General features: G+C 38.7%; 13 protein-coding genes across 20 annotated transcripts in view; 5 read left to right on the top strand and 8 right to left on the bottom strand.

The window, feature by feature from the left end:
• The first annotated feature begins 1,336 nt into the window (after window positions 1-1,336).
• LOC146332712 (uncharacterized) lies at window positions 1,337-11,637 on the top strand. 2 transcript variants are annotated; one of them, XM_084714256.1, is made up of 10 exons: window positions 1,337-2,382; window positions 2,459-2,632; window positions 3,435-3,599; window positions 4,388-5,593; window positions 6,394-6,546; window positions 8,543-8,665; window positions 8,760-8,888; window positions 10,448-10,660; window positions 10,742-10,858; window positions 11,081-11,637. In XM_084714256.1, exons 1-10 carry the CDS (start codon window positions 2,322-2,324, stop codon window positions 11,233-11,235), a joined length of 2,496 nt encoding a protein of 831 aa, XP_084570382.1. In that variant the 5' UTR covers window positions 1,337-2,321; the 3' UTR covers window positions 11,236-11,637. The 2 variants fall into 2 exon arrangements, with proteins under 2 accessions (XP_084570382.1, XP_084570423.1); XM_084714297.1 differs by lacking the exon at window positions 8,543-8,665.
• Window positions 11,638-12,746: 1,109 nt separating this feature from the next.
• On the bottom strand, window positions 12,747-35,311 carry LOC146332711 (phosphorylase b kinase regulatory subunit alpha, liver isoform). Of its 4 annotated transcripts, XM_084714158.1 has the most exons (33): window positions 35,142-35,311; window positions 34,921-35,010; window positions 30,571-30,729; window positions 29,163-29,210; window positions 27,837-28,005; window positions 27,638-27,720; window positions 27,051-27,131; window positions 26,396-26,494; window positions 26,146-26,292; window positions 25,956-26,009; window positions 25,707-25,829; window positions 25,505-25,600; window positions 24,715-24,822; window positions 24,500-24,578; window positions 23,232-23,366; window positions 23,037-23,146; window positions 22,792-22,936; window positions 21,202-21,280; window positions 20,954-21,105; window positions 20,693-20,863; window positions 19,646-19,755; window positions 19,419-19,555; window positions 19,150-19,312; window positions 18,042-18,121; window positions 17,865-17,943; window positions 17,651-17,780; window positions 17,463-17,564; window positions 16,418-16,536; window positions 16,254-16,277; window positions 15,783-15,836; window positions 13,997-14,230; window positions 13,724-13,924; window positions 12,747-13,627 (listed from the first exon to the last, which is right to left on the bottom strand). In XM_084714158.1, the coding sequence occupies exons 2-33, from the start codon at window positions 34,996-34,998 to the stop codon at window positions 13,454-13,456; spliced, it is 3,723 nt and encodes a 1,240-aa protein (XP_084570284.1). In that variant the 5' UTR covers window positions 34,999-35,010; window positions 35,142-35,311; the 3' UTR covers window positions 12,747-13,453. The 4 variants fall into 4 exon arrangements, with proteins under 4 accessions (XP_084570284.1, XP_084570345.1, XP_084570306.1 ...); XM_084714219.1 differs by lacking the exon at window positions 15,783-15,836; XM_084714180.1 differs by lacking the exon at window positions 16,254-16,277.
• A 4,457-nt stretch (window positions 35,312-39,768) lies between these two features.
• LOC146332710 (AP-1 complex subunit sigma-2-like) lies at window positions 39,769-47,050 on the top strand. Its single transcript, XM_084714060.1, has 5 exons — window positions 39,769-39,948; window positions 40,433-40,611; window positions 42,795-42,903; window positions 43,027-43,164; window positions 44,757-47,050. Exons 2-5 carry the CDS (start codon window positions 40,433-40,435, stop codon window positions 44,802-44,804), a joined length of 474 nt encoding a protein of 157 aa, XP_084570186.1. The 5' UTR covers window positions 39,769-39,948; the 3' UTR covers window positions 44,805-47,050.
• zrsr2 (zinc finger (CCCH type), RNA-binding motif and serine/arginine rich 2) lies at window positions 46,572-52,919 on the bottom strand. Its single transcript, XM_084713938.1, has 11 exons — window positions 52,625-52,919; window positions 51,939-52,018; window positions 51,743-51,836; window positions 51,545-51,653; window positions 51,287-51,373; window positions 50,830-50,868; window positions 49,990-50,120; window positions 49,668-49,881; window positions 48,486-48,541; window positions 48,260-48,369; window positions 46,572-48,173 (listed from the first exon to the last, which is right to left on the bottom strand). The coding sequence occupies exons 1-11, from the start codon at window positions 52,666-52,668 to the stop codon at window positions 47,254-47,256; spliced, it is 1,884 nt and encodes a 627-aa protein (XP_084570064.1). The 5' UTR covers window positions 52,669-52,919; the 3' UTR covers window positions 46,572-47,253.
• Window positions 52,920-53,869: 950 nt separating this feature from the next.
• Window positions 53,870-61,312, bottom strand: LOC146332708 (transmembrane 6 superfamily member 1-like). The gene is made up of 10 exons (XM_084713824.1): window positions 60,989-61,312; window positions 60,773-60,876; window positions 59,739-59,836; window positions 59,545-59,648; window positions 59,338-59,420; window positions 59,040-59,158; window positions 57,504-57,608; window positions 57,323-57,415; window positions 57,113-57,232; window positions 53,870-54,554 (listed from the first exon to the last, which is right to left on the bottom strand). Exons 1-10 carry the CDS (start codon window positions 61,078-61,080, stop codon window positions 54,363-54,365), a joined length of 1,110 nt encoding a protein of 369 aa, XP_084569950.1. The 5' UTR covers window positions 61,081-61,312; the 3' UTR covers window positions 53,870-54,362.
• Window positions 61,313-62,411: 1,099 nt separating this feature from the next.
• Window positions 62,412-73,315, top strand: LOC146332707 (BTB/POZ domain-containing protein 1-like). Of its 2 annotated transcripts, none has more exons than XM_084713706.1 (8): window positions 62,412-63,039; window positions 66,906-67,062; window positions 69,748-69,853; window positions 69,946-70,143; window positions 70,363-70,492; window positions 70,585-70,672; window positions 72,766-72,912; window positions 73,038-73,315. In XM_084713706.1, exons 1-8 carry the CDS (start codon window positions 62,609-62,611, stop codon window positions 73,194-73,196), a joined length of 1,416 nt encoding a protein of 471 aa, XP_084569832.1. In that variant the 5' UTR covers window positions 62,412-62,608; the 3' UTR covers window positions 73,197-73,315. The 2 variants fall into 2 exon arrangements, with proteins under 2 accessions (XP_084569832.1, XP_084569757.1); XM_084713631.1 differs by having other exon boundaries at window positions 70,300-70,492.
• Window positions 73,316-88,143: 14,828 nt separating this feature from the next.
• Window positions 88,144-92,165, bottom strand: LOC146332706 (uncharacterized). The gene is made up of 3 exons (XM_084713517.1): window positions 92,018-92,165; window positions 90,577-90,747; window positions 88,144-89,201 (listed from the first exon to the last, which is right to left on the bottom strand). Exons 2-3 carry the CDS (start codon window positions 90,744-90,746, stop codon window positions 88,856-88,858), a joined length of 516 nt encoding a protein of 171 aa, XP_084569643.1. The 5' UTR covers window position 90,747; window positions 92,018-92,165; the 3' UTR covers window positions 88,144-88,855.
• Window positions 92,166-92,208: 43 nt separating this feature from the next.
• Window positions 92,209-141,698, top strand: homer2 (homer scaffold protein 2). Of its 2 annotated transcripts, none has more exons than XM_084713395.1 (9): window positions 92,209-92,350; window positions 109,628-109,784; window positions 123,205-123,336; window positions 124,391-124,483; window positions 125,307-125,446; window positions 129,411-129,567; window positions 131,436-131,546; window positions 137,206-137,286; window positions 139,784-141,698. In XM_084713395.1, coding segments are annotated over exons 1-9 (1,062 nt in total). In that variant the 5' UTR covers window positions 92,209-92,348; the 3' UTR covers window positions 139,973-141,698. The 2 variants fall into 2 exon arrangements, with proteins under 2 accessions (XP_084569521.1, XP_084569446.1); XM_084713320.1 differs by lacking the exon at window positions 92,209-92,350 and adding an exon at window positions 92,544-93,054.
• Window positions 141,699-147,040: 5,342 nt separating this feature from the next.
• whamm (WASP homolog associated with actin, golgi membranes and microtubules) lies at window positions 147,041-165,145 on the bottom strand. Its single transcript, XM_084713132.1, has 11 exons — window positions 164,463-165,145; window positions 162,487-162,660; window positions 162,166-162,316; window positions 160,576-160,745; window positions 158,540-158,747; window positions 155,192-155,379; window positions 154,560-154,646; window positions 154,351-154,446; window positions 151,217-151,622; window positions 150,563-150,705; window positions 147,041-148,190 (listed from the first exon to the last, which is right to left on the bottom strand). The coding sequence occupies exons 1-11, from the start codon at window positions 165,048-165,050 to the stop codon at window positions 148,032-148,034; spliced, it is 2,370 nt and encodes a 789-aa protein (XP_084569258.1). The 5' UTR covers window positions 165,051-165,145; the 3' UTR covers window positions 147,041-148,031.
• fsd2 (fibronectin type III and SPRY domain containing 2) lies at window positions 164,719-176,912 on the top strand. 2 transcript variants are annotated; one of them, XM_084713228.1, is made up of 13 exons: window positions 164,719-164,859; window positions 166,402-166,687; window positions 167,816-167,911; window positions 168,257-168,490; window positions 168,676-168,698; window positions 169,848-169,969; window positions 171,472-171,636; window positions 171,768-171,902; window positions 172,110-172,263; window positions 173,645-173,778; window positions 174,953-175,082; window positions 175,198-175,374; window positions 176,589-176,912. In XM_084713228.1, exons 2-13 carry the CDS (start codon window positions 166,415-166,417, stop codon window positions 176,836-176,838), a joined length of 1,893 nt encoding a protein of 630 aa, XP_084569354.1. In that variant the 5' UTR covers window positions 164,719-164,859; window positions 166,402-166,414; the 3' UTR covers window positions 176,839-176,912. The 2 variants fall into 2 exon arrangements, with proteins under 2 accessions (XP_084569354.1, XP_084569347.1); XM_084713221.1 differs by lacking the exon at window positions 164,719-164,859 and adding an exon at window positions 165,876-166,143.
• A 1,854-nt stretch (window positions 176,913-178,766) lies between these two features.
• LOC146332702 (KH homology domain-containing protein 4-like) lies at window positions 178,767-187,402 on the bottom strand. Its single transcript, XM_084713036.1, has 14 exons — window positions 187,359-187,402; window positions 185,424-185,697; window positions 185,212-185,331; window positions 184,983-185,056; window positions 184,595-184,647; window positions 184,250-184,455; window positions 183,124-183,332; window positions 182,136-182,196; window positions 181,785-181,842; window positions 181,334-181,569; window positions 180,817-180,921; window positions 179,737-179,822; window positions 179,538-179,656; window positions 178,767-179,111 (listed from the first exon to the last, which is right to left on the bottom strand). The coding sequence occupies exons 1-14, from the start codon at window positions 187,385-187,387 to the stop codon at window positions 178,981-178,983; spliced, it is 1,761 nt and encodes a 586-aa protein (XP_084569162.1). The 5' UTR covers window positions 187,388-187,402; the 3' UTR covers window positions 178,767-178,980.
• A 3,579-nt stretch (window positions 187,403-190,981) lies between these two features.
• On the bottom strand, window positions 190,982-267,687 carry pde8a (phosphodiesterase 8A). The gene is made up of 22 exons (XM_084712935.1): window positions 265,745-267,687; window positions 225,039-225,095; window positions 219,946-220,136; window positions 218,138-218,194; window positions 217,868-217,922; window positions 217,477-217,565; window positions 215,968-216,046; window positions 215,419-215,559; window positions 214,053-214,141; window positions 213,866-213,917; window positions 212,619-212,661; window positions 209,993-210,070; window positions 209,755-209,825; window positions 207,672-207,836; window positions 203,237-203,285; window positions 202,365-202,500; window positions 202,074-202,272; window positions 199,187-199,404; window positions 197,382-197,514; window positions 195,019-195,183; window positions 194,772-194,901; window positions 190,982-193,131 (listed from the first exon to the last, which is right to left on the bottom strand). Exons 1-22 carry the CDS (start codon window positions 265,895-265,897, stop codon window positions 193,025-193,027), a joined length of 2,457 nt encoding a protein of 818 aa, XP_084569061.1. The 5' UTR covers window positions 265,898-267,687; the 3' UTR covers window positions 190,982-193,024.
• A 12,812-nt stretch (window positions 267,688-280,499) lies between these two features.
• Window positions 280,500-281,043, bottom strand: part of gatm (glycine amidinotransferase (L-arginine:glycine amidinotransferase)) — a 6,925-nt gene continuing 6,381 nt past the window's right edge. Inside the window, exon 9 of the mRNA XM_084712811.1 lies at window positions 280,500-281,043. This exon is cut by the window's right edge and continues 612 nt beyond it. The gene's annotated coding sequence lies outside the window, so the exon portion shown is untranslated.

Here is a 281,043-nt window from a genome sequence, read left to right as displayed (position 1 = left end):
AGCAGTAAAATTTACCTGCTATTAAAGTGTATTTATTTTCAAGCTACAAGCAACCGGTGATTTGTTCAAGTCTAATGCCCGATTGGCAGCAAATGACTAATGATGCATCGCTATCATGTAATGAAGTAGAGAAACGGCGTTGCCAAAAGCAGCACAGAATGTTTGCCTAAACACAGAAAATTAATGCAGCTAAAATGACTGTGTTCTGTATGGGGGTAAATTTTACCCATTGGCTGTTATAAGTATAAAGGCCATTTTTTTTATCTGGCTTTATCTTGACAATTTCAAATAATAGGTGGTGCTACAGAAAGCACTTTTAGGAAAAGTCAGAGCCTAGGGGGCTAATTTTACATAAGATATACGTATGTCTGTTGGTGAATACGTAGTTGCTTTTATTTGGTGAAGGTTTCTGTAGGAAAGCAGCACTTCACATCTCCCAATCAAACATCTGCTTGAACTGGTCTTTCCTGGACACTGGACTGTTGGTTATACTCATCAGCAGTTCACAAGTAGTTTCATGCATTACTTGTGGTAATATGGGTCATAAAGAATCTTTCTACCCCACATCACATTTTTCTTCACATCTGCAGCAATTGCAAAGGCAGTCATCCAAGATCATTGTGTCCCCCACCTTCTACTCCAATAAATGTCAGTTCTTGCATCAGAACTGCGTTCTCATCCTGATACTGTACTTGTTGATCATTCCCAAATCATCATTCCATTGCAGTTGCTGTTACTTAAAACAGGAGCTTGATAAAGGGTATTTAATTGGCCCATACAACTCCTCCCCATTCCTCATGTCTTGTTCTAGTCCAAAGGGGGAAGCAACAAGAAAATACTCTAGAAACAAAAGACTTATTAATATGCTGCTCCTTGCTCTGGGCCAGTTCTAAGTGTTAAGAGTTGTATCCTCCCCAAGGCTTTTTTTCATTTCATTATTCCACTGTTGATAATGCTATCAAGCTCATTAAGCTAGCTGGTCAATATGATGCTTTTCATCATCATATTACATAACCTGTTCACTACTACTGAACTGTAGCTTTGCTTGGTTAACATGTAGCATACAGCTTTGTATGTGGTCCTCTTCTACCAAACCCCACTGTCTAGCCCAGAGGCAATACAAGTGTAGTTTCCAGGTAGGAACACAAGTCGTTTCTACCCTCTGGTGTTAGATAAAAATTTGACAATATGTGTGCATTAAGGAGGGAATTGAAGCAGATATTTAAAGGCAATGTAAAAGTTAATTTCGCAGGAAACTAATTATTTTTATATGGAGTTAATCTGCTGTCCTTAGGCTCATGACCAGCCCTTCCACAAAATCTTGTGCGAGTCTGTGAATCTATTTGGAACTCATTCACCTTTTTGTGACAGGCCCCTTTTAGGCAAGTGGCATGAGCAGAAAAGCACACCTTGACACACACACACACACACACACACACACACGCACACTTGCAGCTACCAAATTATGTTGACCGACCAACAGACAGAATGAGCTCTAGAACTGCTCGTTGCAAAAGTGATAGAAGAAGTCCGAAGGTGATTCTGGGGCTGCGTATTTTAGGTGCAGTTTGATTTAGTGCAGATGTCACCTCTGACAGCTGTTGCAGACATGTGAGAAACATAGTTTACAACACATACAGCAGGAGTACCAGTGTGATGTAGTACTGTCACGTATTGATGACTGATGGCAACAGAAAAATTGACACACTAGAGTTTGAGCTGGAGCGTGTTCAGCTGTTTACCAAAAAGGAATAAAATTGCTTTTTTGGACCTTAATTGTTGCATTTTGTATATATTCTTTACTGTGTTTCAGTGTTTGTGTGTGTTCGTATGCTACTTCACTCTGGCATCCTTGTCACTATAATTACCAAACGGTGAGAGCAGTTAAACAGGCCCAGGCGTCCTGTCAGCCCGAGTAAATGATGGGTTCAGATTTTTACTGAAGGTGTCTACACCCTGTAGTTCCAAGAGGCCACAGAAATGAGGGCTGAGATAAAAACTAGGAGTTATGGAGACTAATAATTTTTAAAGTGATTGTTTTAGTGCGAGGGATATTTGATGTTGCCCTCATTTTTGTCAAAAACTGCTTATTCTGAGTGCATGATATCATATAAAATTGCTATTTACTGTAAAGCAGGTAAAAGGAGCGTCTCCCCTGGTACCTCTCTATCCATCTGTCAGAGTGTTTTGCACTGTCTCACCCCTCCTTCCTCCCTTCCTTCCTCCCATCTGCTCATCCTGTAGTAATCCCATGCCACATCTCTCCTCCCCTCTATCTTCAACCTCTTAAACGTCCCACTTTCACTCTCCATATACTTCAAATGGGAGCTCAGATGGGGCTCCTGGCAGCACTGGTCGCTCTTCTCTGCATCCACGCTCCAGGTAGTTTCTTCAACTTCATTTTCATACTTGTGTGTTGTTGAGAAGAGCAGTGCTTTCATTGTGAAACTGTCTGCAGTGTGTGGAGCTGAGGGATGCGGCGGTTTTAGACACCTGGACAACGGGCAGACGTTTTTCCGTTATGGAGGACTGCTGGTGATCTTCCGCTGTCATCCTGGATACAAGCTCCATGGGTACAAAACCAACAGCTGCGTGGCTGGACACTGGTCCCGGGACCCCCCAGTCTGCGTTGGTGAGGAGCTTCATTCTTGAACCTTATTATTTTAAGATTTCAGTTTTGGTTTTTGTCAGTAGATGAATTTAGAGGATAATGTGATTACATTTGCCGCAAGTTTTGTTCAAGTATATTTTGACTTTACATCTAATACATTGCAGAATAGAGAGTTGATAGGAAACTAAAAAGAGGCAGCAACAAAAGCCATGTTTCCACCCAAAGTACCCAGAACTTTTAGTCCCAGGAACTACTTTTCAAGAAAACAAAAGGTTCCTTCAGCCTGTTGTCTGGGTTTCCACTGCAAACACTGGGCAGATTAGTTCTCTGATGAATTAAAAAGCGATTGCTGTTTTGCACTTAAAATTTTTGTGTTCACCTTATCATTGCATGTCACCGTTTCCAAGTTTTCGGCTAAATACTCAATTATGCCTGGACTTTGTCATTGTTCAGTGTTCAGTGTTCATCTGTAACACAATGAACAAAAAGCAAACTGGTTTGTGGCTGCAGAGTTTTTTTACAAAATTGGTAGCTGAAATAAAACAGTAAACAGAGTACTCGATAAATCAGAAATGTTCAGCATTGCAAACCCCACCCCCCAACTTCCTGTGCTTTTGGAAAGTACTGTACTCTGAGCAGGAATTTGTGCAGGGTAAAATAATTTCCCCTGGACTGAAATTAGACACTGGTTCATGTGGCAAAAATACACAGCGTTCCTCCCAAGGTTCCCAGTTCCTGGGGAAAATTCCTGGGGTGGAAACACGTTTAAAGGTCTCTTTTCAAATTCTGAATCACTTTGCATGATATTCTCCCCCCCTTTAAGGCTCTGGCTGCTCCAATCCAGGGCCACTTGCGCACGGGACGAGCAGCATGAATTTGGATGGCTCCTGGGCAGCGTTCAGGTGTAATAATGGCTTTCGGCTGCACGGGCCCTCAATGTTGTACTGTAAGGGCCGCACTTGGAATAGCACAATGCCCGTATGCAAAGGTGAGCATGAAAAACTATGAGCTACTAAGAAGAGGAAGAAGAATCATGTTTTTATTGTCACATAGACAGTTGTACACAGTACAGTATAGTGAAATTTGTTCTCTGCATTTAACCAGTTCTAAACACTAGGAGGAGTGTGCAGCTCACAGGGAAATTAAAGCAATTATTCAAAAATATTTATGCAATAGTTGACATTTTATAAAATACACCGGTTTGCAAGAGTTAGATGAGAAGGTTGATACCACTCATATTTGTTAAATAAACTTGTAGCTTGTAACTTCTCTGGATGAAAGTGAAATTTCTCAAAAAGTGTACTTCTCAAAGTAATTTTTTAATAGCAACTGTCACATTGTGTCAGTTCTCCCATATTCATTGATTCAAAACAGCAGCAGAACAAAGACAGTTCATTACTTCACTGCAACTGAAGTGAGTGTGTTCGTAACTATTTTTGAGTCATGTTTGAAATTGAAAGCTGCTACAGCGGCGTGTGGCCCCCAGTCAATACAATACACAGGTTTTGAATAATTTCACCAAGTTTTATATCAAAAATGTCTGAATGAATTGAAAGGACATCACGTCCTTTGCAATGTCAGTGTTTTAACTGATGCAAAACAAGCCCATGTTAATTGCTTTGGCTGTATTCACACAATTTCTGGCTTTGTGTGGCATTATGGGCATGTTTATTTGTATTTTGGAATGTAACCACTGTGAAACAATCAGAAACTAATGTTTTATCTCTCCTAATCTCTTATTACCATTAACTTTTTTTTCTCTTTTCTCTAAATTAGAGTCCGACATGATGAGCTCGATTTCAGGTGCCAGTGTGCAAAAGCCAAACATGCACCAGAACCTCCAGGCTGCCGTAGCTCTGAAGACCCAGCAACAATCTCACTACGACACCTCTGCTAGCGCTGCCTCCAAAGAAGCAAACCTCAAATTTAGCTTGTCGTCTCATACGCCATCCCAAACGTCCGGCAGTGACAGGAGGATTAAAGTGACTGACCCAAAAGTCCACCTGCAGCAGAATATTCAGTTTACCAATTTTAAAGGCAAAGATGTGGCCGAAACGACTCGTGATGAAGCTCAGGAGGCAAACGAAACTCAAGGAGCAGAAACGGGAACTAGGAGACACGGCTTAGATGTAAAAGCTTCACAAGAGGGAGGAGAAAAAGTGGGCAAAGTTACAAAGAAATTTGCTTCTAAATTACATCTATCTACTACCTTATCATTAGTGTCAGTAACAGAGCGATCAACATCCTCGCCACCATCATTTTCAACAGCCCATACACCAGCTATCACTGCTGTCACAAACACTCTCCCACATGTGTTGTTTGCACCAACTTCATCACTCCACCGCACCAAATCTGCTCTGCCTGTGTTCAGCAGTGAGACAGAACCTGTCTCACCCCAGGATGATGCGACTCCCTCGGAAATAGTAACAGACGAAGACCAAACGGCTGAAACTGGCCTTCAGTATCCTTCTTTGTCTCCGCCTGGGTCTAAAGATAAAGAGGAGCCTGCAGAGACTTCAACAAACACTTTGTCTCCTTCTGTTTCTCTCGTTTCCTCCACTTTATCATCCGCTTCCTCCTCACTCACCCTATCAAACCCCCTTCCCTCCTTTTCTCCCTCAACTTCTCCAAGTCCCGGCGCCAATCAGTCCAACATGAAAACACAGCTCACCTTTCCTCTAAACACCTCCATCACCGGTGAGCCGAGATCTGACTGGACCGGAAACCACAACCTGACGACAAACGCCACCTCCAACCCGCCTCTGCTGTCCGTGAGCCTCAGCAGACGACCCGTGTGCCCGTACCCTCCTGTGCCCACTCACGGGACCTTCTACTTCCGTAACGTAGAGAATCCAGGTCCCGGAGAGTACAGGCATTACATACAGTACGCCTGCTACCCTGGTTACACGCTGGCTCATGGAGACATACACAGCTACTGCCAGCAGGGGGGCACCTGGAGCGGAGTCACACCTGTTTGTCTGGGTAGGTGATGGTGTCACTGCTGCTATTATCAGTTTCACATCACGTTATATTTTCAAAGCTGTTTGGAGACTTTTTGGACAGTCGTGTTTTTGTAAAATCCAAGAAAAAACAAAGAAACTAAACTCGACAGTTTAAAATTGAAATTACCACAGAGGAGCTGGGACTGAGTAATATCTGGCATTAACACTTAAATAACATTCATTATTATTAATTAGAGTATAAATTAATTGATTATCCATTCATGTCACTTTTATTTGTACGGCACCAAGTCATAACAGAGGGACACTTTTCATAAAGAGCAAGTGTAGATCATACTCTTTATATTTACATTATTACAGAGAACCAGCGATCCCTGTCAAGAGCAAACACTTAAGTTACAGTGACAGGGAAAAACTTCATTTTAAATTGTAGCAACCTCGAGCAGAGCTAATTATCAAAATGGTTGCCGATTTATTAAAGGATTCATCGTTTCAGCTCTGAGTCACAGCCAGTTTCAGTCTGTTTCCATTAAGCAGCCTCATCTCGGTCATCTGTTTTAAAGATAATTACATCAGTTCGTCTGCTATATAGATCACCTCAGAGCCAAAGATGATTTTGAATGGTACGTGAGCTCACTTCCTCTGCTGTTACAGATTCAAACCAGGTCACATCCAGTCCTAAACTCATCTCTTATAATGATTTCCACCACATAAATAAAACGTCAGCTAATGTAAATGCTCAAATTTATTTCTCTCATTGTCACCATAACGGCCCTTGACCTTGTATTTATCCATCCTCCGTCCTTTATTGTTTGTCTCCAGAGTTGACACCATGTTCAGTTAACAACGGAGGCTGTTCCCAGCTGTGCTCTCACTCCCGCCACTACAACCAGAGCTCCAGCCAGAACCAGACCAGAACTCAGTGCCACTGCAGACCCGGATTCACTCTGCTGGATGACGGGCGAACGTGTCGTGGTGAGCATATTATATTCGTTTTTTTTTGTTTGTTTTTTTATTTCCCCAGAGCTTTCACCATGACTGTAACATTCTTCCTGAATCCTCTGTGGACGCCCCGGGCTCTTCCTAATAACAACACAGCGTGCAGCGAGGCATGCTACAGCACAACGGGGAATCTTCTTCACATGTTTTATGTGTTTGATGTTTCATGGCTCACAGGCAGGCGTAAGTGAGCTGTGAAATTTATGGCAGCACCATCACCTTGTAGCTGACATTCACTTTATATATTGACTCAAGTCACATGCGCCTGCTCACAGACAACCTGTCATTTGTGAGGGCCATCGGCGGATGGTGTTGATATTATTTTTTGAACAGTGTTATTATCAGCGTGCACTTTGACAGATCGTCCTGTCCAGACTGATTATAGTTTAGTTTTAGCCTGAAAAATTCCACTGCAATGAAATAAGGCATGTAAACACTGTTGTCTGACAGAAAAACGAGCATTTATTTTGGTCCTCATCTCAAAAGATGTCTTTTCTTTCTGGACCAGACTTTGTCCACATTGTCTTCTGTATGTAGAGATGTTTGAAACAGGTACTTATCTATAGTCAGTGTGTTAACTACAGTAGATGGCGGCTGACACGGCCCCAGTTAGGAGAAGCAGCAGGAATGTGTAGGAAGCTTCAGTCGGCTAAAGCCCACCTAAAAAGTTTAAGTTTAAATACTATATTCAGAATATTTTCACAACTTTACCTTGAAAACTGCAGTTATATAAAGCAAACTTAGCTCTCTCCAAAGCGACCAGACTCCTTTGGCGTTGGAGTTCTAGTCGTACTGCTGCTTCAGATTAACTGAAGTCACACTGTAACACAAACTAACCCTCTAAAACACAGAAGTCACACAGAAACTGTGATTTTGCATCGGAAAAGGGTGGTCTGATGGTGACATAAAATGGCAAGGCAAAGTGAAAATATTCTAAATATAAAGTACACTCAGAGAAGAGCAGTAATTCAGTTAAATACATATTTAATTACTTTTCTATATATTGTAATTTGCTGTGTATTTGAAAATTAATGTCATTTAATTCTCAAATAAGACCCTGTAGAAAACTGAAGAAAAAACTGTAGGGCTATAACCCAATCACCTGATCATGTTAATTTCATTCATGTGCCACGCTGTGTCCAGTTGTCCTTATATATCCATGATGTCGGGGGTTATGGTCAGACATATATTGAGGCTACTAGATGCCTTTAAGTGTGGTAAAATATAGAATGTATTCTCGAAGTTATTGTATCTTAATTTAATACATTTTCCACACCAGTATTGTATTTTATTTTGATATATTTGTCGAGAAAAATACTTTTTGATGTATTTGTGCTTGCCACTGTGGACACTTAAACTGATATAGATTTGTATTGTGACTAAAATTCTGTACGTTTTGCTGTTGGCTCTGTTGCTTAGCTTCCTACAACAGTATTACTGCTGCTTCTCCAAACTGGGGGCCTGCTGCCATCTACTGTAGGTAATACACTGACTACGAACAAGTACCTCATACCAACCCACTTCAAATAATCCGCACTGTCCCTTTAACACATAAAAGGCAGGGTATATCAAGAGACATCATGTTGGGCAAATCGTGATTTCCTACATGGCAGGAAAACGAGGGCAGTGCTGATACACAAACTCACTGCATCCTTATTGCACAACCTTGTTTCCTGTTTCTGAAGAACAGGAAGTCAGAAAACATCTGCATTATGGTTTCCTCATTACAAGCTAAAACAGCATGAAGACACATCAATGAGGTCTCAGATTCCAGCTTGATTCAGAGCAGCAGGGGAGACGACCACCTTTCATCTGCTGCTCTCTGTCTTTCATCTCAGTGCAGCCTGGACCGTGTGTTTATACCCGAGTGACTATAAACAAGAGTGTGTGTTTTATTAAATCTGCGTCCATTCAGTATGTGTTTGTGTCATGTTATCGCTCTGTGTAATAATTATTGTTTGCATGTTTGTAGATTTGGATGAGTGTGTGGAGGGGCAGCATCAGTGTCAGCAGAGATGCATCAACACATTTGGTTCCTTTAAGTGCAGCTGTGATGACGGTTATCAACCAGCTCATGACCAGACCTCCTGCACAGGTGTGTGTGTGTGTTGCTGTGTTTGTGTCTGTTTATGTCATTTATGTCTTTGAACAAATGGAGTGTTTTCCTACATCACTCTCCATCTTTCCAGATGTGGATGAGTGCCTGCTGCCTGCAGCTGTAACAGGCTGTGTGTTCGGTTGTGTGAACACTCCTGGGAGCTTCTACTGTCAGTGTCCTGCCGGCTACAGCCTTCAGTCTGCGGACAGTGACTGTCAAGGTGAGGGGACACTCAGTAAATATTCCTGTCAACCACGCCTTGCTCTTTTTTAGCCGTGTTAGCAGTATATCCAGCATTTCAGCAGCAGCATGGCTTGAGGGATGGTAAGACAGGTCAGTCGGTCACCACTTTGATCCAGACTGAACTATCTAAGCATCTGCCAGGTGGATTGGCACCAAATTTGGTTTTCATATTCATGGTTCCCAGATGATGAATCCAAATGAAATTGGTGATGGCGAGACTTGTCTTCTAGTGTCTGAAGATTTGCATGAAAAGGTACACACATTCATGCATCTACTCCCATAGTCAGGTTGGTTTATCACCACATACCTCAAAGTTAGTGCCATTACTCCTATCGCTCGATTCCACTGGGCATGGCTGGGCCACATTATGGGAGCACATCATGGCCACTCTACACAATGCTTGTAATTCTACCAGAAGCGCTACAGCACATCCCAGAGGCGTCTCCCTGCTCTGCTCTACAGAGAATACAAGCAGCATCTGTTTTTGACGGAAACCGCCTCGAGCAGTGCAGAGCAGATCAAGCAGCAAGAAGTCAGACACAAGAACAGCATGCAGACCCTGTGTGGACTTGCAATCGTGTAATCAGACAAAAAAAAAAAGACATTAACTACTTAGCCTACTTAGCTAAGGTACTAGCATAAAATTGGGGGAAAAAAGGAAAAATTGCCAAACCAACAAACTAAGAGCAAGTCAACATAATCAAGTGGGTAAAACACTACTGCTGAAACATTGCTGGTGGGGTATGAAGCTACGTGGAGGACGGATCAAAACCATGTTGTAGTCGCGACACACCCACTCAACTCAAGGAGTTCATAATTGGTGTCCTATGCTATTGACTGCATAAAAATGGACAACACATCTCCACTTCCTCCCACTGTACAAAAATTAAACCAAAATATCTCCGAAAAGGGTGCTACCATCTTGCGCTAGTTATGATTTTTATAGTCACACAGAGGTGATCAGAGTTGGAGTTGCAGTATCAAATTCCTGCCCATACAGTCGGCTCAATCTTTTTATAGCATCAAGTAACTAAAGCCATACTTATCAGAAAAATGAACACTTCAACAAACATCAGTGTGACAAGACCTATTGAATTGAATAACATTTTTGGGGAAAAATTTAAATACAAGTTTATTCGACGTGCTTTATGTGCTTTGATGTTTTAGTGTTGCCGATGCCCCCTGTTTAAATGGAGAGGGTTGAGTTTATGTTCTATACTGCAGCCAGCCACCAGGGGGCGATCGGGATGTTTTGACTTAACTTTGGGGAGCTCATATGTAGTCCATCTTATCTCAATGTCAAGTAGAAAATGTTATACTAACTAAGATGGTGCTAATCTGCATATAGCATTTGCTTATAATGTTTCTGTGTTTGTGGTCAGCTCTTAGTTTGTAGGCTACAGCACTAAATCTAATTAAATCTATTTCAAACAGATGTCAATATATATATAAAAGAATATATAAGAATATATAAATAAAAAGGAAAAGGTGTAGACTTGAGTTTGGTTGCCTCTTAAACTTCTGTTTCTTCTCCAGATATAGATGAGTGTGCTGTAAATCAGGGGCTCGGGCCGTGTATGGAGCAGTGCCACAACACACCGGGATCCTACCGATGCTCCTGCACCTATGGACACATCTTAGCCGGAGACGGACACAGCTGCATCGCCGAGTGTCCGCCTGGATACAGGAAGCAACAAACGACAACAACCGAGAATTCGACCGCACCAACTCTGAGGGAGGAGTGTGTAGGTAGGGGAAAAAAAATCTATAGATTTGTCTTCTAGCTACAAACCTATGTCAAAACCGCTTCCTGGTTGCGTCCACACACAGATATAAATGAGTGCGAAGAGGAAAGGTGTGAGTGGAAGTGTGTCAACCTGCCAGGCTCTCACCGCTGCATCTGCCCTCGAGGATACACACTCCAAAGAGACGGACGCCGCTGCAAGGGTGAGTTGAGTCTTGCACACACATCTGTAACAGTAAGGTATATTATGTTGTATATGTGGAACATTTTCACATTAGTGTGTCCGCTTGGAGACACATTGTGAAAATAATTAAAAATAACACATGAAACAGTTTTATCTAAAATTGGAGACAATTTTTTACTATAATTATGTAAACAGAGCGAGTTTCGGAAAAGTCCTCTTAATTTCCCTCCCTCTCCTCCAGACATTAATGAGTGCACTCGCAAGAACGGAGGCTGTTCCCACCTGTGTGTGAACCAAAGAGGGGGGCATAAATGTGCCTGCCCAGCCACCCATCGCCTCTCCCCCTACAGCTGGAAGAAGTGTGTGCCAAGGACAACAGCGAACACTGCTGGCTGAGCTGGAAATCACCTCGAGATAAAAATTCAATGAAGTCTAACCCACAGGGCAACAGCTGGAGCTCTGATTGGCTAACCGCTGCGAAAGGAGGAGTCAACCAGAGCTCCCCCTGCTTCTAACAGACAAAGGGACACGCGGCAAACAGTAAACAGATAAATGAAAGGTTACCATCGTTAGTCAAATTATTTTTTATTATATGAATATACTTTGAAAATGTCAAAATAAACATACTTTTATGATGTAAATGAGCTGCATTGTCAAAATAATTGAGCAGGTCTTTAAATGTTAAATAGTTGAACTGCATAATGTATTATATTAGTAAAATAAATTAAAAATTCTCTATATTGTTGATATATTAGATTTAAGTAAATGCGATGCAACATTTTACTGTGTTTCCTGCTCGTCTTCTGTTCACAAAACTTAATCAAGTAAAACACTCTTCTCCGACTTACAAAGACCCATTTCAACATACTCCACACCTCTCTGGTATCTTATCAACATCTGGCTGCCCTACATTTGGACCATGCATACACTGTATTCATACAAAACAGTACTATGTATTAAAGCAGAATTATCCCCCAACATATCATAAATAAACTTCACTGTTTCACCGTTACTGAACTGAACTAACCCTCAGTATGTTGAGGTTCATGCAAAACACTGAATCAACATATCAGTAGCAAAATCCCGGGGTGACATTCGTATGCAGTCAGAGGAATCAATTTTCATTCATACGAAACAACACGTACACAAAGACAAAAACATCAAGCAAACTGTGATTCTTGTTCCCGTACAGGTTCACGTTAATACACGACTACAACAAGTTTCACTAACACTGAATTATAAAGAGCCTGGAAGCTATCAGTGGTAACATACGACATCTATGTTTGATTACATGACATAACTGTTTATATATTATGCTCACACACAACACCAAGAGCACAGTGGACTGTAACTTCACATAAAATCCTGCAAACATACATTTCAGCATGTTTTAAGTAATAAATAAGTTCACAGTCCAGATGCATCAAGAAAAAATAAATTCTTCTACAGTGGTTTGCAATCAGCTGCCAGGGCTATGATGTTACATCAGTATATGAGAGCTACACAGTTTATTGAAGAGTAAATACTTACAAGCACCACGTGACCATGAGTCCTGCCATCTTTGGAACCTCGGGCAACTTTCTCCTTTCACGTCTCTAGTACTTACATGCTATGTGCTTGTCTATGTTGAAAAGAAAAGCACATTTTGAAGATGGTGGTAGTTGGGGGACCTGTCAACGTGACGCATGGTCACATCTTGAGTTAGCTAATTGTAGCAAAGCAGCTAATCTATATCAATTGTTAAGTAAGGTGATCACACTTCCTGAATGAAAACCGAGGACATTTCCAGTTTGGCGGTCAATATATCACTAATCATCAAAGTTATTGTCTGTGAAATACAAATGGGGACAATTCTAGCTTCATGTATTTTAACCTGTTTTTCCTTCTCAGTCTCTTCTCCTTATAAATAATAAATAGTACGCAAATAGATTTTTGTAAACATTGGAAAAATAAACTGGCAGGCTCCATAATCATATCTTTACCTTTCCTCCTCCATCTCCTTCAATCTTCTTATCCTGCCAGCCACATGTTCTGTGCTTCCTCCTCTGTCTGTCTCCTCTACTTGGCTTTCAAAGGCGTTTGTGATTTTGTTGTGGTTTCCGCTTGACACTTGCTAGCATCCAATCTCATTTTCCATAGCCAAAAAAAAGCACAACATGATTGAGACATCAACTGAGAGGCCCTCCCTTAAAAAGGAGGGCATTTCTGCAGACAGCTTCATCTGGGCAGGCCACCAAATAGAAGGACATCTGGTCATGCTGTTTTTAAGTGTTGTTGCTTTGCTCCGTAGCATAACACTAATCTTAACTAACTAGCTAGCTAATAGACAGATAGCTAGTATTTTTCTCACATTAGCTAGCTTAAGATGTAACACTTGACAAGTTCCCCAGCACCATCTTTTACCACCATTGTTTCAACATATCAGCGTATCTCAGTAGAGGAAACAGGAAAGGAAACCGAGGTTCTGCTAGGTGGCAGGCTTGCTCAACTGTTATTGGAGCGCAGAGCAAAAATGGTCAATTGTATGAGCTGATGAGCGGCTTTGCTGCCTTTGCCTTTTGTCATGAAACACATCTCTTCAGGTGTTTTGAGTCTGTCACACATGTCTGCTTCTTTACTGCATCAGGCAGCTGGTACTGGGCAGGAAGTCCTGGACATAAGTGATCACCGCCTTGGACAGATAGGTCATGGTGCCATAGCTGCCGCTGGGGGCGCTGTCGTAGAAAAAGTTGCAGATTCCGGTTGCTGGGTCCTTTTCAAGGAAATAATCACTGGCACTGTGGGATTGCTGGGGATGCAGAGTTAACAGATTAACTGGTGAAGATGCACAAATGCATGACATTACTGTTTCAAACAATAATGTATCTGTTGCTAGTAGCAGTACCTGGTCACTGAGGAAGAGATCATTGGCCAAATGCAGGATGCGGTCCACGTGGATGATGCCACCGATGCTGTCCACGTCGACGTCCGCTACCAGACTGAGAACCATCACAGTCTCCACCAGAAGCTGCCGGTACTCTGGTTGAGGGACGTGGTTCAGGACGGACTCCACCTGCACCGCAAACTTGATCTCCCTTGCTGTCATCTACACGGAGGACACAGTAAGGACACACATCCACAGACACACACAGAACATCCTGAATCCAGATTTAAATACCTCTCTTGTGGTAGAAGACGGCAGCACGTATCCATCGATGGACAGGCCGTGGCACTTCTGCAGGATCTTCCAGACCTTCTGGTAGAAACCCATGGGTACTCTGTTGATGGCTCCGTCCAGCCTGCGTCTCCTCAGCCACTGGCCCTGCCTCTCCTCCCAGTGCAGCTGTCCATCTACTGAACCAGGGCCCACTGGGGACAGGATCCCACTGGGGGTCGAGGGACTGCTGCAGCGCTGTGGTGAGACAACAGATAGATACTGTCAGAACATATTTAATGGACAATTTTATTAATTGTCAACCTTATCTCCATGCATTTTAAATGAGTGAGTGTGACTTTTCTTCAGATATAATCAATGTGACTATGATTACATTTTTTTTACAGGATCACAAAGTTCTTCATAGATCTAGACTCTCAATTTTATTCATAAAGAGAACCAGATTGATGCATTTAACTTTAAAATGTGCAGAACTTTCTTCTGGAGGAGCTTGTCTCCAGACCTCCCTAGAGGGTCTGTATCAAAGGGTCTGCTATTATTTAGTCCTTCATTTTATTGGGCTCTAGTGGAAGTAAATGCACTGCAGGTTGCTGTTTTTTGACATAAGATGTTAGGTGGCGTAGAAATGCTTCCCCATTTTAAAACATAACCAGATGCCCGTGGTTCCCTTTAAGAGAATAGTTAGTCTGAAGTTTCTTCCTTCTTTTTTTTTATGTGATACAGTTTACAGGCAAAAGTAACAGCATAAAAACACATGTAAATAAGGTTTAAATATTTACCATAGTAGTCCTCTCACACAGACAAACTGACAGTTTTTATTGTTATCTATAGTTACAGTCCATGCAGTCATTCATGCATAATGATATGATAGTTCTATCACACTTGGCAATACAAGACATTTCAGCAGACATGATAAAGGACAAAGCTGGTATTATTCTATGGTTTTATGTTATTAACAATTACTCTAAATAGAAAAAAAGAGTTTACTAACAAGGGTTTGTAGCCACAGCCTGATGTAGCTTATGCTTTCATGAAATTCTGTCTGAAACATTAAAAAGGGATATTTTACCCCAAAATTAAAATTCAGTCATTATCCACTCACCCTCGTGCTGACTGAAGCTTGGTTTTAGTTATTTAGTCAACAAAACACTGCTGAAGCTTCACAGGAAAACAGAAAATGAAAAGATTCTGCAAAGCTGTGTCCCCGTGAAACTCCAGCAGTTTGTGGAGTAAAAAACTAAACCTGACCTTCAACTAGCATGAGGGTGAGTAGATAATGATTGAATTATCATTTCTGGGTCAACTGTCCCTTTAAAGAGCTACACAATCATATCACTTCTATATCAATACATCATGGTAAACACTATCAGTGAGATCTATTTCTGTCAGATTGTTTTAACAGGAGAAAAATTAGAAACCTCAGGAAGAGCAACAAATCTGTCTGCAGATGCAGTTGGTGGGTGGACCTGTTTTTTTTTTTTTAAGTTTTTGCATTGTAATGGAGTTCTATGGACACAAGCTATATCAGGCTTTGACAACATTTATAATAATACTTGTTAATTACTAGTTTTGGTCTGGTCAGGACAATTGTTGACAATATAAAGAATGCCAGCCTCATCCTTAAATGCAGTAAGGCACATGCAATATTTTAGTGTCTACAGAAAATACGAAGTCTGAATGAAAAAGCTTCTATGGTGAGTTTGCTGTGTCTATCCATGCATTTTAACTACAGCAATCCTAGAGGGGACAAAACAAGTCGATCTGAAGCAGATGAGGTGAAATGGTTTACCGTGGAGCGAGGAGAAGTGACATTGCTATTCAAGGAATAACCGCCGCTGAAGATCTACACATGGATATATGGATGAAAGATGACAGAGAACAGTCAGGGTGATACTGCAGCCACACAGAGAACAACGTCACAGGAGATGTTTGATCCGTGAAAGTGGAATTCAACTCCGGCTGATCACAAGAAAGACAATCTGACAAATAAACGATAGTAAAATGCAGAACGATTTTTGTAGAAAGGTTATTTTAAATGTAATACTCTTCTACAATTACTGTGTGATACTTGGAAGAGCAGAAAATGATGTTCTCCTACTGATATGTGATGAAGTGAAGTGAGAGGCGAAACAGCCCTGCGGCTCATGAAATGTTAAGAGCCAGCGGGCGGTTTATGGACGCGAGTTAGTCGACGGCAGGTTGGTTGCTTAGACCGAGATTAGAAACAATCACATGCGAGGTATTATCAAACCCAACCCACACTGAGAGGCCGAGAGTCATCCAGCTGCAACCAAAAGCAACAACACTGTTATTCCGTTATTCCATTCATAGAAAGAAAGAAAGAAAGAAAGCACAAGCCACAGCATGTTTATAAAGATAAACCCTGATTATTATCCAGTTTTTGTTTTTATTTGTGCTTCCCACCTGTTTGATCTCACTCTTCAGCTTGTGTATTCCGGTGCGTTCGGTCTTGGTAGCTCCGGTGTGGCCCAGTTCATGGATGGAGATGGCAGGACTAGTGGCTGTTGACTGGATTGGGCGCACTAAAGAACAGACACGACAACAAACGAAGCCATATAACACTTATTCTTTTTCCAGACCTCTCACTTGTTGCAAACATCTCAGATTTTTTTTTTTTTTCGGTCTGGTGTACTGCTCAGAAACACCTTAAACTTGTTCATTTTTGGTTTTGCAGTTGTTACAGCGTGATCAGTAGTCATTTTTCCCTAAAAGCAAGCCTGAAGTTAATGCAACTTTATTAAAGTAACATTAACTTCATAATGAAATCAGTTTTTAAGGCCTGTCAAAATCCTATTAGACATTTTAAAAATTACATTATTCGATTTTACTTTTTGATTTGAAGATTTTTGTTTGCAGGAATCCTGCAGGAACCCTGCAGAGCCATAAAAGAGGTGGCAGAAAAATCACCATGAGGATGAGGATGCTGTAAGTCGACTTATGGAAATACGCTCTTAAAGGCGGAATAAGCGAGTCTGGAGAAAGATAGTTGATTGTTGAGTCTCATCCCCTGGTTGTCAAACAGTGACCCTGTGGGTTTGTGCCTCAGACCAAACTGGAAATGAAACAACAACAAACTAACTTTCTCAAGAATCAAATTAATATAAACATGAATATTTGTATACAATTTAGTGCAAATCTCTCAGGTAGATGTTGAGCTACTTCACCGAGAAAATTAAATCTTTGACCATCAATCCATCAAATAGTTATTTCAGTTACTGCAGCTACGGACAGAACTAAATATTAAAGTGAAATTTAATGGGGATTCAATCTGATTATTAGACAACTTATTCTCATCTGTTGTCATCTTGTTCATAAATGCACCTAACTGCCTTCTTCCTCTTACAGTTATTCTTCATTTTCTTCAAATTTCTCACTCAAAACAACTAAGGGTGCAACACACACCCATTAATGAATGCTCACACATGTATGAAAATGGGGAGGAACTCACTGCTCCTCTCCACTCCAAACTCTTTGCCGCTGAGGATGTGATGCAGCAGGTTCTTCATGCCATAAGGACTCAGGCTCATCAAACTCTCAGACGCCTCCTCTCCTACAGAAGTGTTACACGTTTTGTTCATTTTCACTGTGCAGAGCAGTTTGTTCACAGTTGTGTGTCAGCATGCTGTGTTGTCCTACCGGAGCAGTGCAGGCTGCGAGCCAGCTCAGTGGCCATCACCTGCATGATGAGTCCGATCCTGAGCCGCAGCATGTCCCCAAACAGAGCGGGCTGGGAGCGCACGTACATGGCCAGATACACCATGATTTCCTACATGACAAACGCACACAGTTCACAGCCATGAGGTTGGCGTGTGGAAAAGTTCTGTGACAGTCCTGAAAGTCAAACATTTACCTGCGTGAGTACAGCGATACTGATGTCCTGACCGCTGGCTTCATAGATGAGAGTGTTCAACTCCTCAGGAGGAAGAGGGCTGAGAGGAAACAGGGGGGAGGAAGAGTTGGTTTATTATGTGGTAATTAATTCAACAAAATCTAAATGTGAGCAGCAGATCTAAGTTTTGTGACTTACACTGTGATGACTCTTTCTCTGGGTTCAGGAGGTAAACCTACAGTCAGCTGTTTGTGATGAGAAATCAGATCTGTGCAGGCCTGAGAAAAGACGGATGCAGAATTTAGTTTAATCACCTCATAATTTATCGATTCTGTAGAGGAGACTTTTCTGCCTTCCCCCTGAGTCGACTACTTCAGCAGGTATTGAAAGTAATGTGAGGTAGATTTTCCTAATGGCCAACAGATGGTGTTGGAGCCTTTTCTTCATTTGTTAATTTTGACAGGTTTTTTTTTCCAGTGATCCACATAGAAGATGCAAAGAACACAACTGGATAATGATACAGGTTTTTAACCATGAGTTGCATGTGTTTGGTGATTCATGTTTGTTAAGGTGATGTTTAGATCAGGGTGGATTCCATAAGGGTGATGTAGACATGAATGTGTGCCAGTTTTGTTTTGTCTGAAATTGTTCTTGGTGTGATGGAAAATTAAAGGGAAGGGGAAACATTTTTTCTTTGTGGAATTGCTACTTACGTATCTAAAAAGACTTACCAGTGATTTGTTTTGCTACTTTTGTACACTGATTATTTAATCTTTTTTACTACCTTCATGATCGGCATCAAGAACCAGGCAACAGTGAATAACTCACCAAATCTAATGTGCTAAACATGCTTGGCGTCCATAATTAAAAGAATATGGAATTTAGTGATGTAGATGCACAAATAGCTTCTCTGTTAGGGTTTTTAAACTTTTTTTTTTCAAACCTGTATTGGTGACATCACAGACAAATATGTCACTTAAGGAGAAGATTTGACCCAGAATTAAATAATATTTAGTCGATTTTTTTTCTCACCAGGAAAATCTGTTGAGGTCCAACATATTTAAATCTTTCCAGTCAAAATGTCTGGTAAAATTATGCACAATACAAGTTGTTAGTATTTTGAGATGAGTGCTGTTCTCTTGTTTTTTTGCTAATATATTCATGCACATCCAGCTTTGACAGGTTTTCCACAGCTCAGTTTTTTGTTTGGGTTAAAGTTCTGAAGCTATCTAGAGCCAGCCGAGTGTTACTGACAAAATCGTCTTCAGTTTGAAAACGGTCTAAGCAGCTTTGGCTTCTCACTGACCTCAGCGAGGACCTCCACCCTCTTGCGTAGTATCCCAGAGATGTATCTGATGAGTCCCCACTCTTTGCAGGCTCCGGCCTGGACATACAGCTCCTCCAGCAGGGAACGCACGCTGACCCCGCCCTGCCCAGGACCAGACAACTCCACCGTCCAATCAGCTCCTCTGGTCATCAAAAGAAAACACAGGACAGTTATGAAAATCACAAAACAAGATTTTTACCTATTTACTTTTTAGCATATTAGCTGTGTAGTAGTGTCTTTGTCTGTACTTCATCACATAGAGGATGTAGAGTATGTCCGCCTGGTCCTGCAGAGTCGGACACTCCTTCAGCTGTCTCACCAGCGCTGCAAAGTCTGTGTTGCCTTGAGCGTCTCGAGGCAAGTGCAGATCAGCAGCACTGTGAGACTTCAGAGGGATGTCAGTGTGAGATAAACGCAGTTCAAAGCGATACTTAAGTCACAAGAGAAACAAGCTGGAAGGATCTGCTGAGGCTACCTTGTGTTGCTTCACATTAGGGGCATGCTGAGGATGAGGAACTTCAAGTAGGTTAAGAGATCTGCGGTGTTTGCTCTTCACAGGAGTCACAGGTAGATACATGGAAGACTCTGAAACACACAAAAATTACAAATTAAAACGACAACAACAAAGAACCTGGTCTCTACCTTCCCTTCCAAGTTTGTAGGAGAAACTACAGTGGCTATGAAACGTGCAAAACATGTGAAAGGCTGTGACTTGAACCGGAGTTTGGTTTGTCTGTTCTGGGCCATTTCTGAAATATTCTGTCAATAGATCCCTGTAAATCAGACCTTTAACCTTGTCACGACCCCATTTCAAGAGCCAGAGGGAAAATGGGCCCTTTAAACAACGTGTTCTGTGCCTTGTGGCTGTGCTGTTTTATGGGTTATTAAGCTATGGATGATCAATATCATTCAGTACATTTTTGCATGAATGTTGAACAACATGGTGAGCAATTTTAGCAAGGGTCTGGATCCCAAACTTTTTTTCTGGGGACCCACTTTTTAAAAATGAACCAGTTCAAAATAGGCCTGAGGAGGAGTTCATTTGTGGGTAAATGAACGTTCTTGACCATTTTTACTGAGAGTTATTGAAAACATATACACCTGTTAAATAGTTTATAAATGAGAAATAAATGCACTCAGGCTGATTTAACAGGACATCTCACTGTTTTTATTTCCTCTCATCAGGAAAACAATATTTTCCTGTCACCAAAACAATTAACACATTTAAATGCTTTATAAAAAAAAAAGTGTACTGCAGATATAAATCTTACATTCACAGAATTTCTTCCACAGTCTTGTATTTACTTTGGGACCCAACTAAAAACTAGTGTGACCCACCTAGAAAATATTAATATAAAATATAAATATTATGCATTTTACTTACTTATTGCTTGAGTATACTTCAGTATGAACAATGTGCCATATTTAATCATTAATTTAGTAGGTAGAGTGCAGGACATACTGAGTATATAATAAGCAGTATGTGATTTCAGATGCAGCCAGCTGATTCATAATTACTCACTGGGCATGTTCAGGCCCTGGACCTGGGCCATAAAGGACAGGATGTCTCTGGTGGTGTGTTCAGCACTGAAGACGTGGTGCTGCCCCCTCTGGATGGGAGGAAGATGGCACTTAGTGGTGGTGCTGTGGAGCAGCTGGGTGAGGTACTGGTCAAACATGTCTTTAGAGCCCTCTGGAATTAAATACACACACTAAATTACTGACAGTTCAACTTCATTATGACTGGAAGGAACACAAACACACTTTGTTCATCATGACCTACCTGAGGGCCCACAGGTATTATATTCCTCTCCATATTCATCATCATCCTCCTCCTCATCCTCGAGTAAGCTGTCATCGTTCTCTTCATCCAGGAAGCTGAGGCGAGTGCGGAACGAAGTGGTCTGAACACTGGAGAGGTCTGACATCTGCACCCTGTAGCGACAGTCACACAAAATACACACACATGCATGACAAGTAACAAACACTGTTACAGTAACAGGACAACATGTGTTACAGGTAGAAACAGACCTCGCTCCAGCAAAATAGCCATCCTGTAGTTTCCTCAGGGTTGCTAGGATACACGGATCAATCACATCTCCATCTTCACCTGGACACAAAAAGTATGCTAAGTGTACAGTATGCATATTTAAAATAACAGCTGCATGCATAGAAACTGCATATTAAATGCTACCTAGAGTGTATTGCAGCGCACGCAGTAATGTAACTCCTAATTCTCGAACACCTTTTTGGCTCAATCATACTGTGCTCCACGTTTATTGTGTCTAAGTGGTCAACCAATCAAGTTTTGGATGAGATCTCTGCAAGCTGCTGGAATGAAAATGCTAATTAAAATGAAATGCAAGCATGTCCCCCACATCAAAACTTCAATAAACACTGAAAAACTAAATGAGTGTTCCAAATCCATTCTATAGAGAATGTGCTATAGTGTGTCCAGAAAACCAATTAAAAAGACCTTTGATTTTTTCACCTTTGAGTGAGCTGTTGTTGGTCACTATTGTCCCACAATGCAATGCACAAAATAAATAGAGGAGCTACTCACAGCTGCAAAAAATGAGAACTAATTGTGGGCATGAATGTGTAGAATGAGCAGCACTGACAGTCAGCCTTGCTGCAAATGTGCCCCAGTGGTCACTCATGGTATTGCAACAAAGAACAGCATTTTCCCTAAAGACCACCGTTATAACTGACAGAACATCTCCAACTTAAACAGGCAAGCTGGAAAAATATGTAGAAGCAAACCTGGAAGCTTAAAAGAGTTTCTGGATAATGTGCAGGGTGACTTATATGAGTGTTTGCTAACTTTGAGTCTGGTATGTAATTCCTATAATACAACCCTGATTGTGGCTAGTAGTTAAAAAAAAAAACAATCACATTGTACAACATTTTGCTGTCACTTTGATAAGTTTCATTGGCAGTAGCATTATAAAGCTGCAGTTTGACTTATGTCAGCAACATTAAAGATGCATGTTTTTTCATTCTAACTGCTGTATACTACACTATAATATAAAGTATATAATATGGAACACTATATGGAACAAAGTCAAAGGTTATATACTGTGTATAAGATTCTGAATATAAATATAGCAGCAAACAACTATAGCTATGTGAAGACATAGTGGAGAAACGGCCTCCTGAGCAGAGAATGAAGTGACACTCTGGTAGCCAGTCTGACTTGCATGTTGGTGCATGTGGGTCCCTCCTGGTAAAACTGTTGGCTTTATAGACAGCGATGGCTCTGATCTGAGCCTATCAGTGTCAAAAACAAACACTTTTAGTGGACATACTCTGACAGGCACAGTTGAGCCATTAGAGGCGTAGAGTCAGAATATTTTCACTTCTAACTGGGTTAATTAAGAGTTTATTTTGACAAAATCTGAGTTGGTGATTGTTGGAACAGTGGGAAGACTAACCTAAATGGTTCTGGTGAGTTTTATTTTGTTTCTGCCGAGTTTGAATGAGGTGTGTTTGATCTACAGGGAAAAATTACAGTATTTTTCAATGGGTCATTTGGGCTGTGATGCTTGTGCTTTAGTGGCAGTGAATGTTAAATATAGAACCTTTCAAGGCTGATTGGCTTTGAGTTAAGAGGCTTTTTACCCAGCATGCTGCGGGTGATGGGGAAAGTGAGTGTGGGCCGTCCTGTCATCCTCCAGCAAGAGGAGAGATACGCCAGCTCTGTTCTCAGCATCTCTACAATCATCTGGTTGTCCAGCGCCAGGTAGAAATGGTGCTGATCCAGAAACTGGACAGAGAGCACAGAGAAGAAGACAAGAGAGAAGTATTAATCAGTAGTAGCCTTCAACAATGCTTGTGATTGTGAACATTACTGAGGCTAGTTTTACCTGTGGGGTGAAGATATAAGAGCGATTTCTGATCTCATAAAATTTTGACGTTCCCAGAACTCCAATGTGTCTGTAGGGCCTCCCGCTCAAATTCAGCTTCTTGCAGTTCCCTGTGGTAACGACACAAGACGTTTCTATTATTATTACAGTAACACCCGTACACTAAAAGGAAAACTGTGTTTGGTGCTTGTTTACCCAGTCTGACGTAAACGTGGCTCAGGATGCGAGCAGGCAGGACCCTGATGGGCGAAACCTCTGAGATCGTCTGGACCGTGATCCCGTGATCACTCAACAACTCCTGGATCTCTTCTGACTCCGCTAAAACACAAACTGACACACACAAAACAAAGACATCAGACCCTGCCTTCTATAAGAATCTGTACATAAACCAATGATATGAACATATGAACATGAGAAGTAAGTCTTGATATTGAAGTTGTGTATGATTGATTAAGTTCTCATTTGGTTCAATTTATTTATTTGATAGCACATATAAAAGAACACCTACAAAATAATATAAATAGCCTGAGAGGCTTATTTTGTTAATTTCACAGTTATAAACTGAAGCAAACAAAATAAAAACATAAAACTAATCATTAAAGTATAAAATAGAGGATACAGCAACATTAAACAAAACTGACATAAAACAAACAACAAAAAAAATCAAGTAAGAAAAAATATGAAACAAGACAAAACCTCAACTAATGCCAGTTCAAGAATTTCAAGTTCAATTGTTTTTCAGGGTTTTTTTTAACACTGACAGGGACTGACCATGAAGCTGATTAAAAGCATTCCACAATGAGTCCTATATACAGTATTTTACAGAAAATTGGCTGAGAAGGGTTTTACCACGAGAAATGTGGAGGTGACTTGACTGTCTGGTCTTAGATAAGAGTTACAATCTGAATTTAACAGAAAATATTTCTGGGAAAATGTAGGCAAGCTAGCTATCAAGCTTATGAAGGACTTTATACATAGATTATTAGGAAATTCACAAGCTTGCAACCAAGTGACATCAAAAATGGACTGTGAGGCAGGTATAGCCAATGTGTCCTCCAAATAATGTCAAATAAACAAAACTAAATGAAAAAAAGCAACAACTGATTAAAGTCGAGGTCAGGCTGAGGAGGATAAATTCTTAAACAGCTGCTTTACAGACGATAAAGCCTCTTTGTTTGGCTACAACAAGCTGAGCAAGGCCTTTAACGCAGCACAGATTTTACACTTTTGCCCCACAAGTGGTATAAATATATGAAATGTAAACTTCCCTCTCCACTTTTCCTCCATGCAAACTTGTTTCAACAACAGTGATTGTCTTCACAGCCTCACAGGGGCCTCGTTGACACAATTACTGTGATGTGTTGATTTTGACTTCTTCCTTGCTTGATGTACCAGATTTTTCCTCCATTCATTTTTTTAAATCCAGCTTCACATTTCCCTCAAACTTATAATCCTTCACCAACCTTGTACCACAACATCTGGCTTGAAGTTTGTAGAGAATCTCCTGTTGAGAGGGTCTATCTCTCCTGGTGCTAAAAAACCCTTTTAATAGAGACAAGGCAAATATTACAGAGGGAAACGGTGGCAGTGGTTTTACTGTGTGTTTACATTTACATTCAAAGTATAGAATCTGCATTGTTTCTGATTTGTGAGTTAAGTTCAAGGACCCTGTGATTACCTCGGCCAGCAGACAGCTCAGGATGTAGAGTGACTGTCCCCACATGTGCGGCAGCTGCCCAAGGGGCACTCTGTCCACCGAGTGAGGATTTCTGTACTCCTCCTCCACCTGGAAGAGGCAAAAATCTGTTTTATGCTCATTATCTCTGACGAGCTCTATTGCCATTCGTGAATATCATATATGATGGAAGTATTCAACAGGTAAACAGGACAGTAGAGAGCTGACAGGACTGCAGATTACCCAACCATTCCTATAGTGTTCCTACTGGTAATGTATGCATGTATTGTACACAGTAACCCTTGGACAGACTTAAAATAAACACATTAAGTAGACCAACAAATAGACAAAAAATAGACAGTAGAAATAGAGAGTAGATATTTGCACACAAGATTAAAAGTCGACAGCCATGCTAGCCGCTCTGAGCTGTTAGCATGGCTAAAAACTGAAATACTAACAATCAGGAATATATAAAAACACTAGATTCACAGCAGATCAGATCACCCATACAGATAATTTATATCACCATGAGAGAACAGACTTACTTTTATTTTTTTTAGCACACCAGAGTACAGATATAACCTGGTCTTATCATATAATACAATACAACATTATACAACTGAATATCTTCAAGCTACTCCATCAAAAACAAAGGAATGAGGAGTCTCAAAATTGGAACAAACAAGAATTTTCAAAGGTAAGGACCAGCCCTGTCATTTTCATGAAAAGTGCAACGTGAAGGTGAGCAGAATAAAGCTGCATCTGTTGTGTTTCTCTTGTGGAAGTGTGATACCTTGTCGTGTGGCACAGCGTAAAGTTCAGGCAACAGTTTGATGCCATTCTTCCCTCTGATCAAAATGCCCTCCAGAGCCTCACGGTACTCCTGCACCTGCACAGAGCACCACAGTCATTTATTCAATATTATATGAAGTAACTGCATGACAATGTGAATACGGTAAAAACAACTAACAGAGCAGCGCGTTTGGTTTAATTACCTGCACTTGATCTTCAGCAAAGATCCCGTCAAGGATGAGATAAGTCCAGAACACGGGCCACTCACATTCGATGTTCTCAAACAGCTTGAGCTCTGCAGGATCGTAGTGCAGCCGAGACGGATCCTAGTGACACCACAGCAAAAGTGAACCTTCCAGTTCAAACTGCACAAAAATTCTAACAATTACACCAATTAAATACATTATAAATCCCAGCATTAAATTAAATTTTCGATGTGCAGAATATCTTACCTCTTTAGGACAACGATATCCATCCCTGATGAAGCGGCAGCAGCCATAGCGACCCTGAAATTAAACCAGAGTGGACATTTTACCATCTGACCGATTTACGTGTATGTACAAGGAAGAACTATACTGTAAAATACAGAATATTGTAGTTTTTCATCATCTAGTGTAAATGACTTGTGTTTCTCCTGCTTACCTGCAGTTTGCTTATGATTTCCGACTTAGTTATGGCCACCAGGTCAGCATCCTCGACAGCAAAAGCAGGGAAAGAAATGACAGACAGCAGACCGGCGTCTATCTCCTTTGAAGTTGAAGCTCTTGGCAGCATGGAGCACAGGATGGACTGAGGGAAAACACACACACACACACACACACAGAGACACGCTGAGCAGAAGAAAGACGGGCAGAGACGATGCCGAGGTGAATGGGGGCAAACCGAGCGGTACCTGACAATGCTCCACTTCATCAGGCAGCACGTGGATGACTGACTTTGGCCCTCCATGAGCACCAAAGAGATCCAGCTCATCTATGGCCTCCAGAGCTGCCTGCAAAACGCACGAATCCATGCACTCAATACATGTTTTATCTCAGTCAAGATGAAAATTATTTATAAGGAATCCACAGAGCACTGAAGCAAATAACAAAAGGGTGGAAAAAAATACACCCCAGACTGAAAAAAACAGAAAAACACAATTCAAAAAGTAAAACTTATGAAGAAAACGACTCAGAAACTAAGGAGCATGGAAGATGTTTGAGAAAAGGTGGATTTCAGATGATGAGATCAAAATTACTGTAACTGACCACTTCTTATTTCTGTATGAATAAGCATATGCATGGCTAAACATACTGATATATAAATGTGAATGTATTTAAGGTACATAAATGTGCGCAGTATCCAACCCATCTGTTATATCTTGCACTTTTCTGGTCATTAAAATGGTTGTTTCTACTTTCTTACTCTGCGTACTTGAAATGACAGAAGCTAATTCATATTAGCTTCTGTCATTTCCATTTTTTAGCAATAAACAATTACCGTTCTCTGAAAATAAAGTAAATACAAAAAAATACATGTATAATGAATGGGATCTGTGGCTCCTGTACCTTAGCCATTCCTACCGAGCTGCCATTGAGCTCAGGGATGCCCTGGTTGGTCTTGTCACCTCGCTCCCACATCCCATAATCCTACAGGAGGAAAAAAGGTCATGATATAAATTCTTACCAAACTCTACAGCCTTTAAATCAGCCCAATTATTCCACTCTCTCTGAGCATCGCATTTAAAAAAGCTCTCCAGCAATCTAGCATTGCACTAAGGCTGTCAAAAGTATAAATGGCTCCATACTTTTTCAAGACCACGTTCTTAAAATGACACAATACTAACATTCAATAGTATCAAAAGTACCACAGCTATTAAAAAAATAATCTAAATGTCAAGACCTCAGTTCAGTTGAGTCTTAATTGTCCTGCCTGAAATTTGGCCTGCAGTAAAACCAGACTGTGTTCAGTGACTTTTACTAAACCAGCTCTGTGTGCATGTTGTTAATCCTTTTTTTAAATTAATAATTAGCCCATTTTATGTGCCTAGGACTTTTTTGCCAGATCGACAGAGGTGTTGAGTATCATTTTTTATACTACCAAATTGTGTCTATTTCTAGAAACCACCCTCTAAAAACCTCTGAACGTTACTCACCGCCACTTTGTATGCAGCTTCTATGTAGAAGACCAAGTTTTGAATAAAGGCAACCTCATCCAGGTTAGAGATGATACGAAGACCTGCGGGATAACATGACACACTCAGTGACCAACTCATGTTCAGTGCTGTTTGTGTTCGGTTCAACAGTTTGGTACTTTAATTGTCAGACAAAGCAACAAATATAAAATATGTGCACCTGACGCTGTCATCTGTGCCAGCATTAGCAGGTAAATGGAGGTGGCGTCCACCTGGAGATGTCCCCACTGGTCGTCCCCAACCACCGTGGCGCAGGTAGGAGTATCATACTTGGCGTGCAAGCAATCCTTCGTACTCTGGGTGTGTTTGAAATCCTCCACCTTGGACACCTGAAGACACATGAACATGAACATGTACAGACAACAAGTTTGGGTCAGAAGGGACCAAAACTAAAAATCCTGAATGTTTGAAGTCTTTCTTTTTTGTTAAAGCTGCAGTCGGCAATATTTTCTAGTTTTGTATTTCGTTTTTTCAAACACTGGACCAGGGCTGTGTTCATATCACGTCACTGCTGATTGGTTGACACCTGTGATACAGTCACTAAACCAGAGAAAACATACCTCACAGCCTGTCGCATGATATATTTTCAATCTCTTTTAGCTAGATGACTTATACTGCTTAAATGGAAGGAAATCTTAAACATACATGCATGCATGCATCATTTTGAGTAAACGTGTTGTTCAATCCAAAAACCGTAGCAAAACAGTGCACACTGTTTCAGATCGAACGTGTCGGGTCTGGATGAAATGACCAATCAGGGTTAGCTAGCTAGCTTGAATGTGTCACTTGCGATACATTCAATCTGAAAATGTTCGGCACTGTTTTGCTCTAGTTTCCAAATAGAATGAGATGTCTCCTCGAAACAGTGCGCAACGGGCTCTGAGAGATGTTTTCTCTTGTTTGGTGGATGTGCCACAGGTGTATATATACACACCAACATATTAAAAAGTTCAGCGCATCATAGTGAACACCACCGTTTCTGTTTAAATAAATTTTTTGCTGCGTTTTGTCAGGGCTGATGGCGGCCCAGTGCTCTGTTTACATAATTAGAACATTATAAAGGTTTCTGATCGCAGTCTGCAGAGGATAAAGCCTCTTTGCTTTGTGTCTCCCTGAGCAATGCATCATTTCAACACTCTGCTGTGAATTTGGCGTCTTCGACTTATTTCCAGTAATGGAAACTAAGAGCAACAAACACAATGTGACTGCAACCAGGCTTTTATTATCACTTCCACTTCAACATATAAATCAACAACGTGCTGTTAATCACGGGAAAGTTTGTTTTGCCTGTGCAGACAGTAGCAGACTGCAGTCAGAAGCTGTTTACATCAAACAGTCTGTTTAAATACTGCAGATAACACAATGTGGTTTCTCAGAACCAGAACACGGCCTTATCTGATTTTCTGCCACCAGGATATGACGTTTATATGAGCAAACACGAGGTAGCATGTCAACACTTCATATGAACTCCACAGGTGAGTCTTACCTGTCTCATCATGCACTGCAGAAGTCCCTGCATCAGTTTCACCACACTCTGCAAACAAACAAACAACAGCAGCTTCATCAGTAAACAACAAACATCAACAACAAAATGAAGGACAATTTCAGTTACTGGACAAAAAGATATGGCTATATATGGCTATATATATATATATATACATATATATATATATATTCCCATCACTGATGATGATTTTTTTTCCCTAAGTTAACTGTTCACATCACTGTTCTTACATTAAACACTAATGATGATTAAATGATTAAAATAAGAACTGAAATTAACCAGTTTTATATCTGAGTAATCATTTTTCAATCAACTTTTTTTTTAAAGTTAATTGTTGAATCAATGAGTCAAAGTTAGAGGAGCTAAAAATTATGTTTTTAATGTACTGACTTTGACCAACAGCGAATAATCTAAATTATATAATTTCTGGTAATATGACAAATAAATGAAAAAAAATGCACATTTCTTTACTTAGTGAAGTTAAAACCATAAAATATTTTTTGACTCATTTACTTTAATTTCCCTCACAACAGATTGGTTATCTATTAATCATTTCAATCAACCAGTTGATTAATGAACTTGTTTTAGTACTGAATTAATTTTTTTTTTTTACCAAATTAGATCTGTAATTGTTTAGTTTTGTCATACTCTCTCAGAGACGTGACAGAGAGGTTTATTTCACGTGTTTCTGACATAAATTCTTAATTATTTGAGTGGTAACATTGATTTAAAAAAAACAATCTAAAATGTACCTCTGCAAAATAATGTTTGCTCAAATGTAGTAATGCTTTTTAGTAAGGTTTTATTTTGATTTAGAGTGTAACAGGTTGCATGAGCAGAACCAACAGCTACAGCTCTAAAATACCATATTTTGCAAAGTTCAAGACACACATGCTGTATTTTGTTGTAATTTTGCACTTACATTTGTTTCATATTAGTGTATAATGTTTGCTGATATGCCTTAACGTGGAGACTGTGACATGTTTCCTGTTGTCATAAGATGTTTGAGCCTGTTTATCAATTAACACTTGCTTGAGAAACTTCACACTGACTGAGCAACGTATGTCTGAGGCTTATCTTTTTGTAGTTTTCACTGTCTGCTGACAAAAGAGAGACAGACAGAGAAATTAAATCTTCAAAGCACATCTATGTGATGTATTTCATCAGACCAAGTGTTGTCACACTTTATGCTCCCCTGCAGTTCTGTGTTTTAAATATTAGATACTGGAATGAGATATTTTGTTGTGGTTTAATGTGATATTTCAGTTAAACTGTAGCCTTCATTTGTAACACACCAAAAGCTCGCTGCTCTAAAATATTTAACCCAACAGAACGCATTGAACAAACAGTCGCTGGTGTAACATTAACCCTCTCTGTGTCACAAACACACCTGCTCCAGTTCGTAGGCTTTGGCCTTGTCTTCGTCGCGGTCTGCGTTCTTGCGGTAGGCCATGCCCAGCCCCCACACAGCCAGGACACTGTAAACATTATCCCTCACCCAGGCATCCTTCTTCTGGGCGCTGGCGGGCAGCAGTCCTGTCACTGGGTTCTGAAACAAACACACACCCACACGCAGGTTTGATTAACAGTAAGGACCGTAACACTTTAACAGTTTAAGTTTGATTTACTCATGAAAATCTCTGGAAACTGTCTCATTACTGACCAGCTGTCCGAAGGTTTGACAGTAAATAAAAGTGTAAAATGTTCATAACTTATCTAGGTTGCCTTCAGGTGTTACAGCAGGTCTATTCAATCACTTTTCTAAAAGGGCTAGATTAAAACAATCCGCCTTTGTAATTCTAGATTTAAAGAATCTTGCTCTTGTTTTAATAAACAAAATGTTGCATTTAACATATTTCTTCATTTAGGATGACTCTCATCTCTCATCTGCTTAAACAGCCTTAAAGAGTTAAAACTTTTTTAAGTGTCTCTGTGTCTCTCTCTGCTTAACAGTAAACATATCGAATGAATGGGCTAATTGGCCTACTAATAAACTGATCTAATAAACAATGTAAATACCCATAAAAGTAAAATGTTAGCAGGTTATTTAAATAAAATCACAATGATAAACATGTGTCATATTTATAAATGATCAAAAGGTTGGACAGAGGTCGTAAAAGAGACAGATTTGGCCCAACTGAATGCTCTCTTACATAAATTGGTATTCTATGCCCTGAGTTTTGCCTCTCAGGAGGGCGGTGCCTTACATTTCAATCATTCAAGAAAAAGAAATTATTCATAGCTGCAGAAGACCAACATTTTCATACTCACAAAGACTACAGTCCAAAAACCCAAAGAAATTCAGTTTACTATCATATGAGACAAAGAAAAGTGACAAATCCTCACATCTAAGAGGCTGAACCGGACATATGGTTTGGAAATTAATCAAATGTTTGATCGATTTTCAAAATAGTTGAAAAGTAATTTTCTGTTGATTGATTTTACATTTACTCCACAGGTAGTTTCAACTCTAAATAATTGAATCTAGTGTTCTAGTGCGTAATGTGTTATTATAATTATTGTATTCTTCTAGAAACACTAGAATTAAACATTAATAAAGCATAAGGCAGGAAATGATGTTTTCTTTTCACTTTAATTTAAATAAAACATTCTAGAAGTATCAGGCCCCTGTCAAGGAGACTGCATATGATTTTAAGTTGGCTGCATTAATTACACAGCAATCCACATAGTTTCCTCCAACCTTTGAAACCAAACCTACACCCTGACATATACATGCATTGGAAGGAACGCTGGCACTGTTTTCTGTCAGCAGTGAACCATCTGGGTCACGGTTTTAAACTTAGACAGCTGTTGACCGTGCCTCAGTGTGAACTCAAGTGCTGAGAGATAAAGGTGCATAGTTTCCCCGTCCTCAGCCTGTTCCAGGGTCTGAACTTTGCTCACGCCTTGTTTATTTCCATGCAGCTCGATCTGGTTGAACTTGAACCTCTGCACAATACAAAACATCTGCATGTCTAACATATTTCTGCGGGAGAACGAGGAGGATGTGTATACGAAATTCAAAAATCATGCAAAACTAGTCTCCATGCATGCAAATGCAGGGGAGCGAAGTGAGTTGAGCACTTGAGTATTTCTGTTTTATGCTCCTTTATACTTCTGCTCCACAACATTTTGGAGGCAAATTTTGAAAATCTATACATTTGTATGGCAGCTTTAGTTACTAGTTACTTTACAGGTCCCGACTACGCTTGTTAGAAATACATGTATAATTTCTAAATCATTCAAAAGCATGACTTTCCAAAAAAAGAAATCTGTATTAAGTCTCCATAAACAAGTAAAGTTCTTGTGTTTTCCTTTAACTATACAAACCAGCCTCTCCTTAAGCAGAACAGGCTGCAAGTTCCTTTGTCTGCATTCCTACAGAAGGTGTTTCCATATTTTTTCAGATGAGTGCATTAATCTTCCTGGCCTGCCAAAGTCCAGCGTCAGTAAGCAATGACTGCTGCACAGCAGCAACGTACCGTCGTCTTCTGGGTAACTTTGGTTTGAAGAGGAACTACTTTATCAGTACATCTTATACACTCACTGACCTTCTTCCAAAATCTTTTAAGCTTTGAATGTTAAAAAAACAATACATTAATGTATTTTTTTTCTTCTGTATTATATATTACTTATACAAAATATAGTCAAGAAATAAATTATGATGTGTTATTATAGATTTAGCTAAATTAACCTTAAGTTCACCAACTCATTAAAATGATACGGACATGGTGATGCATCAGCAACTATAATACAGTAATATAATATACACGTATGTTGTTTTGAAATTTGTAGGGTTGAAACTAATGATTATAATTTTATTATCAATTAATCTGCCTATTATTTTTACAATTAATTGATTAATCTTATCTATAATTTCCAAGCCCAAACAGCCTAAACAACAGTACAAAACGCAAAGACTCTTCATTTATGATCAGAAATGACAAAGAAAAGATAGAATCAGCAAATATTTTACATTTTTGCTTTAAAACTTACAGAAATCATTAATCACTTAAAATAGTTGGCCACTAAATCTGCTAATTCTTTCCCTCAGGTAATTGTTTTCATAGTCAATTAATCGGTCAGTTGTTTTTTCGATTAATCAATTAATAGTTGTTTGTTTTAAAATGTCAACAAATGTTGAAAAATGTCATTCAGTGTTTCTGAAAGCCCGAGGCGATGTCTTCAAATGTCTTATTTTACTTATTTTAACCAAAAAATATTCACATTTAAGAAGCTGAAATCAAAGAATACTGACTTTTCTCTTTAAAAAAAATCCTCAAACCAATTAATGATTATCAAAATAGCTGGCGATAAATTTAATTGATTAATCAGTTAATTGATTAATTGTTGCAGCTCTAGTTACAGCTCTAGAAATGAGCCATGCTGGATAATAAGTACTTTTACTTTTTGAGCTTTAAGTATATTTTAATGCAAATATATGTACATTGATGTAAGAAAGATTTCTGAACGCATCACTCTGAGGCTACTTGTAACTCGGGCTGGAGGTTATGGTGTATAAATAATGTCACAATATTTTAACACTATGCTGTGACATATGATAAATATCTCCATATGCACATTTTCAGTAACAGAACATAACTTAAATTCTAAAATAGTGTAAAGATATGATGATCTTATAGAATATGATGCAGGGCTGCAGATTAAACAGCCCGACAGGAGGGCAGGGTGATACGCACAAAAATCAAATATCACATTTAACTTTGATGTTACAACAATGTTGTAAGGATTATTAATAGTGCTTACACAAAATATTAACATGGTGAGAATTTTGATATGTAATAACTAAGTGGGTAAAGGCAAGAACACATCTTGAACAGTCTGGTAAATTCAGAAAATTATATTTTACAATACACTTTACTGTAACGCACCCTTTAAAACCAAAATCTAAGGTAATATCTGGTCTCATATCACAATATTGATATAATACTGATATATTATCTGGCCCTACTGGTAACAAAGTGTTTCTACAGTTTAGTACTGCTATTTTTCCCTAATCTAAAGATGTGAGTACTTCTTCCACCACTTCTCTTCAGAGTAGGGCTGAAACTAACAAAGACTGGGTCGGGACCCACAGGTGGGTCACAGGAGACTTGATTTGGGTCCCCAAATAAATACAAAACTATAGAAGAAATTTAAGATTTAAAATGTGTATGTTGTTACACTGATGAGAGGAACAAAATGACGCCCATTAATTCCACCAAAATACACTTATTTTGTGTCATTTATCAAATGTCCCATATTGCTTTCCCGATGACAGGAAATTAAAAACAATAAGATGGCCGTTTACTCAGCCGAAACGCATTTATTTCTCATTTTATAAAGTATTTAAAATGTGTAGGAATTCAATAACATGCAGCATGATAAAGCCAGGAGATGCAGGAATGGTAGTAAAAATGGTTCACTTACGCACAAATGAACTCTTCCCAAGATTTATTGATAAGGCCTGTTGAAAATTGGGTCATGATGGTCTGTGATTTTTATAAGGTGGGCCCTCAGAAAAAAAAAAAAAGTTTGTGAAGCACTGGACTAAAGAAACCAGCTAATGGACATCTAAGAAGCTGAAATCAAAGAACTTGGACTTTTTCTTATTTAAAAAAAATGACTCAAAATGATTAATCGCTTATCAAAATGGCCGGCGATTAATTCATTAGCCGATTAATAAGCGATTTATCCTTGCAGCTCTACTTCCCAGCCTGCTGTGTGTGTCTGGACTCACCTGGTGGCACAGGATGGTCTCCTGGACCAGCCTGGCATAACCATCCAGCCTCACTCCTGAGTTACTGCGGCTCCTCATCCTCACCGATCACTGCACACACACACACACACACACACACACGGAACACAACAAGTTATCTCGGAACGACTGCACGGCGCTTAAAGCTCGGATGTTGAATAAAAGCAGCGGCCGCATTCAGCTGAATCACCGTGTATCCTCACCATGCAGCGGACGTCCATCTCCCCGGTTCTGCAGAGCGGATCTGACCCGACAGCTTCTGCAGAGGCTGCCCTCTGCTTCTCGGCTACAGCCTGCTAACTAGCCGAGTAGCATCCAGCTGTTCATGACGACAAACACGTCTATAACGTTAAACTCGCCGCTGTATTCACACACACACACACACTCCTACACACACACACAGAGAGAGAGAGCCCGGTGGTCAGACAGCTGCAGATGTGGACTCAGGTCTTACGCGTTTCACAGTGACAGGTTCGGATGACGAGTGTAAGCAGCATTTTCCATTCTGAAAAAAAAAAAAAATACAGTATGTTCCCGTTTTTTCATTGTTGGACAGCAGGGGGCGACACGACACCTCCATTTCCTCTGTTTTTTTTTTTTTTTATATATAAGGTTTGAAGGCACAAAACAAAACAGAAATGATGTTCGCTGGTGAAATATAACTCAAGTACTGCACTTTAAGATTTTATTGCTAACATTTTTATATACTTTTTAATTCACCATTATTTTTATCACTGTTGTTGTTGTTGTATCCAGTAATATAATAAATATGACATGAACTGAAATGGTCGATTCTACATAATTAGCACTTATTTAGTTGTGTTTTTATTGTATTTTTATTCTGTTAATTGTATTTCTATACTTCATAGCTTATTTTGTACTTCCACACTTTATATTGCCTACTTTTGCACCTTCATATTTTCTGTTGCTTATTTTTCTACAGTCCCTTTACCTGCTACCAGGGGTGCCGCCAGAAATCTTGGGCCAACTGAAAGAATAGATAGATATTACTATTAAAATAATATTGATAGCCCTCAAAGGGCCCCCTGTCAGGCCCGGGCCCTTAGAATCGTCCTAACTTTCCCCCCCCGGCGGCGCCCCTGACTGCTACTGTTCTTTATTATATTCCCATCATTATCTGAATGTAAATTTGATTTTTTTTTATTTTTGTACTGTCTGCAAATTCTATCACTAAGATCTTTTATTTCTGTCTATTTATTCTTTGTAAATAGGTGTGACTCTTAATTTGTGGAAATGTGCGACTACAAGCACCATTTGTGGATGACGCAAATGCAGTTTAAAATAAAGTTCTTAAATCTTGAATCTTGTCCTTTACCTTTTTATGCTTATGTTAAGTAAGAATTTGAATTCAGGACTTATACTTGAAACTATTTTTAAGATAAGATAAACTTTATTTATCACACATGAGGGAAATTCAAGGCAGAACTAACTTCATCTAATTTATGTACTGTTACATAAATTATTACATATTATTATGACATATTATCCCTATAATTCAAGTCGCAGGCTGTATACTGTACATAGACATGCAAATACTATTGGATCTTTTGAAATGGGATGAATTTTAAACTGGTGAGGCAATTGAATGTTTTGCATTAATATTATAATACATTTTATTTAAATTTTAAACAATAACACTCTTTTTTTTCATTCCCTACCATTGTGGTAAAGTGTACTTCATGTGCACCCTGAAAATATCTCTTGAATTTTTAAAAAATGTTTTCTTGACAGCAAAAACATCTTCTTGTTTTTAACCAACTGGTATCATAATTTGCACCATGGAGGGTTACATAACGGATACACTAGCATTTAAAACAGGGTTCACTTCTATGTCTAATTAACTGTTGTACTTTTAAAAGTTTTTATTCCAGATCGCTGACAGATGAATCCTGTAACTCAAGTAACAAGGTCTTCCTCAAATCAAGAAGAATCTGCAGTGCAATTTGTCTTTATTGTAAAATGCTATTTGACCTTTCTTGTTTGCATTTGGGTGCTCACTGTGAACAGGAGGCTCTTTCAAGGACCTAATACAATACGAGCAACCATATAAATAAGCAAGTTATAGTTTCTTGTTCAGTTTTGCAGAAAGCCCAACTGGAATGAGGCCACACTTTGCAAGTTAATGTATGTAATATTAATTCCAGATACTCAAACTTAGCTAATAAATGTTGAATCACAGAAGAAAACATTATTATTTTTAATTATTAGTAGGCGTTATACCATTTTCAGCTTCAGTTGAAGAACCTGTTGAGCATTGATTGTTGTACTCAATTACTACCACTAGATGTCAGCACATCACCCCCGATCACTGCTGTAATCTTCTAATCTTTTCTCAGATTTCATATCTTACTGCAGCAAATTGTGATTTTGATCTGGAGGGTAGCAAACAGTAAGAACTTCTCAATAAGTACTATAATTAACAAAACCTGTTAAATAAAAATAATGTTCACAATCTCATTTTACATACCGAAATACAAACAGATTCTTACCAGGGTTGCAACTATTATTCTCATCACTTAATATGTGAATGATCTGTCTTTTAGTTTATGAAACAATCATTTAAAAAAGGACAGAATAATATCCTGAAAACTGCAAGTTGATGTCTACAAATTAACTGTTTTGTCTGACCAGCAGTAAAAAATCCAAATATATTTAGTTTATTATCTTAAAGAGACAAACCCACAAATTGAAATATCAAAATAAAAACTAGAACAACCACCTCACAGTTGTATGCTTCTGCCAAACAATCAAGTTGCAGTTTACGTCCATGTTTGTCCTGACTCATTATATACGCAGTGAGGATGGAATTTAATAAAAGGTAGCAAATATATATCAAAAGAACAGTTCACCACAGAATTAAAAATACATATTTTCCCTATTGCCTATAGGAACTACTTTCTGTCTATTAGAAAATAGTTCTGGTAGGTTCTACTGCAGATATAAAGTAGTTCCTACACGAAACTTCTCACAGAAAGTCTGTGAAGTTTTCAAATTAATCTATTCTTGGTGCTTTTTAGTCCCATTATATAGGAGAGCAGACAAACACCTGTATGGCTGATATCTCAGAAACTCTGCAACTCAAACCAAAAACATCTAGATGGATAAGCAGCACTACAGGCCAGGGAAAACACTATGTATTTTTATTGTAGGGTGAACTGTCCTTTTAACATACTTACTACCTTTTATTAAATTCCATCAAAGTCATCATTATATACGTTATATAAGTCTTGGACAAACACAGATGTAAGCTGCAACCTGATTGGCTGGTGGAGGCATACGAAAGGGGGCAGTCGCTCTAGTTTCTATCTTTATATTTCAATTTGAGGATTTTCCTCTTTAAAATAATTGACTGAACATATTTGGATTTTTGACTGTTGATCAGACAAAACAATTAACGTGTAGACATCAATTTGGGGACTGGGAAACATCTAAAGGAGACTAAGGGTAAATTTACTCAATATTAGTTAGTTATCTAGTATTATTTCTGTTAGGTTGCCTGCCTGCCCTTGGATATTTATCCTCGGATTACTTCCACCAACTTTAAGATTGTGCAGCAGATGTTGTTGTTAAGATGTCACGGGCCTATTTTTTTGCTCATAGCATTGCTGGGACACTGTGATGATCTGACTGTACCACAGTGGTTGCTGTGTCTGTCTTCACCGTGGGGATTTTGATATCTTACTGTCCATTTGTGCATATTCAAATAAATGAAAACTTTAATTACATAAAGTTATAATAATTGAGAAAACTTTGGCTCTGTTGTTTGGAGTTGACTTTTTGTCTACAATACTCCACTATATTTTATTCAAAGTAAGCTCTTGCACTGTGAGCATTTAATACTCGGCTGTGTTAAAAACTCAATTCTGATTGGTCAGTCACAACATTCTAAGGTCTGTTATTACAGTTTAAGGGACTGTTGCTATGAAGAACAGGTCATTGCTATGGACACAGTTTTGATTACGGACAAGAGCGATAAAATCATTTTTAAATCCATAAAATCTGTTTTAAATTCATATTTGGTGTCAAATTATTGTTTTGGTTTTTTTTGGTAAGTAACCACGAAATCCTTGGGATAACATACTTCGAGCAGGTCATTACTGAGAAATAAACAACAAAAAAGGTGATGTAGAAGCCTGACATGAAGGAAAGGAACCTGGAACCAATTTTGACTTCATGAACAGAAATTTCAGTTTGCTGACATATGCCTGACATTCATTTTGTTCCACAGTGGTACAATGCTCTCTGAAGGTATCATCCAAATAAACTCAACCACCTACTGTCTGTATGTGTCTTATCACAGCACATCAACATATTCATCACAGAATTTCACTGTTATTTAATTTAATTTATTATTTACTAATATTTAGTTTAGTTTACAGTATGTTTGACTTGTATATTGACACTCTCATGTTCCTTTTTTCACTTACTTGCCCAAATATAATACAGATAGATAGATAGATAGATAGATAGATAGATAGATAGATAGATAGATAGATACCATTAAAAAGTGCAAGCATGAATGATGATTACAAATTATTTAAAAACAAATAGAAGATAAATATATTTAGTTAGACCACTGGCTAACATATGTGTATGTATGCATATATAATACCTCATTTGGTAAGACAACCTGTGATTTTTTTTTTTTTTAGATTAATACCAAATAAAGAGAAGTGAAAACAAAACCGTGGCAAACTTTCAGCGACAGGAAGCCACAGCTGCATGCTAGGAACAACGTCACGAATAACGGATTCTTTAAGCCAATCAAATTTCACAGCTGTGGCTATTTCGGCCAATTGCAGCACCGCTGTCTTAATCGCTGTCTCATCAGCAACCAGCGTCCGCTAGGTAGTTTAGCATCAAGCTGGCTAAGAAGCTAACGTACGGAAACCCAGAAATATCTGTTCACTCTGCGTGGTTATGAATTTCGCTTGAATTTTCTGGAGTTACATATCGTCCAAGTGACTAGAACCGAAGGCTCGGTCGAAGGTAAAGAGTCGTGTTTACTTCTCGTATCTGCTGTAGCTAGCTAAGCGTCGCAGGAGGGGGCGCAAATGACACATAACGTGTTGTTGGTGTCAATATGTGGCGATTTAGCACGGTTAGCTAACAAAAGCTAATGAAACTTTGTGCAAAATGCTCATGTGCATAAAATTTACTAAAGTTTGGATATATTCGAGCAGATCGCTTGGTCGTATTATCCTCGAAAATACTGCACGTATTTCCTGCTCGGGCGTTTTCTTACTTATTATTCCATGCCATGCACTGAATTAACTTTCTTGGCATGGAAAAATAATATGCATAAAAAATGTCACATGGTTGCTGATTCCTTACCACCGACGCAGCCGTCTATCATTTTTGTTTTCATCTTGTGTATTCCTCTGCATGCATCCTCGCCCTGAAACATTGTAATTTAATGTGGACCCCCATCTGAACCTGTGGAGAACTTTAAACCGAACTTCCTCCTCCTCAGATGCAGTTCATGCTGTTGTTCAGCCGGCAGGGAAAGCTGCGCTTACAGAAATGGTATGTGCCTCTGTCCGACAAGGAGAGGAAGAAGATCTCCAGAGACCTGGTCCAGACTATACTGGCCAGGAAGCCCAAGATGTGCAGCTTCTTGGAGTGGAGGGACCTCAAGATTGTGTACAAGAGGTCAGTGAAAAAGAAGTTTAATTAGTGACTGTGATACTCTTACACTCTCTCACTTTGTCTTTCCCGGATGGCATTTACAATATGCTTTATTGTTTATGTACACACTTGGATGCATATAGTATGCACCTACATACAGTAAACATATGGATAAACATGAAGTGGAGATTGATTTCACTTTTTTATACCTTTTCAGGCCCTTTTCTTGTCTTCCTTAATTCTCTCTGGCTGTTTTCAGTGTTGTTACTCAACTCATCTGTGAAACTCACTTCTTAACAATGGCAAGGTCAATTGAGATAATTTAAACCAATAAATTGGGATGCAAAATATAGTAAAAAAAATCATGTTGCAATGATTTTGACAAATGCAATAGAGGAATAATGATAATAATAATTTTTGCATCACAATTAATTTTAACAGAATAAAAAGTCATGCTGTTGTGACATTTTTTGTGGTCTGCACCTAACATGTTTTCTTACATCTGGAGAAAAAGATTTGTAGGGCAGTGCATCCCTGCATCACTGTACTGCATTGTCATACTGTTTTGTCACACATTTTCATTTTCTTTATCAAAAAATGCAGCTCTAAGTTGTATATTGCACTCATTGCCATATTGAAATTTTGGTATTCTATTTATTAGTTGTGCAGCTCTAGTAATAACTCAATTCGGTCCAAGTTATCTTTGTAAAAGGTGCTGAGTAGTTTTTGCCATTTTCAATGGCATCTCATGATTTTCATCACCAGATGGAGTTTGCTCAGTTTGTTATGGAGATGGTTTAATTGTTAGAACGTGACCTAACTATGGAATTTCTGTCATATGGTAACAGGTGGTTGTATATGGGGGAGAGACTGCACTGATGGAGATTCTTTGTTGATGAAGACTGAGATTACTTTATTTGTTTATTTGATGGGGACAGCACACATGAATTAACAATATAAGACGATCAGTATCAAAACACAAGATATGAACTTGCTGGATTATAGGAAAAAATGGTCATTTTCATCCCTAGTCCCTAGTTAGGTAACAGAGACATTACAAATGATGATGCGCAAATAAAAATATACAAAACACAAGGACAAAAGACTAAAAACAATGCGGTTGAAATCCCTGGAAAAAGATAGAAAGTGGATCTTGATGTCCTTGAGTGGAACTTATGGAAGATTACTTAACTTACTTACTAAACTGTGATCTAAATAGGCTACACTCTGATTGTTAATAGGATGTGTTAATGTTTGGTTTGTTACATCACTGGTGTTTCTGTGGAAGCTTGCTGCCGTTGTTTATGAAGACCAGTGATTCAGTGATTATTTTGTCAAGCACAGAGATTTCTGGCATTTAGATCTCACCTTCTGGTGTGTTATAAAAGCCAGAAACACCCCCTCTCTGACAGCAGCTGCCAAACAATGGAGGACAATGATACAAATATATAAGAAGGGCCTGATTTTCACCCAGCTAATGAGTGCTGAGTCAAAAATACAAAACACACATTTACACGAGTTCAAGAAAACAAAAAAACTAATAAACAAAGACAAACAACAAAGCAGCCAGGAGGCAGTTACACAGTGGTAGAAGAGATGTTTTATTGCATCACTGAGTTACCTGCTTCTCTGGTACACCTGTAAAATTTAATTTAATCTCCCTGCAATAAATAGTGTCTGTGTTAAGAATATGATGCTCCACTTTTGGTCAGAGATGCTGATAAAACGGTTTTGCTATTTTATTTAATCCAGGGGTTTAAGTGGCAGGAATTGTTTTATTGGTTTGTATAATGTCAAGGTACACAATGATGTAGCTATAAAGCAGAGCCATAAAACATTAAGTATAATCTTGCTATTCAGGATAATATAATAGATTTTCATATTAAAGCTTTTTGCATTTGTTTTTGGCATTTATAAATATTCTACGTGGAAAATGAACAATATGGGAAACTAATTTTGTGTTTTAATGTGACTTAAAGTCATATAGAAGAGCACCAAATACTTGCACACACTCACATTTTTCTTTTTAAGATCAACTTGACCCACTTTCTCTCAGTGCACATATGCAGTGTGGAATGATCACAGCTGAGTTACCACTCATGTTAACTCTGATAGATTTCATATCTGCTGAGAGAGCAAAAGTGCTATGTTTTGTACGCATCACCAGCTTGTTAATCTGTGTGTTATTTACTTCCTTTATGTTGTAGATATGCGAGCCTGTATTTCTGCTGTGCAGTAGAGGATCAGGACAATGAGTTGATCACCCTGGAGATCATCCACAGATACGTGGAGCTGCTGGACAAATACTTTGGAAGTGTGAGTCTCATAAACATCACAAATGTAACATGCTGATTGATAGTGTGAGGAAGGGGGGGGCATTTAAAATTCAAGGTTTTCAGTCAGGATTTTGATATGCTGCTGCTGTTTGTGGCCTCACAGGTGTGCGAGTTGGATATTATCTTCAACTTTGAGAAGGCCTACTTTATCCTGGATGAGTTCCTGCTGGGCGGAGAGGCTCAGGAGACATCCAAGAAGAACGTGCTGAAGGCCATCGAGCAGGCTGACCTGCTGCAGGAGGTACACACAGTTCTTTATCAACAGATAACTGAAAATGTTAGACAGACTGACTATATCATATCTGGTCACAAATGGAAGAAAATCTGTTAATATAAAAATTATGCCAATTATGTTTTTATTTGTAGGTCTGTTTACATTCAGGGTGGAAAATTAGCACCAGCCACCAGCTAAATGTTGGTAAAATATAAAAGTGGCTGGTAGGTTTCAGACACAAAATTATGCTTTACTAGTCAGTGGCTGGTGAATTTGATTATTTATCTGTCAGTGGCTGGTAGATATCCACATTTTGAAAAGTTAATTTCCCACACTGCTCAAAATTTTTCCTTTTTTATGAACACCGTTTGGTTGTACTAATAATTGATCTGTTAAAGTACTGTATATTGAATTGAGTTTTGAAAAAGACGGACAGACATTAGTGTTAAGTCAACAGTACTTGGATTAGGGCGGCAACGGCTGTAATTACACTGAAATATTTTCACTGCTGTTGAACCTGCCGGTAATTGAAGTTTGGTCTGTGAAATGTCAGAGAACTCAAGGTTCAGTCTTGAATAAGAGAAATAACTTAAAATTGAAATACCTTGTTTTACTCTAACAGTCCAAAGCCCAAACATTTTTACTTTAGTGTCAATTAAATAAAAGAAAAACAAAAGCAAATTTATAGCACATTTGCTTGAAAAATTAATTGAAAAACAGCTCAGCAGTTATTAGTTTTGACAGATTCATTTTCTGTTTATCGTTGCAGCTCCAACTTGATCAAAATTTGAAATAAACATACAACAAGGAGTATGTTTGTGAAACAGCCCTGTTTTAATACTGATGCCTCTGTGTCTAAAAAAACGAGACTATCGACGAAAGAATTGGCTATTTTTATTATATAGTGTTGTTTTTTTTTTTCCCACCGGGCCAGATTTTTCTTGAAATCAGATGAAACATTTAACAGTGTGCATACTGGAAGAGCCTATGTTTACATTTTTCCAGTCAAAGTTACACTGAGTAGTACACTGGTCAGTTACATAAGCAGGAGGAAATTTTTGTTTAATTTTATTTTTGATGTTATTTTGTGGTTATGGCTATGGAAACACCAGAGGTTTCGTCCAGAATCAACACAGTATGAACGTTCCTTGTAGCTGCTTGAATTTCACTCAGCGTTGTTAATGCTGAACCAGACAGCAGGGTAGAGCAAAGATGTTGATGTATTGTTTTTTTCACCTTGCAGCCCTCTACACCTGCCATCACCTGTTTATTTTAAGCCTGCAGCTCTTGATTAATACCTCTCGCTCCCCGGAGCCAGTGCACTAAAGCAAATGCTGTCCAGCATGTCTGCATTGCTGTCTCGCTGTAGTCATTTGCAGTCAACAGATTCGGTGCTCAGTGATTTATTTATAGCAAAGCATGCAGCACTATTGTAACAACAGCACGTCTGACGGTGCAGGCCAAGGTTTAACTCGTTGGAAGGCCTCTTGTTCCCATCACACATTTTGTAACTTGTAATTATGGCTCATGTACTATTAATTATAATTTGGAGGGGTCCTTTGAACTACAAAATGTGTGACAGAGAAACGAACATTTTTCTTTCCTCTGTTTGTCTGCAGGAGGCCGAGGCACCACGGAGCGTTTTAGAAGAAATTGGGCTGACATAAATCATCATGCTGCTCCCGTTTCCCAGATGCAGATCTGACAACCTCCCTGTCTCTATCCTGTCTTCTCCCATTCACAGTGTCAGTGTTGTATGTATATACTGTAATCACCATCTCTGTACTGTATTATTCTGTACTGTACTATCTTGTAATGTCCTCTCAATGTGGTGCCAACTGTGGTTTTAATGTGTCTCCTATGTACAAGCTCCCTCACTGTATACTGCAGTACTATTAGCATTCTTCACTCCCCCGACTTCTTAAAACTCCACAGAGTACAATGTAGCGATGACATGAAAACTCCAGCATCATATTAAGATCATCCATCACCACTGAATGCAGAGCTGTATGTGCTGTTTTGGCTTAAAGGACTTTATGGTGCTGTTGTAGCTGCAGTTGGCGCCTCTCGTGAATTACCATCACATTCGAGTCACAGAGCTAAGCATACGATTTCATGAAATACTCTGCGATCTTTGAAAAGCCAAAGAACCAAGGCCGTTTAATAGAGATGAAACTATATGAAAATGTCATATCACGATTATATTTGCCAAAATTATTGCAGAAATAATTTCCCCAACCTCTGAACCATTTTAAATGGCATTGTGTCTGTTATGACGTCAGTCTTTCCACTGACGCAAAACAAACCCATGTTGCTGCTACGCCTGCATCTGGAAGACTGTTGCTAACTTTGGTTGATGCCATACAGTCTTAAAAATTTGAAACGGTAATATTAATTGTCAGGAATTGTATTGCAGATCATGAAACTGATTTTCATTCCCATTGTTTAACGAAATTTACAGCTGCTCTGAAGGTATTTCCAGACTCCGACTTGAATGAAAAAAAATATTCTTTTTGCAAAACAGAAAAATATTTAGACATTATATTGCTTGCATGCTAGCTTCTATCTTTTGGTATTTATTCTTCCAAATGTTCTGATTCTCAGCTCTGTGACTCAAATATAAATGGTAAAGCATGAGGCAACAACTGGGGCTGTGGGAATCACTGGCACTGTTACAATCACATATACACGGGTTAACTCAACCCAACAATTCAGTTAAATTAAACTGTTACCCATAATCAGTATCAGTGTTTATGTCCAGCTTTGTGTTTGGTGATTCTAATCCAAAAATTTGGCATTTCTTATTTCCTTTTCTAATTGTTTACATTTGACAATAGCTGTTTTTGTGTAATTAGTGTCTCGTTTGTTAAAATTGTCATTCTGTTGTCTTTATTTTTCTGATAATTTACTTATTTTCCTGACAAACATTTGTTAAACATTGAAGTTTAGGTCAGTCTCTCCCTTAGTCTTAGGTCAGGATAGGAATAGTGACCCAAATTAAAGAAACACTATTTTATGTATTATGATAGTTTGGCTTAAAGACTAACATACGACCAAAGAACACTGTGTTTTACCTTCTCTATGGTGTCTATAGAAGGCTAACATGGCAGAAAAGGGATTTAGAGCTGCAGGGTGTTTGATGAAAACATGTACGTGGGGATTATTTGGCCACAATATACCAGTATTATGTAATTATTCCAGTCCATTTAAAGTCAGGTCTATCCTGAGTTTCTTTGTGGAGTAGGAACAGAAGATGAACTGCACATATCAGGGTACATCATTAATATTCATCACTGTCAGCTTGTTCACTTGTCAGTAGGATGCAGGAAAACAAGCCAACGAGTAATGAATTAATTCTCATCCCAAACTCTACGGCAGTCAGATTTTTTAACTGCATTCTTTAAACCACAAAGTGTTTTTGTTGAACATTCATAAGTAACTATTAAACAGGTTCATCTTTTATTTGAGCAAAGAAAAAAACACTTTTTGTATTAAACACTGCCAACACATTTGCCAACATTTTTTTCTTATATTTGAAAGTTATTAACAATAAATGTATTAAAAAAAGAAAACCCCATTTGTTTGTCTTTTGTTTTATGTTTTTTTTACTCTGCAACAATAACCATGTAGTGCTACAGGTTCCAGTTGATTGAGTGTTCAATTATTAAAGCAACAAACTATTTTCCAAATGCTAAATGTCACATATGTACATACCAGTGCTAACCTGCTGTATCACTGCTCACAAAAATGTGATTTATTCCTCTTAATACAGTCACATGTTTGAGGAGAAAAGCCAGGCCACATTTACAGATTTTCAAATGTAGGTGCCACTAAAACCTTGTTCAGACCACCAGCCCAAATCCAGATTGTATCCAGAGTGATTTTATAAAGTCTGGACAGCAAAAAAAACAAACAGAAAAAAAAAAACAACGCGATTTTGGAAGGTTTGAAATGAGATTTCTGAAGACGCGTCTCAGTTGGGACACTAGCCACTCAAATCAGTTTTCAAAGCCTCTTTTGTGTCACTCAGACACTGAAGTCTGAACCTGCCCTTCAATATCAGATTTGAGAAACAAGTCTGATTTGCCTGGAGTCTGAACAAAGCCTAAGAGTTGCTCATGTCACCTCACTTTCTATTTCTGTGTTAATTTGTTCACTTTTCACCTCAGGACTAAACCTCTGCTCACTTTCAACACACTGACTCTCATCCAAGTCATTGTTTTTTGGAATTAGTTCAGTTTCATTCATGTCCTGACAGGAACTCGTTGCAGTGGGATTCTCCGTCGTCTCTTCCTTTGCCTCTTTCTCCTGATCTGATTCTCCAGATGACGATGTCCCTTTAGACGAACGGCTCTTCTTCTTGTGTTTCTTCTTGCTCTTTTTCTTACTCTTTTTTGACTGTTTGTGGCGGCGATGTGTGCTGGCATCATCATCAGGGGTTTTCTCTTTTTTATCCAGTTTCTTGGGGCTTCTTTCTCTCTTCCGCTTGTGTTTTTCCTGCTCTCTGCTTGAGCTTCTTGACCTTTCTCTTGCTTTTCCGTTGGTGTCTGTATCCTTGTCTTTACTGTCTCTGTTTTGACTTCTGTCCCTATAATTGTGCTCCCTGTCTTTATCTCTACTCACGTTTTTCCGCCTGTCTTGCTCTCTGTCTCTACTTCTGCTCCTTGACCTGTCCCTACTGCTGCTCAGATACCAGTCGTTCCTCCTGTCACTGTGTCTGGATCTGGATGACCATTTGTCCTCTCTGTACTGGTGGGACGCCCTCTTCTCTCTACTCCTGCTCCTCCGCCTGTCGCCCTCTCGTCTGCTGTGGGATCTCTCAGACCTCGGTGGGCTTCTGCTGCCATGGCGTTGCCGCCATGATCGGTCTCCGCATCTCTCTGAATGCCACCCGTCTCTGCGACTCCCCCTGACACTGCGGTCTGGTGACATGTGCAGGTCCCTGTCAGCCTCCCAGAATTCATTGCCAGGGTTTCGAAACACGTGCAGGAAGTTACAGTGCTTCCCTTTGGGGCACTTCTGTCTGTCAAATAATCCTGAAAAAAGAGAAGCAAGCACAAGTAAGATTGTAAATACAATGAAATGAATCTTGTGAAACTATCAGTACGAGTCAGTAACTCACCACATATGGCATTCTTCCACCGTGTAACAGGACATATCTCACAGTGAAGCTGCCGACCTGCGTACCACCTCCCGTTGAACTTGATAAAGGCCTCTTTACACTGCTCCTCTCTGGAGAGACAATCGAGAGACGAGAGGACAAAGAATGAAGAGTTTATCCAAAAATACAAACACTGTATGGTTTATTTCTCGGGGAAAAGTCAAGGAGCAGTTGTGTGACGGCTTACGTGTCAAACTGAATGTAAACATTTCCTCTCAGGTGTGGTTCGTAATTGCAGCTGACCTAAAAACGAAAGATAGCAATGAAATCAAACGTAGTTTTAGTGGTCACAAGCTGACAATCCAGCCAGCCAATGCTATTCTAAACTGTAACGTTTAAGGCTGGTTTTTAATTGGCAACTGTTTTGAAAACTCAGGATTTCATACTTAAACCAGATTCGCACAGCACAACTACTACCTAGGGACTGCTGGTAATGCAGAGATCATCTGTGATCTTGATCCTGTGCAAATCTGTCAGGTCCATAATTTGTAAAGTGAAAACTCCACCTCAAGTTATCTACCATATTTTACCAGAGGTCCTGTAACAGTGTGTTCTGCAGGTTTCAACAAGTTCAATTTATTACTTTTCAAGACATTTTAAGACCATTGTGAACAAACTTTAAGACTTATTTTACATCCATACTGGCAAAAAAATCCAACATGTTTATTGGTTGGTTTTGTTGTCTGTCAAAATCGTATTTAAGACATTTTAAGTTGTTTGGATTTTATACTTTTTAGCAAAATTAAGTAAAACTGAGACTTATTCCATGCAAGAAATACAATCTTACTGTATACTGACTTAAATGAAATGATAAACCATCTTAAATAAATTATGAAACATCATTAAGACATACACAGTGAGTTCTGGTGTCTTTGACTTTCTTTAAGACACAGCACATTTACACACATTCAATCAGACAACATGTTTACAGACACTGGTTACTGTAGACTAGTTTTACACTGAAAATTCATGCAATGAGTCAGTGATCAGATTTCTCTACTACACTGACCTTATTCTGAAATCATGTCTTACTTATTTTAAGTATATTTGTGATAAAAGACACAACAAGAGGCGCTCTAACAAACACGCTGCTTTCCTTTACAGTGCAAATTTGACAAATAATCAACATTTGAGTAAAACTGTTTGGAATACAAAGATGCATTAGTTCATGTAAGGATGTTTCTCTTCATCCCACCGTACTGCTGGTACAGAAACATTCCCTGTGTAAAGCTTTTACCAGATGTGTAATGCACACGTGGCTGAAAAATCTAACCATGGGAATCTAGTTTTCCAATCTCCCGTTTTCATTACATAAAACTGTGTTTCTCCTACACATGTTAACACAACAGTTGCCCTGATCTCATCTTACCTTGAACTGCACCACCTTGCCAACACTCTTCAACTCTGGCAGGACATCATGGTAGAACTCAAGGAAAGACTCTTGCAGCTCCTCCTCGCTGTGTTCCAACCACGCATCAGTGTCGTAATCATCGCGCCGTGACTCCTCCATGCCAAATGTTGTAAACATACCACGAATCATCAGAGTCGGGCTAGATGTGGGATAAACGTGCTTCCGAGAACACCTGGAGGTATACAGAAGATATTCTTTGATGCATCTGTACATCCATTCATCACTCAAATAGCACGTTTTCGAATTTAGCATGTCACATCAAAAGAAAAACAAATAGTACCTGTCACCAAACCGACATGCTCCAGTCTTGAGGAAGAAGGGACAGTTTGCTACGTCGCGCTCCGTCCCAAAATTCTCAGAGCTCTCCGTCACAGGAGCCTCAGGATTCATCCACGGTCCTCCATTCTCAAGCTGGAGGTGAGAACATGAACAAAAACGTATATATGCACTGTATAGTTCTGACTTTAAACTAGAATGAAGTGTTTACAATTATACAGTTCATATAGCTCTTAGGTTTTAGTCTTTTACAATGTCACAACACTTCATGAACATGTAGTCCTAAACTTCTGCAAACTTTTTCTGTACTTTTGGTGATCTTGGGTGGTTTAGTGATATTATAGTGCTGACTATTACAATGTAGCTCTTTGTAACAGCACAGCAACCCATAACTTAACATTTTTGCTGAAAATCTCAGTGCTCTCTAGTGGAAAAACTTTGCAATAGAGAAAGTATTTAAAAATTAGTGCAAACATACTGTATCTTTGGCATTCCTGGCAAGTAACATCAAACACATAATCAACACATATTCTTAGTGAGCTAATATTGTCAAATATATAAGTCTGGCCAATTTATCGGCCTAGAAAAATTATATCTACAGCCATAATGCCTTGAACACTTTTCACTGTAACTCTTTTATAGTGCAGTTCCATGCTACAGGAGTCAGATACACTAGTTAATATAACCAGCAACATGGGAAACTCACTTTGAACAAAATATATATTTTAGAATTACCAGTAATGCTTCTTGTCTGTTTTTACCCATGTATTAAATTGATTATGAAGAAGTAATAGTGATTAATACTGCTTTATCTGTGTGATGTGACATTTGTGTGTATTTTTACCTGGTTTTCCGCTTCATCCAACATTTTCTGAACAGCCTCCTACAAATGGTGTAAAGACACGGCTGGTGAAAATGTGCAGAGGTCAACATACTGCAGCATATCTGTTGATATCTGTTCCTGAGTGTTAAGATCACATTCACAAGGACTGGCATTTGAAAACTGCTGGACTTTTTGGAAAGCAATTTCACAGACTGTTTTCACACAAAGTAAAAGATACATCCTTGCTGTGAGAGCGGGAGGGATTTTCTCTTTGTTTGTATCCTTAGTTAAGGAGTTGGATGGTTGAATGTGCCACTCAGTCAAGGAAATTAAAAAAAAAAAATGTGCAAAGCAAAAACACATTTGACAATAGTAGATTATCTGAATCGTCCTGTTTGGATGGATAACATATATACTCATGATTAAGTAGAAGAGGATATATTTCTTTTTGTTTCTATCCTCCCAGGGCCCGTTTCACCTCTCTGCCTCGCTTCTCCTGCTGCTTCTGCTCTTTTTCTTCTTGTTCTTTCCTCTGTTGGGCCTCCCATTCCTCCTTTATCATCCGCTGTAAACACAAATAAACATGAAGTCAATGATATTAGGCATTTTTAAATTGTGAATTTGTCTTCACATTAACATCTGTAATGTCTATAAACTTGCTATGATTACAAAGTGTAATTACTCAAGTTCCTTGATTTGAATATGCTCCATATGATGAATACAAACTGTAGTTTACCTCCTCCTCCTCTCTTCTTTTCTGTGCAGCCTCTTCCCTCTCCAACCTCAGCCTGAATTCCTCCTGGGCAAGCCTTTCTCTTTCCAACCACTCTTCATGTAGCTTTAGTCTGAGAAAACAAAAAAATCAAGGTCTCTGTGCTTTTTATCACTGGATGTGCAGCTGCACAACAGGATAATGACGTTAGTATTGACCTACCTTTCCTCCTCAGCAATATCATAATTTTCATCATCTTCATCATTTATTTCTTCTTCTCCTTCTCCAAGTGTACAGTTTTCTCCATTTTTTAAATCTATAACAGAGTAAATGTTGTGGTTAGTCTGGCTAACAGTGAAGCAATAACTGCTGAAATGACAAGGTGTCAAATTTGACAACACCACTGCTATCTTCGTACCATATTCTCTGGCTTGTGCGAGAGCTTGGCGTTTCCGTTTTCTTCTCTCTTTCCTCAGAGCAGCCCTGCGCTGCTTTTGACTACAGTGAAAAAGAAGACATTGGAAACAACAATTAGATCAGTGAGGGTAAAAAGAAGCGCTCGTGGGGGATACACAGCCATTACAAGGGAAAAAAGACATGACCAAGGTTAAAAATGTGGCACTAAGGGTGCTCTGATCAATCAGCCATGGATCGTTATCAACCAATATAGATACCATAGAATAGAATACCATAGAATGTGTGACCAATGCTCCTACCAGTGAACAGTGATCAGCCCCAAAGATCCTGACTGACTGAAAACTGACCTTTTTTCACAATAGACATTTTGACCAGATTTAACTAATAACATTCCCGAGTACTGCATTACAATCATTGTTGCAATTTGGTCATCAGGATTGCAACGGGAATGATGCAATATATACAAAGACTGTAATATCGTCTCAAAATTGCAAGAAGATTAAAACATACTTCCATAATCTAAACATGAACCTTAATTAAAATAGCTAACCGATAGGACAGGACTGTTACATTCACATTGCAACACTGTAATGGCGTTAATGCTGTTTCTAAAGTTATTGTTTCCCACCACACAGGCATTAGCAAATGATCAAACTATCTCAACATTATATAAGGAGACGCGCAGACCTTAACACAGGAGCAGAAACCTGTGGAGGAGTTGGTGCTGCCATCACAGCTAACGACAGCTAGTAGGTTAGCATGCTCAGCTAACGTTAGCCCGCCAACATATATTAGCCCGTTTTATCGATTTTCACCCGTATTGCGTTTAAAAACGCTCGGCCAAATGTTTTCTGACAGTGTAAATTATTTCAGAGGTGGATTTGGTTTATCAGAGTATTAATATTCCTGAATAATTTTAGTTAGTTGTTCATGTTAGTGTTAGCTAGCAGCATGCAGAGATGTTTTGCTCGTGAATGGGAGAGGAAGTGAACACAAAGTACTTCCGGTTTAAAACCGAGGAAACGAAATGAAACAAACAAACAAGAACCAATGCTATAATTTTATTTTATTTTATTTTTTTGCGAGAAGTTATCTTCTTGTTTTGTGAATGAAACCAATTATTATTGCTTTAATGTATAACTTTGTCAAATACGTACACCTACACTTACAAACTAAATTTCTATTGATAAAATACAGTGTACATTGAAAGATTAGGCTAATTTAAAACAAAAGGTTCTTATTCTAAACTGCAAAAAATTGCAAGCATAGTTCAGTTTATACATCTCTTAATCCTTTTCAGTCTTAGTTTTATTGTATGAACTCAATGTAATAATTAGAACTTTACTACAAATATAGGACTTATACTAAATACAGCAAAACCTTTTTCCAGATTCCACTTTTTCCATGTTTTGCCACAGAAAATGTAAACTTCTGAATGTATTTATTCCTTACATTAACTTATCTGATATATTTACCTGTAGTGCTAACAACAGACCCTTTTTCGCAGCAGAGGTTTTTACATTACATAATCAGGTAAACACAGGTGTTACCAATGATACTAATTAAGGGTCTGTTTCATACAAGTTGAACAGAGCCAGTAAGTCCAGTCCAGCCTTTCCAGTTGACTCACTGGAAAGGCTGTTACACTAAATGAAGTTATAATTAGTATTATTGATAACACCTGCATTTACTGTACTATTTCAGATCAATATGGCTGTCATAAAAAGGTCTATAACTGTCTCAACTGAAATTCCTTTGGAAGTGAAAAAAAAAAAACTTACATATTCTTTCAACATGTGTATGTAACTATCAAATCATTCTGAGTTTAACAATAACACCATTTTTTTCTTTTACCAAATCCCCTTAAATGCTTAAATATCTATCTAAATATTTATTGTATAAATAATACTGTATGTCATGAGACACAGACAATTGTGAATGATTGCTTTATTTGCCAACCCATTGGCAAAAAGACACTGCACAGAAACCTCAGTGTCAACAAGAAAGCAGTTTTTGTAACCAAAAAAATACCAAAAATATAAGAACAAAAAGTATTGTCAAGTAGTTTGAATTTTATACACAAGTATTAAAGCACTAAAGCATCTTTACTGTGGCGCTGTGTGCGCTGTCTTGTGCTTGCTGTTGCTTTACAAAAATACACTTAATTTTTTTTTTTTAATTTATGTTCACATTTTCAAAATAAGCAGTAGAACATAAATGACACAAACTGTGTTTGACATTGGTGTATTTTGTCATGTTTGTCATGTCTAATACCTCCACTGCCCTCATGGCAGCTCCCTCTCCAAAAATAGCAACTGCTAATAATTGCAAACACAGAGCAGTACTTTGCAAGTACTTCAGCCTTTTAGTCAGGCATCCTTGACATCCCTGGTATTCCCTCTCTCTCTCTCTCCCTGACACTCTGTCAGTCAGTCTTCTTCTCAGGCGTTGGCCTCAGGAAGAAGGCCGGCCGTGTGCGGCAGCGGTAACACAGAGCCTGAGGCACCACAGCGTACAGGACATTGACCAATAAGAAGACAAGCTGGCCGTCAGCAGGTACTCTGTAGGAGAACGGCGTCCGTGTGTGGAGAGACGCACCGATATGAGAGAACTGGGCCTGTGAAATGAATCAGAGAAGGGAAAAATGGGAGAATGTCAGTGATGACTAACTACAGTTAGTACAGTCACACTAACGGGAACATTTTCTTTCATCACTTGCTCATAAAGATTTCACATATTTTTAACAATATCTTGTGCTCCTGATGTGACATCTCACTGAAAACAAACTCATCTTTTTATTACAAACAGGTTTTGGATTTTCCAACAATTATCATGGATTAATATTTAATTAATGTCTTTCTGGAATTTCCTGTGAGGATTCTTTTTGTTTTTTGTTTTTATAAAGGAAAAACATAATTTCTGTTAACCCATAAATTGTCATCATGATGTCATAATGTCATGATGTTTAATGCAAAGAGTATTGGTTCTGTTTGAGTCTACTTCAGTGAAAGATTTACTGGTTTCCCAGAATTATGTTTCCCTTATTTAAAATGGACTGAATCATGTAGCCGTATTGCATTCTGATCTAATGAAATTGTTTCACTGTAAAAATGAAAACACTGAGAAAACCGCTGTTTTGATCTTAACTCAAACTCTTAAGCTTTGAAAAAGTTCTGCCAACTTATAATGTTTTGTTAAGATAATTTACATTTCCTATTTAAAGAAACTTCAGTCTTTGAGTTCTAGAAACCCCCCAAAATTGTATTTTAAAAATTGTTGGGTAAACTCATTGGAGTCAAAGTGAACTGATTAATAATTTAACATTTTTAATTGCAGCCATTTAATTTTCAAGCACCCAAATAATGCCAAATCAACTATACAATTTTGGGGAGTTTCTAAAACTGAAAGATTCAATTTTATTGAATTTATTATTTATTGTGTCTGTAGAGGGAAATCCTCTGATATCAAATCCTGGATGCTATCACATTCATTTGTAGAAAGCATGTAATGCTTGAAATATCTTGACAAGACATCACCTACATTTTATAGTCCATACAGAGGAACAGAACAGAGAGTTTTCGAGTAGATTATTCCTTGAATGGACTGATAAAACCAGGACAAATTTGGGTATTGCCATTCACAAATATTTTTTCCGTTTAACAGGTACTCCTGCCGGGTGCCATTTCATAGAAAGTCACTGAAAAAAGACACATGACATGTCTCATAGCAACCACGGCTGTCAGAGCATCAGCTTTCCTATTTATAGCCCAGCTGAACAGCTGACATTTAAGCGAATACCGCCATTCCTCATTGTCTGAAGTCAGCTTCTGCCCTTATCCCACCGGTGAGTGATGCACCAGCCTGCAGCTCAACACACAATAGCTGCTTTGTATTGTTGAGATGTGATTGGTGCCCTAGCGGCCCCCACCACTTTTCAGAGTTTCCATCTTTAGATTTAAACAGATAGTGTGTAAGGCTCTGATTCACACTACAGGTGTTTAATGCAGAGCCACTGGTCTTTGATAACCTGAAGACAGACCAATGTGAAACCACTAAAGAGGAGAAAAATAAGAAACTTGGCCAGATGCCCACTCGTGGTTTCGCATTGCCTAATCCACCTGGAATGATGATGTCATGTAAAAGAAAAAAGAAAAGATTTTGCATAGAACTCCTTCATATGGAAGACTTGTGTGACTCTAAATGATGAAAACAACAACAAGGTCCAGATAACTGACCCCGGCAGCTGCCATTTTGACCTGAAATAGTATTGAAAACACAGGTGTTACTGATTATGACACTAATTAAGGTTCTGTTCCATTCAGGTCAAACAGAGTCAGCTATTGTACATGTCGGCTCACAGGAAAGGCTCTGCTGCACCACGGATCAGGACCTTAATTAGTATCACTGGTAACACCTGTGTCTACCCAGCTATTACATGTCAATATGGCTGCTGTGAAAAAAAAATCTATGAGCAGTGTTCTGAAGTCTGGGGGCTTTTAAGACCCTGCGCACCTGTGGTCCTGCCACACAGGTTTTTTTACACACCGTGCCTGGTTATACTGCATTCAAATCACATGAGATGGATGTTTGAGATTAGATAGCTGAGAGCTGTTGGAGTGAAAGTTAAAGGGCCTGTGTTTAGGATAGCCCTATATTGATTCACATTGGATTTGATTATATTGAATGACAGACTTTGGCTGATGAGAAACATACAAGCTTGCTTGATTTTTACACGCCTCTGTATTATAAAGTAAAAAGTCAAGCAGATCAGAGCTTTGAAAAAAAAAAAGTCAGTTCCATAATGACATGAACGCGGATTAATCTTCAACCTGAACAAAGGTCTAATCAGATGATTAAGTGACAACACTTTTGTGGTAGTGCAAGATCTTTAAAGTACTGGTGTGTAGGATTTAGAGGCATCTAGCGGTGAACTTGCAGATTGCATGCACCTTACACCACCCTTCCTTTCCAAGTGTGTAGAGAACCAATTGTGATGAAACTTGTGCAAAACCTTAAAGGCCCTGTCTACGTGTAACATGGCAGCCTCCATGGAAGAGGATCTGCCACATTCTGCCAATCAATTCCTGTAAATCTTACATACCAGACCATTTACTGCAATGATTTTTGTTATTCTTGGTCAGCAGCCAGGAACGAGGAATAAGCAGCAGGACGTACCTGTGCCAGTGCTCCTGAGTGTACAAGAGTCAGGTCTGGCATCCACTCACATCCTGGGACTATCAGGCCGTAGAGACTAATGATGAAGTACGGCCCAGAGTACAGCATGCTCACCAGCATCTGACAAACATGGACACAATTTACTGCTTCAGACATTTGTGTAACGACAATGACTAGTTTGGTGTTTACGACTTAGTTTCAGTGAGTTACCTGCACTTTAGAGTAGGCTGAAGGGTCTTTAAGGTAAGGCTCATATTGTTGTGTGTAGTCTTGACAATATTTGCTGGAACAGTCCAGAACAATCTAAAACACAAACAGTTTGAAATACAGATTCACTCTACATAAAGAAAATATTCTGCGCGTGAAACAGACAGTTCATTGTCTGTCTTACCAGACCTCTGAAGACGCAGAAAGCAAAAGCAGGGATGAGGTAGATGATGAACAGTAAGTCCAGAGGTCTGCGGAGTAAACTTTTTCTTTCAGCCTCCTGGATGGTCTGAGAAAAAGTAACAACATGATGTTCAAACTGTGCTCTTTGTCACATATTGTAGCTGGGTCACACCACTGACAGGGTGCTGGTCAGACATTTTTGGGTGGTACTTCAATACCCGTTTTCCACCAAATGTGCTCAGTTCTTGAACCGGTTCTGTTGAAGTTTCTTGGAACTTTGGCGCTATCTACTGAACCAGTCCACCTTTCAGTTTTGCAACTTGCAATTTCTGGCTGTTAAGAATCTGCAGCCATAAAACAATCTAAATTCCAGCAATGGGTCCGTAAGGGCTTAGCTTGAGAACTGGTGGGTTGCCGGTTGAAGTCCAGCACTGACCAGTCGGTATGGAGCATGGACTGGTAGCTGGAGAGGGGCCAGTTCACCTCCTGAGCACTGCCAAGGTGCCACTGAGCATGGCAGTGAACCCCTAACTGCCCAGGGCATCTGACTATACATGTGTACATATGTATGTGCACAGCCCCCTTGCTCTGACGTCTCTCCATAAATGCATATCTATAGGTTCTGTTTGTGCATGTGTGTGTGTTTTGGGCCCGTTTGTGTAAAATAAAAAGAAAGTGACATGTAACTTTCCCAAAAGATTTATAAAGCATCCCTTCTTCCATCTTCTTCTCTAATCACAGACACAGAAACTAAAATTTATGAGAACCAATTGCCTGAAAAAACTGGCAAGCACTTAGCGCCCACTCCTTACTTAACAAGGTTCTGTACATATAGTTTAGCACTTTCAGTTAGTGCTGAAAAGCCCTCAGATTAACAGACCCATTTCACTGCGGCTGGGGTAGAAGTTCCATTTAATGTGGCCAGCGTGCACAGGAGCAGCACCCTGACTCTGTTTGACCTGAATGGATCAGAACCTTAAATGGTATCATTGGTCAAACCTTTTCTCTTTCATTTCATGTCAAACTAGCCTGACATCAGACTGAACCGTCAACTCGTTACACTTGAGTGGGCGGACTCGAAGGTCTGGACCCTGGCTAAGTCAAACTGGCTGCTGTGAAAAAGGTCTGGTGGTATCAATTTGTTGGCGACTGGGAAGCTAGCCAGATGACTGAGAAAGGAGAGAAGAGTGGGGAAATGTGGTTGACAAAGACACTGTGATTAAAATAACAGCACTTCTGCTATTTGGAATTATTTTGAAGAGAAGATGTGGAAAAAACAGGTACTTCTTTCAGGGTTTACTTCCTTGGCAGTTACCCGTTTATGACACATACTCTGTTTAACTTTAATGTTTGATTGTTGAAAAGTTCTCAATTTAGGATACTGAAAAAAGACATTCAAACTGTGACATCTCATATTGGAAAAACTGCTCTGCACACTTTGCATTTCCTCACATGTAACAGTCCATTACGTAAAAGCAATGGTAATTTTCGATATTACTGTTTATTGTAACAACTGCCAGTTTTAATCCTGACTTACTGTCAACTGAGTGTCCCGTGTGACGGGCTGGCCAAAGATGCGGAAGCAGGCCCACACAGACACTGAGATATACAGCATGTGGAAGAGGAAGAGAGGACCAACATGGGTCCCATATTTCCCTGAGAAAAGACACAGCAAGCTCACATCTCACTGTGGGAAAGACACAAACCAACACACTAAAAGTAACAGTATTTACAGCAAAAGTTTGAACAGTTCCTGGGTTAAGTATGTACAGGGGGTTACACAGACTACACGACACTACCATCTAAAAGCATCCCATTATTTTTAGTGTACTTACCCACAGCATTCCCAAGAATGTAGACTATGGCACGCATGAGAAAAGATCCCACCCAGTAGAGTCCAATGGCACGGTAACTGTCCCTGTGCAAAGCATGTCACACTGCTATTGTCAAAGCCAGATGAACACATTACATTTACAAAGACATAGATAGATAGATAGATAGATAGATAGATAGATAGTGGTGCAGCTGTGTGCAGGTCTTACCCCCAAGTAATCGCAGCGATCATGAGCAGATACATGAGATAGTGCACACAGCCATCCCAGTAGGAGATCATGTGCCCATGTGCTGTATTGATGTGTGGATCTGCCTGAAACACAGGGTAGATTTATCAGTAGAAATGTGTGCAGCGGGCACATTTTAACACCTCACAAACAGAACTCGCAACAACAACACTTGCCACTTTGAGGTAAAACGTCACAAATCCATCAATGATGTTGTCCTGCTCCAGCCCGATGATGAGATTCACCACACTGAGGAATGCATACACTGCATACACTGCACAGACAGATGAATATACTTTTAATTTATTTCAACTGGGTGACAAACTACGGCAAACACTTGACTTTATACCGAACCTGGATGTACACTCTTAGAAATAAGGTCCTTCTTGAAGGGCTGAGGTTCTACCTTGAGCCATTTGCTTCTGAAGAACCCTTTTTGGAAGAAAAAATGTGTTTTTTGTAGGACTAAGGATTCTGTTAAGAACCGTTTTCACCCAAAGAATGCTTTCAAAGATTGTTGAAATCCTTGAGGATCTCTTTTGTCAAGGGTTCTTTGTACCATAAAGTAAAAGGGTTCTCAGTAGAACCCCCTTGGATAGTTCTAGATAAAATCCTTGTAATACAAAAGGGCTCGACTCTAGAAAAATCCCTTGGGATATAAAACGGCTCTCCATGGAACCCCGTGGGTGGGTTCTGGATGAAACATGGAATAAAGAAAGGTTCTCTGTAGAATTCCTTAGGTGGGTTCTTGTTTGCACCCCAAGAAAGGGGAAAGGTTCTGGATAAAGCTCACAGAGAGGGTTCAGTGTGGAACCATTACACCATAGTAGGGTTCTCTGTGCAACCTCTCAAGCAGTTATGTGGGAAACTTTTCACCGATGGTTCTAGGTATAACCCTCTGAAACGGTTCTTATTAAGGGGTTCTACCAGGAATGAAAAGGTGTTCTTCTACGCAGACAAGCAGAAGAAGCCTTTATGGTTCTTTATTTCTAGGAGTGTACATCATGCAAATTTAAATTGTGCAGTATATCGGTTTTTAATATTTAATAAAACAAGATTTTATCAATGAAACACCACACACACACACACTAACCCCTGATATCTCTATTTTAATTGAAAAGTTAGACAGAAACTTATGATTTTAGCTCATGACTTGGTATTAAATCAATATTTCTCTCACAACAATAAGCCTACGTTTGTGAAGTCGTACCATAGAAAAGAGGATCTACTGGAGCCTTCTTCTTCAGCATAAAACGGGCTGAAATGGCCAGGATGAGAACAGTTGTACCCGCAGCGAAGAAGAAAGCTTCAGAACTAAAGGCAATGAAAAAACAAAACGTGTGCAAATAATTTCCAAACTATTCTAATTAGTAATTAAAGGCATCATCCAAAAAAACTTTAATAGTGTGGACTTGTTTTCACTCACCTGTTGTTGTAAACGAGTGAATTAAACAAATAGCAGATGGGGATGGACATCAAGGAAAGCACAAACACTCCCGTGCCTGCAGACGCGCTCATTGTGGACCAGGGTTGAGCAGGTTTATCTTGTGCGAGAAGTGACCGATTTAAAATAAATTCAGCCGCAGAAAACCCGCATGTTTAGTCTGCGGGTCATACTAGAAGGAATGGAGAAAATGTCGCGGGGAATCCAACGATGTAAACAAGGTACAAAACTCGCAGCTCAGTTCCTCTCAACATGCTCTGTCTTGTTCTGCTGGTCTTTCTCGCTGTCAATCTCTCTCTCTCTCTCTCTCTCTCTCTCTCTCTCTCTCCACCCCCAGCTTCTCTGCCTCCTACCTAATGACACACACACACACACACCTGTTCAGACCAACTGTGAAGAGAGATCTTGTATCGCTGCTTATAAATGGGCAAGTTGCCTTTGTGCTTAGCAAAACAATTGTTATCCGCTTGTTTTTCATCATTGTCATCTATAAATAGGCTGTAAGGGTTTACCTATGATCTCTCAGTAAAAGTGAAGACACTGACATCTAGTGGGCGATTGGAAAACTTTACATAGATAGACTGCAAAAAGAAACTATTTGTTTTAACTAAAAAAAAAAGTTAGTGTCTGGGCTGCCCTAAAAATTTAAGTTGACAGAATTTCAAACGACACTAGGGGTAATTTTGCAGTGATTCAAAACAAATTAGCAGTTCTAGTCAAATGAACTTGATCGTAATTCACTTGTACTTGTGAAAACTTGTTCAATATGCTTCATATATTATGTTTAACCAACATTTCTTACATACTGATGAACATCACAAACAAATTTGAATTCCTTTTACATTTCCCACTTTTCAAAAACAAAACATAAGACCATAATATAAATTATGTAAAACTTTTCCTTTTTCTTTTAAAGATATTATATTTGGTTTCTATATGTTTTATATATAATACGCATACATATATCGTTAAGATAGTGATACTACTACTACTACTACTACTAATAATAATGATAATAATAATAATAATGATAATAATAATAATAGTTATTTTTCATTAATTTAGACCTATGCATTTCATAATTTATTCCTGCATTTATTTATTCTCTTCTGCATTTATTTTTTGTCCTTCATAATAAATTGCACATTCACAGGTGTTCATTTAATTTAATTTAATTTAATTTAATTCAATAATAGAAAACAAACATATTTGCTGTACATTAAAGAGAAAATGGGACATTACTTTGCTTTTCTGAATAATAAAGCCAAAACACTGATCTTTCCGCCCCCTTTGAGTCTTAGTTTGGTATTTTATTGGTATTTTTTGCTGCAGTTCTTGTTGTATGATACTCTTCGAGTTAATAATAAAGTTCAAATGGGGAAAAAAAGTGTTTTGGTGGAAGTGTGCGCAGTGCGCTGCGTCACTTCCGGAGAGACGCAAGCTAGCAGGTAGTCTAACTAGCTAAACATCAAAGAACGATGGCGTCCGCTGCGATGGATACCACGTAAATAAATAACAACACACACGGTGCGGTCGGTGTCTGTTGGTGTGTCAGTGACGGTCCTCTGTAGAAACTGAACAGAAATATTGAAGTGTGTCGTTATGGCGACCGGGAGCGGCAGCAGCGTCGGTGGCGGCTTAGCGTCAAACCATGACGGTCAGGAGGCAGCATCCAACTCGGTTCAGTCTGGAGCCGCAGCAGCAGTGCAGCTCTCCAACGTGCCAGCCTCCGGCCCTGCCCGGTCCGCCTCCCCGCCTGTCCTCGGCCTCCACCGGGAGCCCATGTACAACTGGCAGGCGACGAAGAGCTCCCTGAAGGAGCGCTTCGCCTTCCTCTTCAACAACGAGCTGCTCAGCGACGTCAGGTTCATAGTCGGGAAAGGCAGACAGGCCCAGAGGATACCGGCCCATAAATTCGTCCTGGCCGCCGGCAGTGCCGTCTTTGATGCCATGTTCAACGGAGGGATGGCCACAACCTCGACTGAAATAGAGCTGCCTGATGTGGAGCCGGCAGCCTTCCTCGCCCTGCTCAGGTACGACAGACAGGTGATCACCATGCACGGGCCAAATTCAAGACCATGAAAATCCTGCAGCATGAGCTTCAGATACATTTGAGGAGGATGTTTGCGCTGCACATTGGGAACATCCTGACATTTACAGTCGGTAAATCCAGTGGTGCAAGAAATACTCAGATCATTTACCTAAGTAAAAGTAGCAGTGGTAAATCAGTATAAAAATATTCAGTCCTGCGTTTAAAATCTGAAGAAAAGTACAAAGGTATCAGCACCAAAATAGAGCTGCAATGATTAATCGATTATAAATCAATCATAAACTAATCACCAACCATTTTGACGAATTAATCAGTTTGTGGAAGTTTTTTCAATTAAAAAATTCCTGCTTATTAAAATAATATTTTCTGGTTCCTTTACAGTTTTTTTTTTTTTTTTTTTTTTTTTTTTTTTTACAGTAAACTGAATATCTTTGACATTTGAGGAGCCACCTCGGGATTTAGGAAACACTAATCCAAATAGTTCACCATTTTCCGACATTTTGTAGACCAAACAACAATCTTTTAATCCAGCAAACAAGGGACAGAATAATTGGCAGTGAAAGTAATCTTTGGTCGCAGCCCAACTTGCAACATTTTTGACTTATGAAAGAGGGCATGCAAGAAGAAATTTGACAAACTGTACAAGATTGTTAATGACTGATGTGTTAATGTGTAATCATCACAGCTGGTTATTTTCAACTAGCTGTAGTGGTATATTTTTGTCATGACATCCGTCCAGCATATGTCATTCAGTATTGCTGCAGTGTTTTGTTTGGTGTTTTCCAGAGTGGTTGTAATGAAGGGTGATGAAAGGTGTTTTCCCAGCACTTGATTCCCAGCATCCAGGCCAGCTGTCTGGCCCACATCCAGGCTCACGTACAGCAACAAGACTAGCTCTCAGCATCCAGGCTGGCTATCTGGTCATCGTTAAGGCTCGTGTTCAAGTCAGCTCTCTTATCTGTTGAAATAATAAATCTTTTTGTCTTTTAATTAATTAAAAAAAAAAAAAAACACAAGAATAAATCGTGCGAATCTAAAGGAAGTAGCAATTTGGTAGAAAATGAATGACATTAAGGCCTGATAAGACAATATTTGATATACGAATATGTTTGAACATAAGCCAAAATGTTAAAAATGTGAACCTCTTTCTTCAGTCTAACCATGGATTTGATTCATGCTCGTTGATTTTTCTACACCAGAGAGATCAATAAACTTTGTCTCCAGTGATTCTTCCAGACTCTTCCTGATTTTTCCCGATGCTTCTAATGATAGTTTCAACTTTGATAGAAGAGTAATAGTAGCATTTTTTATTAAGGAAATTAAGGTGTTGTGGCCTTAAGCCCAGACCTCACTGGCCTATTTTTCTGAGACTTTTTGTCACAACATAGCCTTTACTGTTAGGTATCTTAATCATAAAAATACATAACAACTGGTTAGTTGATTTGTACCTTATTAATAATCTGAATCTGCCAAGTAACTGATGTCTGATTTCAAGTAAATATAGTGGAGTAAAAAGTGCAGTATTGCTGTAGTTAAGTAGATGTATAAAGTAGCTTAAAATGAAAACACTCAAAGTACAAGTACCATAAATTTGTACTGAAGTGCAATACTTGTGTAAATGTACTTAGTTACGTTCCACCATTGGGTAAATGTAATAGTAAAACCTTCAGATCATTATAGACACTCCCAGGCATTAGCTATGTATAGCATCCTCTACTGTAGAGCTGAACCAATCAGTTGATTAATCGATTAGTGGTACATCAAAGAAAAAGTAATCTGCAACCATTTTGATAATCAATTAATTGTTAATGTCATTTCTTCAGGCTAAAATGACACATATTCTCTGATTCCACCTTCTAAATTGTGAGGATTTGATACTTTAATTATAATAGTGATTCTAGGTATTGTGTCATAAAAAATATTGACTATCTTTTATTATCTTTAGGCTTTTGGCTGTTGGTTTTACAAAACCAGCTATTTGAAGACGCCACCTCAGGCCTGTGAACACCATGGCAGTCATTTTAATTTAATTAAAGAAAGAAGAAAGAGTTGACCGATGAATCAGTTATGAACACGGTCATTAGTTGATTTGACCTCGGAACAGGGTTGTGAATATGTCGGAACAACGGCTCTCTAGAAAGATCTTTGACTGGGACTTTTGCCCCTGGATAAGTGAGGTGATATCTTAATTTTGACTGTTCATGATGCTCAGCACAAATTGTTCCTGATGTACAAAGAAAGGTAGTCTGTTGGTATTTAAGACAAACCTAGAATAAGAACATATTGTCTGAGGGAAGACAGCCACATTGCGGAGCCATATGTGAAGCAGAATTTGGCCAAAAGTCAAAGATCTCTGTGTTCACAAACATTTGCCCTAAAACAGACAGGTTTACTGGTCTCACTGAAGACAAAGTTTCATTATATAGTGAAAAATAGGATACAAAGTGCTTAACTCTCTGTTGAATCTTAAAGACTGGGTGCTGAATCCTTACTGTGAATCACTTTAAGAAACAAAAACTGGGACGGCACTCCTATTTTGACAATTTATTGCCCTTAAACATCTATGTGGCATTAACCAGTCAAAACTGGAGTGCTGTCCTAGTTTTTGTTTTTTAATGTGTGACACTATTTAGTGAAATGTCCTTGATTTGTGATGAGCTCTTCTGGGTGAATTAGAAGAAACTTGAGTTGTGTTTTATGAGGATAAACCTTTTGTGTGGTAGATTTTATTTGTACAGCAATGATGGGGTGGGAAGCAAAGTTCTTTGTTCGCAATGTAAGAAGTTATGTTCATGTCTGACAAATGTATCACCTCTGCAGCGTTTTTATGTGAGCACTTGCATGTGCACAACACAGTAACTAAGTAAGTAAGCTGCAGCCCCATTACACTGTATTCACAGTTGCTTTTTATAGATGGGTGTCTTTTGAAATGTTTTGATATTAGTGCTGATGTAGTGCCTGGTTTCATGTCTGACACCAAAACACTGTTTTCTTTGACACCGTACTTTACAATATAATAACACATTTTCCTATAAACCCCTTTTTTCTGATCTAACAAAAGAAGTGAAACAAGTTAAATGTTAAATATTGTGAAGATGAGCAGCTGTAAAAGAGTAATGCCCAAAAAACTTTAGTCCAAAATTGGAAAATTTATGTTGTTTATCAGTTCCAATCTGATAATAAAATAAGAGAATATAAGACTATAAAGCTTACCAGACATCTGATGTCTGCTTTCAGATGGTGTTTGTGCATCAGACAGATTTATGTCGGTACCAAAAAGAGAGGTCTGATACCCAGCTTTAGTGTTTTTTAAGGAACATTTTCAATCACCAAAATAATGTCTTTTTTTTTAAGATTTGTCAGTCTAGAGTGTGATGCGGGGCTCAATGTCAGTGTTTCATTTGCCTGGTCAGAATCTACTTAGCTGAAGTCAATTTTAACTTTCCCCTGTAGAAGTTGTTTTATTTATAATCGCTTATCGAATTACAACAAAGACTGAAGTGTGTTTAATCTAGAACTATAATCTATAAAATGTCAGAAAATAGTGAAACGTCCGTGTCATCATCTTTATCAGAGTCTGTGGTGATGCCTTCAGATGTCTCATTTTGTCTGTCCAAAACCCAAAGATATTTAGTTTAATATGACATCTCCATATTTAAGAGCATGAAACATAATTTTCTGTCATTTTTGTATGAAAATTAACTTAAACAATTATTTATTATCGAAATAGTTTAATACTGTTATTCTTTTGAACCACTTGCCTGATTCGGCAAGTAAGCTGCTAAATTTATGGACGTAGCATTTGACTTTCCTTGGCAGGTGACTGTACATATTGTTTCTTCTCTACAGGTTCCTGTATTCTGATGAGGTCCACATTGGCCCAGAAACTGTGATGACGACTCTTTATACGGCTAAGAAGTACGCCGTCCCTGCTCTGGAGGGTCACTGTGTGGAGTTCTTGACAAAGCACCTCAGAGCCGACAACGCATTCATGCTCCTCACTCAGGTTATTGTTCAGTACATACATTAAACAGCTTTAAGTGCGCTCGTTAGCTTGCAGCCTTAAATTTCACTTTATCCAAGTCAGAACACAGAGGGATCAGGCATCATAACCAGAAATGTTCAGGTACTCTTGGTGTTCATGTGATGAGGTTTTGAGTTATCTCTTTTAGATTCTTGTGATTCTTTGTGGTGTGGTTTAAAGCTTTGACGTGTGACAGTAACAAGTATTTCCAGAAATGGTGTCTGGATAGTTCACCAACCGTACTGAGATCAGTTTTCACTGCATCTGCTTTGTACCAGAGTAATAATCCCTATGAAAACTGTAAACACTGACTTCTGGTGATTATCCAGAGCAACTGGATAATCATTGTGTCTGAAAACACACATTACTGTTGAGTTTCACATGTCGGCCTAATATTGGTGGCAGTTTGTTATCTCCAAATCTCAGCACAAAAAAAAAACAAAAAAACTCACTGCTTGAGCAGACACCACAAGGAGAAAGCGAGAAAATACTGTATGTTCTTTGTGTTTTAGGCGAACTCACCCTTTATAACCTAAGGTACTAAAATAAGGGAAGTTTAAAGCAGGGCAGGAATAGAGGGTTTCAATAACAGCCTGGTTTGATTTTAAGTTTGCTTTCTGGGGCAATATATGAAATAATTTTCATCTTTCAATCTGCTGGAAACTGTCTGATAGCAGCCCACACGGTAAAGGATGAAACCATTTTTCTTTCTTTATGTCCACCGCAGAACATCTTCCAGCTACCGATGGTTGAGTTTTTATGACATTAGCTGTTCTATTTTTGGTTTATGCTGCCGTTTGTTTTATTCCAGCGTTTTGTTCTGCTGCTGGCTGCTGTGCCTCCAGGCAGCATGTGCAGCTGATTTATGATCAAAAACCTACTTCTTTTTTCTTATCCGACGTGTATAAAACATCTAAAGCAACCCAGAGAAATGAAAAGATACATTCCCAGCAGACTCTTAAAGGTACCATGTCGAGGTGTTTTAATACCATTTCTTCCTTCAAATACCAACTCTGATACCTGAACTTTAAGTATCAGCCAGTACTGAGTGCTGATATGATACCAGTGTGTTTAAAAATGTAAAGAATCACAGAGTTCAGTCCACCCTGTGAAGAGTCTGTTTTCCCCACAACCTCAAAATAATTCAGTCCAATCCAGTTCACAATCACAAAAGAAAGTCAAAAAGTCCAGTTTTAGGCTGGAGCCCCTGAAAAACAAATCAAACCACGAAATAAAGCTTGAAATAACAGCGTCTGTACTAAAGTTCATCGACAGGGATTATGTATAATAAATACAGCTGGTACTCACGGCACCGATGATCAGTCAGTCAGTAAATTTCCACCGGGAAATACACAATCCATCGGATTATTCCTGCTCCTGACAGACCCAAGAGACCTTCTGCTTGCCACAAGCTGTTACAAAAACACAGACTTAGCAGTGTTTTTGTTTCAGGGCTAATCCATTACATGATATCGAATCGGTTTATAGACTCACATACTCACTGATACCTGGTGCCACATTTTAGGCAGTACCAGAGACATTTTTCAATACAGGTATCGGTATCAGAAAAACCCTCATACTGGGTGAAGCAGTTTATACATATTAATTGCTTTGCATTGTCAATGTGTGAACTGATTGTAAAAAAAAGACTTTGTCAGTTGCCTATAACAGCCTTTGGATTCAGGAGGGTTTTCCCAGAAAAATCCAAAGGATGTGGCGTTTATGCATTGCATTGCGTTCATTGCCAACGGTGTGCAACACTGCCTAATGTTAGCTTCAAAATAGAGTCTGCTAACATCAACAAACTGACTGCCACCCACCACAAGACAAGCCAATGGCCACCAGTGGAAAAAAGAAGAAGAAAATTGCATATAGTAACTTTAATCGACAGTGTCGTTGCTCATCTACTCATTAATTTCATTAACATTTTATTTAAGTTTGAAGGATATATTCTGCCAAAATTTGTCAAAACGTAGAGAATAGGGGTGTGAGATATGGCCCTAAAATAATATCACAATATTTCAACTTATTCTGCGACACTGATATTCTTGAGGATATGCCAAAATATTGAAAAGTATTTTTGGTTTAGAACTCGCAGTAGCTGTTGAGCTCTCCTTGCTGGAACCGGGTGCTTCTGCATGAGATGGTGAAATTATTTTGTTGTATTGCCCCTTTGCTGTTACATTCCTCTTCCAATTACACTCCAATGTAGAGCCTGTAGCAATATTACTTTCATTTTCACAAGTAACGTGGCTACAGCACTTGTTGTTGCTGCCTGTAACGGTATGATGTCATCATGTCAAGTGGAAATATTGCCATGATCACAATATAGATTTATTTTATCATGTAAAAAATCATCCTGATATTATTGTGAACGATACAATCTGGCACATCCCTGTTAGAGAATATATACTTCCCAAATTAGATTATGTTAGAGACATAAGATTATGGAAAAGTATACTATCAGTGTTTTCATTAAAATGAATCCTTTGTTTTGCTCTACATCTTTTTGGTTAATCTTGAACAATATTTAGTGAATAAAGAAGGCATTTAATTTTTTTCACTGTGTTTTCTTTTAATGCAGTGATTCTCATTGGTGCATGTAAATTAAATGACCAGTACTGACTGGTAGATTCTTATGTGTCTTCTTTTGTGCTCTGATTACAGGCGAGGTTATTCGATGAGCCTCAACTTGCCAGTCTCTGCTTGGACACCATAGATAAAAGCACTGCAGACGCAATAAACGCAGAGGGCTTCACAGACATTGACCTCGGTACGTGAAGAGTCTTCTTGACCTTGTATATCCTTTTCTACGGCTCGTTTTGGATGTGAAGTGACAAATACTCTGCGTGTTTGTGTGTGCAGACACCTTATGTGCAGTGCTACAAAGAGACACACTCAGCATCAGGGAGAACCGTCTGTTCGGGGCGGTGGTACGCTGGGCGGAGGCCGAGTGTTACAGACAACAGCTTCCCCCGACCTCGGAGAACAAACAGAAGGTTCTGGGAAAAGCGCTCCCGCTCATCCGCTTCCCGCTCATGACTGTTGAGGAGTTTGCTGCAGGTAAGCATACCGCAAACATGCGACTTGTTTCTCATGCCGCACTGGTAACACTATACTGACCAATGCAGCCTTTATTAAACATATTCGTCATGTTCCTGATGTGTACATACAACTCAAACCACAGAAACCAGCTTGATATTCTTTCTTGTGCAACAGGGCCTGCCCAGTCTGGAATATTGTTCGATCGGGAGGTGGTAAATCTGTTTTTACACTTTACAGTAAACCCCAAACCACGGGTCGACTACATTGACAGGCCCCGCTGCTGCCTCAGGGGGGAGGAGTGCAGCATTAATAGATTCCAGCAGGTTGAGAGTCGATGGGGGTACAGTGGTACCAGCGACAGAATCAGGTGAGATGATGAACATCTGTCGTTAATCTGAGCAAATTGAATCGTAGTTTAATTTTTTTTTTCTAATTTTCTGTCTCTTTCTCCCTCTGTAGATTCAATGTTAACAGAAGAATATCCATAGTGGGTTTTGGCCTGTATGGTTCAATACACGGACCCACTGACTATCAGGTCAACATACAGGTAACTTCCGCCATGAAAGCATATCGATGTTGACAGAAAAACTCTGACCCCAGCAATGCATTGGTCTGCAACGTTTTCAAAAACCTGCCAGTTTACTTACTTCGTTTCCATAGTAACCACTCTCTGTACGTCTGTACCAGCTGCCAGCTTTTCAGCCTTTTTTTTTTGTTGCCACACTTGCATTTCTAGTATTGATGAAACAGCAAAAACATAAAAAGAACTGTGTGGTCGAGTGAAGGCAAGCTGAGAAAAAGCAGTGAAGTTGTCAGTTCAGCAGTAAATTTAGATTTTAAGGCTCGTGTCACGCAGACGTGGCTGCCTCTCAGACAAATTAACGAGGCGATCCTCTCCTTCCTCCGTCCAACACGTCAGCGTTACAGTTGACAGCTATGTGACCAGCTGACTTTGCTATGAGCTGACTGGCTGATGAAAACAGGTGACACGCCTCGCGTTCTGAAACCAGCCACTGGCGACTTGACCAGCTGAGTAGCAGCTTCAGCTTGCATGAGATGAGCAGAGATGGGCCAGTTCACACCGCTACATTTTAAGCCAGTGACTTTTTTTTTTGTTTGTTTGTTTGTTTTTTGTTCGGATACAGCCAAAAAAGTCGTGAGGTTTGACGCCCAGTTCAGCTTTCTGGTGAATCCACTTCCCCTCATCCTCTACGTTGTGTAGTTCCTCTTCAGTCAAAGGTTTCCTGCTTTTCCCACAATCAGTTTGTACAATCTCAGAGAACAAGTGTGAACTTGTTGCATTTAGTTGTGATTTATGAGTGAAGATGAAAAGTGACTGCAAACAGCAAAATGGGGAGAGTTTTGCCAGCTGAGAAAAAGAAAGACACTTACACAAACAATGTGAAAATAAAGAAAATGAAAATGCAAATGATAGAACGTGCAACAAGGAAGACAAAAAAGCTGAAGGATTGAGCAGTGGTTCTCTCCACACACAAAAGGAAATCCTTAAAAACGCTTAAGAGATGCTCACAAATGGAAGAGAGCAATAAAACACTTACTGGTTGACAGCAGTCATATAAAAATAAATTATATGCAGAGCACTGTGTGTTTGGCCGCTTATTAAAAACTGTATTTGCACTCTACATCGATAAGGCACAATTCCTGATGGCAGTTAGTGTTTGGTCATAATCTGGTTCCAGACATCTGAGTTACCACCCACAGCTCAGATTTGCTTGGTGATTCAAATATCATCTGTCTTTCAACTCTTAAATTAAAAGCCTAAAATGTCACAGCGCTTGATAGATGTGGAAATTACGATTTGATGATTCACGGGGCATCGTGGTGATGGAGGGGTCCAAGACACTGACCACGTAATCAAAACATCCCCACGATGCCACAGTTTGAGCCCAACAAAGATAATGTAAATTAGGCAACACCAAGACGATGCATTGCCAGGGACGCCATTATTGTTTCAGATTACTGGTGTGATTCTTTGTCGATTCTCTTGTTGACTCCTGATGAGTTTTTCTTAGTGTAAAAAGAGGTAGGCCTACACAGGTTTTCAGCATTGTGTTTTCTTATTCCCGTGTCTGAACACAGTCTGGAAACAGCAGTAAAACAAATCTGCTACACCTGCTGCAGTGCTAATGTTAATATAACATTGGATATTTACTCTTGGTAATAGACGTTCTGCTCGTTCTGCTGCTGAATTAGAGCCCATGTTTCATCGACAGATGTGTCAGCATATTGCTGGTGTTTCCACCCGTACTTGAAATGATCATGTCACAGACTTTCTTTGTGGAATGATGCTGCACTTTGCTGCACACTCGTTATTGTTGCAAGTTTCCAGCAGTGTAAACGTATGAGTGAAACATGCTGGCACAGCTAGAATTAACAACGTCAAAAGCATGTGATTCCAATGGAACATACAACTTTGAACCGGTTATAGTGGATAATAAATCATTTCAGTCACAGTTAATACTTAAGTTACTAACCAGAAAAATACACCACCAAACAGTTTAAGTCAGCAATGCAAAGTACCCTGCCAGCTGTATTTTGAACAGTTTAAAGTTGTTATAAAGTAGATTTTTCCTTTGCACCTCGTTGTTCATACAGTAAAGACTCTATCCTGTTCTGTAGATCTTAGAGAGCGACAAACGCATCACACTGGGCCAGAACGACACAGGTTTCAGCTGCGACGGCACAGCGAACACGTTCAGAGTGATGTTTAAAGAGCCTGTGGAAATCCTCCCCAATGTCAGCTACACTGCATGTGCCACCTTAAAGGTCAGTCTGAACTTTCTGTGTTTTAAAACACGGCCCAAATTTACATAAATTAACATGATCAGTTTTGACCGGGGTTAGGATTATAACCTATCGCCTGCTTTTTTTTTTTTTATGTCGCACCTCAGGGCCCGGACTCCCATTACGGCACGAAAGGGTTGAAGAAAGTGACCCAGGAGTCGGCAACGGGGACCAAGACGACATTTCTCTTTTTTAGCTCACCTGGAAATAACAATGGCACGTCAGTGGAAGACGGGCAGATACCAGAGATCATCTACTACACCTAGACTGAACACAGTGTCCTGCAGGTACACTGAACCAGGGAGACCTCAGACTGCTGGAAGACTGGACTGCTGGAGATTTACGTAGTGCCTCATGATCCCTCGGAATAAAGAATGTGTGTTTTAAGTGTGTGTGTGTGTGTGTGTGTGTGTGTGTGTGTGTGTGTGTGTGTGTGTGTGTGTGTGTGTGTGTGTGTGTGTGTAAATGCTGTATGTGTGTATCTGTCTATACAATACTGGTGTACAGATGTGATCAAGAATGTGGAAACAGCGGGAGTTGTGGGAAAATCACAGCTCTGATGTGAAAATTAAGTCTTTTGGGCATAAACTCTCTCATCAGTTGTAAATGATCTAAATACTGACATTCTGTCTATTTGTTGTTATCAGTAAGCTGCCAGTGCAGGAGTGCGTCTCTGCACGACTCAAAACTACACAGACCGCTACCATTTGTTGGTTGACGCCATTTCATTATGTTATTTTGTCAGTTTTTTGCTGATGCATTTACCGAAAGTATAATATTTGCATATTTTTTATTGTGCACTGTTCTCATTTATTCAGCAGGTGTCTTCAAGTACTTTGTTTTTGCATCGTATTAAGGATCCATGTGTGTTCTGTAACTTTGCCAGTGGTACATGTTGTAATTTATGACTTCACGTTTGCTTAGCACGTCATTAAAATGTCAAAAAAAGAAAAAAAAAAATGAACGTCCCATGACTTATATGGTGAAATAAACGAAAACGAAAAATTCTATTTTTAGGTTTTTGGCAATAAAATGTGGTCAGACCAAAGGAAGGTTGTTTCGTTTGATAAACTCCAGATGGAGATGGTGTTGGGTAAATCATTTATGTTACAGCTTATATCATTCCTCTTTCTGTCACTAGGTGATGCCAGACAGCGGGCTATCAAAGAACTAAACAGATGAACTTGAGAGCAGGAAGGAAGTGGTTCTCAACTCTGGGGTTAAATCTGAAGGGTTATGAGCTGATCAAGGGGATGGTTGATGGGGAAGAAAAAAAAATCTGTTACACAAACATTTGATTTGAAGTCTGAGGGAGAAAATAAATGGTTGAACTACTTGAGTCAGACAAATACACAGTGGTGGAGGATATATTCAGGCCCTCTACTTACTACTAAAAGTACCAATTCAACAATTTATAAAGTACTCCTTATTGGAGCCACTGGATAAACCTTAATGTATTTAATAATCTAATCGTGTGTCTTATGTGAAATACTATTTTCAAAAGTAAGTATAGCTGTGAAAAGGATATAGTCAAGTAAAAAGTATGTTTCTCTCAAAGTGTACTGAATAAGAAGTATAAAGTAGCATTAAATGGAAGTACTCAGTTAAGTACAAGAGCTTAGAATTTGTACTTCAGTAAAATATTTGAATAAATTAACCCAACTTTCGACCACTGGAAATGTAATGTGTGAGAATGGGTTGATTTGGATATTTCAGCTAATTAAAGGTCAGACTGTCATGGTATTAAAATATTCCCTACTTTTAAGATGTTCATTAAGTTAAAGTACACAAGTATTAGCACCTAAATGTACTTATTCATGTACAAGTATCAAAGGTAAAAGCAAGCAAAGCAAATTTAACTTCATTAACCAAATAAGGAAGTTCACATGGTCAGAGCTGTAACATACCACAGCACAGTTCTTTAAAGGTAGAATCCGTAGGATTTGTCTCAGCTGTTCGTAAATGTACCATAAAGATAGTCCATTGTTGTTTCTCTTTCCCAGGATGTCAAATACCGACATTTTGGGTTGGTAAAGTATCTGGTGATAAATGATGAGAAAACACAGGCAGAGGCCAGCAACCACCACACACTTCTAGTGGATCATACGTGATAATCAAAAATGATTATGACTATAAGCATCTATACATTTTGTTAAGGAAAATGTTGCAGATTATGCTTTAAAGTATTATGAAGTAAAGCAATAAAAATGGTAATGAGAATCAATGAAAACATGTACAATGGGCCTTTTCAGCAATATTATGGTATATACTGTAGGTACATAGCATATCACATAAGTATCATTTTAGTATTGCTGCTGGTCCAGGTGGAACTTTTTCTAACTACTTTATGTGCAGTTGTGTAGTTTAAAGGTAGAATATGCAGGATTGTTCATAAGCACATCATTCAAAGTGGGACAATCCTCCCTAAATCAGCTGACATGAGAGGGAGAGAGACCGGTAGAGTAAATTAGGAAAGCCAAAAGCTGTGACTCGGAGAGATAAAATGTTATTTACTGATTGTTTCATAACTATTATGTTCTGAAGCACAAATAAACACACACACATTGGATTTTGTGTAAATACAAATGAAGTGATCCTCAGACAAGCACAACCTCCTAGCTGCAACCTACATGCTGAAAATGTCAAATTAGCGCCTGGGACGCTAATAGTTCGAGTGTAAACAAGCTAACAGCTGTTACCTTTTCTTTTGCAGTGATGTAGTCATTGCAAAGCTAGAGCTCGCCTCCCAGTGTGCAAATGTTCCACCAGAGTAAGTTTCCCCTCAACACTATTTTGCAGCAGCTGTGTCGCTGCATCCCAGGCTTTGCACAGACCAAGATGTTCGTGATCGCTTTAAAGACATGCGAACAAGGTGCAACTTTTTTTCCCCCCTACAGCAGAAGGTGCATGAGTGGAGCCAGACCCTTCTCCAGCACTGACCACTGAGGAAAGAGGTCAGGCCATGTGAGACCAGGTCTGTGCAGATACAGACACTACCACACTCCTCTCTTAGGTCGTACATGATGATTTAGAGGGATTATGTTTCTGAGTCTATAAATTACTCTTTTTTAGGAAAATACTGCATAGTGTGCATTTAATCTATAATAGGATACATGATTATTTTATCTTTTGATGAACATTTAAATCTGTAATATGCAATACTTAGAAATTTAACTACTTAGTTACTTTCTACCACTGGAAACTGCTTTATTTCACAGTGAAAATTTACCACTTTTCATGTGCATGTGCAGCCAGTGTTGATGATAAATGTAGTCAATTAATTCTTCAGTGCATGCTGTGTTGACCTGCTTCTCCTGCTTGCATAGCTGTGCTGGCAGAACATGATTCTGACACTCAGGCCCATGTTGCTATTTTTCGCCAACACAAACCTATAGCTATGACTTTGTTGGCCAGAGCATGTCGTTAGGTGACAAAAATACTGTGACTAGAGACTAGAGACTAGAAATCCGATCTGAAATAGCCTGTAGTTCTTCCTTAACACCAACATCACTGTGACATCATTGTATGTAGGAAGAACTACAGATTTTGCAGCATTTGAACTCAACTTTCTCTGTCATCATAGCTCACACTGAGGAATGCATTGCTTCAACTGACTAAATTTACCATTGACACTAATTGGACATCCACATGAAAAAGTGCTGGATTTCCCCTTTAAGGAATACTAAAACATGGTTGATGCATCTGAACGACTGACATTTCATTTTATTTGAATGTTGCAGTTGTAAATCAAGAGTTTAAAGTATCAAATGTGAAGCAAAGTGTTGTGTTCCTCAAATCAAAATTCCGTAAATACAATTTTAAAAACTGAAAATGTCCGAAACTGCTTCGTCAGTTTAGTCTGAGTTGTGTCCTCCTAAATCTTTAAAGCTGTGTCTACAGCACAGAGATGAAGGGCTCTCAAATTACATAATCCGCACATTCATATGAGAAAGGCGGTGGAAACGAGGCCACTTTAGACGGCTGTGAGTGGGCTTTGACAAGGAGAGTGATCCACGGAGGCTGTCAGGTGAGTCACCGGGACCTGAGAGCTTCTCCCGCTGACTGCCCACTTAGACCGCCTTTCTAACAGAAAGAACCAAGAAAATCAGTTTGAGACAGGTTCTCACCACCCACCAGATACGACACACTCAAAAACCATGAGGACACATAGACTGCAGCACTAACAGTCCACTGCTCTCACCTATGTTGTGTAAAAAAATGTGTCATGGTCTAAAAGGACTCTGAAAAACAAGCATCATGAATGTAATGTATTCAGAGGGGGATGGAGGGACGTTTCTATGGATACAGAGGCGTTAAAGACACAAAATCAAATGTTTATGGGTAATAACACAACTTCTTACAGCTATTAGATCACAATCCATGACTCGTGATCTTCTGATATTTGTGGTTGTATTTCTGTTTTTGTGTTTGTGTGCATGCATGTGTGTGTGGGAGGGTGGATAGCAGCAGAATGGGCTGTCTCTCATTTGGAGCTTTCTACTTGAACACTGGCAGCAGGGGAGAGGATTTATGCCTCTGCTTTTTTTTTTTTTGACAACCTATGACACATGACTGTTCAGAACTGAAGTGTTGCAGAGTCAGACTTAACATCGCCACGAGCAAAACAGAGAAAGGCTTTTTTCTCCCCCGTTTTGCCTCTGCAGCACAGCCCTGTTTGCTCATGAAAGGCTGTGAACATCACATTCAAAGTGGCCTTGAAAATGTCACTACGCCTGATGTGGTTTTATGTTTTCTTACACTGTTTGTCGCATGTTGGAAAACTGCAACAGAGATATATATATGATAGTTTAATGAACTGAAAAACGGATATACCCGAGTGCTTAAATAGCCAGAAAATAATGAGTAAATGAAAACAGATTATAGCAATGATTGAAAAGAAGTAGGTTGAAGTCAGCGTTCATTACGCCTACTTTTCTCGCAAGAAAGAAAATAGAACATTTATGAACAACCTACACAGTCCAGACAGTGAATAAAATGGTAGTTATGCATATAAAACACATTTAAGTAGAGGAGTGCTCTGAGAAAGATGCAGATCTCCGTCAGGCAACCTGACAAGAATATTTGGATGTAATCACCAACATTTTGACTAATAACTGTAAATTAATTACATTTTTTTTCTCTGTAAATGTAATAGATTGCAATTACAATTATTTTATTTATTTTTATTTAATTTTTTAATTACTCCCCAACACTAGTAGTGGTAAGCCTTGTTTTAGCCGAGCAGTTGTTAATGACTTGTGGCCCCATTGAGAGGAATGAAGAGTCAGCAGTCAGTATACAGGTTTTATATGGGTCTTTCAAGATTTTTCAAAAATTGTGAATCACCACAACCACAAGGGGTCCTTGAGCATACAGTCATGAATGTGCACAAAAATTGTGAGGATGACAGGTCCAGTGCTACGCAAGATAAGCTGTGAAAAAGCTTCAGTGTTAGTCACGCACACGACCCATCGCCTGGGTGAGAGTTTTTGAGTGTTCTTTCCCTTTATTTTAAAAACATACATATATTGTGATATAATTCTTGATGATTGCTGTGCAGATTTATTGTGAAATATTAAAGGACCAGTGTGTGGGATTTAGAGCCATAGAGTGGTGAACTTGCAGACTGCAACCAACTTTCCTCATCCTCCCTGTCCAAAAAAAAAAAAAAAAAAGAGAGAGAGAGAACTAGAAAGTCCCTTATTGGAGCCATTGTTTTTTTGTTTGTTTGTTTGTTTGTTTGTTTTTTGTCCTTTATGGGAAACATGGTGATGCTACATAGTGGCCTGCATGGAAGAGGACACATGCCCTCTGTTGATATAAACAGCTCACTCTTACAACTCTTATTTTCAGGTGATTATACACAAATGAAAACAACATTTATTTGATTTCTACTATATCCTGCCAATAAATCATTGTAATTCACTGGACCTTTAATTCTAAAAATATACACATAAATTGTGATTTAATCCTGGATGGTGATAATGATGTGAAATTTTAATGACCAACTAACGTCAATCAAACACAATGTTTGACAATTAAGATAAGACCAAATTACAACTTATCAAAACCATCAGTACAAAGTATTTTATACATAAAACACAGCAACAAAATACACAGTAAAGTATAAAATAAACAGTCAAGTATAGGAATTAAAGAGGAACAAAGCTTAAGAACAATAGATTATTAAAAACCATAAATTAAACACTAATGTAAAGACAATGGGTGATTTCTACCCTATACAGCCTTCATACATGGGGCAGACGCTCCACCAACTGAGCTACAGGGCTGCCACAACAATAGGTGAATTTAAACCTTAAAATAGAGCCTAAGTGGAGCACCAAGGAGTGTAGTCCAGTGACTCAGTGTTTAATTATTAAATTATTAAAATAGCCTGAATGTTAAAAAGGAATAAAATATATAAAAGAAAGCCTCTTGATAAAAATAAGTCTTAAAAAGTGATTTAAAAGAAAGTACTGATGGAGCAAGCTGGAGTTTAAATAATTTAAATCTTGAAGGCAAGCTTGGTGAGCTAGGTGAGGACTGCTGTGGGTCTTACACATAAGCAAATATATAGCTAAACCACGAAATTTGGTGTAATGGCTCCTGGGATATGTAGTCCATAATTTCAGGACTTGTATCTGTAACAGTCGGGGGATCAGGGGTGAGGCCACAGATGCAGACATACGAGCACACAGGCAGACAGGTAAGTGACTGTGGTAGAGAGTGACGGACAGGCTTACAGGCTCAGCAACATTCAGGAGGTCGGTCAGAGCTCGGGGACACGTCCTTTAGTGAAAGGCAGGTTGGGAGGACAGGGACAGACAGCTGGTCAAAACACAAGTGCGAGATTACAGGGTGATGAGGACAGGATCAGGGCAGGGAGCCTGGAACAGTCAAGACAAGGAAGGACTAAAGCATCACATGACAATCTGGTGTAAGTGACAAGAAATGAGGAAAATGAGGATCAGGTGACAGACTGAAGGTGGGAATGTCTCAGGACGTCTGGTGGACAGCTGGGGAATGGCAGGTCTGGAAAGTTTTCTGAGAAAAGCTGGACTTAAACCTGTTTACTATCATAAATCCAACATTTTCTCTAAAATCTGGGACCCCTGTAAATGGTATCTATTTCTTGTGGTTTTCATGCAAAAGACTTTATTTAATCTACTGTTTATCTCATAGTGCTCACTGGCTAGCCATATTTCTGTCCCCACTGTGTATATGTGAACTTATTTTTTAGCTTTGGTCTCTGACTGTGTTTATGTGTCTGTAAAACTTGTAAAGATTTATGGACCTGATCTGTTTTGGTGCTGTTCGTATTCTGAAAAAACAATAAAAAAAAAGATTTAAGAGGAAATTTAAGAGAAAAAGAAAAGAAAACCTGGAGGACTGGAGGATGTGAAAACTGGCTGAAGGGTGAGACAGATAAACAGAATGTGTCCTCTTGACAACACCAACTTCTCCAAAGGATGAGATTCATTCAGATGTGAGGAATGCATAAAAACATCATTAAAAATACATGAACTCAAAAATCTTTGAGGTTGCTTATGGCTGCTTGTCTGCTACACTTGTAATGACTTAAAGGAGTATTCAAACAATTTAGCATTGTTCTCCTAGAACATTATCAGATTAATGATGTACAGTTTAAAAAATATTAAAAGTTGTCGAAGCAGAACAAAAGACATTGATTTTCTATTCTACTCATCCTTCTTCCTTGTCAAAACCTGCTGCCCACATTGGTCGTGGCATCAACCGATGCCTCCTGAGTCTGGCTGGTGTCTGATGGGCAACCGGCCTTCGCCGCGACGGCCTTTTGGGGGGCGTGGCCTTGGTGTGGTGCGCATTTTATATGCTTCTCTGCGACGGTCATGGCATCAGCCAATGCTTCCTGTGTCTGCTGGCGTTTGATGGGCACCCAACCTCGCCACAACGTTTTCTGGAGGGCGTGGCCTGCCGTATAATTTTGATGTGTCTCCCCATGAAACACGAAATTGTTACAACTTTAGTATAAATGATCTGATCTGCACTAAACTTCACATGTTTGATAACACTCCCACCCTGAACACATCTACATGACAGTATACCACAATAGTCATAGCACCACCTACTGGCAACAGGAAATTACATGTTTTAGAATTTGACGTGCTCCTCCAAGCAGATTTGGCCATATCCACCTCAAATCTGGTCAGAAAGGCCTTAAGACCATTCTAATGCTATATTGCGTGGCCATGACAGCACAGCGAAGGTTTCATCAAAACACAGGAAGTTGCATTAACCTCTGTTTACTTGTTTGAACCTATCTGTCAGTCATTCAGGACTGAACGTATGATATGAGTTTTGTCAATAGGAGCGGCCAAATGGCTTGGTCACACCCCTTTAAGTGCAGTCCTGGTGGTATATAGGCATCTGATCTTGTTGCCACCGTCACAGCTCGGCCTTCGCCTCTTGAGGTGAAACTCGAAAGTGTCATAACTTAAGTATAAATGATCTGATGATATGCACATGATAGCTTGCCGCTTTGCTAGCACTGCAGGCCAAGTTAGTGTGACTGAGCATTATTACCGGACATTTTGACCACCAAGTTTTTACTTCATCCTTTTAAAATACATTTTACCAGATAAAACCAGCAATTACCAGCTGTTGGAAACCCTACAGCCTTTCATTTATTACACTACAGACCTCTAGTTTAATGCCGCTTGCTAAAAATATCTTAACAAAAAGCCTTTGGTTTACTTTATTTTTATTTCTACAACACATTGTTGTAGAAATAAAAAACTGAAAAGACTCACCCAACTTTGCAAACTTTATTCTTACCGTGAAGATCAGTCCGCACTGTTCTCGGTCAAGGAGTTTGGTTAATGTTCAACAGTCGCTGCATAAAATGGCGGACCTCGCAGTGAGTGACAGGCACATCACGTTTGAAAGAGGTCACGTGGCTCAACTCACTTTGCAGAGTAGATTCAACAATAAAATGTTTGCTGTGTGGTTTTATAAAAGAAGATTAGCTGAGATTACATAAATATATATTGTTGAGAAAAAAATGTACAAATTCTTTTATAAATAAATGCAGATTAAGTCCAGGACTGCATTTTTAAAAGTAGAGATAAAAACACACATTTTACTTGTCAACATCATAGATTTGATAGTGTTAATTGAATCTCAACTTAACTTTACTTAGTTTTTTTGAGGCAATGAGTTTGCATAATGTGTTTGAGTACACACAACTTATGAGATTTTACAGTGTATCCTGCAATTTAGCAGGATGAGTAATCTTAGCTGTTCAATTTATTTAAATATTGTGTACAGCCAGTTAGCATGACACATCCTCAGTGGCTGTAATCCACTTAAAAACATTTATACACAATGTTCTGGTGTGAGATCCAGCTCTGGGTGTGTGTCCAGACCACGTCACAACAACATCAACCTGCAGGGATGAGTGTGTGTGTGTATGAGTGTGTGTGTGTGTGTCCATCCCTCCTTGTCCAGCTGGTGGGAGTTATGAAATCTGTATTCTAGTGATGTAAGACCTAATTAATTACCACTTACATATGGCATATGAGACTGTGTGGTGAGCATCAGTAACCCCCTGAGCCTCTGAATCACTGGGTGTTGAACTCAGCTCATGTCAGCTAACTGCTCATTTGTGACTTCTCGCACTTTGTAATTCACAAGAGGAAAGAGAAGAGGAGGGTCATCGTGGTTTTCCTGTCTCTCTGTAATAGAAGCTCTACAGACGTTTGCTATTTCTGGTGCTGATGGACAAAACATGGCAATATGATTTTAGTGAGAGAGGAGATGTGGTGTGGCGAAAAGTCCGTCCTGATCAACCAGCTCAGTATCATGACAGTTCATAAAATGTAATCAATATATTCTCACACATGGACAGAAATGGTCCATTTATTTCGAGACAGTCGGCGCAGCTTGTCAGACAATGTTCAATAGTCAGTCAATAGTCAATGTTGATTGTTTTAACCTGAACAAGTAGTTTTGTTGCCTCAACTTAACCAAACTGCGACCGTCACCTGAAGTGTGTCAGCAAACTTTATTTTGAAAGTGGACATTGTGAACAACCTTAGAGTCACCATCACAAATAAAATGAATATCCTGTTGGGCAACTGTTTTAAAAAAAAAAAGGAACATTTGTTCCATTCAAAGAAAATCTGTGCCTGTGCCTTTGTGTGTGTGACTTTCTTTAATATTCAGCAATGTACTTTTTAAGCAGTAGATCCATGAGATGCTCTGCAGGGTGTTGATGCTTGTCATCCGAAAGTCTAATTGCAGCCTTGTGAGCAGTATCACAGCAGGGCTGTACGAGACTAATGTACATGTACACCAATGTACACAAAATGTCTGAGAAGTTTTTACAGTTAAAAACATCACTCACAACCGGCATCGTTTCTGCCCTGAATGGATTCTCGGTGCAGTGTGTACTGTGTGTAATTCAGATGTCATGTCAGCCTGTCCTGGGGGCAGAAGTACTGGTTTGGACGATAGAGATGCACTGAACAATTGATGTAACGTCTCAGCAGATGGTTCAGCTGATTGCAGCTCCGTACACTCCAAGTTCTTGGTTTTGGAGCTAAAACAGGACATTTTGATACCCAGTGGAAAATTATTTCTATCTATACGTATATAGAGAAACAGCATTTTATTTGCATTGAAAATTTTTGAGATGTTTAAAGAGAAAAAAAAAATGTTTGTGGAACTCAGAGTTTTGTGGCTGCACCCATTTTTATGGTGCAATATTTTCAGTTTTCGAGTAAACCAAAAGTATTCAAATTAGATTGTAATTAGTAATGTAATCCAGTGGGTTAAATTAATAATTTAAAAAAGTATAATGCAGTCATATTCAGTAACTGACCACATTGTATTCAAAGATCTTTTTATTGCTCATCAGTAATTGACAAAATAGTAGCTGTGCTAAACTAAGTATATATATACTTCAGTGGGATTTTGAATACCAGGTCTTCTGCTTGTAATGGAGCATTTTTTTGTTGTTGTTTTTTTTTTTGGTTTGTTTGTTTGTTTTGGTATTTTTACTTAAGTAAAGAAACCAAGTATTTCCTCTGTCACTGAGTTTTCCTACAGTCTGCCTGCATCTTCTTGTGGAGGTATCACTGGATATAATCAGACTAACAAGCTCCCCTCGGCAGCAGCAGCAGCAGTGTCCACTGTCTTGTCTTTACATGGATGACCTGAGCGGCTGCATGATTAACTTATAGAGCACGCAGTTGGTTGAGCAGGGGACAAGATGTCATTAAACCAGATCTGCTGCTGCAATTATTATGGTCTATTCTTAAATCTAAGTGCATGTACGAGTGCCTGCCTACTGTCTGCACGTGTGTGTTCATGTGACAGGGCGCGCAGATTCATATGTACCATACAAAGCTGGGGGCGTTTATTTCAACAGAAAGAGCAGAGCAAGAGAGTGCTCCGCCATGCACACACGTCACACTCTGCATGAACACTCCCCGCTGTCTGCTGGGGGCACGGCTGGCCTGGGCCAACCTTAGCCCCTGCTCTCTCCAACACCAGATGTAGGTCGCCAAGTGCTGCAGGGGCTAGGGGGGGTGTGTTGTCTCCGTGTGTGCCTGCGTGTGTCTGTGTGCGCGGGGAGGTCTGTGGTGTTTTGTGTGCACACGTGTATGTGTGTATGCACTTAGACATGAGGGGGGGGGATAGAGTGATGATTGTAGTGGATGAGTTCATCATCAAGGACATGGCCCCCAGCGCACTGTCTCCATTGCTGTCACATTGCATCGTCACAAACAGGCCACATGAAGCCTGACAGGCCGGCAGACCAGACCGAGGGGACTCTCACTGGTCCCTCACTGTGTCTCTCTATTGTTGTCCCTCTCTTACACTCTCATTCTCATGCATTAACAGCTTATTAATTAAAATGTAATAGGCGATGAGTTTGATTATAGGGGGCACTGAAAGTTTCATGAGCTCCTTTCTAGCAAGTATAATGAATCCTCAACTCTATCAGCGGTGTTGTGCTTATTTTTTTTTTTTTCTTAATGTAGCAATAATAAAAATGTTCTCACCCTGAAATCCTATTGCTTCATGCTCCATTCACAAGATGAGTGCAATGAATGAGTAAGAGACACTTAATTCTCTGCAGCACCCAAAGGACTGAATTAACATGCTGACCCTGGATTAGTCTCGTAGCTGTGTGAACCTTCCACAGGGTCGAGCTCCCGAGGAAAGGACGTTCGTTTTTATCTGAAACACTAAGAGCAATTTATCAGACTCCATACTACCAGGGGTGCTTCTAGAGGGGTGGTGCCGGCCACCCGTGAAATTTGATTGGCCACCCCATTTTCCTGAAATATGGTTGTCTGTCTGTCTACTGAGAGGCAGGATTAAGTGAGTATTTTTAAATGTGTATTGTCTTCTTTTGTGTTGTATTTTTTATTAGGCTAACCTATATAATAAATCATAAAGATAAAAGTATGGAGAGAGGAGGAAGATTTTAGGAGTCTTACGGCCTAAGGAAAGAAATACAATGCAGAGAGAATTTCTTTTTGAGGAAATGGCCTCATGAATTTATAAAACATTTTTTCCATCTTTGTTACTCCTAATGAATAATAATCTAAGATTTTAAAGAATTAAAAAATTGAATTTGTCTACATGTAGCCTAAATGTGGATCTATATTAAATATCTATATTTGCTAATATTTATTATCATCCTCATTTCACATTTAATCAACTATTCCACTTTGACTTTCAACCTTCAGATACATACACTGAAAGGCCTGTTTGCTTCAGGAATTTACCATGTCGAGATATAATCTGGCACGTTACACCAACAATGTGTTGGTTTTGCATCTTGATTTTTGTACTGATTAAACAAACCACATATAGCGTGTTAATTGGTGTGTTTTGCTGGTATGCTCATTTTGTTACCTACAGAGGCTGTGGGTCCTCTTCCACAGAGGCTGCCATGTTGAACTGCCATATTTCTACAGCAGCCCAGAACGGACAAAGGAAACACTGGCTCTCTTTCACGTTTTTTTTTTTTGTGTCTTTTGCTGTAGTTTCTCATACAGGAAGGGGGCGTGAGGTGTTTACAATCTGCAAGCTCACCATTATAATCCTACAGACTGGTCCTTTAACAGACAGACATGAGAGCCTGAGAGCCCTCATTTAACCATTTAACTCATAATCATGTTTGTTTTCTAGACACTTATCTAATTTCTTTTCCATTTCACCAAAGTGCAACAGTTACATTTTGATATTTCCTGCTGAAAAATCCCAATTTTACTTTTACCGGCTCCATCTATGTCCGTCTTTGTGCTGTTAAGATGGACCAATTTAGGCCGAAGTTTGTCTTATCTAAACTGATTACAGTGGTGATGGCAGCCTTCCTCACTGCGTGCCAGTTTCAGCACATCCCCCACACACTTCTCCCTCCCTCCCTCCCTCATCATCACAGCTGATTGCACTGCTCAAGTCCAAATGAACTGTTAACCCTGTCTTCGCCAGGGCCATAAATAGACACCTCACGCAGAATGGCACTCAGGCTGCGATAAAACAATGCAGAATGCTTCTGCTTGTGTTGTGGATCAGAGGAGTGGGCCAGTGGGTCCAAAGTCACCATTTGTTACTGAACTGAGATCTGCTGTGAACGGACTGAGACACACGAGCGCCGACGTCTTTAGGCAATGAGCTACATGTGCCATAGCCAATGATGCATGTAGCAATAATGTATTAATGATGCACATAAATATTTCAGTTGCTTTTCACAATGTGAACTATTGGTCTTTGGCTTCTTCTGAGCCATTTACTGTGAATGCTACTTTCCCTCCACACACAGAACAGTTGTTCAGGCCAAGTGGTTTAATGTGCCATCCATTAGGCTGACATTAAAGGCTCAAACTATGAAACTGGTGAAATGGGGCTTCTTGACTTCAGAGCCTGTAGCGAGTGTTTTGAGTCAAGCACAATTACATCTTCATTTGTTGATGAGAGTTTAAAGTTTAGAGAGGGTGCAGTGGGGCTATCACAACTTCTATCAAAGCAGATTTAATATTTGTCACAGCTGCAAATGGTCTAAATGTGTTTTGTATATAAATAGACCTGATTCAAATATGAATCAGCTATATATCATCTCAACATTAGTATGACAGGTTACCAGTTGTCCCAAATAACCAGGATAACACTGGTCTGATATAGTCTTGAATACTTGGAAATAGTATCAATCCCTTAAAAAGTGTTGGAAATCAAATTTGTCATGTGAGGGGCCACATTAGAAATTGATCAGGCTGTGATGGACCAGACACAAATGTGATATAGGATAGAGCACAATCAATATTATCAGCCTGATATTGGCCTATCACAGCTAATTCAGTATATATGAGTGTCAGCATAAATGTTGTCCAATATGTGCGGATGTGAAAACATTTTTAATAGAACACCATCCAGATTGTTTTTATTTTTTTAGCTTTATAGTCAGCAATTTCCTATATTGTTCTGTTGGTCTTTTTAAAAAAAATATTATTATTAGTGTTTATAATGATTAAAAATACAGATTAAAATCTACTGTTCCAGTGATGTTATGTTTAACAATAAAGTTTATTCTACATTCTGTACATTATGCTCTATATAAAGAATACAAGCCAATACAGATATCAGAATTTTTTAAATCCAGAATATTGGTGTCATTCCAGCTTTAATATAAGTTCCTACTGATGGCCAAATCTCTAATAACAGAGCGGTCAGAAGAGTTCGATATATGGCACACCAGCATGTACATGTCTATGAGCTAAAAGCTGGCCAACACAGTAATGTACTTCTACTGTTGGTGACCCTTTCTGGATTACCATGTGAGGCCATAGAATTGTGGGCTACTTATTTTTGTTGGAAGGGTCAAAGGGTTTTTACGATATGCCGAGCATGCTGGGTAGTGGTTGCAATGATAGTATCAGTAGAAGAAGAACAATGTAAGCAAGTTTGTACAACAACAAAGTAACATTAACATATAAGATGTAATTCATTATCATTACCAATGAATACAGCACTGACGCCTTTCGGAATAAAGGACCAATAATTGTTTAATGATAAGCAAAATGATACTGCCTGTCTTGGTTAGATTTTCATTGCAAGTGCTCATGATGGCCTTGCAATTGGCGCATCCCAACAAAATCCCTATAATACTTGACGTTAGTGTGCTGATGATGTTATTTTTGAACCTCACAAAACAGACACCAGTACTTAAGAAAATACATGTTTACTGACAACAGCTCAGTTCAAAAGTATCCGTATATAATGTTGTGACACAGAAAAATAAAACTGCATTACAAATAGACTTTCTCAGATTCACTGTTTGCAACAATACTGTACTGTATAATTCATTAACACCCTGATATCAAAGCATGTAAAAGATGAGCGGCAAAACTATCTGAACACAAAAACAAATCCTGAGTGATTTTTTTAAACCGGTTATAATGTAATAATCAGACATTCTTTAAAACAGCCTACATACCTTAAATATTAGAAAGAAAGAATAATGGTATTTTCAGTGTAATTTTCAATGGAAAACTGTAAGTTTGTCCTATTATCATTCCCAGAAATGTAATGAAGTTACAGGGTTGAGTAATACAAGAATAAGTTACAGTGCTTAGGTATGGAAGCTGTAAGTGGAACATTTTCTGCCGTCACAGAAATAATTCTGAGTATTTCCTTTATATTTTTAAATCCGACAATAAAAATGTAACAATATTGAAAATGTTCCACACAATTACAATAATGAACAGTTAATTACTGATATTGATCTATTGCTCAGCCCTTGCTTATCAGACTGTGGCAAAGAGAGTCATACAAAAAAAACAACAGGTGCACATTGCCACATATGGTATTGCAATGCAGTTTATAAGACTGAATACTATAAATACTGACAACACCTGAGAGATTGCAGTAGAGCTCAGTAGCGGTCATAATGCGGTCTCTGATGATGGGAGCTGTATCCCTGGTTGGAGCCTGGAGGGCCTGACTGATACCCACTTCCATGTCCCGAGTACCTGTCCCTGTCCCTGTCTCTGTCCCTGTCTCTGTCTCTGTCTCGATCCCAGTCTCTGTCTCTGTCTCGGTCCCGGTCTCTGTCCCGGTCTCTGTCCCGGTCTCTGTCTCGGTCTCTGTCTCTGTCTTGCCAGTGTTGCGGCCCACGATGATCTCCTCTCCAGCCCCCGTCTCCTCTCCAGCCTCGGCCTCCTCCCCAACCTCGGCCTCCACCCCACCCATGACCTCCGTGTCCACGACGGTCACGGTACCTATGGATGGAGAGAATTAATAATCGAGCTTGGACAACAGGTACTTATGCATGCATTACATGGAGCATGTAAAAAGACAGCTAGAAAGACAGTTAAACATACATTGCCCAGAAATGGTTTGTCCAAAACTAATTATATTATAATTATTAGTGTTCATTCACTGGGTTTCCCTGACCTTTTACCCCAATTAAGGAAAGTGGGTTCCTCCTTTACAGGATGGTAAAGGAACTTGTTTGATGGACTTGCCTTTGTTTAGTCTCATTATTTTCACACATTAAAATTATGTGTATGTTTTATAGCTGTTGCTTTTGTCTTTTATAGTGAAGGATGTCATAATGTAGAAAGATGCATATTATCACTGTACCCCAATTTGGTTGAAAACAATAGAATCCACCTTAAGAAGGAAAATTAAAATGTTTTCAACCCCACATCTCCAAGAAAGTTTATACATTTCTGATTCTTACACCATATGACCTTTGATGGAATATTTTTCATTGTTGCACACATTACAGTACTATTTTTCAAAATAGTTAAACCTGTATCGCTTAAAAGGGAAGCACCATCCATTTTATAGGCAGTTAACAAATCATGAGACGTACTGCTCAGCCTGTGAATGTAGTTATGTAATGGCTCCTTTCGCCCTGGTGCAGCTTTTCTTAGTATGGCTTATTTCAACGTGAGTTTTATTTTTGTAGTGCCAGCCATTATGATAACATGGTTCTAACCAAAGTAATTGCTGTGATCTCAGAACGGAGTGAAAGCACAAGCAGTCAGACAATACAGGTTATAAACAGATCCCCAGGTTAGTCAAACTTCTTTGAAATAGAACTCAAAGGCTAACAGTAAAATTACAACCTGTCAGTTGTAAAGTAACCCTTTTTGACTAAAAGGCTCTACAAAAAAGAAAAAATCCAGAGTGTTAATAAGTTCAAACGTGTAATGAAGGTGCTCTTTGGTAGGGAATACAAAAGTGCAAGGTCCAAGGCACTCCTCTGGCAGTTAAAATGTCTTTATTTAGATGGCTATTTCATGATGAAAATCTAAAAACACAGACCATGCTTGTACAACTTTAAATAGAACTGGGTTCTATCTACTTGTAACTCAAGAGCCAATGGAGCCAGAGGACATGAAGAGCACTCACTACCACTTTAACTGTATTTTAGCATTTAATATCTGTAAGCTACATTACAGTGATGTTATCAAATCATGTCACTCCATCCATCACCTAGCTCTCTCTCTTTAACATTTAGATAATCCTGTTGTCATAGAGTCAGCTTGAATAATACTGGACCAACTTTAACAATGAAAAAAATTGTAAATTATATTATTTTGAGGAAGCCGTTTTGGACCACAACGGAAGCTAATGTTGCACTACCTGTTGTCCCTGCCCCTGTGGTTTCCTCCTCCACGACTCCTCCAGTCCTCGACAATGGGTGGGGGGTCAGGAGGCCGGCTCAGATACTGCTGGTATTCATGGTCCTCTGAAGTAAATCTGTGGGGAAACATCTCCTCGTATTTCTGCAGGTTCTCCGATGTCTCAGTCATGCTGGAATGACAGATGGATCAGAATCAGCTTTGTTTGCCAAGTACATGTTCACATATAAGGAATTTGACTCCTGTTTTCCATGACTGTCTATGTACTCACAGATATAGAGTTGACATAACAGCTAGGAACAAGAACAACTTGAACAACGTGAAGAGCAGACAGGACTGTACACAAGAATATGATAAAAATGATACAAAAATATACAAGAAGCACCAGTAACAACGGAACAATCAAAGATTTGTGGATTTGTTCATTTTGTGTTGTGTTTAAAGCCCCAAACACTACACAGGAGGGTTGGGCCAATGGACGATGCCCTCATCCACTGCGATGGCTGACAGTCATCAACCACTGAGCCCTCTACCATCATTAACATTGTGAATTAAAAGCTTTCTGTATTTGCTGTAGCGTATCCCATCAGAGTTGCCATAGAGTTAGTTCTCTTTTTGATGTGACTGTTGCTGCTTTTCACTGTACTATATCTCCGTGGCCAAGTTTTTTAATCTTCACTGTTCTGATTGCATAAAAAAATAAGCTTTTAACTCAGATTTCATGTACATGGTGGTGTGCTCTTCACACTATAACAGTTTTCCTACAATTAGATTATACATATAGCAATAGCTGCTCATTGCTTACAGTATCACAATATATTGAATCATAATCCCTGCATCATGACGGGTATCATATCGTCAGATTCTTGCTTCTCTCTTCAATACACAGTCCAAGAACCAAACAACATAAAAACTGTGTACAAATGAAGTATTTGCAAGTTGTAAGCTAGGCACAAAGTAAATCTAGTTAGCATTACACAACAGCGTTGTACAGCGACATTTTGTATGAACATGACAAACAGTGGAAAAGAAAAAGATATCAAATGGATGTATACAGAGTGGATGATCACAGTATATGCATTTATACTTGTCGATATACAGTATAAATTATTGGCAGAATTTATAGTGACACTGCACGATGCAAATTAAGAAAACGACGGTGCGTTTAAACTGTAGCTAAATATATAATCTGTAAAAAACATCACCTCTAATGGAAATAAGTGCAACCACTGAATATAACGGCAAAACAGCTATACAAGTTTTTATTCTGTTTACCGGCGGAAACGTCAGTTTTGTTGTATTTGCTAGGATGCGTGCCAAATTTCCCACGCGGAACAATGAAAACTAGACTACTCTGGACGGGATTAGCTAGTCGGTGATAACATACATGCTACATAAAAAAACACAATAAAAGCATTTTAACGCTATCTCTCAATACACACCTGTATTTCAATAAATGCTGTTAGCGATCGTTGCATGAAACGACTTAACTGAAGAAATTCCACATCCAGTACGTCGGTGAAAAGCCTCCCCCCGGAAAAAATGAACGTATTTTAATGGTTCCGGGGGCGCGCGCACCTGAAAGTGATTGATGGCTGCCAGTTAGAAACAGCACCAACGGTTCATATCAAACCGTTTAAAGTCTGTAATGTCATATCAGCGGTCGACTTTAAACCCAAGAAATTAATTACAGACGTGAATTTAGCGGCGCAACTAAACGCATAAATTTGCTATAACCGTTAATTCATGACAGCCGTCGAAGTCACTTAAAACATGTAAGTACACCTGAAAGTATAAAACCAGCCGCTGTCTGTCGTTTAATAACCGCAAATGTTCGTCATTTATTTTCGGTTTTAATTATTTCGTGGTTTCAGACCACAGTTTGGGCTGAAACTCTCACTGAAACCGCAGACACCACCACAGGTTTAAAGAGTGTGGGTGGCTCACTCAGGCGGCAGGCGTGCGTGCGTGCGTGTGTGTGTGTGAGTGAGCAGGTGGAAGCCGCTCCGTGTCGCTGCTGCTGCTGCCCTTCAATGAAACACAATCCCGCTGGGGAGGAAGAAACTCCGCGCGGCGAGCGAGCAGCGAAACGCAAACATTAACTTAATTCATCAGCGCCGATTGTTTGAAGACACCGAGGAAGGAGCCGTACCGAAGTGGGATTTATTCTCCTGCGCGTCGGAGGAGGAAAAACAAACAAGCGAAGAGAAAAAACTTCCTGAAATGACTGGGGTTCTGTGAGACCGAGAGCTTGACGACCCGGTGAATCGAGTTTACGAAGAAGTGCTCTCATATTTCAGTTGTCTCTCAGCGGCAAGAGGACTTGTTCGAAGCTGGCGCACGGGGAATGAACTCTTTGGACCGCTAATCATCTGCGGACTTTGACTGAGCTTTAAAAACATAAATTTTCCTCTCAACCCACAGGCAGTAGAGCCCATATATTAAAAAAGGAGTTGTTCCTCAAGTCCGCGGCAATGGGGTGAGTAATTCAGAAAGCGCTGCCCTTCAGAGCGCCTCTAATGACACCTGCACTGACTGAAATGCTGTGCGTGTTTGGGGTGAAAATATGGGAAAATACCTCCACAACTGTCTAGTTTACATGGCAGTAAATTTGAATTATCATAGTCGCTGTTCCCATGCTCTTGTCTATGCGTGTTGGGAGCTTAGGAAGACTCCAATATACTCTCTCATAGCCAGCTTATTTGACTGTGGGGGGGCGAAAGAGGTGACTTCAGCTGCTGTCTGAGATATTCCGATTTTATGTGTGAAAATGTTTGATGCCATATTTCTCATTATGAATTTTATCTTAATTTTCTGATCCGAATATCAGGTGGATCTGCCTAATCCCTCTTCAGCTCCTCCTTATCTGTCTGTAGGAACATGGTTTTCAGAGGGTTATGATACATGGAGGTGTCAGAGTCAACACTGCCCACTAATAAGGAGAGATGGTACTTCTGGGATTGTGTGTGTGTGTGTGTGTGTGTGTGTGTGTGTTGTCCACAGGGCTGGAGGTAGTGGTGTACTCCCACAGTTGTTTACTGGGTACAGTACATTATTTTGCCTCCATAGTCTTACTGTGGTGTGAATGTTGACTCTGTGGCTCAGTGCCATAGTTATGCAATCGCCAGCTCTCTTCACATCTACATACATTTCTGAGTTTTCCTTTTTCTAGAGTGTTTGCATGTTTTGTTTTGTTTTTAGTTGGAAAAAGCAATAACAACAGCTCTGTTCAATTATTTCCTCAGAATCAAATTAATTTATGTTAATTTCATGAATGCTTCCCTCTGTGACATTAAGAGACCTTGATTTATGTAAAAATATTAGGCAAGGTGTGAGTAGTAAGCTGAATTGATGCTCACTAATCAAGTAAAAAGTGGCTCTACATATCACAGTGCTCGTCATCCTGGGCAGATGTGTTTTTTTAATATGTAAGAAACCAGTTCGACAGTCCTGACTCCTTTGCAAGAGTTTTGATTACTCATCAAGCAGGTTTGAAACTGAAGAGAGTCTGTTTAGTGTTATGTCATGAAACTGGCCCAATGGACCAGCAGCAGCAGCGAAGCAGGAGGTCACACCTACTGTACTGACACAGACATGGCAACAAGTTTCCTTCTTCCAGTCCCCTGGTTTCAGTCAGTGCCAACCAGTAGTTTCACTTGACAGCTGAATATTTTTTGGAAGGCGGAAACAAACGCCTCAGGGTCAACAACTAGTAGGAATTTGTTTAAGATTGCAACTGATTATTTTAATTACCAATTAATTCCCTAAATATTTTATCAATGAATCAATAAATTGCTTAGTCTAGTCTAGTCTAGTCTATAGTGTCAGACAATAGTGAAAATGCCCCTCATAAGTTGTCAGAGCCCATTCTCAGAGACATTTTTGCTTAAGAAATGACAAACTATAATTGAATTATCAAATTAATGATTAATTTTCTTTTAATCAAGAAATTGTTCCCATCATTAGTTATCAGAGCCTAAGGCGATGACTTCAGATTGTTTGGTTTGTCTGACCTGCAGCCCTAAACCCCCAAATATTCAATTTATTTATCATAGAAGATCAAGGAAATCAGCATATACTCAAATTTGATAAACTACGACCAGCAGATGTTTAATATTTTTGGTTAAAAAATTAATTAAAGGTCCACTACATAAGATTTTATTTGTGTATAATTGCTTGCTAATAAGAATCATTGTGTTTTTGTTACCTTAGAATGAGCTGTACCTACAGTGGGTGCAGTACCTCTAGTTACATACTGCCTGAAATGTTTTGTGAGTGTTGTGGCCACTGTAGGTTTTCCTACGTGCATGGAAGGGGAGGGTGAGATGAGCTGATAGCAACTGCAAGCCCACTGTTAGATGCCACTAAATCCTACACACTGGTCTTTTAAATTATTGAATAATCTGCAGTTAATTGTTTTAGGAACATGTTTAGGACCATAGTGTCCTAAAACCCAAGGTGACATCATTAAATTGCTTGTTTCCATCATCCAGCATTTCTAATAACACAAATATTTGTTTTCTTATTGAATAAGACAAGTAGCAGCAGCAAATCCTCTCATCTGGGAAGCTGAAACTAGGGAATGCTTGATTTTTTTTCCCTTGTGAAAGAATTTACATAGTTGCAGATTATTTTTCTGTCAATAGTCTAATCAGTTAATTGTTTCAGCTCTAGTCTTTTGGGCTCTAGATCTATTAGAAAACAGTTTCTCTCAGACGAAAGTTAAAATTAAGATTGAGTTGACATGCTCACTTAATTGTGCAATTTATTACCTCCTGATTACACTTGGCAATGATGCAATGTGCACTGCCTTAAGTGACCAGTCGATAAAGATTAAAGTGTGTTTGGCGGTGGGAACTAAAGATCGTTTGTGGTGCGGGTTTTGCTGGATTTTTTTTCTCAGGTGTCCCTTTGTCCCTGAATCTCTTGGCTCCTAAATGGAGTTATAGATTAACCATAACTCACACAACATGCACACAGTCTTAACACCTGCATTATCTTGTCTCTCTCTTTAGATTTTTGATCATGGAATCTATCGGTACCCTCTTGACACTGACACGTTTGTTATTCATCATTGTAGTCCAAATTATAGCAGTTTATGATTGCAGCATGGCTAATGAATCAAATAAATGTAATCTGAAATTGCTGAATTTAAAAAATGGTGAGGAAATTCTAATAATAACAGTGGCACAGAAAGTGATGGTAATTGTATTTTTAAATACTGATTCACAGCTTAAGTGCTGCATCTCCGGAATTATACCAAAATAAAGCTCAGATTGCCCGAGAGCCCCTTCTTACTGAATAAGCGGTCACACAGACAGCAATGCAATCAGCATATTGCTATTTAAAATAAGCCACGCTTGGAGCAGCCCTAACACAGGGATAGATGATAATCTCCTGGCTGGCCAGAGAGTGACAGCTTAAGGCTTAACACTCATTGATTAGGCTCTGTGACATGTGACGTGGCAGTGGGTCTCTTGGCTGCCCGGGCAGGAGAGTGGACTGTAAGCCTAATCGGAGGGTGTGTTCTCCGTCTGTGACAGGGGGCTGGAGGTTACAGAGGTGTAGCAGGGTACTAGAAGCAGGTCCTACTGTTTAAGAATCATGGGTAAATGAAAGGGGACAGACTGACGGCGGATTGGACGTCTCCTCACCAGATGGTTGAGGCCTAGGAGGCCATCTGCTGCCATGCTGTGCTTCTGTGGAGACTTCCTCACTTCCTTTCTCTCCGAGCTCTCAGATTAAGTTGGGCTCTGCATCCTTTTCCCTCAGTGGGATGGAGGAGGACCCGCTGTGGTTGCTGGTTTGAATCTGGCCTGCTGCCTTTGTTGCATGGGACTCTCTCTCTCTCTCTCTCTCTCTCTCTCTCTCTCTCTCTCTCTCTCTCTCTCTCTCTCTCTCTCTCCCTCACCAGTTTAATGAGCTGTACTGGCATGAGGCACAGCTCAGTTCACTGTATGATGCCAAAACATTGGTAGTTATAATGAAGGTCACCTTTAATAATGACAGTTTGAAACAGTGTTAAAATAATTTGAAATGGACTGTGGTGAGAGTAAGAGGATCAGTGTGTTGGAGTTGGTGGCATCTAGTGGTGAGCTTGCAGATTGCAAATACTTTGTCTCTCTCTCCCCTACGGTGGCCATGAAGCTGATGCAAAATGTAAAAGGCCCTATCTAGAACCAGTTTTTTGGTTTGTTTGTTCTTGGCCACTGTGGTGGTGCAACATGGTGGCTTCCACAGAGGAGGACCAGCACCTTCTGTAGATATACTGTAAATGGCTCATCCTAAGGTAGTGAAAACACAACAACTTTTATTTCCAGGTAATTATACACAAATGGAAATATACTTCTGAATATCATTTTCTGCCATATTCTACCAATAGCCTAAATAATATAAGATGATTTTAGTCATTCCAATGGAAATACTTGTGCCAGAGATTGCTCCAAAATTATAGCAACATAAGAATAAAAACAATACATTATTGAAGCACAATAAATGCAAAAAACAGTGCCTAATAGAATAACAATAGAAACAAGAGAAGTTAGGTAAAAAACTAAATTAAATTAAACTACAATTGGAAAAATTAGTATTGGTAATAACACTGAAAGTAATACTGGCTTTCATACTGAAAAGTACCATGATAAAAAGTAATATTGCATCTGATTATGAATGTAATATTACAGATTACAGTATGTTAAACTATCCTCAGAAAATCTAACACACTAGACCTTTAAGTCTATAGTATAATATTATTATTGTAAAATATAGAATAACAATGAAATTAGGCTGCAGACAATAATTAAAGTAATTATTGATCAAAGTTAGAGCAAGCGATTCTGGAGGAAGCTAGTTAATTGTTGAGTGTCATTCGCAGGTCACCAAAAACTGACACTTTGGGTTAGTGACTTGGACCGACCAGGAAGTGACTCAGCAATCAAGTATCTTTGTCCAGAATCCTTTACTCTACCTTTAGTCAAGCAATTATGTTAATTAATTGTTTAGTCCAGGGGTTCCTTTCTAAGTTGGGGGTTGCGACCCCCACCTTAAAATCCCTTAGCTTTTATTTGTGAAATAGTACATACTTCTGAAAATCCTTCAAATAAAATAGCCTGAGGGGAAAAAAGAGCTCACAACTCATCATAAATGATCACTAGCAGTTATTAATCAGTTATCAGGTTTGTTATTAATAGATTTGTCAGCTAATTATAATCTACTAGCGTCTAAGCACTAAATTTAATACAATATCATGCATCAATATTATACTATTGAATGAAGCTGAACAAAACAAAATGCCAATCGCTGTCGATCACTTGTACTCACATTAACAACAACGTTTCAGTCTGCAGACGTTAGTGAATTTTATCTGATTAAGTTTTGAGGACCGGAACGAATGTTAAAGAGAGTACAAAGGATCAAGATAACTTGTGTGACCGTGTGGGATTTTTGTCTTCATTTCTTTTGACCTGACACACCTGTCAATAAGACTTTTTGGTGCGTAAGAAGTTTGTTGTATTGTCCAACAATCCAGTGAAGCTGAATTACCTTAGACACAACCATTTTAAAACCTTAAGAATACTGGACTTTAAGTAGAATATTGCAAAGGTGCTCGTAACTGATAAACTCATTCATCTTTCCTAGACAGCATTTTAGTATGAAGTATTTGTCTCAGTCAGCAGGGTTCTTAGAGTCCAGGTTATTGTGCACTACAGTATCTGCAGGCAAACCCGCCCTTCTCTGACCTCCTGACATCATTAGTAGAGCAGCGTGTTTATTGCGATAAAAGCCCAGGTGGTCTTGTAGTGATGATCCCACAGTGCTTTCCTCTCCTGCCTACTTTGCTCATTCACTCTGACAAAACGCCGCTCTCACTAATAAGTCAGCTCTGCTCTCCAGCAGGCCTCGCAGGTAAAAATGCAGAAGACCCTCAACTCTGTTCAGCTGGCATATGAACAGGATTACATGAGCTAATGAGAATTCAAGTTATTAAATTCAGTTTCTTTATGCTCACAAATTAGTTCTGCTTTGGTTGTCGCAACACATTTGTTTCTAATTTGCCGTTTTCATATTACCACAGTCACCATATCTGTGCCCCTCATGACCTAGATAGAAGTTTCTCATTTTCCCTCTGTGACAGATTTGGGAGAAGATGTTCTTTTCTTACTCGATGCCACAGAAAAGTCAATTGTAACTTGGTGTATTGTTGTTAGCATTGGCAGGGAAAGTGAGGAATTATACGTGTCAGTGTTCCTCCACCTACTGCACTGTAGGTATTTGACAAGTGACTAATGCAGCTTTTGTCACTGAAGTTGTATGAAAAGACAGAATTGTGCATTCCTTGTATTTGTCAGACCATGTAGGTTCAAGGACTGCGTTTTATACTTCTACTGGTAATATGATCTTAAGTAATGACAATACCCTGGTGATTGGCCTGCTTTAGAGGAATATTTTGAATTTGATACAGGTTACGTAAACAGCGTATTCTGTTCAGATATTCTAAATTAGGCCTTATTCTGAGTGGAGCATTTTCCGATTAAGACATGTTTAATGGTCAGGTTTCAGGAGCAGTCTTTGAACATGTATACAGCGGATTCAGAATATGTGTCTCAGTTGGGATTTTTACGGCAGTGTGGTACACACCTTGTCAGTGATCTGTCCATGTACCATTTGTGTTGTAAACAAACAACTAGCTAACAGTTTGTAAGGTTGAGGTAGAGATGCATGCACAAAAGAAAAGCCCACATTTATGGTCAGAGACGGAACACAGAGAGAATTTGATCTCAACAGGTTTCTGGATATGGACAAATATCACAACACCAACCCTCTCAAGAACGTGGCTGAACTAATGCAAGATGGAGGCTTTGTTCCCACAGTCGAACAAGTTCGCCACCTGTGGAAAACTTTGCATCAAAATAAAATAGCATTTTCTCAGAGTATGCATGGCTAAATGTAAACAGGAATATAAGACGCATTCATTTTCATTAGCCATGTAAACAGTTTAGCAGGAATATTGTCTTCTTCAGAATACATGCAAAAAAATGCATATTTTGTGTATGTAGTCATTAAGATAACTTGGCCATTGTAAATTTGACAGAACAGCACTTGAAGTGGTGTAGTAATGTAATGTGTTCACTCACTGTACATTGTGCAAGTCAGATTGCTGAAAACAACCTTTAATGCTCCCAAGGTTGTGTCTTCTGTCTATAAGACAGTTTGCTGTGTGTGTTTTCATCAGGCAACTGACAATAATGTGGTGCATTTCACTGAAATTGTCTGTTCATGTTTGTGTTTCGCCTCTGGAGGATCTAAAGGGGGACAACACATTTCTAAACAGGCCAGTGACCTTATGAAGTCTCACTGGCAGAGATGTTGTCTCACTAATGAAGAGATCCTATTATAGCGTCACAGGCTCATTCATATCATTGTGCCCGTGGGTCTTCTATCAAATAGTACCTGGATGTACAGTTGACGAGTTTATTCGTCTTCAGCCCATTTCACACTCCAAGCATGGTGTAAAACCCAGACATTGTGTGTTGATGCTATCTCTCTGCTGACCCATTTAGAGGGAGATTTGACACCTCTGTAACAATACTGCCAGTTAAGAATAAGTCTGAACTGGATTTTCTGAAAAGTATCCTGTAAAAGGAACAAGAGTAATCAAATTTACAGCATACATAACGACAAGATTGTAAAAAATGTTGTTACTTTTTCAATACCACGTGTTTAAAACTACACTATATCCTTTAATTATAAAATCGAAAGATCTTAAACTATTAAAAAATGATCTAAGTGCTCCTTTAAGACCTCTGTTCAGTCTTAATTGTCCTGCCTGAAATTTGGCTTGCAGCAAAACCAGACAGTGTTCAGAGACTTTTAATTATTATTATTATTTTTTTTATTTTAATGTAAAAAAAAAAAAGAAAAAGATGGTCTTATTTTGTGTGCCTAGGACTTTTTTTCTTTTTGCCATGGTATCAAAAGAGGTATGGACTAATGTTTTTTTAATAGCTTAGTACTAATATTTTATCCAAGTTTATTTTGGTATCATGACAACTTTACGTAAGGATATGTTTCTCTTTATACACTGCCTGGCCAAAAAAAAACTCACTACCTAAATAAGCATATAGGTAAGAGACTTCCATTAGATAATCATCACAGTGATTAATATGTTTATAATATGCTTATCAGTGAGGCTAAAAAGGTTTCAATTTGCTAGAGAGCGTAAAGATTGGACTGGAGCAACGGAGAAAGGCCATGTGGTCTGATGAGTCCAGATTTACCCCGTTCCAGACTGATGGGTGCATCACGGTAAAAAGAGAGGCAGATGAAGTGATGCACCCATCATGCTTAGTGCCTACTGTACAAGCCTGTGTGGACAGTGTTATGATGTGGGCTTGCTTCAGTCGATCAGGTCGAGGTTCAGCAATGTTTCGTGCCCCAAAATGAGGTCAGCTCACTACCTGGATATACTGAATTACCAAGGTTTTCCATCAATGGATTTTTTCTTCCCTTATGGCACGGGCAGATTTCAAGACCTGACAATGAAAGGACTAATCAGGCTCTAATTGTGATCATCATCAGTACAAGATCTTGGTGAAAAATGATTGCAACTGTGGACAGAAGTAAATGTTGTGACGTAGCATAAGCTTATCATAACGATGCCATGGTAAATAGTATATGTGCCGTGATCAAAGCTGGCAATACTGCTTATACATAATATCTCAGTATTGTTATGTTATGCTGTGATATACGATATATATGCACTTTTTCTCTAAAATAACACACACAAATTCTCATGATCTTATAGAATAGGATGCAGTGCTATTAATTAATTTACCCAATATATTTAGGAATGGGCAATATGGACAAAATCAAATGTACTATTTTGGACCAAAAAATGACCTCAATTGGTGCTTTCATAAAATATTAACACAATGAGATTTTTGATACATAATTTTCAGTAATGTGGATACAATGACTAAGTAGATAAAGACACTTAATAGAACGGTCTGATAAGTTCAGAGAATTACACACCTTTACTGTAATGTAGCCTTGAACACCAGTTATGCCATATAATACAACAATATCCAAAATCTAAGATGTTGTCTAGTCTCATGACTAGATTGAGAGAAGTTACAATAGCAATATATTGCACAGTCCTCGTTAGTATTACACTTAAAATTTTTAATTATTATTAAAATCGTGTTTACATTGCTGTTAAAAACTTGAGGTAAATACTGTCCAGCATTAACCAAGTCTCTCAGACACAGACCCAACAGCAAGGTGGTTTTGTTTGGTGCCAGTGAAAACCTGATATCGCAGAGCGTATGATGCCATTTTAAATCTTTGAGAGGTTTTCAATATAAAACTTGGTGTGTACCACAATAATACTAATAATTTTGATAATTTTGATAATGTTGGTCATACTGTTTCATCTTTGGGATTTAACCCTTACACACATTTATCTACATTTGTTTAATTATATGTGCTGCTTCACATGTATGTTGTGGAATTTCTGGAGCTGGTAAAGAAACATTATTTTCACTCTCTGTTGGAACGTGAAGAATGTTGCAGTGCACATACCTGAAGCTCCTGAAACAGAGGATTCCTGTGAAACAGGCTAGGACACCTGTTAGAGTTTTGACAGTTTTGGATTACCTAAATTGTTGATCAATAACTAAACCAACATGAGACACGTGTCTCTTTCATTCAGACAGAGAAGCAGATGACTGTGATTTGTGAAGAAAGTTTGTTTGGGGAAGGAGCCTGGAGTGGAATCTTAAACTCAGGAATCTGGTTGAGTTTGTTTTCTTGCACTTGCTATGGAAAAACCTACCTGAACTCTACAGGTGTAGCAGAACATGAATGCAACGTGACTGCAACCCCTCGCATTAAAATCACCATCAAAACTCTTAGCCGAGGATACAAGCAGCCTGCTGTTATTCACACTTCCTCTCAGGACACGGTGTCATCCTGCATCATCTTAAAATGTCTTCTTTAAGCAGCAGGATTATCCTTCTCTTAGCAAACTTCACTGAAAACTCTGGAGAATACTGTGCTTAGGTAAACCCTGGGTAGTCATCAAGCCAACACTTCACAGGATTTAAGAGAACAAGAGGCAGGCGGGCTTAGTCGTGCATCACTCACAATACTGCTGCTCTATATTCCTCAGAGGTACTGTAGCAACATTTACCCTCCTCAGAACTGAAAGCACAGTGCAATCATGACTTTTTGTGATGTAGATGAATTAAACAGATTGTTCATGTTATTTGAAGTGGATTTGTATGACATACTTATCAATAGTCATTGTATTAGCTAGAGCAGATGCAGGTCAGCACTTATGCCCCCAGTTTGGAGAGGCAGAGAGGGGCACCGGCACCAAAGATGAGCAGTGTACTGCTGTGGACAGGATCAGAAACAAAAGGTATTTCAGCCACTTAAAAAAGGTGCACATAAAAAAAAAAGTCAGTGTACGTGTACACTTTTCACCACTTGACTTTGCCGCCCAACAGCCTTTTCTGAAGGAAAACCACAGTCATATAAGCCAAATAATACTTCCTCCAAACCAACCAAACTTCAGAGGCAAAATTAGCCTGTCTACCTTGCAGAACACAGGAACTGCAGGTCTACCGCTGTCTTTATCTGTCTGTGTTATTGTGTGACTTTGGTGAACTCAAACTATCCTTTTAAAACACAGAAGTCACACAGTAATACCAATTAACAGATTGAGGCTGTGATAGACCAGCAACTGCTGTGATCTACCAGGTAAAATGACTGATTTTGCCTATGGAGTTTGGTTGCTTTGGAGAGAGTGGTATTTGGCTTGTGTAACAGCGGTTTCCTGTAGGAAAAGGCTGATGGCAAAGTAAAGCAGTGAAAGTATTCTAAATATAGTGTACACTTAAACTGTTTTTTTTTTCTAATTAAATTGAGGTGGACCTTTTTTATTTGGCTAAAACTGTCCACAGCACTTCACCGCCTAACTTCCGTGCTGGCATCCCTTTCTGCTTCTCAAAACTGATGGTGTGTTGACCGTCATCTACTGTAGCAAATACACTAACTTTTGCTAAGTACTTCATACAACCCCACTTCAAATAATGCAAAGTATCACTTTTAAATCTAAAAAAAAATGTTGTATTTGAATTTTAAAGGTATAATGCTGAGCTTTCCCAACAGTTTTTTAGTCCTCGTGTATCTGGATGTCAGCACATTCTTTCGTTCTTAATTTATTCTTCTGCCTGTACACAACACGAATGCTGCATCATCAGTGTGGATGGGCCTGAGGTGGGTGTGTAGGTGTACGTAGGCATAGACAGTGCGGACTCACTCAAACCTGCTCCCCCCCCAAACAGAAACACACACACACACCTGTAAATAATTTAAAGCACCAGATGGGGACAGAGCACCCAACAGTCAGCGGGAGAAAAGAGTTCAGCGGCCATAAAGTCCCAAATGTCGTCTTCTTTTTTTATCCAGTAAAATCAATCAACCTAATGCTTTTTATCTGGGAAAAGCAGATCACTGGATTCCACCAACAGTTGTGTGAGTGCATCCATGTGTTCAGCAGTGGCCTTTCACTTCTTTTCCCCTGCCAGTGTGTGCTGGCTCCAGACACTGCCACTGCAAAGGTCAGCGTGTGTGTGTCTGTGTGTGTGTGTGTGTGAGCGTGTGTGTATGTAAAGCGACAACAGTGATCTGTATAATGGGTTTTGTTGTTCCCAAAACAGATGAAGACTGAGATTAGGCTTTAAAGGGGACAGTGAATTTATTAGGCTTTCATTTCTGTGAGAACCATAATCCCAATGGAAGCAAAAGCTTTATTAGCTCATGAATTTTTGCCGCCTGCCTGCCTGCTTGTCTGTCTGACATTATTTGCAGCGGGACCACATAGTAGTGCATTAAAGTAATACTGAACTGAATGTCCTCTTGACAACTTGCTGTTGCCAGTTCTGTAATGCATTACAACAACAATGGCACCATCTGTACCCTTTTAATGAAATCTTTAGCCTTGCCATGCAGGGGGAGATGTGTTTATGTTTCTGCTAAGTTTAACAGCTGTGTGTTTGGCATAATTTTCGTAACTTTTTAAGAATATGCTCTCAGATGATTTGGATTTAGGCTTATTCTTCTAAGCACACCCCTGCGCTCTAAAAAAAAATGCAATATTTGTAATGGTTTTTATTGTGCATGAATGATTTTTTTGCTGCGCCAAGCATTATGTGGCTGTGCTGCTGTGTCCAGCTCAGCACCCTGGTGCCCACTTCACACATTTTGTTGAAACCTTTCATGTCAAAATAAATGGCAGGCCAAGAAGGGAAAGCAAGTAGAGGAAGAAAGAATAGCACCATGTATCAGAATTTCACCTGGTTTACGATACAAAACTGTCATAGAAAGTTTGCATATAAAGTTCTTTCCTGGGAGCATGTTTGTAACTAAGTGGGGAGGCAATGTGCAGTGAGAACCAACCAGGATTTCAGTGTTAATTTATAGTTGACTACTGGCTGTTATTTGGAGTGAATGTATAAGACTGCTTTTTGCCCTCTTTTCAACCAGCTAAAATTACAACATTGTCACAAAACACAAATAATCATTTTAATAAGTTGTTCAGTTGTATTAGATTCACAAATAAGTGTTAATATATTTCTCACATTTCATTGGTAGATGAAATCTGGTCTAGCCAAAGACATAATTTCAAACCATTTCATGTTTCATATAAAATGTCATAAATGTGGAACCATAGGCAAGATGCTGCCAACAAGAAGCTTCTTGGTGAAGCCTAACGCACGTGCGGAAGTACCTTGGTATATTGACTACAGCTTTGACTAGTCTGGTATATATGCTTCAGGATGTATTATAAACAGTAACAAAGAAGTTAAAGTGAACAGGAAAACATGGCAGATGAGCGGCTTAGACATGGACTTTCATCAAGGCCAATTTGGATGTAGTTTCTTATTGAGGGTCCAATGTGATGACTGAGAATTAACTACACCCTGTAGAGGATGAAAAATGTCACTGATGCAAATCCAGGCAAAATATTGTCTAAATGTGAACTTTCAATGTCTTCAAATACTTGGTGAAAGAAACTATTACTTTTCAACCTGTTCTGAATGTCTTTTAAGTGGTGACGTCTTTTCAGTGAAGAAATACTCACTTTACAGCCTACCAAAATACAATTTACCATTAATTAGAAGTGAAAATAATGCATACAAACAAAACAAATTGGGAGAAAAAATGTACAGGACTCCAAACAGCAGACAAACATACCTATCTAGCATAACCAAGGATGCAAATAATGAAGGATTTAAATAAGTAAAGATGCAAATGTTTTATTAGGGTGAAAATGCACTCATTTGTTAAAACCTCAAGGATGCACACAATTAGATTTGGTAAGAGTACCCAGCCTTAATTTATCGGTCAGTTAGCAGTGAGCAGTGTGTGGAGTCAATGAAGCTTCCATCACTATATGATGCATGAATAAATTTCGTAGTGATGTTTCTTTGGTTAGACCCATAGAGAAGACGTGGAAGAATATCTAAGAACATTCAAGAAAAAGAAGGAACAGGGTGACTAAACACACAAAAGATGCCCGGACAAACCAATAAAATGTCTTACTGCATTGATAACAAGATAAGAACACAAAGAGAAACACTGAGAAAGAATCAGAGGTGATATATAAAATTTTCCATGTAAGCTATAAGGAGAAGTGTAATAGTAGTGTGCGACAAGTAAACTTCACCCTGTCTGAGAGATGCATTCCCTTCACATTCTGATTTCCAACAAGATAAATACTTTCTCATTCTTCATCTGCATCCATTATTGAATTCTCGAGGTGTCCTCTGCTCCCTCTCATCCAGCCACTCGACTTAATTATTCCTCACTCTTGGAACTTTACAGAAGAGCCTCATAACCTCCTGCACCCACCTTTTGAAATGAGAACTTCCAGTGGATAATTTAAACCTGCTGGGTCCAGTATCTGTGACGCACTGCCATTAAAGAAAAGTGCAACTAGTTTTTCACTTTGAGCAGCGGTGCTCACACAGTGTGACTGTATAGTTTGTATGGAACTGAGAATTTGAGTGTACTGCATGCAAGTGTGGATATTTTTGCCACACGCTGCACTTGAACAACATCCTAGAAATATTCTTGGATGTGACAACACGACTCTTGATGTTGAGTCTGTTAAAGTGAGAAAAGTATGAAACTGTAAATACCTGTCTTTAAAAACATATAAATATTTTTCTTCTCTACATGTTTATTAATCAAAACAAACTCAATAGCTGGATAAGAGACCAAGCATGTGGCCTTTTATGAGACTGGATTTAACAAGTGTAGCTGTAGCCTTAAAAATGATAAATGATAAATATTCTCATATGAATACTACACCAGAGCAGTTAAGTGTATAGTGTTATTGCTGTTGCCGTTCACTTGGATGATTTAAACAGAAAACATAGGCAGAGGAGGAGAGGATTATCTGAACATATTTCACAACAGCTTTCATTGCTCGATATCCAATTCAGACTATGGTGTATATGGGTGTGTGTGTATGTATGAGTGACAAAGAGAGAGAGAGGATAATCACAGTGTCTAGAGAGAGAGAGATGTGTCTGTGTTTTTGTGTATGTCATCAAGAGGAGGAGCATTTCCACTTTTTTTTTTTTCAGTCTGCAGTCATTCAAGTTTAACAGGCGGTCTGATCCTGCTCCTTCAACCCCATGTTGATGCTCTTCTGAATCACACGGGCAGCGAGCCGCTCTTTGCTGGAGGGCAGATTAGTTCACCCTCTCAGAGACAGATGACATGATTTTGACCGTTTCCCCATCACGATCATTGTTGAGTTGGGTTTGATAGCTAATTCAGTTTCGAATTTGCCTCCAAGTTGGTAAAATGCTCACATGTGCAGCTTTTTTTTTACTTAAAAATGTTTGTAAGTTAAATTGAAATAGATATTAGAAGTTTAAAGGAGTCAGAAGGATTTGGATTAGGTAAGAAGATTCAGTACTGGACATAGCAGTACTATTAGGATGGACTGAAATTCAACTTGAGTCATGTAAATACCGGCTAATATTTGGTAACCAAGATGACTCAGGGAGGCTCAGCAGAGTTTTCATTTACTTATTATTCCCATGATGGAAGTCATGTTAACATAATGTTTCCCAATACAGTTGTAGTTTGCTCTATGGAGGTGATTTTCCACTGGTTTTATTGCAAGCTTAATTTCAGGGTTTTAATTGAAAACATTACTTTACCATTGACTTTAATAGCTTAAAATGCCTTTAGTCCTCATAGTACTCATATTGCTCTTTGCTACAGTATTTGCTGTTGGGAGAACTTCATAACTGCTGGCTGTAATTGTCATGGTTTAATTTCACTTGAAATGCTCCTCACCATGGTCACTTAGCCCTGAGTGGTAAACACAAAACAGTATCACCCAAATAAAACACTGCTAAAATGCTCTTCTGATATGACTGAAATGTATAACATGATAATAAAGCAGAAATATGTACTATATTTAGTGTACTAAATTATAAAATGACCACGATATGTCATCTGAGATTAAGGAAGCATACTAAGTTTTAAAATGAATAAAACACCACTATAGCCAGTATGTTCTGCTTTGGAAATTTCCAGTCTGTTGCGTAACTGTTTGTTCCAGTCTGTTTTTGGTTTGACCACGCTGCCCATTTCACATTTATTCACTTTACCTGGAGCTAATGATCGCAGAATGAGTAAGTGTCTGTTTGTGAGTCATAAGAAATCATTAATAATCTTTTAAAAGTGCGTATTTTCGGAGCAGTGGGCTTTTGTTTTGGGGATATCGGGCTTAGCTTAATATTCACAGGCAACTGACAGAGTTATAAAAAAAATTAATGCAACTTACTGTGACTCGTTGTCGATTGTCATTGCCGGAGTATAATGTTGCGCTTGTTCTGCACTTGTGTAGGTTCAGGACTCGATTATACTAACAAGCGGATGCATATACAGACAGCTGCTAACACCATGGACCTGGAGGTCTGTGTCCATGCAACCTGTTGGTGACCCATCTGAGCTTTGAGTCTGGGGAAGAGGTCGAGGAAAACTACCTCCTCCAATGTTTTGAATTTGCTAGGATGTTACATGTTTTATCTTTAATATACAAAATTTATTACAAATACAGATCACAATGTATACAAAATCATATGTAAAATAATCCAATTGATGTCCAATTCAGTGTATTTCCACCGTTGTCAGTACATAAAACAAAATTAACAACACAATACAACAAAACAAAAATGAATTTTGTTGATGTTTAACTGCAAATATAATTCATGGTCAAGTGTAAAAATGTATGATCAGAATGACGTGGTGTAGTAGTGTAGGGATAATACATTAGTACATAGTACATAAAGGATAGTATATTGAGAGCAATGAAATTCCTGGTGTGTGTACACATACTTTGCCAATAAAGCTGATTCTCATATTTGTTTGCTTTCTTCTTAGAAAAATGACGAGAGTAACAGAGTTCTGTTTTTCTTCACTCAAAACAGGACATTTAGAAGTTGGTGATTTTTTTTTTTTTTTTTCAGGAGTCAGTGAGTCCTCTCTTGTTTGACTGTGTTGCCACGGGTAGATAATCGTCCTGAATATATTCGGTGCACAGGGGAAATCTTCCATTAGACAATAGATGTGAGTGCTGCATACACATACATACAAGTGCACGGACCCACACAAACACCTAGATATGTGTTACTGTCACCTATGAGAGGGGAGGGGGTGTTGATGTGCTAATGGCTTTGGGTTGCTATAAGGATTTAGGGTTTGTGTTACATTATCACCTGCCTGTCCCTACCGAGACTCTTGGGACTCTTCGTCTCTTGAGACACAACAGTGTCTCTGCAGGCATAATATTATGGAGGAGAGATATTAAGAACTCAGTACACACTGTATCTGGGTGTGTTACAGTGTGAAATGTAGCTCGTTGATCAGTAGATATTGTCTTCTGATCTTACATATTGTGTGTCTTATCTGCAGTGATCTGTCTCTCATATTGTCCCTGTCCTCTGTCCTCTTCTCTCCAGGGAGCAGCCAATCTACACCACCAGGGCCCATGTCTTCCAAATCGACCCAACCACTAAGAAGAACTGGGTCCCTGCCAGTAAGCAGGCGGTCACAGTCTCCTATTTTTACGACAGCACGCGTAACAGCTACCGCATCATCAGCGTGGATGGATCCAAGGTACGTGTGTGTGCTGGTGCGTTCTGTGTGTGTGTAATACTATCAGAAAGAGATGAAGAAATGATGGAAACATTTAACTGCTCTCAGGAGAGTCAATTGAGGCTGAGAAAGAGCACTTAAAGCCCCAACTGAACAAAAGGAATAATGAAACATATTAATGTTAGACTGATGCGGATTAATGGGAGCTGCACATATAACATTGGACCATTTGATATTTTCTTGCTTCTGATGTTACAAAAGTCATCTATGGTTGTCAGTTTTAATATAAACATCTGACCCATTAAAACACTGGAGAAAAAATGCTTTGAAACCAAGACGTAGATATATAGGAAATGTATGCAAAATCACTTATAAAATAATCAAATTGTTCAAAACCACCATCATACATTACAAGAAATGAATGACAGTAATACAACAATTTAACAACAAGTTTTAATTACTTGCCCTGAGTCCTTCATTTAAAGGATTTTATTGTTTTGTCTGTTAATTTATCTGGAGATGATTTTTCTTTCTTGGGTTAATCAAATGATTGTTTAGTTTATGAAATGCCAGGAAATAGTGAAAATTCCCATCACAATTTCTCTGAGCGCAAGGTGATTTCTTCAAATTGGTTGTTTTGTCTAACGGTCCAAAATCCAAGCAATGAATTTACAAATAAATAAAACAGAGAAAGCCAGCATATTTTTACAGTTAAAGAACTGAAAATAGTTAACTCAGATTTTTTTTTCTTGATAGATTAAAACAATCAATTGATGATCAAAATTGTTGTTAATTGCTAACTGTTGTTAACTATTCTGATAATCAATTAATTGTTTTGAGTCACTTTTAAAGAAAAAATATCAAAATTCTCTGATTTCAGCTTCTAAAATGTGAATATTTTCTGGTGTGTTCAGCTCTCTGTGATAATAAGATGAATATTTTGGGGACATTGATCAACATTTTTCACCATAATCTGACATTTTATGGACTAAACAGCCATTCCATTAATTGAAAAAATGATTGAGAAATTATTTGATAATGAAAATAACCATTAATAATAATCATTTCAAAACTAATTTGTGCAGAAATTTGTTGGTAATGATAGATAAATCATTACAGACACATCACAATTACATGATTTGGCTAAAAGTAGGCTAAGTTATAGTAATTATCACTCAGTCCTCATTGTAATGTTTATTATATGAGATAAATATTGTTTCAATGCAGGCAACACAGAAGCACAACCTGAAAACCAAAAACTGTATACATTTTGAGAATCTGCTACATGCATTAAGAAACACAACAAAACAAAATGGACATACACTAAATAATGTCATATTCATAGTGTCAGAATTTGTACACAACTTCATGTCTAAGCTCACATAACATCATTTTAGATGAGATTCAATCTGTTGCTTGAAAGGCTTACAAATCTAAGTTTACAGTTCAGCAAAGGACAGAAATGTAATGCTAACATGATGGCTGAAATGAAAGTCTGAACATCAGTAAACATCCCTTTTAACAAATTAACAAGAGCACCCAAGAGCTGCATACCTGTCAAGTTGCAATTAAACTCAATTACATGTAATTTACTGTTGTCAACAAACAGCCAACAGTAGTCATGCTGTCAGTCTGTTCAGTTCTGTTTCACCATGTGTGTTGAAAGAACTGCTTGGTTGTATAACATGAACTGTATGTGAACGGTCTCGGTGGCTTACAAGTGAAAACAACAGACTCGTTTTCCAGAATAATTTTGAGAGAGCATGATGTGCAGATTAAATCATGCATGTGATAATAGAGACCATATGAGTGTGGCTGTATCCCATATTCACACCTTCCTCTCCTGCTATCTGAAAGAGTAGATTATGTGTTTCCATGGCGATCAGAGTCTTCTCTCTCTCTCTCTCTCTCTCTCTCTCTCTCTCTCTCTCTCTCTCTCTCTCTCTCTCTCTCAATGTGAAAGCTAGAGAAGGGTTATGACAGCGGTATCCCCCTGCTGACACTGCCAGGCAATCACCTCATGCACAATCTTAAATCACACAGATTACCTGCAGAGCCACTTCAGAGACTGAGCGGCTTGACAGTTGTTCAGGTCTGTTTATGTCCTTGTAGACGGCCCTTTTACCATGTGCCTCTCTGTTTGGGTAAAGGGCCTGTTCGGCATTAGGATTACCGACCCAACAGCTGAAGGGAGGGTCTCAGAGGAGCTCAACTTAGATATATCTGAATGTTGGGATTTTTGCATAGCAAGCATTTTCTGCCAATATGAAGCTATTCTTAATGGTGAGAAGAAATGCAAACTGTATGTTAGATTCTATTATTAGATATCATTTTTTTTCTCTGGGAGGGCAAAGTCATGACCCTCCCTACTCTGCCTCTGCTCTATTGGCTAGTACTTGTTGCTGTCTTCAGTTGTGTTGGATTAGTTTTAGGCATGAGGAGTGATTGGTTAGGGTTAGTGTTAGAATATCATGATAAGCCAGTCAGAGGCAGAGTAGGGCAGGTCATCCATAATTCAGTGCCTAATAAGTGTCTGCTTTCAAAATAAATAGATACAACTACTCATTTTAATGTGGGCTTTTATTGTGACCAGGCCAAATTACACCTGTGCACTAATCACAGTGTTTTATCGTGGCAGAGAAGTGCTTACTAACATGCATTTTAAGAAATTTGTGAACAATATTTGAGAGAATAAACACCTTTTGTGTGCATGGAATAAGTTTAGATTTTTTTCTTTGACTTATGAAAAATGGGAGCAAAAACAAAAATGCTGTGTTTATGTTTTTATTGAGTGCATTTTTGTTCAAATGTGCCTGGTAGGTCTGACTGAGTTTGTCCCTGTGACTGTCTAGCTTAATCCTAAAAAGCTTCTCTCATTACTTTTAGATTAGGAACACATTTTCCTGTGAAATTTGGGGCGTTTCAGTACGGTTTCAAGTAAATAAACATCTTTAACGCAATTTAAAATGCATTATTTCTGTGTTCCTGCAGAGCATTGTTGAGTCAAACTCTATTAGCTTCAAAATAGCTCTCTTCCCACAGCTAGAAACCAGAAAGGCAAGACTATAATCTGTTATGTCATCAAGCAGCACTTATGGAGCTAAAGCTCTGACAATACTACTTGCATTTTTTATCTTTCAAGTCCCTTTGTAAAAAATGTTTTCTTTGTCAGAAAGAGATTGGAAATTGACTTTATTTCTGGCTGGGTGCATCTATATTTTCGTACGTCCTATTTATCCTGAAGGCCAGGAGTCCTCTTTCTGCTCTCCCACTCCTGTCATCCTCTGTGTCCTCCTGTCTCTCCACTCTCCTCTAACCTTGAGTAAAAGAGCAGTATGTGTCATAAAATGTCTGCAGGCAACAGTTATAAGTGAGCTATGAGGATTAAAATTTCTGAAATAAATGTTATCTCTCATTTTGAATAGAGATGGCTCCTGCTGATTTCAATTTTTCTCCCTCTTTCCAGTTAATTTAAGTAAAAGTGATGTGCAAAGTAACCGTAAGCGAGGAAATGTTGAGTCATATCAAATAAATGTTAAATATAGTTTCTAGTTTGTACACTAGCTGCGAGGGAGACAGGTCTGTCCAGAAGAATAGTCTGTGCTGCTGTACACACTAACTATGACAGACCGTCAGTTTATATTCCTCCATCCATGATGGCCGGGCAACTCGCTGATGATGATATGGCAAGTAGAGGAGCGTATCAGCACTTTTGACTCTCTCTCACCCTGAATCTTGCCTCTCACACAGCGATGTACCAAGCACTCTGACAACACAGTGAAGAGTTTTCTTGCTGTACTTCATGAATTATTCCATGTGTGATAACTTTCTGAGCTAACATGTAAAAAAAAAGAAAAAAAAAAAAGGAAAGGAAAGGAACAACAACAACAAAAAAACCTGCCTCCTTCCCTCTTGTTTGGAATATTTTCTAGACATTTTTTGCCTCATATTTTTGTCTCTTAAATCCTACTGTCTCTTTAACCACCTATTTTTTCTTTATTTCTGACTATGTGTCTCCCAGCCAGTGTCCAAAATTAACATTTTGGCTCATGTGCTGAGGACTGCTGAGCAAAAAGACATGTTTCTGTCAAGAAAAAGAATTCAAATTCCTCCGAGTGAGCTTGTTAAATGTGTTTCTGCCTGGTAGGTCTGCAGAATGTACAGTTTTTACGCAGTCCAGTGTTACAGACTAGAGCCAGGCTCCTGGTTTTATCATCACTTCGTTCCCTTATAACGGTAGTTCTCAAATAATGTACCCCGTTTGGAATTTTTTTTTCAGCCAAGTATTCCCTGATCAGCGAAAAATGCCACTATGAGGAGATATAATGTAGCGCTGCACACTGACCATATTTTGTTTGCTCTGTTTTCCCTTTATCTCCCTTTCTGTGTTTTCACCTGTATTACCTCTACGTTTTAACCACGAATCCATTTTCTTTTTTTCATCTGTCATTCAGTACAGAAACTGGCTGCCCACTTGCTGTGAGTGTGATTGCGGTTGTTGCTTTTTTCTTCTCTGAGGTTTAACAGCCATTGACAGTTTTCAGCAGTTAACGAATGCATTGAAAATAGTAATATTAAATATAATATATGGTTTCATTAATTTAATTACTGGATTGCATTTTCATTTTTTATTTAATTTCTTATAGCGAAATATTTTAGGCATTATGCACGATTCATATCAGTATCCCTTGCAGTACTCCTTTGTACCCCAAGGGGTACTAGTACCTCCGTTTCAGAAACACTGCAGTTCTGGCTGCTCCCCAAGTACACCATGTAGTTTCTCTATCTCTGTGCCATAAAATTTCCACTAAGACGTTCCACAGGTGAGGAACGAGATGTCCAGCCCACGTTTCAGAATCCATCATTCCCCCTCCACACTTTTAAGTGAGAGTTCAGGTGAATCACTAAAATCAAGCTCCTGTGTAAATGTCCCCAAGCTGCAATGATTCATTAGGTGCATGATGCACTCACACCAACGCTGGTCTCAGCATGAATCTCTTGCATCAAGTTCAGTATTGTAAACAGCATTGCATATCAATATCAGGAAAAACAAGTGAGACAACAAATAATAAAAAAAAAAAACATGAGTGTCATATAGAGCATCAACCTGATTTTGTGTCTTAGTGACTAATGGGGGACAACAATTTTTGGAAATGGTGCAGTATTGAGAGACAGCACTGCAACCCACAGAAGCAAAACTAAACTACAACATAATCCAGTCAGGCAACTGCACACCGTCAAAGTAAAGCAACTGAAAATGTCTTACCGCTGGCAGACTCACATTGTTATTCGAAGTGTCTGATATCATTATGGATTGGATCTCTACAGGGATAGACCTTTTCTGAAGAATAATATATTTTAATAGCTGTTTTATTGCTCTTGGCAAACTAACCAGACTCCCTTTACAAAACGATAATTTTTAACATCATTATCATCTTTACTCAGACTCAACAGAAACAAAATAAAACTCACCAGAAACATCTTGGCTCATCTTTCCAGAGTTCCAACAGTCCTCACCTCTTGATTGTTTGGTTGAAATAAATTCACTACATTAGATATTGAAATGTTCTGGTTCTACATGCCGTTTCTCCCTGCTGAATTAATGTTGTCCAACCTTATTTTTCTCCTCTCCCACGGTTTTTACATCTAACATTTATTTTTTACGAGTGCAGGTTGAAAAATACCATAGTTACCCTTTAACATCCTCCACTGAAAAGGCTCTAGTGCATCAGCTGACTCTTTAAGGAGGAATTATAATTCCAGCCACACAAGCTGAATTTTCTATGTGCTGTAATACTGTCTATATTTGAAAGTGCACATTTGTTAAGCTTGATTTATGAAGAAAAAATAGGTTGTGCTACATGGTGCCAAAAGTAATGTTGGTAATATAAAAATGAAAACATCAGGTGCTCTTCAAGATTAGAGCCAGCAATTTAATGAAAATGAAAAAAGAAAAAAAGAAAAAAGTCCTTTATTAACTCATGGATTGTCTGGTCAGATTTTAATCCAAGAGTTAATAAAAAAAAATTATATACACAACCAGAGTGCCTCAGATTTTCCCAGACTGCCAACCAAGAGCATAGACTTCCATTAATAGTAGGCTGGACAGCCATTGTTTTTTCATTATTATTCAAGCTTGAGGTCTTCAAAGAGACACGTGAAGGTCTCTGTGGATCTTTGCAGGGAAAGGTGTCAGAGATAACCATAGATTGCAGAGGAGCCAACAGGAGCTTTTAAATTAAACGTTTCATGGAGCCTTGCATGTCAAGCAAGCTGACTGGTTGATCCAACTCAACTTCTCCAGCACATTCATATTCACATTACCCATGCATGGCTGCTTTTCTACTGTCGGAGAAGCATGGTCCATAGTCCTTAGTTCCTTAGCCATGAAGCTAGATGAAACAGATAGGTAAACGGTAACTGTACTTATGTAACACTTTTCTACCTTAATGTACAAAGACCTTTAGAATTGGCCTCTCATTCACCCTTTCACACACGCTCTTTAATTGATGGCAACAGAGCTGCCATGCAAGGTGATGTCCAACAGTTCAAGACTGAGCTGCCAACCCAGAGATTAGTGGGCGATCCACTCTACCTCCTGTGTGATGATATGTAATGTCATGGAAGATTAGAGTCTTAAAGAGACAGTTCATCCCCAAATACATATTTTTCCTCTCACCTGTAGTGCCGTTTATCAGTCTAGATTGTTTTGGTGTGAGTTGCACAGTTTTGAAGAGGTCAACTGAAGAGATGTCTGCCTTCTCTCGAATATAATGGAACTAGACGGAACTTAGCTTGTGGTGCTCAAAACGCCAAAAAAGAAAAAACTGAAAAACTCAGAGGCAATGCTGCTTTTCAGACATCATGACCTGGTTAGTCAAGTCAGTCCACAGACCTTGCTGTGAACAGTTTCACGTAGGAACTACTTTCTTCTTACAGTAGACAGAAGTGGCTCACAACAAAGTCTGTAGATTATCTTGAGTAACCGGGTCATGATTTCTGAAAAGACGCATTGCTTTGTGTTGCTTTTAGCACCGCAGACTGAGTGCCATGTGGTTCCATTATATTTGAGAAAAAGCAGACATTTCTACGGACGATATTTTCAGTACCCTGAAGATGGATAAATGGCACTACAGGCCAGAGGGAAAATATGCTTTTTTTTAAATTTTGGGGTGAACTGTCCCTTTAATTATACAAAAATTAACACATCATTTCTAACTTTTATATTTGTCTGCCACTTATGATTGCAGGGTGCATGAGGGCCAGCTTAGTCATAGTATGTAAGCCATAAATTAATGTGGAAATACAGAAACCAGCTTTTGATGTGGTGGGTCCCCCCCCCGAAAAAACCCAACCTGCGTCACTGCCACCAGGGAACACTGTGTTTTTGCAGTCCTTAATATACAGTGAGATAATATACATCAGGTCATTAAAGATGTTGGCAGTCGTACAAAAAATATTTAACATTTCTCCATTCTCATCACACCTCTGCTTGATGAGCAATCCCAATTTTCCATTTTGCTGTGCGCTTTGATGAGAGGACACGGCGACCATCGTCTCGTCTTTCTTTGGCTGTGTTTCAGTCATCACACGGCTGCCAGTTCCTCCTGTTCATCATCATGACTACCTCGTTGCCCGTTTGTCACCATTACTTTGATATATATCCTTCAAAAACTAGGCCTCGTGGCGTACATTCAGTTGGAACTCACGGAAGTCTGTAATTGTTGACCACAGTAGAATAGCGAGGTACTCAAATGTTATGACCAAGTAGAGTAATGTCGACCCTTTTACCTTCTTCAAATGAACACAGTATTTATATACCAAGTTTCAGCATATCATATTTCAGGATTTTTGTTGTGTTTTTTTAGATGAGAACCCTTTTCTAATATGAGGAGTGAAGTCAAAAGTTGGCCATGAATTTTGTCTCTTTAGATAACCAGGACATTTAAATTTTTATCATCCTAAAAAAGATACCACTCAACTATGACAAAGTCTTCTGGCATTTGGTGCTTGACAAGTGATCACAGCTCTTTCCCTTCCATCTTGTCCTCTCCTATGTTGTACATCTCCTGTCTTTCTTACTGACTCTGCAGATTCTGTGCGCTGTGCAGACACATAATCAGCCAAGGAAGATTTTTCCAATAACCTCCTGGCTGTCTCTGAGTTCCTAACTGACCCTCAGGCCATTGGCCAGCCGAGCTTCGCTCTGCGCCTCCTGTGCCACTTGATCCGCAGCCCGGCTCACTACCGGCACAGCTGCCAGCGTCACTCTGCTCCTCTCCCCCTCTGTCGCACCCTCCCACTCTCCCTTGCTTGCTCACTGAGACGTATACTCAGAAATGCCAGAATACAGTCACAGGGCCCACGAAGATGGGGGGCAGCCAATTCATCCTGTATGTTTAGCTTACAGATCATTAATTAGGATTCCACATTGTGTCTATATACTAGACATAAAATGGTACGAAAATTTTATATCACAACGATAGTGACCAAAATTGTCACGGTTTTGTCATGCTCAGAAAAATGTTCAAAAAGTATTGAAACACTGAAATCATTTCACAGTCTTTTATATTGAAAACTTCTCAACAGTTTGAAATGGCATCATGTCCTTTGTGATGTGAATGTTTTCACTGACACAATAATAACGGGCTCAATAACGTGCTCACAGATTTGTTATATCTAAAGGCTGGGCAATATGGGTGAATTCAGTGTTACAGAACTTCTTTTTTCAATATATACAACAATATGAATCATCATATAGCAAAGATATTCAAAAAATTAGGCCTACATAGAATAATGAAATTGATTGGCTTTCTCAATCAATCGTTTGGTCAATAAAATATCACTCAATAGTAAAATAGTAGATCCCAAACTCAAAAGTTTTTGATACTGAAAGTCAAAGGAAGGCAGCAAATCCTAATGATTAAGAAGAAGGAATATTAAATTGTTTTGTATTTTTGCTTGAAAAATGACTGTGAATTTGTGCATGTCAAAGATTTACTTTGGGGCATGTAAACGCACATCTTAAACAATCGTTCACAAAAATGATGGATGATACTTTAATTCATGAGTGTTGAGTGAGTTTCAGGTGTTCAGAGCAGGACAGTAATGCAGACTTTAAGTCTATAGTGTGTGGTTTCATTATTCTATTTCTCACTGTAGCCAAAGGTGGCTGGTTCAGTTTCCTTCTGAAGTTTTGCTTTGTACCTTTCCACCTGTAGGTTATTAGTAAGACAGTCCACTCTACTCTTATTTTACTAGTTTCACCTTTTCACTTTACAGTCCAAATTTATATTCCTAAATCAGTCAGGTACATTATTTCTCTGTCATAGAATCGAGCAGCTTGTGTATATCAGCCCAACAAAGGGTTAACTAACTCATTTCAAGGTTAACCTGAATTTGACAAGTCAATTGTCAGTTTGAAGAGATAAAACAGTGGATTTTCTACATATGATATGTGGGGAAGTCTCTGATAGTGTTTCGAGCAAACTAAGGAGAAGAAATTGAGAATAATTTTTTATTTTAATTAACAACATATGATAACTGATAAATTTGAGGGTAGTCTGCATCAGGAAACAATGTATTTTGATTCTTATATTTCTTTTGGCATGTTCTCGTATTTAAATAGTTGGTTACATATGTTTACTGTACCATCTGTTTACCTAATTCTGTCCTTTTTGTTTTTGCTTCATCCTGCAGCAGCGGCCCAGTTTCCCCACAATGATCATTAAAGTTTCATCTTATCTTAACACTTCTCTTTGAGCCAACGCGGTGAGCTCTGTTAAATATTCACTCAGCTGCTTGAGATGAGACATGCGAATGTTGTTCAGGCTTTGCCCCGGTTCCCCTACTGAGGAAATTAGGTAACATTTGTTTTGATGAAGCTTCTGAAAGCGAGTGATCATTTTAAAATCAGATCAGTGGCACCTTGGTAAATTGCCACTCTGCTTATAACCTCTTGATGCAGGAATGCAGCCTGAATCAGAGGCTGCAACTGTAATCTTTTCGTGACTCTGATAAAGGTCTTTTTTTGTCTATGTGCAGTGATATCTGTCTTTAGGAGCCATTAGCATTGTTCTGAATGGGACACAAACGTCTAAGAGGGTATTGATTTTGTGCTAATGTGCTCATTCTGAGCTCAGTCTCTGCTTTTTGGGTCTCTGTCCAGTAATGATGCAGAGTAAAGTGTTTTAACACCTCAGCCACTGAAAAGATGGAGAGGGAGATGGTGGGGGCGTAGAAAAGGACACGAGTCTGTCAGCAATTTGAATTCTCGAGTCCTGTGTTCAGAGCCATGTTGCTATGAAACAAGGGCTGCTCTGTGATTAAACTGTCTTCTATTGTTTCTTAATTGTTGGGGTAATTTGCATGTGCTGTTTTTAAGTTCCCTTATATCTTGGTAGTGAGATTGGCTCTGTGTACATGTACAATAGTAAATTAAAAGCTGCTTGTGTTTACATGCTCATCTCTCTGTTCCTATAGCATTAGTCCATATCTACACCAATGCAGTAAACAAACACACAGAAATCAGTGCAGTCTGGTCAGACTGAAATAGAGTTTGAAGCATCTGTTGGTTTCTACTGTCACTGCCTCGTGCACCAGTTACAATTTTAGACTGCAGCAGATGTTTTCTGGCAGCTGATTTACTGCACAGCTACAACAGGTGAATGTCTACTATAGCAAATATGGGGACTGTAATTCGACCACTTAGAGGTTAGTGGGTCACTGGTCACCGCTCTGCATAGTATGTTTGGTGTCAATGTTTTATTTATTCAGCCATTTTTGTGAACATCTCAAGCACAAGTCATATTTTTTTTGTAACTGTGGAACAAAATGACCAGTACACATAATTACAGGGCTGTACCCGACAGTCGAATCGGATTTGGCTGTTCAATATAAAGATTTGACACTTTGTCCTTTTTTTCAGGTCAGTGCCACACTAAACCTCTGTGTCAGACTACATGAGTAGGTTTTACCACTAAAACTCGAGCTTTAATGCCTTTTTTGTCATCTATGATGTGAAAACATCAGAGAGAGTAAAAGTGTCTGCCCTCCTGCTCATAGTTCAGATATAAAATCTTAGCTTGCCACATAGTGTGCAGAGCAGGTGATGGGCTGTCAGCCACTTCAGCACATGACGTGTCCAGCACAAACCACAGTGTGCTGGGGTGGCTGACAGCGCATCGCCTGCCCTCTGTTTCTCTCACTCTTCTCCGCTTCCATCACAGATAGTTTTGTGGTTTGTGATGATTATGAAACTTTGTATGTAAAGTTTATAGTCTGACATGCTGTTGTTTTCGCTGTGTACAGTGACGCAGCTAAAAAACAGGAGCTGAAAACTTGTTTACCCACCACGTGATTTACCGTCTGCCCATAGGATTTTTCTAGTAAATGCTCCATGTAATATAAAAATATATTTGATTTCTCTTAATTATAATTCCTCATTGAATCTTGAAGAATCTTAGTCGACCTGGGTGTCTCCGACTCCTGATTTGACTCTTTGACTTTCAGGGAGCAGCACTAATACAGAATATAAATGAATGAAGAATATAAATGGTTTGATCCCACTTAACAACCCCCCAGCCTCCCACCTCCTGGGACCTCCATGGATTGCTTGACCATAATGAATCAAATGAGGTGTAATGTGTGGTGTTTCTATGTTCATGACATATGGAGCTTAAACTCTATTTGTGCGGCTGCATGTGACCACATCTCTGGAGGATTTTGCATTATTAATTTTGGGCAGTAGATACCTCAAGGAATACAATATTATGAAAATATCTCAGCCATTCTCTGGTGCCAAGACTATGAAGTGACAGTCGTGTTTGGACGAAAAGTTTTTGGTGGTTATAAAACCCTAATTAATATCTTTCTTTTGACTTGGAGTCATCATTAAGTATATGATATGATATGGCTTTATCTGACAATTCAGACAAAACTTTGGATACTTAATCCAAGATGTACTGAACAGAGAGACTAGGGAAGGTTCAATACCACTTTTAATGCTGCAACACTGAGTATCTTGCAATACCTATACCAATTCAATATCCTGCATTTTTCCCCTCTATTGAACAACTAAGCTGTTAATAATACATTTGTATGGATGCCCTAGCCCACTAAAATCATCATGCTCAATCTGTGAAACTAATATTCTGCTTCCATTAAGGAAGAAATACACAGCCCACAATATGACTTAGTGATGCAGTATTACTGCTTTTTTCTATTTCAGCTTTTTCCACACACAAAACTTTTGCAGCATTTTTGATTAAGCAGCAACACTCAAACATTCAAAGTGAAATTTAAATAAATGTGTAAATAGCACTTGGCTGGTTTGCTTTTTTCTACCTTGAGCTTTAAGGCAAACTATGAAGGATTTTCCCAACTCATCATAAGTGTAAGGTGGCACCTGCATCTACAGAGACGCCACCCTCCACCTGTAACTTCTTATTTTCTCATTATTTTGCTGTGCTTGGGATGCTTTACCAACTCAAAACATCAGTGTTTTTTAATGTATAAAATGTGTTTCCCTCAATAGAGAGGATATAGATAACAATTACTCTCTGAGTACTTGTCAAAAATTGCTTTGTATACAAAATTGCCTTTTATTGTAGAGAGGCTCTCAAACATGCATATGAATGTGATTGTTTTTATGAAGTGGATCATCCAATGGAAAAATGATAAATATGCCAATTGTAATGAAACTTGTCAGTGTGGGCATGGTGACAGACATCAGTATTTGACATCCTGGGAATGAGACTTAGCAATCAACTATCTTTTAGGTTCGTTTCCAAACGAAAACTGACAAATCCTACTTATTCTACCTTTAAAATAACTCCAAACATGATGACAGTACTGCTGCTAATGGATTGTGTCAGATTTTGAAAAAAAAAATCTTTTCGGCAGAAGAAAATGGAAGAAACCTTTCATACTTTTTAATGTATAAAATGTGATTCCCTCAATAGCGAGGGTACAGAAGATAATTACTCTCTGAGTACTTGTCAAAGATTGCTTTGTATACAAAATTGCCTTTTATTGAAGAGAGGCTTTCAAACATGCATATGAATGTGGCTGTTTTTATGAAGTGGATCATCCTATCAAAAAAAAATATGCCAATTGTAATGAAACTTGTCAGTGTGGGCATGGTGACAGACATGGAGAGGGCATTAGAGATTTACTCTGGTATGAATGGAGCTACAATAGGGGATTGTCCTTTGCTACATCAGTAGGACTGTTGATCATGTTAATGCAGCTGCTGGAGCTCCTTCTCTAATATGTCTTGGCTAAACGAGACACAGTTTTCAGCAGCAAGTGTCTTTCTAAGGGATTGTGGCAGTGAGATGGACCTGAGAACTATGCTTGAAATCTACACATCTGTATTGATTCACCAGTATGACCTCTAATACGCCTGCGTAATAAATGACAAGTTGTTTTGTCCTAACAGGTGATCATCAACAGCACCATCACACCCAACATGACGTTCACCAAGACATCACAGAAGTTTGGTCAGTGGGCAGACAGCAGGGCCAACACTGTATTTGGATTGGGCTTTGCTTCAGAGCAGCAGCTGGCCAAGGTGAGAGGAGATCTCTGCAGCATCACATGAAGTCACAAAAGCATCCGTATAGCTAAGAGAAGAGTGATCCTGATTTTAAAAAAGTTGGGATGCTGTGTAAAACATAAATAAAAACAAAATGCAAGGATTTGCAAACACTTGCATTCAACACATTCTAAAAATAGTTTGGACAGGGGCAACAAAAGATCGGGAAATTTGTTGAATGTGCAATAAACATCTCTTTGGAACATTAACCAGGTAAACCGGATAATTGTTAAAAGGTGATTGTATTAAGGTTGGGTATTTAGGGGAATCCTCAAAAGGTTTAGCCATTCAAAGGCAAAGAGAGGTTCACTACTTTTTTTGAAAAACTGCATGGGCAAAAAGTCCAACAGTTCAACATCTACAATCCATAATATCATTAAAAGATTCGAAAAGTCTGAGAAATCTCGGCAATACAATGCCAAGTCACATTCTGTACATGTTACAACAACGTGACTTTGTAGTAAAAGAGGTCTGGACAGCAGGTAGGTCAGTCTAGTACCTGAACTGTCTCTCATTGAAAATGTGTGATGCATTATGACCACTGACTGACTTATGTTTAAAGAAAAGGTGATGTAACAAAGTGGTAAACATGCCCTGCCCCAACTTTTTTGGAACGTGTTGTAGGCATCAAATTCAGTATTATGTATATTTACCAAAAACAACTAGTTGTTTTTTTTTTCAGTGTATTATCAGTAAACATTTAATAGTCTTTGTACTGAATTCAACTGACTTTAGGTCGAAAGGGATTCGTAAATCATTGCATTCTGTTTTTGTTTGTTTAATATAGTGTCCCAACTTTTTTTTGGAATCAGTTTTGTATCTGTCTTAAAACTAAAGTGTATAATTGAACATCTAATGGGGATACGAAACGATCAGAAAATGATTTAAGGGTGTATCTGATTCTGTCACAAGATAATTGGCTCCATGATGTTCCAAAACATTTTTAAGATGAACCACAGTGCATTTGACATTTCAACTTGTCTTGCCACTAATCATCACAACTCCTTTAACGTCTCTCTCATATTTTCAGTTTGCTGAGAAGTTCCAGGAAGTAAAAGAAGCAGCCAAGCTAGCAAGGGACAAATCTCAAGAGAAGGTGGAGACGTTGAGTAATCACTCCCAGGTAAATTATATCTCTGTGCTGTCTGAAATTCTGATTCAGTACAACACCTCTGTTGTCTAACAGTCTCCTCTACAGTCATTGTTGGCCTCTACAGAGAGAAAAGTAGCAGCACTGCGGAGGAAATGATGAACTGGAGCATTTCAGTTTAGCTCACTTTCCTTCACACAATAAAAAAAACGTACAGATTCTTTATTTAGAAATGGCTTCTGGCATAATCAAGTATTCAAATAGTGAAGTTCAAATATTTATATGAACACAGGTCTATGAAGCTCATGTTTAATATTACATGTCAGCACAACAATGTGAATCATCATCAATGAGGTCAAAGCCAAAAGTTGCTATCACCACATCACAGCAATTAAAATGACAAGGAAGCCAGTAAGTAATAAAATAATAAAAGTTTCTCAGTTCCTACACCAATGACCTCAGACTGATAATTCTGAAGTAAACAGTGTTGATTTGAGGTAGATCCAGCAGTCACTGCTTGGTCACTGGCTGCCAGGCCTGCTCTCTGCCTCCATCACTCCAGATGGCACGAATCAGGCTCAGCCCTGAGACACACAAAGCTGCTGGGCCATATGACATGATGAATACTGGCAACAGTTTTTCCTCACCCTTCCGCTGTCATAACTGACGTGTTCAGGGTGTTTACAGTGTTTCACCCGAAAGAAGCCCACGGCCCTTTTCTTCAAAGTCAGAGCTGGATTTGTGAGGCGCAGTTATAGATTTAACCCATCAGACCTTTAGAAAGCCGCAGGTACGCTTTGACAGAATCAAAACCTGCCCGGAAACATAACAAGTCTCTCCCTCTGTCCCCCGCCAGGAGTCCGGACGTGAGACGCCATCAACCAACCAGGCATCCAGCATTAATGGGACAGATGATGAGAAAATCTCTCATGTCAGTCCAGAGGCAGCTGTGCTGAAGAGCGAGAACGAACGTCTCAAGAGTGTGGTGGAACAGAGGTAAGATTTCATTTAACAGAAACATCACAAGAACCTCTTTAATGTGACATGCCTCTAATTTGTTGCTGATGTGTCTCCCCCTTCATGACAAAATCATCTTCCTATATTTAATCAATTACATAACTACATGTGATACATTCTTTTTGATAAATCTGTTTTATTCAACAGTTAAACAGTAAACTCTTAAGCAACAGTTAAATTAAACTAAAGATGTTAGTCAGCTAAATCTAACTAAATTTAACAGAGTTAGTTAATGTAATGCATTATTTATTTAAATGATTCTCTAGGATTTCCAAACTCATTTTATACTCCTGTTATTAGTATTAAGTAAAGTTCATATCTGTTCCTTTCTCTTGTCGGGCTGTGTGTGGTGTCTGCTGATGCAATATGGAACATGGGGTTATGATCCATATATATTGCAATACACTATACTGTGATACTCTAAGCAAGGAGATTTATTATCTCTAATTTTAGTAAAACTGTTAGTGAACATACCCCCATATGCCTAAAATCTAATTTGTGGAAATGTTACTTCTGTAAAAAATCAGAACAGTGAAGATAAATAATCACACTGTTATCTAGCCATCATGGGTTTAAACTAGGGCTGCAACTAACAATTATTTTCTTTACTGATTAATCTGTCTGATTTTTCCAATTCATTGATTAGTTGTTTGGTCCATAAAGTGGTGAAAAATGTTGATCACTTTTTCACAAAGCCCAAGGTGACGTCTTCAAATGACCCGTTTGGTCCATAACGCAAAGATATTCAGCTCACTGTCATAGAGAAGTAAAGAAACCAGAAAATTAACCAGGTTAGGTGTAGCTGACAAAATAACGTTGGTTTGAAAACCGAAAATGTTTAAGTGTGTTTACCTTTGCATGAATTTTCTGGATGATTCTGCTGAATGCCTGCAAATGATTTTTACCAGTGTTTGTCACTCCACATGGTTTACAAAGGGTCTTGTTTTCCTTGACATCAAATGTGAAATTTATCCATATGTCTGTCCTTCTGTTTCTCCCAAATGTTGACATTTCTGTACAGTTTCTGAAACATGTAGCAAGTGCATGCTAGCTGACTTCCCGGGTTGATCAGTGCTGCCCAATTGTGTACATCTGACCTCTTTGCCACAGAGAGAGATTAGATCTTTTCCCCACGTCCCTCCCTAATAATTTAGTCTTGTACTTATTCATTAATGTGACATGTCAAGAGATTTTGTCGTCGTTTTTGTCATCATAAATTACAAACTAAATTAATTAAATTATAAATTAAATCAATATTTTTTGTAATAATCATCTTGGGTTTATCACTGAAAAAAATTGTCAACAAAATTACCTGTGGATAGACATGAGAACGTGTACATGTTTTTTTTAATTCAACCGTTTTCTCTTCTCCTATTTCTTTATTCTGAAACTGTCTCATCATGACCAAATACATAAAAATTCTCACAAATTAGTCTGCAGCTGGTGGTGATGTGTAAACTGTATAAACTTTTTCAGGAGTAGCAACAGAAAATGTACAAATGTTTGGAATCTGATTATTTAAATGTAAACTAAGCAGAGCGGATACTATTTGAAGAGTGATTATAAGGACTCACTGTATGACTCTTATTCAATCACAACGCTCTGTCAAAATCAAATATTCATATAAAGCCTGTGTATTTCCCACCTTTCATCCTGGGGCAATCACAGTCATTAAAAAGATGGTGATCTAAAGGTATCTGCCCAACATATGGGTTTTACTAAAGCATGTGGACAATTTGACGTCCCCATGCCTATCATTCATTTTTACTGAGTCATCCAAATGGTCTCATGATAGCAGCAAAATTCACTTCAAGGGACATCATATCATTTTAACTCCAAACTCCTTCTAATTGTCTCTGCACCAAACTGTGCTCAAATGTCCTTCCTCTTCATTTTATTGCTGCTGGGATGATATCATGTCCCCAAAGGCCTCAGAAATCATCTGATCCAATCTAAAAAGTGACGCTCCTCCACTCCACCATTTTGGTTATCTGGCATTTATAATCCAGATGCCGAGTGTATAAATCAATAATTGCACGAAACACCAGATGCAGCTCCAGATGACCCCAGGGCATCAGAGTCGACTCAAACTAGAGTGAGTACATTTAGCCAGAATTAGCACAGGGTAGCACCAAAAACATCCCTGATATATTTCATCCAGATGGAGATAAAAGGCTCTGAGGTAAAGAAAGACCAATTAGCAGACCTTCCCTGGCAACACTTAAGAATAATGAACATCTGCATAAGTGATGCAAGTAACACTTTACAGATCCAGTCATTTCACTAGAAAGGATCTGATATATAATCATAAATTCTTAAGAACAAGATGGACAGTGTAATATGAAGACTGAGATTTCTAATAAATGACTAATGAATGAATACTTACTTGGTTTATTTCTGATATGATATATCTGTATCATTATTTTATGTTTTCCTAATACCTAATGTAATTACTACTTTAATTCCTTTCTAGTGTTAAAAGTAATAGAATAATATAAAATAATATAAAATAACAAAATGATATATGTTGAAAGAGAATACATCTACTTAAAAACATTTTTGCACTTATACTCTATTAGGTAAAAATGTTGATGTTTATCTATTCATGTTGATAATCATTTATCATATAAAAAGCAATATAAATAATGTACACATACTGTATATTTTCTCCTCTATTATTATGCTGCCTTTCTTTCATAATGTTGTCGCTGTTGGGCAGAAAGATTGTATGTCCAAAACAGTTTCAGGAAAGGAAAGAAAACACTTTGTTTTTAAGATAATTGAACACTATGTCGTCAAAGTTAGTTGCTCTTTTTAATGCTTTTCACTGATTAAATATCCATAAAAATCCACAGACGGATGTAAAGGATGACCAGTAACATTGATTTATTTGTCTGTATATTATTGTAAAATTGCATGATTTAAAAATGGTGCCAAATAACTATATGAATTATTTTAATTTGCCAGTCTCTTCACTTCATGATCTCAATAATGCAGACATAAAGCTTTTCCCTTGAAGCTCAGGAGAAAGCACATGTTGCCAAAATATTAGCTTGGGAGTAAATTCTATGTTGCATAAACATCATTGTTAAGTGTTTTTCCCTTATTTGCAAGTTATTAAACTTTTTACCTAAAGAATATTAACTTGGGTTTACACTGACAAATACAATTGTTAAGAAATTCCTTTGACAAGTGACTAAACTCAAGCAACTGTCTCTGCCTTATTAATTAGCACCAAATTGGAAAGTTCTCTGGAAACATCTGAGAGGATTATTAGGAAATTTTAGATCTATAAAATAAAGGTTTATCATTGTTTGTTTGAAACATTGGTCTCATAGCAGTGCATCAAGGTTACATGTACCATTTAATTTCTCCAGACTGTGGTTGTAAAATACAATTTGCTCCACTATTGTTCCCTGTTTTTCTTGGCCCTTTTTCGCGCCTTCACATGGCTGTGGGATTTTGTTTTGTGGAAGTGTGTCACAGCAGTGAAACAGCCGAGGACTGCAGAATGCTGCGGTGCAAGTCTGTCCACATTTGATGGAGAGCAGCACACTTCAACCCAGCCATGCATAAGGAAGGGAACAGCGATGCATACTAAATATACATCACAACCTCTCCAACCTTATTGATAAGACAGTAACACACTCAGTCTGTGGTATGAAAAGATAACAAACTGCGTGGTGGTGTGAATCAGGGCTGCAGCTCATTAGACCTTTGAGAATTTTCCCTCTTATTTCTTTTCTTTATGGTCTAAATATCTCTTGACAGTGTGATGTACATCATAGCTAATTAAATAGTTATGACTGGGAGGATTTTGAAGCTTTATGTGTCATGTCAGTGGGCACGAGCCCCAGGCATCTCAACACTAACCTGTCTAAATTTTCCTACCCATTAATAACTCTCCTTCTGGATTTCTCTTTCTGTCTCTCCTGTCTGGCAGCAACACCAACGCCAAGAAGTGGGAAACAGAGCTGCAGACTTTAAGAGAAAATAATGCCAGGCTGGTGGACGCACTGCAGGAGTCTTCAGCTAATGTAGAGAGCTGGAAGAAGCAACTTAGTGCCTGCAAGGAGGAGAGTGACACGCTCAGGCAAAAGGTAATGCAGTCATACAATCCTACAGGGAAGCAAAACAATATACAAAAACCCATCAATCCTGCTCACTGAAAGGGTGACTGGTTAGAAACATTGTTGGAACAAAACAGCACCACAAACTGTCACAAAATGAACAGACTGATACTTTAGATAATCTGTTACTTAAAATCTGTGCAGAGGGTTTTTCCAGTTTCTCCACTCTGAGCAAGCAAAGTACTGTACATTTGATTAGCTTCTGTGTTCCCTGCACCAGAGTCCACTATAAATAGAATCATTTTCGTTTCATAATCAATGTGGGCTGTTACTGCAGCTGGGCTGTTGTTGGAATGATACATTTTGTAACATGCTGCAAGTTTATTTCTAATTGCTAGTGTCAAATTTCAAGATGACACCACTTATGATAAATAACATGTTCCACAAATATGAAGTAACAGATGGGTATGATGGGTAAGGTAAACAAAGGGAACAACAAGAGACAAACAAACAAAAGGGAAGAGAGAACTTCTGCACACTGTTCTTTTACCTGAAGCAAAAAATTATACAATGTTTTGGGTCTAAAAGCAGAGGAACAAAGAACATACCAGGCACATAAAGTGAACACATCCTCAGCTCGTAGACGGAGCTGTCAGGCAATCAGTCCCACAGACTGTATGTATTTCATCAAATATCCCACCCTCAGCCATAGACATTCACTATAGGATGGACGGCAACTACAAGGGGGTGTCACGATTTCAATCCTAAATTGAAAATCAGTAAAAATGAGCTCAATCAAAAATGAATTGAAAACAAAAGCAGGATCGGCAATTCTCCCAGTATTTTTTTTACCTCTCCAACCCTGTGACTGGCGTCTGTCCAGAGGACAAGGACAACACTTCAACCTTGAAAATCTAAATTCAAATTAAGTTTGACTTTTGATTTGGAGAATTGAGACACTCCTAGCAAATACATCAATTTACATGCAAACATTGATATAAATAAGATTAAAACTAGTTTATACAACAACATATTGATCATAATTTTTTGGCTACCCCATGAAGTAACCTATAAATAGAGGGTGTGAACTGATGTCACTTCCCACCAAGACACACCCCCTCAGTCGGACTGAGTGGCAAAACATGGCAACATGGTTGCCTTAGTAGGGGAAAATGTGAAACTGAGAGTAAAACAGTCAATGATCTGCATAAATTAAAGGCAGCTGGACTCATCATTGATCCTTCCAACTAACTAAAGACACAATGATTCATGGACATTTACATTTTGGACAGATATCAGGCTTTCTGACATTTATATAGACCTGACTTCAACACCAAGGAAATACACAAAGCAAAGAAGAAAAGAAGGGGTACAGAAGTTGTTGCTTGGTTGTAACATAATTTCAAGGCAGGATTTGTTTGAAGTTAAAGTGACACCAAAGAATATTCTGGTTGTATGTGGACAGATATTTTTATTTTATGACATTGTTGGAGAGCACTCAGTGGGTGTGACTGCAGGGATTCCACCTACAGTGGATAGCCATAATGGTACAAAATGACCCACATTCAGTCATATAATAGTAGAGACAGGAAAAATTAAAGAGGAATTGAAAAAAACGTTTCATATATGAATGTAGAAAATGTCATGGAAGCTTAGAATAGAAATACATGATCACAGGGATGATAGAGACCATGTATAAAAATCATCCATACAAGGCAATACCTGAGCTATAGCAGAAAATTCATCATTCTCTTCACTTGTCTATTGATTTTTTTCCTCCTACGCACCTGTCTACAAGAAACTGAAGGTGTGCATGAGCCTTTACATTCAATTCTTGAGCACAATAAAAACTTTTTTTTTTACAAACCACTTCTCCTCCTTTTTTGCTCTTTGTGTAGATTGCAGAACTAGAAGCTCAGTGCAATGAAGCCGATCAGGAGAAGCAGAAAAACGCCCAGCTGAGTGTGCGAGTGCAGGAGCTGGAGGCTGAGCTGCAGGACAAAGAGCAGGTGAGACGTCCGCATTCACATTTGTCTCAAAACAACGGGGCCAGTGTTGAGAGCAGGGCTGTCTGTGAGAGTTTGTAAAACAATGCTTTTTTTGTAACACAGGTGGTGTTTTAACTTGAAAGTTTATGGTTCATTCAGTCCCCTTCATCCTCTCTTACATCAAAGAAATCACGGTTTTCGGGCCAACACTCCACCCCTTCATCTCAGAAAGTTACAGATCTACTTTCTCTTCTATTTCACCGCACACCAGCTCTTTGCCTCTTGTTCTTACGCAGTACCACTCCTCTCCCTCAGGAGGTGATTATACGTTCGTAGGAAATGATGGGTTTTGTTGTGGGATCTTGGGTTTTGTGTGGATCGATGTTTTATTTTCGCCTACCGAGCTAAACCCAGACCTTTCACACTGCCCATTGGTGCTTTTTTTTCTCTCTCAATTTCCTTCTTTTCAGAATTTCTGTGCTGATTATTATTTCAGTAATTTACTTGATATTTGTCCTATTTTGGCACAATTGAACTCCAACATGAAAATGGTCAGGCCGGGGAAATGTAAATTCATCCACCGACTTTGTCTGTATTCAGAGCAGCAGGGGAATTTTGGCTCAAAAGCCATTACCTTATGTCTACTGCATCAGTCATCCATAATCCAAACTAGCTGACTGTCAGCTCAGCGGAGCCTAATGGTGCTGTTATTTCTAATGAGGATGAGCCCTGCGTGGCCACACAGTCTTTTGACCTTTGCTCACTGCTGGTTAAACGCCGTTTCTGCCTGCAGACAAATGATTAGGACCGACTTCTGGCAGTCAATGACGGTCGCACTGCCTTTTTCTACAATGACTGTGTCTCCTTTTCATGACATTGATGAGGTGACAATCACACATTTGAAACAGAGGAAAAGATGAACAAATCAAATTCAGTTACTACAAGAAGAAAGGAGAAGAAATCAGTATATATTTCTGTTTCTGTAGGAAAAGAGTTCACTGTTTTTGTTCACTGTGGCTTTTCAAGTATGTAGTGCAGTGATACTCAACTTGCGGCCAGTGGGCCAAATCTGGCCCCTGATAGTGTTGGTTGGCTCTCCAATCTATCCACTCTGTCCCTGGTAAGATCAGTTTCTGTTTATGGTTAATTGATTTTGAGTGATTGAATGATGGAAGACGTTTCGCTTATGTTTAATAACCTAAGCATTTACAACTAAAATGCCATTGCAGTTATTAAATGCAGAAAAATATCTGATTTATCTCCATGTACCAGGTGCATTTAGTTAATAAGTCAGTCATTTTGAAAACAAAAGTTATGGACCTTTTAATGATCATTTATCTGATGAATATGATGAATGTTTATTTATTAAATGTCCCCTGGCCTCCTGTTATTTGGCAAAAAGTTCCCCGTGGGCAAAGCAAGTATCACTGATGTAGTGTATATTTGGTCGAGTCCTTTAAGATATTTTCTGCAGTGCAATCCCCAAAAAAGTGACAAATAGACCAGCTGCGGAGCAGGTTATAGATCTGGGGCCTCATTATAGAAACTTCTAAAGTCTGAAATCCTATCTTATCTCGGTTTAGGATGACATTTAGGAATTCCGGATTTACAGAAACATGTTTTCCTAACTCCTATCTTATCTTAGGATAGAATTTTAGCTATAGAGTGTTCACATCACACCATCAATCCAGAGGTCAGCCATTTTGGAGGTACTGACAGTAAACAACACATCTGAACTCGCACCTGTTCCTTATTATTAGGTGCCTTCAAATGGGGTGGAATTTACCGTGTTCATGAGAATAAAAACCTTGTAAATGGAAATCCTCTTTTCTGAATGTTCTTTTCAGGAGTCGTGAACACAACTTCCCATGTAGTTATTACAAGTTCACCAGTTCCATTTGAAGGCAGCAATTGGTGCTCAAAATGGTCAATTTTGATCAACCAAATTGTAAGAATAACCAACTGATTTCTCATCAGTTGACTTCTTCAATAAGTAATGAGGAGTGATGTTTTATTTTCTTATGTTTATGACAGATTGGTTACTTTTTTGCATTTTGATCAAAAAAAGTTGTACTAGTAGATTATTAACTCAAAATCCTTTAAGTCTTAGATATTTAGTTAAATGTTAATAATGTAAAGATCAGTCGATCACCTTGCTTGGCTTTCACAGTACACGTTTTGACAAGCTGATACTGTGCCTCTCTCATCCATCCACACACCATCTGTTTGAAAGCTTCTAACCCTTTGTAATATTTAAGGTCTTCTGCTGTGTATGGGCTCTGTGAAAAACAGAAGTAGTTCATTATGTCTGGATGTGAAATTGAAGGCAAAATTGTTGGGTCGTCACTCCAAGACAAAGGAGCCAGCTCTTACGGCTCTTTGCCACCTTTTAACCATAGTTTCTCAAAATATCATGACCTTTCCAGCTGACCAAGTCCTTTTCCGAAGCTTTCACATGTTTTTCTGAACTTCTCTGTGGTTTAGACCCCTAAAGTTAGCTTAAATTAATTTCCAGCATGTAATCTATTTTTATGTTTGGATTGCTTTGACCCTGTCCTACATTCAAACTGTCAAAATGGCAGCACCACTGTCATTAGGACTGTATGACAATGAAGATGGAGAACAACATGAATACTGAAAGGCAACTCATACCAAAAGCTGGGGTTTTATCTGTGACAAAATTAATACCTCTAACTCATCAAAGGTAGAATTGAACACCCGTCGTTCCTTGTCCATAGCAAGCAAGCTAGCCAGTCACACATACAGTGAGACAGCTGAAGGATACAGGCAGTCTTGTGTACATTCTTCACACAGATACAGGTATGACAGTATGAGTGCTGATTGAAGAAACATGTTTACAACTCTAGTTATGATTTCTTAAGTTAAGATATGAGGTCTGAGATGGGATAGGACACAGAGTTTAGACATTGCTTCTGTAATAAGAGGACATGCTTTTTTCTGTCTAGGAAAGTAAAGTTAAGATAGTACAAGCAGTTAAAGATTTTTTTTTCTAATGATCCCACTGGACACTGCAGCAAATCAAGCTTTGCACTTTCTCTAAAATGTATATAATGTTTGCAAAATTTTTATGTTATCAGTTAGTCCATTAAATTTGGGTCTATGAAATGTAAAAAAAATCGAGAAAAAGAGTCCCGAGGTGGAATCTTTATCAGTGCTTCAAGTAACAATTATTTTCATTATCAGATAATCTGCTGAATGTTTTCTTCATTAATCATTTGGCATATAAATCACCAGAAAATCACATCACAGTTTCTTAGTGCTGAAGGCAATTCCATCAAATTTCTTGTTTTGTCTGACCAAGAAACCAGTGACTACAAATTTACTGCGATATTAGAGAAGAAAAACCAGAAAGTTCTTACATTTGAGAACCTGGAACCATCAATTGTGTGGCATATTTGCTAGAAAAAGGTGATTTAAATCATTGATTGATAATAGTTGCAGATTAATTTTATGTCTTGACTTGCCTTTGAACCTCTAGTCTTTATATTGCTTTAGTCTGATGATGAAATCAGAGCCCAAAGATATTCAGTTTACAGTCAGATTGAAACACAGATGATCAGTATGTTCACACATTTCAGAAGCTGGAGCAAGTAAATGTTTCATACTTGGATGGTGTCTGTCTGTTGATTTTTGTTTAGTTTGAATTTATTATAGTTTATATAGTTTAGTAGTGTTGCAAAATGATGACATTTATAGCTGTGCTGCATAAAGACCCTTCTTAATTCCCTGAGGTAAACTGCGTCTGGGATATTCTAGTTTAGCACCTGGCAGCCTGAGTATTAATAGAACATATATATCTTTCCTTCGAGAGCGGTATATCTTACACAACAACAGGACGGAAGTAGTTCAAAGAGCTGGAGCTGATTTTAAAAGATGATAAGCAAAGATTCACATCCTTTGGGGGCATCAGCCATAATGCTCCTCACACTGACCGAAGGGGCCTGCAGAAGGAAGTCTCATTGTTTGCAGAGCACTGATACAGCACACGGCCCACAGAGGCTCATCCACCGAGTGACTCACCCCCTTCTAGAAATGCACATGCTCAACTCCTCCAATTAAAAACGTGCCTATGAATTATTAAGCGCTCACTGTGGTGTTGACCCCAGCGCTGGCCAGCCGTGAACTAACAGAACAAAGCTGCTGCAGGTGACTACAAAGACCCGGCCAATTATTACCTGGCATGGAAGTGCTGAAGGCGATAACGGATGCTGTGAAACTCTGTGGTGTGTGGCTCAAAGCAGCGGGGCATGAAATCTTCGGAGCTATAATATATGCTTAATTGAGAAGGAAACAAACAGTATTCATTCTCGTCTATTGTTTTTCTTTGTATATTTTAACTTTGCTTTCCATTTTTACTTTCTTGCTTTGTGTTGCTGTCATCTTTTCTTTATAGTTTGTATATTTGCAAACACCTCCACCTCACCCTCCCCTTCCATGCATGTGGAGAACCAATGGTGGCTTAAAAACGTGCGGAAAAAGCAAAACTGCCTATCTAGAACTGAAGTTGCAACAAATAGTTGATGGAAAGAAAATTAGTTGCCAAGTATTTGGATAATCGATTTACGTAATATTACATGTGCTTTACCGTCATTATTAGCATGATGGTGATGCAATCTGGACCGCTGCACTTGTATTAAAGGAGTGGTGTAGCAGCAGCAGCAGCACCACCATAAATTATATTCATTAAAGAAAATTGATATAATTATTCTTGAAACATTTCTTAAACAGCTGCAAGAAATAGCTTAACAAGATAGATGAATTAAAACACAATAATTCTAATTTTTAGGTAATTATACACCAATCAAAACATACTTGTAAATACTGTCATACAGTCATATTCTGCCATTAAATCCCTGTAAATCTTACACACTGGACGTTTGAATATGCAAACATAACAAACAAACAGTACTTTTTTGGTACTGCCTGAAATGTGTCTGTAGCACCAAGTAATAAAAACTAGTAAATTCACAGTACATGATTTTTACTTTGCTTTACACTTTACCTTCTTAACAAGATAGACTCTGCTTTAAATAACAGTTTTGTCTAATTTGTATTTTATTTAGGCAAATATGTGAATCACATTATATCACAATTGTTTACTTTGTTTAATCCAGAAAGTCACTCACAAACCACACATATTTGGTTTTACACTTTGGCTTTTGTACAGTTTAAATTGATAGTTTAGATTATTTATTGCAGGAGTTTTATGAGGTACTTCAATTGGCACAACTCCAGTTTGAAGAAGCAGAGACGAGTATCATTACAGAAGCCAAGCAATGAACTGTTGTGGACTGGGTCAGCACAAATCGTATTTTTCTACCTAAAAAATATATATACATATATATAACACCAAAGTACCTCATACATCCCCATAATATATAATCTGAACTGTCCCCTTTTATTTATTAAAGAAGGGTTAGACAGTTATTTTTGGTGTCATTGGGCAAAAGTTCCATAATAACCTTTCAGCAAAATGTAATTCAAGTGATCTGAGAGAAAACCAAACTTCTGCGCCTCCTTACGGCTCTCTCACCTATCTTTCTCCAGAATCACTCACTGCACCTTTGACATGTACCATCTCATTTTTTAGTGGTGCTGGTTGGTAGATTTTGTTTCCTTATAGTGCTTAACTGGTTTCTGCTTTATTATTCTTTCCCAGGAGCTGGAGAACCTGAGGAAGCAAGCAGAGATAATCCCTCAGCTCATGGCAGAGTGTGAGAGCATCACCACAAAACTGCAGGTATGTTTAAAAGTACCCAGAAACCCCCATGTTTCTCTCAGGTGTTACTTTACAGCTGAGTATAAAAGCACGGCGGAGTCAGTTTAGACCTCGAGCTGACGGCACACGTGAGTACACAATGTCTGTCACAGCGAGGTAACACGCAGTCTCTGAGGCGTAAGCAGCACTTTCAGACGGAGGTAAAGAATCAGAGTTCCTATTCACCATCCTGCCTGAGGGCTGGTGACACAACATTCCTCTCACGTGTCTCACTAACGCACATTGTGGTGACTGTATCTATTAATAAAGGTCCATCCCCGGTACAACATGGAGTGGATTATTGCCTCTTTGAAAAGGTTTCCTCTTCCTCTTCTGATGAACAGAGATAATACATCTTTGTCACGGCACTTTAGTTTCAGCGTGCTTCAAATTTGATCAGTTTTTCTCTCTACAGAAACAGATGAAGCTTTACGGAAGTCTGATAATATGTCTGTGTCTATGAGGTTAAGTTGGGCGTGAGAAATCTGCTGCTGCCAGAAACAATACAGATTCACGCCCGTCACCTCCCCGTCTCCTTTGCACCAAAGAGCACCCGTTCTTCAGGGTTGATTTCTCATTGAGTAATATCAGACTCTCTGTAAAACCAGAAGTGCTAGGCTCGGTGAATGACTGTATGCCCCGCCAGTGCCAAGTCTGACATGAGTTGCATTGCTAGTGACGCTCATCTCGCCCCGTTCAGACTGACTCAGAGCAGGATTTTTATCATCCAAGCTGTCATGCATGTGCTGCCTTTCAAGCCGGGCAGGGAGGAGAATAAAATCAACAGTGGCATGCCTGAAGTTCTTGTGCTCCACAAAAGCTTGACTGCCTGGTTTGTTTCTGCAACAGCCAGCTGGATGAATGACAGTGACAACAGAACCGGCTGAAGCAGGAGTTTATCTAAGCAGCCATCCAAACTGAGGAGGAGCACAGACAATGGGATGTCTCGAATACCTCCGTCTTTCCACGAGGCCCAAAATGAAAACTCAGCCAATGTCCATTCAGTCAAAAGTGAATGGGCAAAGTAAAACTTTCCTGCTGGAGTTTTCCCCTTATTCTGGTCTACTCTTTCTACCTCTGTGTTTGTGGTCATGGCTCCTCTCTATTTAAAGACGACACCCTATGTGGAGATCGGGTTTCAGGAGTCAGCTGGAAGATACAGTCATGCAGGCGCAACACCCATTTAGCACTCCTATTTTAAACTCCTCCCTTCAATGGTATCTTAGGCATTAATGTGTCACTCGTGTCGCCTGCTAGTCTGAAACACTTGCTTCACCCTCCCATCCTCCCACAAAAATGTTTTCTTTTTTTTTTTTATAAAGCCTAGTTTTCAGTCCTAATGATGTAATTTTCCCTCTTTTTTTGAAGCATTTTGGCAAGTTGAACTGCTTTTATGTGATTTTTTTTGACAGTAGCTGTTAGAAGCTCTGCCTTTGTTTTGGCATCTCTGTTATGATGAAGACCCAACAATATACCTGTACTGCTACATCAAATGCTCCGACATCCCTCTAAGAAATTAATTTGATTTCCGTGTATCCACTGTTTGCTGGAATGTAACTATCAGGGTTCTTACACCTTGTCCGGTGTCTAATTCAAGCACTTTTCAAGGAGCATTTTCAAGCTTTTCCAGCACCTCACAGCTATGATAAATCACATATTTAGATATATGTGTATGTATCTATATATACAAGAGAAAATATTTTGAACATGACTATCACAATAAAAAATATCTTTTATCATATTATTTTGATTTTATTTTACAAAAGGAATGCTCTCTATCATTAATTTTATTTCTTCATTAAAAAAGCAAACCCCTCAGTCACTCCTTTTTTATTCAGTATCAATGAAAGCAGCCACAAAAGTATGGTTTCATTATGCAGAACCTTTTCTGATACGTACATCACTGTATAACTCATACATGTCTGAAAATCTTCATATTTGGTTATTTGTGACTCTATGTATATGTGCTATTTGAAGATATTGCTGCATTTGGTTGTGGATGTCTGGATTCGATTCAGTTATAAGGCATTTGGGGTGGAGCTGCCTTGCTTTGTGTGACATCAAGCTCGCTTTGGCCCATGCTCTCTCACACAGTGGTTAACATTTTGGCTGTGCAGGCTGCCTGCTCCAAACAGCATGAAAAACACTCTGCTTGTATGATCCAGTTATTTTTAGAAATTCTGAATTTCCTATCTTAGAAAACAGAATAGGATGAATAGTGTTTTCTACTCTCTTTTCTGTTTTCCATACTTATTCAGACCAGGACATCACATAATGCAAATTTCATACTTCTGCATACTCTGTAGGAACCCTGTTTATTATGAAAATGCAATTACAATTTTAAAGCGGTTTCAAACACTTAATTCAAAATCCAAGCACTTTAAAAACCTTGAAAAGACAACATTCAAATTCAAGTGTTTTCAAAGATTTCCAGCGGGCGTATAAACCCTGAACTGTTTTTATTTTCCTTTCTCTACAGGCTGCAGAGACAAAGAACGGCGAACTGGAGGGGAGGATGGGGAGCCTTCAGGTAGACATCGACGACAGTCGACAAAAGCAGCGCAACATGAAGGGGGAGCTGAAGAAGTTCATGGATATTCTGGATGGAAAGATAGACGAGCTGCATGAGTTCAGGCAGGGCCTTTCCAAGCTGGGCGTGGATAACTGAGAGAAGTGGCACTGAGTCTAAAGGGTCAGGGGTCAGGTACGAAGGATTCACTACAGTATGTCTTCAGGGCTGAAACTATGTGGCACCTACTCCCCCAAGGTGGCGTCCACTCAGAAACTATCAGCTTTGGCTTGTAATAAACACGATCATGTGAGGAAAGAGATTTATTTTGGAGAGGGAGAGAGAGACTGGCAGGAGGAAGGCCAGCGTGCTCCACCAAATGGCTCCATTTTGTACGCTGGCATTCTGAAACTAAATCAAGAGTCACACTTTGAGCTTACTTACCCGTTTCTGTGGGGGAGAAACGGCTTTAAAAAGCTGGTGGTGGGTTCTTAGATTCTGTCCATCTGTCTTTTTTCTGAAGGCTGCGGCATTTCTTCACAGGCAGTCTGAGTTTAGAGTAGAGGAGGGGACTTAAAAGGGCTAAAATGAATAACACACAGACAATGCTGTTCAGCATCACTCAAGTAATAATTGGTGTTAATCCTTGTGGGCCCCTCAGAGAATTAGAGATGAAATCTTTACACAGACTGTCCTTGCTGTTGCCTCGTCTATCTCAGGTGTGTTAGGAGACAGTTTGTACTCATTAGATTATATGCACATACTGTATAATGACAAACGGCCGTGACACAAAGTGCCTCCAGGTGAGTCTAAATCCACCTGGCAAGGAGAACTGGCCAAGTGATGACCATCACCATAATAATAACTTGATTTTTGTGAGAAACCCTGATGAAAAGTCCTCACTAATAATGAGATGAGAAGAAAAACGCAGCCCATCCTGAGGATGTTAATGTGGTAAATGGATGTCAAAAACAGGTGTTTGCACAAAAAGCTACTCTGAGAAGGGACTGCAGCAGGAATTCATCAACTCTCTTGTGGGTGTTTTGAATAAACACACCATTTAATCATATTTGCATAAAGAAGGAAAACTCTCTTCTCGTCTCAGGAGCTTTTCCTTCAGAAACATCCAAAAATAATAATACTAGGAATCCCGTTTTGCCATGAGTGTAGTGTAGTGTTAAAAGGATTTTTGTGTGTGCAATAGTATTGTTGTCCATTTTGTAGAACAAAGACGTGTGTCTCCAAGGCTGTTGATGTGCTTCCTACACACTGGTTTTTGTTATGGTGGTGGTTATTTTGGGGGTTAGGGGACTTGGTGCTGCTCGATGGGTTAATAATGTGAAAGTGTACTTCACTGAAAACATTTAGATGGCATGGGCCTTTTCACTACAAACCCTGTCAGATTCTTGTTTTTTTGTTTTACATATTTATTTATTTTTGGTGCCTCTCTGCAACTACTAGTGTTTCTAGAACATACCAAGTAAATCAACCTTAACCTAACGTCTCTATAGCTGTACAATAATAATATATAAAATATACCAAATTTGTCAGGATTCAGAGGTTTTGTTTGCAGGATGAAAGGCCATCTTGGAGAATGGTGCATTTGAAATCAAAGACACATGTTGTAGTGGCATATTAACTGGGTAATAATACTATGATGTTCTAAGTTTATATTTTTTCATCACTGTTTTGATCATAAGATTGAAATATTATCTATGAAGGGACTTTTTGCTTCTCTCTGTTTAGCCCTACTGTTCATAAGTCACCTGAACCTGGATAACATATGATCCTTCCTTTTGAACCAATGCCTCTTGTGCACTTTTGTGACTCCTGTTCAATATTGTACAATAGAACTGACAATTGTTAAAATTTAGTTTAATTACAACTCTGAGTTAGTGTCTTCTTTCAAGTTCAAGTGGTCGTGGGCTACATTTTGGCAAGAGGAGGGGGGAGGTTTCCCTAATCCCCACTTAAGTCTCAAATCAGTATTGTGGGTTGTGTGTAGAAAACGAACTACTGTTAAAGCTGACAAATATGCTGACAGTGTGAAAGTCTCGAGGCATTTTTCCTGGATGAGAAGCACAGAGAAGGAGGTGGAATGAACTTACTGCATCCCGTTGAGGCTTGAGTACAGCAGCTCCGCCACCGCACGTCTTTCTTCTCTGATGTTGATTTACATAGCACTAAATATAGCTGTAATCCTAACAGAGACACACATAACCAAAGCAAAACAAGTGGGATGCAATCACAGTCCGTGACACGTATCAATTTCTCCGAGATCAGAACAAATAAAGCAGAAAAACACATATGAGCTTGTTTGAGGGATGGAGAAACTCCAACGTCCTCACAGTACTGAGGAAATAACTGCAGGGGTGGATCAGACGACATGTTGCCTTGGCAACTTAATCTCACTTGCTCTGTTTTAACAGTGTAAATGATTGACAGTGAAAAGTATAGATTCAGTGCAACTTTCCGACAATTAATTTTTTAAATTACACATGAGTCAGTCATCTTTCTCAGCCAATGAGACTCTCGGGTGTTGATTTCCCTGACGGCCTTTAATTTTCTTTTTCACGTTCAGACTTGGCACAGGTACATCTGGGCGAAAAATTAATCAACATGCAGAATGAGAATCAATTAAGAGCCAAAATGATCATTTAATTGACCAGTAAGTCAGTTAATGGAAAATTAACTGTCGTAGGACTGCAGCTATTTTTACTAGTGATTAATCTGGACAATTATTTTGTGTAAAATCTAAGAAAATTTGAAAAAAACCCATCATGAAAAGTTCCCTGAGCCTAATGTGACTTCTTTGTCTGACCAACACTACAAAATCCAAAGATATGTAATTTAAAATAAAACACAAGGGTGAAAAGCAGCAAATGTTCACAACCAAAGAGCTGGAGCCACATAATGTTTTGTTTAGTAAAACTACTTATAGTCTACATGCCAGAAATGTGAACCCAGAAAAGTTGAGTACCCCAAAGTTTTATGTCAGAAATGAAAAGCATCATGAAACTGTCATGATAACTTGCATATGGTGGCCAATTTGCATAATAAGCGTAAGTAGCAGTAATTAGCATAATTACCTATATGGACAATATTTCAGCAATTGTTAGCAACAACTGTCGGTGTTGCGGGTTATAGAGGGTTATATGCTGAATTCATTTCTGACATTTGCAAAATCCAAACTGACTACATTGACGACCTACTGGGAGTTGAAATATGGCTACTTTTATTTAATTTTGAATTTTAGATGAATTTAAATAAATTTAAAATGTCATTTAGATAATTGTGTGCATGAACATCCTATGATTTATGACCTAGTTTAAGTTTTTCAGTAAGTTATGTGTAATCAAATAAATTCAGTGTTCTAAAAATTCAAAAAAGACTAGAACTTCATCAAATCTTTCCACAGGGAGTTGGAATATGGCTACTTCCAGTTTAAATACCCAGTATGAATATTGAAAATGTCAGAAAAGAATACTGTCAGAATTTTGTCCATAAAAGTGATCATGATATTGCTTGTTTTGTTCACTATGTGAATTATCCAACATATGCAAGTTAGCATCCAGTAGTTTCACAATGTTGGGGACCTGTGCTTTACATTTCTAACACACAACTTTGGGGTACAGAACATTTCTGGGTTTGCAGTAGATGCTGTGATGGCTGGCAAATGGACTATTAAGCGACTGATTGAGTATCGAAATCATTGATGATTCATCTTGAAAACATTTTCTGGTTCCAGCCTCATCAAGCTGAGAGGCCATTGTAAACCGAATGCTCAAGTGAAGCACTGATTAATCAATTGAAAAAAAATTGAAAAACTGTTTTGATGATTAAATTATTAATTTTGAGACACTTTCTGCTTCTTTCTTATATGACACTAAACTGATTATCCTTGTCTTTGCAAGTGTGAGTTGAATGAAAAAGCAATGTGAAGACGTGGGAAATTCAGATTTTTCACTATTTTATAACATTTTATGGGCAATCTAGATTAATCGATAATAAAACAAAACAATTGCTAGTTGCTTTTGGAGATTTTCTTGACTTTTGTTTGGACAAATCAAAAAATAATAAACTCTTTATCCACTAGACCACACACTTTGGTCCAGACTTAAATATATCTATTGGATCTAACTATTGGAAAGACAGCAGCAGGTCAAAATGTATCAATCTGTCCTGCACCTTTACAAAATCAAATATCTGCAAAACATTCTTACTGCGTACTTTGTGCTACTCGACAAGGGTTAGTGAGCTAAAATGCTAAACTATGATAGTAAAGTTGTTATTATATTAAACATAATACCTGTTAAACCTCAGCATATTAACATCGTCATTGTGGACTTCAGTTAAGCCTCGCAGGGCTGCTAGCATGGCAAGTTAAATATAAGACTTTTTGGTGCCACGCTTAATTAAATGTAAGGCCAATTTTACAATAAACTTACCAAATGTGAGAATGCAGGCGTGGTCTTCTGAGTAAATACATATATAAATATAAAATATATAAAAATAAGAAAAAAAAACCAGAACAAAATATATGTTGAACCCAAGTTAAGAAAAGTTCAAATATACTTAAAATGCTGCCTGTGCTTTAGACCATTTTAAACAGTTAGAACATTCAATAAATAAATATTAAAGACCTTCCCAAACAGAATTCAAGACTTCGTAAGGCCTTTTATTAGTAAATGGGAATTTAAGACATTTTAAGACTTTTTAAGGACTTTTAACCCCCTGTATTAGACTGTGTCTTGTTTGACTGTTAGACAAAACAAAAGAAAATCATACTGTAGGCTCTAGATTTTGTCACTTTTCAGACTTTTTAATAGACGAAAGTACGTGAAACAATAATTAAAATAATCCTTACTTTCTTCCTTATATGAGTTATCGCTCGCACTCTAATCTTTTACAGTGGCAGTGATGCGGCAGTAGCAGCGTTTCTGTCTCTGTCCCCCCTCGCCGTCTCTTTAACGCTCTCAGCACGGCTCATTGTGTGACTGGTGATGAGTGGGCGAGTTGGTGAAACATCATTAAGAGACTATGCTGCTCTGTTCATGTGTCTGAGAGAGAGAGAAAGAGATGTACTGCAGGCCACTACCACCCAGACTCCTGTTGCCATAGTAACAGGCTGCGGAATTTCATGTTGACGCTCGATCGGCGGGTTCGTCTAAACGCCCGCCATGTGTCTCTCCCCCCCTCCAAAAGGTGCGTGACCTGTCTTCCACTTGAATCACCCGGATGATACCAATAAATTACACAAACGCAGAGCGATGGCGGCCCCCGCAAACAAGACGATGTTCAAGAGCAGCCGTAACTGCCTCTGCTAGCTGCTGCTCTCTAAAGTACACAGAGCTGAATAAACCCAATCACAACTGGCTGGGGATGTCTGAGCTGCCACTGCAGGAGAGAGATGTGAGAGCGACGGCTGCCAGAGTGGATATTACAATATGACTCATCATCATGTGGGCTACAAATCCGCCAAAGCACACTCACCGGGGTTCACCGGCACAGGTTGATAAGACCTCTCTTTAGAAGATGTGACTCATTTTAAAGAACAGGAGTTTCATTACAGCGCTGGTACAGCTGACCTGCGGAGATCAGGGAGCAGTGTGAGCAATCCACAAGTTCGAGGAGCAAAGCAAGGATCTCACACCAACGGATTTAGGATGAAAAAGGAATCAGCAAACCATGTTTATGATATACCGTGTCTTCGTTTATTATTAAAACAGCAGTACAAGTGTGTCTCAGCCTGTAACACACTAAAATAAGTTTTAAACTCTTCTTCAAACCATTTAATGCAGTTTGATTTACAGTATTGTATTTTTTGTACATAATACATCATGACCTCGTCTTTTTCTGAGAGGTTCAAGTAAGTTAAGTGCTCAGTCATGGGTTCAAAGGTCATAAGTACAAAGTTTGGCCCTAAACATCAACAGTAACCTGTCAGAAAGCTTTTCTGTGGATTTAAAGGTGTAGTTCAGATTATTTGAAGCAGGACTTTATGAGGTACTTATTGATAGTCAGTGTATTAATAACCACATTAGATGCTGGTCGTCATGCCTCCAAACCAACCAAACGCCACAAACACAATCGGTACTTTTACCTGGCAGTACACGGGAGCTGCTGAATGCCACTGTTAGTTTGTGTTATTGACCCTTCCTAAGTCCTGTTCCTTCTTGCTCTGTGCTCCAATCACTGTTGAATAAACGTGGTATATTGGTCAACTTTCTCCTTTTCCTGTAAAAACGACATATAGGATCACATCTTAACTTAGTTAATGTCATCAAAACACTAGCTAACTAATGATTGATGTGGATGAGTTAGCTAAATACAGTGTTTTGCAAACATTAACTTAAGATATGTATATGTATATATGAGGCTTTGACAGATCCCCCAGCAACATCTTTTAAATATCTTAAAAAACAGATTTTTTTTCAACATAGACGAGCCTAGCACAAAGAAAGTACAGGAAGCAGGAGAGGACAACATTAGTAGCGGTATGATGCTTGCTCAACTGCTGGAGGACAAAGCAATTGGCAAAGGGCAATTGTGTGACTTTGGTGAATCTGAACTAACCTTTTAAATAAACGAATTCACACAATAACACACACACACACACACATAAAAAAAACAACAACAACAGATGGAGGCAGCAGTAGACCAGAAACTGCCCAGTTCTACATGGTAAAATTAATATTTTTGTCTATGAAGTTTGCTTTGCAGAGAAAAATATTTGGCTTATATAGTGGCAGCTTTCTGTTGGAAAAGACTGTCTGACTGCAAAGTTGAGTGGTGAAATTTAGCGTACTCTTAAACTATTGATATTTTTTTTAGGTGGACCTTTGAACTCTGTTATTAAAGCTAATCCACACATCTTGTTAGGAGGAGTTTCAAGTAGGAACTTTCTTTCTCCAGAAGAATCCACTGGAACCATTTGCTTTCTCCTATAAATAAAATATTTCCCACACAAAACTGCTTACAACAAGGTCTGTGGATTATCTGGAGTAATCGGGTCATGATTTCTGGAAAGAGTCACTGGATTTGAGTTTTTCAAATGTAATTTTTTGGAGCTTTGAGCACCACAAGCCAAGTACCACTTCTACAGCCGATATCTTCAAAACTCTGCAACTAACACCAAAAAAACTCTAGATGGATAGATAGCACTGCAGGCCAGATGAATGATACATATTTTGGATTTCGGGGTAAACTGTTATCTACTGTGTCCCATCTGCTTCAGCAAACTGGGGACGTGCCGACCTCCATCTACTGTAGGTAATACACTGACTGTCAATAAGTATGTTGCACAGCCCAACTTCAAATAATCCAAACTATCCCTTTAACCATGATTACAGACAGAACTGTGTACATTAATGAGCAATTCCATCAAAAACAAAAAAATGAATAATGGCATCACAGAGTGAGAGATAAGAGATTCTGTATAAATTGCTCCTAAAATAAGCCAAACACATTCACACATTCTGACACAAAAAGACAAACGGGGAGAGGACAGTGCATCAAACAGCCCGTAACCAAACAGTGATGCAGACTTTAGACATGTAGGCTGTAAATAATTAACACTTCTGCACCACAGGACACGACCCTTCCTTTGTTTAGTAATAAAGCACAAAAACCTACAAAATCATCTTTCTGTAGCCCTTGTTGGGGAAAAGTCAAGTAAAACAATTGTTCAGATTTAAATTACATTCAAAATAATAGAAGTCGTCTGAGTTTACACTCTAATGTGGGTAAATTATTATGTAGTGTAGTGTTTGTGTCCGCCTGCAGCACAGGCTTCCCCTGCTGTGCGACAGTCTCACTAAAGGCCTTCAGATGCTGAGCTGGGAGAAATTCAATCATCTACACACTGTACTACAGTACTACTGCACAGCTTTTCTCCTTAATGAGCTTTGAAGCACAGTGCCTCGTCCGCTCAGTTTGGGATTTCTGCAAACCAACCGCTTCAGAGGAGACTAAAGTTGGATTTGAGCAGTTTTGGACAACATGTCAGGGCTGATTTGAAAAGACAAATATGATTACTGTTCGACAACTTCAACACACTGCAATGAGCAAGTCAGAAGAGGCGTAATCCCATTCTGGTCAAAGCTTTTTGGTGAGAATTTGGCAGCAATGTAAGCTGGAGCTCAGAACCATGAAGAGAACAGAGCAGGGGAAATTAAGATAACTGCGTGCGTGCGTGTGTGTCTGTGTGTGTGTGTTCTCAGCTGTCCCAGTCTGTGCTCTGTGTCTCGTCCTCTCCTCTGTCGTCCTCCTCGTCAGAGTCGGCTGCCACCTTCTTCATCCTCATCATGGCGGCTTTAATGCTGCGCTCCAGCTCGTTGTCTCCAGTGCTCGGGACTTCTGCACGAGCAGGAACCACCTGCAGCGCAACGGGTCACTTTAATACCAGTGTTCATTCAGGTTCAATGCATGTTTTACATCCTGCTGTTAAAAATCAATAGACCTTCTTTCACAGTAGACATTTTAAATTGTTACCTAAATGGAATACAGCCATCATTATGGTATTGCCACCTGTCCCTGCTGCGGTCCGTAACTGTCACAGAGCTCGGGCCTTCATGAGTTCATGACATGAGAGTGCAGTTTGAGTTACGGATGTAAAAGCTTCAACATCAACAGAGTGTCTGTCTGTTTTTATGGTAATCTATCTATACTGTTTTGGTGTGGGTTGCTGAGTTTTGGAGATATCAGCCATACAGATTTCTGCTTTCTCTCAAATATAATGGGACTAAATATATTTGAAAAATTCTAAAGGAATTACTTTCTGTCTGCAGCAGAATCTACCAGAACCACTTTAACATCTACCAGAATGACTTTCTTTCCAACAGTAGTTCCTACATGAAACTGTTCACAAGGTCTGTGGATTATCTTGAGTAACCGGGTCATGGTTTTTGTTGCCTGGAGCAACACAGGGGAAGAACGATAACTTTAAAAATAACAACATGAGCATCCACACTGATCAACGATAGCATTCTGTAAACACTGGGACCGAGCACACGTTGCTCATTCCAGCTGTGTCAAAGAAATACTGTTGACCTGTTACTGCTGTGTGTTGCACAGAGAAACAAGAAGAAAACCAGAGGGATACGGGTTCAGGAAATTCTACAAATACGAGAGGAGTTAGGAGAATTAAACGCTTTGTTACAAGAGATGTCTTCTTTGAAAGACAAACTTTATTCATACTTTCATATGAGTCAGCATCAGTTTGAGACCCCATCAGCACAAAAGACCATTTGGCAGTATGTCTCAGGTAAAACGATGTTCTTTTAGTGTAATTTAGCCTAATATTACATTTTATAGTCATTTATTAACTTGTAGGCTGTACCCTGTAAATTCAGATGGATTTTGATTGGCTGTCAATGTTTTTGTTGTTCATCACTCTGAAAGTGATTTCAAATATATTGTTCACTGCTGTTGTTATAGGTCTGGTGTGGATTCCACCATCTATTTGAGTTAGACTGTTTTGTAATAAAATATATGTATAGTTATTGTTCTTGATGAAAGGCACACCTGATCCCAAACACAAACTGTACTGGCAAACAGGTAGCTGAATGACATATCTTTAATAAACTGATGTAGAAGTATTTTTTAGCAGATAATGTTTTTCTAAAATGCCTAAATTGTTGTCAGGTGAACCAAAATGTCAGACACAAATGATCCCCCTGATGATGAAATGATACAGAGCCTGCAGATGTTTTCAATTATGAACATGAAAAAAACTATTAAAAACAAATTCAACATATCTAAATGAAACTTAAAACAACACAAAACAATATAAGGCACATGCTCACGGATTAACTTGAGCTGATTATAATGGACAAATAAACTTTCTAACATTTGTTATTCAGTTCTGCTGCTTATAAAACAGCAATGAACTTTGTCTAATTTACTGAAATTGCCTCATTTGTTTTTCAAACTGCCTTCACATTTATCCCTAAAAACCATAAATGTCATTACGAGACATCACTTATTTTCATGCATTCACATAAACCATGGATGGAAAACTCTTGTCCAATACTGAGAATAAGGTTGGTATTAATTTATAATTTTGTTGTTGTCAACAAATACCATAAGACCAAAACATACAATGTGTTAATCTGTCTCTAAATACTTCTCAGCCTCGATGTGGCTCCCAGCCCAAAGCCTGGTGGTTCCTACTGCAGATGAAATCTTCAAAACAGAGTCACAAATAATGTACTGTCATATTTTGAAAAGGTTAAATAATTTCCCTCAGTATAGTTTTTAGCAAATGTTACTCAAACAGGAAAAGTAAAGGAACAGTGCATTTGTTGATGACTCTATTTTTATGCGAATTCATATGCATTTGGTGTGCTAGTGAGTATTTACAGCAGCAGGATGGACTCAAAATGAACTGCAGTGTCACCCTGTGCAGCAGTGTGCAGCTTATTTGTATTTTTAATCATTTAATTTTGGACAACATTAGACTGTGGCTGCAGTCTTTGGCTTGTGGCTTCACAAATTAAGTGAGCAAGTTAGATTAACACAATTTCTTTGAGATTTGTTAACAAATGAAATAAAACTTCAGTGCATGTATGATAAACTACATCACCCCAACATATCTGGCTTTTCTGTTCTGTTCTTATCAGCTGATTTATACACCAACACAGTATGTCTACAATAAGCTGATATCGGTCACCAGTGTTTATTGGTCTGGTCGATTTCTGAGTTTATCTGTAGGCTTTAGTGTGTTCTCTTTTCTTACGAACATCTCACCTTCTTGAGGGTGACTCCCTGTCGGATGGCAGACATCAGATCACTCCTCGGGTCCACAACAGGAGACGCCTTCTTTGGAGTGGGGACTTTTCGCAGCTGAATCTGTCCACGCTGCAGTGAGGCCAACACTTCATCCATCGTTCCTATAGTAACATAACAAAACATGTAAACAGACACTTTTAACACGGATGGAAGAATCAATGGACACAATAGCGTTGACTGCGCAGAGCTTTCCCAGGCTGTCAGTGGTGCACAATTTCAAAACACTTTTAAACTCAGCTTCTTCTTGAATGACTTCCATTTCACAAAAGCTCAGAAAAATGAAGCCGTGTCAGACGTTCCCGTCTCCCTGGAGCTGAGAGTGTGCATCAGCAGGACCACAACTGAGGTAAAATGCCTCCTCTGGCCTCATGGGGGAAGTTGGGAATTTAGGACAGAACACTATGTACAGACACACACACACACACACACACTCCAAGCAGACTTTTCTCTGGAACAAACAAACACAACCTTCCCTGCAGTCAGACATATTCACACATCCAGCTCCATTTTTCTTGTCATTTTCCAATAAATGGACATCAAAATGAATCCAGCATTTTGACGTCCACTTATCAGAGAAAAGGCAGAATTAAACTGTATGTATTTCACTCTCACCGATATTTTGTTTGAGCATGTTCTTGGCTGGAAAAGGAGGATCCTCTTTCTCACTCAGAGGCATCGGTGTGTCCTCAGAGGAAGGCGAAGCTTGGACAGGTGGAGGGGGTATGCTGGGGGGCAGTGGTGGGGGTGGGGGTGGTGGAGGTGGCGGTGGGGGTGGAGGAGGAGGCGCAGTGGGACAGGTTGTTGTTGCTGGAGGTGGCGATGCAGAGAAGATTTGGACCGGGATGTCTTTCGGCTGCCGTTTCTTGGGTGTTTTATTGCGTCTGGGTGCAGGACGGATGGAGGAGGGTCCTTCAGAGGGCCCGAGGCTGATGATGGACAGCGGCTGGGAGGTACACGGGACGTCTGGAGGAGACATCCTCGACTGGGGAGTCTTCAGGATGTACTGGCCCTGCCGCTTCTTGAAAAAGACAGTAGAAGAGGGTTAAATAAGGACATTATCTCATCTAATGTTCTGAGAGAGACTGCAAAGACGACACCCACATGACGGTCTAATGTTCTTGTTGTTTTAAATCTGTCTCACAGTGACTTGAGATTAAAATGAAGTGACAGAGGGAATGTGCACAAAACACACACACACACACACACACACACACACACATATATAAAACCACGATGCCGACTAGAGAAAATAAATCCTCCTAATCTGCATGAGTCGGAGGATCCTTTAAGACTCAAAAGAAAACAGAAACAATCCATCCAACCACTGATTGGTTGACAAAACTGTCTCAACACGAGGACCACACAGTAGCTATTCTGGACCAGGCTGCACCAGCTGTAGTACTGGCAGCACTGGACTTTTGACACGATGATGATACAGGATGAAGAGTCAAGGAATCACAAAAGCCATTAGAATTCATCCTGAAGGGAATTAATGAATGTCTGTGCAAAATTTCAAGTCAATCTGCCAAATAGTTTTGAGATGTTTCAGTCTGGACCAAAGTGGAGAAGCGACTGGTCGGCTGGAAGGCCAATACTGCCATCCTCAGAGCCTCGCTGCTAGCATGGCTAGAAATAATTTTAGAAGAACAAAACGTATACTTAAGGTAGGTATGACTCATGTCATACCTACATTTTTTTATGAATATGTGCATAAATGGAGAGTGTAGGATCTGATTACACTAAACTGACTTAATGTTATTTGGTCATTTAGTCTAATGTACCTGGCAGAGTTTGTAATTTGACCGTGTTGAATTTTCCCAGTTTACATTGTTATCCAACAGCAATTTGATCGAGCATCAGTTCAGACGTGTCGACTATACTCCTTCAGTTCTTTTACTCTTTTTAGTTTAGTCAACAGCAATTATTATTATCAATTAGGGCTGCAACTAACAATTATTTTCATTATTCTAATTAATTGATTTGTTGTTTGGTCCATAAAATATGAAAAAACAGTGATTACTGTTTTCCAAAGGTGATGTCCTCAAAAAAAATTTTTGTTCACAATGCAAAGATATTCAGTTTACTGTCACAGAGGACTGAAGAATCCAGAAAATATTCACATTTGAGAGGCTGAAATCAGAGATTTGTACATTTTTTAAATGACCCAAAACAATTATTGCTTAACAAAAAAGTTGATTAATTTAGTTGATACCTAATCAATTAATCAACCCATCGTTAAAGCTTTATTGTAAATTTTACAGCTGCTGCAACCACATCATGGGACTTTCAGTCACATCACATGATTTTCCTCAGCAGATCACGATGATGTCAACTACTGTTTGAAGGGACATGAATGGATTTTCAATCTCAACTTTTAAGGCAATGAGACACCATTAAAAATGTTCAGAGGAACAGAAATGTGAGCAACCAGGAAACTTACTGAAGAAGATCATGCAATATGATCAAAAGCCACTGAGTGGACCTTGTGATTAGATTATTTTGTCAACTGCTCTTTGTAAGGTCAAGAATGAACTTTCAGTCTCATCCATGGATTTCCTACAAACTAGACGTAAAGGGATAAAGCAGAGGGTCGATATTAGCTTATTAGTATTTTAGTATTGGCCCATATGTTGGCTAGTATGTTAGAAATTCTGTGAGCTGTTCAGTTAGGGAAAACTTTCTGAAACCCTTTGTACAACATATTCTTAATTATCTGTCCCTCTTGTAAAGTCGGGAAATTTAACGACACAAAATGTGTAATTCTTCATATTAAAAACATGGTGGCAGTTTGTCGTTTGTTGTTTTCGGTGTGTTGTAATACCAGCATGTATGAATAGATAAATTATGCTTTGTTAACAGTGGATCAGCTGCACAGATTAATGCAACGGACACCGTCGCAAAATAGTTATTTCTTGCTGTATGCCATTTTTTTTTCACACAGATTACTTTTCATGCACTTCGTTTGAATAACACATCTTGTAGCACTTTCATGGCACAGAATAGACTCATAATTAGTAATTAGAGATGCGTCTCTTTCAGTCTACTTGCTTGCTCGCTCTCTAAAATTTGAAGAGCAACCTATATTTTATGTTAGCTAAAAGTCTAAAGATCAGACAGATCCAATCACGTTCCAATCATGACATATTTACCAGTTGCATTTTTCCTTATCTGGAAACATGTCCAGATACAGATCGCATTTGAATAGTTGGTATAAATAGGGTTTTAGAGACAGCGTCAACATTACAAAGCATTTTCAGCAGACTCCACTGTTTACAACACACGAGTTGGCAAAGAAGCAGATTTCAAGCAGAGCAGATGGAAATGTGAAGTCTGTTAAGACAATAAATGTATTCTTCAACTGTAAAATATTCTGCCACCAGACCATCTTTGTCACGAGTGTTTAACATCTAAATTTGAGGACTCCTTGCTATAAGTGTTAAATGTTTAATATCAACAGTGAGTCTGTCCAAAATTTCCTTCCTTGTCTCTCACTTTCCTCTCTGATAAAACTCTAATCCTTCACGCACCATTTAAAGCTCTGGTGTAAGACTGCTCACTACTACAAAGCATGTCCACAACAGCAGAACTCGGTCATCAGAACTTCCTCTGACGTGGAGGCTCAGCCGTTAATAACCAGATTTTAATTTTGTGGTGAATTATTGCATGAGGCGGGAGCGTCTGGGGTTTTATTAACAGAGGAGAAACTGCAGGAGGAGGTGGAGTGGAGACAATGAGAGAGCCCTGACCTCTCTGAAGGATCGTAATCTGCTCAGAGTCTTCTCTCGCTCCTGGTCCACCCACTCCTTCCTCCTCTGCTCCTCCTCTTTCCTCTTCTCACGTTTCTGCAGACAACAGAGGGAGACAGTGAGAGGTATTAGAGAGAGCGAGCACTGGATCTGGTTTCATTAGTGACTCCTGCATCTCTGTGGGTTGTCTCGTTGCTGTGGTGACGTACCAGGTGGACCTGGTGATGCTGGTTGAAGAGGATGGAGCTCTGCTTGGCTGACACCTGCTTCTGCTCCTGAGCATCCATGCACTGATCCTGGAAACACACACAAACATTCATACTTACAAATACTGTTTGGGCAAATATATTGTTTAAAGTTCAGAAAATGCCAGTGAAAGTGATAATGAGGGGGGAATAACAGCTCAGCCAATTAGGAGAGAACTTTTTCAATTTCACAGTGTTCCTTGTTTTCACTGCATTGTTAAATATTCATGCATGATGTGACTCTTGGTCCCCGTAGATTACTGTAGATGATTTCGAGGGAGCCTCTTATCAGGGGATTCACTTTGTTCTGAGCAATAAAATGCTTTTTAATCAGACAAATGAGCAAGCAGCCAGCAACTGGAGAAAATGCCAAATGCACCAACTGTGCTTAAATTACTCTGTTAGCTAAAAATAAAACATTATAGTAAAAACTATTTTAAAAACTCAGCAACTGGGGACGAGAAGGAGACAGACAGTGAAGAAAATCATTACATTTCCAACGTTTTCCAAACCACAAGAATAACATTTGCCTTCGAAAAAGGGGAAAGTCTTCTGAAAAAAAAAAAAAAAATACTGTTGATGATACTCTCTCACACCTTTTTGTTGCGGAGATAAGCTCGCCGGGCACAGATGTTGCCCCTCTTGGTCTCCAACGTCTGTAGGCGTCTTTTCAGCTGACTGACAGCCGGAGACTCTGCTTGGTGAATGCCTGTGTTGACCATCATGCTCTGCAGCTCCTCTGGATCTTCACACACATCATAGTACACCACCTCCTCCTTCAGTTCTACGACACAAATGTAGTCCAATTACTCAAACGTCCCGTTATCTGGTCAAAAGATGCTTTTTCAACTCATACAAATGTAATTAAATCATAATTTTTGCTTAGAGTCTGTATTCCATCGTGATTTGTGATATTGGGTTATACAAATAAAATTTTACTTGATCACACATCGCCGGTCTCACCCTGATGTCAACCACAGATTTTGTTCTATGGCCCTTTCAACATTTAACCAGTAGCTGTAATAGTAATTGTAAACATTAATAACTGCATTTTGATTTTTCAATCAATACTACACAAGCCACAACCCTTTTATAGCTTGTGAAAATTCAACTGTAGATATCTGGAATCGTTATTCTTACTAGTGAAAAAGGAATTATTTATATCTATTATTAAATTAAATGTAATTTCTACATGTGAAAATATATTTGTAAAAAGTCAAAATTGTTTTACAGATACCCAAAATTAAAAATTTGACATGTTGAAATGTAATTTCCATTAGTGAAAACTAAATTGCTACTCATCAGTCCTACTGATTAAATGTTAAAAGGGCTTGGCAAAGAAATCTTTGTTATGGAAAGGATGGCTTTCTCTCTGACATCCAGAGAAGCAACCTTCATCCAAAAAAATGGGCGAAATGGACTGTTTACACTACAGTGGAAGAAGACATTACCTCTGAAATGATATATCACAATTTTTTTGAGCTGGTGTGTTCCCCCAACATGCTCTGTGTTTTCTTTCATTCTTCCTCTTTTCCTTTCTATACATATATAAGTAGGATAAGGTTATATTGACTGTTAATGCACTTCAGAAATCAGATTATTTGCAGCTTTGGTGGTAAACTTACTTCTGAAATAACATGTCAACAGGAAATTAGTTCCCTTTATCAGGTTATGGGGTTTAAGAGTGACCTTTAACGCTTAATGCGGCCTGATTTCAAACAATTCCTTGGCTACTTGTCTGGGTTTTTAAAGGATTTTTGTATTACAAAGACCCAGGATGGGGAAAATATTGTTGCAGCAGGACAGAAGAAATTTCATTACTGGTGAGAAACTTGAAACTTGAAACTGGAGTAATCAGCAATACTTACATGCAAATCAGGTGATCTGCATATTATCCTGTGTCAGCTGTGAGCGAGAAAAAGTCTTTGCGACAACCAGAGGTAGTTTTCTCAGAAAATAATTCATATATTCCAACAAGGACATTAAAAAATTCCTTGCCCACTAATGACTACTATAAATATGAACTCTTTTGAAGGCTCCATAAACTCAGCAGCCTCCTTTGATTTGTAACATCTCATATTTTTTTCTCTGTCATCCTGCTTCTTTACTGAGCAGCAACTTGTAGAGGACACTTTCCTGCCTTTTAGTTGGGAAAATAAACCTGAAACCAGTCAGAGTCAGGACACACACAGACGCAGACAGGTACACACACAGCGTGTACTGACACACCACTTGGAAGCAAACATCTCACGTCTCAGGAGGAGCAATTAGGGAAATATTTACACGAACTAAATATTTCCCCAAAGTAAACCCTGTGCACAAGGCCCTGAGTGACCAGAAAAACAGAAACCCCTGCACGTCACAATGTCATCCAATGCAGCAGACCTGCTAAGAAATCTGTGAAACATTCTGCAAACGTTAATTCTATAGAAGGATGTTGATTCAGCGCTTTGGTGAATGTAGTATAGTGCAGTGTTTTGTTGCATGGCCTGTCTCAGTGTGTATTTTTGCTTAAATGACATTGACAAATTATTAAAAACACCTTACAATGAAATGCAGTCCAGCGCCTAAAACTGTGTCATTTCACAGAGTCAACATAAAACCACACAAAATCAGACCTGCCATCCCAGGGGGGCACCGGGGGGTTGGGGGGGGAGATGTGCAAATGAAAGCAAAGCAATTTATGTTATATTAATGCTCAGTTACACTGCAAAAGGGCCCCTATGAAATGTAAAGGAAAACAATATGATAAACAGGAACACTTTTTTAAAATAAAATATGCTTTAATGTCATTTTCCTAAATCATTATTATTTGAGCTCTAACCATGAGTTTGCATGAGCCACGAGAAACCCTGTTACCCGAAAAATCATTATCTCTGATGGCCGCTGTGAATAAATGTCCATAAATCCACTTAGATAAAAATGAATAAAAAGACGCTCCTCATACTTGAAACTCTGCAGGTTTAAATTTTGAGACTTTTAAAGACCTTTTTGAGATCTATTTCATGTCCATACTGGCAAAACAGTATGTTAATTAAATCTTTATTGATTAATAATTATTATTTAACCTCTAAATGAAATCTGCCAACCCAAATCACATAATGCAAGACCTTGTCCTTCATACATCTGAAGGTGTTCTGGTAATTTCTGACTGGACTACAAAGTTTCCATTAGTGGTTACTGATGTCTGTTTTGTTTTTATTGTGAGTGTGATCAATCCACTTTTTCCCCCAAAAAACACATTTAAATGCAAGATAATAATAAACATTAACCTCATAATCAATCCCTTTTTAAGACACCTGTTACAACAGAACTTGCTTGGGAATCATCACATTTTGAAGTTTTCTTCAGTATCAAAGTAACCCAGTGATATTGTGTGTACATCCATAGTTACACTGCAAACAGGAACTTCTATTAGCTAATTCAGCATATTTTTAATGGTGCTAAAGGCTGAAAAATGGCCTCAAGTTGTGTGGCTTAAGGTGACCTGGCCATTTAGACAAGCTAACATTTATTACAGGGCTTTCATAGTCCACATCATTACCTTGTTCAAGAGCCTCTATTTTTGTGGTCATTTGCTGGATTACTGCATCCATTTAAAAACAGCATTCAGGCAAAGGTGGTAATTAATGTGAGGACCTTTGGATTCCAATTATAGTTTCACAGTGCGAGGCAACCTTGGGCATTTTCTCTCTGTTTCACTATGTTCTACTGGGATTATGATTTCTTAGAAAGGAACTGTTATTGAATACAGAGCGCTTCATACATCTTTAAATCAATGTGGCTTCTGTATTTTAGAGTGAACTGTACAAGGACATCACTGTCTATCACAGTGATTCAATTTTGTTTAAAAGGTGGTAGTTTAAAACCTCGTTTCCCTTCATTAATGAGAAGCAGCCTCCACATCTGTCCTCCACAGACGCTACTTATCACGGGCAGTTTACCTTTAATCTGCCGTCGCACGGTGTCTATCTGAGCCACCAGCAGCTGCTCCTCATTCTTCAGGATCTCAAACTTGGCGTCGTAAAGTTCGAGCTGGGTTTCGTAGAACTGCAGCTCCAGCTGGTCCACTGTGTCCTGCTGCTGGCAGTCCGCAGATGCAGACCTCGATTCGGTTTTGTGGCTCTTGATGTTGCCAGACAGGTTGCCCAACTGAACAACAACAACAACAAATTGTCAAGAAAAGGGCCATACTAGTGGCTTTTCATATTACAGCCTAATAAGTTCATACTGTGCTTATTTAGTGCTGACCATCTTCTAAAGCATTCCATGTATTATGACTAATTCAGCTGCTGGTTTCCATTCATTTCAGTATCTAATTAAAGGGAGAGTTTGGATTTTTTGAAGTGGGGTTGTATGAGGTACTAAACCATCATTATGTAAGCCAAATATCCCTCCATCAAAAGCCACCAAACTCTTAAGGCAAAAACAGTCATTTTATGATTCAGACCACGGGAGCTGCTGTTAATTTGTTTGAGTTATTGTGTGACTTTGGTGAATCTGAACTAACCTTTGAAAGGTCACACGATCGCACAAATACTAACCGATCAAGGCAGCAGTAGTGCAGAAACTCACATCTTCTGCGAGGTAAAATGACTGACTTTACAGATGGAGTCTGGTGGCTCTGAAGAGAGAGATATTTGGCTTATCTAACAGCAGTTTTTTGTTGGAAAAGGCTGTCTGACGGCAAGGAAGAGCAGAGAAAATATTCAAAATGTAGCGACACTTGCCGACCGCCATCTACTGTAGGTAATACACCGACCATTGATAAGCACCTGATGCTTTAACCTCAACTCACAAAGACTTGAAACTTTGTCCACTGGTCTTTTGCAGAGAGATGGTGAGGCAGCTGCAACCAGGGACTGTTTCTTTTAAAAAGCTCTTCTTGTTGTGTTCAAAGACACCTTGAATGAACTACACTCGAGAGTCGGCTGTCAAACTGAAACCTCACGTTTTTAATCTCTGCTAGTTGATTTTCATACTGTGATGAAATGAGCTGAAACCAACAGCTACCTGCAAGACAAGACATCAATCATAAGTGTGCCTGATGAGCCGACACATTCAAAGCATATGAATGTTCGTAAAAGCCTTGAATTATGTCATATATACTGTAATTACACACAATAAAACTATACACTAGAACTGTATGGAGTGAATTGATTTGAGAAGATACACAAACATACATACGGACACAAACACTAAATGTAAAAGGCATCATGCTGAGACAACTGCAGGCACACCAGCGCACGCAAAAGAGCCACCGTTATTTTGCCACCAGTGCAAGATTTAGCGTAGGTGTAGCTCACTGATCTCATTATAAACGCTCACACACAGCTGTCTCTGTAAAGGCTCATGTTGATTTCGCAGTGGTAGATACCGCCAGCATCCTCATAGCTGATTTTTAAAGAGCTTAATCGGATGAATAATGCAGCCACATGAAGGTGAAGGTGCTAAAGGTGTTCTCTCTTCTCTTCCAAAAAAAAAAAAAACCTCAAATACGCAGCATGACTCCCTGCAGCACAAAGAAAGTCGCAGTTTCCCCAAAATGCTGTGATCCTGACATTAGAAATACACCCCCTCCTCCTCTGTACTCATATAGCTGGCACGTCTGAGTATGTATGTACACACAGACACGTTCACTTATTCATGCATGCAGGTTTTGGGGGTGTATCGAGGGGATTCTCTGTGTTTTTAGAGAGGCTTTATAAATAGATCAAAGGCCTATAGCAGCCAGAGATTCACATCAGACTGGAATACCAAGTGAAAGATAAAATAGAGCAAGTAGGCACCATGTCACATCTCTGCAGACTTACAACCACTACAAAAGCAGTGTTGGCCTTCGCACTGGAAACGCAGATCTGAATGAGAACCAAAGTTGTACAACTGTGTCAATACACCATTATAGAATGTGCTGACAAAATGCAAAACCACTAGAGAAGCTGTGGTTTATGTTATTAAAAAAAAAAGGAAAGACACACACCCTTTCTCTGATGCTGTCCTTCTTGCGGTTGAGGCACATCTCTGTGGTTCTCATGTGCTGCAGGGTTTCTTTGGCCAACAGGAAGCGAAGTTTCTCCAGCCTGGGAGCTGCAGACGCCCAGGCAGCAGCTCCGAAACGACACTTATCCTCCTCCATCTGCTTTAACATACCTGAACATGCACACAAAGCACACATATATTAACATGGACACAAAACACATTAAAGGGATAGTTAGGATTATTTAAGTGCAGTTATATGAGGTTACTTATCTCTCGTCTGTGTATTACCTGCACACCCCCAGCAGAGAGGACTAACAGCAGGGAAGCTAAACAATGAACTGCTGTGGACAGGGTCAGCAGCAAAATGTCTTTTAGCCACTTAAAAAAAATCGACATCAGTTTAAGTGAACACTGTATCCAGAATATTTTCAGTACTTTACCTTGCCGTCAGACAGCCTTTTCCAATGGGAAACCGCAGTTATGTAAGCAACCAGGCTCCTTTAGGAAAAGCAGGAATTTTACCTTTACCACACAGGGCTATCGCTCATCTGGTCCCAAAATAACACAAAAACACTAATCCGACAAGGCAGTGGTAGTCCAGCAACACCCATGTTGCGGGAGATAAAATTACTGTTTTTCTTTAAGGAGTCTGGTTGCTTAGGAGAGAGTGATATTTAGCTTACACAAGAGTAATTTCCCTTCAGAAAAGCCCTTCTGACAGCAGGTAAAGCAGTGAAAATATTACAAATATAGCACACACTTAAAACTGATATTGACCTATTTAAGTGGCTAAAATGTCTTTTGTTGCTGATCCTGTCCACAACATTTCACTGCTGAGCTTCTGTGCTGACACTCCTGCTGACCTCCATCTACTGCAGTTAATACACTAACTATTGATAAGTGCCGCACACACCCCACTTCAAAAACACCCTTGGATAATTTCATTAAGTTGGATATTAACAATTTGAGGTGTTCAATCCCAGAGATTAAAAAAAATACTGTTCTATGAGTGTTGCAGTTTGCTTTTTGTCATATCTACACACCCTTACCTGCCTCTTGCACTGCTCATGCATACATTTTTTCAGAACGCCTTTTAACAAACCCCTTCAGCATACAGGCATACATGTATCACTTTGAATAAATAGTGGGTTTACAGGCCCATATATGTAGCTATAATTGCCAGCCATATGCACTGTAGATTGTGGAGCGCATGCATCCATATAAAATGTTTCTGGATGTTTTCTACCCTCAGAAGGTGGGAATCCACAAAACGCCCACATGAAAGATGGCTGCCAAACAGTGAAAACCTTATCCAATTACATGAAGAAAGAACAGTAATATCCTACTTGATCCCCTCATTTTCCTCCTTCCAAAAATGACTTTAAACGCTTTGAACATGATTAGAGAATATATATATATATATATATATATATATATATATATATATATATATCATAAATATGTTTGTCTGCAGTTGCAGTACTTGTGACTCTACTGCGCTTCATTTCCTGTGTACTGAGGAAAGACACATGAAAGTCATTCATTAATTCATCTATACACAAATAAGAGAAGTAAACACAGCAACTTATACCAGCCAGAGCCTTTGAAGTCTGTGCAAAGTAGGTGACAGTGATGTCCTGAATTGAGGCGACTGCGTCTTCTGCTTTCGTTCTCCACTCCTCCGCCTCCTTCTCCAAAGCTGCAATTCTCTTAGGACCCAAGTCCTCAAACTCCAAAGACTTCTGAAGAGAACCACGGTAAGGAAAACAGTGGACAGCTTTAATACAGACTTCTTAATCCACATACGTAGAAATATGGATACAGTTTGCTATTTGTTTTGTCATCTAAATATTGTATATAATCATTTACTCCTTATAAAAAGTCAACACCTGCTAATTATGTGTGTATTTACCAGGATCTCCATCTTGTAGAGGCAGGCCAGCTCTCTCATGTCCCTGAAAGGCTGCAGCAGATACTGGAAGAAGGTGGTGGCCACAGTGACGAGGTCCTGGTAGGCCTCATCTTCTTCCTCATAGATGCTGAGCAATGCAACCATTTGGCCTGCACTGCCATGACTCTGCAGCAGCTGCAAATAAAGAGGACATGAACACCATTACTGGGTTTATTCTGAGCCCACAGCCTTGTCTTTGCTCTGATTTACTTTTCATAATTCAGATAAATTGGAAAAAAAACACTGAAGTTTTTAAAAGCAAATCTGAGTACACAGATCTGTTTTTCTCATATTTCTGGGCTTTAAATGTGGAGTTGTTGGCTGTCATTATACTGTCTGTACGGCATCTCTCACCATGCTAGAGCCATTTTTGTGTTGATTGCAAATCATTCTCACTATTTACTAATTTACTGAGGTGATGTAAATATTTTCTTTTGACTTATGAATTGGTGTCAAATTAAATATTTAGAGTAATTATTTTGGGTGTATTGTGATTATCTGATGATAACCAGCTGTGATATAAGGAAGGGATGGGAATGAGTCTTGGTTTCCTCAGCAAACATGCAGGAAATGTGTTCAAGAACAGGATATCAGTGTGGTCTTTAACCTTAGAAATGTTTTCTCTCTTTTTTTTTTTTTTTGAACAAGGTAACAGAATCAGTTGCTGCAGTGTTGTGATTTGGACTGTTTGACGTGTGGAGCAGAGCCCTGTTCAAGCAGCAGGTACAGTTTGAAAGTAGTTCAAACAGAACAGGCCATGGCACATCACATTATTTATGTGTGTAATAAGCAAAGAGTTACAGTTCTGTGTTCAAATTACTTTAACTGAAATGCATGTTAAAGGGCAGAAAACACTCACTGAAAAACTAACACCAGAGCTGGTGGTGTTACAACATCTAGAGCCTTGAAGGTTTGCTGTGTCATAGCAGGCCTTCTTTCAGACTTGTAACACCACTGTGTGGTGCTAGCCCTACTCCAAAAATAAATATAAAGGTTTCCCAGTGTTTACTTTATTCTGAATCATTTTTATTTTATTCAGTTAAAACAATCCTTCTGAAAGTATCTGACTGGCTCATATCTACCTCTGGCTGCATCCAAGATAGCTTCTAAGACTTCTTCTATGAGTTTTGCAGTGCTGGGATGCAATAAAGTTCATTTACTCAAGTTCTCAACTGTAGGTACAAATTTGAGTTACTTGCACTTTACGTGAATACTTTCTTCTCATGCCACCTTATACTTTGGGCTGAGTATCATTCAAAAAAATTTAATACAAGTATTGGCACTGATGCTGATTTCTGAACAACGTTTTTTGGTATTGAAATAATCATTAACTGCAGTCCTATTTAAGAAAGTTAAAACTGAGCTCCACCTCAACCAAGAACAATAGCAAACTCTTGCTTTTATTTCAGTGTATAATTTCTATCAATCTATTGACATAATAGTATTTAAATCAGTCGCAGTAGAGTACTGTTACTTCAAATACTTTCAGTAAATTTTCCTGATTACACTTACATACTTAATTATTAAAGTAACATCTTCAAAAGAAGACTTATGTTTCCTTAAAAAAAGTCAATGTCTAAATATAATACTTTCTGATCATCACTTATGACCCACTAAAGTGTGTGGTGGTGACTGTATTTGCAGAGTCCCTGACCTTTGCCTGTATTTCCTCATTTTATCTCATTGTTTTGCTGCTCAGTACATTTCATCAACTCAAAATGACTCCACCTTTAAGTACTGATTCTGATTATTTCCCCCACTACTGGAGTTTTGGCTGTGATGCACACAGAGGTATTGCAGGTCTTGTATGAGACTGCATTTATTTTAGCTTGATCCACTTTCAAACAGGCAGCAGAAGCTGCCCACAGCCCTGATTTGAACACGTGTGGCTCACATGACCCTACTCGCCCCTACTCCACAGCTGTCACCCCTCTCACCTGTCGCAGGTGACCTTTGGCCCTTGACATCTCCTCCTGCATGGTCTTCTTTCTGAACTCTTGCAAATTTTCAAAGTAGTCCTCAACATCCCGCTCATCCTGGGTGAATAACGTGTCGAGGACAATCTTTCGTCCACAGATGTCGATGGCTGTGCTGAAATATTTCTCCAGTTTCCTACACGGCGTGTCAAAGTCCCTCTCATCGTCGTCCTCTGGACCTGCCGACCTCCGAGTCAGGAAGAGCAAGTCCCAAATGTTGCCGTCCTCAAACTCGGACAAATCCGGGAAGCAGCCTCCCAAGATGTCTGCCACGCATGTGAACTGCTGATGAATGTGTTTCAGATCGTTCACAGAGAAGAGTCCAGCCCAGCTCATCTGAGAGTCACCGACACCGGCGGTAACTTCTGCTTTGCGTTTCTGCCGTTGTAACGTCCGGTTGTGGCAGGTGACAGCGAATTTACACTCGATGACATTCCACTGAACGATGAAGCCCAGCTTAAACGTCTCCGTTTCTTCAAATATGTTACTTTTAACGGCCACCCAGCCCTCCAAACTGTCCAGCCGCTCACACTCTATGTTGTTATTCATCTTAAAAAGAGATGTTTCTGTTTGGCCTCCGAGAAGAAACAGCTGGCTCTGTTTACAACGTCCGCCATTTGCGTGACGTAGCTTGCGTTCAAATGCCTCAGAAACAATCGGAACTTTTGGAAAATCGAAAGTTAACGGTTTAACAAAGTGATAAATGTACCGTTAATAGACGTTCTTGTCACAGTTACTGAGGGCAAATATTAGAATATAGGAGATAATCGAAGTCTTTCACTTTTGAGCACAAAATTTAGCCAACTAAGTAAGTATAACATCATTTTCTTCTCAGTAACATTCCTTTCCATGTGCAAAACCTCAATAAGGCTTGATTTATACAGCAAAACAACAGTCATGAAAAAGTGCCTAATCTTCTAGTAGCGATCACCGAGGTACTGGAAGAGCAAACGACGACGTGATTTAGATATTTCTGATCAAAAGCGTTTGTCATGACGAAATTGGGCGTTTACGAAGATCCCTGAATGCACCATAATGTCTCTGGTATTGCGTTCAACTTTCGGTCGTGCCTAGTAGGGAACCCTAGACCCGCGAGAGATATCGCGATAGTGACCGTTGTAACGCAAACCTAACCCTCATCAAACGTTTTCCGTCCGTAAACCTAATGATATTTGACATGCAATGCTGACAAGCTACAAAACGTAATTCATTTGACCCAGGGTGTACAATGAAGAACCAACATATACAAATCTCGCGAGAGTTTCACAACTCAAAGGTTCCCTTCGAGACACGACATGGCACTATGTTCAACTTTGACCTTTGAATCACATGTTCGGGGATTTCCACCGTCTAATATCGAAGTGCTACATAATCCCGAAACAGAAACTAGCACTAATTGAAAGTTTTTTTTACTGTGTTAACAAAACCTATGACTCTAATGAATATAAATTGTATGTTTTATTGAAAAAAACCTAACTTCCTGCATGAATGTTTGACATACCTTTGAGCCATCTGAGTCCCATCTATTTTTGTCACAGTTTCTGGGTGAGGGTTTCACTGCTTACACAGAGTTGGTTTGTCGGACACCCCTGTTGGCCTGAAATGGTTGCTTAGAACAGACTGGTTTTCTGAAATTATCCAGGTAAATTTGCCATCAGCTGCTCATTCACTATCAATAATTGAAGTAACAGGTTGTTCTGCACAGGCAAGATGCTTTGTTCAGTGTATGAAGTGTAGTTTTGAGAGCTTATAATCTGTTGTGTTTGTTCTGTTCATTTATTGTTTGAGGCAGTATTTTAAGTATATTATTTGTAATGGTTGTTGATCTATAGACAAGGGCTGAATTTAATTGATCATGTATCAGAAACATGAAATAGCTTGTCATCCTCTGCCCTCCCAGAGTCATTCCCCTCATGGACCTGTATGAGATCAGAGGAGGCCGACTGGATGTGATCACAGAGGAAGCTGAGCACCAGTTAAGCAGGGAGTCGACCACCATGGAGCCCTACAACGTGGTTCCAGACAGAGGAGGGAGGCCGACCCGAGGCGCCTCCGCCTTCCAGAGGTTCTCTGTTGACACCAACGAGTCTCTTCGCTTTGAGCCCTGTGAGGGCAGCTCTCCGTCTCCCACTGGGGCAGAAGATGGACATGATGATGATGATGTGTTCAAGGAGGGAGAAACTGAGGTGGGGACACTAACACAGCTTTAGCCCATGATGTATGACTAAAACATTTGTTATTTTCGTATTTTATTTCTGGGATTTAAATCACTTTCTCAAGTGGGTAAAATGGCAGCATAAATACAGAACCAGCACCCCCAGAAATACAAGAATCAGTGAAAAAAACAAGCCATTAAAACAGTCAAATTCTCATTCTTAATTATACATTAAAGGGAAAGTTTAGATATTTTTTTAAATAGGGTTGCATAAGGTACTTATTCGTAGTCATTGTATTACCTACAGTAGATGGCGGCATGTCCCCAGTCTGGAGAAGCAGCAGGAGGACCAGTCTAGGAAGCTAGGCAATGTGCTGCTGTGGACAGGGTCAGCAGCAAAATAAAGTTTTGCCACATAAAAAATCAATATCAGTTTAAATGTACACTATATTTAGAATATTTTCACCCCTTTCCCTTGCCATCAGACAGCTGTTTCCAATGGGAAACTGCCACTATATAAGCCAAATATTGCACTTGCCAAAGCAACCAGACTCCGCAATTTTAACTTGCAGAGCACTTTCTGCTGATCTACTGCTGCTTTAATCAGTTAGTTAGTTTGTATTATTGTGTGTTTTTGGTAAATGTGAACTAACCCTTTAAATCACCTAAGACACACAATAACATAAACAAACCAACAGTTAAGGCGGTAGAAGACCGGCAACTCACGTGCTCTGCAAGGCAAAATTACTGTTTTTGCAAAAGGAGTCTGGTGACTTTGGAGAGAGTGATATTTGGCTTAAATGAATTTGGTTTCCTGTCAGAAAGTGCTGTCCAAAGGCAAGATAATGCACTGAGGACATATCAACTGCCATCTACACTGACTATGGATAAGTACCTCATATAGCCCTGCTTCAAAAAATTGAACTATCCCTTTAAACATTCATATTTCACCACTTATTTCCCCAAAGATGCCCAGAACATTACATCTAAGGACTGTAGAGTGACATTTATCATTTCAGTTTTCTTTGTAGCTAATTCCCAGAAGATGGAGCTGTCCACATGAAAGCTTTCTTACCATTACAGGCTGACAAATAGTTTAAGCTACTGGTTTGAATTATAGAGAGACAAGGGTAGAAATATGACTTCCAATTGTTTTCAGAGTGAGATCGGCACAATCAGGGATCGGCTGCAAGGGAAGGTCACTGAGATGGAGAGCTTCGCAGGTCATCTGGAGGAAATCTTTCTCACTGTGGAGGTAAATGTCACATTCAAAAGACTTTTAGTTTAGCGAAACAGATTGTTGGAAAGTGTTTTGACATTGACTTATTGTTTTACGGCTGTGTGAGCATTTGGGAGTACTTATTTTTATTATTATTTTGTTCTATTGGAATAAAGTTCAAGATGTCAGATTTCAGTTTTGTAACTGGAAGGCCCATGTGTGTCCCCTGGAGAGCCTGGAATCAAGAATCGAACCATCCATCCATTTCATTCATCTCCTCCCTCGATCTGTCATCTTCTCCTCATTTGTCTTTCCTTGACATATTTTGTTTAATGCATAACAAATGTGTACATCTCCGTGATCATATACATGCACGTTCAGGAGAATTTTGGCCGCCAGGAGCAGCACTTGGAGCAGCACTACAATGATGTGCTGCAGACGTTGTCTCAGCGATACGACGAGAGGGCGGCTGCGGTGGAGGAGGAGAAGAAGGGCAAGCTGGAGGCCCTGTACAGCCAGCTGCTGGCTTGCGGTCAAGCGATAGACGCCTCCAAGGAGCTGATTGAGACGGCCCAGGAGGTCTACCGCAGCCAAGACAAGAGGCTCTTCCTGAAGGTGCCCTAGCTCGTTTCTCTTCAGCCAGTCGTTCAGATATTCAGATTACAGATGTATAGATGATGAGAGGTGGGAGAAATAGAAGAAAAACATAGCTAAAGTGATTGTGGAAAAAGCATATTGATTAGTATTTCTACAAGTATTTACTTTGTTGTTCAATTCCTTTCTTTGACCTTTATTGACAGACAGTTATGCCCACCATTAAAAGGTGATTATGATGCTGCGCAGTGAGTATGCCACATGGTGTGACACTTCACTGGCAGTTACTGGTTGCAGTGTGATCTCAAAGGACTAACCATTAATTGCACAGGGCTAATATTGTGCTTCCAGGTGTTTTTTCCTGTAGTTTCAGACTAATATAACAAACGTAGACTAGCGGTGGGAAAAGTTTTCAAATCCTGTAACGAGCATCATCCTCTTGTCCATGACTAGAAGCATGCTTCCCTCTGCACGGCATTGTCTGGAGTTACCAGGTCATGATTTCTGGAAAGAGACTTAACTGTTGAGTTTTTCAAATGCATTTTTTTGACGGTTTGAGCACCACAAGAAGAGTGCCACCTGACCCAAAACTGAGCAACTCACACATAAGAAATTTAGATGAGTACATATCCTCCTGAGTTCAACAGTCTCTTTTTCAAGGGAGACTTAGCAAAGACAGCAGCATAAAAAAGATTACAGACAACAGCAATAACCACAATAACACTTTTAAGTTACACATTAATGTGTTAAAATAATTACAGTGCCCACTTACAATTGCACGGTGACAATTGCATCTTGTAAGAGCTTTAAAATCTGTCAGGAAAACCCGTTCTCTTGGTTTTTTGGTCCTTTTGCAGGCTTTTCCTAGTGAGGGAAGCAGAATTTATGATTCTTTATGATAAAGTTTAATGTATCAGAAAAACTAAAATTTGGAGATGCATGATTTTCACTAGACAGCAAGGATGTGAAAATTTCAGTCTGTGAAGTAACTAGTAACTACAACTGTCAGACAAATTTAGTGGAGTAAAAAGTACATTTGCCTTTGAAGAGTTTAAGTATAAAGTTGCATAAAATGTACTTAGTTTCATTACAGTTACATTCAAGCACCGAAGTAGACAGTTTGAGCATGAGAGCAAATTCTTGGCCTTGGATAAAAGTAGTTTGACATTTTCCTCAGTAAAGGTCCACTCACTGTCTTTTTGCAGAACATTGAGTTAACTCAGTCTCCATGACAACTGAACAAATTCCATTCACTGGATCCACATCCAGTGGAAAAGCTAATGAGTGGACCATTTGACTCAAGCTGCTTTACCTTAATGTTAAAGCTTAGTATTCAGAGCTCATTTTTCTTTTTTTTTTTCTTTTTGTACTTCATCAGAATTGAGGACTTTGCCAAAGAGGAGACTGATCTCACGCTGGCTACACGTCTTGAGTTTAGCACACCCCTCGCTGACCTGTCGGACGTCAAAACCATGATGGACTCCATCAATGTTGTTCCAGGTCTGATTTACAAACTGCCTCTCTGCACCAGTACAGCACATAGCACATGGAGGTTAATATCTGGACAGTTGACTTCAACACATTGTGCTTCTTTAACACCTATGATGATTAAACACCGTTGATTTAAAGCATCTTCATTAAGGACAGGATCACATGAAGTTAGGAGATAGAACAAGATCCCAGACTCTAGCTACTGGTGATGGTGGAGTAAAGCCAGTGGTTGGATGAAGGAAACTATCTCTTGAATCCTGGAGGTAACAAAAATTGCAGGACTACAGAGTTATTTAAATAACACCATCTGAAGACTGATTTGACCCGAGGAACGCAGACAGAAAAATCATTGCTCAGATACTTAGACAGGATGGAAAAGTGGAAATGACGCAGAAGATTAGAGCAAGAGATAAATTCCGAGTATTCACTGTCGAGGAAAAAAAGGCAACACGAGAGAAAAAAAAGTCTTTATACCCGAGTTTTCACCAAATGTATTAGTGTATTAGACACTTTAATATTTCACTGGTCAACTGTCCTCTTTGTGAAAGTGTTTAGAAAGGAGGAAATATCTAGGATATTGTGAATGGTAAATTAAATTTCAGTGGGATAGTTCAGAATATTTGAATCTGGAGTTTTACAAGGTACTCATCCATAGTCAGTGTATTAACTACAGTAGATGGCGGTCGGCACACCCCCGGTTCAGAGAAGCAGCAGCAGCACTGGTGTTGAAAACTAAGGATTGTACTGCTGTGGACAGGGTCAACAGCAAAAGGTATTTTAGCCACCTAAAAAAAATCTCTATATTAGTTTAAGTGTACGCTATATTTAGAATATTTTCACCGCTTCGTCATCTCCGAATGAACCAGACTCCATAGGAAAAAACATTAATTTTACCTCGCAGAACACAGGAGTTACTGATCTTCTGCTTTCTTCATTGGTTAGTTAGTTTGTCTTATTGTGTCACTTCAGTGTCTTAAAAGTTTAGTTTGGATTCTCCAAAGTCACAAAATTAAACACGAACAAAACCGATCAAGGTAGCAGTAGACCAGTAACTCCTGTGGCCTGCTAGGTAAAATTACTGATTTCACCGGTGGAGTTTGGTTTAGGGAGAAAGACTGATATTTAGCCTATATAGTGGTGGCTTCCCATTGGCACAGGCTGTCTGACAGTAGGTTAAAGCTGTTATAATTTTCTAAATATAGCGTACACTTAAAATTATATTCATTTTTTGATGTTGACCTTTTTCAAGCGGCCAAAATTCTTTTTACTGCTGACCCCGTCCACAGCAGTACATTGCTTAGCTTCTGTGCTGGTGCTCCTCCCTGCTTCAACAAACTGGGGGCGTGTCGACTGTCATCTGCTGTTGGTAAATAAGTAGGTAAGTACCTCATACAACCCCGCTTCAAACAACCCAAATTACTTTTAAATATAACTGTTTTATGCACCCAAGAATTGTAATAAACAACAAGGTATGGTATGACGTATGGTATGTTTATCCAACATAAAAACAGCTCCATCTGCCCCAGTAATCAACCCCCAGATGCCCAACTCTGCCACCCAGACGTCCCTGCGTGTGTGCTGGAGCTTGTTCTCCGACGACACGGTGGAGTACTATGAGCTGTACTACAGGCCGGTGCTGGAGGACACACCAGCAGACAGCACCTGTGCACCAAATGGTATAACGCAGACAGGCGGACTGCAGATTCACATTGCATGATAACACCATCTACTGTTGAAATACCACCTATTGAGACGGGGATCTTTTTAAAAAGTATAGCCACATTTAAATCTGTGCTTGCTTTTTCAGAGAGCAAGGTAAAAGTGAAGGAGACCCACTGCACTGTGACAGATCTGCTGCCCAACGCTCAGTATGAACTGTGGGTGACTGCCACCAACACCACAGGCATCAGCCCAGCCAGTGAGAAGGCCCTATACGTGACAGGTAATAAATGTCACGCTTCTGAAGCTACATGAGAGGTCATTAAAACTTTTGACAGTTGAAGTAATTGTTCTGTTGTCTTGGGATATCCACTAAAATCACTTTCAGATGTATTTTTCTCTTCTTCTTCTTTTTTTGTTGTCACTCCGGCCTCACATGATTGATGCTAGAAAGGATAAAGTCTTAAATTGTTGTTTCCTCTCTGCCTAGTGCCGTCGCCTCCAGTGATCAAGCAGAGGGAGTGTACAAGCTGTCCAGAGGCTGCTCTGATCCGCTGGGAGTCAGGAAACACCAACCCTGTAGACTCGTACACCGTGGAGCTCAGTGAGATGGGTATTGACGGCACACAGAGCGCTGTTACTGAGTAAGACCTGTTTAATTAACACACGCATACATGTTACATGTTATAATGGGAAACTCTGTCCAAATAATGAGTTTGTATAACTATTTAAAGCATGTTTCTCATTATTTTGAGACGCTAAGTCATAATCTAAGATACTAAGTCATTATTTTGAGACACTAAGTCATTATTCAAAAAACTAAGTCATTATTTTGAGATACTAAGTCATTATTTAAGATATTAAGTCATTATTATGAGATAGTAAGTCATTATTTAATATACTAAGTTATTGTTATGAGACACTAAATCATTATTATTAGACACTAAGTCATTATTATGAGACACAAAGTCATTATTATGAGATACTAAGTCATTATTTAAGATATTAAGTCATTATTTTGAGATACTGAGTTGTAATTTTGAGATACTAAGTCATTATTATGAGATAGTAAGTCATTTTTTAAGATATTAAGTCATTATTATGAGATAGTGAATCATAATTTAAGATACTAAATCTTTTTTTGAGATGCTAAGTAATTTTTCTGAGATACTTTATTTAAGATACTCAATCATTATTTGGAGAAAATAAGCCCTTATTTTGAGATAAGTAAGTAATTATTTCGAGATATTAAGTCATTATGTTGAGATAAGTAAGTCAGTTTGAGAAAGTGTCTGATTATAATGACTTACAGGATCTTTTTTCATCAAATTGGCAGAAATGGGCTTCCATAGCTGGCAAATTGAAAATAGAAACAAACACGATATTTAATTATGGTTTCCTTGAAATTTGTCTTGAGTTCACACGCAAAGATGAAGTTAAAATAGCTCAGTTAAAGCAGGGATTCTCCCGTGGATATGCAGAGCTTCAAAGATTCAGTACCCCATGATATTTGTCTTCACTGGCCTGTCCTTTAATAAGCCTTTTGCTTCAATACATCCATAAACAAGCCTGTGTTAGTGCTTGCCTGGGATTTTTGAGGTCCCATGGTTATAGAGCTGCTGAATCAAGACACACTCTGTCCTAGAAAATCTATTCTTAGCTTCAGTTCCTGCAGCACTGTTAGCCTCAGCTAGACTACTGTCCTCGCATTCGGGGTCATTTTTATTTTTCATCTGGTCAGATCAGAGAACAGTCAGACTATTTATTTGAGTAGTTTGTGTATTTTTGCACAGAGGAGCCTGAACTGAATTAACTGAAATGAGTCCGTGGTCCAAATATGACAGAAGTTCCTACTTAACCAGCTCATTTATTTCAGAGGTTTGTGAGACAAGATGTTATTTCAAGGCTTTACACTCTGGTGTGGAAATAAAAGCCAATCCAAAAAGACCCTGTCATCATTGTGCATTTAACATATTTAAATAGGAAGTGATGTCAGCCCTCTGTCCTACTGGTTAATCCCCTCAGGTCTATAGTAGCTGTGCCCACCTGTCAGTGTCTGATCCAGCTGCAGACAGGACGCCGTTACCTCATCTCTGTGAGAGCTGTCAACATCGGCGGGCACAGTGACAGGAGTGAAGTTATTACCGTCTCCACAACAGGTGAGAAGCATCATTAGTCATGATGTTGTTGTTACTTTTGACTTATTACTTTTACTTTTTACTTTTGTGGAAGAATTATTCAGATCAATGATTTATCAATGGCCTAAGGACAGAGGGACAGATTGAAGAAAACTATGATTTGTGATTCTGAGCTATATAAATACAATTAAAAAAGTTAAAATCAGACTTTTAGAATTTTAGACTTAAATTTAAACTATAGAATTAAAAGTAAAAGTTGCAATACCAGTTTATGGAGGTATCCTGTTGCAAAAGCTATAAAACAAAGTTTGAAAAAATATTTTCAGTTAAATGAAATAAAAGGGAAAAACTTGACTTTAGAAAAAAAAGAAAATTATCTTTAATGATATTGTGTACTTACAAAACTCATTTAGTTTTAGACTTTTGATCAGTTTGATAAAATTTTGTCAACGCATTTGGGATGTCTAAATTTTATATTCATTATTATTATTATTATTGAGTTATAATTAAACAAATACAAAACTAATAATGAAACTAATGAAAGCTAAACTGAAAACCCACTCTGAAAACTTATTAAAACTGAATTGAATACAAAAATAAAAACTAAAATAAAAACAAATAAAAAAAAATCTAAACTGTAATAACTCTGGTAGAAGTACAGAAGTATTACATATAAACTATAACAATTATTATGATCAAGTATCAAATATAAACATACTTGTGCAAATTGACCTCTGTCAGTGTTAATTTGTTTGATCATTTTTGTTGCACTCTGGTTCCCAACCTTATTTGTTTGACCACATTTGAGTCCACAAGAGGTTAAATTGTGACTCACAAGAAAAACAAGTATGAGAGAAAATCAAAAAACAAATATCATAATTTAATTTAGAATTTAGTTGTGACCCCTTAGATTCATCTCACGACACCTCTTGTGGGTCCCTAACTACTTCATTTATTGTTGGGTAGAGTCTGTGACAATACATCATATTTTATACACTGATAATACTTTTTTTAAAAGTTAAAATTTTAGTCCAAAAACTATCTGTCGTTAATAATTAGACTGGTCAAGTAGCATAGTGGCAAAATAATCAAGTACAAGACCCTCAACATTGTACTTAAGTTCAGTACTTGCACAAATGTACTTACGCTTTTTGTACATTCATATAATGCGTAATAACATATGCTTACCTTGCAGGTACGTTCTTTTATCTCATGGAGGACAGTGCCCATCCTTGCCTGTCTGTCTCTGAAGACGGCTTCACCATATTTTATGGAGACGAGGAGCTGCCAATCAGCGCTATGGCCTTAGATGACACCTTCACCAGGTAAAATATACAATGGCTACTTGTGTCAGAGAAGATGATGCAAACTTTTAAGACAACCCTTTATGAGTGCAGATGTGTGAAACCAGTGTGTGTGTGTGTGTGTGTGTGTGTACAGATGTGTAGCTGTCCTGGGAGATCTGATTCCAGTACGAGGCAGGCATTACTGGGAAGTTGAGGTGGACGATGTGACAGAATTTAGGATTGGAGTTGCGTATGAGGACACAGAGAGGAACTCGTACCTGGGAGCCAACAATACCTCCTGGTGTATGAGACACATTCTCACCCCGTCCAGGTAACAGCGCACACCTTCTGTTACCATTAAGACCTTTTCAAGACCATTATGAATGCAATCTAATACCCATTTCACATCCATACTGACAAAAAGGTACAAAGGATATGAAGTCCCAGAATTAGTTGCAAAGTAAATAAATCTTTTCACGTATGACTGATGTTTTAGCTACTGTCTGTAAAATCGAGACCACCTCCATTTTTAATGTTGGGCTGCACTGTTTGCATTGGTAATGGGTTCCCTTGTTGGGGGTTTTATGTAGCTGTTACAGCGTGATCATTTTTTCTCCAAAAACATTTAAAAGTGAGGTGGAAGTTAATGCAACTTAATAAAAAACATTTCATGATCCAGTAATCGATTTTTAAGACCTGTCAAAATTGTATTTAATAAATTCTAAGGCCTAAAATGAAGATTGATGGAGTTTAGATGAAAGGATCTGTGGAAAGTTTGTAGTAGGGTCAAAAGAAACAAAAAAATATTTAAAGCCAAACATTGATTTCGCATTATTTTCAAAGCAGTGGGGTCTGTGGGACCATAAACAATGAGGAAGTAAGCAAAGTCTCAAAACACAAGGGTTAAAGTAGCCTCGTTTATGAAAATATACTTGTTATTCCCATTTGTTGTGCAAGCTGGGAGGAGAAACTGGCTTTCATTTTCACAGGATTACACAGATGAAGCAGATGCAGATCTTTCTGCCAATCTGATACAATTAGCATTCTGACTCTCTGAGGGACGACGACTGCAGTTCATGGAAACTGGGCCAAGACTGTATTTTTAGCTTCCAGAAATTTTCCTTTCCTAAGCAAAAAATCGTGCATCAGCTCAGTGCAAAACTAAACCTATTGAAGGCAGAAGAGCCCACAGTTGAATCTCTCTTTTACTTTATAAGTGTTGCCATGGCAACTCTTGGAACAAAGCAGGACAGTTGAATTGTCACATTTAGTAAAATCAGAGCTGCATATCACACAAGCCCTGAATGTGGGTTTCATTGTGGGCATCTTCTTGGTGATTCTGCCTACGCGCAATTTAACAATCACATTTCTCATTTTCTTTAATCCGCAGCCATTTGAAATCCTGCTGTTGGCTCATGATTCAGCATCTGCTTCACTCGTGGCTGACAGTGGCAAAATGATCCCAAACAGGATGAGAGGAAAAGCTTTTTATTTAGAACTTATTCGCTATCCATAATCATAACATTGCCCTCTTTTCCCTTTTAGGCATAAATATGAGTTCCTGCACAACGGTTGGAGCCCTGACCTGCGGATTACTGTGAACCCAGTGCGGATAGGAGTAGCACTGGACTACGAGAGAGGGACTCTGTCCTTCTTTAATGTGGATCTGGAACAACACCTACACACCTTCCACTGCCACTTCGGAAATTATGTCCACCCCTGCTTTAGCCTGGACAATCCAGGAGCTCTTACTGTACACAACGGCATAGAGGCTCCTGAGTACGTATTCATCTGATAGCAGCAGTAAAACAACTTGTTTTTAATACTTACCAGAGTTCTGGTTGACATCCCATTAAAAGGAAAACAAAAAACAAACAAAAAAAAAAACATCTGCTGACCCTCTTTGGCCATATAAAATGTGTTGCATGTAAGACAGTAAGGGGTTTTCACTTGTTTTTATTATAGTATTCCATGGGAACAGGCATACACCATTTTCCAAGATAAGAAAAAGTTTCACTGAATTTTACAATATGCATTTATACCATCAGCAACTGCAGCAGACCAAGTGTTTAAATTAAAAAAAGGAAATATGGGGCTTGTTTTTTGACTAACAAAAGATGCTCTGAAAAATGAAATAAACGTGTTTTAAGAAAGAAAATCCACTTGTAGTTTTATACAATTGTATTCACATCTCAAAAAGGAAAAATCCACCCTGAATACCTCCACACTGTTAGAAGTGGCTGTTTTGTTTAATAGTGGTATTTCTTAACAGAAAATTTCTCTGCCATTTAAGAGATTGTAAGTGCATGTTTAGAGTCAGACCCTTAGAATTTAAAAAAAGAAGAAGAAAGGCTTCTATCAAGACGGCAATAACACAAGGGAGAAAAACACCATATCTTCAAACTCCTCTAATGACATGTAGCCACAGGATGTGCTGCATTTTAAGTCATGTGGCTACAAACATATGCACAACAACAATAAACTAATTGGCAGGCTATTTCTATATTTACATTTGTTTTAATAGGTGGGAATAAATTCAAATATGGCCACCTTTGACTACAACCAACAGGTTCACACCCATTTTGTTGGGGGATGTAGAACAACATTCTAGAAGGTGCATGAAAAAACTAAACAAAAACGTAAAACAAACCTACACCAGGACAAGAAAATAAAAAATTATATCCAGGAAAGCACCAAACATCAGACATTGGCGATAAATCGAAGACCATACCAGTGTTTTTTGTATTAGAACTGTAGAAAATGAATGAAGCTTGGTCACCGATCTTCAAGTCCTGAAATGGATGATAGTACGCAAAGTGGTACCAGATATTTGAAAACAGATGAATGGAAAACCATGTCATCTTGAATAGAAGGAAAAGAAACACTGATGGTAAATGTAGTCAATTAAAACAATAAATGTCTCAGTGTGTGCTATATTAACCAAGACAGCTGATTTGTCCTGCTGAAAAACCTGTCCTGACACTTGCACCATCATTTGATGCATAGTGACGCAGTTGTTGTTGCAGGCTATTTCAGCTTCAAGTCTCCGTCTCTGGGTAGCCAGGGGGCGTGCTGTCGCTCAAAAGCAAAACTGGTTCCCTTCACTTATTAACTAGATAGATTCCCAACAGCAAAAATTGCACCCCAAAGAGGATGTTGCATATATACTTATCACGCAGCTTTGTTAAAAACCTAGATTCTGATTTGTTACTTGGAGCATTTTAGTCTTCCTTCTGCATAGCAGACTGTTGCTATGAAGAACAGACTGTTGCTATGGACACATTCTTATCATAGACTCTGGAAAAGCAATAAATCATTTTCAAATCAACAAAATCTTATCTAAATGAAGATTGTGTGTCAAATTATTTATTTTGGTAAGTGACTGTGTAGTAAGTGGGATAATGTAAAATGTAGCGTACATCATCCCCTACTTGGTTATACGTGCTCTGACGGTAATAATAAAGCTATATGTGAAAAAGAACTGCAGGAACTTATCTGTTTGGCTACATTGTGCAACTCTGATTAGTGCCCAGAAGCTAGCTTGCTCAGTGGGTGTCGGCTTTAGAAGCCTGCACGCAATGCATCCTGGTACATGTAGGCATTGCATGACTCAGCTTTCACAGGCATTATAGTATTCAATACGGAATTTATTGTTTCAATTGACATTACCATCACCACTGACACCCACATAAAATGTGAAAAAAAGATTTGCCTTCCAACATTTTGCTTGGAAAATGGTCAGCAATTACATATTTGTACTTTGGAGTAAATGGGGTAAAATGTGGCAAAACACTGGTATAGCCCTGAAACAGTGTGTGATAATGCAAGGGTGGATTTTTCCTTTTATGGGGTTTGAGAGCTGTGTTGATATACTGAACGTAGACTTTGGGTCTGTGGGTATCCTGGGCAGTAGGGATGGGGCAGGGCGGGGCGGGGGTTATGAGTAATCTGTCTTACTGCTGCGTGTCCTTTCCTCCTCTTCGTCAGAGGAATCTCCTCCGTAGGGCACTAGCCCCGATGCATCTTCGTCCACTTTAGACTTCTTCTCGCACACCTCCTCTTGAACACCTGTAAGGGCACAATAAAAATGGAGAGACAGAGAAAGTAGAAGAGAAAGAGGGGGGGGTGGGGGGGGGGCGCAAAGAGAGAGAACAAAACAAAAAAGAAACCCATTGAGGAGCCCCATGTTAGCGGTGGTTTTTGAGTTCGTTTGATCCACAGCCAGGGGAGGGAAGATATCAAATGAAACGGCAGCAGAGCACACATCCATAACAGGCAGGTCCGGGGACACATGTTGAGAGAGAAAACAAGGGAAAGACAAAAAACATATACAAGAAGAGCATGTTAGTGGGTTCTACCAGTTGAGAGATTCACACAGGTCTCCACTCCTCCCCCATTCCTCCATGGGGGGAGATGCCATTTCATGCAACAGACAACTCTACAGAAGAAATGTCTGTATACTCTCAGAATTTCAGGAAATCAAGAAATGCATACCCATTGGCGCGGCGCTTACGGGCAGACCGGCTGGATCTTCTGTCACCCCGTCTCTCGGCCTTTTGCGTGTAACAGGAGCAGGAACCACGAATGGAGGAGGTGGTGGAGGCATCAGAATCCTGAAGAGAAAAAAATACATCAATATCAACACCACACAAGACTCATGAACATGCCAGGGAAATTGGATCTATTAACACACCTTTCTACTACTTTCTCCTCTCCAACACTGGAGGCAGGAAGTTCAGACTCTGGCTGAGCAGGACCCTCTGGAGAGCTGGTGGCCGGCTGAAGACAAAAACACCAAACATTTAAGACAATACAAAACTTTAACATATAAAGAAGAGGTTTGATTAGATAAAAACCTTTTTGAACACATGAAAACTTTCCAAATGCTGAGGACTGCTTATTATTATACTTCATTTTCATAGTAGACTGTACATGTTTTAGAAAGTCACATAAAAAAAACATGAATAATACAGATGAAAAACTGTACCGTCGATGATCCTTTTCTGTGCCAAAGAAAGTAGTTTAATTGTAGCTAAACAGCAGCAAAATCAGAAGCCCATTTACTGAATCTATTCTTTAAAAAAATATTTTAAAAATCCAAAAAATGTTAAAACCCTGAGCCCTACAAATGTTTTACTAAAGAGCTAAACCCATCTTTTGTCTGTCTGTCTGTCTAAAATCTGAATAGCCTGGACAGTAACTCAGTAAAGGCTGCACTAACAAAAAAGGAAACATTTCAAATATTATGTTGTCCAAACTTTTAAAAGATATGTCTCATGATAAAGATATGACTTTGACAGAGCCTGAAGAGCTTTTTGGGGTTGAATGTGTATGTTGGGAATTTCCCAGTGCTCAGCATTGTATCCATTTTCAGTCTAACAGTGACGCAGCTAAACCCGTGTCTGTGGTCCAAAACATTGCTCAGCTTTGTTTAACAGCCATTTGTGTTAGGGATGGTAATTTCGCACTTAATTATGCATGGAACTCCCTACTAAACTAGATGACAAAATAGGCAAGAGAGCTAAAGAGACACAGCATGCATGTGGAACAAACTGAAATTGAATTTGATACTTTTCATACAATAATTCTATATAATATAGATGTGAGTAATTCTACAATTTTGTGGTTTTGCAGTGATGATTTAAGCTTCTCAATTTTCTATCTGAAACTGTCACTGGACTTTTCATGGTGGTTTTATGGTACCTTTACCTCCCTATTAAAATGGCCAGAATTATCTTTCAGTGACATGTGCAGGTGTTACTTTTCAGCTAACCTGTTCTTCCTTCGCCCCCTCCTGGAACTGACGTTTGGGACTTCCTGAGTCAGTGGGGGTGTTTAAAGATCCTCCAGGCTCCACTGTCTCACTGCTGCCAGGACCCTTAAATAAAGCAAAAGCAAAACATGCACATGCTGATGCTGCAGCTGGATTTTACAGAACTACAACTCAAAGGTCTCAAAAGTTTTCAGGTGTTGTGACACATTATGACATGGATTGTTACATAAGCAATGAGCCCAAAACACTTTAACATTAACTTTTAGAAGTTTGTAGTGTGTCTGTGCAGATTTAAACTAGTGCTGCAATCACTAAGTGAGTGATCTTTAAGATAATTGACTAAAAATGCCAAACCTTTGCTGGTTGCCATGTAGAATTTTTTTCTTCTTTTTTTCATGATAGCATAAAATTAGTAAACCTAAGGCTACAATGCGGGTCTAAACAAAAAAAAAAAGCCTAATACATGAATACGGCAAACAATAATTAGAGATTAGTATCCTTAATCTTTGTTAATTACCTGGACGAGATAGGGGTGCGGTTTCCTAGGACACACCGGATACTGAACCATTGCCTGAGAAGATGGAGGGTTTGTCGACATGTTAGAATGACTTGGGGGACCATTTGCATTACTCCAATAACCACTGGCTCCTGGGTACGCTGAATAGCCGCCAGCATACCCATTTGCTGGGTAGTTATACCAGGACCCCTGGCTAGAGTAATTGCTATTAGGTGGAAATCCATGTGCTGCGTATGCTGAAATGAAAGTATAGAACGTGGAGTTAATAGCATATACCACATGAAGCAATAACGGTGTTTTGACAACTGTGACCTACTATTTCATCCTATTGTTGAGCCACTTAAAGACGTCAAGGGAGGATTAATTACCACAAGAAGAATGCATTCAGCTAGTTCCTGAGATATATGGTCTCCCAGTTGGAATTAGTTTTGAGGCGTAAAAGAATACTCACGTTGTGTTGAGCCTGTAGCTGTGTACATTGACACCATGCGGGCGTGTTCAGCTCTCACCTAGAGAATGACGTAAAACAAAAACTATGTTAAGAGCTGGTTAACAATCCACAAAGGCAGTGTTAAGTTGTTCTCAACAGCTAAGTTGCATTGTGGGTAGGTGCAGAGCACTCAGAACCTATCTCTGGAGATCAGGTGGTTCACACTACCACTTTCACTTTAGGAGGTGGGTATCAGTGAAGACTATACATCTTAATAGTTTCACCTTCTTAAACCTCCCATCAGGCTCTAATTTAATTCAAATAAACTCTAAACTCACAAGAATATCAGTGGTGACAATATTATCAACTTACAGTTTCCAGCAGACTCTCTGTGAGTTTCTTGGCGGCCTCCAATCCAGCTGCATTTGGGTGGCTGTAACACACAAAAGGCCATTCATAAATATGATGACACAGACTCAGGACAGAACTAACAGAACAAAAACAAAGAGGTTTAGCTTTTATAAGCAAGCAGGGCTTCAGTCAAAAACAATGCAAAACTTGGATTTTACTTTGTGGTGACTTCACTGAGTCAGTCAAACAGCATATTTACAACAAGCAGATCAAGCCATGCCCTGTTTTGATGATTGGGTTAACTTGATACCAGTATCAGAAATGGCTCAAATACAGATTAAAATGCTGGATCAGATATCAGCAAGTATTTGCACTGATCTGATATCACATCATTTATTAGCCATGAAATGGGACCCAGCTACTTCCCTGCACATCCTATATGCCAATTTTCTTAACCTACAAAACTGATAGCAATAATATTACATCCAATCAGGGTCACTAGTGTAAAATGTTAAAAAATAATATATAGATTTATTCTTAATGTACTGATACTAGGTTGGTACTTCGTATCAGTCAAAGTCCAGGTATCATAATTAGTAACGAAAAGTTTTGATGCAGTTCGAAGTTGATAAGTTAGGAGTTTTAGGTAAAAGATTTGTCTTTTTGTTCTGTGTAGGTAATTTTAAGTGGTTTCATTTATTTCTATTTTGTAGTTTGCTCACCCTGAAGGCAAAATGTCCCTTTAATAACTTGTGACAAATAAATACTTTGAGGTCTGTAATTGTTGGTGGTTCTCAGGAACCAGGGAGAGGGAAGTCTAATTTTCATATTGCATTTAAGTTTACAGTCTCTAACAGTTGGCTTTACAAATGATTACTGACTTCTATGCTACCAGATTCTTCTGTTAGCCTTGCAGTGCAACCAGCACCACCACATAAAGTCTCATGATCATTTCCAGTAGACAAATTGGAAAGTCTGAGAAAAAGGTCAGGACTTGGAATGAACATACCTGATGTAGACGTAAAGAGGCTCAAAAGACTCCCGTTTTGATGCTTGTTCGATGTAACCAGAATTTTTTCCCCTGAGAAAGACTCGGGCCCCCGTCTCTGTCTGGATGTGACTCAGGTACGAACCTCCTGGACCCTCTACCTTTTCATTCACGTTGAACGAGGGCAGTGCCTGGTCCAGGCCCACAAAAATCTTTGTGTGCACAAAACTCTGAGAATAAGAGGTAAATGTGTTATTATTATGCCCTGCACATTCAGGTTGTTGACTGACATCTAAAATAAGTTAAACTAAAAGGTAGAACAGCTTTGTAAGCAGATGCAGTGATCCAAGGCTTTTCCCTGTAGGCCAGGGATGTTCTCTCTGCTATTTAATTTGGGAGGTGGGTATCAGTAAAGGCAACATGGTCTTCATTTGCCTCACTTTCTTTACCTCCATTTAAGAAGCCACAGACAATCAATATTCAACCTGAGACCTGAGCTGCATAATGAACTGTACACAATATAATCTCAACTTTACTTTGCATGTTGAGTAATTATTTTATGTGGCAGTGTTACACACCCAAATAAATTATTATTGCTTTGCTATCTCATGTTTCTGGACAGCTGTTAGCCATCTTTATAGTCTAAACAATATCAAATGCATTTTTATATATTTTCTATCACAATATAACTTTGTGGTAGCTTACTAATGATGATGTTAATGACTTATGCTCACCTTCGAATAGAAACAAACTATGCAGTAAAATGTGATAACTGATTTTGGGCCAAACTCTTCTCATTAAGCCGCAAGATCTATGAAACTAACAAGCTCAATCAGCAGTGTTTAGAGTATGCACTATGCAGTATTGTCAATAACCAGAAGGAAAAAAGGTGCAGCTACTGACCACAGTGTACCAATTATTTGTCTCTGTCCTACGACTTACATGTCCAAGATATGTAAAAGTCAGACGAAGGCTCACAACAAGTATGGAAAGGAAAGCTGATAGTAGATGTAAATACCTCCTACGAGGGAGACATGTATAAACTTTAGTAATGAACCCCCAGGAAATCAAACATGGTTTGATACCACTGAAACACATCGCCATTTGCAGCAGGATAAACTTCAGCACAGATGTCATGTCCGCCTACCCCTGAATGAGGAGCTGCAGGCCGATGTCCCTGGCCTGGCACTGAGTTGGTGTTGGGCATCCGTGGCACAGGTGGGGGTATGACGGGGCGAGGAGGCTGAGGGTAGAGTGTGAGCGGAGGCATTACTGGCACCTGTTGTCCTCCTGATGCTGCTGAGGCCCTCAACAGGTCCTCAGAGATGATCTCCTTTATCCTCATCACAGCCTCTGATGTTGCAGAAAAGTCACGAATGTTTGGACATCAGCCATATTCGGTCACAACAAAGAACAATCTTACGACATTCATAAATTACACTGGATGAAGCCAACACCCAGACTTTTAGATAAAAAAAAAGGCGCTACTTACTGTTGACCTGCTCTTGGTTCTTTCCCTGGACATGCAAATACAAAGGTCTTTGTCTAAAAGAAAGAAAATCAGAAAAGTCATGGACAACAGAACTGTGCTCTTTCAAATATCTCTTCCTTCCACCCTCATTATTCCTGCAAAACTAAAAAACTATGATAAGAATGGGTTTTTTTTAAATCGAAGGAAATAATTACCATACACTGGGTCTACCATCTGACATCAAGTTAGTCATTCTCATGAGAGTAATGTAAAACTAACTTTTGGTACAGTCAGGTAAACATTTAAGTAAATCCAGGTATCAGATCGTCTAATGCTAAGTATTAAAGGACTCAGTTTGGGGGTCTGGGGCCAAAAAACTTGATTGGGACATCCATAACCTAGTACTTACCCTCCTTTTCCCTTTTCAGCTTCAGTCATGAAATGGCCTTTGGTTGAGACGACTGCACCACTACACTGGCGGATCTGAAAAAGGTAATAAGAAATTTCAAGACATTACAGGGGTTGTTATAGAATATGTTTATTAAATGTTATTGAAGACTTTTCTTAACTTTTTTTTCATTTCTCTTGACAAGTGCAATGTTTCAAATGTAACACGGCCATGACCACTTTCAACTTACCTCCTCCTGTGTCTTTCCTTTAGTAAGAAGGTCTCTGCAGTTTAGTGGTACATCATTGATGTCGACCTCTGTGACTACCATCTCTTCTGTAGGGGCTGGCACAGGCACACTTGGAGGAGTCTAAAAGAGATTTGAAATGACAAAGGAGACCATAAGCCCTCTACTGACTGCTTAAACACAACATACAATCAATTGCTCTTGCTTATGTGTACCTTTGCAAGTAAAGGTGGAGGAGTCAACAGCTTTCCTTTCGCCATTAACATGGCATTTATTTTAGCAGCCATGGCCGCAGCCATTTCAACTCCTCCCTGAGGCGCTGGCTTTTCTCCTGTTTGTGGTGGCTGGGACACTGTGCTGTGTGAACCAGCAGTGCTAACGACTCCTGATAATGAGACAGGTTGGCCTGCATTTTCACTACTCTTCTGCTGCCTTACATCTACACTCTGTTTAGGCTGGGCTGGCTGATCCCATCGGCTGGATAGGCACCTGAGATTTAAAAAAAAAAGGAAAAGACAAGCAAAATGTTAAACATAATGTCTGCTACAAATCACTTTTGCAACACAATTATAACAAGATAAAAACTACATAAAAGTACAACCTCGATAAAAAAATGGACTATCTATTTAGTTTTAAATGATTGAGAACCATTAGAGCAGAAATCAGTAAAGCTTGTTATTGCTATGTGGAAAATGAATGAGGGACTCAGGAGCCACACAGATGGGTGACAAATGAAAGGAAAAACAAAAAGTGTCTGATTAAGGTGTTTTTCCACCATGAACCACCAGAACAAATTTAATACACCTTGGCATAGATTTTCAAGGTCTCTGAAACTTTACTGATGAAATGAACACCATTATTGCCCACACTGACAGATAACACTGTCAGTCTGCAAAAGCAGTTTATTTTCATACTTTATTTATTCGGCCCAGATTTTACTTTTTCACTTCAGATGTTTTATCTCACACATTTAGCACACTCTCTTCTGTTATCTTAATGTTATTTTACTTAATTCTCTAATATGTACCTGATTTTAAATTAGGCTTACACGTAGTAATGAATTTTGTGTTTCCCACGTAAAAAGCTTTACAACTTTGTTCTATAACCCATTAAAAAAATTATATTTGTCACCCACTGATACAAAAGTACACGAAAGCTTTCTTTCCTCATATAATTTGTTTTAACATACTTTCACATGATGACATTACAAACATACTCTTGAACAAACTTATTCAATATTTCAAGCAACACTGATAACTTTTGTGTGGGGATGTTTATTGACATTAATGGTACACCCATTGAAATCTTAGAGGGAAACTTGGGGGTTTCAAAATCATTTCGTTGAATATGATTACACACAGTCTGTGCCAAATGAATAGGCGTTCTGGTTAACATTAGTTCACGCTGTACTGAATTGTAACAAGAGCAACATACAAATCGCAAAACTAACTAGCAGTATTTGAAAAAGAAAACGTGTGCGAAAATAGCTAGCTATGTATATTAGTGTTGCAGTGCTACCCAGATGGCCTGGACTACAAATCTTTCTCTCCGGATTTAGGAATACATGTTTGCTTGGTACAGACCCCAGCAAATGTCACATCATCACTATTATTGCAGGGTTTTTTTTTTTATCAGTAATTACGAAACTGGTCAATTCCCATTAATCGCATTGTATATCGCAATCACACTTTCAGTGAAAATAATCAAAATATTACTTTTATTTTACCAAGTCGTGCTAGCTCTAGCAGTAATTTATAGTCTGTTAAAATTTCAACGGCCAGAGTTAACTGGCTTAGCGGTAACCGAAAGAAGCTAAGGCTAAGCTAGCTAACTTAACAAGTACGATCCTGTTTGGGAATTCATATTAGCAATATATCCATTTGAGACTTGAACAAATATAATGTTTGGGTATTGTGCTAACGTACATCAGGACTGCCCACTCGTGCTGACTTTTAAGCGCACACATGATACCCCGCAAGCTAACAGTTAATAGCAGGCCTCGACCATGTATGCTAGCTGACGCTACAGCTAACACATTGATAAACACAGTAGTTAGCGTTAGCTTAGCTGGCTAGCTTGCTGTTCGGCGCAAATATGCTGTGCTGTGTACGTCAAATTACCAAATGTATTTTCATTTAACAGAAACTTACGGTGTTTGTCCAGTCATTCCCGAAGACATAGCACCACTCCACTAAATTTGCAGTGAAATTAAAACAGTTTCTAATATAGTTGACGCTGAACGACGGCAGCCATCGGTCTGCTCTCTGTGGGGCCGGCGACTTCTTCTGACGACTTGTCGCAAACTCTTGACTCGGTGGAAGTTGAGCTGTTTTCATGTTATGTAACAACACATGGAAGAGTCTAACAAACGGCCAACTCGTCAGCATTATCACTGGAAAAAGAAATAAACTTGTTTATAAGTACAAACCGACTCGGGATTTTCAGCCACTTGGTTCAAAGTGAATAATTAAGTGTAGAAAAATCACATTTAAGAAGCTAAAATTAAGGAATTGTAATTAATTTAATCATTGATTAATGACATTGTTGCATCTCGTGCACTTTAAGACCATGCTTGCCAGCCTCAAAAATAGGCAGGATTCAAATACCAAAATATCTGAGTTTCACAGACGTTGTTTCTTGCCTTCTGGTTGCTTTTAAAGAATACAAGAAACAAAATAACAAGAACACTGCAACAGCATTTTTTTTATATATTGCATTATCTTAATTTTACTTTAAATTCTTAGGAAAGAATCGTTAATATTTTCTCCCTCTGACATGAACTTGTGTAAATCAGTTTTCTGTCATTCAGTTATTTTTTGGCTCTGCCTCCAAAAGAAAATTAACAGAACAGATTTAACAAAATGCATGCACCTTTCCTTTAACACTGTCCCGAAGAAACAGGAGTTATTCTTATAAAGTCTGGTTTGGTGTAGCTCTGTTGTTGTCCAGGTGGAAACAGCACACTTTTAGAGACATACAGTGCTTATACATGCTATATAGTTTTAGAAGCAGCAATAAAAAATGTGAGTCTCCTGGGAAAAATCAAAGAGGGTTGGCAAGAATAATTGAGACTGGGATGTGGCTGAAAATCAATTGCTATCACGAAGTGTTGTGTTTGTATTTTAACTTCTTAAATCTTGCTTATGACAAATACCACCCACATTGTAATAAAAATACTGAAACTGAGAAACACTAAAAAAAAAACTACAAACTTTTAAACAACAAAAATAAACTGTATGCAGGATAATTTTACTGAATAGGACTGCACCTTAAAGGTCCAGTGTGCAACATTTAGGGGGATTTATTGGAAAAAAAAATATGGCAGAAATGGAATAGAATATTCATAAGTATGTTTTCATTAGTGTAAAATCACTCAATGAGCTGTTAATAAGGTTGCAGGTCCTCTTCTGTGGAGTTCGCCATGTTGCACCGCCATGCAGCCCCAGAACAGACAAACCAAACACCGGCTCTATGGGCGGCCTTTAGCTTTTTTTTTTGTTTGTTTTTTTGCAAGTTTCACTGCCACCATAGGTTCTCCTACATGCTTGAAAGGGGAGGGTGAGACGAGGTGTTTGTAATCTGCAGATTCATGACAAGATGTCAGAAAATCCTACACAATGATCCTTTAAATGTAATAAAGAGGAAAGAGACCGTCCTCATAAGAAAACTGCAGTGCTGGTACAAATGCTTAAAAAGATCCGTATGTTCACGTTCAGCAGCAGTGTGAATTATTTAATCTTGGTTGCCAGGAATGAAGGTGGAAGTTGAATGACGTTGTCTTGAAACCTTGAAACGGAGGAGGTTGCGTTGGATAGATGAGTCAACTAAGTGATTTAGACACGGGAGACCATTGTTTATTTCCTATTTCCTACCAACAGCCAACATTGTTGCCTTTAAACCATGACCACAATCATTTCCTACTGTAACCTTCACCAAATATTTTTTCCCTTTAACCAGATCGTTATATTCCCTAACCCATGTTTGTGCCTAAACCTAACCAAACCCTGAAGCATGAAAATGTAAGTTTTGAAAAAAAAAAGAAAAAAACACATTGTTCCTCTTACAAATGAAAAGTTGAATTCCTAATCAACACAACACAGCCTTTAATAATTAAATATGTTCAGGGGTTTTGCTGCTACAGTCTTACTTGGTCTGGTATGATCAGTAGATTATGGTTGTTAATGTTTGCTAACTTTAGGTGTAAACTGGTCACTTCTCTGAATTTATGACTCTTTCTCACTTGTGCTACTTTACTGTAAAGGGACAGTTCAAACCAAAATTTTAAAAAAGACACGTCTCCTCTTACCTGTACTGCTATTTATCCATCTAGATTGTTAGTTGACCATGTTTTTGGGATATTAGCCATAGAGATTCCTGCCCTCTCTCAAATGTAATGGAACTAGACGTCAAAAAATACATTCGAACAACTCAACAATTATGTCTCTTTACAGGAATCATAGTTACTCAAGATAATCCACAGATCTTGTTGTGTGCAGTTTCATGTAAGAACTGTTTTCTCTCTGCTGAACTACAGAAACCAACCGTATCACCGCGCAGAAGGAAACATGCATCTACTCACGGATGAGAGGTTCCAGTTCGGCCATTACACTGGTCTGGTTATGACCAGTAGATGATGCTGGCTAATGTTAACTAACTTTAGGTGACTTCAGGCACTGACTTTATGTTATCATTAAAATATGTCTTAAATATTTCTAAATGGTAAATAAGGAGTATTTGTTCTTACCCCGGCATTGTACAACTCAAGTGTTATAATTGGGCAGTGTGGCACTCTGAAGAAGGAGAACAGTCTTTTTTAATTTTGTACATCACTGAGATGGCACATCAGTTTAGTTTTGTTTTCTTTTGTCCTCTTTATGGTAGGTACAGTAGATATCCAAGCCAGGGTCTCAACCAGCCATCATGTGGCTTGAAATGTATTTTTTGCCTCCACTCCACTGATAACCTTTAATTCAAACTCGGTCCTACCTCATCACTCTGAAAATTAAGATAGCTCAAAGTAAAACAAGTAAGCTGAAGAGGTAGTTAATCTGTGCAAATACTCAATAGTGTGTGAAAAAAGGCATTGAAAGTTGACATAAGGTCTTGTGCTAAGCTTCAAAAACTTTGGCCTCTCATCTTTAAAACAATCTCAGAATCCCTGAGCAAAAGAATTGACCTGTGCCCATTTATTGACACCCTCAGTGCCCCACCAGACCCCGACATCATGTCTAGGTCTGAGGTCGACTGTATTGCTTTTGCTACTTTATTTACTTAAAAATGAAAAGATCCACATCTACCTACCTTTACTTATTGGATCAAAGACTTAGTGCACTTTCCAAAATTAGAAAAACTGAAAAAAACTTGTTAAGGAGCTCTACAAAGACTCCCTATAAAGTATGGAATCCATTTAACCATATTAAAGAGAAAATCCAATTGTCCTCTGATCCAGAAAAAGAAAATGTCAGATTTAGCCATGCTAACTTAATACAGTTCAATGCCAATTTTTTTGATTTCTTTCTTCATAAATACATATCTGAAAGCCTACTATTCAAACCTCATCCTTTACCTTTCTTAAAATTAAACCCGTTTACCTTTCTTCAATTGTCATTATGACGTTTTGTTTTCTCCTGTCTCACCTGTGTACACAGTGTCGCCAAATATATCATGCAATACTGTACTCACTGACAAAAATCACAATAAACAGTCAGTATAAAGGAAGATGACATAAGTAACAGGACAGACATTGAATCATTGCGAAAAACAGACTTCAAACTTATAATTGACATTATTTTATTTTTCATTGAATAGTTTCTAATTTTTTTTTCCGTGCCTTCAGACCGAGATGTGAATCAGAAGGAACAAACAAATCCCCTGACTGAGTGTACAATTCTGTCATAAGAGAGAAACAAAGATAACCGTGGTCAATACATCTTATTAACCATCATTTGCTTAGCTGTTATGGCATTTATATACTGTTTAAAGAGGAAATATTCTTAATAAGCAACAATCTTTAACATATATTAGTATCCTAATCTGAAACCAGCCTCGAACACAAAGCTGTTCCCTGGGTCTGTGCATAAGGATGTTGGACAAAGTGGCCAAAATAGAATGACGTTTGATCAAAAAAATCAATGCAAGCCGGCCTCTAGGAGACTGCTTAAAGACAGTGATAGACAACTCTGCGATCCACATCCTTCTTAACCATTAAGTTCTCTGTATACGTGCTCAGCGTGACCGTCCAATTCACAGGTATTCAGATAGCTATAATGGTTGATCTCATTTTGCTGCAAATCCAGTGTAAAATTCATTGTCTATAAAAATATTGAGATTTACTTGAACATAACCTTCTGACTATGTCATAATAAAAACTCCAGATGTCCGTTGCAGTTGCACAGTGGGATGTACTGTATAAATATTGTATAAAATAAGGCAGTCTTTTCAGTAGGATAAACCAGATACAAAAATTTCTGGGAGAAAAAATTTTCAAGTCCAAAATGTTTTTCACATATTTCTGCTGTTGTCAAATGTCAAGCGGTTTACAGCATTAAACCAAGAGTAAGGGATTGTTGCAACAATGAATACACCCACGCACCCACACCTACAGCCCAAACACACACTCACACAAGTTCACACACACACACACACATACACATACACACACACACACACACACTCAGGCAAACTCCTGATGATCAACGATAACAGCTTATTCTACAATGCAACATCCCATCCCTGGACAAATCACTGAGACGTAGACATTTCTAATATTGTTTACAGTGCAATACAAAAGTGTTCATTCAAACTGGTACTGTACTTTTTGATAAGAAAATAAAAATGTTTAATATGGTAATGCTTCATATGAATAATAATTGAATTTTTTGAGAGTTATAGTAGTATTTGTCTTCATCAGCTTTGGCTTTTCTCTCTCTCTGTTTGAAATTTGTTCTTATTTATCAACTAATTCATTTATGAATTTTTAATATAGAAAATATGGAACATCTAAGAAAAATTAAACATACCAAATCATCTGTAATTAGTTACCTATGATCATGATGTTTGAGGTTTTTGTCTCTCAGCAGTGGCCTAAAGTGAAAATCCACTCCCTGACCCAAAAAAAAGAAAGCATCCCCCTCCCACCACATGTCTGTTATGACAGCTACGTGCCAACTTGGATGTGTTTCTGAAGGACACATGAGTATATTGCCCAAAAAAAAAAAAAAAAAAAAAAGCAGTGGAGTGTTCTTTCATGTTGTGGCCTCCGGGGGCACAGGGAGCAGTCCTGCCTTGCCTTGTCTTGCTGCGAGCTGCACAGGGATGGAGGTCAAAGGTGATCGCGTGGCCTGACAGACCACACTTCCATCCACTCCTCCAGTGTCGCTCGCTCCTTCAGCAGTTTTTACTCTTCACAGGCAGACAGGAGAGCCACCACGGTAATTAGGGGACGGATGCTTTGCCAGGAGGCCCGTAAGGACCCTCTCTCAGTCATGTCACTTGACCAGCTACACTGCGAATGCCTGAGAGGCACGAGAAGTTCATAAGGATGCTTTGTGTCCGTGTCTGTTTTGTCACAGTTCTCATCTGACAGGGTCGTAAAAGCCCCAGCAATGTCACTGCCGCTGCAGCTGCCCTGTCAGGAGGAGGTCCTTCTGTGGTTTCTGTATGGACGGACATGTGGACGCTCGGCGTGCTACAGAAGCAGGAGAGTGAAGGCGAGGAGGCCCCCTTTGGCTGGCAGGGAGAGAGACGCCCCCAGCACGAGTGAGGAGGAGGGCTGCCCCAGACCGCGGAGTCGCAGGGCCGGACACCGCAGCCATGCCTACTCTGGAGGCGGTCGCAGGCTGTGCAGCTTCCTCTCGTCCAGGCCTTTCCAGTACTTGAAGTTGTTGTCCAAGTGCTGCATAAGATTGGGGAGGTCTGCAAATGCTGGGGAGACAATAAAAGAAGTTGAAGTTCAAGATAAGATTTGTTTTTAATCATAGTGTGATGTGTTTATTTAAAACACCACTATCTTATTAAAAGTCCAGTGGATAAGATCAACGGGGATTTATTGTCAGAATATGGCAAAAATGGAGTATAATACTCATAAGTATGTTTTCATTAGTGTATAATCACCTGAAAATAGGAAATGTTGTGTTTTTGTTACCTTCGAATGATCTGTTTCTATGGACAAAGCAAACACTGACTCCAGATAAGTTTCAGATAACTTTCACAGCCACTGTAGGTTCTTCTACACACTTGGAAAGGGAGGGTAACACAAGGTCTTTGCAATCTGCAGGTCACTACTAGATGTTACTAAATGCCACACACTTGTCCTTTAATAAATTTTTTGTAAAAGGCTTAGTAGAAATGCAACTTTTTACCTTTATTTGAAATCATAATCACAGCAGTTTATAAATATTTAGTTAACTCCCCGTACAGATTGATCCAACTTTCCAGTTTTACAATAATGTACATACCCTCTATAGATGGGTTTCTGTCTGTCTTAAGCCACTTCTTTGTAATTGCTTTGCTCGCAGCTTAATTCAGAATTCCAAGCAAGTATTTTGTTTTAATATTTATAGAAGTTGAATGTAAAAGCCCCAAAAAAGGAGTTTGCCCCAATTAACAGTCATTTTTTGTCCAAAATATTGTCACTAATTCTGTGTAAATCTTGCACTAAAAAGTATGTACGTCTGGACAGGTCCCAAAGTAAGTGGTAATGATTTGTTTCTTGGAAGCTACAACTCCTCCAGCAGCTGGAAGAGCCTGAATGATGAGAATACTGAATAGGTGTGATAAAATATCTACTAAGATTCTTCCAACCTGCTCAGTAAAACAACATCTCAGGAAATATGCAGATAGTACTGATCTCCAGTGCCGATCCAGTGCCAGTGTTCTGTTTTTTTTGTTTTTTTTACCCATATTTAAAACCTGTACACCTCACTGTGTGTAAGTCATTAAATTCATCTTTGTGTGAGGAAACACAGGACCGGGCATTGCTCTGTGTGCACATGGCTTTGTGGTCTATCATCACTGAATTTAATGACACTAATACAGAAAATGTATCTAATTTGGCTTTTTAAAGTCACTATCTGCAGTGATACCGATTCAGTGTATTTAATGAAGAGCTGCAACTATTGGTTGATTAATTAACAAGTCAACTGAAAGAAAAATCATCAAAAAGACTAATCAATTAAAAAATGTTTGGCAGTCATTTATCAAGCAAAAATGTCTAATATTTGCTGGTTCCAGCATCTTTAAAATGGGGATTTGCAGCTTCTCTTTGTTGTTTATGACAGTAAATGAAGAGTTTTTGGGTTGTGGACTGTTGGTTGGACAAAAGAAGCAACACTTTGGGCTCTGGGAGATTATAATGAGCATTTTTCACTTCTTTGGACATTTTGTAGACTAAACAAATCATGCATTATTTGTGAAAATAATTAGCAGATTATTCAATAAAAAAAGAATAATTAGTTGCAGCCCTAATTGAATCAGTGATGATACTTAAGTAGCAGCTAACTGCAGCTAACAGTATGCAGAGCAGTATTCATCTGTAGTGTTTGCATCCTGCTGCGCAGTCTTACCATCCCATGCATCAAACATGTCCGTAATGAAGTAGTCTATGAAGGAAATCTGGGACTTTGGGATGCTACATGTGTTTCTGTCAAACACAGGCATAACCACTGGTAGACCTTGTCTCTTCTCCTCGTCCGTCTGCACCAGAAAGACAGCACAAGTGATCATAACGCACAAGAAATACAAAAAAAAAAAAAGTGCAGCTGTTGCCTGCCGGATCCATCATCAACACCATGTTTTATTTTTTCTAATTACCTGTGCAAAATACTCCTCTGAGATGCGTCCAGCCCATTCTATACAGAGCTCCTGAGGCCTGCACGGATTGGAGATGTCTGCACACTTAATCAGCATCCGCTTGACGAGGATGCGATTCTCAGGGGATGTCAGAACGCTTTTGACAGATTCCTCATCACTGTTTCCCTAAAACAAAACAGAGGCAGACCATTAGCACAAAGCCGACTTAAGTTCTACTTATTAGTGTTAACAGACAGCAGCTGAGCCGAACAACTTTAAAAATAACTGACTGTGCTTGTGCATAAAACTGGGAGGCTAAATCGTGGCACTAGCAGCTGATAAAGGTTTGATAAAGGACAGTCTGTATTCAGTGTGTGTTCATTATGAGCTCTCGCAACACTTACATGTAAAAAGAGCGCAGCATGTAGTCACATGATTTGCAGCCTACTGTATGTTTCAAGATTGAATTCACTGACAATTATGTTAAGCAGAAGTACAGAGGCTCTATTTTTCTAAGCCAAGATAAGTGAGGTCTCTGTTTTATTTAGACCTTCAAGTCTCAAAGTTAACTGAATAAAAATGTGACACAAAGACCAAAGAGCCTTTTTATCAACTAGACTTAGACTCCATTACAATTTATATCAAACACTTAAACGCTCAGTCTGTGTAAAGTTCTCAAAGTGGCTGTACTCAGTGTAATAATTCAGGGAGGAATAAGCATTAAATGATTTATTCACATCATTCCTGCCTTTTAAAGGCAAGACGACTTTTAAATGTCTGTGTTGAGCATTCCACACACAGACGAGAAAGATGGTACCAAGTTGTAAAATTCTCTCCCCACAAAGATATCTGTGCCCAGGCAACAACAGGCCACAAGTCCCCTGAACCAGTATCACCGTCTCTCTTAAAGGGATATTTCGGATTATTTTAAGTGGGGCTGTACGAGATAGTTATTGATTGTCAGTAGATGGCAGTAAGCACGCTCCCTGTTTAAGGAAGCAGCAGGAGCACCGGTGCAGGAAGCTAACCAATGAACTGCTGTGGACAGGGTCAACAGCAAAATGTATTTTAGCCGAGAGAAAACATAGTTTGAGAGGTTTTTGATTTTTATGCTTTTATTATGCTGTGGAAATGTACTTTAAACTCTTGTCCATTAAACCCTGTAACAAGCAAACCTCTTAGCAAATTAAAGTTTTATTAAATCGCATTTTTGCAGCTGAGGACTTTTGTCTTTGAGGAATTTTGTCAACTCTGCCAGACACACAAAAAGTCATAGTATTATATTATAAAAGAAGTAGAAAATTTTCCATCGATTAGTTACATTAAATGCAAGATTATTTAATTAGCTGCACAATCAAAAAGTTGTTGCCCACAATTTCTGTTGATAATGTAAGTTTTTTTGTGTGTGATTAACAACATATAATATCATTTATAACACAAAGAACACGCATTAGGTATACCATGACATTTTTTGTTGACGTAAACTTATTTTCTACATCACAGACACATATTTAATAAATAAAACAGAGAAATCTCTGTATGACTTCTCTATGACAGCATTAACAGCTAAAGTTGGCACAGACGTATTTATTTATTTAGTTTCTTGCTGATTTCTTTATTTTAAAAAAATGCCAATTTCAAACACATTATTCAGTTATTAATGAGAACTGACAGTTATGTCACCTCAGCATAGAAATCAACTCTATAAGATGGAATATCTGATGGAGTTGAAGTCTTACAGACCTGATTGTTAATTAGAATTAGAGTGTTAGCAATTTTTTTTTGTATGACATGATTTTTCCCAATTCTCAAGAATGGGTGCCTTTTTAAAAAAAAACTGTCCAACCAAAAAGAAAAAAAAAACATATCAGTTTAAGTGTACGCTGCCTTTTCTGATGGGAAACTGTAAACCAAATATCATTCTATCTGTACCAACCAAACTCCACTGCCGAAATCAGATCAGAAATAGACAGATCAGATTTTTTGCCTTTTCTTATTCTTAAGTGGCTGAAATCTGTTTTGTTGCTGACCCTGTCCACAGCAATACATTACTTAACTACTCCTCGTGACAACCGCCATCAACTGTACGCAATGCACTGACTATCAATAACCAGCTCACACAACCCCACTTCAAATTATCTGGACTATCCCTTTAAGCTATTCTTGCTTGCATGCTGTTGGACTGAGTATGATTCTGCAGCAGCGTGTGACAGAATGAGATTACAATAGTTTATTTATCTCGTGTCTGAATGCTCCTGTGTGTCCTTCCCGCTCTGACGCACAACACTGATCTATTTAGGAAAAAAAAGGAGCTAAAAATAGAACTACTATTTCTACACAGGTAAGAAATATAAAAAGCAGCATGATTTAATTTTTAATCTCACCCCATTCTCCTCCAGAGCAGCCAGGGGCTTGTTGATGCTGTTGACGAATTTGTTGACGTGTTCAAAGTGTTTGGTCATCTCAGTTGCGAGCACCATATCAATGATCGCCTGACGTAGCGTTCGATATTCATTCCTGGAGAGAGAGAGATGGGCAGGAATCAGATGGGTGAAGGAGGGGAGGAGAAGACAGGAGAGAGTGAGATGACAGTGTGGTAAATAGCATGGAAACCCGTGTGAACAGTTTCTCCCTTCTGACTGCAGTGACAGCGGCGATGAATGGATGCTTTGTTCACCTTCCCCCTCTGAGGGGACCAGCACATGTGAGCTATTCTGCTTTGGGACTCAAATCACATTACTACCCTGCTGCTGTCAACACACACACAGTGTGGCTTTCATCAACAGACCTTCTTATCGCCCATGATGCTTCAGGTGATGTCTGTATCATAAACACTTTTTTTTTTATAAGATCTTCAGTACATAAAATATGATTTTTCTCTATCTTCCATATTTATATATACACATGTTCTGTATATTATAGATTAATACAGACGTTTAAAAAATATTCATATAACTGGGTTCCTCGTACAATCACACATAAGCGCAAAAGTCTAATTTGGAGTAAATTAAACGAGTAGTACAGCTCAAATAGAAAATTATGTAATCTTAACATAATTATGGTAATTAGTAATTAGGTTCTCAACCTCATGTCAGTGAAAACTATAAGCATCACTCTTCTGGGGAAACTGAAGTAAATATTTAGAGTCTTATGAGCACACAAGCACTTATTTGATTGATTTGGATTCTTTGTAGAAATTTGGTGAGTATTTTAGGCTTTTTCAGATTTTTAGCTACATACCTCTACATCCAGTCAACCCTCCTGTTGTGTTTATCTCATGTCAATTGATTCTGTGTTGTCGGTCAATTATTATGGATTGTAAATCAATGATAATACGTACATTCAGTGTTGTGTGAGTTCACACTTAAAAAGAGTTGGCTCAAAGGTCAGTTCACAGAGATTAAAATGAACTAGTTCATGTTCATAGTTCATAATTTGGAATTTTGAACTAGGTTCACAGTCTGAAAAATGAACTAGTTTATGTTCATTTCTGAATGATTCCATCTACCAGGGACACTGGAGTCTATATAATAACATCTTACCGAGTGGTGCACAATATTCATGTATATTGAATGGCCAGGATTACTTATGTCTTTAGTTATCAACAACAATGAGAACGTTTTACATTACAGCAAACTTGAACACCAATATACTGTTGAAATTTTCAGCCAGCAAGTCGAAATTCTGACTTTCCAGTTCAAATTGAATGCACCATAATGTATTAGAACTGTAGGGAGAAGAAGAGGGAGACGAGACTGAGGGGACGAGCGAATATGATGTAGATCTGTCTGTCATTTTCTCATGGTAACACAAATTCCAGTCTGCAGTGTTGTTCATACACTTCATGCTACATGGTCAACCAATGTTTTTGTCACTTCGACATTTCTGTCCAGTGTAAGAGTTGCTTTTGTTCACGTTCATTGTTTCTAAAGTGATCTGTTCAGTTTGAGCACATTTAGCGAGTTCATTCACAGTACTGCATATATTGTCTACTAATGTCACATTAGATCTTCTTGTCAATTTAAATACTTGTGAACGTTACAAGTTTTATAAACCTGCATTTACTATTTATGGCCCCAAATGGTTTCAGGGGACTGTTTGTGTTCGTTGATCCTTTGATCTTTACCTGAGATATGAACAGCTGGTGCATGAAAACTACAACCTGTTCCTTGTGCGATGAATCTCATACCTTTCAATGTTTTTGAAGATGTTGCACTTATCATCTCTCGTGGTGATCTGGAAGGCCAGCGCTGCGTGGTGGCTCTCTAGCACAGCGGTGTCATTGTAGAGGATGGCCAGCTCGCTTCCTGCGTTGCACAGGAAGCTGTTGGTGCGTCCTGGATGGTCCACATCGTGCACAGTAGCAGCAATCAGGGCGGCCACCTCGTCAATGGGATCCAAACTTTGCTGTTGGGGCAAACGACAAGAAAAACAGATGAAACTGGAAGGTCTGGTATGTGACCACCTTGGTCTTATTGTTATCAGGGGTGACGCTCGGCAGTTCTGATGATTAACTGGCACAAGTTTATACTCACACCCAAAAATCAACACAACTGTGACATGCATCCAGTTCAGGCTGAACCAAGATGTAGCTCTACACTGTTGAAGACAGTTAAAGAGAGTGTTTGGATTTTTTGAAGTGAGTTTGTATGAGGTACTTATTGATAGTCAGTGCATTACAGTAGATGGCGGTCGGCACAACCCCGAGTTTGGAGAAGCAGCAGGAGTGCTTGTTTATGAAGTTAAGCAATGTGCTGCCGTGGAAAAGATCGGCAAACAAAATATATTTTAGCCACCTACAAAAATACATACCAGTTTAAGTGTATGTCATATTTAGAATATTTCAGACTGCCTTTTATGACGGGAAAACCCTGTTATATAAGCCATATATTATATTGGTTTCTTCAAACCAACAAGACTCCATTGGCAAAATAAGTAATTTCACCTGGGAGAGAACGGGAGTTGCTGGTCTACAGTTTGTGATTTTGTATAACTTTCAAAATCTGAACTAACCCTAAAATCGAAGTCAAACAATAAGACAATAAGTTGCAGATGCAAATATACACTATATTTTCTCTGCTTCATTTTGACATCAGATAGCTAATTCTGACTAGAAACCACCATTATATCAGAAAAAAAAAATGCTCTTTCAAAAGCCATCAGACACAAAACGCAAAACAGTCATTTTACCTCACAGAACACAAGAGTTGCATGTAATGCGGTGAAAATATTGACTGCCATCTACTCTAGTCGATTTACCAACTGAGTATCTCATATAACCCCACTTCAAAACATCTGAACTATCCCTTTAACCTGCATTAACATGGGATCCTAAGCTTTTCCAAGACACCAGACATATGCAGCTGACTGACAGTAAAATGTGTTTATTCCTAAAGTCACCTGTCACTGCATGTAAGCATTATAAAGCTACAATGAAACTCTGGATCAAGCAAATACAGAAAATCCTCTATTTTTGAATGCTTGTAGAACGTCATCGATCTAATTTTGAACCTTCTTTTGAGGTTATTGTTTTAAAATATTGACCTCAACAGTAACAAAACTGAGGTTAATAATACGTTTGAGCACATGGAAGAAACAGTTACACAACTATTTGTAATTTTAGACATCTAATCAATGAAGGAATTTATTCTTTGCTGAGTAGCCTTTTGTCACATGTCACTGTAAAAAGTAAAAATAATAATAATAATTTAAAGAATATAAAAGAAAAATTCACAGAAATAATCAAAATAATTCATTTGTAACACAACAGACCTGGTAGCCTGTCTGTGGAAATTCCAGGGATTCATTAACCTTGGGTGACGTAACTTCACAGTTCACTGGCTAAGCCAATGAAAGATCACTCCACTCAGATCAGAAATAGACAGTTTGGTAATCAGCTTAGCCAGTGCGTGGCCTAAACTCGTTACTGAGCCACTGACACACTTGGGCAAAACCTCAACCTTCTTGGATAACGAAGGCTCAGACGGGACACTGGACACTCGAGGACTGAGCGGAGAGCTCTGATAGTAGAAAATCACACCGTCTACTGAAGATACTGAAGGTGTTTCTGCCCACAAACAATGGCTGCATCTAACACGCTAAAGATTTTCTCTCAAATCAAACATATACGCAAAATTCAAACTGTTTGTAGCTTTGACTCTGACAAATATCAAGAGTGCTCCATGGGCAGAGTGGCTTCCACACACTATGCAATCCAAGAATAAACCAAAAAAAAAACACAAACACAAACACAGGCTTAAAACAGCGGGAAAAATTTAATGTCACTTACTGAGAATTAATGGGAGTGGAATCACTACAATCACACCGCCACTTTATTCATGTGTTTTAACATGTAAACACAACTAACACTTTCAAAAGTCTCCCTGACAAAAGCTAAAATGAGTGGGATGAACAAAATTTATTCTCATTATTAGTAATTTTTCCATTATTTATCCACTGTTTGGTTTATAAAATGTCTAAAAAATAGTAGTAACTAGTGACAAATCACCACCACAATATCTCTGAAACCATGGACGCCTAGTTATAGTTAAACCTTATTTCCTACAAGGCTTCAGTCATGACCAATAAAGCTGCTCTTTCACTATAAAGTTCAGATCATATTACACTATTATATATTAAAATATTTTTTTATTGTTTTGTAATTTGAGCAGTGAATGACAGATGCCATGCCATGGTTTGTTGAATCTCTGTTTGATGCACCTGCCTTCAAATGATATTAAACCTGTTTGATTTTATCAGATTTTGTCAAGACGAGAAAAAGGCTGACTTTAGACAGATGAGACTGAATTTTATGACCACAGACGATTGACTGGGGAATACGTTGTTTTCTTTTTATTTATTTTGTTGCTCCATTACGTAGGCGCCTATGCCAGAAACCCAAACCTTAAAGAGATTTAATTTAGTATCAAATAAATCAAAGAAAGACTTTAAATGCACACATTTGAAACCACACCTTTAGAGTAAATCCCATCATTTTGAAAACAAAGCTCAGGGTATGTTTTGCAATTTTGGCATGTAATCCTTTTTTTATTTAATTTTATTATTTGTTAATTTACCTTGACCCTCTCCTTGCAGAGGAAATATGCCGTTGCATGCAGGACATCAGCTGCGTGAGAAGAGTTGTGGTAGGAGTTACTGGAGTGGTAGTTAGCTTCAATCACTTGTAGCCAGGAGCGCAGAGTGGCCTCAGGGCAGTTTAGGAACTCGCAGACCCCAAAGCGGGAGAAGATCTTCAGGCCCAAGTAAGTCAGAGGTCTGTGGGAGGATTCAGCGTGGTGGTTTAACACAAACTCTCCAGAAAGTAGCCCCAGTCCCTGTAGAAACTTTTTACTGTACTGTTGCCTCACCGTTTCATGGTTGCGGCCTCCAAGTTGAAGATGTCAAAGTCCCAAGAGTCCTCATTCTCCATGGTCTGAGCGATACGAGGGGGGATGTCATTCAGCGACAGAGGAGTTATCAGGTGACTGGGGATGTGGTGGGGCTCTGTGAGCAGAGGAAGAGACAAGAAAGGAAGCATCGAGATAAAGAGAGGGAGGTTATAAATGTGTTGTTCACTACCTCTGGATGAAAAAAAAAATGAAAATGAAAAATTCTTAGTGTAAAACGTAAGCAACACTACGGGTGTTATTTCCCTCACTCCTCAGTGTGGTGTTGTGTCAAATATTAACTCTCACCAGAGTTGAATTGACTGTTAAAAAGTCATCACTATGTCCAGAGTAACTTTAACACTCTGTAGATTAGGACCACATATTCACCGACTTGGTGTTAAAATTGACTCTTTAAGTGTTAGTGTCAACACTGCTGACTTTGCTGTGTTTCCTGAGTGTACAACAAGATGAATTCACCGATATATGGTGAAGGTAACTGACTTCATTAGACATATGTGCATAACTTGAATACTACCGTTCCTCAAAGCCGTTTTGTACTGAACATATTTGTTTAGTACCAGAAATTGACACTTGCAAAATATGACCAATGGGGAGGGAACCTGATAAATCTTCATCTTTATCTTCGTTTTGCCCATAATTTCTCTGAACAATATAACAAATAACAATTAGAACTGTAAATTTTCATACTTCTTACACTACTTTAATTTATCTATTTAATTTTCCTCTTTCTGAAGTAAAATATTTGTAATCATCTTTTATAAAAACCTAACAAAATAAAAAGTAGCATAACACTTCATATCATTCTTCCTGTGTGCTTCATGGAAACTTACGTTTTGTGGAGAAGATGTATTCATTTCCTGACAATCTGCGTAAACCATCCTGTGAACAAGAAAAAAAAGTGTCAGGGACTTAAGTGTAAAAGACTTAACTTTACACTACAATTTATATAAATTCATCCTTTTTGAACAGCCACATGAGTGAAGTTGTGAAATGGTTTGGACCCTCAGTTAGCTAACTAAGATGTTTACTCTCACTGTTTACTCTTACATCACATCTAATATAAAAATCCTCTGTGCTAAATAAAGCAGCACCAAGACGTCAGAGTGAAGAAGGCTGCATGAGACCAGTCGTGTTGTGTGACTTGCACATGTGCATCAACAATCACAGATGTTTCACTGACCCACAAAACAAGACGAATTATTCTCAGATTCAGCCACGAGTCAGAAGGGATTTCCATCAGAGAATAGATAAGAAAACATAACCACATTTTAACACCAAAGAGTAGGGATGGGCGATACTTAAACTTTTAATCTAATATGATACTGATACACCAATACTGATATCGATGCTGGTATAATGGGTATGTAATTGTTCAAAACAATGACAGATTTTCATAGAGCAATTAGAAAACAATTAGGTAAAAGTGTTTATTTTACAGAAATACTATATAAAAATGATGATAAAATAAAGAATTATCTTCTTGGTTCGTTATAACTTTCAGCCTGTGCTGTTTTTTTTTGACGTGCATCTTGATGTTTTTTTTTTTATGTAGCCTACAAATGTAAAGTCGCATGTCACATTTCTCTTTTTGTCCTCTATTACGATGTATTAAACTGTCACAAGTCCGACGTGGAAGCAGGTGACTTCCTGCGGGTGCGCGCTCGGTCCTCGTGTCTCACAGGTCTCCACAGTCATGTGACAGGAGCCAGCTAAATTAAAACATCAGGGCTTTTTATTGCCACAAACATTAGACAAAAGCACTGAAGACATTTGGAAGTGATGCAGCCACCCATATTTCATATTTACATAATGTTAGTTTTTAAAGGAATCTATACTAAATGAGCAGCTTGAGAGAATTGATGTATTGATCCTGCAGAATCGATCCGTACATCCTTACCTCAGAGCACTAGGACAGATTAAGGTTAGGTCCAACTAAAATGTCATTTTCTGTTATTTTTAACACTTCTAAAGAGCTACTGACCTAAATTCCTTGAGCCATGACTTGAATCTCAATAGCTCATTTTAAAATGATTTCCTCAGCAAAGAGAACAATTAATATCTGTGCTTATTATATGTCAATGTGATTTTTTAAAAAAGAAACATTTTGGGATCTATCTGAATGCCTTGATGCTGCATTTTGAGTGAAGCAACGAATTACAGCTGCATCATAATAAGAGGAAACAGAGACATGGATTTTCCTGATTTTCCACATCACCACTTTTATGAGCGTTCCTTCATCTGTGAGCATGACACAATATTTTGGAGGCTCTGTTCTGTTGACACCTCGTATCGTTTCCCCACAGAGGGAGCAGCAGAGGGACGAGGCAGCCAAGTTGAGCTCATTAATGAAACCAATATGCAGTTCAGAGAATGATTACCATATTCATGAACTGTAATAGTGGTGTCAGAAATGACAGCATGATAATTTATGTACATGTGTCAGATAATCTACAGTAAATGACTCCATTATGACATTTGTCTTCCTCTGGGCAGCACTACACGCTGCGATAGCAAATGGGGCTTATCAGTGGGGTAACACTCCATCACCCAAATAATCAAACACTGCTTCTCAGTGGTTACAAGTATAATGACCCGGCTCCTCTTTGAATCAGCTGTGAATAATAGAAAACGTGTCAAGAATTGAGAAATTTAAGGTTGATCAAACTGTTTTTAGCTTTGCAGCTTGTAAAGTCAGTCCATCGCCCATTGATAATTAATAACAGGATACTGAGCGACAAGATGGTGCCTATTCAGGCCATGAGAACTGCTCGCCCGGCGCATATGCCAAAAACATTTGCTTCTGATTTTACATCTGTGGTATGCAACCCATATTGACTTTACTTTGCGATGGCTAAAAGGAGGAAAGTTTTACATATATAAAACCTTCATAATAGAAGGAGTTATAACTGACTTGCTTTGCAGTTTGAGGCGTCTGTCAGCTGTTTTACAGGCATCTCTTTCATAATGGTGGCTTGCGCAGAAAATGCTTTTAGGGGCGCAGGGGATTTTTTTTTTTTTTTGCTGCAATACCACGAGTGGCCACTGGGGAAAAATTGGGAGCAAGACCCAAAGGCAACGCCGCATCCAGATTTTCCATCGTACATTCATGGTTTGTGCAGACATTCCTGGTCCCCAGAGGAGACACTACAGTTTTGAGTGAATTCTTTCAATATGGCACAGAATCTGGTGTAGACATTCATGTTCCTAGCGCCATCATCAGGTCTAAAATGTAATTTGTTCAATACTTTGGTTCGTGACCAAATCGTCTGCCTGCAAAACTACAGATATTCCAATTACACTTCACTGTGCTTTGTATTTAGTGCTAATTAAAACATCAATTATGGAGGAGTATATATGGTGCACATCACATATATAAGCATATATGTGTGAGACATGCTGTACATGGACTTATATTAATAATTAAATTCATTCATTAATAAAATAAACAGGACTATCTTTGTCCACTAGACTCCAGTTAAGAGAACATCCAGTCAGTTCTTCTGTAAACACCGAAACACATATGATCAGTGTTGGACAAGCTGCTTTAGTGTAGTGAGCTACGCTACCAGGTACTCTACATAAAATGAAGCTTCACTACACTGAAGGTACGGACCAAAGTAATGCAGCAGTTAGGGCTGCACAATAAAACTGTAATATGGCCAAGTGCAATATCCAAATCACAGAACCAGAAGCAAAATGCAATTAAACAGCATTATAATAAGGTAATGTAATGCTGCAGAGGTGATCTGGCCTATGACATGTTTATAGGGTGCAGACCTCAATAAATATCACAGGATCACCATTTTAATATATTTTTTTCCTAAGTGAACATGAAAATTGTAACGCAAAACCGATCATTTCCACTAATCACATTGCAACCAAATTGTGCAGCCCCTGGAAGCAAGAAAAGCTACAGCAACACGGGTTACAGTAGCTTTGATAAGATGGTGAATGTGAAAAAATATATACCTGCTAAACATCAGCATGGTCATTGTTAGCATATAAGCAAGCTGATGGTAGCATTTAGCTCAAAGAATAGCCTTGGTAGTTTTGCATCTATATCGGTTTAGCAAAAAAAGAAATAACGTGTTTCTCAAAGAATAACTATGACAAGTAGCTACAGTTAAATCATTCTGACCAAAAATGTATTATGTGGCATAAAACTATGTCTTCAGACCTCTGTATGTCATGAAAATGTTAAAAGACAAAAAAACCCCAACATAAAAATAAAACATTTCTCTCAAACAAACATTCTTACCACTCGTCAGCGATTGAAATGACAGGCCTATATCATCCAGTCATTCTCTTGTGAGATATATATATTTTGGGCGTCAGTGAGTACATGGGTGTGTGTCGCAGAGTGAAATGTTTACTTCACAAGTGAAAAAGGAAGAGGAGACTGGCTCATCTTTGACCCCAGCATTGTCTCATGGTGGCGCTGCCTCTGTACACACTGGTTATTTTAAGACTTTTTCTCCCCACAAAGATGACAGCTCTTCTCTTAACGTTCAGAGCCGGCACACCTCACCACAACAAACTGGAGAGAGAGGACCTCATAAACCAACGTGATCGTACATAAATAATCATCTGAACCCAAACACACACTTCATGGCTTTCTGGTTTCATCAGCCTTTATCACTTATGCAGAACAAATCTTTCTGGGGAGGGACTGAGTGTAACAGCGCCCTGCCGCTGCGTATCCACGGCGTACATGTATAAGTAAAGCCATGCTTATTCATCTGATCCAAAGAACAGGATGTTTCCAGGCCTGTGGAGTCGAGAGGAAGAGGTTCATGTGAGTGTGACTGTGTGTGCATGTGCGCAGAGAGAGAGAGAGGCAGAGGGGGGAGGCAGAGAGGGTGGGCTTTCCTCTCCAGCCTACAGGAGCACAAAGGACAATCTAACACTTCCTCTGGGGTTGTTGCCAAGACTGCCAACTTGGCACTCTTTCTACTTCTGTACTTCACCACTGCTGTCTGTTAATCTCTCTGTCTCTGTCTCCCTCTGACAAATATGAACTGAGCTCCTCACAAAAACAAAGTCCACACACACACACACACACGCACGCAGACACTCCTGACTCTCCGTTTCCTATTATATTCAACACATTATCACAGAGTTATCACACGTCCATGCAGACATGCGTGTTATCACAGTGGAATTCTGCAAAAGCCCTGACGTGTCTTATCATATGGGAGTCGATTCATTCGTGGAGGAAGGAAGCTGTTTGGGTGTTTCAGACTTCTTGAAGGACCCGCTGCTTACCGTCATCAGCCCCCCCACGAGGTCATTCGTGTGCGGGTCTTCATCCTTGGTGCCTAACTGCGGGGAGTAGAGCTCAGTGGTCCTCAGGATCTCCAGTACCCGATCCAAGGCCTCTGCCACGGGCATAGGACTGCTCTCCTGCGCTGCATTGATGATGTTGATTACCTGGATGACAGAATAAGAACAGCATTAATAATAATAATATTTATTTGTGAGGCACTTTTCAAAAAACCTCAATAATAAAACCAAACTGAAAACATATAATATATGATACAATGCATTTACCGGAGTAGAATAAAAGCAAAGCAAATTCAGGTAAAATCATCTAAAAGCAGGATTAATTCTATACTTTTAAACTAATACATGTATAAGGTGCTAAAAAGTCTCAAATACAGTAAGGGCCATAACATGATGCACCCTAAAATTTATCAGTGTGATGTTAAAATCAATCCAGGCTAAAACAGGCATGATGTGGTCACACTTCTTAATTCTACTCATTCACTTTCTTCCCACGGGTTAAATGAGAAGATCACTATCAGTGAGTATTGATATTATATCACTCACACCTGTCAGCAGGCTTTAATTTTTTCCCCAACACTGTCCTGCCTAGTCCTGTCCTACTGTGCTGTGATTGGCTAGTATTTTAACCCAAACATTGATCTTTTCCTAAATATAACCAAGTTGTTTTCTTGCCTAAACCTCACCAAGCTTAAACTTAAAACTGAATATATAAACTGTATAAACAATATGTCTGCTAAGTCTAAATAAAGGCAGTAGTGACATTTAGCTCCACAAGGGACACAACCCTGAGTCTCTTGGGTGTAAGTCCTGGGTTTGATCCATTCATCCGTCCCTCACATCCACCTTTCTCTTCCTTTCTAAACTTCTCCCAACTGCTAATATCTACACTCGTGCTCACGGCACAGTCAGCCAGTACTTGTGTCACAGCAAGCATCAGTCAAGGGGTACTAGCCAATCACAGCATAATAGGGCGGGACCAAACAGAACAGTTTTGGAAAAAAAAAACAACTACAGTGGGGAGACAGTTAACTTAGGCTAGCATGAGAACTGGAAACCGAAGACACAGTTTGCCTCAAAAGTAAAAAAAAAATCCATCTACCAGACCTTCCTGAGCTCTCTAATTTATACGTTTGTTACATTCGTACAAAAACGTAAATATAAAAATGTTGATTTGTGGTTGTTGTAGATTTTGGTGCATTCAAGTGGCGTCGTGTTTATCGTGTCTGCCAGATGAGCCCTCTTGAACTCTTGAAGGTGAAGGTAATTTTACAATGGCACCGACAGGAAGTACGACATGCAGCTCATGACACGTCAGAATTGATCTTCAGCTCCAACTCAAGCAAGAAATATCAGTATCCCAACAGAACAAACCATTATTTTTAAAAAAGAGAGACAGCTGAAGTAATCCAGGACTGAGAAAAAAAAGATGTAAGATGGACTCTGTCTCTAACATTATTTTAAATTCTCAGAAAATGTACAAAACAAATTACATTTTTACTCCAAAACATGTACTTCGTGGTTGTGGAGGTTCAAACAAAGTGTGCCAAAGGCGAGGTCAGCGAGCATGTGCAAGAACACAAGTTCTAGCTAACTCTCACATACACACACACACACACACACACACACACACACACACACACACACACACACACAGAGTGAGCAGTTCTATCAGTGCTTTATTCAGGAGAGGATGATGCCTACAGGGACTGACTCCACAGTCAAATGATACAGCAGTGGAACTGCAGTGTGTCATATGACCCGTCCCTGGGGACTTTCTCTGTTTCCGACTATCCAGGCTGAAGACTACAGAAACCACCGAAACAGCAGGTCATTCTGGTCCAACATGCTTTCTTGTCTTGTGCGCATGAAATGTGGCATTTTATCAGCCCATCTCCACTTGACATGGTATGTGTTGCCTCTAGCCTCAGTGGACGTAGCTGCTTGCGGCGGTTGTGGTAGTTTTATAACTCAGGAGTTCAGTCATGAGATGCAAAACACCAGTGCAAAGTGTTAATCATATGATGGACGCTCGGAGGGATGATGGGGAGGGAGATGTACCCACCTTGGTGATGGGAGCTTCAATAGTCATGGAGTGGATTCGGGCCATCGAGGAGTGCCTTCGCTGCGAGCTCCCTGCAAGGACGATAAAAAATAAAACAAATTAAGCCGTGGTTTTCCAGACACTTTCTAATGAGTGCGTGTGTCCAATCAACACTTGTTGCAAACAGACAACTGGGAAGGTTTCATTAGCTGACAAGAAACGCCCAGAGTTTCCATCGTCTGTCTCCCTTCACTCTCACCATCGCTCCCCCGAGACGTTGTGGATCTGACGTCCAGAGAGCCTTTCCTCCGGTCTTTGTGCTTACTGGATTGGATGTCTGGGGAGAAGAAAACACCTTACATTAACACACTCACACGCAAACACAGCTCAATTTTAGCGCAGAGGCTGGCTTTGGCCACATCGCAATATCCTTGGCAAGTCAACAGAATGCCTTAACCAGTCCAACCAGTCTGTTTTTGATCACTATAACTCAAATGACTGATTCTGTGGTTTTGTGCTTTGAGGTTTAAATCCAGTAGAATTTGAATAATTGGTCACAGTTGGGAATAAAAGGTATAAATGGAATAAGACACTTGCTCTAAACTTTATAAGGTTTCAAAGGTTTGTAGCAATGATGATGAGTACAATATTCTACACATTTTCTACTTGACTGATGTCCAAGTATCAGGATCAACAGTAGATACTACAATCTATTTCATTTTTATTGTCACGTCTATCCTAGGCATTTAAAAGATACAGCCGGTGTTATTCTGTATTTTCTTATTGTCAACAAGTTCTGTAAAAAGATCAAAACCACCAATTTATAATTAGTCCATCTCTCAGTACTTTTTGACTTCCATATGGCGCCCAGCATCAAGTCCGCTAGTTCTAGATATTTAAAAAGAGGTCAAAATATCTAAATGGCTCAGTAATTGTCGGCACTGTAGCTGGGGAATGTAGTTTGTAGCAAATATTTCTCACAAAGGACTAAAAACTGTTTCTGTTGTGGACTGTTTTCAGCTGCGGATTAAAACACATTTGATGCTTTAATAATTCAGTGATGGCACCTGGACATGTGAACAGGACGTATGAAATTGAGCAAAAGAAAAAAAATTGTGTGCTCATGGTAATATCACCTTGTGCAACAATGTGGCGCACTGATGTGTTTAGGGCTGCAACTAGCAGTTATTTTTTATTTTAGATTCATCTGCCGATCATTTTCTCAATTAATCACTTAGTTGTTTGATCCATAAAATGGTGACAAAAGCCCAACATGACGTCCTCAAATGTCTGAAACTGAAATCGGAGATGCTTTATTGTGCTTTACAGTCAGTGTAAAGGTAATTTTCTTGACCTAATCAACTTAATCCATAAATTTGCACATTTATTTCAGGTCTCTGCCTTAATTAAGACCTTAGATAATGTATGCCTCAGACCCAAACAACTAATTCTGTTAGGGATTAGGGGAGGGATTTTTACTTTAATCAGGGTTTTTTTTCCAGTGTAAAGTGACAGAAAGCCACAGAAGTTTACAGGAAAAATTTCTTTGTTTCTTTGCCTGAGTAGGCAGACAGTTCTCCTATAGACATACTGTATATGGCAGTTCAAAATGAGAAAATTTTAAAATTTATTTCTATATGTGCTTTAAATATAATAAAACAGACTAGCAATATACAAAACAAAAAGTCAAAGTAAATTAATAAACAAAACAAACTGAAAAAAACTTTGAAAGACCAGAGAGGCGATAAAGAAAGCTTTAAATATAGAAAAATATAGACACTTGTTGGTCTGTAACATAACATTAGAAGCATAGTTAACCTTTAAAGCCCCTAATCCGAAGGACGTAGAGGCGTTAAATAAGAGTTACTGTGAAATACTTTGTGGTGTAAGACCATGCGTAGATGAAAAAAAACAATGGCAAGATTTCAGAGCCACGTCTTTTCAGTGAGCTGGTGAAAGGATGGCAGCGCAGGACAGATATGATCCCTGTTTCGTTTGCTGCATTTTGAAATCACTCGCAGTGGTGAATTGGCTTTAGGGCTGATACCACAATACAATAGTCCAGTTTAGAGGAAATAAAAGCGTGGATAACTTTTTCTTTTTTTTTTAAGGTTAACACATGACATATTTCATTTCTTTTGAGCCATTTCTCAGCTAGATAAAGCAGGGCTGGACCCACTGTTAGACTACTGATTAAAATTTGGGTCATGATTAAAGAAACAATGATTTTCTGGCATGGTGCAATACTCCTGCTGATGTATTTCCAAAACTCACGAGTTCACAATATTCAGACTAAATATGACCAGCTCCTATTTATTGTTTTTAATATCTAACAAATATTTGGTGTTTGCAAATAATAAGCAGTGTGTATCATCTGTACCAAAGTATTGATACTTTTTCAATACTGCATGTATTATATCTGTAAACTTTAGTATTTTAAGTATTTAAGTTACTTAAAAAATTATCTAAGACCTCTGTTCAGTTAAATCTATATTGTGAAATTTGGCTTACAACAAAACCAAAAAAAAACTTTAGTATTTTGTGCGACTGGGACTTATCTTCTTTTTGTCGTGGTATCCAAAGAGGTATTGAGTATTGTTTTTTTTTAAATTAGTATGTTATCAAAGTTTAAAATTCTGGTATTGTGACAACTCTAATCTGAACTGAGGGTTGTGCCTCCTAATGATAAACATAATGCTGCCCTTAGATCTTTGATCCTTGTGACAGGATGAGTGATGAAGTAGTGAAGTACAGAAGTGACCAGTAGAGACAACCTGAACTACTGTGTCTGGAGCGGCTTAGCATCATAAAACCCTCTGTAATGTTATTCTAATGCACAGTAGAATTAACGGTTCCAGTTTTTTATGGTGCAGGTTGGATCTTACCTGTCTGAGACTCTGCCTGCACACGTTCACTGGTTTTATCACTCTGCACAGACAGAGAAGAAAAGCACATTTGTACATGCAGTTCAGAAAGCTCCTTTCATTCATTCAGTCAGTGGTGGAAGAAGTACTGAAAACCCTTTACTTCAATAAAAGTAGAAATACCACGGTCAAAAAATCCTCTGAAATCGGATTCTTATCTAGATATGTGATCAGGATGATAAACAATCTGATCTTGCCTTTGCATTTACACCTGGTACATTTAATGTTATCTTCACTGAAATTGGATCTCTGTCCTCCAGAGCAAAACCTGAGTAATCTGAGGCGGTACAAAAATCAGCCCCAGACTCCCTCAACAAAAACAAGAGTTGTGTGAGCTGCTGAGTTAAAGGAAACTTTATAAACTTTATGTAAAAATGTCTATGAAAAATTAATTGTTTGGCAAATGTAATTATTCCTTTCTTTGCATTGAAAATACTGTTTAAGACCTGTGTTGGTTGATACACACCGGTCATTTTTTATTTCTTTTGACTCTTTTTGCCATGTAAAATAAAGGCATCTTAATTTACACAAATCTTACAGTGTGTCTTTGTGTATTTATGAAGGAGCCTTGCATTTTTGATTTTTTACTGAGACTGGTTGACCCATGCAATTAGCTCTTCACCTGAAGAAGAATGTTTAAGTTTACTCTGGTGTGTTGCGGTTCCTGGCGTGTAGTCTACTCTGTGACTAGACAAATGATATGCTTTGTTCACAGCTGATCAACTGCACAGATGAATTAATCACACACCGTTGCACACAGTTATTTTTGAATAACGCATCTTTTGGCGCTTTCAGGGGACAGAATAGATGCATAATCAGTAATTAGAGGCATGTTTCTTTCAGTCTTTTCCCTTGCTGGCTCTCTAAATTCTGTTTGTTAAAAACAAATATCTGCATCAGTGTTATGTTGTGCATGGATACCAGCATGTCGGAAGGATTGCATTTATACCTACCTACCTAAGTTCTGAGTACAATGTGAGCAAGACTACATCCAGATGTGGTCAGGCAGATCCAATCACATTCAATACATTTACATTCAACCAATCACAACATGCATTATTCCTTGTCCAGATACAGACTGCATTTTAATACCAGGTGTAAATGGAGTCATAAAATATCAGCATGTCAAAATTGTATTTAAGTACAATACTTCAGTAAACATACCACTCTGTTCATTAATAATTAGCAGAACAGGAAGCACATCTCACCTTATTATTATCATTTAAAGGCCAGTTGATAGACACATAGTGTCTGATTTTTCTGTGAATGACAAAAGCCAATTAGTGCACCAGGAAAAATAAAGGAATACAGTCCAGTGTAATTATTCACTTACTGGAAATGCAATTCATATGTAGAAAGACTGAATGCACCAGGAATTAAGACACTGTCACTCACCCTCCCTGTCCAATTACAGGTGTGATCTTCACATTTTGCTGAATGCTGTCTCCATTCTTCTTTTTGGCATAATAAATCCCCTGCCACTCCTGCAACATAACAGGACAGAACCGACAGAGACAAAATCAAACATACAGACACATAAGCAACACATTTAAGAAACCATTCATCGTAAAAAATAGCCAAAACATAAGATTTGAAAACGTCCTAAAGGTGGTGCATACTGAGTGTAGCATGGCGGTGCTTGCGGTGCAGGTGAGGTGTTGAGGTGGGTCAGAGTATTTCAGAGAGCAGCAAGTTGCTTTAATGGGCTGAGGGAGCGCTCTGGGCGTCCAGTGCACTTGTTTCATGTCCCCCCACCTACAGACTGTTGTGGCAGCTTAAAAAGGCCCTTCCTGCTGTTAGCCTGTCTGAGACTGACCTTCGCTCTCTGTGTAGTAAGATTACTGCACAGCCGTCAACCGCTGTTCTTATGCACATGAAACAGAGCGGCTCGATGGCCAGTGGTGCAGACTTACGGCATGCATGGATGCACGTGCACGCATGCATGCACACACACAAAAGCAGGAGCAGATATCTGCAGCACTGATCTAATTGTGATACAATAGTCTACAATGACAGCTATACACGCATACTATATTACATGTCAAAACTGTATGTAAGAGTACCAAGATTCTCAAGAAGGTGATCATTTATTTCCCAATGAGATTAAAGGGATAGTTCGGATTTTTTGAAGTGGGGTTAGGGTTAGGGTTAGAGAGAGTGAGAGAGTGAGAGTGAGTAGATAATGACTGGATTTTAATTTCTGGGTGACCTATCCCTTTAAGGAAAAGAACAGTATTTTTACCTTGCAGAAAACAGAAGTTTCTGGATTACTGCTGCGTTGGCTGGCTAATTTGTTTGCGTTATTGTGCGACTTCTGTATTTTAAAAGGTTAGTTTGGATTCACTGGAGTCACACAAAAAAACAAACTAACAAACCAATCAATGCAGTGGTAGTTCAGAATCTCCCGTATCCTGTGAGGTAAAATGACCGATTTTGCCATTGGAGTCTGGTAGAGTGAGAGAGAGCACCTCTGTTGATTTTTTAGGCGGACGTTTTAAAGTGGCTAAAATGTGTTTTGTTTTGCTGCTGACCCCGTCCACAGCTTCTGTGCTGGTATTTCTCTGTGTTTCTCCAAACTGGGGTTGTACCAGCCACCATCCACTGAAGGTACACCGACTATCTGTAAGTATCTCACGCAACCCCACTAAAAATAATCTGAACTGTCCCTTTATGTTCCTTATTAAATAAACCACACTAAAAATAATTCATGGCCTGAAATGCCTAGTGTAGATGATGTGATGAGTTAATGAATGCATCTTACCTTTCCTTTCCGTATGCAGGAGTTTATTGTTTCAAGGAGATCAGGCTTATTCTTCTCACTTTTAGGCACTTCTATTATTTCCTTCCCTATTAGCTCGCCTTGTTGGTAGCCCATAATGGACTCATAGGCAGGGTTCACGTACTGCGAAGGAGAGGAAACAGCGTTAAGGCTTCATCTGAAAGGGTGATCATCTGTCTGCAAAATCCACAAGAAGTTCACACACAGTATTGAGGGTTGACCTCTCAACAACATATGGACTTAACCAAATGCAACAATAGGTTGTTTTGAAGAGAAGTGGAAACATCGGTTGCTCGAAAACATATATTTTATGTGTAAACACAACGTGATAACACCGGCTACAGGGCTTTGATGTTAACAAAAGGAGCCATTCAGAGGGACAGAGGCTGCAGCTTATCGCTACTGAGATCTGGGATCACAAGACATGAACAGGCACTAAAATAGGAGCGAGAAGGAAAGAAGAGGAGGGGGAGGACAAAGAGAGATGAACTGTTCATCACAATGAAGCATCTAGAAGTTTTAGAAACCCACCTGAATTACTTGATCTTCAGAAGTGATCTCTATGGCCTCTTGGCTTTGTTCTAGAGCTGTAAAAATAGCATTCCCAGCCCTTCCAGACAAAAGAAACAGAGTCATTGTTAACATATGCAACTGGCAGAGTGTCCAGCAACTATATATGTGATAAACATTTATACTTTTAGTGTTAACAAACATTAAAGGAGGAACACGTAACAATTCCACATCTAAAAATGAATACAGCAGGTCAAATAGCGAGTTGGAGCCATAGATGGTATATTAAATAGGTTACAATACAAACTCTGCCTTCTGCCTGTCGGACTCCGTTAACACAGTGCTCAATTTAAGCGTTATAAACATCTGCTCCTTTTAAAAAGATTGCCAATGATTTCTTATGACTCATAAACAAACGGCAATTCATTAGGCAAACATTCAGGAATAATTTGAGCTCTAATTGATGTGAAATGGGCAACAAAACAGTTGGTTTGGCCTGTAAGTGAAATTTCAAAGGAGGAAAAGTTAGCTGTTACTGACAGAGAAGCAAATATTTCAACTTTCAGCATGTTTCCGTAATAAAAGCAGAGTTGTTTCTGATGTCTTGCTCTCTGTGCAACAGCTTTGAATACTATGTGACTACTCTAAAATTTAACTACAATACTGTACAGCAGAGGTGTGACCAAGTCATTGTTTCAAAAGTCCTCAACTTTAAGTTTCGAGTCCCAAACAGCATGTGCTCTTTACCAAATTGCGATTCTGACAAAGGAGCAATAATATACTGAATTTACACAAATCATTAATGTTTTTTTAAAAACCATAATATATTTATTTGTTAAAACAAATGCGACTGAACTGTTAGTAGTGGTGACATAGCATAGGGCAGAAGTTTTCAAAAGGGGGGTCTCAGTATATGAAAGCAAAAAAAATACTAGCTATTAGCTATTACATTAGTTATGAAAAGAAGCTCTTGAGGGAGAAATATGTGAAACAGTTAAATCAGTACGCTATCATGCTGACTTTTATTGTTTCTAATGATTGTGGGTTTTTTCAGCTTCTGAACTTTTTCCAGGCCCACAGCCTCTGACTCTGAAACCCTCTGGCATATAGCACTATTTTTTGTCTTTATTGGATAGGGACAGTGACGAGGCAGACAGGAAACAGCAGAGAGAGAGGAGTATGACACGCAAAGAGCGTCGCCAGCTGGAATCGAACTGGTGACAGTTGCGGCCCTGTGGCATGCAGTGCCACTCTGTAGCATATAACACTGTTAACCAGTACCACAACAGAACGGTTCTGTCCTGTTTCTGTCCTGTCTTGTTGTATTTAGTTGATTCGGTAAATGAAGGGAAATGATTTTATTTGTGTCACGCATCTTAAATATCATACTTTTTAATCCTTGGGCTTGGGGGGACGGTATCAAGTCAAGTCAAAAGGCTCAAGTCCAAACGAAGTCACGAGTCAGTCTGATTCTAAAGTCATCAAATTTGTGGCTCAAGCCTGACGCGATGTGTGGAGTGTACAGCTCACCTCAGTTTGAACTGCGCCCGCACCTCTCCATGCTCCAACTGTAGCAGCTCATTATAGCAGGCCATCATATTGGCATTCTCCACGTATCTCTGAGGGTCAGAGGGCAACAACAAGCAACACGGATCAATTAAAGACAACTAAAATCCCATTTTCATTCCATTTGTATCCATTACAGGATGTGTGATAGTGCTGCTAACGCCGTGAGTTACAGTTCTCCAGGTACAGGGAACTCTACGCACTCGTCTCCTGAGCAAACAAAAAGGATTTACAACCTGTACGCCTGCCTTACAGTGAGTGTTGACAGTAGGGATATAAAAACATATCAAAAGAATAACACAAATACAGGCAGCAGAAGAAACACACGCGCTCAATCGCACACATTGTCGCTCACCCTATTAAAGCCGGCATTGATCAGGGGCATCACAGAGGCTTCCTCTCTGTCTGGCCTTAAAAAGAGAACACATGTTAGCACCCAAACATTGCTGTGACAAATGCTTGTTTAGAGAACATCAGTGGTTGGGTCCACATGAGAGGCCTACAGAGGCCCGCTGGGTCAGACATTTAAACTTTGATACTCCGAATCATTAGCTACTTAAAATACAGCGAGGGCGACGACAAGAAAGGGCAGGAAGGAAGAGAAGGCGCAGTGATTTGTACGTACCTTTTCACAACGGCGACTATCACAGTGTGTTCTGAAGAGTTGACCGCTCTAATTGACCTGAATGTAAACAGAGGGAGCCTTTTAGCCAGTGAGCAGGCTGGTGGAAAAGCCCATGGCATCAAATCAATGTATTTTTCAGTTTTTCACGCTCCGATTCTCCCAGGCAGGCAGAGCCCAGTGGTGGAGCTCTGTGAGCAGGCCTAGGCCTCTGAAAGAATGCAGTGTACAGGGCCACTCATCCGCCTGTGGTTTTCCCCAGCCAGTGGTCATAAAGGCCCTTTAGTTCCCCATCGGAGCCTGTGCGTGTACACTGAACATATGGATTGGCCAAAATGAATAGGGTTAACATACACGCTGGGCAGGGCAAATGAATGTTTGTAAATGTGTTTTTGGTTTGGGCAGAGGCTAAAGATAGAGGGTGGTATGGGCAGGCACCGCTCATTTCTCATCGACATGACTCCACTAGGTAGCATGCAATGGAAGCAAGTGAGCCGGCCATTTACCCCCGCACAGAGTCATAATCACATGTGTTACCAAATGTACAGTAACACATGAAAATGACTGCTTCATCTTGTCCAATCACGGTCATCTGGTCTGGATTATGTCACTGGCCTTAGGTGACAGTCACTAACAGTTCAAATGTATATCAATGATTGCTAACCAGGGGCACTGTAACCCCACACAGTACTTCTGCAGTTGCAAAGGGGATTCAGAAAGATTGTAGAGTATTTCAAATAATTACAAAAAAAAGGTTTGCAATTAGATTTAAAAAAAAAAATCAGCATTTTGAGTCAACTGTAACATGTAAACACAAGCAAGTAGAAGCAGTGGATCAATGGATAAGACAGCAAAATTTAGATTAAACACTTGAAATACTTTGCCAAAAGTAACAAATAAATGGCAAAAAGTTTTTAAAAGGTGGATAAATGATTGAAACAGATAAAAGTTAATGGATAAATGTTTGGAATAATTAACCAAATGGTTAAAACAGTCTGCTAAAACGGTCAGACAAATGGATAAAATTGCTAAAAGTAATATATAAATGGTTAAAATTGTTAGCTAAATGTTGGCTAAATGGTTGAAATGGCTAAAGGTAATGGAGAGATGTTTGAAATCATTAGCTGAATAGTTTAAATAGGTAGCTAAAAGTTGAATAATGGATGAAACCAATAAAAGGAAATGGATAAATGGTTAAAATAGTTGGATAGAAAAGTGTTCAAAGTAGGGGGGAAATGTTTAAAATCCTTAGCTACATGGCAAGAATAGTTAGCTAAAAGTTGTATAATGGATGAAACAGCAAAAAGTAGTGGGTATTTGCTAATTATTTTGACCATTTAGCTACAGATTTCAATTTTATCTATTCATCTAACTTTTGCTAAGGTGAAAATAGCTAAAGATAAGGGATATACTATATGTTTGAAATCACTACCCTAACAGTTTAAAGAGTTAGCTAAAAGTAAATGGTTGAAAATGCTCCACTTGGACAACATCAGCTATTAGGTCAGTATGGTTTGCGTTCCTACTACTGCTGAATACTAACAGGTTAATTGTATGAAAAAAAAAAACATTTTAACAGTCTCTGCTGATATATAATGAATAGTCTTGAATAGCATCCAGCTTAAAATCAGTTCAAAAGTCCACTTTTGGAGCATGACGGGTGTCAATTAAGTGGAACTTGAGTACATTTGACAGGGTTGTGGGGGCCACCCCAGACAAAATACTGCTGAGAACAACTGCACTACCTCATTCTAGACACACAACAAGTAGACGAGTAGAAGTGCGTTGATGATAATAAAAGATTGGCCTACCGGCATAGTGCTTCAGCGTCAAAGTGTCTGGAATGTCTGTGGTCAATGATGACGAGGTCATGATGCTTCTCCAAGAAGCATTCAAGAGCCGACTCCGGTGTTCGTGCCATGCTGCACCTGAAGTTGGCCTTCTCACATGCCCAGCAGAAGCCATTACTCTGACTGTCCTCTTTGGCAAAAACTAAAAGTACCTGCAAAAAATAAAATAAAAATAAAAATAAAAACAGTGATGAATAAGCACATATATCCAGCTGAGTAATTTGTACTTTTAAGTGACAATGTCATACTACCACTACTACCAAAAATATGTGCTTATCTAAAATTAGAAATAAAAAGGGCTTTGCAAAGAGCAATAGTAGACAGAGAGTGTTTGATTTTTCTTCATTAATCCTCTCTTTAGTCCCCTCTGTATTGTATATATGACAAAGTATTAAGAAGTGCTTTATAAGACACATTGAAACAGACTGCAGTCTGTCCTTTGCAGGTGTGCGGAGGACTGGAGCTCATGTCAGCTGATGCTGGGTGAGAGTTGGGGTTCACCCTGGACAGGTCACCAGTTCACCACAGGGCTGTTATACTGAGACAAACAACCCTTCACACTCACATTCGCATGTAGGGGAAATTTAGAATCATGAATTAACATGCATGTCTTTGGACGGTGGGAGGAAGCCTGCAGGGAGAACATGCAAACGCCACACCAGAAACCGCGGTGCTGTGAGGTGACAGTGCTAACCACTGCACCACCACAATGCCCTGACAAATGTCAATTAAGTAATCAATTAACTGACAGATTGTTTCAAGAACTTTGAAAATTAGTCAGTGGCAATGTAAGGTATAATGTTGGCAAATATTTGTGTAGTCATTTAGCAGTTGTAAAGTATTGTGTATATCAAGAGATTGGCCTCAATAAATCAAAAAGTATCTTGTTGCAAATTGGAAACAAAGGGAAGAAAACAAATGTATAGGTCGTCTGTGCAAGCAGCTTATTTACATTTACTATTTGCAGTGACCTTAAGTGAGCTTTAGTAACCACAGCATTTATTCTGTATTATTTTGTAAGTGACATCACTTACAACACATTTATTTTCACCAAAACCACAATATTTTCCTAAACCTAACCAAGTGTATTTGTTGGTTTAACCTAACCAAACTGTGACTGTTTCAAACTATTAACCATGTGTTTAATGTAATGTGACTTCTATCACAACATGTCATGCAAAGATGTTTTTTTTCCTACAGATTAAACCTAAGGGATTAAAGTGTGTCTTATTTGAGAATAAAATGACATATTAAACAGAGCTGCACAATAAATTATTTTGACTGAAATTGCAGTTGCGATATGTGATACGATGAGTGGGAATGATCATTTTTGCATCACAATTTCCATTTTGACTGAAAACAAAAAAAAAAACAAACTTAAAATTGTGATGATTGATTGTGATGAGATTTTTGTTGGAGTTCTGTACCTGGACAACAAGACTTTTGAGGCCAGGACACATCTCCAGCACTACAGTACCTCACTAATGTGATGCTGTTTTCTCACACATTTTTCTTTTTCAAAAAAATTGCTATTTGGTTCTGGTTCTGCTGTTTGGATATTGCGTAATAATCCTGTGATTCATTGTGCAGCCCCAATATTAAATAATGTACTTTAAGTATTTCAAATACACAAATACGAACTCTTAAAATATTTTGTTACAAATTACATCATACTTTTTCTGCCCAATTTACAAATTTAATTGAAATACTGCCCATTTCTGTGTGCATCTGTGTACCTGCTGCAGCTTCATTTAAGGACATCTCTTTGGTTTGTCACAAGTATATGGAAACTATACTAAGTACTAAGTACATAAAATTGGCTGGAAAATATTATTTATTGTAAAATATCAGAAAGCTTCAGGCCTAATTGATAAGCAGCTGTGATCTGATTAGGAAAACTGTCAGAACTAATCTCAAATGATCCACACTGCGCAGTGAATTTTGTTCAGAAAAAAAAGAAAGCTACAGTGAAATGCGGTTTTGATGCATCAGTGTGTCAGCAGCTCCGAGTTGTCAAGTCATCACTGGTGCATTCATGCTCATTTGCGCCTGTCGTCCTAATCAGCCTGCAGTGCGGGCTTGACTGTGACCTCAGGCCTCCATTGGACAGGCCCTGATTGATCAGGCTCAGCTCGTACTTGGGTGCGTCACAGATTTTATTGTCCGCTGCCATGATCTATGACACAATTAGTCGAGGTGGCCTTGACTGGCTGCGGCCCCTCCCACCGGTCTGCCAAGGCTGTGGCAGAAAAGTGCTGCTGCTACCGTCAAACCGGCCATTGAGAGCATGCTCTCCCTCTGCCAGCATACTTTCATATAACCCCTTTACTTGCGTAAATACTGGACCGGAGATTTAGGCCCGCCTCCAAGAGCAGTGCTGCACTAAGAGTAGATTCATGAGTCACTCTCTCAAACAGACGTCATCTCCAACTGTTGGCAAGGAGCAGAATGAACGTGAAGAAGGGAAAGTTTGTTCTGCAGTTTTAAGTTTGCATCACACCTGTAAAATTGAGTTAAGGCACAAAGACCTGACTTTGTGAGGGAACTAGAGCGACTGTCCTCCACACAATGACGGGATAGAGGATTGGTTGCTCTGACACTCGTCCTTTTGATTCATTCTGACGATTGGCTTTATTTAAGCACCACGGCGTAGCTTCAGGCCTGAAGCACAGAACCCTCACGCCTGAGAGGGGTGTTGCTAATGCAAACCATATTCCACATATGAACATTTTCCCTACAAGCGGCAATAAGTGTCCGGGTCATAAATACATCACCGCTGAGTCCTGCAGCTATGTTCGGTACGCACAGGGAATTAGATCAGAATTCCACATTGGGATGTTGGTAGAAAAGTCAACATTCCCGCAGAGGTGGAGGAACAGGGTAATATAGACTGAGATAAGGATTTTTCACATGCCTGTTCCCAGACTTGATCTGTAATAACACACCCAGTCGCAACAGCCAAAGAAAAAAAAAAATCCAAAGTACATTCAAGTTAAATGTTTAAGTATGGACACACTGTTTATGCTCCAAAGAAACAGATGGAAAAGGCAGAGACACAAAGACAGCAAGAGGGGGGAAAAATAGTTCGAAGGGGGTAGCGAGCGTTTTGGCAGGGTCCGATCGCTCTGTCTAGAAAACATCATTGTTGAAAACAGAGAGGGCCCGGCCAAATCCTGTGAGCCGCGAGAAAAGAGGAGGAGTGGAGAGGAGGAGGGCATGACAGGATCAGCTGTGAGTGACAAAAACAGGAAGGGGATATCTCTCTACCTCGTTTTCCTACTGTGGTCACACTGGAGCGCATCAGACAATAAAGCCGAGTCTGTGCGCCCATACATGGCATTAAATTACAGGACGTCTAATGTGTTGCTTTTCTTTGACTCTCACTGACTTCATGCCATCATTGTTAGACTAAGTTTAGCAGCTGTTGTTGTTTCATTTCAATTTAAATCTGTGTTTTACTTGCAGGAGCTATGCACTCTTAGAAATAAGGGTTCTGAAAAGGTTCTTCCTAAAGATCTGAGGGTCTACCCAGAAACCTTTGCTTTTGAAGAAAGAATTTCAAATTGTACTTTTAAACGCAGATGTTTCTGGAAACCCCGTAATAAATTTATTTAATTGTGTTCTTGTGATTTTGCCTCACCTGTACAATACAATATTGTTCTTTGTAGAACCCTCAGAAGACAACAGGTTCATAGGTAGAACCCTTGGAGAAAGATGATTGTTCAAGATGAACCCATTGCTATATAAAAGGGTTCTTGGTAGAACCCTCTGAGTGACTTCTAGAGAAAACACTTTGAATATAAAGTGTTTTTGGTAAAATCCCCTGGGTGGGTTCTTGATCAAAACCTTGGAACACAAAAGGGTTCTTGGTAGAACCCTCTGGATGGGCTATTGATGAAACCATTGGAAAATAAAATGTTCTCGGTAGGACCCCCTGGGTGGCTCCTAGATGAAACATTTGCAATATAGAAGGGTTCTTGGTAGATTCCCCTGGTGGGTTCTAGATGAAACCCTTAGAATATACATTTTTTGCCCTTACACTACAGAAGAGTTCTCTGTAGAACCTCTCAATGGGGTTTCTGGGTGGAAGGTATCACCTTTTATGTTTTGTTCTAAATAGAACCCCCTGAAAGGGTTCCAAGTGGCAACTTTATAAACGGTTCCATGAGAAACCAGAGAGGGAAGAGCAGAAGAACCCTGTATTTCTAAGAGTGTTGGGCTGCAACTACCAATTACTTCATGATCGATTGTTTTGACTGTTATATTAAAAGAAGAATGTGAAAAAATGCCAATCGGAGCCCAATGTGAAATCTTCAAATATCTTGTTTTTTCTTACCAACAGTCCAAAACCCAAAATGCTCAGTTAACTACATTATATGACAAAGAAACCCCAGTAAATCCTCACATTCTGGCGGCTGGAACCAGCGACGTTTGGCATTTTTGCCTGGAAAATTAATAAACCTTTGAAAACTAAGACTTTTCGAAGTTTTCACACAACAGCCGCAACACATGCCAGTGGAACAAGCCCAGAACCAAACTGTATAATGAACCATTCAACGTCAGAGAATGTCTTATTTGCAGTGACGAAACTGGTCCATGGATCCTCTGTGCGGTCCTTCCATAACGCGCATTGTTCATTATGGTATGTTCGTGGTCATAAATGTTTGGCCTTGTTGCCCTGACAACCCAAGGCTGCGTCCCACACAATACGTCCATTAACAGCTTTTTTTTTTCCTTCTTCTTCTTTGAATGTTTGCATGGGGACTTTTTTTTTTTTCTTTAATCTCTCAGCGAGGTGTGGTATCTTTGAGAAATTCAAGATTAGTTGTTACTGCAAACACAAAGTAGGTGACGTTTTGAAATACTAATCCTAGAAAAATGCTACCAAATATTGACAGTCACACCAAGTTTAGCTGCACGGCTCAGCTAAAAGCCCCTAAATGATATGGACATAAAAATTTCACTGGAGCACTTCTGTTGTTCCTTGGAAAGCCTTAATGCATTCAACCACATAAGCATCAATCATTCAGATGTTTGGCATTGTTTTACGATACCTGAAGTGGGTCTTTAAATAACTTCATTGGTCCAAATTGCACCTCTGTTAATGTGGTCTGAAAGATAACAAGAAGAATACAAGGATTAGACAGAAATCATTGCAGAAATGTGGTATTTACAGTTTCTGTTATTTTATATGTGTATTTCCTTTACTTCAACATTGTTTAGGATCCCACAGACCCCATAATAAAATGTTTTAATACCTTTTCTTTTCCTCTGACCTTATTAAAATACCATATTTACAACGCCAAAGAGTATTATAGTGTTACCTCTTGCATATTTGATGAAGGTGACAAAAAAACAAACAAAATGATCATACATCTGCATCATTATCACACCAAACAAATGAAAAATCTCATGTTTATTATGCTGTATTGGCTATTCATGAACACATATCTATTGATGTTTAGAGTCAGCTAAACCCCAGAAAGTCCTTTTATGAACAAACTGCTATGAAACACCAGTAACACAAATCCAAATGGCCTTATTTAGGAGGAACTGGGAGGAGTTGTGCAAAGTAGGACTGTGAACAGTCATCACAGACAAAGAACCTATAAAAACCCCATTGTATTTAACTATGTCTTACTTTACTTGCGTATTTCCATTTTCTGCTAATTAGTACTTTTACTTCATGCTGCACGCTTTACTCCACTATATTTATCTGACAGCTTTATTTACTAGTTACTTTACAGATCAACATCCATGGATTTTGTCTTAATGAATCACCTCTGAGTAATTTTTAGGTTTGAAAATCATCATATCTCAATAAACTGGCAGCTTTCGGACAGCACTCGTCTAAAAAGATTTTGATCAGCTCTGAGAACCAAACATGAGCACAATTAAAGATTGATATGTAGGCCTTACCTGAAAGTAAATTGTTAAAAGTGTATGGAAACATTTTGTTTTATTTGCATTCGATCTGATATTAGTGTAAGCTAAGTTTGTGTGTGTGTGTATGTTACTGGATGTGATGTCATAAGAAAATGACAATACACATTATGGAAAAATAGGATCACTATGAATTACAATCACTTAAAATCACCTCAATTAATTCTCTCGTTTTTCCAACTTTCAAAATGTGGTAAAAGTTAATTATTTTCTTCCTCCTTTTGCTGGGGACCCCCTACAACCCACTCAAGGACCCCTGTTGGTCCCTTGAGCTCAGTTTGAAAACCACTGGACTGAACTATCTAAAATAAAATAGTTTAAATTAGCTCCACCTCCACCACCTTCAAAAGCTTCTTACACATCATTGCATCAGTCATCACCAGCACTTCAAATACATTTTGCTAATTACACATACTTTTACTTCATTGACATTTTCAACCTGTACTAGAACACGTTCATAATACGGTATTGCTACTATTTCTCAATTAAAGGGTCTGGATACTTCTTTCATCACTCATTTTAGGATTCAATTATAGCCACTACTGCCACAAACATTGGGGCTTTTGCACAGAACATAAAGTCTTTTAAAATTTGCAGCACCTTGGCCTGTTACAACATAGTAAAACAGTTTATTCGTGACTGCTTCTGTAATAATAATCCACTAATATAATCTACATAATCACATATAACACCATGAAATGGGCTACTCCATAGCAGGACTTTTACTTCAGTATTTTTACTATAACTGCAAAATTGGGACTTTTGCACAGTACATCAAATCTTTTAAAATTAGCTGCACCTTGACCTTTCACAAGAATAAAATGCTGCTTACACATAAATGCATCTATAATAATTACCCAATAATATAATTTCTCTATATTTTGAAAGCAGGAGTACACACACACACACTCACATATATTAATATATATATATATATATATTTTTTTTTTTTTTTTTTTTTTTTTTTTTACATTTCGGTATTATTACTTTCACCTAAGTAAAGGATGTGTGTAGCCTTCCAGCACCGACTGATCAGCAAAAACAAATGCTGGTAATTTAACCTCCTGATTTTTAATTCAAACATACAATAAAGTTGTGAAAATACAAAAAAGAGACAGATTCCACACAGACAGGTTTTCAACTCATTACACGTTCCCTTCATGAGTTTACTCTTTTATGTCTGCAAATAATTTAGCTTCCTTCCTGCTAAATGGAACCCAGCTCAGGGGTTAGTAACCATAGCAACCAAGCCCCTTGCGGACCGCCATCCCTCTAGAATTCCTCTTCTCCGTAAACAATCTACACATGTGAGGAGGAATACAGAGAGGAATTTTAGAGCATGCCGGGCAGCAGTAAATCACTTCTTGCTAAATTGTAAGCCTTTTGAAAGCTCCATGAAACAACAAAGGGGGGGAAGAAAAAGCTGATTAGCCCCTCGGTTGTAGCCAAATTGACGTCATCATGACACTGGGCCGTTTGTTGTAGCTGTCCACAAACAAGGAGTATGGCATCAGGATGGCTGCAAGCTGATGCTCTGTGATCATCTGATCTTTCACAGACACGAGGACCTGGTCGCATGATGGGCTCATGTGCACCAGAGAGACAGTATGCATGTGTTGGTGTGTGTGCGTTCCTCTGTGTTTGTGTGTGGCTATATAATGGGGACAAACATATGGAAATGCCACAAACTCATGCTTTTCCAAGAGGGTTTGACCAAACAAGACCTAGTTTTCCTGTTGTCAGATATGATTTGAATTACTCCGACCACGTGTGTCAGAACAAATAACTCAGCCCTCAGCTTTATTAGTTTTGATGAGAGATTCAAACCACACATTTATTTTCCTCTGGAGGTGAAACAAAACATTCTCTATTCTATAGACTACTGCTGGGCAGGCTTGGGGAGTAATAGATTACATGTGATGTGATTATGTGGTAACTGTAATCCATTACAGTTAGAGAAAATAGACTTATACATATTTTAGTAAATATGGGGACTATTAGCAGGGTTACAATTTCATAATACAGTTTAAGACAGAGAACAATATACTAAATGTGTGCATTACAACACTTCACGACTCTCACAATACCACTCTGGTCTCAAGTGAAACCTGCTAATCTTACATCCAATTCCTTATCAGGTCCTCTAGTGAAAAAAAATGTTTCAGTGGGTAGAAAATTCAACATTATTTCATCTTTAAATAGAAAAGGGGAACAACATCTCAGTACAGTAACAGTTCTGCCTTCAGAGGTGAAAATGCTGTCATCATCGAACAACTCAACATCTAATTTAAATAAAGATTTACAGGAATGATCAGCTGCTAACGTTAGCTTCACAGACCAACCATTAATGTTAGCTACCCAGACCAACCGCTAACATCAGCTACCCAGACCAACCACTAATGTTAGCTATGTAGACTAACTGCTAGCATTAGCTATGCAGGCAACCATTAATGTTAGCTATACAGACCAACCACTCACATTAGCTATGCAGACCAACCACTAATGTTAGCTACATAGACCAACAGCTAATGTTAGCTACCCAGACCAACCGCTAACATCAGCTATACAGACCAACCACTCACATTAGCTATACAGACCAACCACTAATGTTAGCTACATAGACCAACAGCTAATGTTAGCTACCCAGACAAACCGCTAACATCAGCTATACAGACCAACCACTAATGTTAGCTACATAGACTAACCACTAGCATAAGCTATGCAGACAATTGCTAATGTTAGCTACACAGATCAACTGCTAATGTTAGCTGCACAGACCAATAGCTTATGTTAAGATGGCCCCACACTACAGGACTTTTAAAATCCTAACTTTTTAAAAATCTGGTTGCACCTCTTCTCTCTGATCTCAAACACACACACACTACAAGATTTAAAAATAATGGCAAACACCAGAAGATATTATGATATCATGAAGAACGTGATCTTGATGATTTCATGTTGAAGCAGATGTGAACAATGGGGATGGATGTAACAGTACAATGTAATGTTAGCATCACAGACTAACAACTAATGTTAGCTCCAGAGATCAACCGCTAACATTAGCTACACAGACCAACTGCTAACACTGTCCAGCAACAACTAAAAAATATTTTGAACTATAGGTGGTGATGTAAGTGTAAAATGTAAGTGTGAAATGTAAATACCATACTTAACAAAGTACATTTAAATGGGTATAATTACTGCTATAGCTGGACAAACAATAAACCTAACAACCAACATAAAACATTCCATTAGGCTCAACAATTTCACCATATTTGATGTAAAGGTGATCCAAAAGTAATGGAAAGTAATCAAGTTATGTTACTTTAACATTATGATACTTGAATTAGGTCACTGATTGCATTTTTAACAAGTAATTATCAACTATATCAGAATACATTTTAAAAGTAACCCTCCCACCCCTGCTGCTGGGTAAATGTCACAGATGGTGGCTGCACAAAAATACACCACACATAGAAGTCGTGTTTCCACTGTGATGCCGTTTGTTGGTGAGCTAGTTGAGGTCAGGGTCTCTGACGTATGGAGTTTGGCCACAGAGCCTCCAGCGAGCCGAGGGCCTAGCAGGAGCAGTACGCAGCGCTCTCTGTCTCCATCCAGGGAGACTTCCCTCTCTAACTGACACTGACACAACCAATGCAACTGCAGCTGGGGTTGTGTAACGCAAATAGCCAGCCTGCCACACACACACACACACACACACACACACACAGAGAGCTGAACAAGTCCGCCAGCCTCTTCGGGCAACATACTCCTCTTGTACAGTACACACACACACACATGCACACACTCACTGCAATGAATCACTCAGCCAAGCATTTGCATCCCGCAAACATCATGCTGGCACTCAACCAGAGGCAAACAAAGCAAGGGAAGTGAGTGAGCATGTAGGCCAGGCAGGCGAGGGGAGTACGGACATGGAGAGTACGTCTACGTCATCCACGTCCCGCCCTCCTGCTATATGCTGCTGTGTGTACCAGTCACACTGAGATCGCTCGCTCCGTGTGCACATGGGCCACTTGTTCATCAGATGACAAGTTTGTTGAGCAGCAGGGCAGAGTGCAGATGTGCTTTACAATAGAGGTCTGAGTTGAATGCAATGCATTCTGGTCCTTGTAGTTGGTGTTAGCCCATAGTTTTCTAATTAATCTGGGTGATAACTCAATAAAGTACTTAACTGACTCTCAGTTAACAGTTATACTGAGTTCAGAATCAAACAGTATCATGCCAATGTAGTTTTATCATGTTACTGTTCTACAGATTTTCTAACATTTTTATTTTATACATATATTTACAGTTTAGGCTATTTTAATTAATAACAGTAGAGCACAGCTCAGCTTTTTGCATGTGGTTTTGTACCCTTTTGCCATATATCAGTATTAATGTTAGTAATTTGAAACATATCTCCAAACACCACTGCACATGTATTATCTAAAAGAGCCAGATTATTTCTTGTTAGCCTGGGAAAAAGATGAATCTGTGAGCAGATACATCTACCCACCCTCATCCCAAAATGCATTGTTTTTTCCTCTGGCCTGTAGTGCCACTTATCCATCTAGGTTTTTTTTTTTTTTTGTTTGTCTTTTGTTTTTGGTGTGAGTTGCAGAGTTACTACAGAACTACTTTGTTTCTACTAGAAAGAAGATGGATAGAAAGCAGACAGCAGAAAAATAGCACTACAGGGCAGGTGAAAGAATATGCATTTTTGATTTTGAGGTGAACTGTCCCTTTAAGGTAAGATTTACTGCAGGACTGTGGCATTAGCTTGACCAAACTGTACCTAAACTGGCACCTGGAAGTACATGTATGAGCAGTTTGTATTAAGTAATTAGTTCATGGTAATTTGACTGAGAAAAGTTATTATGCATATAAGCACAACAAACTAAGACTTAAAAATGCAAACTTAACCTTTAAGGCCCTTATCTTTAGGTTTTATTTTGCTTAGGTGGAGTAATATTACCAAACATGTTTACAGCTTATCTAGTTTATGTTGCAACAATCAAACCTGTTTTCTCCTAAAAATCAACACCTCAAGTCTGCGTATCTGCTGATGCAGACCACCAAACCAACACCAGTGCTCTCTTTTTCCCACATTTTAAATATGTATGCCAATCTGTGAGGAACTCATTGGGATTTTTTTTCTGTAAGGGATGCCAGGGATGCTGTGGTACCAAACACCGAGTCAAAGCCACACAGTGATTAAATAAACGCAGCTGAAAGCAGAAGCCTCAAATTTTATAACTATACTGATATAGAAACCGTATGTATAAGGTGGATCGGTCACATCAATGGCCAAAAATCCAGTCAGTGAGGTCAGTTAACAAATAAATCTCTAATTACAAAAAAACTATTTATACTTTAAACAGTGAACCTGGAGACCTGCGCTGCTTTTCTGATGCCCCATCTCCCTTTTTCTCCTGTTCCTATATTTTCACATCTAACAGGGTTAATAGCCCTGCCCTCCTTAGTTACTGTTGCTACGTCTGTCAAGCTTTCCATTCTCACACTGCACGCATTCACCAGTTCACAGCGATCGTGGTGGCAGATTTAACACCAAAATTGGCGGCGACTGTTGAAACACGAGGTCTTTGATTCCGCAGAGGAACAAACAAAAGCAGCTTCTCATTGCTAGCTGATGATGGTGGATTTTGTTGACTAAAATTATGACTCTAACTAGCATTAGTGCTAGCCACATAAAAACTTTTTCTAAATTGCTCATGTAAAATATCTTATCAAAGGAGGCATGTCGAGAAAAACACATGCATTTTAGAAGCCATTTTTTAACATCTATGCTACTGTCCAATTGGTTGAGTCTTTCCTCTGCGCTGTAGATGTGAGTATTTATTTCCCTCAGCACTGGAAGGCAGCAATTGTAGAAGTCGTGCAACGTAACACGTACATATATAGGTTGCCTTGTACCAATACCAAATGATGTGTCACAAAATGATTAAATTATTGTACATTATGGGACTTTTGGCACTGTTGATCGTACATCGTACAAAGGGCAAAACTGTCGTACAAATACAATAATTATCGTACATCTGGCAACACTGTCTCACACAAAATCACAGGAAAACAGGGTTGAGATCAAAAAAATACCTTTAAGGAGTCATCATAATGCTGGAATTCAAAATGAAAACCTCGAGTGTGTTTAATAAAACAACCTCTAAAATGAGTCTCTCGCTGTGAGGTGACAGTTTCCAGGCCGACAGCTTCAAACAGTCTCACGTCATGTGATCTCACACCTTTCCTCCGTGTTCAGGCCGCTCTGACCACACCAGAGCTGCGAGGTGTCTACAGTCATCTCGAGCGTTCAACACACCTAATGTATTTACATAGCGGAGTTGCCTCTGACCCTATATCCTGCTCCCAGTGCATCCGGCCCTATAGATCTCCTCCTCCTCCTCCTCCTCCTCCTCCTCCTCTCCTCCAGCCCACCAGCTTTTCTGTCTCACACACTCATACACACACATACACCATACACACTGGGAGAGTGGCTTTCCACTAAAGTGAAAAACAGGAAATTGGATGACATTGTTCGGTGCGCCGACGTCAGCAGTGAGAGATAGAAAGAGTAAACAGCTTCCTCCACCCCAGAGCTGGGACCAGGATGCAGGGAATCTTGGGATGCCTGCCCTGCTTGTGCGTCTTAGGAAAACGTGCATGGCCGCCCCGTTCGCCCCGCTAACAATCTCCAGATCCCACAGCTCTCTTTCTCCCTCCCACTCCTCCTTCTTCTTCTTCCTCACCTCCCCAACGTCACTTTGTCCTTCCTTAAAACTTCTCCACACGTTTTTTAAGTGGAGTATTATATGCAGAGCTGATGACACTATGACAACATTAGAGGGGATCAACATTTCTTCTTCAGATGGAGTCAAAAGTGTCCGTCTCACAACTAGTGGTGAGGCGTTTTGTGTGGGTTTGTGTATATGTGTTCCTGTCTAAAAGTGTGAATCAAATGGAGATGAATCAATGTTCTTCATTAGGTCTGATTAAGGGGAGCAGTCCCACAGCCACAGGTGTGGACGCACACTATGTACCAGACAGATGGACAGACAGTCAGACAGTCAGACGCACTAACTCTCACACACACTGAGCTAAGTGACGGTCTAAATGGCACTGAGTGACACATGAGCCTCGCCACACGCTGAGCCACTCAGATAGCGGTGCTAGCTGCCCATGCTGTGTGTGTTACCTCAAAGAGAATAATTCACTTTCATGTGTGGCCCACTTACATTCGCTGTTCATAGATCTGCACCGAAGCCATCGATGACACTGGGGTTTCAAACCTGCAACTCCCTCTGACGCTGACAAATCAATGACCAGCCTCGCCAAATTCACTTCAGCAAAATCAATAAAAGAATAAAAGCAAGACTACAAAAATCATGCAAGAATCAGTCCAATTATAACCATGTATCTCAAGATATGTTGAGGAGTGGTGTGTCTTTAGTGACTGAGGAGGTTTTCCTACTTTCCAATATAAAAAACATTTAAAAAACAGCTGGACTATTGGAAAAATGCATCATCAAAGCTGAAAACACAGCTGCTGGAGATACATGGTTTTCAAAGGGCAGCTATGATGATATACAGAAATGGTGATTTGGAAAAAAAGAAATGTGTAAGGTTGAAGTTAAATGTTATATCACAATAACCAATAAAAAAAAGCTGATTGGAAATGGGCTGTCACAATATCAGATTTTCACTACACGATTATCAAGGTCAAAGAATTCATGATAACGACATTAACACATATTTATAAAAACTGGAAAAGAAATACTATAAGTAAAATTCATCTTTAATTTTGTTTTATTGTTGCTTTTGTCTCTTTTTTGGCAAATAGTATATACTGGATATGATGATATAGGTCTGTCACAATAACTTATTTTGTTGGACGATATATTGTCTCAAAAATAACTGCACTAAAGGATATTACTGTCATTTTAAGAGCATTTTATGTCACCGATATAGATGACAGTGTACCGGCAATATGACATATTACTATCATTCTTTCAAAGAGCAATGAACTTTAAATTTGGGCAGCAGACGGCAGGAGAGCAGACGCAGCCCAACCAGAAATGACAACAAAACGTGTCTCATACTTAGCATAGTTGTTTCCATTCATTCAGCTTGTAAAGGCTGTGAAAAAAACTGCTCCCGAGTACAAATAATTGTAAAGAAAACCATTCTGTTTATGCTGATATCATGTTCATTAAAATGTTGGTGACATTTTTATGTAAACAAATACACATATAATCGAAAGAAATAATATCCTACAATATATGGGCATGACCTTTAGAATTTTTTCTGACCTTAGCGATGTAACTATCATGACAGGCTTAAGTACGACACATAAACTGTATGTTTTGTGTTCGCTGTATAAAATCTGTATGACCACAATTGTCTAACATTCATGCGTCATGTTATAGACAAATGCAAAGTCTACGTCTGCTTCTCATTGTGTGTAAAACCCACACACAGACATAAATGGTGAACAATTAGATTGTATTATAAAAAAAAAAAAAAAAAGGCAACCTGCAACCTGTACACGGTGTCTCTGTGTCTTTACAGTCTGCCTCCATTAATGAGAACTACGGCTGTGTCCGAAATGATTCACTATTCTCTATACAGGCTGTTGTTATGAAGAGGACTGTCTGTATTGCGTGTTAGTTTGCAAAATTAATTAAAACTATTGGACCCTATTGAAGTCATTCCTTTCATCCAGCATGGTGACAGTTACAGTAACACTCACTTAGTGACCATTAATTTTTCACTACATTTGTCCGTGTATGGTGGTATATTTTTAGTTCACTATATAGGATACAATAAATCCCATCAGACAAAATGGCAAACACACTATACGGCCGACCATACAATGAATAGTGAGCAATTTCGTACACGCATTTCTGCATCACAAACTTTAAAAAAACTGAACTAATCGGATGCATCGTTATTTCATCATCTATAAACCCCTTTTCGTTCTGTGTTCAGTGTGAAGCAAATGATGATAAAGTGACGAAGTGATGATTATGTGCGAGAATTCAGAGCTGGATGTGTTGGTATTTCTCAGTAATCCCTCAGCGGGGATTTCACATTACTACTTACTTTTAAAAATAATTTATATTATTTTATATCTATTTAACCCCCCTGTATGAAGTCATATATAAAACCACTGCTTCAAGATATGTAAATGACTGTGAACCTGTCGATGTTAATTAAAAATTTAAAAAAACAACAACAAAAAAAAAAACACTGCTTCAGTGTACAGGTGCTGCAGGATTCACACACTTTGTCAGTGATTAAGCCCAGAAGTCGAGACACTAATACAACTTCCCATGTTACTACCACTTCCTTTCCTTCAGTGTCTTCCCTTTATTTTCCTGCACACTGATTTCCTTTGCTCTCAGATCGACTGATTTATTTACATGTTTTGTTTACATGAGCCATATTGCAGAGACTTGCATTAGGAAGAGTCTAAAATGGGGTTTTCCCATTTGGTATACAAAAGCAAGTTTTAACTAACCAACAGCTTATCTTACTTCAAACTATTTTGTCTTAGAAAATCCTAAACACAACACAACCAACATTACATTTCTTATCTCACCAAGTTTAACAAGTTTGCAACTGTTGTTCTTTTTTCATCTTTAAAATATAATAGAAAAATGAGCAAAAACCACAAGGGGCACTTAACTTCAAGACAGATGAAGTTTTGGTAACATCTATAGAGAAATCTAACTATGTTCTTTTTGGGAAATTTTCAACAGCGCCAACATGACAGATAAAAGAAACAGTAAGACAGCAGACACAGTCCCTGCCGTATCCGACATCCATTATATAAAAGCAATAAAAGAGCAGCCAAACTAATAAAACAAGTTACACTACCATTAGTTTATGTTAGCAAGCACTACTGTCAGTCAGTTATTAAAATATTTACCACTACAAGTGGGAAAACCTGGACAGCTTCAGTTATCTAAAAGTTAGTTAGTAGAGTTTATTTATGATTTAAGGAAGTTATGGATGCTTGAATATTGACTGGGGAACTGTTCATCTGTAATGGCTTTTATCCTAAACAGGTCTTTACCCTAATCACCATGGTTATCAAACAATTAACCTAAAGATAGGAGCTGTAAATTAGGAAGTTTCTGTAATACAGCCTCTGATGTACAGCACATGCATCTCACATGATTTAACAGCAGTGGAAAAGCAGAGATGACAGCAGTGCTTTAAAAAGGACAAATAAAAAAAAAAAAAAAAAAGAGAGAGAGAGAACTACACCTGCCAATCGTACCACTGTGCAGAAGGAAGCGTGCATCTACTCATGGATGAGAGGCTAGCTAGCTGGGTGATGTGGTTTGTGGGTGTAGTTTCAGTAGAAAGAAAAAATCGTTCCTACGTGAAACTGCTAACAACAGGGTCTGTGGATTATCTTGAGTGACCGGGTCATGATTTCTGAAAAGAGACATTTATCTTAAGTGTATTTTTTTTTGGGGATTCCATTAGATCAGAGAGAAAACACACACCTCTACAGATGATATCTAGATGGATAAGTAGCACTACAGGCCAGAGGAAAAATATGAATTTTTAATTTTGGGGTGAACTGTCCCTTTAATGCTGTATTCAAACGACAGTTGAAAGACTTCCGAGTGAAAAAAAAAACAACCCACACCCTCCCCCACCCAAATAGAAATTAGACACTCGTCTAATGTGTTAATGTAATTGCAGTTCATCCGTTGAGAAAAATAACTGCAGCCGTGTGTATTCTGGCTCTGTCCACATGTCTTATCCATGGTGACCAAGCCCACAGTCAGCCAGGCAGAAGACTTTAGTTGAGTCACTGGCATGGCTGAGGGAAACTAGGCCACTGTGGATCGGTTTGTCCCAGAACATCCTCGCTTTCTCTGGATTTCTATCTCTGCCTCTGTCTCACACACTCACTCTCTCTGTCAGTCTGCGTGGTGGAACGCACCGCAGAGGAAAAGACCGACCTCCTGGAACAAAAACTACAATATCCTGTAAAGAATACACTCCAGCATAATTATTAACTTAACATTTTTAATGAGCAAAACTTGATTCAACTAAATGTTTGGTTTTTAATTCATTCGTGTAATATCTCGCAGTGTTTTTTTTTTCTTGTTGTTCAAAGGTCGGATGTATCGTCATGAGATGAACACCGCGCCTCCTTTCACCTTCTGTGACGACTGTTCAACTGTGTACACATGACGTGACAGAAAATACATCTATGGTAAATGAGCAGTTTTTTTCAATAATCCCTAAAAGGTGCTTCACACTTGTGATCTGTAATGGAGGCAGGATATTTTAGTTAAACAATAATTGTCAGAAATTACAGCAGGGCACTGAAACAGTAAACTGTCACTGGTATTTTTTTTTTTTTTTTATAATTTTTTATAAATAAAATCTAAAAACACACACACACACACAGAAATAGTGCAATACATATGTATTAAATCTGAATTAAGAAAAAGAAAAAAGAAAATGCTGCCTATAAAGCTAACAAATATAAATATTCTGATATAAAAAAAAGTTTTCATAGGTGCTTATCGGACAAAATAAATGCTAAGGATGATAATTGATAAGAATAAATGATCAAATCTGTAATTATTATTATTTTTAGATTTATGCTTTGAAATGCAATTTGAGTTAGGCCTGAAACTAACAATCATTGTCATTATTGATTAATCTTAATCTATTACTTTTATGATTAACTGGTCAATAACTTATGCTGCATTCACATGCTCCTTGTTCCCATTTCCCAAGTTTTAATTTTTCTGACTTTTTCTGACTTTGGTGTGTTCAGATTTACAGGTAGAATCAGTAGAATTTGTCTGAACCGTTTGTAAACGCACCAGAAAGGCACTCGCCAAAGTTTTGGGTTGGTAAAACATCCCGGGCACAGACATACAGACAGAGGATCGGGTCTGTGCAGATACAGACGCCATCACGCACTTCCAGTCGATCAAAAGCGTTGATTAAAAGGGATGATGTTTATACGAGTTACACATTGTTTCTTAAAGAAAATGTTAGACATTATGCCTTTAAGTCGTAATGTGGAAACAACATGGACCCTACAAAGAGTGAGGGTGCTGTTGTTAACTTAAACAATTTATCAATCGACTAACTTTTTTCAGCCCTAATCTGAGCTGCAACTCATTTATTATTGTTCTATCAAATGCCATCTTAGCAGGTATAAAATCAGCACTTATAAAAAATATATATCACATTTAACTATAAGCGCCTATACTTATGGTCCTTTTTTTTTAAACCAGTGTTTGCAAAGTGCTTTATAAAAAGAGTTCTGTCAGATCACAAGACAAACCCCCCCCCCCCAGGGGCAAATGAACAACAACAAAAAAATCTTTCACAGGGAAAAACATAGAATTAATCTTGGGAAAGGTCACTAAAAAAATGGCACCACTTTTCAGGACTGGGAGGTTTATACTGGGCATCCTGACAAAGAACAGATCAGTGATAAAAATCAAAGAAAACATTTGCAGTAGTAATACATTACATCATCAAGCCAGACACGCCCAAAATCCACTATAGATAGTCATCAAAATAATAGTACATTTCAGCTACTGTTATTGCTTTCTGATAAACCTCTTAGTTATCTAAAGTTTAAAAGGATTAGATTTCCACTACGCCTCACACACAGACCAACGATCTGCAGCTTTCTGCCAGACTGTGACTTCATATCATATCACAAGCTCGACACCCGTCACGCCACGTAAACCCAAACATTATTAAATCTGTCATGACATCACATCCCGCACACGTCTACCAACAGGTGACGATATGGCCTGCGATATAAAAAAATGTGTCTCACATGCTCCACAGTCAGCACAGCTGTGAAAATATGATTTCCAGAATTATTTAAAATTTGCCACATTAATACCGCACAGAGGAAAGTGACAGTGAATGTTGTTCCTGGTGTGTAGTGTGACCTCAAGAAGCCAGCAGCTGCTGACTTAAGCTTTGGTATGTTAAAGGGAGAGTAAGGATTATTTCAAGAGGGGTTGTATGAGGTACTTATCCATAGCCGGTGTATTACCTACAGCGGGCGGAGGTCGACGTGTCCCTGGTTTGGGGCAGAAAGCACAGCGGTGGACTGCTAAGGACAGGATCGGCAGCAAAACTGCGCGCTATGTTCAGAATATTTTCACCACTTCACCTTGTCATCACACAGCCTTTCACATAATGTTATATAAGCTGTTATATCACTCTCATCAAAGCCACTGGACTCCTTTTGCAAAATTAGTCATTTTGCCTCGTAGAAGTTGCAGCCTCGATCAGCTAGTTTGTTTGTGTTAATGTTTGACTTCTGTGAGTCCGATCGAGGCGGCAGTAGACCAGCAACTCCGGTGTTCTGCAAGGTAAAATGACTATTTTTGATGGTAGATAGGCCTTTATTTAGGTATCTCTTTCTCTGAAACCTAGTACATTGCTTAGCTTCCTACACCAGTGATCCTGCTGACCTTCAGACTGGGGGCGGCTGACTGCCATCAACTGTATGTAATACACTGACTGTGCATAAGTACCTCATACAACCCCACTTCAAATAATCCTTAACTGTCCCTTTAAGCTTTGGTATGTTGAGTGATGGTAAGTCAAGGTAAGTTAATGATTTGAGTAATATTACAGTAGCTTGCAAGGCTTTGTGCCGTTTGTTATACATGCAGCTGCCACTCGTTGTAGACAGGTCGGGCCTGTGGAGCAAAATATGACTTATAATGAAAGTAGTTCTACAAATAATGTTAAACAAAACTGAAACTTGACCCAAGAACGCACAGACTTTACAAAATAACACACATGCACAAGATATGATGCGCACTTCTTCCACATGCCGCTCCAAATACAACGATTTCTAATCAGTCACGCATAAAAGTGCACACACACACATGCACTCACACACGCTCATTGTTTTTCGAGCAGTGCTTCCAGAGTACGCCCTGACCTTTATTCTGTCTGCAGTGACATCTCTCCTACCTCACCAGATAGTGCGGAAATTCAAGCATACGGGAATGCGCGCACACACGCACACGCACACACACCCACACACACACACACACACACACACACAGAGGGAAGACACCGAGTAACTCACAGGAGACTGAACTTGTCCTGGAATTCAGTCCCAAACGCCCTTGAATGACGTCCGTGGTTTAAAAATACAGAGTTTGCAGAAAATGGATAGGTTACTTCATCCTTGGTGACCTGTCCCTGTTTCTCACTGGTGTGTTCCACACCTCGCAAGCATCGCCTCAGATTATACCACACAAAAAGCATCGGATGTGCTCCGCTGCTCAATTGCAATCTGTGTTTTTTTTTTACAGTTCAACAAAGAAGAACGAAAAATAGTTGTGTTCAGAAGTGGCAAAAGTACACACAGTCATTTCTCAAGTGGAAGTACAGATACTTGTGTAAAAAAAAGACTGGTAAAAGTGGAAGTTCTGATTTGACTTCTTTACTCAAGTAAAAGTGAAAAATTACAGATTTTGAAATGGAATTTAAAAGAAGCCGTCCTACGGTAATTTCCTGTTACATCTTTTACGTCTTGTTACCTCTTTTATACTGTCTTATGTCTTTTTTGTCTTGTTATATAATTTGTGTATCACTCTCTTTTTTGTATTGTTACGTCTTTTTTTTAATCTAACTATGTTTTTTGTCTTGTCATGTCTGGTTACATGTTTTCTGTCTTTTGCATCTTGTTACACCTATTTTGCCTTGTTACATCTTTCAAGTCTCCTTGCTATGTCTTTTTGTCTTGTAACATTGTCTTTTGTCTTTTTGTGATTTTTATCTCTTGCTACCTCTTTATATCATCTTGGTTTGTCTTTGTCTTGATGTTTCTTATATCTTATTTCTTGTTGTGTCTTTTATGTTGTCTTGTTACCTCTTTTACATCGTCTTATTACCTCCTTTTTGTATCATTATATGTATTTTCTGACTTTTTACATCTTTTATGTCATTTTGTTACGTCTCTTTCACTTTTCCCTCTTGTTACCTCTTTTACATCATCTTGGTGTGCCTTTTTTGTCTTGTTATGTGTTTTTTTTTGTCTTGATCTGTCTTATTACGTCAAGTATCAAGCCTTTGAGTAGAAAGTAGAGATAATTGTGTTAACACGTAGGGTGTAAAAGTATAAAGTTGTCAGAAAAATAAATACTCAAGTAGACACCTGAAAACTCTATTTATGTAGAGTAATGAAATATGTGTACTTCGTTACCTCCTACCTCCGTAAATGTTTAATTCCTGCAAGCTTGTAAATTCATACTGAGTGCAGCATTTATTCTGCTCCCACAGTGGAAATCTGTGTGGTGACTAAAATAAGATGTGTACTTAGATCATATGTACACGTGTGTGACATCAGAGCACATGCTGCATTCCCTCAGCTCGTGACGCTGCCTGAGCCTGCGTGCCTACCCTGTGTCCATAGCGCTGCGAGTGTGTATGTGATCTGTGCGTCACTGTGCCAAGGAGAGTAACTGAGGCCTGGCAGCGGAGCGGTTCCTGCCGACAGGCCGAGTGACGACGAGGGCTAGAGACTGCGCTCAGAGCCCTCACACACGCTGGCCCACGGGGATATGAGGAGAAGAGCAGGAGCGGCAGAGAGATGCGCTCATTAAACATGGAGAGAAATACATGAGGCTGTTTGCTGCACCACTGCATGTAAGCTAACTGTGAGGATGAAACTGATGCTGGGATGTCTGAGGTTTCAAATCAAAAGACAGAAGAGATTTTAATGAGATCAGATTGCCCAAATGGTCGATCAAAAGAAAATTTGTGGCCAACTGCTTTGTAACCAGTAATCTTTCAAGCCAAAAAGTCAAATATTTGCTGGTTACAGCTTCTTAAAAGTGAGGATGTGATGATATTCTTTGATATTTTTGATCATATGTGAAGAGTTTTTTGGTTTTGGACTGATGGTTGTGCTCTCAAGTTTTTTGACATTTACAGTAATATTTTCACAATTAATCCATTGATTGTTTAGTCTAAGTGGCAGGTTAGCTGACGATAAAAATAATGATTAGTTGCCGTAGCCTATGCTCATCTCCTGTGGCTGTGTTGTTCTAAATTTGTCTTTTTTTCACTCCAGTTTCATTTCTTCAAGTTATTTGTTTGACCACTGTAGTCAGAGTGTGTAAACTGTGATCTCAACATGAACCGGACCACTTGCATTATCTGATTTAGAGGATCCAACAGCAATATGAGCAAAATCCAGCTTTCCAATCTCGAGATCTTCTGAGCTTCGTGATCAAAGGCAACATCTACAAACTGTGCAGCAGCAAGTGAGCCTGGTTAAAGGGGTAATACAGCCATTTCTTATTGCACTTAATGGTCAATGGCAGCAAACTATGAGCAGTTTTTAGTTTTGCTGCTTAAACGTCCCACAGTATTTGCTCCAGTGGCATTACAGCATGAATGGAAACAAAACTGAAAGCAGTAATAATGTAGTATTAAGTATTAATGTAAATTGTTGGTATACTGTAGGTACCCCTCTAGCATAATTTCTGGAGCATCCCTCTGGTGTTTTATTTTGTGCTGTTGTGTAACAAAACTAAGTACACTAAGCTACATTATGTAGCCAACTTTAATTTATGTAACTAATATACTTATTTTAACTCTAATTACGATCTTTTCCTAAATCCAACCAAGTCATTGTGTTACCTAAACCTAAACAAATATGATTTGTGCTTTTATTTTGAAAGTGTACTCAGAATTTGCATATTTATTTTCATAGCGGGTGGGGAAATAGGGTGCATCTCCCCAGTAAGAGAGTGTGTGCAGGTTGTGTGCGCGTTTACAAACTTTTTTGATTATTAAATTTGTTTTCCTCTGGAGAACTTCCCCTGTCCCGTCAAATTTATGTCTACAATTTTTAGTTTTGCTGCTAAAATGTCCCACAATATTTGCTGCAGTTAATGGACACATGAAAAGGAAACTGAAAGCAGCCTCTCTAATCTTTAATGTAAATCGTTAAAGAAAACACTCTAAGAAATCACCTGGAAAGTTTGACCTTGACATAATTTTAAGGGTAATATAGCCTACAGGGACGGGTAGAGGTGCGGATGTGGGTCTTCAACATTACATATTTAATACAATTTATTATTAATACAATAATAATAATAATAATACAATTTGGATGGGTGGTAGGCGGATGCACATGCGTACACTGGTGATTCGGATGAACTCCGAGCCCATCCATGCATCACTGCTGCACATACTGATGGTAGAGAAAAGAAACAAAAGAAAAAAAAAATACAATTGTTTTCACAGGCTCTGAAGTACCCCTCATGAAGGGTAAACTGAACTTAATGTGTAAAATAATACGGACGTGGCTTTAACTGAAATATCTAGATGATGTCCTCTGTGTTCACCACCACCAGCGCGTGTAAATTAATTAGAAAGGGGAGAAAGATCCACGAGAAGCTGAGCACTTTCTCCAATGTTCACCTTCAAGGTATTTCTGGCCTTATCCAGATTACGCTGAAATCCCCATAAGACCTGGACAATCCTAAGCCATCCAGGGCTCCGGGGCAGCCCCTTACTAAAACCTCCTGCTCTTCCTCTGCCCCCAGCAGCCTCCTTCACCACCACCGTTACTGCAGGCCTACATATCCGACTCTTTTATTTTAATTCACACCTACACTTGGCAAACAAAACCCCAATTTTAATGTGTGTAAGCACACCTAAAACTAGTTATGGTTATGGTCTTTATATCTTTTCTTTCACTGTGTCCCCTGTCCATTTATTAGCCATAAATCCTAAAGGCTTCTTTGCCTGCCATCAGAGTGTCATTTGCACCGTGATCCATGGGCAGCTGTTGATCATGCGCGTGTAGTCCGCATTCTCCTTCCACTCTCAGCTCATTCCAGGTAAGGTCAGAGGCCAATAAAGCAAAAGGACGAGCTAAAGGAGCTTGGGAAGTCTAAGCGGGACACTGCCCGGTCCAGTGACACTACAGTGTACTGTAATCTTACCGGGAACCTTTCCATTTCAGTCAGCCACTCCTCCTCCTCAGTCCGGCAGCCAAATGCATGACAACAAGACAGGCCGAGTACAAACAACAAGAAGAGCGTCTGGCTCCAATAAGAGATCATTAGTGTGCAGTCATTTTGCTGCCAGAGCCATACCCAACTGTACAATCTTAATTACCTCACCAGCTCTGTGGCCTAAAGAGAGGATTAGAAGGGGTAGTATCACCACCCCTGCAACCCGGCGTGGCTCCACCTCTCAGCAACAGCTTATATGTTTTTGAAAATATCAGAAGTGCTTCTCGGGGGCTCTTCGGACGGCTGCGAGAGCATTAGATAATCACTGAGCGGACTCCCCCCCCCCCCCTCCTCTTCACCTGCTAAAACAGGAGCACTGATGTCACCGTTGCATGAGGGATCAGTGAGCGACACGAGCTCGAGCGCCGGGCTTGGCACACACACTCCGCTTGATTTAAACACACACTGACACACACATACACAAACACTGAATGAGGAATGGGGATTTGGTGACTGCATGCCAATACACACATTCGAGGAAGTTTGTAAACACACACAGACATAAAGCTTGGATTTGTTTAGCTGAATATCCTGCTGGATTATTAAAATAAACAGGTTATGGTAGAAAAAAAAAATGCTCACAGTAGTAAACAAAAAAAACCTAGTAGTAAAATAACCAGGCTGACAGCAAGTTACTGTCTGAATAAGTGTAGCATTTTATACTTTATAACTGAAATTTAATCTGGACTGAATACTTGAAATGTAAATCCAACTGAAATATTTGAAATTTTGAAAAGGTCATTTCTGAGGTTGTGAACCCTTAAAAGTATGGCTGAACAATTTTGAAGAAATTATTATATTAAAGTATTTTGACTGATATTGCAATTGCAAAATATGATTTGCTATATTGCAAGAAAAGATTTTTATATCGTTATTTTCATTTTCATTGAAAAACACATTAAATCGATTACAGTGTGTTTTGTTTTTTTCAGGGGATCTGTACTAAACAAAGATGTTTCCTGAAGTGTAGAAAATGATGCGCAGCACCACAATATTTAATTTAAAAGGGTATTTTGACACACATTTCCCCTTTAACAACTATTGTGCATCCTGCCATTTGAAAATTGCAGTAGACCATATTGTGATTTCAATAAAATTTTAATCAATTGTTCAGCCCTACTTAAAAGTACATAAAATGATTTTTTTAAATGGCTTGCTGAAACTTGAAATTAAGGTTCTTTCAGATTTTGCTGAGAAAATGTGAAGAAGCCACAGGTGAATTGCACTGCTCACATAATAATAAATAATAAAGTCAGTAAAATCAGTTCACTGTGTGGTGGGATTCACTAATAGATCGGATGTGCGACCGCTTTTATCCAGCTGATGTATGTGTTGTAAAATATGAGGATTACGTGATGTTATGTCCGTTTCAAAAACAAATATCGGATACGAGGCAGCAGAACTTTTGTGCATTATTGATGCGGACTGTTTTTGGAAAATATGACTCATGATATACAGCCTCCAGCGCGTACGGTTCAACTTTTTCCCATGGTCTGGTGTTAAAAGAAACAAACAAATACTGCAATGAATGATAATATCGACTCCTAAGACTTATAGAATTGCAATATCTAAGAACTGCCATGCATATCTATGTACCCAAGTATTGTGATAGCATTGAATCAGGAGATAAGCATATTATCCCAGCCCTGCTGTAAATTCAGCTGTATTTGAAATTCAACATGTCAAGTATTCAGTGCTGATAACATTTCACAACTAGGTATTTGATCGCTGATAAGATTCAAATCTTTAAGCTTCCACACAAACCCTGAGAGTTTTCTTTCAGACATCATTGAGAAAGGAAAGGACTATTTTAACATTTTTAATATTATTTCTGTAAAATATAATCACATAAACTCAAAACTGATGTAAACTGAGACTCGGAAAATGGAGAAGTACGATTACTGTAATTCCATCTTAACCTATTTGATGTTTATGAATAAACTATAGACAAACCTTGTTGGGTTTATATGTTATATAATTTGCATTTAAACCCAATTTACTACATCTAATGTGTCTTTTCCTAATCATTTTGCATCATCTATTCTGTATGACTCACCCTAACCACTGCTTTGGTAAATTTTCAAATACAAACTTTAAAATCTCTTAACTTTTAATGACTAACGGGACATAAATGTAAAAAGACAGTTGTGAGGACACATGTTTTCGAGGGATTATTTTCTGGCAAAGGCTTCCAATTTTTTTCCTGCAGGTCTCAAGATGATTGACAGTAAGTACAGAGTGATGTGATGCAGCACTGACATGAAAACACTCAATAGGAATATAACAAAAAATTTTTAAAAACAAGTAATAAACAAAGATAAATTTAATGCTTCGTGTTTCCTGTTTTAGATGATTTAGGCCAGAGAAATTATGTGGAAGGTGTTAATGTGCAGACATTAACTGATGATATAGAATAATATTTAATAGAGCTACAAGCAGCTACTCTGGTTACACTGGGACACGGTTAAAACAAACGACCTGTGAGGAATGTAATCAGGCAGGTGCAACAGGCGCAATAAATGGCACAGGTGCTGATGACAGATGTGTAGGCATGTTCACACTATTGTTGCACGACCAAAAGGATAAATGTATAGAACCGTCCTCCTTTGTTTCTCGCGTGCATGTCAATTATTTCTAATGGGGCATGTCCTCTCATAGTTTCCATTGAAACGTTTCCTGCTCTCTTACGGCTCCCAGAATGCCATCTAGATGATAAGTTCGCTCCTCCGCACATCACAAACACAACACGTGCAAATACTGACTGATCTGAGGTGCCTGGTAGCAAGAGGATAACCACGACTGCCTTCAAAGGTATGAACATTATTTTGTACCAACTGTTATGAAATGTTATACAGTAGAATTGGAAAGGAGAGTACTTTTGAAATTTTGAAAATCGAAGTGGAATTGACACTTTCAGTGGCGACAGTCATTTTGACCCCTGTATTATTATTGTGGCTCTCTGTCTTACAGTTTAAACATGGATTTCAAATAAACAGGCAAATGCCATTGTCTCTCATTTAGCCTACAGACTAGTCAAGCTCCTTGTGTTAACTGCACTGATGATTGCTTCACTTGAAATATTGGTGGACGGTTGTTTACCTGGCATTGTTTTCTACACATTATTGGGCTCAGCAGTTTGCAATCTAGGGTCTGGGGACCAACTGGGGCTCTTTAAAGCTCTTGAGGGGGGTCCCCAGCAAAAGGAGGTATACAACATTTTAAGTTTTATTACTTTTTTTGGAAGCTGGAACAACAAGGGAAGAAATGGGATTGGTCATTTTGATTGATTATAATTCATATAAAATACAGTCTTGGTCTAACGTACATCTACTGTGGGGGTTCCTGGCATGAAAGCCAATATCGTTCCTCGTATTTATATTCTGAATAGGGAACGTGTGAGGGATGGTGCACCAGTTCACCGGATCAAAATGACGAGTGGACTGACATGAATGAGACTTGCTCTAAAATACTAGAGATTCGTGGCTAAACAGAAGCGTTAGAGGAAGGGATCAAATCTGGAGAAAGTAAATACACAGAGACTGAAGTGTTTGCGGGTTAGCTAACTTGCTAGCTCCTTCATGCCATCCACACAGACGCTACAGAGGTCACCAAGGGACAAAGTTTGTGAACATGAATAGCAAAAAACTACAGGACTGTAACAGGATAACAGAGGTGCTCTTGCTCTTGGAGTGAATTTTAGACCATGCTTACAGCATTCAATAAATAAATATTTAAGACCTTCCAAAAGTAAATTTAAGACTATTATATACTTTTTAAGGCCTTATATTTTAAAGATATGATAAAGAAGGTTCTTTTCACATACAGTAAATATTAAATCATCTTGGTAAAATAAGCAAAAAGTGAGTCTTTATTTTCATTGGCTTTACGTGACCTGATTACACTACTCATCGTGACATGTGGGTGTCAGAGGGGAAAGTGCACTCATTTAGACTTGATCTTTGTTCATCCTGATTTAGCAAAGCAATGCAGACAGCCTCACTTCCTGTTTCTGAATCTTAGCCACAAAATTCATTTGCATGTCACGGCCAAATGGTTTGGAGCAGGGGTTTTCAAAGTCTGAGACTGTGGGCCTCCCCTTAGACAAAGCTTGGAAAAAGGCCTCTCTGCTTAGTTTACTCGCTTAATTTCACTCATGTCTATGGGATCATAATTATGTTATCTGATCCTGTTGACAGTAAAGAATTGAATGAAGACAGCCTAATATTGCTGTTTAAAATAAATTCAGGCAATGCCAAATACATAAAAATGTTCTGTCCAAAGGCATCGATTTGTTTCTGCTCTCATTTGATAACTAGCGAAATATTTTTCCTTTCACTGAGCCTCCCTTGAAACAGTTTCTTTTTTTGCTCTTCAAACTGGGGCAGTTGACGAGATGTGGGCATTTACAAAGTGCATGTATTAAGATACTGTTGGCTGCATTGTGGGAATTGTAGGATAGAACATTTTTGGACCTACACAACACTAGAAACAAAAAGTCAGGATATTTCTGCATCTGATGCAACAATTTGCACATTTAAACCAAGTTTTCAAATCTTAGATGGATAAACAGCACTATAGGCTGGAGGGGAAATATGTAGGTCTATTTTTTTACTTTTTTGTTTTCTTGTTGTGAGCAGTTTCATGTAGGAACTACTTTCTCTCTGCAGAAGAATGTACCAGAACTACTTTGTTCCTACTAAAGAAAGTGCCATTTAGTCCCGATATCTCTAAAATTCTGCAACTCACAACGCCTGTGGATTATCTAGAATAACTGTGTCATGATTTCTGGAAAGAGACATTGCTGTTGAATTTTTCAAATGTATTCTTTGGCACTTCGAGCACCATTTAGTCTCATTATATTCAAGAGAGGGCAGAAATCTCTTCAGCCAATAACACCGACACAATCTAGATGGATAAACAACACTACAAACCAGAGGAAAAATGTGTATTTTTGATTTTGGGATGAACTGTCCCTTTAAGTGCAGTACTAAATCGCTGAGAACCCCCGTTAAAGGTCAAAACGTGAGTTAAGCTTTGTACTGAATTGTTGTACTGACCCCAAAATGTGTCCTTGCAACCACACACCTCCTACTACAAAAACAATGTGCACCATCTGTGCCCTGGCCCATAAAAAACTGTAAGGGATATATCAACTGAGGGTACAGTATATCTTCAGAGCAAAAGGCAGGACACACTCCAGAGAGTTTTGCGTCATAGCTGTGTCCATTAAAACGAGGAAGGAGACAGGCGCTGCCTGCTTAATGCGGTGTTCAGCAGGTGAATGAGTGGCTTGCGTGTTTACTACAGCCAATAAGCTGCAGGCCTGTTCACTTAAATCCAGTGAGGCTCTTGTCTGCTCAGCGCTTCTTAAGTGAAGAAAGGCAACAAAATGAAGTCAAAGCCTCGGGAGCATTCTGATTCTAAAATAGTTTCAGATCAGCTGCCAAATTTTCAGTGAAATACCCATCAGGTTTATAATTTAATACTAAATCTACCAATTTTCGGTGCTTTGTAAATCTTGCCCCAGGAAGAATCTTTCAGCGGACTGCACTGCACTCAACCTTTCTTCAGTTTATTCTGGCTGCAAGGACAGTGGTGTGACAGAGCGTGAAAATGGCCAAAGTACTCAAGTAACCAGATGCTGTTAACACGGCTGTTAGCATTGTTACCACAGTGTGTTGTGCATGGTTACAGCGGTCCACAGACGCCACATAAGGCTCTCTAACAGGGGAGATTAAAAACACGCCTATGGACACTGACACTGTGACACTATGCAAGAGAGATGACTCTCAGATGAACTCTTCCTTTGGAGGAACAATAATGGTGTGTTCTGTACATGGTGTACTTTTCAAGACCACTCTAAAGTGTGGGATTAAGACCTTGAGAAATCTAGAGGGTATGCACATGACATCACTGAAGTGTCAGAAGGGTGCATTCACAGGGGGAAAAGAAAAAGGCATGAAAATATGACTAAACAGTAAATAGTTGCGGGGCTACCAACTGAACAAACAGACTGAGAAGTTTTTACAGACAAAGTCAAAGAAAAAAAAAAAAAGACAGAAAGCCAAAGAGAAGAGAAGCAAATATGTCAGCTAATAAAACTTGTTAAAGCGCATAACCTTTGTTTCATTTGTTTTTTATCTATTAATTTACTTTTTAATTCATTCCACTCTTTATATCAAAGTTTTGATTCTGTACTGTTGTTTATTAATATTGGTATTCTCTGCATCATTTATTTAGCTATGGAGATATATGGAGAGGTAAGAGGGTGGCTGGTATTCAAAATATGAAAATGTCCTCAGAAATGTCTTTCATGTTATGACAAAATGTTGGACACTAATATCAATAATAATAAAAACAGGATATTTTTGAGCAAAATCATACATTGGATTCTGTGCTGTGACTCCATCATTCATCTGTAAGGTAAATATGAAGCTACAGGCAGCAGCCCGTTAGCTTAGCTTAGCATGAAGACTGGAATCAGGGGGCGACAGATAGACAAGTAATAAAATCAGCCTACAAGCACTTTAAAAGCTCACAAATTAATACATTTTATTTTGTTGTTTTCAAACTTTTTTGTACAGAAACAAAAAAAAGTTCAGATTTTATGGAAACATCCTCAAGACTCCAGGAAGTGCTTTGCCACGCCAAGAAAAAGTCAGCTGCTGTACATGGAGTAATGTTGGACTAATGTTGTAATACTGAGGGACAATCAAGAGAAACTGTGTGAATGTTAAGCCTCATTTGAAGCCAACTGAACAACAAGAGTTGCAGGTTTGATACCACTGCTTTTTGTGGAGGTTTATGCTGTAGCACCAACATTAGCGTGTCTTTCTGTTGCTGCTATACAAAGCATTAGGTATACTTGATAGACAAGCCCTGACGTTGACAATAGAGATACATGAAAAAAAAAAAGGTCAAACTGCAGGAATGCATTTGAAAAGTTGTGTAACTTTGACTAGGACCCGGCAGTGAGCTTGCAGACTGTTTAGTTACCTTGAGTAACTGTACTGTAATGTGTTACGCAATTCTCTTTTTGGTAAAATGGATTTGGTATCAAATAAAAGTATTGTTCAGGAAACTGTATGAAAGCCAAAGCATCTGTATCGGTGCCTGTATTGAAAAGTTTTGAATGATACTCTGCCCCAGTGAGGTGAGATCCAAAGATTACTTTACACTTTGCGTTACTGCACCAGATTACTTCACTTATTATAAATCAAGTAGTTTCCAAAAACAAACAAAAGAATGCGCCAACTCAGCATATCGTGATGTTCAGCCAATCTAAATATCAGCAGGGGAAATTTCATCACCACGACAGCTCTGCTAAAAAGTTTGTTTTTAGACTTCCACAGCCAAAACTGAGTAACAGACCTTTGAAGATAAATAAATGACTTATTGACAGATCATGTTAGTTTTATAGTGGCGGCGGTGATGTTTGTAAGACACTTCAACAGTCAACAGACTAAACAAAACTCAGAAGAACTGCACACCTAAAAGGCCTTTGACAAGTTTTCCATGAAGGATCACCTCAGTGCCCACATAAGCTCTCGTCTTCACACCGATAGTCTCCAGTCCGGTCAGCCCTAAAAGTCTTAATGCATGGAGCCGAAGGCCACATTTGAAATACACATCGGTAGCGTGACACCACCGACCCCTGCAGATGCTCACGGCTTAAAAAGCCCAGAAATTGGGCGAGACACAATCAAGGAGGAGCTTAAAAGGCCACCAGTGGACGTGGGCCCACTCACATCTACATTCCTGTGAGCTTCTGAAAGAGAACAGAGAGCGCTGCTGCGACAAAGTAAACACTTGTAGTGCCTTGATTTGGAAGAATACCATTTCCATAATCTCATGAAACTATCACATGCTGACCTTATGATACTAAATTCTTAACCTGGAGGGGGAGCAGAACAAGCTTTGAATGTGGCCTTATTTGTTAAGACTATTTCAAAAACAATGGGAGGTTCTGTTTCATAAGTACATGCACCCAACTGACACCTCATAAGTGAGCACGCTCTCCGAGATGAAGAGACCCACTGTATCTACACTCAAGGTGACAAAGGGATTTATTATATTACCCTAATTTGATTTCTTGCACAGGATCAACGTTCACGCTGTCTGCAGTGGAGACTTCGGTGTCATTATATTGAGTATTTGAGCTGCTTAATGGCTATGACTGTTTCTAAAAAATAAAAAGTATAAGTAACACATTTTACCCTGGACTCTGAACATCTCCTGCTGTATACAAGCATCTCATAGAGTGATTAACTCTAGAGCTGCTGATGCATCAATCAGCGGACTGTGGGTGCTCCATGGGCCCCGTCTCGCTTCCTCTCGACTCCTTCGGCTCATGTGCCGGTGGAGATAAATGACATGGCAAAAAAACAAAAATATCCCCTACTGCCCCTGCAGACACTCCAGACAGGAAGGGAAACACAGAATCACTCTGCAGCTGACGTTTTGTTTAAATGAAACATAATGAACAGCTAGAGTCATATTTAGAGCCTGTTTTCAAGTAGTTTGTGGCGTTTGTTTTGATGTCAGTGAATTTACACGTAGGAAAAATCCTACAATTACTGTTGAAAGAGAAGAGTGTTTAAGTAATAGTAATTCTGGATAATATGTGTATTCACTCTCTTCCCAAGAGTTTGGAAGATACTGCTCTCACATCTGTCCATTAAATATGGAGCTACAGCTAGCAGCAAGTTAGCTTAGCTTAGCATAAAGACTGGAAAGAGGGAAAAAACTAGTTTGGGTCCATGCAAAGGTAGCAAAATCCACCTGCCAGTACTTCTAACAGTAGTAAATTAACAGATTATATCTCATTTATTTAAACAAAAACATAAGTCCAAAAAACAAGAATTCACCACTTTAGGGAAACTACATATTGTCCTGGCCAAGCGCTCGAATCAGGCAAATAAATCTCCATAAAACAGCAAAGAGCTACAGACGTGCTGGTCAGTGTCAGGCAAGCCATCTCCCCTTGTTTCCAGTCTTTATGCTAAGCTAACTTTTTGTTGGAGCTTTACATGTTAAAAGGAATAGTCTGACATTTTGCTTTTGTGGTCGAGAAGATCGGTACCATTTTTCATGTCTGCGCGGTAAATGTGTAACCTGAGCCAGCAGCCAGTTAGCCTAGCTTAGCATTAAGACTGGAAACAGGGGGAAACGGCTAGCCTGGCTCTGTGCAAAGCCAGGAAAATCTACCCACCAGTACCCTGGAAGTGTAAAAACATCAGTTTACCACTTTACGGGGACAACTTCTTGACTGGGACCAGTAACATGTTGTCCCAGCCAAGGAGTCTCTTAGCTGCTGGGCTGTACCATGTATAGTGTTTACAAAATTAAAATCCTTCTAGCCTTTCAGTGGACAGCCTAGTTTGTTATGAGGTGGTGAGAAATACCAAATTTTTCTTTTGGTGAAAAACTTTGGGAACTTGTACAGATATCAAGAAAGATGAGCATATAAGCACAATGTCAAACTATGTCTTCAACATAAATGTGCCACTTGAGTGGATCATTTTGACCGTAGTGCCTAAAAGCACCAAAGTTTGCCCCAGTGGGGACCAGACTGCTCGGCATGGCTGTGTGCCAGGGGTTAGTGCCATGCTCTGGACTATAAAAGCCCATTGTGCATACACACATGACATCCTTGATAGACATAGATAAGCACAGTCCATCACTTGACCCAATCAGCAGCCGTAAAGACAAAGACAACAGCAGGGCCATTGAAGTCAATTGAGCGGTAACATTTCTATGGGTGCAAGCAGGGAGACGGCTTCTATTGTGTATTAAACCATTTATGTCATTGTGACGCTGACAGCAGCTGCGTCTTACAAAGAAAAAAAATGTATTACCTTTTGACATTCAGAGAGTAATATCCAAATTACACACAGTTTTACTCAAGTAGATACTTGTGTAAAAAAAAAAAAAAGATGTGCTAAAGTAGAAGTACTGATTCAACTTCTTTAGACAAGTAAAAGTGAAAAAGTACAGGCTCTGAAATGTTCTTAAAGTATAAGTGACCCCCCGAAGACGAACCTCACCTTTTTTCATTTAAAAGTCAGACAAAGGTCTGTTTCGTCTCATGTCTTTTTCATCTTGTTACATCTTTTTTGCCTCATGTTTTTTACGTTGTTTTCACCTTCTTACGTCTTTCTTGTATTGTTATGTCTGCGATGTCTCATTACCTCTTCTGTGTTATTTTTCGTCCTGTCACATCATTCACGTAATGTTACGTCTCTCACGTCTTGATCTGACTTTTTTGTCTCGTTACATCTTTAAAGTATTGTTACATCTTATACAACTTGTTTTATCTTTTTTTTTATCAATCCTGTTACGTCTTTTATGTCTTGTTACATCTTGTTCAATCTTTTTTGTCTTGTCACATTTTTTATGTCTTTTACATCTTGTTTCTACTTTGTTTTGGTCTCATTTTGTCTTTTATGTCTTGTTAAGTCCTTTACTTTTTGTCATGTCCATTTCATTTTGTTGTGTGATTTGCCCTGATGGAAACACCACGGAATAATTTTTTCCGTGTTATTGTCCCATCCATTTAGACTGCAATCAGTGTTGATGTTGTAAAGGTGACGCACATTGATGCCAAATAAATATAATCAATAAATCCCATAAAATGCCTTAAAACTAAAGGACCGAGAGTTGAAAGTACAATAAGATATTTGTGTTAAAATGAAGGGAGTAAAACTAAAAAGTCAGATAAATAGATACTAAAGTAAAGTACAGTTATTTATATATAGATATCTTTACACAGACAGAGGAAGAGCCCAGAAAGTTTGATAGTCAAATTAAAGAAAGTGAACGAGAGAGAGAAAGAGCCAATATCAGTCTCCCTCCTCAGTCAGCAGAAAAAGCACAGTGGATTAATTCATCACCATGCTGAGCCTTTGCCCTCCTCTGGAATAAATTACCCAATGACTCTCAACTTAGACTAAACACACACACACACACACACACACACACACACACACACACACACACACACACAACTGACCAGAGAGCACACACAAAAACAGTGGAAGAGAAAACTGACAAATGGAGAGAGGATGTCCCGGTCAGCAGTGTATCATATCTTTACTACACACTCTTAAAAGAAAAAAAAAAAAGTAAGATGCATCACATGAGGGGTTCAGTTCAGAGACTTTTTAAGTTCGAGTTAGCAACAGTTAAGTGTTTCCCAGCTGAAGATTCAGTTTAGAAAAGCAAACCCTGTGTGTGGCTTGTCATTTCTGGGGATGGGAGGGCTTCAGTGGGGAAGTCTGAGGTATGGCTGAGTGAGTCCACCACTTATGATAATCAGAGGTAGGAAGTAACTAAGTTCAAATACTTTGTTACTATACTTGCGTAGAGCTTTAAGGTATCTGTGCTTTACCTGAGTATTTAACACTTTTGCTCCCCATTTTAACACAAATATCTGAACTTTCTACTCCTTACACTTTCACAACAGGCTTGTTTCTACAAATTTTTAATGTATTTAAGGGGAATTATCAATTAATTCCATTACATCATTTCACATTGCCTTCACAGGCAGACTGGTTTCAACCTAATTCGATGGGATAATAAGACATAGAAAAGATGTTTCCTGGTTGTATTCATCAGTGCATCAAACACAACAGATGAAAACAACGTTAAAGACATACAAAACAAAAAACAATGCAAAAGATGTAAAAATTAAAAAACAAGTTAATGTAGCAAGACAAAAATTAAAAAAAAGAGAATAATTGAGTAAATAAGACAAAAATGATGTAAAAGACAAAAGCGATGTGAAAGACTTAACAAGATGAAAATTATATAAAAGATGTAACAAGAAGACAATGATGGATGAGTCATAAGACAAAACGTAAAAAAAAAGTAAAACAAGTAAAAAAGGAAAACAACGTAAAAGATGCAACAAGACGAAAATGAAGTAAAAGAGAAAAATAAAGTAAATAAGTAACAAGAAGAAAACAACATAAAGATGTAATGAGATGAAGATGACGTAAAAGACCAAACAAGACAAAAACAACGGATGAGAGGGAACAAAAAAAAAAACTATGTAGGAAACGTAGCAGAAATGGCGTAAACGACATAACAAACCAAAAATGATGCTGAAAAATGAATGTAAATCATGTAACCAGGAGAAAAGGTGAGGTTCAGTCAGCTTTGCACAGAAACAGCCAGTAGAAATGTCCTTCAGAACGCTTCCACTACTTTTTACTTTAATACTTTGAGTACATTTCAGAGCCTGCACTCTTTTACTTTTAGTAGAGTAAAGAAGTTGAATCAGTACTTCTACTTTTCACATAAGTATCTGTATCTTTCTATGTGAGTGAAGAGTATGTGCACTTCTGGCAGCTCTGATGTTAATAAGTGCAAGAGGCTGGAATCAGGCAGCAACCAAGATGACATTACTCTCCAGATGCTTACAGGCTTAACACCTTTTATTGCCCTTTTCCATTTATAGTAAGACGTAACGGTAAAACCGATTCTACGCTCGACATTCAGGGGGGAGCGCTACTTGATTTCCTTGAGTGGGGGCAATCAGACGGGAAAAGTCAAGGCCAGATAAATGGTGTTTAGTTTGGCTGAGGTCTTTCTCTGTCTGTATACACACAGACACACATACACACACAGACACACACACACACACACTCAAAAAAATTCCCACTATCACAGGACCTTGTACTTGAGCCTTATCATCTCCAGAGCAGCCCAGATGGTAACGTACCCTTGACAAAGACTCACATCACACTCCCAAACTTCTATTGAATCTTTCTCACACTGCGGACGCCTGCACATGTTCCCTCTGCGTCTCTTTCGAAAGTGTAAAAAAAATGTAAGCAAAGATACAGCACAGTTTTAACATTTGCTTAGGTTGGTTTTGTAATATGATAAACTTTACTGTGCACATTTTACTGTAGCTCCTGCAGCTGTGTGTAGATGCGAGATTATAATGCATGCATGTGTGTGTCCCTTCAGAGTCACGATAACACAAACCAGGGCACAAACATGCACACAGAGACTAAAAAACAAAATGCACAATAATCAGACTCACAAACTATTTTGAGACATTGTCGATCTTAGAGCTGGAGCTAATTAGCATTTTCTTATTTTCAACTTTCTTATCATTTTCTCAATTAATCAGTTGTTTAGTCCATTAAAAGTCAGAAAATGGTGAAAAATGTGATTACTGTCTCCCAAATGTTTTGTCCACAACCCAAAGATATTCAGTTTACTGTCATAGAGGACTAAAGAAACCAGAAAATATTCACATATTTCAACAGAATTGGACATTTTTCTTACCAATACAATGACTCAAAACAATTAATTGATTATATAACTAGATGACGATTAATGTAATAGTTGAAAACTAATTGATTAATTGACTTATTGTTGCAGCTCTAGTGGATCTACTGTAATATGCTTTTTACTAGGGCCACAAATCACAACTATTTTTATTATTTGATTAATTGGATAATTATTTCCTCATTGTTCAGTCTAAAAGTGGAGAAAAATCAAAATCTTTCACTCTCTTAATTTCCTAAAGCTTCAATTTGGTTCTTTTGTCTGACCAACAGTCCAAAACCCAAAGACAGTCAGTTTACAACCATTTAAAGCTACCAAAAGGAGTTTTTCACTGGTTATGAAACAGTCTCAATTTCATAACGATCCCTCTATATGAGCATACATAAACAAACTAGACCATCCGCGAGAAGATAATGCATGCTACCAGGCTGGATGAAATGAGCATGTGTTTAGTCATACCTTAAAAAGTCAGTTAAAAAGAAGCAGGAGGAGATTTTTATTTAGATAACTGTATTTTTTACATTATCTTTTGTGGTTATGGCTGCAAAAACACAACCACTTCTGTCCACAGGGGCTTCCAAAATCATCGAAGGTCCATGTAGCAGCTCTAAGACAAAGACGAGCAGCAAATTCTCACATTTGAGAAGTTGGAATCAGAGAATAGTTGGCATTATTACTTGAAAAATTACTCTAATGGTCCATGAGATAAGATTTATGGGGACCTATTGGCAGAAAATGGGAGAAATGGAAGATAACATTCATAAGTATGTTTGCGTTAGTGTATAATCATCTGAAATGAAGAATTACTGTGTTTTTGTAGTTGGTTAGAAGTAGGGTTGAGTATCGTTTGGATTTTATTGATTCTGCTCATCAGTTTTGGTTCTTAAAACTTCAATTTTGGTTAGGCAACTTTACTGTAACGATCGCAGAGCATCCCATCCATCTCATAACAAAGCACTGGCTAAATTAAGGTGATTGCTACAAGACTCTCGCAATTTGCACAAGTCAAACAACTTAGCAATGTCTAGTAGGTTCACCGGGAATAATGCTAAACTCATGTTTTAATAAGACAAATGCAGGAGAGAGGAAGACATGCATGCATTCACCTGGCATGTCTATATGTGCAGACGGTTAGGCAGCTCAGTATACTGTAGGTGTTTGCAGTACATGGCTTAATCTTAAACTAGCGTGACTGAAATTTGTGTAAGAATAGATGAGCAGAATCAAAATTACAATCTCTTAATGATTTCTTAGTAATAATAATAATAATTAACATTGGAATTGTTTTGCAGCCACATTCTTGGAAGGGGAGAGTGAGACAAGGTGTTTGCAATCTGCAAGATCACTGCTAGATGCCACTAAGTTCTGCAGACTGCTCCTTTAAAAGCTACTCAGTTTTCAAAACAGTTGCAGATTATTTATCAACTAACTGATAAATTTCAGGAATACTTTCCACTGACACCTGCTGGGATCTGGTGCAGCTCTGCTATTTTAAATAAAACACTGACAAAGTCTCTGTTTCCAAATACATTCCAAATAAAATGCAAGAAATCAATATACAAATTGCTTTTTGCAATGACAATGTGTTGCAAAAGGCCTTATTGAATCAAGGTGGTGTGCACACACAATTCCAGAACAATCAATGGCTGTTATTGATCTCTTATTGGGAGGAGAAAATCAAAAGATCTACAACAACAAGCAGCAGCTGAATGCATCACTGAGCCTTGAACGCATCAGTGTGAGCTGATCTTCACATGATTCTTGATAGGAGCAGCTATGACTTACTTTTCTATACATTACGGTGAAATTAAACCCGGCCGTTCATCTGGGACGGCCACAGAGGACGTTCATGATGACACCTTACAGAACAGGGATTAACCATTTCCAGCTGAAGGAGATTTGTATACCATTAGTCTAACTCAATCAGGGGGGACTAATTCAATCAAAGGCACAGTGGGCGTCTTGACGTGGGGGCATCTGTCACACTGACTTCTCACTGCATCCTGCAGTGACATTTGGCCACAAAATTCAGCTTGACAGAGGCCCTCAAATAGCCTGCGGTCTGTCAGACAAACACACACATACTCCACACACAGACACACTCATGCACTACTAAAATTCACAAGATCACACTTTTTTTTCTTTTTTTTACGGACGTTTTGTGTTTGCAGACGCCTGCAGATGTACATGCAAACATTACAGCACAAGCTTCCTTTGATTTTATTATAAATGTGCCGCTGCTTGAAGCTTCTACGTCATTATTCTTCATTTAGAGGTAAGATAACTGCTTTAAACTCAATATGGCATGATTACTGAGCATTCTAGAAATGAGATGATGCCTTTGCCAGGACCCTCACTTTTAAGTTTGCTGCAGAAAATGCAAAAAAAACATCCTCTTCACCTCCAAACACACATGCGCCTTTTGATCTGAATAACAGTGATAGGTTGTTCTTGTGTGTGACCTCTTACACAATACATGAAAGCCAAATAATACCAAGAATCATCATCATCATCATGATTAGAAACACCTATTTAGCCCCTGCACACAAGCAGGCGCAGCACATTTTGTGATCCTCTGCTAGTGTAATTATTTGTGGTCCAATACACAAATGGGACTGTTATTTTTTGCGATGATGTAACACACTGATGGCAAACTTTTTGCTAATCCTTTTCACTACCTGCTCCTACTTTCCATTCACATATCCCCGTCCACTTTGTACCACTTACAGCTAAATGTTCCTGTGAATTACTTGCTTCATTCTGGGCACGAAACAATGGGTTTAGGCCTCGACAAGGCTGCACAAGAGCAGAGAAACTATTGAAAAGAATAACTGTGAGGAAGGTGAATCAGAGGCCAGAGCCGTGTCAACTGAACGGAGCCAGATGTCACTAGTTCATGTTTTGGATTTTGGTTGTGTAAAGTGCATCACTCCAGCAGTAAAGTCACACACATCATGCACACATGAACTGACCCGACTCTTACACAGGGATGTAACAATACATCAGATATCACAATAAAAGACATGTCCTCATACTGTACCAGACTGTGATGATATCTACTGCAATATTACATGAATATTTTTTGTTATTTCATTTTATTTTCTAAAAGGACTGCTGTATTGTTTTTGTTATGCAACTGTACATAATTCAAGCGATCATTGCCAAAGACAATTCATTCCAATTTTTTTGCACATGCTGGCTTCTGTTTTATTTATATTTTCATGAGGAAGGAAAGCAGAAGCACTTCAAGTAAGAAGGAAAAATGAATAATAATAAACTGACTTTTTTCGAGCTGTGATTTTTCTTTGTAAATGAAAATCGCAATAAATATAGCATTGTGGACTTTTTAATCATGGTGAGTTTTACATCCCTGCTCTTACATAAAAACAATATCTCAGGTTAGTGGGGGTGTAACAGTACATTAGCCTGGATTGATAAATCAGTCATGGTTCAATGATCAAATATGATCGATGCAAAGTGAAAATATTGATCTATGTACTGTCACCCTTAAGCTAAACCTTTATTTTGAAAATCCCATGACATGTCTGTGTCGCAAATGTCTGGAAGTGTTCAGTCATAAAACTGTCAAATCATAATTTAGTTGCTTTTTGTGAACTGACATAAATTTAACTGAATGTGTTAAATGTGTTGTCAGTCGCAGGCCCCTGTATTGTCGTCCAAAGAGTTGATTAAATATCGTATTGCGATGAAACTTGTGATTTACAACCCGACAGATTAGTGTGGAAGTCTGTGACCACACAACCTTTCACTGAACATGTATCACGGTCCTATGCTCAAAAAAGCAGAAACGTTGTAAGGGAGTTCAAATGAAACGTCTATCTTCATGCTTAGATTTTGGTTCTATAAAAATCAAATACACGTAACATAAAGGAACAAAAAACTGCTACAAAGGTCTGCTTTATCCAGACTCTTACATAAAAACTGCAAAGAGAACAATACCTCAGGTCAGTGTGGAGGCCTTTGACCCCACAACCTTTCACTGAGTGTGTATGATGGCCCAGTTCTTCTGTATTTAAAAAAGTTAAAAGCTGAAAATATATTCACTTTACTGTCATAGAGGAGTAGAAAAAAATTCACTTTTAAGGAGCTGAAATCAGAGACTGTTGACTTTTTTCCTGAAAGAATTATTCAAAACCAATTGACAGATTATCAAAATAGCTGGCAATTAATTCAATAGTTGACAACGAATGAATTAACTGATTAATCACTGCAGAAAAATAACAAGGGAAATAAAGTTTGACAATAGATGTCAGTGCTTCATGTTTAGATTGTGGTTGCAGCAGAAATGTTAGCAACTGAAAACTGCTTCAAATGTCTACTTTATCCAGACTCTTACATAAAAACTCCAGAGGACAATACCTCAGGTTAGTGTGGAGGCCTGTGACCCCACAACCTTTCACTGAGGGTGAATCATGGCCCAGTTCCTCTATATTTAAAAACAGTAGAAAAGCTGTAATGTCATGCATGAACATTTTTAGTTGGAAGGGGAATTCAAATTAAAGTAATGCGATGTCTGTCTTCAAACAACTCCTACATACAGGATTCACTCAATAGAACTTTATGGCGTCTTTGTTGTTTTTTCTCCCTTTTTAACCCCCCGTGTTATTTACTATATATTTTCTCTATAATATTGCCATGTCAACTTTTCATGCTTTAGATTTTGGCTTGAGCTGCAACATCATGAACATATAAAACAGCTAAAAACTGCCACAAATACCTTCTTTATCCTGCAAAACTCAGGTTAGAGTGGAGGCCTGTGACCCCACGACCTTTCACTGAGGGTGAGTCATGGCCGACTTCCTCTACGTTCACAAAAGTTGAAAACTTGTAATATCATGCATGAATAATTTTTGTAAGAAGGAAATTCAAATTAAAGAAATGCAATACCTATCAAAAAACAAACTGAAGTATAGAGGCTACGTCTGTTTGACTTATTAGAAATTAATTGCAGTTTTATTGTTTTCCCCTTTTTTAGTAAAGAAAATGTATTTTGCTAATCAATGAATCGCTTTGTTCATTTTTCCAGCAAAAATTCCAGACATTTGCAGGCTCAAGCTTCTTAAATGTAAGGATTTGGTAGTTTTCTTTGTCGTTTATGACAGTAAATGAAGAGATTTTGGATTTTGGACTGTTGCTTGGACAAAAGAAGCGATCTGAAGACGTCACTTTCAGCCGTTTCTCAGAATTTTTTGACATTTAATTGCAAAAATAATCAGCAAACTGATCATGAATGAAAATAAATGTTAGTTGCAGCCCTAAAAGTGACTGAAACTGCTACAAATGTCAGCTTTACTCAGACAGAACTCCAGAGAGAACGATACCTCAGGTTGAGGAGGCCTGTGACTTCACGACCTTTCACTGAGTATCATGAGTTCTTCTAAATTCAAAAAAGTACTGTAGAAAAGTTGTTCACATTAAAGTATCGCAATGTCTGTCTTCAAATATCTACACTATAGAGGCTGTTTAATATTTTCTCTAATATTTCCGTGTCCACATAAATAACCATGTTTGACGACGCTGACGATGTCATTGCTTCATGCTCAGGTTTTGTTCTGTAACGTGCATCAGTCCAGCGGTAAAGTTACACACGTCATGTACATATGAAGCAACTGAAAACTGCAACAAATGTCTTCTTTATCCAGACTCTTACATCAGAGTATCTTATCTAATATCTATTATCTTATCTAATCTTACATCATAACCTCAGAGAGAAAAGTACCTCAGGTTATTGTGGAGACCCTTGACCCCACGACCTTTCACTAAGTGTCAGAAGGGGAAAAGTTTCAGCGATTAATAGATTATTTGACAACTGTTTTGACAACTGAGTCATCGGTGTGCGTCATTTTATGATAAAAATGTCTTAATCCTCTGATTACAGTTCCTTAAATCTGATTCTTTTCTGGTTTCTTTACAAAACAAGACATTTGAAGACGTCACCTTGGGCTCTGGGAAACAGTGATCGATTTTTCACCTTCTCCTGGCGTTTTAGACACCAAACAATTAATCAATTAATCAAGAAAATAAGCGACAGATTAATCAAAAATGAAACCATTACTTGCAGCCCTGGTTGTAATGACGTTTTCAGTTTAAATGAAAGTAATGCATTGTCTATCAAAAAATAAAGCCTATGCTTGTTTTTGCTGATTGCTTTTCACCTTGTTTAGTCCTCTGTATGTTTTCTATATAATATTACAATGTCAACTGAAAAGAACCAGATTTTTCCACATCATGTTCATATAAAGCAGCTGAATAGTGCTACAAATATCTGCTTTATCCAGACTCTTATGTAAGAACTCCAGAGGACAATACCTCAGGTTAGTGTGGAGGCCTGTGACCCCACAACCTTTCACTGAGGGTGAATCATGGCCCAGTTCCTCTATAATAAAAAAAAAAAACAGTAGAAAAAAAGTTGTAATGTCATGCTTGAACACTTTTAGTTTGAAGGGAGTTCAAATGAATGAAAACTCAAATAACATAAACTCAAATACGGAGGCTAGGCCTGTTTTATTGAATAAAAAATTGAACGTGAAGTGAAAAGTGTGGATCTGTGTTTCCTTAAAGTGCAGAATGACATCTTCAAATGTTTTGTTTTGTCCAACAACTCAAAGATATTCAGTTTACTGTCATACAGGACTAGAGAAACCAACGTACTGTAACGTCATGCATGGACACTTTTAGTTAGGAGGGACTTCAGACAGGCCTGAATAGAAATTTATGACGGCTTTATTGTTCCCAATTTTGGTTCCAGCTACAACATTATACGCTTAATGTACATGTAAGCAGCTTTAAACCTGTTACAAATGTTAGCTTTATCCTGACTCTTACATAAAAACTCAGCTCAGGTTAGTGTGAAGCCCTGTGACCCAACAACCTTTCACTGAGTGTGTATCATGGCCGAGGTTGTCAAAAGTATCAGTACTACAATACTTTTTCAGTACCATGTGTTTAAAACGATGCAACATCCATTCATTAGAGTATCGAAAGTGCCAAAGCTATCAGAAAAAATTATGAAGTGCTCATTCAAGACCTCATCTTAGTCCAGTCTTTATTTAGCTCGCAGCAAAACCAGACAGTGTTCAGTGACTTTTGCTTGTAAGTTGTTAATTTAATTTAAAAAAAGTAAAAGGGCCGCATATAGAGCTACTAAAAACTGCTAGCAGTATCTTCTTTATCTAGATTCTTACATGTAAACCTCAGGTGAGTGTGGAGGCCTGTGAACCTTTCACTGAGGGTGAATCACGGTTGAGCTCCTCTATATACAAAAAAGCGGAGAAGTTGTAACGCTGTGCACGGATATTTTTAGAGCTGCAACAATTAATTATGAATCAGTTACTAAATCAACTGCCAATTATTCTGATAATTGATTAATCAGTCACTTCTTGATGAAAAACAGGCAAAGTTCTTCGATTTCAGCTTCTTAAATGAGAATATTTTCTCGTTTCTGTACTCCTCTGTGACGGTAAACTGATTATCTTTGGATTGTGGACAAAACAAGACATCTGAGGACGTCAGCCTGAGCTTTGGGAAACATCAACACTTTTCATCATTTTTGGACATTTTGCGGACAAAACAGCTGATCAACTAATTGAGAAAATGATCAACAGATTAATTGATAATGAAAACAGGTGTTAGTTGCAGCCCCAGTTGTAATGCAGTGTCTATCATAAAAATAAACGCAAATATGGCTGTTTTACTAAATAGAAATTGTGGTTTTATTGTTTTTCACCATTCTAGTCTCCTGGGAGACCACCTGTATATTTTCTCTGTAATGTTGCCATTAAGATTAAGTAGCTGCCATTTAAGATTATTTTAGATGAATCTGTTGATTATTTTCTCAAAACTTTAAGTTTTTTGGTCCATAAAATGTCAGAAAATGGTGAAAAAGGTGATGTCCTCAAATGTTCTGCGCAACCCAGACCCATCCAGTTTACTGTGATAGAGACACACAGAACTTTGATTTTTTTTTTTTTTCCTGAAAGGATTACTCAAACCCATTAATAGATTATCAAAGTGGCCCTGTGACCCCATGACCTTTAACTGAGTGTGTAGTACGGCCTAGTTCCTCTATGTTTCAAAAGATTCAAAAAAAATGAAAAGTTTTAATGACATGCATGGACATTTTTAGTCTGAAGAGAGTTTAAATGAAAGGAATGCAACTCAAATTTATAGCGGCTTCATGGTTTTCTCCTTTTTTACTCTCCTGTGATATTTACTGTACATTTTCTGAATAATATTGCCATTAAAATATAAGTTTAGGAAAGATGCCGTGGTGTACTAAACTCACATACTTCTTTTGCAGAGCAACTTTATGTAACACACACACTTTCAGACATAAACTTCTCACACACACACACTCATGTGTAGTTCCTGTGTGTGTGCACAGTGAATGTAATGAGTGTAGGTGCCCTCACCTTGCAGCTCGGGGGTTTTAGGGGTAGTCCCGAGGCAGGATTTCCTTGATGCTGAGTGGTATTAGTCTGCTGGGGTGAGTGGGAATCCTCGGACTCTTTTCCACTGTGGTAGACCACCCTATCAGAGATATGAATACTTGAAGCACAGCCCATGCTTCAACCCACTTCAGCCTTTTTTCTTTTTGCGCAAGTGCTTTACTTTGAGGCTACCCGAGTGTCATTCGCCCGCTCTTTATTTTGAGTCTTTTTTTTTTTTTTTTTTTTTTAAAGGTCCACTCTTCCTCTTTAAGGGTTCATTTTGTTAAATATATATAAATACATATACATGTATCATCTAGGCCACAGCAAAGCCGGTTCTCCAGTTGCTCTGACACAAGGCATGAATAATATATCTGTCTATCCCCCACCCCCCGACCAGGAAGCTGATTTCCTCCCTCTTCTTTTTCACATGAACTTAATTGGAGGTCTTTAATCAAAGCAGCTGTCTTATCCTCGAAAACTTGGATTCCGTTATTCTTCAGCTGCTCTGCTCAGATCCCCACGGACGATTTTTATCCCTCCTCTTCAAGCCTTCTTCGTACCACATCACCATTTTCTCATTTCTTCTCCCCCCCCCCCCCCCCTTAAACTTATCAAGAAGTAGGCCTTAAAAAACACACCATGCAGCCAGCCTCATGCAATAGTTTGATCCATTTTTTTGCGTCCAAGCCAAGGTTTCATGTGTAGTCGTCCTCCCCCACCCCGGAGCCATCAAAAAAAAAAAAAAAAAAAAAAAAAAAGATGCTTTTTTTTTTTTTTCCTCTCTTCTCTCTTAAACAATCTGGTTGGCCACTTCAGCTCAAGACACGGGCCATAAACCGGTTCTCACGACACTTTGCTCCAGTCCTGAGCGGTTCATCATCAACAGGCTGAAATAATATTCACACTGCGGGCTGTTATTCTGGACACTCGCTCCGATGTCAAACACCCTCGGCGGAACATAATGCCATGTAGTCCGACACAACACTCCATCTATCAGCCCGAATTCACCAGTTTAGGACGCGGAGAGATCTTGCTGGATGGCTTTGCAATCTCCATTCAGGCATCCGCTGGCCGGTTGAGGATGATCCGCCTGATATAAGAGGTCCAAACCCGGGTTGGCTGCCTGAGAAATTGGCTCCAGTGTCACCAGGCTCCGCGATTTTCTCCCATTCTGACGGGGGGGGGGAAAAAAAAAAAAAATGATGTAGAGGCTTGTCAGGGGTTTGTAATATGTGGATGTTACCACCTCTGGAGAATGCAATCGCTTGAGAGAGACGCACAGAGAGAGAGAAAAAAAAAAAAAATCTAAAAAAAAAAAAAAAAAAAAAAAAAAAAAGAGAGAACACAAGACCGCTCCGTGTCCACAAGTTTCGGGTCTAAAAATCGGGGACGGCTGGATGATCCACGGCAGACGAGAGCGGAGGTAAGGCAGAGTCGAGCTACATAATGCTGTTTTAATGTTTGTCTTTTCTCTGCCTTTTCTGGCGTTTGCCCTTCCAATTCTTCAGCACTGCTTGACAGCGGCACATCCAATAAAAGCACCCGCAAGGATTGACCTACAGCCTTTACTGACGTTAATGCAAATGAGCTCCGCGCAGCTAATCGGCGTCGTGCTCTGCGCCGCTGGGTGGTCCTCCGCTTTCCGTGGGAACTTTGAAAGCAGGAAAAAAAAAAAAAGAGTTCACACACAGACGAGCACAGAGCTGGCTGCAGGTAACTTTGCACTGTCTCAGCGTTTTCTGCGTGCAAACCGAGCGAAAGCTGCTTTATAGTGAGTTTTTAACGGTTCTATCTGCTGCGAAATAAGGATTATTTACAGCGGCGGTGAACGTTTTTGAGCACGCAGGAGGCGGAAAATATTTTTGGTCTAATCTCATAGTTATGGAATATCATTAGAGCCAAAATTAATTACATTTGTTTTAATGGCAATAATAATAATGTGAAACACGTAAAAATATAGAAGTAGAGTATTATTGCCACATTAAAGGAAAAAAGATTTTTTTTTTTAAATTTGCATTTCAAGAATAAACTCAAACTTTCAGTATGAGTTTCAGGTATTAGGCAAAATAAATCAGAGGAGGATGCCAAAAAATGATGCCGAAATGTTGAGAATGAACTTGGCTGTCGAGAGCAAAGTTGAAATGTTGAGAATAAAGTCAAAATAGTGGGAATAAAGTCAAAATGTTGAGACTGAAGTAGAAATACCGTGTTTAGAATAAAGTCGAAACAAGAATGAAGTTGAAATGTCGAGACTAAAGTTAAAATACCATGTTGAGAATAAAGTCGAATTGTTCTGCGCAGCTAATTTCTTTAGACTTTTTGTAATAGTGCCAGGCATAACAGAAATTAAATCAGAGGATGAAGATTTTTTTCATTTTGCGTTAGTTGCTCATCAAAAATAAATTTGAAATGTCAAGAATAATGTTGAAATATCAAAAATCAAGTCGCAATGTTGAGAATTAAATTGAAATATCAAGAATATAGTAATTCTGAGAATAAATTTGAAATGTTGAGAATAGAGTCACAGTGATTGGTGGATAGACAGACCATAGTATTTAAGGCTGTATCGTTGGCATTTTCTGATACTGGTAACAGTATTAGAACAAAATGCACAATATGAAAAACATCTCTGATTTATTTTTTCTGTCTGGCATCACTACTGACGGATTGACTTTATTCTCAACATTTCAACTTATTTTTTTTTTAACCCATCCTAATTACTCTTCATTAATGAGCTAATAGACTGCTTATTGTTATCAGGGTTGCACTGACAATCATTTTTCATTATTGATTAATCTGACAGTTTTTGTTATCAATAAGTTTATCCTTCATTTTGTCTATACAATCTCAGGAAAGGGTGAAATATCACAGTAGTTTCTGATTAACTGTGTCTGATCTTAAAATTTCCCTTTTACATTTAGATTACAGCTTAGCCGAGGAGGACAGCATTAATGTTTACATCCTGCACTGTCACGAGCACGAGCCTCTTGTCCATGAGTAGGTGCACATTTCCCTCTGCACGGTTGGTGGGTCTGGTTCGGTAGAAAGAAAATAGGTCTTGCATGAAACGGCTCACAGCGAGGTCTGTGAGTTATTTTGAGTAACCAGATCCTGATTTCTGAAAAGAGACACCGCTGTTGAGTTTTTCAGATTTTTTTTTTTGTTGTTGTTGTTGTTGCTTTGAACACCACAAGCTGAGTGCCATCGACTTCCATTATAATGGAGAGAACGCAGCCAGTATCTCTGCAACTTAACAGTCTAGATGGACAAATAGTACTATAGGTAAGAGGAAAAATATATAAATATATTTTTGATTATGGGACAGACCATCCCTTTAAAACTCACTTTTAAAGTCCCTTCTTACTTAAATAGTAATAATAATTCTCCACATTCTCACTGCATTTGTGCAATTTCTCAGGCTGCCAAAACAACAAAGTAATATGCTTCAGAAATGATTTATTGAATTCCCTACAAACACCAGGCATTTCATAGATTAGTGGTAGCAGTATTGAATCAGAGCCTCTGCTGCCACTCATTTTTTAAGGCTGATTTGTTGACATGTAAGAATATAAACAATTGATAACAAAATATAGCCCAATATTTCACACAACACAACTGGATAACATAAACAAACATTTTTGATCTCTTAAATTTGGTTATTTTGACTGGGATAGTCGTTGCCCTCTGGTGGACAAACTGTGGAATAACCACACTGTTTCTAAAACACCACAAACATTACATTTACTGTTATTTATCAGCCAACATAATGCATCTGTTGCAAGCTAATATCAGCCCTAAATGTGAGCTTGATGGATGAAAATGCTGGATCCTACATTGCCCATAATGCAATAGCATATATATTGCTTTTCTTTGGTGAATAGTTTGTAATGCAGACTTTATGTTAGAAATTTGTACTCTCTGAACTAAAGATAGATCTGCAATCACGAGACTTGTTTTTTAAGAATTAACAAAATATCTTCACAGGGAGGGAAGTGCTCCCCGTGACAAGTAAACTGACCTTTAAGTGTAAAATTGGTGGAGTTCCCCTTTAAAGCATGTCAAACAGCGCCAGTGTGTGTGCTGCCTTTGCGAACAATGAGCTTCTACAAGCCACAAGCTGCACAGAGCGACAGACTTGGCTGTTAATTCTCAATACTGGCATCTCTTTCACATTACAAACAAGTATAGATTCAGAGCGAGTATCAATAATTTCTTTCATATGAGGGTGTGGTTACATCGCTTTAGGCAAGACATGAAAAAAAGAAACCAAACCATCAGCAGCTTTAAGATCACTGCAAATTACAGCTTTGAGTGGTTTATTGCGTCTATAAAACAGAAACACACCAGTTTAATATAAGAAGTGTTAAATAAATCTGTGTTAGAGATATGATGACAGACGACAGCACATAAATGAGTCCACTGACAGATCGTGTTCAATCCTTTATAAGCTTTCAGTAACTCTGGCTGCATTATTCATGAGGAGACGACATGTTTACTGTTGCCTTATTTACACTTTTGTCATCATTTATGTGTTTATGTGTCACTTATCATCATTGTACTTTGCGCTACATTCTTTAGTTAGCCTCTGCAGGAAAGTAAACTTCTCCTGTGTTTATGTTTGCGTGTTTTGTTTATATTACATGTAAAGTTTTGTTGTGTCGGTACTGTATTTTTCAGCTGCACTCATTATAATTTCCATTAATCTGAATATGTCAAGTTTGAGTGTTCTTATGCTCTGTAGTTTAAAATAGACACATTTGCAAAATAAAGATCACAGCACTGAATTGTTATGTGAAAATTGTGCACTACATTTGAAATATCCACAGATACAGAAATAGCTTTTTGAACCGGATCAAACATCTGTATTAGATTTTCACCATCAAAATGAATATATAAAAAAATCCCTTCTGACCAATAATTCGAGGTTTAACTTGAACTGCCCTTAAACTGTTATTATTCCCATAACTTTCATCAGAATTGGCTGACCAAACAAATTCACACTTTATGGGGTTTATGAAAGTATTCCTCACCAGGGAATGGCATCATTAGGAGTTTATTGATACCGATACTGATACTGATGCTACTTATTGATACTCTTATTGATGCTACTCACCATAATTTGGTGCAAAAATAAATAAAAACAAGACATGAAAAGATTCAACAGTTATTTTATTTTTAGGTTTCTCCAGGTAACAAGTTAAATTGCCTCCTAAATGAGAGCATTCAGCTACATTTTCACTAAATTTAGTGAAGTGAGCCCAAACTTTTGAATGTTTTTCTCTGTCCGCTGTTTATGTCATATTGCATGACTATTGACAGCAGTGTTGTTTTGCACTTTTGCACAGTAAGTGACCAGTCAGGAACTGGTACCAGTTTAGTTCTGGTTCTTGATACCATCCCCATCCCCCACAACTCCCCTGCGAATTGCAATCAGATAAATTTATTAAATTATTGAGATTTCTTATAGTCTCGGGTTTCATCACCACTTTTGCAGGTAGTAAAGAAACAGGTGGATGAAGCTGTATGCAACATTTCTGTATCAGCTGACAGTTAGAAGACACTTTCCTTTAGAGTTAATCCTTGCAGAAAGAAATCAGAAAAAAAAAATTCCAGTTAACCACTTTTGTATTTTGTCATGCAGATTGTCCTCTCACTCCCCAGTACAATAGAGGTAACTGGAATTGTAGCTGTGGTTGAAAAATTACAAATAATGAAATGTTCAGTATTTTCACAAATAAAGTAAATACATTAAATGCAAATTGCCACATAACAGAGCGTGCAACGCAAACAGCCAGTCATTTAACAGGTGTGTTGTTTAGTTGCGCTGTCGGCATGTGACACAACGCAAAAACACTGTGGAGCAAGAAACTGAGAACAGACTGCAAGGGAGTTGTTGATAAAAAGGAGAGGTCAGTTGTGTGCCTTGATAAATAAATTCAAACTAAGGTGATTAACTTTAAAACTGTGGTGAAATTTAACATTCTTTCTCCTTTGAAATGAAATATTTTCTTGTGATATATATATATTTTTTAATCTGTATCTCCCAGCTCTAACTCTGGGCGTCTGTAAAGTGTTCCAGGCAGTCGAGGAAGCGTGTGGTCAGAGTGTAAAAAGCTTAAGAAAAAAGCTTAAGTACTCGACTACCATTCACTGAAAGGAGTTCAGCCCTGGATAATCCTCCTGTCCTAGTTCACCTTCCTCCTTTGATACCCCGTCCTCTCTGTCTGTGACTGTAACAGGAAATCAAGAAGCCCTGGAAGGAAAGTCTTGAAAGGACCTGCGCGAGAAACATCCAGTTTCGCAGCAGCACATCAAAGATTTGGTGTTTCTTCTAACGTTCAAGGTCGTCTTCTGTGTAGGTGCTCAGTTTGGTCAGAGAACACAAGGTGGGCTCACAGGAAATGTCTTGGTAAAATACAGTGAGAAAACTACTGTACAGTCGTTCCTGAAGTAACAGTTATCATGGCAAAAAACAAACAAAAAAAAACATTCAATTTCAGTTCAAAACAGCTTAAAACATGGGGCTTTATGAGTATGAAGTTTCCATAATCAAATAAAAATAAAAATGAAATAATGAAATAAAATAAGTTAACAATAGTGCAAAGATTGTTACATTCAAAATAAGGGATAATATCTTTCTTACAGCCATAGAAGAGATGATTTAAAGTTTCATATTCAGTCAGCAGAAATTACACATTGACAGATAAGCATGTTTGTTGGATAAATTGTATTTGCAGTTTTAAGGTGTTTCTTTAGTTTTATTTGTGTAATCTGTAAATCTGTAATCTGATTTCCACACAGTTTTTCTAGGTATTTCCTAGAATTGTAGAAACATTTTCTAATATTCATTCAACCTTGATTTTAGCCCACTAACTTTGAATACACAGAGGAAGAGACACTGAGGTAAATAAAATAATAAAACTCTAATGAACTTACATAAAAGTGGCAATAGAGATGTATATAATAGAGATAAAAACAATAAAATATATGATAAAAAAAAGAAGAAGAAATAAACACTTGAATAAATTAAATCAAAACAGCTAAAAATTTAGCCACATGAATCAACTAAAACAGAAACATCTGTATGTAAAATGTGATGCAGTTAAAGATTTAAATCATCCTAAGGATAAAAATGAGAAAAGCTTAAAAAGGTTCTGGATGTTGTTCCATAGTGCAGGTGCATAATGTGAACAGCTGGCACCTGCAATGTAATTCAATCACTGGAGTTTGATTTAAAAAAAATAAAAGAGAGTGCACATAGAGTATATATATATATATGGTTTTGACTTTTGATTCACCATTAAATAATCAGGAAGAATGCACAGGGTCATTCTGACTTTACACGCGTATAAGCAGGATGTGGTGATGAGTGAGAGGAGAAATCTTTAGTCCAATCAAGCCAGCAGTTTTATCTCATCAAAGATAAAACTGAACCAACCCTCCAAACTTCCTGATAAAAACAGAGGCATCGTATTCTCGCTGTGTATCAGCACCACACGTTCACTCCACATTTCCTACAACAGTATTGATCACATTAGTTGTCTGCAATTGATTTTTTAAAAAAAAAACTGTGCTCTTCATCACATCTTGCATGTACCTGTCACTGTCCATGTAGTTTGCACTCCTGCCTGCTCCTGTGTCTTTTCTGATATATCCACTAGAGGGCGCCAAACGACTGAATTTTCACATTCTACACACAGTTGTAAGACTTATACTCGTGTTTTCTTAACAAAATATATTTTCTCAGTGGCTGAATTCAAATTAGTGAGTTAGAATCTCCTCACACGTCTTACAAAATATTCTAAATAACATACAAAAAGAAGAGACATTTTTCTGAAGGCTGTACATTATTAGATTATGTCCTATTTAATGCAAATAGTTTGAAAAAATATCAACTTTTTAAAAGACTACAGAGCAGTCTGGATACTACAGCAAACAATTGAATGTAAACTGAGCAATGCAGCAACATTTCATGTCACTGGTGTTTATTGAACAACCGAGCATTTTAAACAGTTCGGTGTCTCACAGGACGTCCAGACAAAACACAGAGCACCTAAACTGTTTTTCTTACCACTGCCGTCACGCCGCTGTATCGTGTATCGTCTGCACACATTGTGCCTGCATTATCTTTGTTCAGCGCACACTTCTTGGCCCTGATCCACATAGTGGGGCTGCACAGTTCAATATGTCATGTGATTCATTCATTTTGTGATAAAAGCAACAATTTAGACACATTAGGAAAAAAAAAATCTGGATAATGGGCCATTACAACCATCTGTGTGTCTCTGAGAACCAAATGAAATACTCACTCGCAATTCTATGGACTTTTACAAAACAAATGGTCATTGAATTATGTAATTTTAGTCCTATACAATGAAACGAATCAATGGAAACATTTCTCATAGTGTTATTTTAATGGTGGATATAGAGCAAACTGTGTTTTATAATTTATTTAAGTACAGCAGCACACAGCTAACACACCTATAAGTATGTTAGTGTGGTGGTATTGTTAATTTTGTGATCAAACACCAAATTTGGCACATATATAGCTTAATATATTTCTAAGAATCTGGACATTGGGCCAGTGTGTGTTGGCACTCTGGTGACCATGGCAGCCTTTTTCCAAAATGGGAGCCCTGGTTTCGAAACCCCACCATCAGAAACTGCACAGCGGCTGCCCCCTGCTCCTATAGGTTGGGTTAAATGTCTCACTGTACGTTGTGCTCTGTATAACTGTACATGTAACAATAAAGTTGACCTTTACCTTTTTAACCTTTATGGAAGCACCAGGTTGGGGGCAGCCAAAGTGCTCTCTGTCCAGATTCTTCTAAGCTAAATTATGTGCCAAATGTTGGGCTTCATCACAAAATGAACAATAGCTTAACTATTCCCTCCACTAACATAATCATAACTGTATTACTTTGGTGCTTCTGTTCTTTTATAAGCTATAAAACAATGTTTTCTCTGTATCCACCATCAAAATTATACTATGAGAACCATTTTTTACTGATTCACGGCTTTATATAGGACTAATAAAATGATAATGTATTTTGTAAAATAATTTTTAATGAGCATTTTATTTCATTGTCAGGGATACCAGGATCTAGATTATGTCAGTTATTGTTTGTCCCAGTGGTCCAATTGAATAAGAAGGTTTGACCAATCTCTGGTGGCCATTTTGAAAGATGGCGAGCCCAATACCCAAATTTGTTCCCAATGTGTCAGTCCACACATCTGCAGAAATTGGTGTTTTTTATCACAAAATGAATAATTTGTCAGCTGTGCCGCCCCATGAAATACAAAACTGTCATTCAGGCAAGTTAAAGGACACCTTTTTCAAAGCATTACATTTAATGTGGATAAACTCCTGATTCGTCTTTCCGCTCTGGTTCAGTGACTCACTAGTGAATGAATAAATGTGTTTTATAGTTGAGAAGTTTTAAAGAACTCCAGCATATCAAACATTAACCCAACATATTGTAATGCAGACCAAAAATAAAGCTGTAAGCTGTCGTTCAAAGGATTACTACAGACTGACAGATCACGTTGTCTTGACAAACAGAGGAGTTCAAACGGTACAAATTAAAAACCTTGATAGATCGACCTACAACGCGTGTGATCTGGTTAAAGAGATAGTTTAGAGATATAGTGGGTATGGAGAATTTTACTGTTTTTACATCAGGTCAAACAGTAATATTTGGCTTTTTTGGCTCAATTGTTGAGTCTCTATGGAATCAAATTAAACCTACTGGCATTCAGGAATTGAACGAAACTAAACAAGTAAACCAAGGGAGGGTGAGGGGTCGTCTTATTCCGAGTTTTGTCTGAGATATAGACTATTCAATCTCAGCTGTTCTGACCTTTAACTCAATCACATAACTCAGCTGTCCACCACTGCACCACCGTCTTGCATTATAAGACAAACAACTTATGCACTTTGTCCTTGCTTCTAGAAGTGCAATAACTATATTTTCTTACGTTACCCAAGTGCAAATACATTTTCTCATTCAATAGTTGCATCATGTCAACTTCTCTGTCTCCCTGACTTACTGTGTCAATAGGATTTAAAGACCCACTGTGTTAGATTTAAAGAGATTTATTGGCCAAATAGCAGAAATGGAATATAATATTCATGTGTATGTTTTCACTGATGTATAATCACCTGAAAATAAGGATTATACCAGTTAGTGTTACGAAGTGTTCAATTTTAACTCAGAAAAAGGTCAATAATTACACAAAATTTGTGTTAATGCACACGTTTCATCAAGAGTTACATTTAGAGGTAAATATAGACACTTAAAAAGTGCTGAGATCAAGTCATACATGTTTTTTGCACGTTTAGCAGCCACCATTGTTTCTCCTACATGCTTGCAAGAGTGTGAGACACTGTTTGCAATCTAACAGCTCACCACTAGATGCCATTAAATCCTGCAGACTGATCCTTTGAAACCTTTTTTTCATGCTTTCGTGATGCATAAAGTATTCTAGTTTTATGAAGTTACTTATTCAGCCATCTGTTCTTATACTTTTGATGCTGTAATGCTTCAGTTTCTTTGCAAAATACCAATAAACTTAACTCATCTTATATTTCTCACATACCACTATTCACCCTAATATGGACAAAAAATAAATCACTTCTGCATATTCTCTGAGACGCCTTTATTGATTTACTGTAAGTATACCCTCTAAAGTTTCAGCTACCAGACATTTTTGAACATGTGGATCCTCTCTGGCCGACTGTTTTGGACCCATTCAGCCTATAAAATCACTCTCAGTCAAGAGACTCTGAGGAGATGACTGAAGCTGTTTTCCCGCAGACATTGACGCCTGATCATTACCAGATCCCGATCAATTTTCCTGTTTCCGACAGTTGTTGAGGCAGCTGTAGTGTTGCGCAATTAGGCAGCTGTGCAAACAAGTGATCCATCTGCAGAAGACTACGTAGACACAGGAAAAAAAAAAAAAAAAAAGACCTTGTGCGACTGAATAGCTGTGAAGAGAAGCGACTTGGCTTCAAGTGAGCGTGTCCTGACACTCGGTCACCTTCAGCCCACAGTGTGATTCTGAGTGTGATTTATCAGTACAGGCCTCAGCTGTAGCCTGATAGCATTCACCCTGTAGTGTCTGATCCAGGCCACATTGTGACAAAGGTGAAGCAGTTGAATAAGCGCCATGCTTGTGCTGAATGTCAGAGAGCTGCACATAGTTTGGACGTGTGTGCTGGTAGCAAACTGTTTTAGTCCCAGTAAAGTCATATGCTGTCACCACGGTGTCAGAAAAGGGTTAAAAGGGTTAAATACACTGAGGAAATAGTGAATTCAAACTCCATTGCTTCAAATGTTTTCCTAACAGCACAGCTAGATCAATCCTCGAGACGTTTGTCACAAATCAAAGCTGTCTTTAAAAGTCTTCAGTGACAGGACAGAACAGGACATGACAGTTTATTTGGTTAAAATGATGATCAATCAAGTCAAATAACGACTAACCATGAAGATGGAAGCATTTTAAATTTTAAGAAAGTGAGCAAAGAATGTATTTTATTTAATGTGATGAAGTTTTAATCATCAAGAAGTTATGATCAGTGGTGGAATGTAACTAAATACATTTACCCAAGTAGCCTTCTGAAATACTTTTACTTTCAAGAGTCTCTTTACTTTTGTACTTTTTAGTTTTTGCATGCAAAACAAACAATTAACTGATTGACAGAAAATTAATTGGCAGCTATTTCGATAATCATTCAGCACATTTTTCAATAACATTTCATGGTTGCACCTTCACAAAGGCAAACATTTGTGTGCCAAGCAAGCAGGATAAATGATGGTGGCTGCAAAACCTGTGAAAAAGCCGGTGTTTGTTTGTTCGTTCAGGGCCACTGTAGAAACACGACAGTGGACATGGAGACTCTATGGAAGAGGAAGAAAGAAAACCAACAATTATGCTGTAATTCAAAAATTTATATGGACATTATTTTCATATATATATGTTACACACTTAACTTTTAATATTTTTGAGGTTAGACAATCAGAATCAGAAATACTTTATTGATCCCCGGGGAGAAATTGTTAGTGTTACAGTTGCACCCAGTCTTCTGTTGCACACAGCTGAATTCACTGACCTGAAATATACATCAACAGCATTGCTTGTATAGGTGTAGATTTTAAATCCAAACTTATGTGCCTGATTATTTGCTAGTGTCATTTATAAACTTTAATTTTAAACTTCAGTGTGCCATGTGCAATTTTCACCACTAGATGGCAGCAGAAGGCAAACGTCAACAGACTGCTGCACTACTTCTCTCACAATTAAAATTCCTTATTTATTTATTTATTTTTTATGATCCTTTTCAGCATGTTATCATTCAGACAGCATCAGACAACAGATCAGACAGATTTTTTTTTTTTCAAATAATATATTGTCTTGGAGACTCCAAACATTCAAATACTGAGACTGTCAAATGTAGTTATCATACAGTACACAATGCTGCAGAGCTGGAGAGCAGTAAACTACATGTTATTAAATCAATATTTAACTACATTGTGCAGTAGCTTTCAACTATATTCATATTTGCATAGTGAGTAAAGTAGTTAAATTACTTTTTGGGCCATTTTTTTGTGTAAATTACTCAATTACAAGCAATTTTGGGCAATAAAAGAAAAAGGAATGATGAAAAATGTTTATTATACCATTGCTTCTCTGTGTGTAATAGAACCCAATTTTACAGATAGGCCCGCTGTTTAGACCAGTGTTCAAGCTGTTTTGTCTTAAAAGGTTCAGTTTGAACTGTTTTAGTTGTTAGGACTGTACAAATCAGATTGATGAATAAAAAAACAGCCTTTTTTCTTTTTTCTTTTTTTTTTTTTAGAGCACTGCTCAAGTCAGTCAGTCAGATAATACAAAAGATTTGTTTACAAAAAATATAACATTCCTTGCAGTTTTGTCCTTGGAAAGCCTAGATGTGATTGTTCTGTGAAGGACAGATTGAGGTCTCAGGGGTTTTCCAGGAAGGTTATATTTTGTTATGATTTTGTATCACATGCACATTGTCAACCTCATGTTTGTTTGGTTTTTTTTTGCAAGGTAGTTTGAAATACTTTGTCTAAGTAGCTTTAGTTGCCCACATTTCTGCCTAGGGTAGCTTTGCTGTAGTTCAACAAATTTAAGTTTAGTTTTTAAAACTATGCTTTTAAAACAGTTTTCCCAACACTGGCTACATAAAAATCTCTGATAAACTGCATACATTACTAGAAATTACTGAGGAAGAATGAAATTAAAATAAATTGAAGTTAACTTTCTTATCTGAAAGAGGAAAAAAAGTTACAAAAACAATAATGAGAAGTAAATAATAAGAGACACAAAACTTTCAGTAGTGTTTAATAGCACCACTGGGATAAAAAATATCTTGACATAGTAAATAATAAGATTTTTCCTGGTCACTTAATCAACTGTGAGCTACACAAAGTACTTTTTCAGTATTATACTTATCTTGTCCTTGTTCAATACACATTTCACCTCACTGACCTTTCAGCAGAAGGAGAAAAAAAAGGAATGAATAAATTAAGTTTCAGTGATACAATCTATGTTTTTGCACTGGTGGAATTCATTCTACAGAGTCAAACAGATTTTCTTCTCTCAGACATAAATAAAGCAGTTACTGCATTTACCAAGACTACTATAACTGCTTATCCATTTGCAGCAGCCTGGTTTACATAATAATATATGATGCAATATTTCTTCCACTGACCTCAGCCTGGTTAATGTTTACAGACATAAAGGTGTTACAGTAAATGTGCCACCCTCAGCAGGCTGAGGTGCCATTTATCATCCAGGTGAATAGATCCCAGGTTTACAGGATCGTGTGACTCATAATAGCCTACTTTACTCCACTACGTGTATGATATCACCTTTTGATACCTTAAGGTACAAGGTGCAAGGTTAACTTATGAACGTAGTATATTTTTATAACACAGCGTTGTATAATGAGATGTTAGCTGTAATTCCCTTCATGCTACATACAGTTTATTTTAGTTGAGTTTATCTGGATCCCCATTAGCTGCAGCAAATGCTTCCGCTATTCTTACTGGAGTCTGAGACGTGCAGAAAAATTATATAATACTTAACACATAACAGTACATACATTACAACATAAGAGGACAAAGTAAAACAAAACACACAGCACAGACAGTGCAGTTATTCAAATAATGTAAATTATATAAATGTCCTTACAATCACCATTTCACTTATTTCAAAACAATTTTCAAAATCATAACTTTCTTACTCTCACACCCATATTTAAATTAGCCTATTTATACATTATATAATTATACTATAAACCATATTACAAATTATATTACATATTGTGACATAATCATACGATATTAACAACAATAGTAATGACACTATTAACATTAACAAGAACATCAATTTAATAATAATAATAATAATAATAATAATAATAATAATAATGATAATGATAATAAGGTAAAAGTAAATACAGTAAGTAGATTAGAAGTACTAAGCAGTACAGTGAGTACAATTTGCTGTTAATACTCCTGTTTACTTAAATAAAACTTTTGATTGACTTTTACTTGTAATTAATTATTTTTATGTTCTATTGTCAATAATTTAATACTAAGATCTCAGTACTTCTCACAACACTGGTGCTATGGGTTATGGACAAAAATATGTTAAATATGACAAATAATGTAATTTAAAAAAATGAACACAAACACGAAAATGACACACAAGTCTTTTTAATTATATTTTATAACATACACAGTGCATCATACAAAATATCACTTGCATTCCTCTGTTGCGCTACAACTTCTATTGACTTCATTGTTTCAAAACAAAATATCGAGGCAGACATCGCACACAAAAGCAGCCAAGCACTGAGAATGACTAGTAGCAAATAACTGGCCCAGATTTGTAATAGGAGAAAACAGCAAGAGGCAAAAGGTATACAATATCTGATATGGACCGCTTACTTTTTAAGTAAATATATATAAAAACATCTAATTGTAGGGAAATCCAATAAAGAGTATGAAAAATATGAATACTTAACACAAATCAATATTGTTTAATGACCTACGTAACAACTTTTATACATTCCTTTAAATAAAAAAAATACTTTGGAAAAAAAGATTTCAGGTTTATTGAGTTTTCATGAGGAGGTAGCTTCTCTCCTCCTGTGCCCCCATTCGATGACTTTCACATACCAAATTGTACCTTGTCCTCAGAGTTATGACTTCCAGATGTTTACGTCATAAACTATTCAGCTT

This window comes from Lutjanus erythropterus, chromosome 1, assembly GCF_056507025.1.
Source record: "Lutjanus erythropterus isolate fLutEry1 chromosome 1, fLutEry1.hap2, whole genome shotgun sequence".
Lineage (NCBI taxonomy): Eukaryota > Metazoa > Chordata > Actinopteri > Lutjaniformes > Lutjanidae > Lutjanus > Lutjanus erythropterus.
Note: the sequence above shows the minus strand (reverse complement) of the source record. Positions and strands in the feature narration are given on the sequence as shown.

Bases quoted from the DNA above. Each gene is read 5' to 3' on its own strand.
- LOC146332712 (XM_084714256.1), top strand. From the start codon at position 2,322: ATGGGAGCTCAGATGGGGCTCCTGGCAGCACTGGTCGCTCTTCTCTGC. The intron at 3,600-4,387 runs GTGAGCATGAAA...TCTCTAAATTAG, and splicing joins CACAATGCCCGTATGCAAAG to AGTCCGACATGATGAGCTCG. The intron at 10,661-10,741 runs GTAGGGGAAAAA...GTCCACACACAG, and splicing joins TCTGAGGGAGGAGTGTGTAG to ATATAAATGAGTGCGAAGAG.
- LOC146332711 (XM_084714158.1), bottom strand. From the start codon at position 34,998: ATGAGGAGCCGCAGTAACTCAGGAGTGAGGCTGGATGGTTATGCCAGG. The intron at 24,823-25,504 runs GTATCACACTTC...TGCCTCTTCCAG, and splicing joins ACGCTGTGCCACACGACAAG to GTGGAGGAGGAGTACAGAAA. The intron at 15,837-16,253 runs GTGGGTTGGGTT...ATCCATGTGTAG, and splicing joins ATGACTCTCGGCCTCTCAGT to ATCTTCAGCGGCGGTTATTC.
- LOC146332710 (XM_084714060.1), top strand. From the start codon at position 40,433: ATGCAGTTCATGCTGTTGTTCAGCCGGCAGGGAAAGCTGCGCTTACAG. The intron at 40,612-42,794 runs GTCAGTGAAAAA...TTTATGTTGTAG, and splicing joins CTCAAGATTGTGTACAAGAG to ATATGCGAGCCTGTATTTCT. The intron at 43,165-44,756 runs GTACACACAGTT...GTTTGTCTGCAG, and splicing joins AGGCTGACCTGCTGCAGGAG to GAGGCCGAGGCACCACGGAG.
- zrsr2 (XM_084713938.1), bottom strand. From the start codon at position 52,668: ATGGCAGCACCAACTCCTCCACAGGTTTCTGCTCCTGTGTTAAG. The intron at 49,882-49,989 runs GTACTATTTGTT...GTATACCTCCAG, and splicing joins GCATGTCGGTTTGGTGACAG to GTGTTCTCGGAAGCACGTTT. The intron at 48,174-48,259 runs GTGAGTTACTGA...CTCTTTTTTCAG, and splicing joins GTGGAAGAATGCCATATGTG to GATTATTTGACAGACAGAAG.
- LOC146332708 (XM_084713824.1), bottom strand. From the start codon at position 61,080: ATGAGCGCGTCTGCAGGCACGGGAGTGTTTGTGCTTTCCTTGATGTCC. The intron at 59,649-59,738 runs GCAAGTGTTGTT...CCTGTGTTTCAG, and splicing joins TGACGTTTTACCTCAAAGTG to GCAGATCCACACATCAATAC. The intron at 57,416-57,503 runs GTAAGACAGACA...TTTGTGTTTTAG, and splicing joins TCTGCGTCTTCAGAGGTCTG to ATTGTTCTGGACTGTTCCAG.
- LOC146332707 (XM_084713631.1), top strand. From the start codon at position 62,609: ATGGCGACCGGGAGCGGCAGCAGCGTCGGTGGCGGCTTAGCGTCAAAC. The intron at 67,063-69,747 runs GTTATTGTTCAG...CTCTGATTACAG, and splicing joins CATTCATGCTCCTCACTCAG to GCGAGGTTATTCGATGAGCC. The intron at 70,673-72,765 runs GTAACTTCCGCC...CCTGTTCTGTAG, and splicing joins ACTATCAGGTCAACATACAG to ATCTTAGAGAGCGACAAACG.
- LOC146332706 (XM_084713517.1), bottom strand. From the start codon at position 90,746: ATGACTGAGACATCGGAGAACCTGCAGAAATACGAGGAGATGTTTCCC. The intron at 89,202-90,576 runs GTAGTGCAACAT...CTCCATCCATAG, and splicing joins CACAGGGGCAGGGACAACAG to GTACCGTGACCGTCGTGGAC.
- homer2 (XM_084713320.1), top strand. The intron at 124,484-125,306 runs GTAAATTATATC...GTCCCCCGCCAG, and splicing joins CGTTGAGTAATCACTCCCAG to GAGTCCGGACGTGAGACGCC. The intron at 129,568-131,435 runs GTAATGCAGTCA...CTCTTTGTGTAG, and splicing joins GTGACACGCTCAGGCAAAAG to ATTGCAGAACTAGAAGCTCA.
- whamm (XM_084713132.1), bottom strand. From the start codon at position 165,050: ATGAATAACAACATAGAGTGTGAGCGGCTGGACAGTTTGGAGGGCTGG. The intron at 158,748-160,575 runs GTGTGTGTCTTT...GTTGTTGTTCAG, and splicing joins AGGACAGCATCAGAGAAAGG to TTGGGCAACCTGTCTGGCAA. The intron at 154,447-154,559 runs GTACGTCACCAC...TGTTGTCTGCAG, and splicing joins AGCATCACCAGGTCCACCTG to AAACGTGAGAAGAGGAAAGA.
- fsd2 (XM_084713228.1), top strand. From the start codon at position 166,415: ATGGACCTGTATGAGATCAGAGGAGGCCGACTGGATGTGATCACAGAG. The intron at 172,264-173,644 runs GTAAGACCTGTT...TAATCCCCTCAG, and splicing joins ACACAGAGCGCTGTTACTGA to GTCTATAGTAGCTGTGCCCA. The intron at 173,779-174,952 runs GTGAGAAGCATC...CTTACCTTGCAG, and splicing joins TATTACCGTCTCCACAACAG to GTACGTTCTTTTATCTCATG.
- LOC146332702 (XM_084713036.1), bottom strand. From the start codon at position 187,387: ATGTCTTCGGGAATGACTGGACAAACACC. The intron at 185,698-187,358 runs GTAAGTTTCTGT...TTTAAATCTCAG, and splicing joins GGAATGACTGGACAAACACC to GTGCCTATCCAGCCGATGGG. The intron at 182,197-183,123 runs GTATGTTCATTC...TGTGTGTTACAG, and splicing joins CCTCTTTACGTCTACATCAG to CCACCCAAATGCAGCTGGAT.
- pde8a (XM_084712935.1), bottom strand. From the start codon at position 265,897: ATGGGCTGTGCTTCAAGTATTCATATCTCTGATAGGGTGGTCTACCAC. The intron at 217,923-218,137 runs GTACGTACAAAT...TCTCTTTTTAAG, and splicing joins ATAGTCGCCGTTGTGAAAAG to GCCAGACAGAGAGGAAGCCT. The intron at 209,826-209,992 runs GTGAGAGTGAAG...TCGTCCTTGCAG, and splicing joins AACGTCTCGGGGGAGCGATG to GGAGCTCGCAGCGAAGGCAC.